The 282080-nt window shown below is 45.5% G+C and overlaps 7 protein-coding genes and 1 long non-coding RNA gene across 10 annotated transcripts; 4 read left to right on the forward strand and 4 right to left on the reverse strand.

The window, feature by feature from the left end:
* Positions 33497 to 47959, reverse strand: CMC2 (C-X9-C motif containing 2). Its single transcript, XM_018061757.1, has 4 exons — positions 47806 to 47959; positions 40616 to 40728; positions 36403 to 36474; positions 33497 to 33876 (listed from the first exon to the last, which is right to left on the reverse strand). Exons 2-4 carry the CDS (start codon positions 40694 to 40696, stop codon positions 33790 to 33792), a joined length of 240 nt encoding a protein of 79 aa, XP_017917246.1. The 5' UTR covers positions 40697 to 40728; positions 47806 to 47959; the 3' UTR covers positions 33497 to 33789.
* Positions 48081 to 72932, forward strand: CENPN (centromere protein N). Of its 3 annotated transcripts, none has more exons than XM_005691823.3 (11): positions 48081 to 48431; positions 50189 to 50369; positions 57770 to 57815; positions 60313 to 60372; positions 60651 to 60727; positions 64900 to 65076; positions 66175 to 66276; positions 68292 to 68355; positions 69854 to 69966; positions 71957 to 72083; positions 72313 to 72932. In XM_005691823.3, the coding sequence occupies exons 2-11, from the start codon at positions 50199 to 50201 to the stop codon at positions 72393 to 72395; spliced, it is 1020 nt and encodes a 339-aa protein (XP_005691880.2). In that variant the 5' UTR covers positions 48081 to 48431; positions 50189 to 50198; the 3' UTR covers positions 72396 to 72932. The 3 variants fall into 3 exon arrangements, with proteins under 3 accessions (XP_005691880.2, XP_005691879.2, XP_017917245.1); XM_005691822.3 differs by having other exon boundaries at positions 48081 to 48323; XM_018061756.1 differs by lacking the exon at positions 48081 to 48431 and adding an exon at positions 48471 to 48550.
* Positions 74740 to 90161, forward strand: ATMIN (ATM interactor). The gene is made up of 4 exons (XM_018061758.1): positions 74740 to 75075; positions 84274 to 84399; positions 85194 to 85393; positions 86381 to 90161. Exons 1-4 carry the CDS (start codon positions 74749 to 74751, stop codon positions 88191 to 88193), a joined length of 2466 nt encoding a protein of 821 aa, XP_017917247.1. The 5' UTR covers positions 74740 to 74748; the 3' UTR covers positions 88194 to 90161.
* C18H16orf46 (chromosome 18 C16orf46 homolog) lies at positions 97420 to 101424 on the reverse strand. Its single transcript, XM_013970971.2, has 3 exons — positions 101392 to 101424; positions 100959 to 101206; positions 97420 to 99813 (listed from the first exon to the last, which is right to left on the reverse strand). Exons 2-3 carry the CDS (start codon positions 101166 to 101168, stop codon positions 98803 to 98805), a joined length of 1221 nt encoding a protein of 406 aa, XP_013826425.2. The 5' UTR covers positions 101169 to 101206; positions 101392 to 101424; the 3' UTR covers positions 97420 to 98802.
* On the forward strand, positions 107997 to 129702 carry LOC106503084. The gene is made up of 4 exons (XR_001919426.1): positions 107997 to 108129; positions 124259 to 124558; positions 129047 to 129107; positions 129529 to 129702. It is a non-coding gene; the product is annotated as an uncharacterized LOC106503084 (long non-coding RNA).
* GCSH (glycine cleavage system protein H) lies at positions 112777 to 124943 on the reverse strand. The gene is made up of 5 exons (XM_018061759.1): positions 124629 to 124943; positions 121141 to 121220; positions 119622 to 119685; positions 114168 to 114299; positions 112777 to 113414 (listed from the first exon to the last, which is right to left on the reverse strand). The coding sequence occupies exons 1-5, from the start codon at positions 124774 to 124776 to the stop codon at positions 113317 to 113319; spliced, it is 522 nt and encodes a 173-aa protein (XP_017917248.1). The 5' UTR covers positions 124777 to 124943; the 3' UTR covers positions 112777 to 113316.
* On the reverse strand, positions 129145 to 229963 carry PKD1L2 (polycystin 1 like 2). The gene is made up of 43 exons (XM_005691891.3): positions 229663 to 229963; positions 227171 to 227335; positions 224353 to 224538; positions 218377 to 218487; positions 215693 to 215840; positions 207062 to 207291; positions 205054 to 205458; positions 202417 to 202494; positions 199439 to 199488; positions 197623 to 197740; positions 195472 to 195679; positions 193326 to 193446; positions 192487 to 192628; positions 191208 to 191384; positions 188409 to 188554; positions 187288 to 187473; positions 183498 to 183629; positions 182630 to 182812; positions 174306 to 174430; positions 172907 to 173030; positions 172096 to 172227; positions 170135 to 170357; positions 169385 to 169578; positions 165022 to 165252; positions 162971 to 163072; positions 160131 to 160309; positions 158074 to 158220; positions 155668 to 155867; positions 154750 to 154967; positions 153702 to 153918; positions 150673 to 150901; positions 148808 to 149012; positions 147489 to 147585; positions 144078 to 144215; positions 142586 to 142771; positions 141377 to 141704; positions 138970 to 139103; positions 137215 to 137342; positions 134576 to 134736; positions 132708 to 132918; positions 131092 to 131193; positions 130452 to 130583; positions 129145 to 129331 (listed from the first exon to the last, which is right to left on the reverse strand). The coding sequence occupies exons 1-43, from the start codon at positions 229961 to 229963 to the stop codon at positions 129170 to 129172; spliced, it is 7392 nt and encodes a 2463-aa protein (XP_005691948.2). The 3' UTR covers positions 129145 to 129169.
* On the forward strand, positions 243269 to 273127 carry BCO1 (beta-carotene oxygenase 1). The gene is made up of 11 exons (XM_018061761.1): positions 243269 to 243510; positions 247889 to 248017; positions 251201 to 251330; positions 253067 to 253214; positions 254722 to 254869; positions 257309 to 257532; positions 258928 to 259185; positions 266198 to 266303; positions 268324 to 268418; positions 269717 to 269828; positions 272391 to 273127. The coding sequence occupies exons 1-11, from the start codon at positions 243447 to 243449 to the stop codon at positions 272618 to 272620; spliced, it is 1644 nt and encodes a 547-aa protein (XP_017917250.1). The 5' UTR covers positions 243269 to 243446; the 3' UTR covers positions 272621 to 273127.

Consider the following 282080-nt stretch of genomic DNA (forward strand, 5'->3'; position numbering starts at 1 on the left):
GTTAGGGGGTCAAGGAGAGACACCCATCTAGACTTCTGAGATGGAGAGGAATCAGCCAGCAATGTGAAAGGCAGAGGTGTGGGGGCTGCGTTGGAGGGGAAGTGCAGCAGGTGGCCCCCACACTGGAGGAACTGAAGGGGGATCAAACGGCCGGAGCCTACAGGAAGGGAAAGCTGGGCACATGGCCGGGGAGACACACAAAGGTGAGATCATGAAGGCCCTTCATGCCAAGAGAATGCAGACCTATGGTAAGACTGGCAGTAGTGAAGGCAGCAAGAGAAGTCAGGAGGACTCTTCAGTCACCACCCCGGCCAGAGATGCTGGAGGTCTGTGCAGAGAAGGGAAGAAGGGGCAGACTGGAGAGACATTAGGAGGCAGAATCATCAGGACTCGGTGAGTGACTGGGTGTGACTGGGGGTGAAGGGAAGAAGGGAGTCGAAAGCGACATGTGGGTTTCCATACAGAAAGTGAAAGTGAAGGTAGCTCAGTCATGCCCAACTCTTTGTGACCCCATGGACTGTACAGTCCATGGAATTCTCCAGGCCAAAATACTGGAGTGGGTAGCTTTCCCCTTCTCCAGGGGATCTTCCCCATCCAGGGATCGAACCCAGGGATCAAACCCAGGTCTCCCGCCATTGTAGGTGGGTTCTTTACCAGCTGAGCCACAAGGGAAGCCCATAGAGACATGTAGATACGTGTCCATACAGACACATAGATACATAGTCATGGTCTTAGTCACTAAGATAACAGACACCAAGGAATGGGATGGGGGAGATTTTGAATACTGGGAGCTCCAGGTCTCTGTGGGATTCCAGCTGGAGCTTCACAGTGGGGAGGTGAAGGTAGTTTGAGTTTCTGTGCTTTATGGATGGTTTTCAGGCCCCCTGCATAGCATCTGTCCCTATCAAACTTCTCCACCTGGGTAACTAGCTGTTTCTCTGTTTGGACTCTCACCTAATTCCGAAGCACATGGGTGCAGAGGTAAAGATGAACAACTTCCCTGTTTTATCCATACAGTATCGACATTCAAAACAAACAGAATCTAAGTGCTGGATTCACACAGGTATTTGATATTACAGACCCTCCACGCAAAGCATCTGCCACCCCAAGGACAGGAACCTCTCCCCTTATTCAAGGAACCTGGGACCAAGGGATCCACATCACCAAGTCGGCAACACGCTGGGGCTCAGAAAGCCCCACTGCTTAGCGTCATTCAGGTTAGGCTGAGAATAGCAGTCCATGAGGACAATATCCATGTTGTCCAGCTGGCTGAAGACGCCACTCCCAGTGGCTACAGGCATCTTACAAAGAAGAAAGGAAGATGAAGGATGTGAAAAAGAGGCTGTCAGGACTCAACAGGCTCTGATGATTTGACAGCGGTTTACTCAGATAATAGCCTGGGAATGGCACCTTTTTGTGCCAAGAAGCTGTCCTATGCCTGCTGTTTTGTTTCTCCCCTCCCCACCCAGGTGTAGGAGAGACCAGAGAAGATTCGTGTTCAGCTCTTTTTGACCCCAGGGACTGTAGCCCACCAGGTTGCTCCATCCATGGAATTCTCCAGGCAAGAACACTGGAGTGGATAGCCATTCGCTTCTCCAGGGGATCTTCCCAACACAGGCCTGTTGCATTGCAGGCAGATTCTTTACCATCTGAGCCACCAGGGAAGCCCCAAATATGTCAAACCCTGAGTAATTCAGATTTTGTGGGCACTTTTAAGGTCCTATAGAGAGATAATATAAATAGACAATTTATATGGGCCAATACAAGTGGTAAAAAAGCCTATGAAAAAAATCCATACTATTAAATTTTAATGCAGGCTAAAGCAACCTTGACACGTTATTTTAAACCTGCCAAATTTGGCAAAATTTCACAATACAAACAAGATGTAATTCGGGCCAAGCTGGAATGAAAGTAGAACCTCATTCACTAAGAGTGCCATTATAAATTACAATGACCTCTTTGGAAAGCACTGTTATAAGGCATTCCTGATCATTTCATTCCTGGAAACTTAATCTAAGCAAAGACTTCAACAAAAGCAAAAAGCTATATGTCACAAATCTGTTTATTACTTTTTCAGCTATTACAGGAAAATAACAGCACCTAAACCATCTAAATGTCCAATGTTAGAGAACTGCATTGTAAATTGTGACATATCCACACAGAATGACATCTGAAAAGCTGAGGAGAATTTTTAAATGCTAATGATGTATAGTCTTGGGGGAAAAAAATGGGATACAAAATTATATGTACCATGCTTTCTCACCATAAGCAAAAACTAAATTTTATTCCCTATGAACAAAAGTGTGCCATATATTTCAAGACAGCAGGAACCAATAATATCTGGGAAGCAAGCAGAGGTTTGTGTTGAATTCCATTTCTCTGCTACTTTTTCTCCCTTGCCAGCCATGTAAGAAAGTCACACCTTCTAAATCTTGGTTCCTTCCTTTGCAAATTGAAGGAAAAAATGAGTGGAAGGAAGGAAGGAAAGAAAGAGAAAAAAAAAGAGAGAGAGAGAGACAATAAGGAAAACACTTTCCAAACTATAAAGTACCATACAAACAAAATGTTCCAATGACATGGAAATAGCAGAAAGCTAAGGGATGGTACAACAGGAAGCTGGAAGACTAGTAAATAGCAGGGCTGAAGACCTAAACAACTTCCGGGTGTGTGCATGTGTTTATGAGCTAGTTTTGAAGTGAACTTTGTTGGCAGAGTTTTTAAAATTGAAAGGCTACATTTACAACTTAATCTATCCCCTCCAAGCTATCTTTTAACAATGTGAAAAAAGTTTCTTTAATTTTCCATGTTTTGGGTAGTTCTTACATGGTGGCACAATATTCTCAATCAGTTAAACTGTCTGAATAAATCTGATTTAGGAATGTGCAAAATGTGCAGTTTGGAAGTGAGAGTGAAGAAACAGTATAATTATCACAGTGTCTTAACACAAATGTTGTTGAATGAATGAGTGAATGAAGGAGCAAATAAATAAATTATGCATGAGGGCCAGGAAGGATTTTTTTTCCTTCAAACTCTTACCTGTGGCATGTGGAATTTAGTTGCCTGACAAAGGATTGAACCCAAGTCCCCTGCATTGGGAATGTGGAGTCTTAGCCCTAGACTACCAGGGAAGTCCCCCAGGGAGGATTTTTTTAATCACAGTGGTGGGCTTATGGATAACCGGGTGTCACGGACAGAGCACAACTTCAGAAATTCCAGGTTAAGATGATGATTGAAATTGCATCTCAAAAATTCCCAGCCCTGACAATAAGCAAAAAAATAAAATAAAAATTCCCAGCCCTGACATCTAAAACAATGAGTAAAAGAGTTAAACAAGCAAAAAAAGAGAGAGTCATCAGTAGTATTCAAATAAGACCAAAGGAGTAAACCAATGAAAGATAAATTAAGAAAAGAAACAAAAATTATGGAGCAAAGCAGAAAGGACAACATGGCCACCACCGCCCAGAAGTTCTACCTGTAAATCAACAAAATCCAGGGAAGTTTTACTGAATCCCCTAATTCTTACCTTTTTCTCTTCTGATACAGAAGTAGGGGAAAGAGTTGCTGGGAAGAAATAGGAAGATGGTAGGAAACAACAGAGAAAAGTGAACAGAGAAAGGAAGACTCTAAACCTATATGCTGAATCAGAAAACAAAACCAAGGATATTTCAACCGCTGGAGAAATGGCTGTACACCACCACCATCACCACCATCCCCACTGAGAGGAGTGAATCTTGATCCAGGATGTTTGGCATAATTTAGAAGAGAGAATAGAGTCCAGACAACTCTAACAGACAGCATGTTTGCTGATCTCTCTCCCTCACCCCCCCAGGCCACAGGTAAGTGGATAGAACACAAAATACCTTGCCCTCAAAATACAACTTGGAGAAGAAACAATCTGGTTTCAGATAGGGTAGGGAGAAAGTCAAAATGTCATCTATGCTTTATAACTGCAAACAGAATGTCTGATTAGTGCTGTCCAAGCATAAATAAAGGCTTCCCTGACAGCTTAGTTGGTAAAGAATTTGCCCGCAATGCAGGATTCCCTGGTTTGATTCCTGGGTCAGGAAGATCCACTGGAGAAGGGACAGGCTACCCACTCCAGTATTCTTGGGCTTCCCTTGTGGCTCAGCTGGTAAAGAATCCACCTGCAATGCAGGAGACCTGGGTTCACTTCCTGGGTTGGGAATATCCCCTGGTGAAGGGAAAGGCTACCCACTCCAGTATTCCGGCTTGGAGAATTCCATGGACTGTATAGAGAAGGAAACCGTTACAACTACTTCATTCTATATAGCAACAAATAAGAAAATGAATGTCAATAAAACAAGAACGCCAAACAAGAAAATAAAACAAGTGAGATGCTCTCGATGGAGACTGAAGAACTAAGGAAACAAATTGAGGACCCAAACAACAATATTATGGAACTAACACATAATTCTGAGTTAAATTCACCCATTCCAGTCCATTTTAGTTCGCTGATTCCTAGAATGTCGACGTTCACTCTTGCCATCTCTTGTTTGACCACTTCCAATTTGCCTTGATTCATGGACCTGACATTCCAGGTTCCTATGCTACTGCTACTGCAGGCAGGAATCCCTTAGAAGAAATGGAGTAGCCATCATGGTCAACAAAACAGTCCGAAATGCAGTACTTGGATGCAATCTCAAAAACGACAGAATGATCTCTGTTCGTTTCCAAGGCAAACCACTCAATATCACAGTAATCCAAGTCTATGCCCCAACCAGTAACGCTGAAGAAGCTGAAGCTGAATGGTTCTATGAAGACCTACAAGACCTTTTAGAACTAACACCCAAAAGAGATATCCTTTTCATTATAGGGGACTGGAATGCAAAAGTAGGAAGTCAAGAAACACCTGGAGTAACAGGCAAATTTGGCCTTGGAATACGAAATGAAGCAGGGCAAAGGCTGATAGAGTTTTGCCAAGAAAACGCACTGGTCATAGCAAACACCCTCTTCCAACAACACAAGAGAAGACTCTACACATGGACATCACCAGATGGTCAACACCTAAATCAGACTGACTATTATTCTTTGCAGCCAAAGATGGAGAAGCTATATACAATCAACAAAAACAAGACCAGGAGCTGACTGTGGCTCAGATCATGAACTCCGTCTAGTCAAGGCTATGGTTTTTCCAGTGGTCATGTATGGATGTGAGAGTTGGACTGTGAAGAAAGCTGAGTGCTGAAGAATTGATGCTTTTGAACCGTGGTGTTGGAGAAGACTCTTGAGAGTCCCTTGGACTGCAAGGAGATCCAAACAGTCCATTCTGAAGGAGATCAGCCCTGGGATTTCTTTGGAAGGAATGATGCTAAAGCTGAAACTCCAGTACTTTGGCCACCTCATGCGAAGCGTTGACTCATTGGAAAAGACTCTGATGCTTGGAGGGATTGGGGGCAGGAGGAAAGGGGGACGACAGAGGATGAGATGACTGGATGGCATCACTGACTTGATGGATGTGAGTCTGAGTGAACTCCGGGAGTTGGTGATAGACAGGGAGGCCTGGTGTGCTGTGATTCATGGGGTCGAAAAGAGTCGGACGTGACTGAGCGATTGAACTGAACTGAGCTGAACACATAATTCAGGACAGCAAAGAAAAAGCAGATCTTGTGCTGAAAATTGAATTAATGAAATAAAAGATATGCTACAATTAAAATGACAAATATCTTAAAACTTTTATGGAGAAACTAACAGATATGGAAGACAAAAAATATCCAACATATGGATGCTTGATTCCTTAAATTGATACCCCAACATTTAAGATATACTTAAAGACCACAGGCTACAAATAATTTTCCTGTGATAGAGGAATGATTTTTTAATCTCTAAGAGCACAATCCATGGCAGGAAAATTTTATTCAGAATGCTCATATATGTTCCAGTTAAACGGGAATTATATGGAATCAGAAAGAATTGTTCCAATAAGTAACGAAGTAAACTACCCACAATGAAGAAAAAAAAAATTCTAGCTATCCTCAAAAAATTCCATAGCAGCACTCAATGCCAGAACACAATAGGATCCTGTCTATAAAGTTTTAAATGAGAGAGAGTGTGTCTTAAGAAGGTTGCACCCAGTCCATGATGTTGTTCAAGCAATACAGAACCCATAAGTCATTCTTGAATCAGTGACTTCAAAATGAAATTTAGACAACTGAGATGACCATAAATAAATGATTGAGGAATGCAAAAGACATAGGAAAGGGGCTAGTCATAAGCATTGAATCTATTTAAATATAGAACCAACAGCAAATGTGCTTTACTATGGTTACTATTTACTATGGTTTTACTACATCCTGCTTCTTTAACTTACATGTAGAGTAAATGCCAGGCTGGATGAATCACAAGCTGGAATCAAGACTGCCAGGAGAAATAGCATCAACCTCTGATACAGATGATACCTCTCTAATGACAGAAAGTGAAGAGAAACTAAAGAGCCTCTCGTTGAGGGTGAAAGAGGAGAGTGAAAAAGTTAGCTTAAAACTCAACATTCAAAAACTAAGATCATGGCATCTGGTCTCATAACTGCATAGCAAATAGAAAGGGAAAAAGTGGAAGCAGTGACAGATTTTATTTTCTTGGGCTTCAAAATCACTGCAGACAGTGACTGCAGCTATGTAATTAAGACACTTGCTCCTTGGAAGGAAAGCTATGACAAACCTAGACATAGCTAGGTCTGTCATTAAAAAGCAGAGACACCACTTGGGAACAAAGGTCTGAATAGTCAAGGCTATGGTTTTTCTAGTAGTCATGTATGGATGTGAGAGTTGGACTATAAAGAAGGCTGAGCTCCAAAGAATTGATGTTTTTGAACTGTGGTGTTGGAAAAGAGTATTGAGACAGCAAGGAGATCAAACCAGTCAATCCTAAAAGAAATCAATCCTGAATATTCATTGGAAAGACTGAAGCTGAACCGAAGCTCAAATACTTTGGCCACCTGAAACGAAGAGCCGACTTACTGGAAAAGACCCTGATGCTGGGAAAAACTGAAAGTAAAAAGAGGAGTTGGCAGGCGAAGATGGTTAGATAGCATCACGGACTCACTGGACATGAATCTGAGCAAACTGCAAGAGATAGTGGAGCCTGGCTGCAGTCTATGAGATCACAAAGAATCAGATATGACTTAGCACTCAACAACAATGGTTACTATGAGAAATAGATTTATATAAGTGAATATGTAATATATAAATACATATATTTACTGAGGGTGAAGCTCAGAAAATTAAAAACAATCATAGTGTAACTTGTTAAAAATCAGGAAGCAGGGGACTTTCCTGGTGGTCCAGTGGCTAAGACTCTGCACTCCCAATGGAGGGGGCCTGGGTTCAATCCCCGGTCAGGGAACTAGATCCCACACACAACTAAAGATATAGCATGCCAAATGCTACAGTTAAGCACTGGTGTGATCAAACAAATTAATTAAATAGGTAAATAATAAATATTAAGAAAAAAATCTGAGGGCAAAAGAAGTGATAGGAGAAAATGCACAAATATCAATGCTCCCATCTTTCCTGATAAGGATTAATTATATTAGTTACAATAAAAACCGAAACATGTAGTTTTACAAATCCCCAACCACTTAGTTTCCATTTCTTTTCTCTCTTTCTCTCCCTCCTTTCCTCCCTTTTTAAAGGAATATTTTATTCTATCTCTTGTAGTAAAGACACGTTTATTTAAAATTCAACAGTTCTTTCCATTTACAGTAATCTCTTTTCTTGCATTGAATTTAAAGGTAAATTATCAAATTGAATATTCTCAATAAAAATAGTATATCATTTTAATAAACTGTATATATGCTCTACTATATACGTATACATAATACACAAAAATATGTGCATATATTCACTCCGTGTTCACTAAGGTTAATCCTGAGTGGTAGGATTTTGCGTTTTTTCCGCGACCTTTGATCCCTTTAAAATAAGCACGTTATCTGTTTTGAAAGACAACAGATTGATTGTATTCTTGTACTAATACCTGAAGTGTCAGAGGCGGAGAGAGGAAGGAGGAGAGGATGTCGGTGGAGAGAGAACAGAGGCGAGAAAGGGGCAGGGGGCCAGAAGGAGGAGAGGGCAGGAAGGAGGGACGAGAGAAGGGGAGCCGCAGGGAGCTCAGACCGAGGAAGAGCGGAGTGCGGAGCAGTGGGGAGGGCGCGGAGCGGGGCGCCGGAGACCAGCAGGAAGTGCCGCTTGGCCGCAAGCTGACCTACTTTTCTTGGGCCGATTTGTTTGCCGCCAAAGCTACTGTGGAGACAGCCCGGTGCTCGGTGAGACTCGCAGGAAGCCAAGCCGGATGCCGGCCTCGGCCTCCTCCTCCCTCGGCGCAGAGGGCTGTCAGTTTCATCCACTCTAGTTTCCCGGGAAAAGCTGGAATCCCTTCGCAGAGCTGAGGCCAGGCAGCTCTTAGAGATCACGGGGCTTCGTCTACAAACCTGAGACCCTGCATGGGATCTCTGGCCGAGAGCAGGCTCCCTTCTCCCTGGCGCAGGACTAGACCCTTGTGTTCTGGGACCCTCCCCTGAGGTCCCCTCCAAGCCCATGTGAGGCCCACGTGGTGAAACGTGTAGACACACAAACACACACACACACACACACACACACACACACTCTTCCTCCTGGTCCAGCCAGACACACACACACACACTTCCTCCTGGTCCAGCCAGACACACACACACACACTTCCTCCTGGTCCAGCCAGCCTCCCAGCATCTGGTGGAGACTTGTAGATGAACAAGTTCAGGTTGTCAGCTCAGCTATGCCGTCTTCCATCTGTGTCCTTGGGCAAGTCACTTGACGCCTTGGAGTCTCATCTTTCTTGGTTTCTTTATTTATTTAGCTGCACCAGGTCTTAGTTTCGGCATGCAGGATCTTTAGTCGTGGCTTGTGGGATCCAGTTCCCCGACCAGGAGCTGAACCCTGGCGCCCTGCCTTCTGAGGACTGAGTCTTAGCGGCTGGACCAGGAGGGAAGTTCCTATTTAGAGACTCTTAGAATAAGCAACTCCTGTGATGCAGACGAGATGATGGGTGCCAGAGCTTTAGGTGAAATACCTCTCTTAGCTTCTCAGCAGCAGTCGCCAGGAGGAAAATTGAGACAGATGTAAGCAGCACAGCTATGAGTAGACATTTGTCATTTGGGGGTCATACAAGGCGGGGGGTTCCATGCCTCCTTTTATGGTTAATATTTTCATTTCTTCTGGGGAAATTACCTCTCCTGCACTGTGCTGTCTTGGGTGACTGAAAAAGTCTCTCACCCTCCCCAGGCCAAGGAGCGCCCATGACCCCACTGGCCAATTGGACTTTCGTCCCCCAGGACTTAGAATCTTGAAGGAAACATGCAAGGACAGAAGAAAGCAATGATACCAATAATAGTAACAGTAATAACAACAGTGGGGCTTTTTTCTTTCTAGCAGTGGTACCGTATCTAGGTTATCATTGCGTCCACCACTAGCACCACCATCTGGGTTAACGGATATTAGAGTTTCCTTAGCAAGATTCCCTATCTAGTGCAAGGGCTCTGAACCTGGGGTCCCAGGGCTGGGTTTCCTGAAACTTTGTGGCCCTCCGAAATTGTCTGTGCAACTGTGCATCTTTCAGAGAAGTGTGGTCTATAGTTTTCATCAGACTCTGAGGGGTTGATTACATCAAGTAGGTTAAGATTTGCTAACGTAGCAAGTGAAAGTATTTCAGGCGTCCTAGTGGAGAAACGCTTGTGAAAACTACCCAAATTCTTTTGTATATTCCAGTCTCATTCTCAGGACACCACCCTCTGTTAATCAGCTTTCCCGTGTGGCTTGCCTCCAGGGAGAGAACACAGTGAGCAACTGATGGGGGGTCCCTTGGCTCCACTTGAGATCTGTGTTACTCACCACAAAGTAAAAAACAGGGACATGAGGAAAGGAGGGAAAGAATTCTCCCAGGCAGTCCCAGGTGCACAGATCACAGAACATGGGGGATAATAACTATTAGTATTTGTTGAGCCTGTGTTCCAGATACTTTCATATGTTATCTTATTTAATCATAACAAACCAGGGAGAAGGAAATTATGACCCTCATTTTTATATGAGGATACAAAGGTTTACAGAACTTTAAAAATTTCCTCGGGTTCACACAGCTGCATGGCTTCCAAAACCATGTGTTTTTATGCTGCCCAAAACCACTACAAACCACAGCCAAAGAAGGGTAATCACGTGTTGGTCGTGTGGTAACTCTGGTTATGGTGCTGCTGTCTTGATCCCCCTTTCATGTTTCTAGCAGTGGGTTCAGGACTGTGAACCCAGGCGTGGCTGTCTGGTATTCACCCCCAGACAGAGAGATTGATTGATGGGTGAGAACATGACCCATGTCGGAACCATCAGAGTTCTTCCCTGGATTGTGTAAGTGGGAACAGCCCTTTGCTTCTTGGGACTTGGAAAAAACTAATCTTCAAGAAGAGAGAATAAAGTCAGTCAGAAACCAAAAGAGATGAGAGATGGGCAGCAGGACTCCAGTAGCTCTGGGCCTCCAGGTACAGCTCTACAAGTTCTCCTTGGCATTCTATGAATGTCTCTCCTAAAAGCCTGGACAGATGAGTCAGTCAGTGGAAGCACAATAACCATAAACTCCATAGTGACCTGTCACCACATTTATTCTTGGCATCAAAACTCTAAGGTAAGTGCTATTCTTTTACAAAAAGGAGAGAAATAAGGGACAAAGTGGTTAAGCACATTTGCCCAGGGTCACACAGAGGCGAGTGGCAGGGCTCCAACTTAATCTCCATGTCACACTGCTTTCCTTCAACATCATGGAGGTACGCGCCAGTGTCTGAGTCCTACCTGTGAAGCGAGGAATGTTATGCCTCAGTTCGGGGAGGGAGCTGGAAGTAGCTGAGATACCTCCACTGTGGAAGGTTTGTCCCAGAAGAGGGACTCCTCCTTGCTCTCCTAGAGAACCAATGTACTAGTCAGTATTCTGCTGGAACAAACCTCTCCAAAAATTTCAGGGGTTTACAACAACAGAGTCCTTCTTGCATCAGGTTCACAGCTCCACTCAGCTCTGATCCATGTCTTCTCACTCCAGGACCCAGGCTGAAGGAGCGGCCAGCATTTGGAATGTGATTTGATGGCAAGAGGGCAAGCCAAATTGGGCAAGACCATTGAAAGCTTCTGCTTGGACACAGCCTGGATCATGTCCACTCACATTCCACTGGCCAAAGCAGGTCACATGGCCAAGTCTGACAATACATTCCATGCACTGGAATAACTCTTGGAAGAAATATGTTCCACTCACGGGCATCACTCCTGGGAGTCATGTGGCAAAGGGTGTGGATGTATAATACTCTCCTGGGGAGGAGAAAGATGGTTACAAACAATAACAGAATCAGTTATACCGAGAAATGAGCATGTGGTAGAACGACAGAAGACCTGACTAATCCACCTTCCATCACAGGGAGCCCTCCAGCAGGGCTGATGAGGGGAGGCTCAAAGCTCCCAGACTTCCGAATTGAGCAAAGACAGAGTCTCAGCTGCAGATAGACCATATTTCAGTGGCAGAAACAAACAGTTCCTGAAAGCTAAACTTTCAACATCTGGAGCCCAAATAGAGGCCTCACAAAATGCCAGAACACAATGGCCCAAGGCATGCCTGATGGATGCGTCATAAGAATAATCATTGTCTCAAGGCCTTGGGTTATGAGTAATTTCCCCTTCTGTTTTCTATTGTGTTATTATGCTACTTTCTTAATTATAAAAATGAGCATTTCTTTTTAAAGACATGTACCCTTGCTGAAATCGAAAACAGCATGGGCAACAGAGGCAACTGCTTTTCAACACCAAACCTTACCGTGTTGAGGAAGGTTTGCCTGTCAGATGACGCACCAAGGGTGTGTAAATTCAATCCTGTGGGGCAAATGCTCCTGCTGTCCGCAGGAGCAACTGCCAAGTAGAAAGGTGATGATCAGGATAATCTTGTTCCTTGGGTTCTGTGTGTATACAAACTAGAGTTCATTTGCAAACCTAGATGTTCCAGATGCAAAGAACTGACTCATTGGAAAATACCTTGATGCTGGGAAAGACTGAAGGCAGGAGAAGGGGACAACAGAGGATGAGATGGTTGGATGGCATCACTGATTAAATGGACATGAGTTTCAGCAAGCTCTGGGAGTTGGTGATGGACAGGGAAGCCTGGCGTGCTGCAGACCATGGAGTCGCAAAGAATAGGACATGACTGAGCGACTGAAATGAACTGAACTGAACTGAGATGTTCCAGGAATTTTCCACTGAGATTCTATCTGCGGTTGAAGAAAGAGAATGATCACCTGTTTTGTAGTAGTTGGAGATCCTGGATTTCTTTCTGGCCCAAGAAGGGAGATTAGGCAACAGGGGCATTAAAAGGTCTTGTTGTTGTTGTCGCTAAGTTGTGTCCAACTCTTTGTGATCCCAAGAACTGCAGTGCATCAGCCTCCTCTGTCCTTCACTATCTCAGGAGTTTGCACAAACTCATATCCATTGAGTCAGTGTTGCTCTCCAACCATCTCATCCTCTGTTGCCCCCTTCTCCTCTTGCCCTCAATCTTTCCCAACATTAGGGTATTTTCCAATGAGCTGGCTCTTCACATCAGGTGGCCAAAGTATTGGAGCTTCAGAATCAGTCCTTCCAATGAGTATTCAGGGTTGGTTTCCTTTAGGATTCACTGGTTGGATCTCCTTGCAGTCCAAGGGACTCTCAACGGTCTTCTCCAGCACCACCACCAAGTATCAATTCTTTGGCACTCAGCCTTCTTTATGACCCATCTCTCACATCTGTACATGACAACTGGAAAAACCATAGCTTTGACTAGAACTGAATCTGTGAGAAGTCAGCCTTGTGGTTTTGTAAAAGTTAAATCTGAGTTTGAATCAATGTCAGCCCAATTTGGTACAATATGCATATCAACATCAGCCATGGGCTTTTGAGTTATTTTTCAACCTTGATCGTGTTGCTCGACAGGTCTTTGAGTGTGGTTAAGTAATTTCTCTGTGCTTCAATTTTCTTCTTGAAAAAATAGGATAATAGTATCTACCTCATTGGGATGTGTTTTTAGGACTAAATACACATTTAAAGCTACTAACACCTTACCTGACATATGTAACAAATTGTGGTTTTAAACACTAATGTAATAGGGACAAAAATGATTGATAATGTGTGTGAGGGGCTTCCCTGGTGGCCCCGTGGTAAAAGACTCTGCCTGCCAACGCAGGAGTTACAAGAGATCCGGGTTCAATCCCTGGGCCAGGATGATTCCCTGGAGGAGGAAATGGCAACCCACTCCAGTATCTTGCCTGGACAGAAAGGAGCCTGGAGGGCTGCAGTCCATGGGGACTCAAACAGTCAGACCTGTGCTCCTGGCTTTCCCTCTTCTACTGAAGAAAAACTTGGTTAACATTTCCTCCTTCTGCCCCTCTCCACACTCTCTTCCATTCTGGGGGCTTACTAGGGAAATCTGGCTCATCAGTGCGAAAAGAACCAGAAAAGTGCAGGTGAGAATTTCTAATGGAAAATGGCTAAACAGAACAAAGCCAAAATCAAGTAAACAATAAAGAAGAAAGAGAGAGAGAAAGGGAGGGAAAGGGAGAGAGGTGGGGGAGGGGAGAGGAGGGGAGAATTGGGCTTGGACAGTTAAAGAGTATTTGTTAAAATTTTGAAAAGTATATACTCAGCCATTAAAAAGTATACATTTGAATCAGTTCTAATGAGGTGGATGAAACTGGAGCCTATTATACAGAGTGAAGTAAGCCAGAAAGAAAAACACCAATACAGTATACTAACGCACATATATGGAATTTAGAAAGATGGTAACGATAACCCTGTATGCGAGACAGCAAAAGAGACACAGATGTATAGAACAGTCTTTTGGACTCTGTGGGAGACGGAGAGGGTGGGATGATTTGGGAGAATGGCACTGAAACATGTATAATATCATATAAGAAACAAATCGCCAGTCCAGGTTCGATGCAGGATACAGGATGCTCGGGGCTGGTGCACTGGGATGACCCAGAGGGATGGTACGGGGAGGGAGGAGGAAGGGGGGTTCAGGATGGGAAACACGTGTACACCCGTGGTGGATTCATGTTGATGTATGGCAAAGCCAATACAATATTGTAAAGTAAAAAAAAAAAAAATTGTTTTTTGAAAAGTATAGAAAATAAGAAATAGAGTGAGAGAGTTTGGAGTTGCTGTATAGTGTGAGAGAGGTGGCAACTGAGATCCATCAGGGAAGGGATTGGATTTTATCAACTGGTACATAATTGGTGGTGGTGTTTAGTCGCTAAGTCGGATCTGACTCTTGCAACTCCATGGACTGTGGCCTGCCAGGCTCTTCTCTCCATGGGATTCTCCAGGCAAGAATATTGGAGTGGGTTGCCATCTCCTTCTCCAGGGGATCTTCCAGACCCTAGGATTGAATCCGGGTCTCCTGCATTGCAGGCAGATTCTTTACCAACTGAGCTATGAGGGCAGCCCTGGTATATAATTAATTATCTCAAAATTTGGCAGCACAAAACAAAAATCTTTTATCATCTCGCTATTTCTATGGGTCAAGAATTTGGTAGATGCTTAGCTGGGCTATTCTGACTCAAGGTCTCCAGTGAGGATGCTGTGAAGATGTGAGCCAGGGCTGAAGCCTCTGAAGGCTTTTTATTTCATTTGGCTGCTCCAGGACTCAGTTGCGGCATGCAGGATCAGGTTCTCTGACAGGGAATCGGACCTGGGTCCCCTGCATTCAGAGCATGAAGTCTTAACCATTGGACCACCATGGAAGCTCCTCCTCTGAAGGCTTGATGGACTGGAAGGCCCTCTTTCAAGACGGCTCACTCATATCGCTGTGGGCGGGAGGTCAGTTCCTCACAAGGGCTCTCCCAAGGGCTGCCCGAGCATCTTCACAACAGGGCAGCTGGCCTCCCCAGGGTAGTCCAGGAGAGAGAGCAAGGAGGAGTCTGTAAGGCCTTTTACAACCCAGCCTTGGAAATCAGGCACCATCCCTCCACCATAATCCAATCTTTAGAAGTGAGTCATGGAGGCCAGCTCACACTCAAGGAGGAGAGAACTGACCTCCATCTTTTGAAAGGAGTATCAAAGAATTTATGGACATATTTTAAAGCCACCAAAAGGATTTAAGAGAGTGTCACTGTGGACTGTGATTTTAATTCCCCTGAATACTATTGGGGGACTTCTTTTTTTTCCTCCCTCTGACTACACAAGTTTTGTTGTCTTGGTTGCTTTAATATGACATTTGTTTCATTTTCTTTATGCCTGAATGACATCCCTTGTCAGTTTTTGTAATACAAGTCTGCTGGAGGTGAACCCTCTCAGCCTCCTCCTTCTGGGACTCCAATTGCACATAGATAAGATTATTTGATATTGTCCCAAAAGTCCCTGAGGCTCAGTTCATTTTTGAAAATCTCTTCACTCTCTTTTCTCTTCAGCTTTAAAAAAATCTCTGCAATAATGATTGAATCATTATTACTCATCTGTCTTCAAGTTTCCTGACTGTGTCTTCTGCTATCTCAAATCTGCTGTTAAATACATTCAGGTATTATTCATTCCAGTTTTTACTTTCACTTGTAGAATTTCCATTTGTTCTTTTTTATAGTCTTTATTTCTTTGCCAAGATTATCAGTTTACTCTAATTTTCTGATATTTGTAATAGCTGCTTTAAAGCTTTCATTTTCCAAGTCCAATATCTGGGCTACCTTGGGTTTAGATTTTAGTGCCTGCTTTTTTTTTTTTTTTCTAGACTAGAAATCACATTTTTCTATTTCCTTGTATGTCTAGTATTTCTTGACCAAAAATCAGACATTGTGACTAATACATAGTAGGGTGTATACTGTAGATTTTTTTATTATCTCTGAAACGTATGGCTTCTGCTGTTCAGTTACTGGCAAACCATCTTGAACTAGTGCAGGTTTAGTTTTACGATGTTAGTGTGGATCTGTGGAAAGCCCAGCCCCTCCAACTTGGTAGGACTCAACTTACACACTCTGCCTTCCAAACTGCAAATCTTGTCAGGACATTATTTTAGGTTTCGTTACTGCTGCTGCTGCTGCGTCGCTTCAGTCGTGTCCGACTCTATGTGATCCCACAGACGGCAGCCCACCAGGCTCCCCTGAACCTGGGATTCTCCAGGCAAGAACACTGGAGTGGGGTGCCATTTCCTTCTCCAGTGCAGGAAAGCGAAAAGTGAAAGGGAAGTCGCTCAGTTGTGTCCGACTCTTCACGACCCCATGGACTGCAGCCCACCAAGCTCCTCTGTCCATGGGATTTTTCAGGCAAGAGTATTGGAATGGGGTGCCATTGCCTTCTCCAAAAAGTACAAATTAGATCTTACCCTAGGGCAGTGTTCTCAACTACGATTCTGCCTCGGGGGACACTTGGCAACCTCTGGAGACATTTTTGGTTCTTACCAGGTGGTGGAGCACTCCTGGCACCTACTGGGTAGAAGCCAGGGATGATGCTTATACACCCGACATGCACTAGATAGCCCCGCACAAGAAAGAACTAAGGTCAATAATACCAGCGTTGAGAAACACTGCTCTAAGTCTTTACTCCTAAGGCCTGACCTTTCTAACATCTCAGCTGAATGCCAGGGTATTCACAAGCCATTAATGAAATCTCTCTGTTCTGGCAGGATTAATAGTCAATGATCCCCAGCACTCTTTATCCTCTAGCACCTATATTCTTCTCTAAACCCTGTGGCTGCCGTTCTCCGTGAGCATCAAGTGGACTTGTTTGCACATGTGTCTTTCAACCACAGATTCAAAGGGGACATCCCCCACACTCAGCTCTCCCTGTATGGCGCCCTCCTCTGCAACATGCTGCCCTGTGGATTCCACTTCTTCAGTTGCCCTGAACTCTGACCTCTGCTTCCTTAAGTCAGTGGGACCCCTGTGCTCTGGTCAAATTCCAGTTCTTCATGCCACAGTCAGAATATTGTCCCCAGGCAGAGTGCTAGATGATTATGGGACTCAATCCTCGAGTTTCCTGCCTCTCAGGGATCACGTGACTGCTATATTTGTTGCCCACTGTCTGACAGAGGTTCCCAACATTTTTATATTTGCGTGTGGTGGCAGGTTTAATCCACACCAGTTACTCTATGATGGCTAGAAACTGAAGTCCAGTCTGTTTACCTTGGCCTTTCTATTTCCACTTGAAGCCCTGTAGAAACTGATGAATCTGAAGAACTATGGTAACACACCCACGCTGAAGGTGTTCTTCATTGGCCACTCACCGAAGACATCTATAGTTCAGATTCTCATGCAACAGACATGTCCTGAGCCCCGACTATGGGCAAAGCTCTCTTGCAGAGGACAAATCAATTTATCCTCATAACAACCCTGAAAAGTGAAAGTCGCTCAGTTATGTCTGACTCTTTGCGACCCCATGGACCACACAGTCCATGGAATTCTCCAGGCCAGAATACTGGAGTGGGTAGCCTTTCCCTTTTCCAGAGGATCTTCCCAACCCAGGGATCGAACCCAGGTCTCCCACATTACAGGCAGATTCTTTGCCAGCTGAGCCACAAGGGAAGCCCAAGAATACTGGAGTGGGTAGCCTATCCCTTCTCCAGCGGAGGGATAGGCTATCCCTTCTCCAAACAATTCCTGGTCAATTCCTGACCCAGGAATTGAACCAGGGTCTCCTGCGTTGCAGACAGATTTTTTTTACCAACTGAGCTATCAGGGAAGCCCAAACCCTGAGAGGTATGCATCATCATCCCCATTTTTTATAAAATAAAATTGTATTGGGAAGTGCAACTTTCCTAAGATTAAGGGGGAGATGAAACACATCCAGGGATAGGATATTACTTCCGCAAGATCATATGGAAACATGTCAGTAGTGCAAATCAGGTCTGTCTGATTCCAAGTTCAAGGTCCTTTCCTTCCTTTCCAACATCCACAGCTGTCTTTCAGAGACTTATCATCTCTCAGAGGAGATCAAATGGTCTCAAAACGTGACTAGCTTGTCCCTTCTCACGCTCATCTGTGATCTACTAATTTTATTCACACTTTTCCTTTCTGGCTAACCTGTGTGTGGTGCTGGGTTTCTTTGTTCACATTTGTCCTGGGACGTTATCTGAGGCGGGACACCGTTTGTCTCCCAGGGAGCCAGGAATTTACAGTGTCAAGAACATGTTGTCCAACACATATATCACGCAACTTTATTTCCTCTGTTAAAATCTTTAAAACAAAAAAACAAAAACCCAACTCTCAAATGTTAACTAAGCAGTTACCCAACTTGGATGAGAGAAGATTTAATACTTTCTATAGAGCACCAGTAACTACTGATCTATTTATTCCTATTTTTTATGAATCAGGAACCACTTTTTAGGTTGCAGATAAAACCGTGTCATCTGTTTGCTCTGTAAAATCCCAACAAACAGGGTTGAATGTTGGCACCAAAAAAAAAAGTTATGCCTATGTCCTTACTCCCCAAACCTGTGGATGTAATTTTATCTGGGAAATGTGTCTTTGCAGATATAATTCAGTTAAAGATCGCAAGATGAGACCATCCTGAATATTCAGGGGCCCCAAACCCAGTGACAAGTGTCCTCATGGGAAACAGAAGAGGAGAGACACAGAAACCCCAGGAGGAGACTGTGAAGAGAGAGGCACAGGCCAGAACGATGCCAGCAGCCGCCAGAAGCAGGGAGAGCCAAGGACCGGAGCCTCCCCCTAGAGCCTTTGGAAGGAGCGCCAGCATTTTTATTTCAGATATCTGGCCCCCCAAAGTGAGAGAGAATAAATTCTGTTGTTTTAAGACACCAAGTTTGTAGCAATTTGTTACAGCAGACACAGGGAACTAATACTCCTGTTCTCAAAAAAAAAAAAAAAAAAAAAAGACAATCACGATCACACCGGACTCTTCAAAGATCTTTTTCCATTAATATTTGGTTTCCTTCTTGTTGTGGGTTTCCTCAGTGGCTAACCTCGCTACTACTACACGTTTATAGTACAAATAGGAGAAAAGCTTAAAACCGAGTAAATTAAGAAACACTTAACTTTCCTGATTAGGGAATGATTGCCGTGTGCTTCCATAGCAACCTGCGTGGCACGGAGAGAATGCTTTCAGTGCAGCTCAAACCTCAAGAACGTTTACTGGCTCCCGTTCTGGAAAAGCAGAGGTGGGACGGGCTTCAGAGCCAGTGTGATAGTCAAAGGATTTAATCATCTCTGCACTCTGCCGTTTACAGAGGTGGTTGCTTTTTAAGGCTGTTCCCCTCACTGTTGGAGGAGGGCCGCCCTGGCAAGTAGGACTATGTGCTTCCTCTTTGGGGTCCAGGAAGAGAGTCAGAGAATGACAGAGAGGCTTCCTGTAGCCCTCTCCTTAGAGAGCGTGCTCCCCAGAAGACTTCAGGAAACCTTGCCGAGTTTAACTGAACACAGCTGGACCACATGCCCTTTTCTAAACCAACTGGTAGTTAAGAATGATGAGTCCTTAAACTGATGAGTCCGTGCCCCACAAGCCTGAGGGTGGGTCAGCTTCCCGGAGGCCCCCATAGGATGTATAAAGGGCGAGTAGATCCCTAAATAAAGCGGAGGTTTTGTCAGGAAGGACAGAAGGGAACAGAAGATGGCTGGGCATTGAAGATAAATAACAACAGAATACCAAAGTGGGCACCATCCCATCCGCCTTAAAATAGAAAATACAGCCACGGGTGAAGATCCCTGCAGTCTCATGCACAATTACATTCCCTTTTTCCTCCTTACAATTACCTGCTAATATAAATTTAGGGCTTATAATTCCCATTTATTTCATTCTATTTTTACTATCTACGCTTGCATGTCTAACCAATATGTTGCATTCTTTTGCGTGTTTTCAAACTTAATACAGGGAATTCCCTCGCGGTCCAGCGGTTAGGACTCTGCACTTTCTGTGCCGGGGGCAGGGGTTCCATCGCTGGTCGGGGAACTAAGATCCCGGTGTGGCCAATAATAAAATAAACTTAATACAAACGGGACCATACTGTACATACAATTCTGTAACGTGCTTTTATTGTTCATGATCAGATTAGTGAGATGCATCCACAGGCATACGTGAAGTTTCAGTTCACACATTTTCACAGATGTACCCCAACATATGATGAACGTATTCCTTCATCCTCCTGTTCAGCACTTCTGATGCTTTTTTTTTCCCTTCCACTACTGCAGAGAAACCTGCTGAAAGGTGCCGTCGGTACCTGACTGGGTGTCTTCCTAGTTGGGTTTCTTTGGGATGCATGAGCAGGAGTGGCGTCACTGAGTCATAAGGTACGTGCATCTTCAGCTTTCGCTGTTCTCAGCAGAGGTCTCACCGAGCTGTATCTCCACCAACTGTGCACAACGATTCAGTCCCTCCACACTCTTGCCAACCACTCGTCGGGTCCAACTTTGAAATGAGTTGGTCCTATAAATCTTTTTTCAGTGGCCTGTCGCTCCTGCTGGTCTCCAAACTCCGTGTAGGCCAAGGAGTCATTCACTCCCAGCCTCCAGACAACGCATGGCACTTGGTAGGTTTCATGAGGGAGAGCTGGGCCAGATGCTGAGTTTTTGGAGGGCAGGGTCCCGGCCTTCTTCTTCTTCGCAGTGTAAATCCTTTGCTATACTGTTCACAGAAGGGGGAGGCTGGGAGGGTACAGTCTGGTGGCCAGGATAGTCTTGCTGTGGGCTGCATCAATCCACACTCCAGGGATCTGGAGGATGGGGAGAGGATGTCTTTACATGGGTCCCCAGGCTGCTCATCAGCCTTATGGAGGAGTCCTCCTACCCGCCCCCCGTCCACGGTGCTCTGGGTCACCTAGCCCCTCACTGTGCCTCTTCAGGCTCCCCCTCTGTCTCTGGCTTAGGCTCAGTCACTCAGGCCCATCAGGTGTCCCCTTTGATGGAGACAGGGAACAGGGTAGCTGGTGGGAGACTGTGGAGAGGTGAAGGAAAAGGAAGAAAGCGGCTCCCTGGTCCCCGCCTCAGCAGCAGCTTCTAAGGCGGCAACTTCTCAGATAAAGGGATTTGGTTTTCCCTCTGCTTTTTAAATTCCACCTTCTACTGTCCTAACTTACAATGGGCCAAACTCCTAGAAAAAGAGACAAGTGTGCACCACACCCAAGACACGTACATCTAAACTTTCTCTGCTTTGTTCCAAATCCATCTTCCTTGCAGTGGTTCTCAACCAGGGGCAGCAGCGCCCTCTGGAGGCAAATGGAAACGTGCCGTGGAATTTTTAGCTGTCTCCCTGCTAGGAATTTAGTGGGTCAGGGCCAGGGATGCTGAAGGCTCTTTGTGAGCAGCACAGACCCATAGAGAGGAACTATCTGGCCTAAAATGCCCCGTAGCACTCTCGTTGAAAACTCTGTGGGCTCTGGGAGGCTGAGGATGAGCGTGTCCTCAACACTTAGCCTGGGGCCTGGCCTCCCAGGAGCCCCATAAAGGCCTGTTTAGAAGGCACGTTGTGAACCCAGCATTCTACGGCACCGGTCCACAGAGCTCACGTGCCTGCCATGAGCACACTTGGGAAATCAGGGTGTTAACTCATCAGTCAGAGCCAGACAGGAATCTGAAGGAAAAATGCCCTCCGTCAGGAAGCCGGAAGTCAGTGAAATTTTCTTTAGAGGTGGGGAAAAGACTGTGTTCCCTGTCCTTGGGAAGCTATTGATACTAGCCCTACTATAGGCCAACATGAGGACTAAATGAGATAATTCAAGTAAAGCATGCTGCCTGATACTTAAGGAGTACCTCGTCATCACTGGTGAATGGGACGTGATAAAGCCACTGGCCACCTGAGGGAGCAGAGCAGATGCTTGCCCACTGATTTAATCCAAGGACTCAAGCAAACCCAAAGAACTCTGTGTTCTTGAGAGACAAATGAAGTGACTTTATTCTGCCTCTAAGTCATCTTGTTCCTTTTTGAATAACACAATGTTGTGACTCATGCTAAATGATGATTGTGTTTCTCTCTCTCTGTGATGATAAATATTTCACTTTTAGGCCTCTTATGCAAAAGAAAGAAAGAAAGAAAATGAAGGTCTTTCAGTCAACTTATTCTCCCTTCAAACTTTACAAATTCATTTTTCTTCCTCTGTTCTCCATCTTTTCCCCACCCCAGGCCATTGTTGGCATCTTGCTATTTCAAGGAGTATATCTGTGGTTTATTTCAATAACTTTGAACATTGATAATACTAAAAAACACTTGGCATCTGTTCTTTGTTGAAATGTGAAAGCTTCAGAGCAATATTTACAAAACCTACTTCCCCAACCACTGCTCTCGGATTTGATTAAGTTAACAGTAAAACATGACGTTCCAAATCAGTTACAAGCTGTTCCTGGGCTGTGTTAGGGCCAATCCTCTCTATTTTCAAATTTATGAGTATGCAACTAGAGAAACATCACTTACCCAGCTGATCCAACAAACGCTCTCTTCTCTCACCCCATACAATACAGTTTGGGTCTTCTTGACTCGAATTCCTGTCAAAGCCCCCTGCCACCCGTTTCGGAGGCTGCTGGTGATGTGGGCATTATTTCAATATTGGTAGTATGAAGACTGGGGTATATGCATGAGTCAATCAATCTTTTATACAGTTGCTCTGGCATAAACAAATCAAGGTGGGAGCGGGGAAGTGAAGTGAAGTCGCTCAGTCGTGTCCGACTCTTTGTGACCCCATGGACTACATGCAGCCTACCAGGCTCCTCTGTCCATGGGATTTTCCAGGAAATAGTACTGGAGTGGATTGACGTTTCCTTCTCCAGGGGATCTTCCCGACCCAGGGATTGAACCCGGGTCTCCCGCATTGTAGACAGACGCTTAACCGTCTGAGCCACCAGGGGAGCAGGGAAGTGTGTTTCATACCGAACTCAAGTCCCTATTCTGAAAGCTGGGACAATTTTCCCCTGGAGAGCATGTGGGCAGGCGGTAACGCTCATGCATATCCAGTCACAGGGCTGCGTTATTCTGATTGGATGCTAACCCAAATTACTAAATAGTACTGTGTGTTACGCTGAAGAGCAGCCCCCCCAAGACATTGGGTCGTAATACCCAAATGTTACCTTATATGGAAAGTCTCCGAGAATGATTACTTGAGATAGGGGAGTTACCCTGCATTGTCCGGAGGGTCCCACGTGTCATCACAAGTGTCCTGATAGGGAGGCAGTGAGATCCACACACAGAAGATACGGCATGTGGCCAGGGAGGAGAGCTTGGCGCAATGCAGCCACCAGCCAAGGAGTGTCGGCAGCCACCAGGAGCTGGTTTCCCCTCGAGCCCTCCCCTCAAGCCTCGAGACTGTGTAGGAACACAGTCCTTACGGACATCATGGTTTCAACACAATGAAACCAACTTTGGAATTCTGGCCTCCCAAAACTAAGAAAATAAACTTCTGCTGTTTTAAACTCCTATGCCCATGGCATTTAGTTACAGAGGTGATGGCACAGTAATAATATACCACACAAATAAAAAGCCAATCACAAGAGAGTCCAGAATTTAGCAATGAAAGAAAGAATTTAACCCAATCCTTCTGTTCTTGTTTTATAGATGAGAAAGCTCAACAGAGAGGAGGCCAAGTACCATAACAAACCCACACACAGTGGGAGGCAGAGAGCTAAAATCGGGTCTTCTGAGTGATACAGCTCTTTCTTAAGAAGGGAAATCAAACCTTTGGTGTGCATGGGTACCCTTCTAACTTTCTCAGAATGCTTCCAGCGCTATATAATACTGTCCAATATGGTAGCCACTGGCCACATGTGGCTGCTCAAATTAATTAAATTAAAAATTCAGGCCCTCAATCACACAAACCACATTTCAAGAGTCCTATGCTCACATGGGGTAAGGGGCTACTGAGTTGCATGGCATGTATGCTGCATACTCAGTCATGCCTGACTCTTTGCAACCTCATGGACTGACTGTAGCCTGCCAGACTCCTCTGTCCATGGGAATTCTCCAGGCAAGGACACTGGAGTGGGCTGCCATGCCCTCCTCCAGGGGATCTTCTTGACTCAGAGATCAAACCCATGCCTCCTGCATTGCCAGGTGAATTCTTTACCACTGAGACAGCAGGGAAGCCCAGATACATAAATATTTCCATTATCACAGGAAGTTTTACTGGACAGTGCTGGGCCAGGCACATGGAAGACCCAGTGGGCTGCTCATTGAACTTACAGCCTCCAGGTCTGTTGGTTCACGCTCTGTTCCCAGCACTTTGCACACTGGCCGGCATGCCCTGGGGATCCCATAATGATCTGTATGAAGGTGCAGAGCGACCCTAGGGACTGTGACTCCTCATTCGTTGTCCTTCTGGGTAGGCTTTCTTGGTTGCTCCGAGGGACACTGCAACTTGGACCAAGGACCACGTCCTGGGCAGCTCCCTTGTCTGGGCCCAGGAGCAGCACAAGGAGGCTGAGAACAAGACAGTGGGGCTAGGCTCTGCTTCAGACCCTCCCTAGGCCCAGCTCACGCTCCAGCAGCCTACTGAGTGTTCAGGCATTGCTCCCTGCTTGTTCTGATGCCTGCTGGGATGCCAAGAGAAGCTAGACACTCTCTCGAAAATATCAGTGAGCGTATGCATGGCATTGTGTGGTTCAAAAGCAATGCCACTGTCTCCTTTGATCCACCCAACAATGGGTGACGTAGAAAACTCCATTTCATAACTGAGAAAATTGGGGTTCAAAGGACAGAAGAGATGACTTGCCAAAGATATGCAAGAAAGCCAAGATTCCAGTGAGACCTTGACTCTAAAACTTTCCTTTCACACCACCTTCCTTCTTCTCTGAACACACAGACACATGTTTGAGGCCCTGAGGACACAGGCTGGCCTTGCTCATCTGTGTAGCCCAGGCAGTATCTAGAGGTGCCCTCCTCAATCAAGAAAACGGTCTTTAAGCTTAGTTTTCACATCTCACTCTCTTCCCCTGGGGGAATTTGAGAAGACAAACCAAGTCCAAACGAAACGAGACAAACAAATATGTGGAACTGCACTTCTGAGTTGTCAGCTCCAGAAATAGAGGAATTTTGTACAAATGCACTTCAGAGGAGTGAATGCCTTACAGTGACACAAGAAGTTATGCATTGCAACTGAGATGGAGTTATAAAGACAGACAGGAGGCATCTGTCTCCAAAGGGCCGTGTTCCTGAGTTTCTAGATTTCTAACACATAGAAACAAGCTAGGATTCTATGGACACTCACAGCATTCCAAGGACATGATCATTTAAACTCTCCACACGTGAGATACAGTCATTTAATCCTCACTACAACTCTATGAGGTAGGTACTATAATTATTCCCGTTTGACAGTTGAAGGAATCAAGGTTCTGAGAATTTAAGTAAAATTTCCCTCTATCACCACAGTTCATAGGTGGCAGAGCTGGGGTTTGAATATAGATAGGTGTGTCTGATTCCAAACTCCTGATCATGGCAGTATTCTGATAACTCAACAAAATCTGAAATACACATTTTGGAATTATGGGAATTTGTCATGGAAAATAAAGCCCTGGGGAGGAAAAAAAGCCTTCGGAATAGTTACGAGTAGGTTTCCGTGTGGATACATATATAACATTATGTGAACACATTTCTATTCTACTCCTAGCATTTCCAAGGTCAACATTTGTCTTTCTTGAAAGGCTGTCCTTGGTTTTCAGCAGAAAAACCCAGAACCTTTCAGTCAAAAAATTCAAGATAAATCTTAAGCATTTAGGAAGAACCAAAGATACTGAGTCCTTTTCTCAGAAAAGCACATATTTATGACAAATCATACTTCTTGCTGAAATTGCTTCTTGACTCTAAAAATCTAGGACTCTTAAAAACATTTTTTATTATGGAAATTTTCAAGCATTCATAGAAGAAGAGAGAAAAGTATAACACAATCTTATGAATCTACCATTCAGTTTCAATAGTACAGACTCATGATCAATCTCATTTTTACCTAATACCCTCAAACTCACTTTGTTAGCTGGTATTTTAAAGTAAATCCCACACCCATCTCTTCCACTATGAACACTTCCAAAACCCATGTATGACTGAAAAGGACACTTTTAAAAATATAATCACAATGTCATTATCACACTTAACAAAATTACAGTAATCTCTCAACATCATCTGAAATCCAGTCATACTCAAAAGTTCTCCAACTATCCCCACAAATCTTTTTTTTCAGTTGGCTTGTTCCCATCAGAATCCAAGCATGAGTCATACTTTACATTTGGTTCTTATGTTTCTTAAGTCCTTTAATCTTACACCACTCACAAATACACGTTCAAAATTATTTAAAACCTTAAACATAAGACCTGAAACTATAAAGTTCCTAGCCAGACGGGTTGAGGGCAGGGAGAAAGAAAAGCTCCTTGAAACTGTGGCAACAATTTTTTGCATGCAATATCAAAAGCATAAACAAAAGCAAAAATAAACGAGTGGGACTACACTGAACTAAAAATCTCTGCACAGCAAAAGAAACAATAAAATGAAAAAACAATCAGAATGAGAAAAAAACATTTGCAAACCATATATTTGATAAGAGGTTAATATCCAAAATGTAAATATATAAGAAACTCCTATAACTCAAAAGCTAAAAACAAGCAACTTAAAAAATGGGCAAAAGAACTGAATAGACATTTTCCCAAAGACATATGGATGGACAAGTATACAAAAAGATGCTCAACAATGGTATTCATCAGAGAAACACAAACCAAAAAAGCCACAGGGTATCACCTCACATTTGTCTGAACGGTATCAAAAAGACAGGACACAGTACATGTTGGTGCGCATGTGGAGCAAAAGGAACTCTTCTGCACTGTTGGGGTATGAGCAAATATGAATCCTCCATGTGCAGAGCAAACACACCAGTGAAAAATAAAAGCTCTCTATACAGCCCTCTCTAAAGCCCTCGATACAGAACGCTCCCCTTTCTCAATTTTCCACCCTGCAGAGCTGAGTAGAAAGCAAGTACCCTGAGAATTTCATAATGGCTTTGCTCCAGCATTAAGATTTTGCTGCCATTCAATATGACAGTCTGTCACAGTAACACTTCCTCAATATATCACCAATAGGAATGTTCTCAAAAACCTCAATACAAACGTCATTTCAGGAAGGCGTTTAAAAATTAACTGGAGAAAAAGATAAAGCCAGAGACAAGAGTGGTCAACAAGAGTGGAAGAAGGTTTTTGACCCCCCAAAAATAGCCATTTTATGGAAGGTAATTAGATCAGAAATAGTCTTCAGTCAAATTTGTATGTGCACACAAATCACCTGGAGATTTTTATTAAAACACGGATTCTCAGGAATTCCCTTGTGGTCCAGTGGTTAGGACTCTGAGCTTCCAGTGCAGAGGGCATGGGTTCAATCCCCAGTCAGGGAACTAAGATCATGCTGCATGGTGTGGCAAAAAGAAAGCAAAAATAAAAATACAGATTCTAACTTGGTAGATCTGGAATGGAGCCTAAGACTCCGTATTTCTAACAAACCTCCCAGGTGATGCTGAAACTGATCATTATGGACCAGTTAAGCAGCAAGAGTCCAAACATCAAAGAAGGCACCTGGAAAAGAAGGCTCTCCTACAATCCCTCTCTTCGCCATGCCCTTCTCACTTCTCCCTTCCTTCCAACTCCTTTCACTCTCCACTCACCCTTAGGAAAAGTTAAAATTTTATGCGTGGGTTATCAGTTCTGATAACATGGCTGATTAGATCATCTGAAAACCTTCCCACATAAAAGCTGTTCTAAAATACCAGAAAACAGGGAATTCCCTAGTGGTCCAGTGGTTGGGACTCTGTGCTTCCACTATAGGGGGTCCTGGTTTGATCTCTGGTCGGGGAACTAAGGTCTCACAAGCTGATCAGTATGAACAACAACAAAAAACAGAACATATTTCAGATGAGGTTTTTAAGTATAGTTGAGCTCACATTAAAATAAAGTCTTGGGGGTTGAAAGCATTGTTAAACTGGAAAGATAAGAGCATCAGGAGATGCTGTGCATCCTGGACCAGTTCCAGTAACCTAGAAATAGGTTTTCATTCATACATGAAAAAAGATGGAAGACACTGGGTCTGTATGAGGAGTGGTGTAAGAAGTAAGAATACCACATTGTACCAGGACCACCAGAAGGGCACTCACCTCTAAGAAAAAGGAAACTAGAATACATGCACTCAGCAGCATAGGGAGATAGGGGTAAACCCTGACATATCTTGGGTTCTGAGCAGAAAAAATGTCACCTAGAATTCATAACACTGAGTCTAAACCTGAGCAATTTTCACTACTCAAGTGACCCAGAATTCCCGACCAGGAAAATTAGCCTCTGAGTCAGTAATACCTCTGGGGCACCTAGTAGAAGCAAATACAGTAGAATATAACCTCGTTACACTGTACAAAGTTCAATTAAATAAACCCTGCTAAAGATATGCTAACAATAATGGAATTAAAAACACACAAAGAAACAATCAACAATGAGGAAGAGATAGTAAACAGACAAAAACTTCAAATAATTGACTACTGGATAAAAACTATTAAAATAAAACTATTTAAAATAATTGAAAATATAAGAACTACATTTATAAAAACAGAATGAGTAAACCTGAAAATATACCAAATAAAACTTCTAGAAAGGGAAAATCAGTCATTGAAATAAAAAACTTGTGGATTGTTTGAACAGCGGAGAAGACAAAGCAGAAGAGATAATTCGTAAACTGGAAAACAGATTTAAGAAAATTATCAAGAAGGCAGGACAGAGAGGTAAGGTGATAAAAATTTTGAAACAGTAAGTCAGAAGATAGTAAGAAAAGGTCTTCAAAATGATGAGAGAAAATGATAACCTAGAATTCTATACCCAGCCAAAATACCATACAAGGTGAGTACAAAATTAATACATTCTCAGACAAACTCTGAAAGAGTTTACAGCCAGGAGACACTGACTAAAAGAACCTCAAAGGTTTGTTTTTCAGAAGGAAAGTAGTTAGAAGCAGTGGGATACAGATGGAATGACAAGCAACCTATGGCAACCAAATCACTACTTTAAGGGATAAAAAAGTTAGAGACGTCTCTGGATAGAAAATGGGAGAAGGAAATGGCAACCTACTCCAATATTCTTGCCTGGAAAATCCTGTGGACAGTGGAGCCTGAAGGGCTGCTGTCCATAGGGTCGCGCAGAGTCGGATACAGCTGAAGCGACTTAGCACGCATGAATGCACTGGAGAAGGAAATGGCAGCCCACTCCAGTGTTTTTGCCTGGAGAATCCCAGGGACAGAGGAGCCTGGTGGGCTGCCATCTGTGGGGTCGCACAGAGTCAGACACGACTGAAATGACTTAGCAGCAGCAACACAATACTGCAAAGCAATTATCCTTCAATTAAAAGAATTTTTTTTTTTAAGGGTCCATGGATAGTATGAAAAGGGGTGGAGTTTAGCCTCTGTGGACTTTCAAAACCCATCCTCCAGCATTTGTTTCCAGGATAAGATCCCACCCTGGGGAGGAAATGCAGGAAGCAGAATAAAAGCTGAGCACGACAGAGCAACAGAGACATGGAAAAGTGAGGGCTCAGATAAAAATGGAAGAAGAAAGCCAAGGACTCTCAGAAAGCATAGTATTTGTTTAATATTATGCAAAGGCAATAAAGACGTCATACTAAGTCAGAAAAATCATTCGAATCGAGACTCCTTCTTTAACAGTACAAACTGTAATCATCATGCCAAAACCCAGGGAGTACTGTTTCCATGAGACCTTCTTGAGGAATCTGCGAGAACATGCTTCAGACAACAAAAATAACTAGAATTATATTAATATATGACTACCAGTGAGCATGAAACACATAACTTATATAATAAAGTACATTAAAAAGGACAGAGTGTAGTATGTGATGGCAGAAAAGTATTTACTACAAGAAAGGTATTAAGTAACCCTACTTAGCTATGGGAGGAGATGAAGAAGACGCCCTCCTCTCTTCCTTGCTCACTGTGTGCCAGCTCCAGAGCACTTTTTCCTTCACAACTCCCTTCCTAGAAGGAGCCGGAAAACCAGAAAGGGTTAATATGCCCAAGGCCTTACGTGTGCATGTTACTGTACAGAAATTAGGAACAGCTGGAATATTCAGGGCAGGACATGAAAAGCACTTCCCCAGCAGTAGAAAGAAGGTTGGTTGTTTAGAGGGAAGTCAGACCAGAGAAGGAGAGGAGTTCTGAGCAGCACTGTGACCCTCGATTTAGCCTCCATACTCCTGAGGGATATGACAGTCCTGTGAGTAAAGGTGGTGCCTTATAGCAGTCGGAAAGAGACGCGAAGGTAGGAAGCTGAGATCTAGGTGGGATGGAACTTTAAAGGGAAAACGACACAAAACAGCAAAGACACCCTGGCTAAATTTCCCCTCACAGTCATAGCATTTTTTTAAACTACAAAACAAAGTTTTCTCCCACTGATTACTTAGTGCTTTGTCAGCTTGAGGTAAACAGCACCATATACTAGTCTGACAACCTCGTTTTAAAAATAAGAATTGAAATTCAGGCTGAGCACTGCTTGAGAAGTCACACAGCCAGGAAGATCCCCAAAGCCCTTGAGATGGCTATCATGGTGTGATTATGGAGACGAGGGTTGAGGGCAGGAGGCATCTGAGCTCCTGGACTCTGTTCCTGGGACACAAACCCAACCCTCAGGGCAGAGGCGAGTCTCATTTCCTTCCTAATTCACCTGGCAAGTGGTTATTCATTCCTCTACAAAACGACATGCCCCGGACACTCTCTGGATTCCAGGAGTCTTGGACTGAAGTTACCCTGCCACAGAAGTCACAACACTCTTGCTTCAGCGTACACCTCAGTTACGGGTACTTTCAACTCACCAAACGCTGAAGGTGGGAAAGGTGACAATCAGGGGGCAATCAAGGGTGATTCCTTCTGTGGAGCAGTGGATGTTGTGGGGGTGGGTGTCAGCTCAGGAGGGACCCAAGTGCGCACCTCTCTTCCCTATGCCACCTTCAGCTAGGTCAGCTGGGTACCTTAAAATCTGCCATGGCAGGACTTTCCACCATGGGAAATGGCAAAAGCTACAAATGAGTGGTTTCGTTTGTTTTTTCCTGAGAGTCAGTTATTAAACGTTTACCAGCTTATCACTGGTCACTGGCAACCATGTTAGTGTGTCTGAGCTTCTGGTGCTCAGAAAGAACCTCTTAATTCTTTGTAGAAGAAACAGCACTGCATCCTGTACAAATAGGTATTTATTGCTCTGTGAAAGGAATACTTACCATTTCCTATAGTGCTTCAAGTTTTCAAAGTTTTTGTCTTCTGGAAAAAAATGTTATCACTATCAGCCTGAGCCCTGAACCTCATTCATTTTCACAGCCTCAAAGAACTTTACTCCACAAATGAATCCTTCTTTTCTGGCATTCTTTCAACATATATCCATGCCCAAGTGCCACACTCCACCTTCTTTTGATTTTTTTGAAGACCACCTTTCAATACAACACTGCCCTTCTCTTCAGAGCCAAGACTTTTCAAAGGTGCTTGAATCCTCAGCTCCACCTAGGCTTCCACCCCTTCTCCCTCCCCCACACTACACTGTTACAAGGTCACACAAGCCAGAGGAACCAAATCAACTGGCACCTCAGCCCTACTTTGACTCAGTGAAACTCCCTCCTCCATAACTCCCTTGACAACCTGAGGCACATTTCCCTATGGTTTATCTTCTACCTCTATGCCTACTCCTCCTCCGCACACAGAGCTTCTTCTCCTGACCTGAAATATCTATGTAAATGTATACAGGAAACTCACCCAACTGACAGCTACAGAGACGTCTGGGGCATTAAGTAATACTGGGGTATAAAGGAGGATGCCTAACTTTTACTCTGTAAAACTTAACAAACTGCTTGAATGCTCTATAGAAAGCTGCTACTTACACAAGTTTTAAAAAATTAAGTGACCCCAAGGTTTCATTCTGCTCTATAAACATTCACAGTTCACTATGCACACTGGCCCACAGGGCATTAGCTGCCACCTGCATGCTGCCATCTCCCAATTCTGCTCTAGTCTGTGATCCTAATAAGCTCTAGGTTCTAACACTCAGAAGTCCAAAAGCATCCATCTCCACCTGGATCTTACACATACATACTGCAAACTCAGCACTGCACACCACACCTCTGTTGAACTCCCTCCCACACAGGGCAGGGACCATCAGCATGAAACATAAATCAAATGCCTGAGGCTTCCCTGGACTCTTCTTAAACCGTCCACCTAGTCAGAAATGCTGATTCTAGGTCCAAATTTCCCTCAAAGCCCTGATCCCCAAACCCTTCTTTAACTCAGGCCCTAATTTCTCATTTATGTTGGGGCAAAACCCGAATTGGTCTTCCTGAGTATAATCTCCCATCTCTTTCAATTTATGCCCCAAACCATAACCAGAAAAATATTACTGAAGTACAGAAACACATCATCCTTCCAACTAAGGCCCCCCATAAATCCCTAATCATCATTTCTAAAGCCCCAAGTGGTTTTCAGAGCACTGAAGATAAAATTGGAACAGAATTCAAAGCTGTTTGTGGTCTTCCTTTACTAAATAGTTCTCGTATTCTGTTCAGGTTAAACAACTTTAAGTTCCTGAGAATGTATTTCATTATCACTGTTTGCCAAAGGTCATCTTTGCTAAGTAGCTTTCTTGGAATGGCTTCTTCCTGAAGGCCAGGCATGGATGCCCTGTGTTTCCATGACACCTGACTAATCATAGTACTTACTATACTACTGTAATAGTTAACTTGTCAGCTTACTACAACCTTCTGAAGACACAATGTCTCACTTCTGTACCTGTACTTGGTCTCAGGGAGGCTAGGAGGGGAAGGGGTAACTGAATAAATATTCATAAATCTGAGTCTTAAAAGGAACCTCAGAATTAATTCTGCTTCTTCCTCCATATCTTCAATGAATCTTTGTTACCCTGTTTAACTCCCATGCTAAATGAATGTCCAGCCTTTTCAATGCCTCTTGTGATGGGGAAATCACTAGTAAACACTGATGCTCAACAAGGCCTCCTACCATACATGTACACAGAGTTCACTACAAGGAACTCAAGGCTCACAGTCTGCTGAAACCTTATCCAACAGGAAGTTCAAGCCCCTGCTGTGGCCATGACTGGAAGCTGGCTTCCAGATTCACAGGTCTCAGAAACACTGCATGGCCAAAGGAACATTGCCAGGATGGCTGCTAGAAATGAATCCGGAAAGAAGAACCCTGCACCCAGCAAAAAGGAAGCACAGAGTCCCAGGAGATAACTGGCACCCAGGGTGGTCCCTTCAACCAAATGGAGAAGGTAAGTCTGCTCAGACTTAAATCCTAGCCAGAAGCAATTTTATCAGTGTTAAACATTTAACCTTTTGGAAAAGAGCTCTTTAAAAACAATCAAGTTGGAACATTTTCATAGAGTTAACACAGCTGGGATTTCCCCAAACTCTTGCTATGCTTTCAATGTTTAGGCTCCAGAACTGCCACACTGCCAAAAGAGAAGTCTAGTGGCACCATTCAGCCCTAATTCCAAGACAGTCTAAAAGAACAGAGGAAATATGATTAGAATCAATAGTTTTATTGAAGCTTAAGGTACTCAAATGTTAACAGGTCATAGGCAAGGGGAAGAAACAGAAGTCTCAGATGCGTTGTTAGAGGAGGGAGGGTACAAACAGCTCTGCCCGACAAACATTCCAGATCCAGGGCTTCCATACTTCTCCAAGGCTTGATTTCTCATGGGTCACTTTCCAGTCAAAGGATTTTAGAGACCAAATGCAATAGGATTCCTTCAGTTACCAATCAAGAGTCTTTGGGTCTTCTCTCAGGCAAGGCATCCAGTGAAAATAAGATCTAGTTTTCAGATTCCTCTGGAGGATTAAAAAGTCTCTTTCGCATTGCATTGCCAAGCTCCCTGCTCTTGTTCCTCTTTTCCATGTACTAGAAAATAAAAGGAAGGGGAGAGAAAAGAGACAGCAGATTATATCGCTATTTACATACTAAGCTTATAATATATACACCAATAAAGATATATTTTAAAGGTGCAAGAGGGGTTCTTAGGTAGAGTGGGAAAAAAGTAAAAGCAGATTCAAGTTGAAAAAACTGAGTACATGTAAACAGCTGGACATCAAAATCTTTCAGCTGTCAGATATAGAAAGAAGCCAAAGAAACAAGATTAGTGGCAAAGCACTGACCAGGAACTCCAGCTTCCATTCCCTGAGCCCTGATGTTCATATCTTTGAGGTACTTACTTGATTTTCTGGGCCAGTAACCTCAAATATAAAGAGTTGGGCTTGATAATCTTTAAGAAGTTTTCTAAGTCTAAAGTTTTGACTCAAGAGTTCTAACATATCTTCTGGAATAGTAGCAATTTTCAAACGTATCTTTTTCTTCATCAAAGGGCCACTTCAAATAACAGATGTCTCTTTAACAAAAACATTCCTTTTATCTGTCCTACATTATTTTTCCTCATAGCCTGCTAGGGGGAGAAGGGTATTTTATTGCTTTAAAAGGTTAAAGAAGAAAATTCTAGAACATGGAGGGATACCTGTTCTAAGAAAAATATTTGATATCTCTCTTCATATCATATGAAGCCTCTAAAATCAGCTTGGAAAGAGGATTCTAAAGGTAAGTCTTCAGAAGACAGTACTTTGTAGCCAATAAAATAAGTCATAGAGCAAATTGAAACAGAGCTTATATTAAAATATATGTTATGAAATCTTCAAAAGGAGTCAAGATGGCCCCTGAATTAAAAAAAAAAAAAGATACAAAGGGTGATTATTATGTTATTCACAAAATGCCACTAAACAATGCAGAAACCAAACCAAACAAGTAAAAGGAACAAAAGAGGACACTGCAAAAGTAGTATTAGTGATTATCTCAATAAAAAGGACAAAAGCAGAAACACAGCAGCAAAGACAGGGTCAGAGAGAACTGGCCAGACCTTTTTTCTAGTTAAAAGCTTCAAAGAATGAAGTACTTAAATGACACATGAAGGAAATGGTAGGAGGAGAGCATTAGGAGCAGTAAATGGGAAACTGGGAAGCATTAAAAGCAAAGAGGAAATAAATGAGCACAGGTTTGGAGAACTGAAGGATGAAAGAACAGATAGAAAACAATCTATAAATCAGAAAATGAAGCAACATAAAAACCACAGAGAGGACTAGAAAGTAGTCAAGGAGAAAATCTGAAATTTATACAAAAACAAACTGGGACAAAATAAGAATCTAAAATTTAAAGGATTAAATCTACCAACATTCTTCTACCAAATAGTTCCTGACAGTTCAGGACCACCTAGGGAGGAAATTTCATATGAAGATATAATTACCAAACCAATGACAAAAATCACTAAACTGTGAGGATAAAAAAACCTAAACTTAGGAAAAAGGCTATCTTACACAACTGAAAGCATGTAAGAAATAAATACCTATACCAAATAAAACAGTATGGGCTTACTTTTCCATAATCTTATTTAAAAAGGAAGACAGCCCTAGGTTTAGTTTCCATACAAAATACCCTTTACATATAAAGAAAAAGTGTTTCAAAAATCAGTTTAAAACATATACCCATTTGTGCACATGAAGAAAATTATCAGAACTCCAGGAAGTTCTTCAAACAGTAAAGATGCTGTAAAGGGATTCCAGGAAGGAAGGAGGAAAAAAGCCCCAAAGTAGAAACCAGGAAAAAATGATTAAAGATAGATGCCGAATGTCTTCAAATATCTAATATCTTTCAATATGAGGCTCATGGGGGGAGAAAGTTCAAAAGTACAGAAAATAAAATTGGAAGGCAGATTTTTAGTTGTTACATATTTTTAAAGGTTCTGGACATAAAATTTCTGATGAATAAAACAGAAATGGAATTAAATTTCTTTTCAAAGATTTAAAATGCACTCTGTTCAGTCTGCCGTACCTACAAAAAGACAATAAACTTTGGCTATTTGCCCAAGTCCAAGTCATAGCCTAAAGCTGTGTTCAGGAAATGAGTCTTTCCAAACAAGTCAAACTAGATCCCTATGGGCTGTATATACTATAATTATAAAGAAATTCCAAGTTTTAAGGCTGGAAAGAGCCTAAATCTAGCCTCCTCATGTTATACAAGGAAATTGAGGCCCAGAGAGTTTTAGTTACCTGCTAGAGCTAAAAGCTGATCAACAATTCTTTCTGCTGTACAGATTCAACTTCTCAAACCTTAAAATTCATCCAGAGGAGTTACAGTGATTATTTTAAGATAGTTGCTTTCATTTATGTACATGCAAAAAAATCAGCAATGTTCCAAAAGATTGTCCCCAGAAGACGCTTTCATTTCTCCTCTTGACTTTAGGGGAAGACATACCTATAAAGTCAAGTTTTGGTGTTATATGAAAACTTGCCCAAAAAAAATTAATAATGGTAGTAATAAATAATATTGCTCCAAAACAGTCTTTTCAACTGCTCAACCATTTCCATCCTTTAATGTTTTCCTTACCTCATTCTTCAAGCATTTTCTCATCTCCCGATCAAGATCATTGCAATGACCAAAAAATTTCAGAATGCTGTGCTAAAAGGAAGAAAAGGGGTAAAATATTTCATCCCATAATATGCTAAGGTCTCTGGCTCAGAACTGAAATAGTTAATGTGTCACCTTGTCAATAAGCAAATGGCTAATAGTTAATCAAACAGTTAACCCATAAGTACAAAATATACAAATAAATGGGCTTACCCTAGCATTCCTACAAATAAAGAAGAAATGTTCTATAGGTAGAAATGAAAAATAAAAAAGACTTTTCTTTGATAAAAGAGAAGCCTATTAACCTCCCAAAACCTCAAAATGACCTAGTGAAAAGCATTTTATTACCTAATACCCTTTCTTTAAGGGCATGTTATCCATCCTCTATTACAGAGTGATGTCCAAATGCAGTGTAGCCATATTGACATGACAGTAACTTCCTTCATGAGCAAACACCCCTGTCCCATAGAAGAGTTACCTATGAAACACTTGGTGCCAAAGCCATTTTCTCTATTTGCCTCTATTTCTCTCATTTGCCTCTATTCAAAATGTCATCAAAATAAATTAAAAACACATAACACTAATATTACACAACCTGTATGAGCCATATAAACAAGTCACTAATTCACAATAAAAGGAAATCAATGCTTAATATTCAAAGTCTGCTCTGCTTTGCCATACTTGGTGTGTTTGCACATCGCCATTTTCAAGCGTAGGTCAGAGAGCATGGTGATCTCCTATAATGACATGCCATAAATGCTGAACTTGTAACAATGAGCACTTTTTCCCTTTTCTTTCTAATTAAGGCTTTCATGGAAACCAGACAACACATAATTAGTAATAGTCATGCTATTTCTTTTTTCCCTGTTTCTTTACCACTTTAAATGTACTTTTCTTGTCCACACTGAGTAAATGATCAGAGTTTTTCTGGCAAGGATTTAAGGTTTCCTAGTGATTACCTAATGACCTTTTCAGGATAAATAATTCCTGTGCACAAATTGCCTCCTTGACAATACAAAGGGACAATGCTTTTTCATACACCTTCTGGCCAAACAGAAACAATAGACAGGATTAAAATTTTAGAATGTAACACAATATTTCATATTTTACTTTATATTTATTGATATCATCCCATATTCATACACCTTATTTTAAAAATTCAAGATAACAAAAGAATTTTTTTTTTAATTCAAGACAAAAGCTAATTTATACTCTCACTTTCACCTCAACATTAAGCCCAAATGAGAATAATACTCTGTGACATAACATGAAAAACAAAACCCAAAAATGCCCCAGTGGCATTGATAAAAGAAATGTCCATGAATTTGGAGGAAAATGGATACATGTATATGTATGGCTGAGCCTCTTTGCTGTCTACCTGAAACTATCACAATATTGTTAATCGGCTATATTCCAATATAAAATAAAAAGTTGAAAAGTAAAAGAAATGCCCTTGGAGTGTACTTCTCTTGTATACACATGACATGAGCCTCCAGTGCCTGGTGTCTATTTCTAGAGAGCAAACTGGCAGAGCTACTGATTGGGTAAGTGAATCAATCAGGGTCTGGAGGACAGTGTCCCAGCACTAGGGACACAATAGTGAGCATGGTGGACCTGGGCCCCACTCTCATAGCCAGAAGGAAAAGAAAATATGAAGTGATCACTATACAGCAGCAGTTCTCAAAGTGTAGTCCCAGGACTACTCAAAACCTTTTCAGGAGAAGGTAAAATCTACCTTCCTAATAACTGAGGATCTTATTTGTTTTCTTCACTTTCATTCTCTCACAAGGGTACAGTAGATTTTTCCAGAGGCTACATGACCTGTAATATCAGCACAGACTAAGCGAAGTGGCAGATATGAGAATCCAGCTGTATTCTATTAAACCAAACATTAAAAAGAACTGCAAAAATGTAAAAGCAATGTCATTCTTTACACCCTTTTATTGTTTTGGAAAATAAGGTATTTTTTTAATGAAAAATAACTATTAATGTGTAATGGTTTATTATTGTCATTTTAAAATAAATTAGTATTTTTCAACTACTCACTTTTAACTTCTAATTCAACAAATATTGATAGATACAGCCCACATAAACAAAAGTTCTTTGGGGTCCTCAATAACTCTGAAGAATGTAAAGGAATTCTGAGACTAAAAAGTGTGAGAGTAACTGCCATAGAGTTGGAAATAATACGTAAAGTATTACTGAAGTATAGAGTAATTATAGCAAGGGAATCCAGGCCAAGAAAGAAAAGGAAGAGGAAATGACAAATTAAGCAGAATAAAGCCTGGAGGATGATAAAACCTTATCAAGCAAGTGAGAAGTGGAGACAGTGAGAAAATCTTTAAGTTAAACAAAGGGAGAAAGCAAGTAAAAAAGCCTAGGAGACAGAAACACGCTCCAGTACAACTGCAGACAGAGCAAGCAGGAAGGATGCGGGGTAGGAGGGTGGTCAAGCCCAAGAGTAAGTAGGGGCCAGTACACGAAGGCCCCAAAACATAAAGAAATATAGAATTTATGCCACAGGCAAAGGGAGCCATTAAAGGGGAACAATGATTAAACTTAGGACTGAGAGATCAGTCTACATGCAGTACAAGCGAATTAAGACAGAGAAGAGGACAAAACAGTCATGGGATCAGGTGACCCCAGTAAGATAATGTCAAAATCAACTGTGTTAAGAATAAACATATAAATCAGTGGAACAGACTAAAGAGCCCAGAAGTAGGCCCATTCACATATGGGCAACTGAATTTTGACAAAAGCACCAAGGTAATTTAGTGGGGAAAGAAAGCTCTTCAACAAGTGGTGCTGGAATAACTGGGTATCCACAGGGAGAGAAATAAACCTTGACTCATACCTCACGACATACACAAAAACTAAGTTGAATCACAGACCTAAATTTCAAAAACTAAAACTATAAAATTTCCAGAAGAAAAAAATAGGAGAGAACTCTCTGTGACCAGGAAATTGACAAAGATCCCTAGAACAAAAAAAAAAAAAAACATAAACAATGAATGAAAAACCTAGTAAATTATTATAGACTTCATCAAACTTACAAACTCTTTGTAACACATCTTTAAGAAAATAAAAAAGGACACCACAGACTGGGAGAAAATATCTACAACACACTTTGTATGCTGAATGATAAAAAGAATTCTTACAACTCAATAATAAGACTTCACCCAATTTTTAAATATGGGCAAAAGACATTATGTGAATGTCCAGTAAGTACATGAAAAGATGCCTAAAGTCATCAGCCCAAGGGAAACACAATTTAAACTCAAATAATATACTATTACACATCCACAGAATGGCTAAAGTTAAAAAGACAATATCAATTCTTAATCTAGATGTATGGTGGAAATAGTTTGCTGAAAGTGTATTGTCATCAACATTCTTTGAAACAGTATGAATATCGGACTTCACAGGTCATCAACATTCCTTACTACTTCACTTTTAGCCTTAAAGTTTTACTCATTTAAATAAGAATCTGATATATCTACAGTTTATGAAGAACATGAAGGAAATGATGCATCATGCAAAGCTAAAGAAAAACACAAATGCTTCTTATAACTGTCTCATACACCAAATATATTAAAAAAAAAAAAACTTTGACATCTGTAAAAATGTCAAATTTAATGCATTGCAAAAATGGGCTTATTTTCTATTTTGGTTTTAAAAATGGAATTTTATTTCCATTCCACTAACCAGGAGGGCATGGCAACCTACTCCAGTATTCTTGCCTGGAGAATCCCCATGGGCAGGAGAGGCTGGCTGGCTACAGTCCATGGGGTCACAAAGAATCGGACACGACTCAGTGACTAAGTACACAGCAACCATTAAGCAAACCTGCTAAATGAGGCCAGTCATAATTTAAATCTAGTTAACATGTAATTGTAAAAAATATTTCAACTTCCTTTAAGCACATAATGATAGATGTCATGGAACATGGATTGTAACTACTGTGTATCACTTCAGAATCTCCCTAATAAAACTACCAGGCTTGATTTCTACTCATCATAAAAAGGAAGTAGTTTCTAAAAACAAATCACAAGCATCAACTGCTAATCTTTACTACGCTAAGACCCATAACGAAGACATTATCATTTCCTTCTATTAATGGAGATAACATTTTACATTAGTGTATTGTATCTAGGTTTCATTGTTGCTCCAGGGTTATTTTCTGAACTCTTACATTTTTGTGACATTCCTTAAGCAAGTTAATCAAGACGTTGCATTCTTCAGTATGCAAGTGTGGAGATAAGTCAGGATGCATCTTTAGGAGGAGATGGAACACAGCAGAGCAACCTGTGGATACAAGAGTGTCTTGAATATGTGTGACTGTATTTGTTAATGCAACCTAAAATTATTTTCCGTAAGAAACGTCAGTGACCTTTATCAGAAAAGAAAGGTGACCTTAGGCAAATTAACCTGAGCCTCACCTTCCTATCCAATGACTTAGATTCCGTGGGTTATCAGGAGTATTTAGAGAACATGCAGGTTCAGAAAAAAGCAGACTAAAGAGACCCGATCCGCGAAATAGGTGCTTAACCAGAAACAGCTTGCCTATGTTAACAAGCCTGACTTCAATTACTTTTCCCATACTTCTGAAATAGATTACAACTTATTTTATTCAGGTAAAATCCTACCAGTGAAGAGAACTGGCCTAAATGTATAAGGGTTAAAGGGCCATTAGTCAGTCTCATGTTAGTGTGAATTAATATACACTGCTTTCTTCCTAAGTAACATCTGGCTGAGAAAATCTAACTAAACCCTGAAGAGAAACAAGAAGCAGATGTGGATTTTTTTTTTTTCAAATTTAGCAGATCTATCCATAAAATGCAATTATTACAATGAAAACAAGAAGCTAAAAATCCCTGAAATTAGGTTTAATTGGTTCATTCACAAGAAAAGAAAATAAGCATCCAAGGTCTAAGATAAAATATTATTTTAAGGTATTTGCTATAGTTACATTCACCTATTTCTCTATTCACCCATTTCTCTCTTAAACCAATTCTTTATGACCCAGAAGAGATTACCAAAGGAAAGAACCAATTAACTACTTTAGTCTTTTAAAAGTTCCAAGAAAGAAAACCTAGGAGAAATCATGACAGTAGGTTGGGCAAAAGTGAGTGAAATGAAGTCGCTCAGTCGTGTCCGACTCTTTGCAACCCCATGGACTGTACCCGACCAGGCTCTCCCGTCCATGGGGTCTTCCAGGCAAGAGTACTAGAATGGGTTGCCATTTCCTTCTCCAGAGGATATTCCTGACCCAGGGATCAAACCCAGGTCTCCCGCATTGTAGGCAGACGCTTTACCGTCTGAGCCACCAGGGAAATCCATTAGGCTGGGCAAAGATACATCAAAATCCATAAAAGAATAAATTGGTTAAAACTTATCAAAATTAAAACTTTCCATTTTCAAAATTAAGAAAATGAAAAGACAAGTCACCCTCTGGGTGATAATGACATGTCAATGTCAGCTCATCGATTGTAATTAGCATACCACTCTTGGAGGATGTTGACTGTGGGAGAGAGGCAGGGTATGTGTGGGCAGAGGGGGCCTGGGGGTCTCTCTGTACTTTCTGCTCAAATTTGCTATGAACCTAAAACTGTTCTAAAAAATAAAATAGTGTGTAGCTCCTCTACAAGCTACACACTAAAAGAAAATATTTGCAAATCATATATGACAAAGGATTTGCACCTAAAACATATAAAGAAAGTTTACAAACAATCTAGTGTTTAAAATATACCTCAAAATGAGCAAAAGATTTAAGTAGATATTTCACCGAAGAGGATATAGGAATGGTAAATTAAGCACATAAAAAGATGCTGAACATCACTAGTCATTAGGGAAATAGAAATTTAAACCAAAATGAGATACTACTATACATCCACCAGAATAGCTATAATCAAAAAATTAGACAATAGCAAGCACTGCTTACAATGTGGTGGAAAAGGATCTCATACAATGCTACCGGGAAGGTTAAGTAGCATAGACACTTTAGAAAACTATTTAGTAGTTTCATAAGTTAAACCCAAACTTAACATATGACCTAGAAATTTCTCTCTTAGAACATACCCAAGAGAAATGAAAACATATATCCCCACAAAGATTTATATATGAACGGTCATAGCATTATTCATAATAGTCAATACTGGAAACAATCCAAATGTCTAACAACCAAGTACTGGATAAACAAATTTGTGTATTTGTTCAATGGGACACTATTTAGCACTAAAAAGGAATAAACTTATACATGTGCCAACATGGAGGAATCTCAAAAGCACTAAGCTAAATGAAATAAAGCAGACTCAAAAGACAGTACTGTATGATTCTATTTACATGCAATGTCTAGAAAAGGCAAATCTGTAGAGGCAAAAGCTGATCAATATGGAGGTCCAAAGGTGAGAGTGAGGATTAATTTGCAAATGGCAAAAAGAAAACTTTGGGTGACAAAAATGTTCTAAAATAGGATTGTGGTAATGGTTGCATAATTGTATAAGCTTTCTAAAATCACTTAATTCGCTTAGAATGGGCAAATTTTATAGTATGTAAATTATGCCTTAATAAAGGTGTGAAAAAAGTTTCAAGAAATTCAAACAGCCTATCCACCTTCTACTCTTGACAAACGAAATCCTTAAAAATGACTAAACAAATAATTGCAGAGAATTATACCTACTACTTCAGATTTCAACTTATAAAAGTACCAAATCACTGTTCCACTGAGTGACTAATAACCTCAACCCCACCCCCTGCCACACACACAAACATACCACAGCTAAAGATCACAAATCAGGCCATTGTGCCTAGTTAAAATACTTGAGTATTTGAAATGAAAACTGAAAATGCAGCCAAGTTCAAGTTTTATTTGCCTGTCACTGACTACAATATTCTTAAATGATATAAAAATTCTGCCTCAGAAAAAAGAGGTCTCATACAGTACAGCAATTTAAGCCATCTAATATTATACCAATATTATACACCTACGCTTATATATAGTAAAAGTTATCTGGCTTCTGCCTTGCTTATTTTTTCTGAAGGAAGATGTACACTGGTTTTAGTCATCTAGAAAATGTCTTTAACATTTTATTTTTTAAGTATATTTAACAAAACATTTTTGCGTATATCTATGAACCAGCCCTCAAATGTGTGCTTTTACAGTTCAGAAACAAACTTCTGAGGTACTGAAAGCCCTCTCTAATTGGCAAAGCAAATACTTAAGAAAACTCTTGGGTACTGAAATAAACACACATATGCACATTGTATATAAGCAAAAATATATACCATGGTACATATATTTTTTTTCCTTCCTTAAAAGTTTACTTCAAATATGTATACTACTATACACACAGCCATGGTGTACTTCTATCTACTCATCTTCCCTTCTCCCTACTTATCCTAGATGATTATATCAAATAAGAAAATGGTTTCATATATAGTAGTTTACTTTTCTTGTTCTTGGTGAAAGCTACTATTTAACTTAAAGCTCTGAACACTTATTCCTTACCTAACAAATTCCTCGTTTTATCAATCATTCCCCTCTTGCCTCTACCCCATTTTTTAGTTAGATATTCTCTTCCTCTCCTTTCCTCCCATCTACCAGCTTCAGCTAACTGTTGGTGCATACACATATGTACTGGGGTACTCTTGGGTATAATATACAAAGTATAACTATAAAACAATAACATTGTTCTTAGAGCACATTTAAATGAGTGCTGACACCTTTCAGTAGTCATCTTTAACAGCCTATTCTAATAACACTATTATAACTCGAGTAACATTTTATGGAATGAATAAAAGTCAAATATATATTCCATATTCTTATTTTTAAAATTTGTTCAAAGCCATAATAATATATTATTAGAATAGAAATAATTTGTTGAATACTTACAATGTGCAGGCACAAGTTTTATCATTCTTCCAATAACTGTAAGAAGCAGGTATCTTTTTAAATTCAGCTAAACCATAAGAAATTGCTTTTTTGTAGGTCAAAATATGTGTTACTCAATATTTTCATAGCAAAACTAAGCCCCAGGTCACACAGTAAATAGCAGAGTTACTGCTAAGTCACTTCAGTCGTGTCTGACTGTGTGCAACCCCATAGACAGCAGCCCACCAGGCTTCCTCGTCCCTGGAATTCTCCAGGCAAGAACACTGCAGTGGGCCACCATTTCCTTCTCCAATGCATGAAAGTGAAAAGTGAAAGTGAAGTCGCTCAATCGTGTCCGACCCTCAGCGACCCCATGGACTGCAGCCTTTCAGGCTCCTCCATCCATGGGATTTTCCAGGCAAGAGTACTGGAGTGGGTGCCTTTGCCTTCTCCGAACAGTTACTACCCAACGTACTACCCAACGTAATCTCTCACCGTGACAGATTTCTCCCACTTTCAAAATAAGAAAGATATGCCTTCCCAGCAGTTTGTGAATGAAATAAATACAGATAGAAAAAACTACTCCCCAGAGAACCTCTGGTTAGCTACAAGTTCAACAGGGACTAATCTCAGGCTGAGGTTCAAAGAAGTCAATGTAACACTATCCTGTATTACTAGAAACAAGAGTATCTGTCTATATCAAGAAAAAGAAAAGTATAGTGCTTGTCCTGATCAGCCATGTCCAGAACACTGACAATCTGAATATCCCTGGGGCGAATGCTCAGGAAGGAGATGGCTCTGACCTTAGGTTTAAACAGGAAGCCATTCATGAAATTGGGAATATTTACTAAGGGAAACCCACAACAGAGAAAATAGATAAAAGGAACAGCCAGGTTAAGTAGAAAAAGTAATGGATTTGAAGGGAGAAGATGTGGGTCTGAAGGTAAAAACTGTGGACACAACTATTCACAAGTTGTATCACTTTGGCTACTTAATCTGAAATGTAAGTCTCTTCTTCCATAAAATGGAATTAGCTCTAGACCTATATCAAGAGTAAGTGTGACAAATGTAGTATCATTAGTAATCTGAAGTGTTCTGTCACCTGATGGGAAAGGCTGAACCGAACTGACTCTGAGATGTGTCCGAGGACAGGACTGGAAATCAAACTGGAAGTTACAGGGGCAGATGCCATTTTCCTGGAGCTGTCCAACATTGAAACAAGCTGCTGTGTGAACTTCTCATTTATCTGGCCTCCTGTGCCCAAGAGACTGGCTAAGTAAGGATGTCACAGTGTATATTCTTACATTGCATCCTTTAGTTTTTTTCTCAAATCTAAGTTCACAATTAAATGTAAGCCATTTCTCAAAATAAAATTTGCACTCAAAGGATAAACACTTGTTACTGTTAATACAGAAAACAGTTTCAAAAGGTAGCACCAAGATAATTACAAACAAACACGGTGTATTAAAAAAAAAAGTGAAGGGAACATTCATTTGTGGTAAGATTTAGTGTAAGGGTGTTCTAATGAGAAAGAGAGGGATAACTCTATTCAAACAGTTATTATTTAGTTAAACACAAAACTTCAGTTCATTTGTACACTGGCATTTAGAAACCATCAGAACAGTTTACTTCTCACAATTACAACTCTTCTCTCTCCATGCCAATCCCATCCACTTCCTCAGGTATGCACAGATTGATACCAAAATAGTCTGCTTGAACTTGTAAAAATGTTCATCTGTGACATCTGATATTTTTATAACTGTCTAATAGGTCCCTGCAAAGAAATCGTAACTTTTACTTGGGGGTGAGCTGGGAGGGTCGAAGCAATAGGGAGTTCTCGCTAAAGATACAAAATTTATGATTTTATTTTATTCACTGCTTCACCTTATTCTACCAAGACTCTGAGGTAAAATCTAACAAGTAGTCTATGATAGATTTCAACCACCAGGTGGCACAATTTTAGAAGAAAAAAAACAACACAAGCAATATATGAATTCTAGTGTAGAAAAGAGAGGAAACATTCTAATAACACACTTTAGATCTATAATCACAAGAGGAAACCCTATATTTTAATGCCACTAAGGCTTTCTTTAGAGAGATTTTGCTATTGTGTGGCTTCACCAGAAAGAAATTCACACTACAGTTACAATTTCTCATGTCATTTTAAAACAAGGCCAGAAGTCTCTTGTTCAGAGCCTAAAGAATCCGTTCTCCAGGAAAAAACTGCTCTCTAAAACATATATTTTTTTTAAGTCTAATTTCAGAAAGCTCTGGAATTAGTTAAATTAGTATCTCTCTACTTCAAACCTCACTGTATTGAGCAGAAGTAGCAGACATTAGCAGGGGACGACCTTCCCCACCCACTTTTACTTATCACAGCTGCAAAATGACCAAATCTAAACAGAGGCTTCTGATTAGGTGACAAGTGCTCCGAGTACAGACCATGCCCCTACTGCTAGTGAGAGCAACCTCACGTCATTTCTTAAGGCATGGGCCCAGTTGTAGCGTTCCCTGAACTAGGATTTATCACCGCTTTCTTGGTGCTGAGCCCTCTGTCAAATCACGTGAAGTTCAGAGCAAAAAAGAAAATTAGTCCATAACCATCAAAGAACACACAGGCTAGTAGGGGAGGAGATATTCTCCTAAATGCACGTAGTATATGCCTAATAAATGTTTCCTGAATGCAGTACTATCACAGATTTGAGCACTGATTCAGACCTTAACATAGTTTTTCTTTTTTAAAAAAGGTGGGAAATGGATCGTTTTAAATCAACCAAACATGTGCAGGAGCCTGTATGAACAGGACTTGTGTCTCCTTTATGCAAATTTCCTTTATGCATTTAAATCACTACTAGGATTTACTTAACTCTTCATAAACTACTTACTACTTACTTACGTGAAACAAGCTCGGTCATCTTTAAACCCGATAAAAGGGATCTACCTTTTCTTGAAAAGCCTACTGATGAGGATCTTACTGGATTCTCGCATCGCAAGACGGACCGGCGGAAAATTTCACTGCAGCTGAGAGGCGCCCTAGCAGGCTCCCACAAGCAAACCCTGATCGCCTGGATCCCCAAGAGCAATAACAAGCATACACCGTAGGGAGCGCTCACCGTGTCAGACACGTAGTTAAGCGCTTCTCACAACCTAGGCGCTGGATTACACCCATTTCTCAGGCGAGGAAACCGAGGAGGGAGGAGCCTGCCCAAGGTCACCAGCTCGAGAGTTGTGGGGCAGAGAGCTAACGTCTACCCCGAAGCCTGCGCTCAACTACCAGCGCATCCTCAGAGAATGTCCGAGGGCGGAGGGCTCAGGTCGACCTAGCCCGCCCCGGGAAACCCAGTGCGGCGGTCCCGACCCCCGAGGCCGGCGGAAAGTCCCAGCAGGACGGGACACGGCGGGGCGCGACCCTGAGGAACCTGAGGGGGGCCGGTGGGTGTCCCGCGGCCTCCCCGCACAACGCGGCCGGGAAGAGAGCGCGCCGCCGAACGGCCCGGACCCCCGAGACTCACCCGACTCGCGGCCACAGCCGGAGAGCGGAAGCGGTATTCACCCGCGAAGACTCTGCGCCTCCAAACGCGCGGTCTGGACGCGGGAGCCGGGCCAGCTCCGGGTGGCGAAGACACGGCGCCCTCCGCCGCTGACACCGCTCGGCCAGCCCCCGCCGCTCGCCGCCTCAGGCGCCTGCGCCGCCCTGCCTGGACGGGCCCATTTTCAGGCGCTGTGAGGGGAGGGAGAGCGAGTCCGCCGAGGCGCCGCGAGCCTAAACTTGAAGGGGAACCGACAAGCCAGATTCTGTGGCTGGGATTAAGGCATTCAAAAAATATTATCTGCTGAGAAGAGTGAGGCGGGGGGCTCGGCGCGTTTCACTTCTGTCGCTCTCCTCACACGGTCCCCTGTGCCGAGGGCACAGTCCCGAGTTGGCGCCCCCGGTGGGCGGGGCTCCAGGACGGCGGGAACTGCAATTGGTGGTTTTGAAGGAGCAGCGGGCGGGAACAGTCGCCGAGGAGAGAGCCGGCTGGCGATGTGGGTAAGAGAACCCGGCGGCGTGGGACTGGGCGGGATGTGGCGGGAGCCTAGCAAAAGCCACGTCCCAGGACTCTGAGGCGACTCTCTTGTGACTGCCACGGGTCCCAAGGTGAGGGACTGGTCCTTGGTCTCGGCCCTGAGGCGGGGAACTTCGGTTGTGGCAGAGGCGAAGAGGGCGGAGACGGTGGATCGTGACGTCACATCCGCCCCCCTGGGGCGGAGCCTTAGGTAGGGCCTGCGTCACGCTGGCGCCGCCCAGAGCTCTCAAGGGCTAAACTCAGTCTTCGGTTGCTGCTTCTTCAGAGTTGGGTGTTTTGATGTTGGGGTAACCTGGGCGTCCGTCCTTTTTAGTCTCGCATTACTCCTGCTCCTTGTGGCAGCTCTTCGGCGGTGTATATTTACAGGGACCTTTTTGGTCATGCTTTCATTCAGCTGTTATATCTCGTGTACCTACTATGTGCCAGACACTGTGCCACGCGCAGCGAAGTAGAAATTAGATAATCACAGGGAATCAGAAGAGTTTATTCAGGGGTTTCCAGTTTTATTGATGAGGTTGCATTCCCTCCATTTCTTCTTTCTATCATAATTCTTTAGAATGACATTCCCAAACTTTAGCCAGAATTAAGACTTTTAATTGTAAAAATGCAGAAATCTCAAGCACTTCCCCCGCATTCCCCTCCCCTAGTTTAAATCATTGAGCTCAGGAGTCTGCGTTTTAACAACCACCCCCACCTCCAGTGTTTTTGATGGGGGACGTTGGCTTGATATTGTCACTGGCTAATCCTTCCCAAGTTGTTTATCTCCTCAGGCGCGGCTTCTTGGGGAGAGTATCTAATACTTTGGGGCTTCCTATTCAACAGGTATTTCCACTAAGACAGTTCTTGGGCTGAAACTGTTCTAGATTCTAGGAAGGCAGGTGTGAATAAGACAAACATAGTTCCTGCCCTAGTGGAGATTAATCATATATAATCATATAATAAATCATATGCCATTCAACAAACACTTAAATGGTAGAAATAATTCATAGCCACGATCCTTTTAGGGGACTCTCTTCTGTTTGTCCTTGTGTATCCTGTAGTCTTGATGGAAGCGGATGAGATTGACAGGCTGACTTCTGCTTCTTGTCATAAACACGGCCCTCCTCACATCCTCCTCTGTGCCTTTTCATTCTCCTCTCTGGCCTGTCTGGAGGCCTCTTTCTCCCCTTGATGGCCCCAAGGCTTTTGCACTTGCTGTTCCATCTGCCTGCAAAGCTCCTCCAACAACCAGCCACACAGCTCACTCTTCCTCCCCCAAGAATTGGCTCAAATGCCAACTTCTCTCAGGCCTCCTCTCCATTCCCCTCGGCCCCCACCCATTCCCAGCCTGCTCCGTATTCACTGCTACTAGCTTGCTAACATTGCTCCCTTTTCTCCTCAGCACTTGCCACTTTTAACATTTTCTGTGATTTTCCTGTTGCCTGTCTCTCCCAGCTAGGAAGGACACTTCCTACTGGCAGGAATTTTTGTCATTTTTGGTTAAAGCTCTATCCCCTGTTCCTAAAAAAGTGCCTAGCACTAATGGGTGCTTAGTAATTTGATACATGAATAGGTAAATGAGTGATTCACTTACTATGGCTATCAAAAGATCAAAATACTCTAGCCAAGAAAGGAGAGAGAACACTAATTTTTAAAAACCTTAAAACATGTTTAAATGTACACTTAAGAGAAAATCCTCTTGTTGAAATACTCTGCAGAATGCCTGAAAAATTTGGGTGTTTCACCTACAAGTCATAATTCTGGCTAAAATTATGATGCTGAAAATTCACTAAGTTGTACTTTTGTGTTTACTTAATACTTTGTTGTGCTGTTTTTATTTTTATTAAAGTGCCAAAGAGATGGATGAAACTCTTGCTGAGTTTTTCAGGAGGACCATCTTGAAAATCCCAATGACGGAAATGATGACAATCCTAAAAACCTGGAATTTTTTGTCTGAAAATCAACTGCAGACTGTAAACTTTCGGCAGAGAAAGGAATCTATTGTTCAGGACTTGGTTCTGCTTTGTGAGGTAACAGTCTTCAAAGTGATTAACATTGAATATCATGCTACACTTAGGTTTTCCTCTCTCTTTCCTTTCCTTAGCCCAAAAGAGATTTAAGTAGCTCTAGGCTATGACGTGAGGAGGACTCTGTCCCACTATAGTGGAAAAGGTGCTAATTTTTAATTGGATTTTTCAACTTGCAAAGAATGCTTATAAATTAGTGAGAAAAAAAAAAAGTGAATACCAAGGGAGAAGAAACAGACGAAGAAGAAGAAGTCGTGAAGGAGTTAAAATAGTGAGCAGTATTCTTTTCTTAACTCTCAGATTGTGAAAGATGAAAAGATAATACTCAGATATATTGATCAAATTATACAGAAAGAGACACTCTGTTTCACATGTATTTATTTACTTATTTGCTTTTTATTTTAAAGTGATTTCACGCTTTCAGAAAAGTTGCAAGTATTGTACAAAGAATTTTACTATACCCTTATATGCCCACTTGACTTCACATTCCAGGATGTCTGGCTCTAGGTGAGTGATCACAGCATCGTGATTATCTTGGTCATGAACATCTTTTTTGTATAGTTCTTCTGTGTATTCTTGCCACCTCTTCTTAATATCTTCTGTTTCTGTTAGGTCCATACCATTTCTGTCCTTTATCGAGCCCATCTTTGCATGAAATGTTGCCTTGGTATCTCTAATTTTCTTGAAGAGATCTCTAGTCTTTCCCATTTTCTTGTTTGCCTCTATTTCTTTGCATTGATCGCTGAGGAAGGCTTTTTTATCTCTCCTTGCTATTCTTTGGAACTCTGCATTCAGATGCTTATATCTTTCCTTTTCTCCTTTGCTTTTAAAAGCTTCTCTTCTTTTCACAGCTATTAGTAAGGCCTCCCCAGACAGCCATTTTGCTTTTTTGCATTTCTTTTCCATGGGGATGGTCTTGATCCCTGTCTCCTATACAATGTCACAAACCTCATTCCATAGTTCATCTGGCACTCTATCTATCAGATCTAGTCCCTTAAATCTATTTCTCACTTCCACTGTATAATCATAAGGGATTTGACTTAGGTCATACCTGAATGGTCTAGTGGTTTTGCCTACTTTCTTCAATTTAAGTCTGAATTTGGCAATAAGGAGTTCATGATCTGAGCCACAGTCAGCTCCTGGTCTTGTTTTTGTTGACTGTATAGAGCTTCTCCATCTTTGGCTGCAAAGAATAATAATCAGTCTGATTTCGGTGTTGACCATCTGGTGACGTCCATGTGTAGAGTCTTCTCTTGTGTTGTTGGAAGAGGGTGTTTGCTATGACCAGTGCATTTTCTTGGCAAAACTCTGTTAGTCTTTGCCCTGGTTCACTCTGCATTCCAAGGCCAAATTTGCCTGTTACTCCAGGTGTTTCTTGACTTCCTACTTTTGCATTCCAGTCCCCTATAATGAAAAGGACATCTTTTGGGGGTGTTAGCTCTAAAAGGTCTTGTAGGTCTTCATAGAACCATTCAACTTCAGCTTCTTCAGCATTACTGATTGGAGCATAGACTTGGATTACTGTGACATTGAATGGTTTGCCTTGGAAATGAACAGAGATCATTCTGTCGTTTTTGAGATTGCATCCAAGTACTGCATTTCGGACTGTTTTGTTGACCATAATGGCTACTGCATTTCTTCTAATGGTCATCTGAGTTAAATTCACCCATTCCATTCCACTTTAGTTCACTGATTCCTAGAATATCAACGTTCACCCTTGCCATCTCTTGTTTGAGCACTTCCAATTTGCCTTGATTCATGGACCTGACATTCCAGGTTCCTATGCAATATTGCTGTTTATAGCATCGGACCTTGCTTCTATCACCAGTCACATCCACAACTGGGTATTGTTTTTGCTTTGGCTCCATCCCTTCATTCTTTCTGGAGTTATTTCTCCCCTGATCTCCAGTAGCATATTGATGGCACCTACTGACCTGGGGAGTTCCTCTTTCGGTATCCTATCATTTTGCCTTTTCATACTGTTCATGGGGTTCTCAGGGCAAGAATACTGAAGTGGTTTGCCATTCCCTTTTCCAGTGGACCACGTTCTGTCAGACCTCTCCACCATGCCCCGCCTGTCTTGGGTTGCCCCGCAGGCATGGCTTGGTTTCATTGAGTTAGACAAGGCTGTGGTCCTAGTGTGATTAGATTGACTAGTTTTCTGTGATTATGGTTTCAGTGTGTCTGCCCTCTGATGCCCTCTTGCAATACCTACCGTCTTACTTGGGTTTCTCTTACCTTGGGTGTGGGGTATCTCTTCACGGCTGCTCCAGCAAAGCGCAGCCGCTGCCCCTTACCTTGGACGAGGGATATCTCCTCACTGCCACCCCTCATCACCTTGAATGTGGAATAGCTCCTCTAGGCCCTCCTGCGCCCACGCAGCCACGACCAAGATATCTTCATGACCAAGATAATCATGATGGTGTGATCACTCACCTAGAGCCAGACATCCTGGAATGTGAAGTCAAGTGGGCCTTAGAAAGCATCATTATGAACAAAGCTAGTGGAGGTGATGGAATTCCAGTTGAGCTACTTCAAATCCTGAAAGATGATGCTATGAAAGTGCTGCACTCAATATGCCAGCAAATTTGGAAAACAGCAGTGGCCACAGAACTGGAAAAGGTCAGTTTTCATTCCAATCCCAAAGAAAGGCAATGCCAAAGAATGCCCAAACTACCTCACAATTGCACTTATCTCACATGCTAGTAAAGTAATGCTCAAAATTCTTCAAGCCAGGCTTCAGCAATACGTGAACCGTGAACTTCCAGATGTTCAAGCTGGTTTTAGAAAAGGCAGAGGAACCAGAGATCAAGTTGCCAACCTCCGCTGGATCATGGAAAAAGCAAGAGAGTTCCAGAAAAACATCTACTTCTGCTCTATTGACTATGCCAAAGCCTTTGACTGTGTGGATCACAATAAACTGTGGAAAATTCTAAGAGAGATGGGAATACCAGACCACCTCACCTGCCTTTTGAGAAACCTGTATGCAGGTCAGGAAGCATCAGTTAGAACTGGACATGGAACAACAGACTGGTTCCAAATAGGAAAAGGAGTACGTCAAGGCTGTATATTGTCACCCTGCTTATTTAACTTCTATGCAGAGTACATCATGAGAAACGCTGGGCTGGAAGAAGCACAAGCTGGAATCAAGATTGCCAGGAGAAATATCAATAACCTCAGATATGCTTGAACATCAGGGAGTTCACGGTTCACGTATTGCTGAAGCCTGGCTTGGAGAATTTTGAGCATTACTTTACTAGCATATGAGATGAGTGCAATTGTGGAGTAGTTTCAGCATTCTTTTGCATTTCCTTTCTTTGGAATTGGAATGAAAACTGACCTTTTCCAGTCCTGTGGCCACTTCTGAGTTTTCCAAATTTGCTGGCATATTGAGTGCAGCACTTTCACAGCATCATCTTTCAGGATTTGAAGTAGCTCAACTGGAATTCCATCACCTCCACTAGTTTTGTTCGTAGTGTTGCTTTCTAAGGCCCACTTGACTTCACTTTCCAAGATGTCTGGCTCTAGATTAGTGATCACACCATCATGATTATCTGGGTCGTGAAGATCTTTTTTGTACAGTTCTTCCATGTATTCTTGCCACCTCTTAATATCTTCTGCTTCAGTTAGGTCCATACCATTTCTGTCCTTTATCGAGCCCATCTTTGCATGAAATGTTGCCTTGGTATCTCTAATTTTCTTGAAGAGATCTCTAGTCTTTCCCAGTCTCTTGTTTGCGTGTATTTCTTTGCACTGATCACTGAAGAAGGCTTTCTTATCTGTTCTTGCTATTCTTTGGAACTCTGCATTCAGATGCTTATATCTTTCCTTTTCTCCTTTGCTTTTCGCTTCTCTTCTTTTCACAGCTATTAGTAAGGCCTCCCCAGACAGCCATTTTGCTTTTTTGCATTTCTTTTCCATGGGGATGGTCTTGATCCTTGTCTCCTGTACAATGTCACGAACCTCATTCCATAGTTCATCGGGCGCTCTATCTATCAGACCTAGTCCCTTAAATCTATTTCTCACTTCTACTGTATAATCATAAGGGATTTGACTTAGGTCATACCTGAATGGTCTAGTGGTTTTGCCTACTTTCTTCAATTTAAGTCTGAATTTGGCAATAAGGAGTTCATGATCTGAGCCACAGTCAGCTCCTGGTCTTGTTTTTGTTGACAGTATAGAGCTTCTCTATCTTTGGCTGCATAGAATATAATCAGTCTGATTTCGGTGTTGACCATCTGGTGATGTCCATGTGTAGAGTCTTCTCTTGTGTTGTTGGAAGAGGGTGTTTGCTATGACCAGTGCATTTTCTTGGCAAAACTCTGTTAGTCTTTGCGCTGGTTCATTCCACATTCCAAGGCCAAATTTGCCAGTTACTCCAGGTGTTTCTTGACTTCCTACTTTTGCATTCCAGTCCCCTATAATGAAAAGGACATCTTTTTGGGGTGTTAGTTCTGAAAGGTCTTGTAGGTCTTCATAAAACCGTTCAACTTCAGCTTATTTAGCTTTGCTGGTTGGGGCATAGACTTGGATAACTGTAATATTGAATGGTTTGCCTTGGAGACGAACAGAGATCATTCTGTCGTTTTTGAGATTGCATCGAAGTACTGCATGTTCAAGCTGGTTTTAGAAAAGGCAGAGGAACCAAAGACCAAATTGCGAACATCCACTGGATCATGGAAAAAGCAAGAGAGTTCCAGAAAAACATCTACTTCTGCTCTCTTGACTATGCCAAAGCCTTTGACTGTGTGGATCACAATAAACTGTGGAAAATTCTGAGAGATGGGAATACCAGACCACCTCACCTGCCTCTTGAGAAATCTGTATGCAGGTCAGGAAGCAACAGTTAGAACTGGACATGGAACAACAGACTGGTTCCAAATAGGAAAAGGAGTACGTCAAGGCTGTATATTGTCACCCTGCTTATTTAACTTATATGCAGAGTACATCATGAGATACGCTGGACTGGAAGAAACACAAGCTGGAATCAAGATTGCCAGGAGAAATATCAATAACCTCAGATATGCAGATGACACCACCTTTATGGCAGAAAGTGAAAAGGAGCTAAAAAGCCTCTTGATGAAAGTGAAAGAGGAGAGCGAAAAAGTTGGCTTAAAGCTCAACATTCAGAAAATGAAGATCATGGCATCCGGTCCCATCACTTCATGGGAAATAGATGGGGAAAGTGTGGAAACAGTGTCAGACTTTATTTTGGGGGGCTCCAAAATCACTGCAGATGATGATTGCAGCCATGAAATTAAAAGATGCTTACTCCTTGGAAGGAAAGTTATGACCAACCTAGATAGTATGTTCAAAAGCAGAGACATTACTTTGCCGACTAAAGTCCATCTAGTCAAGGCTATGGTTTTTCCTGTGGTTATGTATGGATGTGAGAGTTGGACTGTGAAGAAAGCTGAGCGCCGAAGAATTGATGCTTTTGAACTGTGGTGTTGGAGAAGACTCCTGAGAGTCCCTTGGACTGCGAGGAGATCCAACCAGTCCATTCTGAAGGAGATCAACCCTGGGATTTCTTTGGAAGGAATGATGCTAAAGCTGAAACTCCAGTACTTTGGCCACCTCATGCGAAGAGTTGACTCATTGGAAAAGACTCTGATGCTCGGAGGGATTGGGGGCAGGAGGAGAAGGGGACGACAGAGGATGAGATGGCTGGATGGCATCACGGACTCGATGGATGTGAGTCTGAGTGAACTCTGGGAGATGGTGATGGACAGGGAGGCCTGGCATGCTGTGATTCATGGGGTCGCAAAGAGTCGGACATGACTGAGCGACTGAACTGAACTCAGATATGCAGATGACATCACCCTTATGGCAGAAAGTGAAGAGGAACTCAAAAGCCTCTTGATGAAAGTGAAAGTGGAGAGTGAAAAAGTTGGCTTAAAGCTCAACATTCAAAAAACGAAGATCATGGCATCCGGTCCCATCATTTCATGGGAAATAAATGTGGAAACAGTGTCAGACTTTATTTTTTTGGGTCCAGAATCACTGCTGATGGTGACTGCAGCCAGGAAATCAAAAGACGCTTACTCCTTGGAAGAAAAGTTACAACCAACCTAGATAGTATGTTCAATAGCAGAGACATTACTTTGCCAACAAAGGTCCATCTAATGAAGGCTATGGTTTTTCCATTGGTTATGTATGGATGTGAGAGTTGGACTGTGAAGAAAGCTGAGTGCCGAAGAATTGATGCTTTTGAACTGTGGTGTTGGAGAAGACTCTTGAGAGTCCCTTGGACTGCAAGGAAATCCAGCCAGTCCATTCTGAAGGAGATCAGCCCTGAGATTTCTTTGGAAGGAATGATGCTAAAGCTGAAACTCCAGTACTTTGGCCACCTCATGCGAAGAGTTGACTCATTGGAAAAGACTCTGATGCTGGGAGGGATTGGGGGCAGGAGGAGGTGGGGACGACAGAGGATGAGATGGCTGGACCGCATCACTGACTCGATAGACGTTAAGTCTGAGTGAACTCCGGGAGTTGGTGATGGATAGGGAGGCCTGGCTTGCTGCGATTCATGGGGTCGCAAAGAGTCAGACACAACTAAGTGACTGAACTGAACTGAACTTATATACCCAGTATACCCTTCCCTCATTCATTTTAAATAAATATGCTTTATGACCCAGCAGTTCCACTTCTGGATATTTACATATATAGAAAACATAAAAAATAAGGAATTATATATGATATTACAATTGATAAACATTTTTATATATAGTTAGGTGTAAATGGTTACATATAAATAAAAATGTTAACTAGCATTATTTACACACACGAAATTGGAACTAACTATACTTATGAGATAAAAAATGATACATCCACTTAACAAAATATTCTTTGATCATTAAAAAGAATAAACTAGATCTTTGTTTATAACATTAAAAGAAACTATATACTATGTGAACGTACAAATGTGTATGTATAGAGTAGTAGTTCTCAGCTGAGATGGTTTTGTTCCCAGAAGACATTACATCTGGAGATGTTTCTGGTTGTCAAAACTGGGAGTGGGTGCTGCTGGCTTCCAGGGGATAGAGGCCAAGAATGTTCCTTTACATTCTAGGACAGCTTCCACGAGACATGTATCTGACTCAAAATGTCCCTGAAGCCTGGTTGAGAAACCCTGGTATAGAGTAGGTCTGAAAGGATACCATTGATTGAAAAAACCAAACAGAAAGTTAAAAATGATCAATGAAGAGTAGATCATGGGAGAACAGTTGTGAGAGCCTGTACTGGGACATGAATCAGAAGAGCGTAGTTGCAAGACATGTTGTCAGTACAGTATTGAGAGGGCCATCATAGTTTGTCCTAAGCAACCCTAAAATGTGCTGTAGATGGAGTGGAACCAAAGCTATCACCGTAATTACTAAAAGTATTATTACATTCTCTTTCAGGAGAATCGTGCAAGGCTCAATGATGCAGCCCATTTAGACATCATTTGTAAGTCTTGGTGGTTTGTATTTACACTTAACCAGTCCAGTTTCATCAGAGAGGCAGTTTTGTATGTGATGGCTCAGATTTTAGAGTCAAGCTGACCTGGTTTCATATTTCAGCTCTGTCACTTAAAACCAGTCTTGTGTCGTTTGCCAAGTCACGTCACCTTTTTCTAAGCTTCAGACTTTTCCTAAATCAAATGGACATAATAACAACCTGTATTTCACAGGATCGTTGTGAGGGTTAAGTAAGATAAGACTTGAAAAGTTCTTATCACAGTAATTGGCACATAATAAGCACATAGTATTTGCTAGGCTTTGTATTATTGCTAACAGAATTTGAAAATATATTTCTGAGAATTTGTTATAATTACAGTGCCGCTTGTAAGGATAGCACTGACTGGACTTGCATGTGGTGTGGTCAAGGGGGTACTGAGTGAGAGAGGCAGGCATGGCTCCGCGGTCTGCATGTGCCACTAGAAGGAAGATGGACCCCTGACTAAGACAGTGGACACTAGAAGGGGACCAAGCTTGTCACAAAGATCATGGGTTAGTCTCAGATATGTACTATTCAAGGAAACGTCAGCATTTGTACTTAATTCTTTGCCATTTATCATGAACTTCTGCATGGTGCTTAAAGGAATCATTATCAACAAAAAATGATTCATCTCCATTATTATTATTATAACAACCTTATTCAGAGATCATTTAGCAGGCCATCTGAATTCTGAAACACAGAACCAAGGAAGAATATATCAGAAAGAAACAAAACCTTTTGGATGCTATCTTTAAGGGCAGACATCACATTGTACCTGATTATACCTGTTTTAGACAAAACTAGATAATGAAGATTTCTCAGGCCATCTCCATAAACAAACTGGGATAGGGAGAGAATACCAAGGCACCAAAAAAGAAAAAAAGACAAGGGCAAGAAAAATAATAGTTCAAAGGCACAGCAGATTGGTGCCCTTGAGTGTTGGAGCCCACAGTCCCTCTTTTTGGGGTGCAGAGCACCTTGATCCTAGGTCCAAAGACATGGATGCAGATAGGGGTCAGCACAGGAACCGAGTAAAGCCAGGATGATGATGTGTTGGGACTGAGCTCAATAACTTACTGGATCCATTTTTAATCCAAGATACTCTTAAGTTTGTAACTCCTAAAGGGTTACAAACTTAAATCCTTCTGTATCCTACATTCATCCATTCATTCAGTCAGTCATCAGATACATATATTTAATGCCAGCCAGTACTCTTGCCTGGAAAATCCCATGGACGGAGGAGCCTGGTAGGCTACAGTCCATGGGGTCGCGAAGAGTCGGACATGACTGAGCGACTTCCCTTTCACTTTTATACATTGGAGAAGGAAATGGCAACCCACTCCAGTGTTCTTGCCTGGAGAATCCCAGGGACGGGGGAGCCTGGTGGGCTGCCATCTATGGGGTCGCACAGAGTCGGACACGACTGAAGCGACTTAGCAGCAGCAGCAGCAGCAGTGGCTAGACACTGGGAATAAGATGAACAAGACTAAGTCCAGTATCTCATGTGTACAAGCAAGTGTGCAAATGAACATCTAAATATATGCTGTAATGTCAGGAAGTGATAAGTGCCATGAAGGAAACTAGAGCAGGGCGGGATGTTGTTATTGTTGTTCAGTTGTTAAGTCACGTCCGACTCTTTGTGACCAGGCCTCCCTGTCCATCACCAGCACCCAGAGCTTGCTCAAACTCATGTCCATTGAGTCAGTGATGCCATCTAACCATCTCATCCTCTGTTGTCCCTTTCTCTTCCTGCCTTCAATCTTTCCCAGCATCAGGGTCTTTTCTAATGAGTTGACTCTTCGCATCAGGTGGCCAAAGTATTGGAGCTCCAGCTTCAGCATCAGTCCTTCTGATGAGTATTCAGGGTTGATTTCCCTTAAGATTGACTGGTTTGATCTCTTGAAGTCCAAGGGACTCTCCAGAGTCTTCTCCAATACCACAGTTCAAAAGCATCAATTCTTTGGTGCTCAGCCTTCTTTATGGTCCGGCTCTCACATCCATACATGACTACTGGAAAAACCATAGTGGGATGGAGGCTTCAATTTGGGTAGAGTGCTCAGGGAGGCCTTTCTGCATGGTGGCATTTTAGAAGAGACCATAATGAGGTGCCCAAGGAGCTAGGAGAAGAGTGCAGAATAAGCAAAGCCGATGGAAACACCAGTGCCGGGAACACGTCATCGCTGGCTTCTGGAGAGATGCGGCACTCTGGAGTAGACCTGTATGGACAGAATAAGTGGTCTAAGGATGAAGGCTAAATCTCTACTATGTTGAGTAATTCATTATAACCCGTTTTATTGGAGTAAATTTAATCCATTGAAAATTTATATTTCAAAGAAAAATCTGCATAACCTAATTTGTAAATTACTGTTACTTTCTCCACTTTCACATTATTAAAAATATGTACATACAAGCCCGTTGCTTGAAAGTTCTCTGACATGCAGTAATAAGCTCTTTCTCCCTCCCTCAGATACTCAGTTTCATCGGCACCAGAAAATTTGGGATGTTTTTCAGATGAGTAAAAGACCAGGTAATGTTTCTCATTTTAAACCAAAGACTTGTATTTGATATTTGGGCAATTTAAAAAGGAATAGCAGCATGTTCCTCTTAAGTCTCTTCTTTCCAAATGAAATGATTATCACTCATGTATAGAAAAGTGAGAAATATATTTGGTGATGCTGAGTCAGAGATACTGGCAGTGTTTGTGTGATTCGATCATTATTGTTCTTACCTTCAGGGTCTTTGCAAATGTATTGAAGACAGTGTAGCTCCCTTGATTTTTCTTGATTTTTCTTTTCACTTTGACAGGTGACAACATTGATCTTTTTGATATGGAAGAATTCAAAAGTTCATTCAAGAAAATTCTTCAGAGAGCATTAAAAAATGTAAGAATAGAATTTATCTGAATTTCCATGAGATTCAATTTCACGGCACCTGTGCACTTAAAATTCGTCACTACCTTGTTTTTTTAATTTGCAAGAATTTCAGTTAGTAATATTCCATACTATTCTACTTAATATCAAAGACAAACTCTGCTTATTGTAAAAACGTTCTGCTCCCCTTACCTTTCAATTCAGGGGTTCTGCTTCTTCCTCAAGAGCAGCACTGCCCGGTAGGACTCTGCACTGATGGAAATGTTCTAGATCAGAGATGTCCAGAACACAGCCAAGTAGCTACATGTGGCTGCCAAGAACCTGAAGTGTGGCTGGTTTGAGAATCTAAAAATGATCATCTTATGTAACAATAATGAATTTTACCTAAATGGCCCTGGGTGGCTCATGCCTGCAGTTGATTCTCAAACTCCTTGACTTGTCCCTCCATCCCCTTCAGTCCAGTTTAGTCATGTCCAACTCTTTGCGACCCTGTGGACTGCAGCACACCAGGCTTCCCTGTCCTTCACCAACTTCTGGAGCTTGCTCAAACTCATCCATTGAGTCAGTGATGCCATCCAACCATCTCATCCTCTGTCATCCCCTTCTCCTCCTGCCTTCAATCTTTCCCGGCATCAGTCTTCCAATGAGTCCTTTGCATTAGGTGGCCAAAGTATTAGAGTTTCAGCTTCAGCATCAGTCCTTCCAATGAATGTTCAGGGTTGATTTCCTTTAGGATTGACTGGTTTGATCTCCTTGCGGTCCAAGGGACTCTCCAGAGACTTCTCTAACACCACAGTTCAAAATCATCAATTCTTCGGCGCTCAAATTTCTGTATGGTCCATCTATCACATCCATACATGACTAATGGAAAAACCACAGCTTTGACTAGATGGACCTTTGTTGGTAAAGTAATGTCTCTGCTTTTTAATATGCTGTCTAGGTTGGTCATAGCTTTTCTTTCAGGGAGTAAGCATCTTTTAATTTCACGGCTGCAGTCACCATCTACAATGATTTTGGAGCCCAAGAAAATAAAGTCTCTCACTGTTTCCATTGTTTCCCCATCTATTTGCCATGAAGTCATGGGGCCGGATGCCATGATCTTAGTGTTTTGAAAGTTGAGTTTTAAGGTTTTTCACTGTCCTCTTTCACTTCCATCAAGAGGCTCTTCAGTTCCTCTTTGCTTTCTGCCGTAAAGGTGATGTCACCTCCATCCCCTTACCTCATCCTTTAGTCTGGAACTGGTCTACTTAGCCACCTGTCACCGAACATGTTCCCTCATCTCCTTTCTTACAACGACCCTTCTATGCGCTGTGCATTCATCTCCTACATCCTCATCCAATTTTTCTGCTCTATTTTTCTTTGTTCTCTTTTGTATCTTTACTCCCTTCCCTCTTCTGCTTCCTACTCTACTGCTTATAAACATGCTTAATTCTCAGAGAAAATACATCCTTTCCCCAGGCTTATCCTCAAGCCCTGTTTTTTCTGCCACAAGACTCTTGGAGGGAAATATTTCTTCTTGTTCCTGCTGTGCCCCCCACATGGAAGGAATCCCACCAGCCCCTCCCTATTGCCCTCCAGCAGGAGCACAAGCTTAGCCTGAGTTAGCAGCTGCCTGCAGAAAGCACCTGCTCTGGTCTACTCCTCCGGGGGCCGGCTCCGCCCTAGCAGGGAGACCACTCACAGTGGTCCTGCCAGTGACTGTGTCGGCAACTCTTCCTGCTTCTGGTTTTGGTATCAGGGGGGCCACTTGCCTAGAGCAAACTCCTCATTTCATTAATCATTAGTTTTTAAAACATTTTCATAACCCTTAAGACAAGTCAACCCTACCTCTACCCCCAGTTATTTTTCTTTGTCAGAAATGTCCTAACCATTCCTTCAGATGAACCTTAGAATCATTTTATGAGGTTTACAAAACAGAACAAAATCTTCAGCCTTTTGAGGGGGAACATATTTAATTTATAAATTAATTCAAAGAAAACTGTGAACCAAAAGAAGATTTCTTTTATTATTATTATTTAAATTTTTTGAATAAGTTGTTATTTTGGATTATATTATTTGAAAACTCTTGTTACCATGAAATTGTGAACTCTGCACAGGTTATAGGAGAGTCCTGTCTGGACTGTGGGTATATTGCATGCACCTGCTTTTTTTTATAAAAGAAAAAACAAACAAAGCCTCATAGGCACAGAATCCATGGCCACTTCTCCAGGAATGTTGTAGATATATGGTCTGGACCCTTCTGGAAGCAGCCTTCTCATGAAGCTCAGACTGACTGGCCGACTCCTCTTTCAAAACTGCAGTCAGCACACCCACCCTACTTCACCCAAAACAAGAAAGCTAGAGAGCATCTCTCTCAGGTCCAGTTCAGAGTTTATGTGCATCTTCCTTCCCAGCACCTTCTCCTCACTTGACAGTCTTTCCTGTCCCTCTTTCAGGCAGCAGAGATTTCTGTTCTCTGAACCCTAGGCCACCCCTACCATGCAAGGAGAAAAAGCGCCTGAAACAGTCACATTTCCTCCTACTTTGATGCCCTTGTATTTCAGTTGTTAGATCTCTTATCTCTACCATGGTCCGAAAGATTTTGCCTCGTGAATGAATTTCAGGCACTCTAGCAGGGGCTGGTGGAGAAGGAAATGGCAACCCAGCCCAGTGTTCTTGCCTGGAGAACCCCACGGAGCCTGGCATGGGGTCGCAAAGAGTCAGACACGACTTAGCGACTGAACAGCAGCAACAGCACGGGGCTGGGTGGACAAAGGAGCTTTTTCACTGGTCACATCTGTCCTGCTTGAAAGGCCAGCCGGAGAGTGACATGCTGTGTGCGCTGCAGGTTTTAGATGAGGATAAACAGGTAAAGGCCTTGGGTCTTCTCTGTTTGCCCTGTCCCTCTACTCTGAGCTGACCAGCACGTCCTCATCCCTTTCCTCAACCAACTGAGGTCTCCTGGCTTATCTTTACCTTCCTCTGCATAACTTAACTAGTGGCTAGTTAACCCCGCTTTCCCAAAGGCTGAGGATGGCGACATCATGCCAAGTAGTATCTCCCAGTGCCCAGGACTGAAGAGTGACTCAGTGGCTGCTCTAGGACAGGTGTCTTAACCTTTTTGTGGCAATGATGCTTTCGCTGTTAGTGAAGCTTATGGACCACTTCTCAGAAGTGTGTTTTTAAATGCTGTAAAATAAAATCTACAGAATCACAGGGGAAACAAATGATACTAAAAATACAGTTACTATGAAGGCATTAAGATGGCAAACTGATACAGTAATGCATGTGCTTCTTTATTAACACAATAAATAATCTCATAATGGGTCTAAAAACAACTAGCTTCAAAGTGCTAATAGGTATCACTGATATTCTTGAGACTCATGCAACAATTGTAATGTGATAAAAATACTTGAGATTTCTGTGGACAACAAAATAGCATCCTAAAATTCTACTGTCTTGATGCCTACTTTCACAATTGAAGGAGATGCTAAATTTCACTTACAAATAAGGGATTGAACCCAGGTGTCCTACATTGCAGGCAGATTCTTTACTGTCTGAGCCATCACAGAGGCCCACAAGTTAAGATGAACTATCCACCCCCACCCCCCCAAGTCCATAGATGCCCTGAATTCTAACCATTGACTTCAGGTTAAGAACTCCTGCCCAGAACCACGGGGGAGAGAAGCTGGTATGAGAGGGCACAGGAAGTGTAACGGGAGTGCTGGGTGGAGTGTGTGTGTGTGTGCGCGCGCGTGTGTGTGTGAGAGAGAGGATTAACTGCACATCTTATCAGATAAGACTTCAAAATAGAAAGTTCTTGGGAAAACTTACAAAGAGACAAACTAAAAACTATGTTTCAGTTGTTAAAAGTTAGCCCATTTTCTGTCCCTTTCTACTTTTTTTTTTTTTTTCCAGGACAAAGGCCAAGAAATTATTGAAAATTTGTGATGTCATACACTGATTGTGGGATTTAAATTTTTTTTTTTTCCTTCCAAAAGACTTTACAAGGCATGGATGTATCTTTACAAAGCAACCATAAAACACTTTTCCAGAGATTTCCCAAATCACTGTAATGAGAAGTGGGAGAAAAACTGCCAGATTTCAGCCAGACAGTGACATCCTTCACCCCTAAAAAGCATCAGTTATTGGTGCAGCATGATATGTTAATTAGAGAACTTATGTCTTTTTTTCTTTTTAATAAGGTGACAGTCAGCTTCAGAGATGCTGAGGAGAACTCGGTATGGATTCGAATTGCCTGGGGAACACAGTATAAAAAGCCAAACCAGTACAAACCTGCTTACGTGGTGTACTATTCCCAAACTCCATATGCCTTCACTTCGTCCTCCCAACTGAAGAGCAATCTACCCCTTCTGGGTCAGGTATGGAACCAACTACTATAAGCGGTATTGTTGTTCAGTTGCTAAGTTGTGTCCGACTCTTTGCAACCCCATGGACTGCAGCACGCCAGGCTTCTCTGTCTAGAGTTTGCTCAAGTGCCTGTCCATTGAGTCAGTGATGCTATCTACCCATCTCATCCTCTGCTGCCCTCTTCTTTTGCCTCAATCTTTCCCAGCATCAGGGTCTTTTCCAGTGAGTCAGCTCTTGCATTATCCTTATCTCAGGGCCATGTAGGTTTAAACTCCTCAATATCATTTGATGTAAAATACCACCCATAATTCTTGACCTCTTAAAATAAAGAGCAGGAAGTACTATTATTCTGCAAGTGAGAGCCACGGCATCAGCATTGGTTTAGAACTCTTCATTAGTGTCTCGAAATCGAGAAGTAATGCATAATCGAGGTAAAAATCCAACCAACGAAGTCTCTAACCAATCTTTTAAGACTTCATACCCCTTTTTCCCAATCCCACTCACCCAAAGTAACTACTTTTAACAGTTTTGCTGGTTCCTCTTGGAAGATGTTTTATTACAGAAACCAGAGTGGTGTATAGGGTCTATAATTTGCGTTTTCTATTTGCATTTTTGTATGGCAGTGTCATTGTAGTATTAACAACTAATCATCAAAAATGGTAACATTTGAGTATTCATCCTTTATTCTTAATTCTCACCTTAATTTATCATAATCCCTAACTTTAAACGGGGTCACTCTGGGGCTTCCCTGGCCGTCCAGTGGTTAAGACTCCGTACTGCCACTGCAGGGGCCATGGGTTCAGTCCCTGGGTGGGGAACTGATATCCTGCCTGCTGTGTAGTTTGACCAAAAAAAAAAAAAAAAAGGATCTCTTTTCTAAAATGGTACAAAAGACCTTGCCTTTCTGCGGATCTTAACGCCACTAGCCACTGTTTGTGTTTCTCAAGCTGAGTAACAGAACATGAGATTTAATTGTTCTGGATTTCTTTTCACTTTTAAGTAGAAATTATTCACTGATTACAACTCCTACATTTTTTCTGAACAAGTATTATAAATAAAGGGATAGACACAGTAATGCTATTAATAATCTTGCTAATTTTCACTTCAAGGCACTGACAGTTGCTAGCAAACACCATCAGATTGTGAAAATGGACCTCAGAAGCCGATATCTGGACTCTCTTAAGGCTATTGTTTTTAAACAGTATAATCAGGTGAGCCCATCAATGACTCTATTTAAACCTGAGTCTCCATTTTCTCTTCATGCATAATTTAGAAGTTGAGGAGGTGGGAAAGTCTACCTCCAACAACAGGAGATCACATCAGATGTCCCTGAAGTGGAGAAGGTTTTCAGCAAACATGATAGGAAATAAGATAATTCCTCACTTTCATCTTTTCATAATTGTATTGTGTTTATACTGCCCATCAGTCATTGGAGTGTATGTTATAGGGCCCCTGTTTCCTAATCAGCTATTCCAATCAGAATTTATTTTCTCTTCAGAGTAACTTGACATTATCTTTTGAAGCTGATTATATTATTCTTTTATGCAAGAGAGAAGCAGAATTTTTTGTCCCACTAGTCAAGTAAGTGATATAGGAATTAAAAGAGGAAGCATTGGTTTATGAATTCCCACAGTTTATTTGTCAAAATTATTTGAGTGTATTGACAGAAAACAACAAAATCCTGTAAAGCAATTATCCTTCAATAAAAAAATTTTAAAAAAGGTTTTATTTACACGTTTTAGCTATTTACTTTTCACTTGGCAAACATGAAACATTTTTAATACTGAATTTTACTGAGGGCAAATTAATGGTAATTTGTTCGACTGAGTTTCAATAAAATGAGCTCTGCATTTGAATGTTAAAAAAAAAATTATTTGAGTGTGGAACTTCCCTAGCAGTTAGTGGTTAAGACTTCACTTCCAAAGCAATGGGCATGGGTTCAATCCCTGGTCAGGAAACTAAGATCCCATGTGCAATGTTGTGTGAGTCAAAAAAATAAAAAATGTTCCTGGTCAAATATCAAGGCATATTATACTGGGCCAATTTGGTACAAAGGGTATAACCATAATTCCTCATAACTTCATGAGGTGTGTCTAGTGTACTAGGAGTAAACCAAAAAAAAACCTATTAAGAAAAAAAAATTTGAATGTATTATTTTCCTTTTAATGATAATGGATCTGGCTATGCTGCAAGGCTCAGGGTTGTTGTTGTTGTTGTTGTTTTTTCCCCTCTGCATGGCATCTGTGTGCTCATATGTTCAGACTCCTATAGAATTGTTAAGACTGTATATCTTTGAGCCCCTAGGTATGTTCTACTTATATATTTTCATCTGTTCTAAGTAGAAAGAAGTGATGGCTTTCTGCAAGCTACTCTTTAAGGAAAACAAGCTTAACATTAAGAAGTTGCATACATATATGTTCCCGTATGTAAAACAGATAGCCAGTGGGAACTTGCTGTTGTGATGCAGGTAGCTCACACCTGGTGCTCTGTATCAACCTGGAGAGGTGGGATGGGTGGGAGGTGGGAGGGAGGTTCAGGAGGGAAGGGACATATGTATACCCATGGCTGATTCATGCTGATGTATGGCAGAAACCAACACAAAATTGTAAAGCAATTATCCTCCAATTAAAAATAATTTTTAAAAAAGTTAGGTAATGATTTCCCCCCATAGCACCTTCCCTCTTACCTACCAGCCTCCTACCAAATTGCTATTAATATCAACAGTTCTGCTATGATTAGTTGCATTTCTAGAAAAACTCGTCAAACACTTGATTATAAAAACAGTGCCTTCAGTAGGGGAAAGTGAGTAAAGAAGTCAGGGAGATTTAGACTTACAGCAGGAAAGTTATTTTTCTGTAAGCAATGTCAGTGAGGTTTTTTTCCCACAGTTATAAAGACATAGAGCTGCAGCATCACATTGTAAAGGCTGCCTTTGATTTCTCTAGCTTTTGGCTCAGCAGCTATAGTTCTTCCAGATACCTTTTTATGTTAACAAGGTACAGAGTTCCTCAAACAAAGCAGCCTTGTTGCTGGCCCCGGCAGTCTCTGTCAATATCGCTCTAGGAGAAATGCTCAACTCAGTCTATATGGGGCCTCAAATATCTGTGTTGGGAAAAACGAAAGATAAGATCTGCCATACTTTTGTGCACTAAAACCAATTAACATCTATACTTTGAGGTGATAAAATTAGGAAAGCATTCACTTTTTTCTGTTTTCTTTTTCCTAGAGCTTTGAAACTCACAACTCTACTACATCTCTACAAGAAAGAAGCTTTGGGCTAGATATAAATAGTATGTGTATTTTAAGATAAAAACTGAAATTTGGAAGGACATTCCTTTTCAGATTTCTCTCACCCAGTAAAACATTTCTGTACCAGGATTGTGATTCAAAAGTATCTCCTGTTTTCAGAAAACTGAAAAGTAAATTTCTGTTGAAGTGGGGAAGCTAAGCTAATATAGGTCTCCTTTAGAATTTGCTAGAATGGCATCTAATCACAACCACAACCAAACCAAAAAATTAAATAATTTAACTGAGCATTTCTTTTGTGCCAGGCGCCATACTAAGGGGTTTATATGTATCATTTCCTTAATCTTCACAACAGTCCCATGAACAAGCTCTTTTCATGAGAAAAGAGGGGTAGAAAACTAGGTTTCAAAGAGGTTTAGTAACTTGCTGAGCAGAATCACATAAGTAGGAATCAGCAAAGCCAGAAGAAAAAACCGAATCTGAGCCTGGAGCCCAGGATCGTAATGCACTGGGTAAATTGCTTCCCAAGTACTTTATTGCACTTCGTGGGTATTTCGCTTTTTACACATTGAAGGTTTGTGGCCACCGTGTATTGAGCAAATCTGTGGGCACCATTTTCCCAGTAGCACTGGCTCAGGTCGTGTCTCTGTCACAGTTTCTCACAATGTTTCAGACTTTTTCATTTTTGTTACGGTGATCTTTGATGTTACTATTGTAAAAGATTACAACTTGCTGAAGGCTCAGATGATGGTCAGCATTTTTTAGCAGTAAAGGACTTTCTAATTAAGCATGTATATTGTCCTCTTAGACCTAATACTGTTGCACATGTAATAGACCAGGGCATGTTATAAACATAACTTTCATATGCACTGGGAAACCAAAAAACTCAGGTGAGTCACTTCATTGCAGTGGTATAGAACTGCACCCACTTATTCCTGAGGTGTGCCTGTACTCAGAATCGTGACCATATCACCATTCATAGTTGACGTGAGTCCATCCATAGAAAACCCAAGAAAATAGAATATGAAACTACTAAGGCAGATCAGAAAGTTCAAAAAAAGTGGTGGGGTGTAATATACTATAAAAATGGAAATGTTCCTCTTCCTTGGCAGTGACATAGCAGTAAAATGAAATGGTACAGCCGTTATGAACTAAACCATGACTTTCCAATGGCATAGGAACTAATATTGATTTCATGTTAAGTAAAGAAAGCAGGGTACAAAATTGTGTATATTTTATAAACCCAGCCTTAAAAATACGTATCTTTTTATTCAGTGAAAAGAAGGGTTAGACAAATGTATTAAAATGTTAACAGTATTTAGCTTTGTGTGGTAGGATTATGAGTGATTTTTATCTTCTTTCTTATCAGCCTATATTTCTAACTTTCTACTTTGTAAGAAATTATTACAATCAAGTGAAAAAGCAGTAAATGCTATTTCAAAATTATATGAGCAAGTTAAAAGATTAGGAATGAAAGGATGATACTTTGTGGATGAAATACATTCCTAACAGCTGGTTTCTCTTAAAATCTTCCATCTACAGTGGATTCAAGGATCATTCATGAAAACAAAGTTGAAAAAGAAAGAGTGCAAAGAGTGACTCAAGAAATTTTTGGAGACTATCCTCAACCAAGACTAGAATTTGCACAATATAAGGTAGGATGTTGCTATAAACTAACTACAAGTTATCAATATTTTTTAAAAAGAACTAAAATTTCAAGTGGAAAACAATTCAAAGAAACTTATGTCATTCATTTGTCACTTTAATTTTGTAAAATTTATGAGTTAAAATAGACTTCTTTATCTTATTTAGTAAGTTCCTCTGTTGCAAAGGACAACCTTTGGAAATTTTGAATTTGCCTTTCATTTCACCTTTTACATTAATCTAGTTATGTGTAACCAGCTGTGATCTAGATATTTTTGAGGAAAAAAAAAATTGTATCCTTCTAGCCCATCCACACCTAGAATAGTGTTTGTACATGGTCAGTGCTCATAAATACTTACTGGACAAAAGATTAAAGAAATCAGTCATTATATAGCCCAGTTGGCATCACATAGGGAAAAAAACAGTCACCTGCAAACCTGGCTCATTCCAGAAGTGAGTCACTGCCCACCAGGAAAGCCAGATGGGGGGCAAGCCCTTGGCCACCTTTAGCAAAATTCAAGATTTATGTCATGACCACTCTAATACTCATATTCATAACACTCTCCTCCCTTCAAACCTTCCAATAAAATTCTTCCTGCTTAGAATTTTCTGCAGCTACAGGCCAGACTTGAAGTCTACCAGTGATCTGCTTAGTCAGGCCCAACACCTGTTTGGTTTGGTTTGGGTTTTAGTGGGAAAAGTTGATTTGACACCTTTCAAGTTAAGTTCCCTGAATGGTGGGTTTTAACCCACTTCTTTTCAATATACCCTAAGACAGTCATTCTCCAAGTGTGGTCTCTGGGTCAGCAGCATCACCATCACCTGGGAATGGGTAAGAAATGCAGGTTCTTGGCCCCCCGTAATCCTACTGGATAGGGGATTCTGGAGGTGGGTCCTAACCATCTGTTCTCACAAGCCCACAAGCTGATTCTGCATAGAGAACCGCTGATCTAGGACACATAAGATTTAATCCACAAAGCTTCCCTTTATACACATCTGAGAATGTGTCCATTCTCTAAGTCAAGGTACACGTTTATTCATACCTGCTACTAAATTTCCCCTACCTCTTGTATTTTGAAAAATGCCAAACCTTCAGGAAACATGCATGAATACTTCAGTGAGCATCCATTTCCCCTTTGCTTCAAAATGCGCTCATTGTTACCATTTAGCCACATTTGCTTTCTTTTCTCTTTCTTTGTTCTGAGCCATCTGAATTATCGGCAGACATTACTCACCCTGTGCATTGCTTCATGTATGAGTGCTTCAGCATTCTGCCTCTAAATTTTAAGAATCATTTTAAGCAAAAAGAAAAAAGTTGAAGTTAGAATCTAAGAGCCCAGTGCCTATTGAAGTAGCAATACTTGGATATTTGATGATATGAGGAACTGCTATTAATTTTCTTAGGTGTGGTAATGTGGAGGTGAAGTTTAGAAAAAATCCTTTTTAGGTATATATCGATATATTTACAAGCAGGATACTATGGTGTCTTGGATTTGCTTCAAAACAATCCAGTGGATACGGGCAGTAGGGAACAGGAGGTGGGGTAATAGATGGAACAAGACTGGTGATTCTTTCAGCTGAGTGATATGTACGGGGGACTCCCTACCCTGTGCTCCTTCTGTATGTTTCTTAAGTTTTCTATAAGTTAAATTGTGGTAGTGACCCAAAACACATGAGATTTTTTTACACTGAAATGACAGATTACAAAAAATAGTGCTCATTTTCCATTAAGAATGTAAACCTAATGCTCAAGTAAAGGACATCCTGAGGGCAGGATCTCCTGCATGTCAGGCACTGTGCACCCTCAGCATTTTGTGTGCGATATTGCTGATATCCTGGTTTCCCCTAGTGTTTGCAATTAGCAATTTAAATGTTCCCATGCCCATTCATCCCTGTGTTTCTTGATAACAAGAATTAGTGAAACACATAATCTTGTCTCTTTATATTTTGCCATTACAATTGATGTATTTAATAGTCATTTATAAATATATTTGATGGCAGCTTGAAACGAAATTCAAAAGTGACTTAAACAGGGGCATCCTGGCTGAGAGAGAAGAGCCCCTCCGGTGCCTGGTAAAGTTCTCTAGCCCGCATCTTCTGGAAGCACTAAAATCCCTGGCCCCAGCCGGTAAGTGGTCAGCTTATTTCACCAGTGGGAATTAACAACACACTACATTTGACCCTCTCTATGCTGACTAATTGCCTCTCAACTTTCTCATGGCTCCAGCCTGCTATTCCATCATGCCTCGTTTTGAAAATATTCTGTTTCACTTAAGGAGGGTCCATGATCCACCCTCTAATCTTGGCCATTTTTAAACTGATGTTTCATTTTCTTTTCTTCTTTTTTTAAATTTTAGGTATTGCAGATGCACCACTTTCTCCACTGCTCACTTGCATACCCAATAAGGGAAGGAATTATTTTAAAATTAGAGATAAATAAGCTATATGTGGTTTTTGTTAAGTACAGCATCCTTCACTGTATTGCATGTAAATTTTAGTTAATGACTAGCTGGAGAACTTCTGTCTACAAAACTTGTTTTAGAAATTCATCCTTGATATTGAAGATTTGGAAACGTTCAATGTAATTCTTGGGACTGATTCTTTCCTCCTGCCGCAAAGCATAGCAGTCGTGGGACTAAGGTGACAGGATGTCTCTTCTCTCACTCCTGTCTCTCCTCAATCCCAGAGAGGTCTGATTCCATTGGGATTTTCTCTTAAGCCTTGGATCACAGAAAGAAGCACCAAGAAGCTACACCGAACTCAAAATTTCCTAAGAGAAGCATAAAATTGGTCCATTCAAAGGGCACAATTGGGCCCATTAAGTTATTATTGCAGGAGGTAGCCTACTAGGTGATTCAGTTATATAATGATTTCATTGTAAATATGATATTTCTCATAATCTGTTTTATCACATATATGGCATTCAAACTGACAGATACTATACCAATTTGTAAATAAAGATATTTAAAAACTGGTACATCAGTCACTTTTAGTGAAAATCCTTCAGTGATCATCACTAAATCATATGTCCTTTTATAATAACACTTTAAAACATAGTACCTATCTTGATCCACAAAGGATTTGGTGTTAAAACAACATATGTTACAATTATGATAGAATTAAAAGTGAGGAAATATGGGCAAATGAAGGACAGAAAAAGAAACGGGGATAAATAAAACTAGAGGTAAGATTACCATTGGGCTTCCCTGGTGGCTCAGTGGTAAAGCATCTGCCTGCAATGCAGGAGACCTGGGTTTGATCCCTGGGTCAGGAAGATCCCCTGGAGAAGGAAATGGCAACCCACTCCAATATTTGTTCCTGGAGAATTCCATGGACAGAGAAGCCTGGCGGGCTGTAGTCCATGGGGTCACAAAGTTAGACACAACTGAGCGACTAACACTAACTAACCCAGGCAGTCGGACTTGAGTCTGCCGTCTTGCACACCGAGCTGGAAGAAAGAAAAGCCTTATGGATGCTGTCTCACACGTAGGGGTTTTTTGGCACACAATACTTTAAAATCAGAATTAGTTACTCCGGTGGGCAAAACAGTACCCTTCTCAAAGATGTCCACATCCTAGTCCCTGGAATATGTAAACCTGTTACTTTGCAGGTGGGGGAGTTATCCGAGGTTTCCTGGAAGGACCCAATGTAATCACTAGGTCCTCAAAAGTGGGAAAAGGGATAGAAGAGAGCAGAGGGAGATGTGAGTACTGAAGAAATCAGAGTGATGTGAAGAGGGCGCGACTCACCATAAATGACTTGAGAAGCTGGACAAGGCAAGTAAACAAGATTCTTCCATAGAGCCTCCAGAAAAAGCAGCCAGGCCCACACCTTGATCTTGACCTAGTAGACTTATTTCAGACTTCTGACCTCCAGAACTGTGAGTAACAAACTGTTTCAGGTCACCAGGCGTGTGGTAGCTCGTTACTGCAGCAGTAGAAAACAAGCAGAGCTGCTAATATATTAAAAAGTTGGGAGTTTTCACATAAAAACCTTGAAAAATAAACATGGCAATACCAAAGACTGGTAGCCCCTGCTCCGGTTAGGCTAGATCTGATTTCCCTGGGGTCTTCACCCCTCCCTTTTAGGTACGCCTGGCCTCCTATACTCATTTACTTGACCTATCTGGTCCCTCTTCCTACTTCGTTTCTGGAACCCTGCCCTGAGCTACACTGTCTCCCAAATAGTAATACAGATTTCACCAGTTAAAATACAGGCAAGTAAATCTACCCTCTCTAAAATAATTGTCAATTATAACAGCTCTTTTGTTTGTATAATGTGGCCTCAGGCTAGTTACTTGCCTCTCTGCAGATGAGGAAGAACTTACAGTAGGTACCCGCGAGGTCTGTTTTGAGGTCAAAATGAGATACTGGATGAAAAGTGCATTCCGCAGTGTCTGGTAAACAGATCATTGTAATTAACAAGGTTCGACCTCTGCTGCTCTTGAACACTTGGTTTATTTCTAATCTTTGGGAAGTAACGTTCCCGAAAGCAGTGTTTTTTCTTGTATCCAACTTTTCCCCGAGGTTCAGATTTCTAGGAAGGCGAATGAGGCTCAGAGGGACCTACACGTCCTACCTGTTCCCAGGACCCTCTCTGAAGTTTTACACCCCGCCCGCCTCACCTGGCGGCGCTCCGCCGCAGACGCGCCCTCCGCCTCCGGCAGGGGGCGCCGCCGCCGCCGCCGCCGCCGCCGGGCCCCGCCGGATGCTAATAAGGCCCCACCCCCTGCCGGAAGTCGCTGCGGCGGGAGGCGGGGCCGGCTGGCTTGGTCCGGCCGCGGCGCGAGAGCCATGGCGGCTTCTGAGGCGGCGGCGGCGGATCCCGCGGCTCTCGCCTCGGGCGCCCCGGCCGTCCCGGCGGCCGCGAGGGGAGCCGCCGCCGCCTCGGGCCCGTGGGTGCCCCCCGGGCGGCTGAGAGGCAGCCGGCCGCGACCGCCGCCGGCGAGGCAGCAGCCCGCGGGTTCGGCGCCGCCGGCCCGGGAGCTCATCCAGCCGTCGGTGAGCGAGCTGTCCCGGGCCGTGCGGACCAACATCCTGTGCACCGTGCGCGGCTGCGGCAAGATCCTGCCCAACAGCCCCGCGCTCAACATGCACCTGGTCAAGAGCCACCGCCTGCAGGTGAGCCCGCCGCGGGCCGCGCCTCCCGGGGCCTGGCGCCACCGAGCGTCTGACGCGGGCGGCGAGGGCCGCGGACGCGACCGCGCCGGGGTCCGGCCGGCGGCGGGGGTGGGGGCCGCCGCGGCCCTCAGAACGCGCCGGACCGCCGAGCGGCGTCGCGCAGGGAGAGTGGAAGCCCGGACGCAGGAGGGCACGGCGGGGGGAAAGCCCTGTGTCACGCGTCAGGCTGCGGGCTCCGACCCGCGGGACCACCGGCGCGCACGCGGCGGCGGCCCGGGCGTTTCTCACGGTCGTGTCGTGAGCTCTCGGGGCACCTCCGTCCTGTTGAGAGAAACCGGTGACGCTGCCCGCGTAGTGCTGGGCTTTAAACGCGGGCTCAGCTCTCTGCCGGCTCTCTTTGCACCACACCCACAAGCACCTCTTTCGGGCCTTTGGGTGCTGCCCAGTCATTAGCAGGGAGCTACAGATTTGGCAACAAGTTCCACCGCTTTGGTAATATCAGCTTGGCTCAGGAATGAGAGCTAAGGGAAGTCTCCCCCGAGGATCTTAAGAGGGGACTTTATATATAATTACAGAACAATAATCCTGAACGTTCATTCCGCATTACATAAAATGGGGAGGTGATTCTTTTTTCAACCCGAAGTGCACGTCTTTGGAAAGCTTATTAAAAACCCAGAGGTCCAGCCCCACCCAATACCACTTAAATCATAATTTCTCAATCACTACAATAGGACATTTCTTTCCTCCACTTCTTAAAGTCTTTCTAAGCCAACAGTGGCTTAGAACGTAATTTTAAAGTGTGTCATTGAAAGCTGCATTGTGAGTATGTAGCTTTTGGTGGTCTGACTTGATTGAGGAGCAAGTTTAAATCACCTAGTCTCTTGCATGGTATGTCTGCCCTTCAGGTAAAGCTTCCTCAGGAATGTTGTTAGAATCGGACTTCTGATAGGAATTTAACAGAAAGCTTGAGCTTGTCGTCTGTAGTAGGGCAGATATGTTGACCATGAAGGGCTGTCCACTTCCAGCTCCAGCTAATTAGAGAGGCAACAGTGTTCTTAGGAAGATGAGGGAGCCTAATCGGGGAATGTACTGTGGAGGTACGCTGAGGTGGGTGTGTAATTTTCTCTGCAGGTGGAGCTGCAGTTTGCCATGATAGTTCTGGGTTGCTTCCACACACAAGTGCAGTGACTCTGGGAACGGTAGTTCTCCTGTTTCCTCCCTCATACTAAATTTTAATTAAACACTTCCCTTCCTTAAGCATATTTTAACTTGAGTGGATGAACTATATATTTGTAGGAATTCTGCAGTCTAATTCCTGTGTTCTCTTTAGCTCATATGTAACAGCCATCACCCACCTTCAGATTATCCCATCACTGATTACTAAGGTAGACATTACATCTCTAAGCACAACGGAAGTGGCCAGTCTGATAAGGACTGTCTTTACCTTGTTGTCCTGAACGTCATTCTGGCAAGCACTTTTTAACACTTTATATTGTTGTTTTTTGTGGAACTGCTGTCAGGAGCTATATCTGTCCAGACCTTGTGAAGAATCCGTTAAGCAAAAGATAACATTTATCAGTACTTCTCAGGATTGGTTTGATAGTATACAGTTGTTGTTCATTCCCTTTGTCGTGTCTGACTTTTTGCAACCCCATGAACTGCAGCGCTCCAGGCTTCACTGTCCTTCGCTATCTCCCTGAGTTTGCTCAAACTCATGTCCATTGAGTCAGCGATACCATTCAGCCATCTCATCCTGTGTCGTCCCCTTCTCCTCTAGCCCTCAATCTTATCCAGCATCAAGGTCTTTTCCAATTAGTTGGCTCCTTGCATCAGATGGCTAAAGTACTGAAACTTCAGCTTCAGCACCAGCCCTTCCAATGAATATTCAGGATTGATTTCCTTTTGGATTGATTGGTTTGATCTCCTTGTGTGCAAGGGACTCTCAAGTCTTCTTCAACACTGCAGTTCAAAAGCATCAATTCTTCAGCACTCAGCCTTCTTTATGGACCAACTCTCACTTCCATACATGACTACTGGAGAAACCATTGCCTTTACTAGACGGACCTTTGTTGGCAAAGTAATGTCCCTGCTTTTTAATATGCTGTCTAGCTTGGTCATAACTTTTCTCCCAAGGAGTAAGCGTCTTAATTTCATGGCTGCAGTCACCATCTGCAGTGATTTTGGAGCCCAAGAAAATGAAATCTGACACTGTTGCCATTGTTTCCCCATCTATTTGCCATGAAGTGATGGGACTGGATGCCATCCATGATCTTCATTTTTTGAATGTTGAGTTTTAAGCTAACTTTTTCACTCTCCTCTTTCACCTTCATCAAGAGGCTCTTTAGTTCCTCTTCACTTTCTGCCATAAGGGTGGTGTCATCTGCATATCTGAGGTTGTTGATATTTCTCCCAGCAGTCTTGATTCTAGCTTGTGATTCATCCAGCCCAGCGTTTCTCATGATGTTCTCTGCATGTAAGTTAAATAAGCAGGGTAACAATATGTAGCCTTGACGTACTCCTTTCCCAATTTGGAACTGGGCCATTGTTCCATGTCTGGTTCTAACTGTTGCTTCTTGTCCTGCATGCAAGTTTCTCAGGAGGCAGGTAATGTGGTCTGGTATTCCCATCTCATTAAGAATATTCCACAATTTGTTGTAACCCATACAGTCAAAGGCTTTAGTGTAGTCAGTGAAGCAGAAGTAGATTTTTTTTTTTTTAATTCCCTTGTCTTTACTATGACAGTGTATGTTGGCAGTTTGATTCCTGATTCTTCTGCCTTTTCTAAATCCAGCTTGTTCACCTGGAAGTTCTCAGTTCATGTACTGCTGAAGCCTAGCTTGAATAAGTTTATTTCTAATTGTGTTTTTAAAACATATAAAGTTCAGGAATTTTGAAGCATACAGTAGACTAAGAAGAAGGAATATGTTTGAGGCAAGGGCAGATTTTGACAGTCAGGTCTTTACTTGAACTTTAGCCCAGCTGAGTATCAGTAGTCTCTCCTGCTTAGAATGTGTGTGAAGCCATTTTTCCAGTTCTAGTCATTTCTCACATTTCTCTTGTCTGAAGACAGCACAGTGCATTCAAAATCTCTTTCTGAACTGAAAATTGAACAACCCCAAAATGGACTCTCCTGAGTTGCCTTCCTAGGTCACTAGAGAGACCTGTTTCAGGGGAAATTTGAGAAACCTCACCCTGAACCATCGTTTTTTTTTTCTTGTCAGACAGGCTCACTTTGCTTCCTTGTTCTGTCTTTCTAACCATGTGGCCCCTGAACATGTGCTGTCTTGGTGTTTTTTAAAATAAAGGTGGCCTATGTGACAAAACAGCCATATCTGCACAGTGTTGCCCAGCGTGGTGAATCTGCACTGAGTCGGGAGCCAAAGAAGCAGGCTCCTGAGTCCAAACACTACTCCTGACACGATGTTCTCCAAGTGTTGGGTGGGTAGGGGATAGAGGCCTAAGGAGAAGGGCCGAAGGGGAGCTCCCTGTGGCCTTGAAAGGGTTCTGTGTTGGACCAGAGACTCCAGTGTGCTCCTCCTGGCCCTGAAGCCTGAGTATGTCCATTTGGAGATATGCATAGTATTCCATGGAGATTTTCCCTTTAATCTGTTGATTACAGCTACTTACATAATTCTAGTTTCTTTCCTGTAGTTTTTTTCTTTCCTAGTTTGTTTTTTTCTCCTGGATTATGATAATCTTTTCCTCCCTTCCCCATTGGTTGGTGTGATGTTCTCATTTTAATCTAATCTTTCCTCAGAAGGTATCCTGCCCTCACTCAAATATTCCCTTAGGATTAACAAGTTCTTCTGAATGATGATGGATAAAGTGGAGATAAGGGTTGTAAGTTGCAAGGTCCGTGATACCTTGTGATTTTATGTGGGTTCCTGGTGATTCGGGGGAGAAGAAGAGTAGGAGTAGATGAGCATTTCTTGATTCTTTTATCTCTCTTGTTTGAAAATAGTGAAAGGGACAGGAGGACCATTAAAGAACATCTTACCCAGCAACACCCATTTTTAGAGCATGGCATAGTGGATTTTATGGTATGTTCAGTCCATGGGTTTGTTTTTAATGATTTGCCAGCAATTTTTTCTTTTTCTTCTTCAAGGAAAGGTTCCAAGTTGCTCCATAGATCATATTGTACAAAGACTTCTAATTTTAAATATATAATAACAGAGCAAGCTACTTTTCTTCTTGGGTATATTTCTATGAATGCAGAGAGGTGCTTTAGAAGCTACAGTGCCTTTTTTTGCCCCCCAAACAGTCCCCACAGTTCTTTGCTTTTATCCTCTCTTCTTCAGCAGGGTCCTTTCTCTTGCTTTGCTTTTTTTTCTCTTTGTTTACTTTTCTCCATCTTGTTTTTTATTGTTTCCTCTCATAAGTTCTTTTTCAAATTCTTTTATTTAAAAGATTTTATAAACAGATACCCAAAAAAGTACACAAAACATGAAGTATTCTCTGTACATTTTTTTCAGTTATGCACAGAAGGTAAAGTTAAAAAAAAAAAAGTCTGCTAAGTTTTATTGTAGAATGTATATCGCTCTTAAGAACGAAAATACCACTTTTTACTGCAGTTCATGTTTTACTGTGCCATCACCATTTCTTCTCTCCCTGTTCTCATCTCAGAGCTTATTGTCTCTAAACAGGGTTGGGAAGAAGTTCAGGAACTGGGTAGAGAGGTGGTGTGGGGATGGGCCGAGGAATTGGCCCTAAGAATGCGGGAAAGTGAACCGCGCCAGGTTGTCGCTGCACCTGTAATGACAACAGCAAGATGTTGGCATCGGCGTGGCTGCCTTTAGCGTCTCATCCTGGCATGTGATACAGCTTTAACTTAGGTGACCATAAACATTTACTCTTCAAAAGATTCCTAAGTGCAACAAATATATATATATTCCTCCTCTTGAAAACATTTGGGGAATGTTAAGGAGTTCCATTAGCTATAACAGAGAAATAACAGAAAAGAAGTGTAGTTTGAAGCTGTTTAGTACAGGACTTTGGATGTCCCAGTGGCTAGAAGAATTTGGAGTGCCCTCGAATATGTTTGAGTGAGGTAATGTTATAATCAGAGCTATATTTTAGAAAGGTGAATCTGGCAACATGTGAATGAAAAGAAAATTGAAGGTTTAGAAATTAGGCTAGTGACAAAGTCCAAACAGAAAGTCAGGAATACTTGAACTATTGATGGTAGCAGTGAAAAAGGAAAGACAAGGAGGTGGTAGGAGACATTATAAAAGAATAGCTAGCAAAACTTGGAAGCAACCAAGATGTCCTCCAGAAGGTGAATCAGTAAGTAACAGTGATACATGCAGACGGTGGGGTATCAGCCCTAAAGGGAAATGAGTGGTCAGTCAGTGGTTGTCAGTGCGTACAGGGAAAGGTGTCATGAATAGGCGGAGCACAGATTTTTAGGGAAGTGAATACACTCTGTGTGATATAATAATGGATAACCGTCATTATCATTCAGCAAAACCCATAGAATGTGCAGCACCAATAGTGGATCCTAATATAATCTATAGACTGGGCCATAATGATGTGTCAGTGTAGCTTCCTCAGTTGTAAACAAATGCACCATTCTGCTGAGAGATGGGAATAGTGGAACAGGCTATATTGGAGTGGGATGGGTGGCTGCATATAGGGTATGGGGACTCTGTACTTTCCACTCAGTTTTGCTATGGAATAAAACTCTTAAAAATAAATTTTGTTGATTTTTTAAAAAGGGAAGTGAACAGGTATATGAGAACATTCATGATAGGGAGTTTGAAAAGGGGTAATAAAAGGATTGCTAAGCAAATTGAGGATGTTTTAGAAATGAGCATGAATCTTGTGGTGACCCCGTAAGCAGAGTTTTATAGAACATTTGACAGGCTAAAACACAGAAGAGGGCCGTCTCCTTGGTATATAACTAAGAATTTGGTAATGGTTAAGTGAATTAATGCTTTTAGGGTCTTTCTTAATATCTTGTCCACATTTCATTTTTTCTTGCATATTATACACTAGAAGAAAGATAATATAAGTTTAAGAAGTATTTCCTTTAAAAAAAGATAAATTGGTGAATGGGATGAGTTTGATGATAGTGTTATTGTCATTTGAGCCTAGCAGATGTCCTTGTTTTAACAAAAGCAGCATTCCAATCAGACTTTCACAAGTCTAATATTTTCTTTAAGATGAGTCCATAGATTTTCTTTTTTAAATCGAAGTATAGTTGATTTACAATGTTATGTTCACAGCAAAGTGATTCAGTTTTACATATATATACTTTCTTTTTCATTTTTTTTTTCTGTTATGGTTTGTCACTGGGTATTGAATATAGCTCCCTGTAGTATACAGTAGAACCTTGTCGTCTGTATGTTCTATATATAGTAGTTAGGATCTGCTAACCCCGGACTCTCGGTCTATCCCTCCCCCAGCACCCCTCCTCCTTGGCTACCACAAGTCTGTTCTCTATGCCTGTGAGTCCACTTCTGTTTCATGGATAAATTATTTTGTGTCGCATTTCAGATTTCACATGTAAGTGATACCATGTGGTAGCTGTCTTTCTCTTTTTGACTTAAACTTCGCTTACATGATCATTGCGAGTTCCAGCCGTGTTGCTGCCAGTGGCACCGTTTCGTTCGTTCTTACAGCTGAGCTGCACTCTGTTGTATATACATACGTCACATCATCGTTGTGCGTTCATCTGTTGCTGGACATTTGGGTTGTTTCCACGTCTTGGCTATTGTGAATAGTGCTGTTACGAATATAACGGTGCATGTATCTTTTTGAATTGTAGTTTTATCTGGATATATGCCCAGGAGTGGGATTGCTGGATCATATGGCAGTTCTATTTTTAGTTTTCTGAGGAACCTCATACTGTTTTCCATAGTGGCTGCACCAACTTACATTCCGAACAACAGTGTAGGAGGGTTCCCTTTTCTCCACGCCTCTTCAGGGTTTCTTATTTGTAGACTTTAATGATGGCCATTCTGACTGATGTGAAGTGGTAGCTCACTGTAGTTTTGATTAGCATTTCTCTAATAATTAGCGATGTTGAGTAATGTTTCATGTGCTTGTTGGCCATATGTATGTCTTCTTTGGAGAAATGTCTATTTAGTTCTTCCACCTGTTTTTTGAATGGGTCGTTTGTTTTTTGTTGTTGAGTTATATGAGCTGTTTGTATATTTTAGAGATTAAGCCCTTCTATGTTGTGTCGTTGCAAATATTTTCTCCCATTCCACAGGTGGTTTTTCCGCTTTATTATGGTTTCCTTTGCTGTGCAAAAGCATGTAAGTGTGATTCAGTCTGATCTGTTTACTTTGCTTGTATTTCTGTGCCACAGAAACAGTGTTTAATGTATAGTATGAGTGTAGATTAGCTTATTGGCACTAAGTTGGTTGGTAGAAAGCAAAAGAAGCAACAAAAATCTCCACAGCAGATAACTAGTAGCTGTAATAATGGAGTGATTATGTGATAGCCTTAGTCACTGAGTCATGTCTGACTCTTTGGGACCCATGGACTATAGCCCACCAGACTCCTTTGTCCATAGGACTTTCCAGGCAAGAATACTGGAGTGGAGGACTTCTCCTCCAGGGAATCTTCCCAACCAGGGATTGATCCTGCATTGCAGGTGGATTCTTCACCTGCTGAGCCATTGGGGGATTATGTGATAAGCACTGTTTTATAATACTGTTAACTGTAATGCTACTAACTGAGTCCTCACCACAACCCTGAAAGTGAAAGTGAAGTCGCTCAGTCGTGTCCGACTCTTTGCAACCCCGTGGACTGTAGCCCACCAGGCTCCTCTGTCCATGGGATTCTCCAGGTAAGAATACTGGAGTGGGTTGCCATTTCCTTCTCCAGGGGACCTTCCAGACCCAGGGATCAAACCCAGGTCTCCCACATTACAGGCAGACACTTTAACCTCTGAGCCACCAGTCCTCACCACAACCCTGAAGTAGGTCCTATTATCGTGCCTACTTCACAGATAAGGAAACCAAGACAGTTAAGTTTTTCAAGGTCAAAGGAAAGGAGCAATTCAAACTACAGCAGTCCATATTCCAGAATCCATGGGTTTTACCACTGCACCATGGTTCTTAAGCTCAGCTACACATTAGGATCATCTACAGAGCTTGTTAAACCAAAGGGAGTCTTAGCCACGTGGTCGTTCATTCCCTCTCTAGGTGCACACTGATGGTAGAGGAGGAGGTGGCATGTTCCAAAGGTATTGAGTCCTCTCTCATCACAGCACCTAAGGACTCAAACATCTAGGAGCTGCCGCAGCAGCTGAGGCCTCACACATGTCTGGGTGTTTCCAGGGGCTGGTAGAGGCCCTTCATCACTCCAGCCCCCACACACCTTCCTCTGGGGCCAACTGGGGGTGGCCAGTTAAGAATTAGACTGGAGGCCATAGGTGTTTCACTCCTGAGGTCTGTGGGTTCATCAAGGGCTATAAGATAGTACTTCAAGCTAAATGAACTCACCAGTTATTTTTAAAACCCATCAAAAAGTCAATCACCTACTTAATAACAAAGGATTACTCAGATGAATTCATATATATATGAGGTGCTTACAGCAGTGCCCGGCACAGTAGTAGGCGCTGTGTTAGTGCTGGCCATTCTAATGATTACTAAGTTTCAGATTAGAGCATGGTGCCTGTATTCATGCTGCCGTAAAAGAGCTGTGTCAGCTCACTTTAGCTCTGTTAGGGGGCATAGTGGTGATCAGAGAAAGTCACTGTGCTCTTTGTCAGGAAGACCTCAATCATAGTCAAAGGAGGTTTTTTTCAGAGGCTCACCCTGACTCAGTGGGGGTGAGATAAAAAAGGAGGGAAGACTTAAGGATGACACTAAGTCTTGAGCCTGAGAAACTCTTACAATTAAAGACATTGGGTTAAGGACAGAGATTTTTAAATCTAGAAAGAATCTTAAAGGAATGGATAGAAGATTTTTAAACAACATAGTTGTTTTCTGTTTATGTTGTTTTGAAAGATTGTAACATATGTTGAGTTATAGTTTATGCGTGATAAAATTTATACATTTTAAGTGAACAGTTCAGTTATTTCTAAGTAGACGCACAGTTCTGCAACCGCTGCTGCAGTCCCAAACTTTAGAGCATTTCCCTCCCTCCATAAAGCTCCCTTGTGCCCATCTTTAGTCGTTCCTCATTGTCACCCCCAACTTGCTCTGATGGTTTTTTAAAGATCATTATTTCATTTTTCTTTTGCAGGATGGCATAGTAAATCCAACAGTAAGAAAAGATTTGAAAACTGTACCGAAATTCTACTGTTGTCCAATTGAAGGATGCCCTAGAGGCCCTGACAGACCATTTTCTCAATTTTCTCTCGTAAAACAGGTATTTTACTTGCCTTAACTATATACTTCTCTAGGGATGAAATGCAGATGTCATAAACCCAATGTATTGTAATTACTTGCCAATCATAAGAAGCGAATTGAGCAGAAAGCTGCTTATAAGGACAGACACCCAAGTCTCTCACTTGGGGAAGAATGAGTGGGTGTGAGCAGAGGCTGGCTGGTTCTTGAGGGAAAGATGTCCAGAGTGGATTTGGAGAGAAGACCAGATCAGCAAAGTATGATAGATTGGGTGTGCTTCCAGATCTCTGGTGTGACTCTTTCAAGGTTAGGGGAGCAGAGGCATAGGGACATGTTCTCCCGAGGGAGGAAGAAACTGTAGGAAAAGAATTTCAGAAGCAGCTCCCCCAGAGAGGAGGGAGGGACCCGGTCAGTGGGGAAGGTGGTGATTCTGGACGGGAGGAAACTGAAACACTTCCCTGAGGGTTTGCCGGAGGGGGTCCTGAGAAAAGCACTCCAAGACTTGTTCTGCTTGCAGCACTTACTTGTACGTTAGAACGTAGGGGTGGATACCCTGGATTGTTTCCAAAACAGTCTCAACTTTTCACAGAGATGAGGCATATATTAAACAGCAGCTTGCCTGCTTTTTCTTTTGCAGGCAAAAGAATTTGAAATTTCATTTTGCAGGCAAAATGAAAAATGAATTTTTCATTCTTTTGATTTGCACTGCTATATTTTTTTCATGTAAAATCATTGTTATTTGGGGTATGTTGATGACTTTTGAAAGGTTTTGAGCAGTTGCAGATTTTCACTTTGGTCCTTTTGTGTTCTTCCTAGCACTTTATGAAAATGCATGCTGAAAAGAAGCATAAATGTAGTAAGTGCAGCAATTCGTATGGCACCGAGTGGGACTTGAAAAGACACGCGGAGGACTGCGGCAAGACCTTCCAGTGCACGTGTGGCTGTCCCTACGCCAGCCGGACCGCGTTGCAGTCCCACGTCTACCGAACTGGCCACGAGATCCCCGCAGAGCACAGGTGAGGGAGGGGTGGCGCCAGAAGCCGGCAGCTGTGGGGCGAGCTTCAGGAGAAACTCCCTGGAGCGCCGGTAGCGTGAGCAGAGAGGAGGGATGGTAGGGAAAAGGTGAGACGTGAAGAAGGGGACTTTTGGAAATGGCAGCAGTACCAGTAAATAATCCACATCTACTTGACCCAGTTGTGCTCCTTACTCATTCACCAACTCCTTCTAAAGGTCCCTTATTATTCCCAGTTGAAAACTTCCTGGGCTTTCTTTTTTTTTTTAAGATTTGTGTATTTATTTTTGGCTATTCTGGGTCTTGACTGCTGCGTGGGCTTACTCTAGTTGCAGTGAGCAGGGGCTGCTCTTGTGTGTGACACCAGGGCTTCTCACTGTGGAGGCTTCTCTTGCTGTGGAGCACAAGCTGCAGTAGTTACGGCGCAGGCATTCAGTAGTTGCGGTGCACAGGTTTGGTTGGTCCGCCAGAGGCAGGATCTACTCGGACCAGGGATCAAATCTGTGTCACTTGCACTGGAGGTGGATTCTTGACCACTGGACCGCCAGGAAAGTCCCTGTTGAGTTTTCAATTCTTCCAAAACTTTCATCGTTTTCTATTAGAGGGATACTGGATTGTTGAAGAGTTGTTTAAATCATGAAATCGCTTCATTTGAAAGGTCAAATTTATATTTGGATTAATAGCTTCCTATTTTAGAAATGATAATCACTGCATTATATAATATGTTAGCTTCCTGATGCTTGCGGATCTAAGTTGAGTGCTAGTGCCTAGAGCTTTACCCAGAGGTGTGCTTCCTCCTTTCCTGTTTGCATGTTTCTGAACTTCTGTGTAATGGGCCAGATTACAAACGGGATTTCTTTTCACTGGGCTGAATCTGACCCCTGCTATAGATGTGAGACATAGAGCTTATAAGTGAAGATACAGTGCCAGGGTTGATGAAAGCTGCAGTTTAAAACCGCTTTTCTCTTTTTCACTCTGTCATTGTTTTCAGGGACCCACCTAGTAAGAAAAGGAAAATGGAAAGCTGCCTGCGCAGCCGGAAGCTGTCCAGGAAGACCGTTGAATCACTGAGCAAGCAGCCAGTTCCCCGACCAGACGCTCCAGAGCTAGAGACTTCAGAAATAAAGCTGCTGGCTTCCTTTGAAGACTCTTGCAGCTCTAATGCCAAACAACAGACTCTTCCAGCAGCTCCAAGGTACCCTCAGAAGTTGCTTTTACCAAAGCCCAGAGTGGCTTTGGTTAAACTCCCCGTCATGCAGTTTTCTCCCGTGCCTGTCTTTGTGCCTACAGCCGACTCCTCGGCCCAGCCTGTGGTGTTGGGTGTCGACCATCAGGGCTCTGCCCCCGGTGCCGTGCACTTACTGCCCTTGTCCATTGGAACCCTGATCCTCGGCCTGGATTCGGAGACCTGCTCTCTCAAGGAGAGCCTCCCTCTTTCAAAAGTTGTAAATCCTGTTGCTGTTGAGCCGATTAGCACAGGTATTCAAGTGAACTTGGGTAAAAGTCCATTTAGCCCGTTACAAGAACTGGGGAACACATGTCAGAAGAATAGCATTTCTTCCATCAATGTGCAGACAGACCTGTCCTACACCACACCACAGTTCATGGCATCTGCACAGTGGACCAGCCCTGACTCCTCTGTGTCATCCTGTTCGCAAACTGATTTGACATTTGGTTCCCAGGTTTCCCTTCCCATTAGTGTTCAAACTCAGACTTTTTTGCCCAGTTCTAAGGTAACCTCATCCATCGCTGCTCAGACTGATGCATTTACAGATGCCAGTTTCCAGCCAGGTGGGATCTCCAGAGAAACTCAGACCAGCGGAATGCACAGTCCAGCAGATGACCGAGTACAGATGGACCAAGCTGTAATGTGTGGAAACATTTTTGAAAGTGTCCATTCATCATATGGTGTGTCTACAGACAATGTTATAAGCAGCAGCTTAGTAGCAGAGACTGTAACTCATGACTTGTTACCTCAGAACCACGCTAAAACTTTAACTCAAGATATTGAGAAATCCACACCAATTATAAACTTCAGTGCACCAAACAGTATGCTTTCGTCACAGAACACAACAGATAATCAGACCCAAACCATGGATTTACTAAGTGATCTAGAAAACATCTTGTCAAGTAACCTGCCTGGTCAGACGCTGGACAATCGTAGTCTTTTATCTGACACAAACACTGGACCTGACACCCAGCTCCCATCTGGCCCAACCCAGAATCCTGCAATTGATTTTGATATCGAAGAGTTCTTTTCAGCCTCAAATATACAGACACAAACCGAGGAGAGTGAGCTTAGCACCATGACCACTGAGCCAGTCTTGGAGTCGCTGGACATAGAAACCCAAACTGACTTCTTCCTTGCAGACCCTTCTGCCCAGGCCTACAGTTGTAGGGGAAATTCTAGCTTCTTAGGCCTTGAGATGTTTGACACGCAGACACAGACAGACCTGAACTTCTTTTTAGACAGTAGCCCTCGTCTGCCCCTGGGAAGTATCCTGAAACACTCCAGCTTTTCTATGAGTACTGATTCATCTGACACAGAGACCCAGACTGATGGAATCTCCACTGCTAAAAACCTGCCTGCCCTAGAAAGCAAAGTTCAGTTGAACAGTGCCGAAACACAGACCATGAACTCTGGCTTCGAAACTTTGGGGAGCTTATTCTTCACCAGCAATGAAACTCAGACAGCAATGGATGACTTTCTTCTAGCCGATCTGGCCTGGAACACGATGGAGTCTCAGTTCAGCTCTGTTGAAACCCAAACGTGTGCAGAACTACACCCAGTCTCCAACTTCTGAAAGTGGAGTCCACATCGGGGATGGATTCACAGTTCCCTTCTGGATTTAGAAGGTGAAGAACAGGGACAACAGTATTAACTCTATTGAATGTAGTCGACGATACAGTTACTTCGATTCTTTGAGGTTCTTTGCCTTTTTGTACTTGTAAACATGAAGTTTGTGTAAAAATTTGTGAGTGTATTATAAAGTGTAAGATGTTGATCTGAACATGATTGTTTTTGTGTTACCAACATTTGCCCTTTCAGTGTAGTCTTCCCTTTTTTAAAAAAAAATGTATTTTACACCTTTAAAACCCATCTTGCCATTTAGCTGAAGCCAAGCTCACCAGGACTTAGGGTACAAACTTCAGATCTTCAAAACATTTTCGTCAAAGCATGACTGACTTAAATTGCACCTAAAATACTCTTGCCAATGCTTGTTAAGAGAGTCCTGCTCCCTGATAACGTGTAAAGAAGTCTGATGCTGCACCGTCAGATTTAAACAACAGCTTCGCCTGCTTTGACATCTTAGTCTTCCCTAACTTGAAGACACAAAGGAAAACTACTGTTGTCTTTAGCTTCTGAGACAATTTGCATATAGCCAGTGCCATCCCTGTACGTGAACTGTTACTGGTAGGAACATAAGTGTATAGTACTTTGCTCACAAGACATGTTGCTGTACAATTATTGCTTAAAGTAGTAGCGGCAAGCACTTAGTGTAAATAGTGATCCTTTCAGTCTAAGTGACAGTAAGTCATCCTGACTATGGAAATGCTGGGCTGTAGAATCACGCGTTAGCTCATCCTGGAGTGTGTCCTACAAGCCATCCCTCCTGCACCCTACCGAAGGCCAGGGTGGTGCTCCAGAGCTGCTCCTCAAGGTGCACCCCACCCGCTGAGTCCGAGTTTTGTCGCTCTAAATGTTAAAAAACAATAAAAATAGTAATGTAAGGAGAAAAGGATATTCCCTGTTACATTTCAATACTTTTCATAAGCTTGCTAGGGCAAGAGTGCAATCAACAACTATAGTAAAGTGAATCTTCTTTTCATCCACCTCATTTTCTTCCTTGAATGAGGAAACACATTGGTCTAGCAAGAATAGTGTTTGTACCTTGAGGATGGCAATTCTAGAAGAGATCCGTCTAAAATACGGCATTCTGCATTATGTTGCTTTGTTTGTTTAGAGAGGGTAATACTGAACTGTCTTCAAAGAAAATGAAGTGAAGATCCAGCACTTCAAGAACACAGTATGTTTTGAGATGGCTGAGCAGTCAGGTACACTTGTAGGGTTTTTTGTATTTAGAAGATCCTGAGTTCTTGATTGTCGGCCAGCTTTCAGGCAAGTAAAAATCAATGCAGTCTGTACATTATCCTAAGTTTACCCGAAAAAATGCTCTGTTCCTTATGTGGCACATGCTTTATGCTGCTGAAGACTAAACCCTCAAAATACAACCTAAGGAAGGAACTAATAATTCATTAGAGAAAATCATTGGTGTTGCTACTAATTCCTATCCCATAGAAGAATTGGTGGTAATGGATAAATAACATGTCCTGGGCAGATGAACTCAACCTGGTACATAAAAGTTTGCTTGGGTCACAGTTGCCTATGAATGTGGGTTTCAAAACAAACATAAAGCCTTAACTTAGTATTTCATTATGTTTTAGAATCATCACTGCCTTAACGTTTCAAACATCTATTTCAGTTCTCCTAGTAAGGAGAAGTGCATGTTTGTTCTGGCTTTTTGTAAATATATATGCAGTGATCTATGGCTTTAAAAAAAAAATCTGTGTGTCTGTGACAATGTTTGTTAATTCAGCCAACTGAATTATTTACAGAAAATTGAGCATGTAATAGTTCATGTACCAGTAAGAACTGTCCCCCACCCTGAACCTTAGTTCCCTGAATTGTTCTAAGATTATTTGTAAAAGCTGAAAACTCAGTGATTAAAGAGAAGTGAGAATTCTACCTTTTGTGTGAATTCTTCAACATACTCATAATGTGACTTTGTTGCCTTTACTTCACAAATTCATCATCCTCTGAAAGTCACATGATGAAATGACTGTGCCTAGTTATTTCCATTATCTTTGTTCATGAAAATATGCTAACAGTTTTCCCAGTAGAAAGGAAAAAGACATTCTATTACCAAAGCTGCTATTTTGATGTAAAGTTTTTATTTTGATAAAAACTACCATAAGTTTTTGGAAAATTTTTTCAAAGGAAATTACCCATTTTTTTTTTCATCCACATGTCACCATTTCATAATGGGGTGTCTTTTAAGTAATGTGGTTCCAGCTTAAGAGCAAATATGCAAGGGTAAGGCTATGAGTAGTTCTTTGCTCAGTCACTAACTGTAGGAAAGCCAAATCAGTATGTTCGATTCCTTTGAGATAAAGGGAAATAAAAGAAGAAATTTTTTGTAGGCTTACCTGAAAGATGCAAAGTTTGAAGCTACTTTTGATTGGAAGAAAACATTGTGAAGTTGAATTGTTCACTAGTTGTGAAGTTGAATTGTTTTAATAGTGGTAACTGACAGGGTGGTTTTTTCATGTAATCCTTTATGATCTCAGTTTTAGAATGCTTAGCTTAGTTCCAGTCCAGACTTAACCTAATACTGACACTGAAGAGCGCTTACTACTTGAATATTCAAAGTAATGCTTCTCAGATTTGTCTTCAGAAGGCTCTTAAACAAAGAGCCTGGGAGGAATGTGTAACTTAGAAGCATTTAGGAATGATGCCTTTGGTTCAGTTCAGTCGCTCAGTCATGTCCCACTCTTTGCAACCCCATGAACCGCAGCACGCCAGGCCTCCCTGTCCATCACCAACTCCCAGAGTCCACCCAAACCCATGTCCATTGAGTCGGTGATGCCTTTGGAGTCTCAAGTATTGTTTTATATCTCATATACATGTGTCTGCTTATCTTATGTACATTAAAGTGTCACTGATTAGATCTGACACTGGGAAAGGACACAGTCTTTTGACTTACTGGTTACTCCCAACACCTAAAAGCCTTAAAACACATGAATGTTAATTTAGTTTTTTCAGCAAGATGTAGGCTAATGTTCTTGATAGTCAAGAAGATAGTCCTTTAAATACCATTGTTTTGCAGTGCTTAAATCCAGAGTTTCTCACAGTTGTGTGAACTATGTTTACTAGTCTACATATCTATCAACAGGTGCAGAACTAAAGAGCAAATGGAAAGGACTCTCAGGTTGTTGGTCTCCTCAAATTAACACATTTGGGCTCTCTACTTTAAAACATGCATGTGTGGGGACTTGCCTGGTGGTCCCCCTGACAATGCCAGGGACACAGGTTCGATCCCTGGTCCAGGAAAATTACACGTGCCGCACGGCTAAGCCCGTGTGCCACAGCTACTGAGCCTATGCTCCACAGTAAGAGAAGCTGCTGCAGTGAGAAGCCCACATGCAGTAAAGGAGACCCAGTGCCACCAAAAAGAATAAGTTAAGTAAATAATACATTTTTTAAAATAGGATAAAATATGAAAGGAGCAAATGAGGGAATAAGAGCATTGTCTATAATAAACGGGAAGAGTGCCGGTATTCATTCAGTTCCTTCAACTTCAGGGAGAAACAGGTAAATCTATATATTGCCTTACTAATAAATAATAAGCACATTTGTAACTTTGTTCTAAATCCACAAAATCAGAAATAGCAAAGATTGTCACAGGGGAAATTCATTATCAAGGCCCTTCCATTAACTTGGTTCCTTTACCATCTAGCAAGTTAATATTACAGGACATAAAGACTACAAAGAAGAAACAACAGAATTTATAACTTTTAGTTTATCATTGAAACAGTCATGTATTTCAGAAAATAAAAAAATATTTTTTAAAAACTTTATCTCCATAAATTCTCAAAGATGTATATATTACCTATGTGAACAAAGACTTTTTTTTTTCTTTCTTTTTTTGGCTTAAAGAAGTGAGATTAGCATAGTCTGTGTCAATAAGACCTTGTTCCAAGCTTGGCATCTTCTCACTGCTTTTCTTGCTTGCTTTTTGTTTTTTGTTTTTTCCACGTCTGCTTGCAGCTTTTTACTCTGCTTTCTGGTGATCCACTGCTTTTTCCTTGTCCTGGGTGAAATATTTGGTTTTATGATTGCATCTCAAAAATGTTGCTGCTTAGGACTGAATTTGAAACTGATACCTCTCCTACTTTATCTTCTTTTTCCTGTGCTGTAACGAGAAATTTAGTGACTTCAGAAAATGTAGAGCTTGTGCTGCTGCAATAAAAATTTGGCAGAAGTCAGTGCATCTGAATTAACTTATCACAAAAGGATATCTGACCTTAGAATGCTCCTCAAAGACTTCCCTATTTAAAAAGTGAGCGCTCAAAACTTAAGATTTTATAACTTTGCTTTTTGAGAAGCCATCCAAACTTTGGCAAATGATGCTTTAGGAACTGTTTATATTGTCTTAGTTCAGTTTGTGGTAATAGTTTTTGTTTAGCTATATTTGAGAGTCTGGTACTTATTAATGAGTTGTAGGCTGGTTTTTTTTTTTTTTTTTCGCCTTTTCTTTTGGTAAGATATGGTATATTTTAGAACTGTTTAAATCCCGTTTCTCTGATGACATATGTGTCTAAGGAGTAAGTCTTCAGATTTCAAGTTCTCCCATTAGCTACTATAATGGTATCTCCCTAACATTCCATTTTCCTGGGATTACATTAGCATTACATTAGAAAAGTCCGTCATGAGGATTTGGTGAATGGCTACAAAACAGAGCCCGAGCAGAGTCATGAACAGTATTGGGACCAGTGGCTTTTATCTTGTTAGTTAGATTTCTGCTTCTCTTCAGAGCACATGCAGATGTTAAATGAAATTGCTAACAGTTCTTTCACATTTTACAGAGTTAACAGTACTAACCCTCATGCGTTGCTGGAAATAAGGCTAGTTTATGTCTTCAAGTTAGCACTCCTCAAGTTTAAGTAAGTGAGAAATTGTTTCATTTTAAGATACATAGGGAAGCAAGGCTTGTAGTTTGAGCCAAAGGGGAGGAAAAAAGCCATTTTCACATATATAAAGTATCAATTTTCCAGTGGCTTTAAGGAGGGTCATACATACTGGGCTGCCTCAGTATTCACAGCGATTTAGCACAGTGAACATGAGGAGAGTACTGGTTGAAAAGTAGAGAATTCTGAATTATGCCATTAAATGTAAATACACCAATTTAGCATCTTAGAATTTTCTTGAAAACCTTGCCAAAATAATGCACATTCTCCTAAAGAGAATCAGATTATGCCTACAGCTCTCCCTGGCTCTGACTAAATGAGCCCTACTGTTAACTCTGAGAGAAATGGTCCCAGGGAAAAGCAGGCCTGGAGGGAAATGGAGCAGGTGCCCCCAGGAGGCCCTGAGGGACCAGTCAAAACCAAGAGCTGCCCAGGATGAGGCAGGCAGAACTTCTCCCACATTCCCTTTGCCTCTGTGTCAAGGCTTCCACTTGCTCTGGAAGCAAAGCTATCAGAGAAACTGCAAACAGGTATTGGGTTCTAGATAATTAATTCCCTAAAGCACCTATTCTCACCTGGACCCTTGTGGCACTTGGCAATGTCTAAAGATATTCTTGATTGTCACAACTGGGAGGGGACCGTTGGCATCTAGTGCGTAGAGGCCAGAGATGCTGCTGTTTTCCTTTATGCACAGAACAACCCCACACAAAGAACTACCCATCCCTAACGCTAGTGCCAAGGTTGACAAGTCCTGCCCAAGGGGCCAGTTGGTGAGGTGGAACTTAAAGCATTGCTGTGGATGCAATGCTTATTTCCAAAGATGCTCGGCCACTGAAATCTTTAAGAAGTGTGTATATTGCCATGTGATCCCTGGCCCAGGAAGATCCCAGATGCCTCGGGGCAATTAAGCCCATGCACCACAACTCCTGAGCCCGTGTGCAGCAACTACTGAAGCACACGCACCCTAGAGCCTGTGCTCCTCAACAAGAAGCCACAGCAATGAGAAGCCCCTACTTGCCGCAACTAGAGAAAGTCCGTACCCAGCAACGAAAGCCCAGCACGGCCTAAAATAAAATAAAGTGTGTCTGCTGTTTAGAAAGGATGTATTAGAAAAGTTGAGCTCTGGTGGGTGCTCAGTTGCTCAGTCATATCTCTTTGCAACCCCATGGACTGTAGGCTCCTCTGTCCATGGGATTTCCCAGGCAAGAACACTGGAGTGGGTTGCCATTTCCTCCTCCAGGGGATCTACTCAGGGATTGAACCCACATCTCTTGCATCTCCTGCATTAAGGAGGGTTCTTTACCACTGAGCCACCCGGGTCTTATGTAAAAAAAAAAAAAAATCTCTTTTAGGACTTCTACTGTAAGCAACTTTTGAAATGTAGAAATTGAAATTCACCTAGATTTTCTTTTAATTTCACACTACAAAAGCCAGCATCCAGAGTCAATCTGATCACAAACTTATGATATGACAGAAAGAACTGTTCACATTTTGAGTGTCTAGTAATGTTTACAGGCAAGTTAACTTCACTAAAATGACAGAATCAGGAAGTACCTTAAGTATTAATTCCCTCAATTTTTCCCCCTGACCAGGGATCGAACCTGCATCCCCTGCACTGGAAGTACGGGGTCTTAACCACTGCAACATCAGGGAAGTCCCTAGCCCCTCATTTTATAGGACAGAGTCAATTTAAAAATGTCTAGTTTCCAGCTCCTAGGAAAAAAAGATGATGGTGCTAGTTTTAGTTATTGAGTTACTTTAAGACTGAGTTCAGGAAGATATACAATAGCTTTGATCTGCTAGATTAAACTTGAGAAGTAAATTTTTCACTGTTAACACCTCAGGATGACACACCACCAGTCTGAGAGATATGGCATAAGTCTGCAGAGCAATCATGTTTAGACTGCTGCAGTGGAAATTCAGGCAAAACAGGATGAGAAGAAGGGCCAGGCAATGAAGATGGCCCATGAACTGATTGACAGGCATCCCAACCAAGGACCCCCAAGTTGACAAGTTAGGGAGGTGAGCTTTTTAAAGAGTCCATGTGACAACTGGCCATGCCCACAGGATTTCTAAATGATTCTGAACAGCCAGGCATTCGTTAAAGGGAAATGATCCAGCTATTTGTATTTGATCTGATCATGACATTCTGGAAAACCACAAATCTCTGTGAGCGTTGTACATACATGACCTCCTCATCTTCACCACATTCTGTGTCTGAAATTATTCCCACCTCACAGGAAGGAAAGACATTCCGAAGTCCTCTTTCCTTGCCCCACATGATTCTTTCCACCCACTACTCCAGCTGTTTCTTCACCTTGGAGATAAGTTGGCACCTTCAGATGCCCAAGCTGCACACCTGAACCCAAACTCTCTGTTGATGGGTTTCTTCTTGGGTCACAGGAGAAAATGAGCCCTGAGCCTCATGAATTTGCTCAGGATAAAAGGAGGCAATACCCAGAAAAGGCTCTGAACACTTAGAATAGTGCCTTGCTAACTCAAGTGGAATTATGGTGTCATGTGATGGGTTAGTGGCGGTCGGGTCAGAGTTTAGCCTGGGCATCAGGGGCACAGCACAGAACCTCTCCTGGCTCCAGGGCCGCAGTTAGCCTGGCAGACAGTGGGTGAGTGTTGCCTGTGGCACCAGCAAACTCCCTTGTCTGCCCTCAGTCACAGCCACAGGAGCCCCTGTTTTCTTCCTCATCTGGCTTCTCAGGAGCCCCTGAACTGCAGCACCAAGGCTGCACTTGGACCCAAGCCCAGACACCCCAAAAAGTCCCAGGTGTGAGGACTCCAATTGTGCAGCTCAGCCTGCTTGGCCAGCCGGGGGATCCTGCATAGAGATGGGCTGGGGCTCTGGCACTTAGGGAGAGGGAGAGATTGAAAGCAAAGTAGATCTAGTCCAGACTAAAAAGAACAAAGCTAAAAATGAGAGGAAGTCTCCCTGAGCAGCCAAAGCTCGCCATACTTGTCCAAACATCGCCGGGTCCTATTCTGACTTAATCTTCCCCTCACCCTTGTCCCCCCATCACTCTCAGATCTACACTCTCCCAGGTGTCCAGTCCCTCCATCCCTACACTTGCTCAGCAGCACTCCCAGAACTCAGTCTGGCCTCCCCTAGGAGGTGAGGCTCTGCAGAGGAGCCCTGTGTTGGGTGTAGCCACACTTCCACTGGGTGATTTTTTTAATTTCCAGAAAAATAAGAGTTTGGTAAGTTTTACTAATGATACAAACTAACAGAATAAAAGATGAAACACAGAGCCCTCCATGTTTGGCTTGAGATTCGATCCCCGGGTCTGGAAGATCCCCTGGAGCAGGGAATGGCAACCCACTCCAGTATTCTCGCTGGAGAATTCCACGGACAGAAGAGGCTGGTGGGCTACAGTTTGGGGGGTGGCAAAGAGTTGCACACAACTGAGCGATTAGCAACAACACATAAGAACCAAAACTTAATTTGAGGTCATCACCTGGAGGTAGAAAGAAGGTGATTGGGACTGAATTATAACATGTTGACACCTTAAAATGGAAGGATTTTTGTTATTGCATTCTAGTAAACATTTAGCCTTTATCTAGATAGACTTGGATATCAAAGACCAGTTTGAACGTCCTGATTTAATCTGACTAGAAACTGGGACAAGGCCTAGAGTGACTCTGTCCACAGAGAAGCAAGCCAAACTTCCTCAACCAACAAAAATAAGATACCAGAGGGACTTTATCAGGTATTTGAATAATTACCTAAAGAAATAGATGCTTTCATAACTTAAAAAAAAAAAACGTTGATTAAAAAAATTTTTTAAGATACTAAAACAGACACAGGGTGGAAAGAGTCAAACGTGACTGAGCAACCGAACAACAAACCTGTAAATTTGGGTCCTTCCTTTGTTCAAACTAAATCTCAGTTCTAAATTATTATATGTTTATCCCCAAAGGTATAGAATATATAACCCTTATCTCAACAAGTGAGTTTTTAAGAAAAAAAAAAATTCTTTCTGTTGTCACTTGTATCAGTTCAAACTGGCAAGATCTCAACTGGTAAGTACCCCTGGGCTAAGCAGGTGAGCTTTGTCCCTTATTCATACTGGTAGATACTTTTCTCTCCCAAGCAAACACTTTGACAGGTGTATACATAGTGAGCTTATTCATTATTCTGCAGCCTACAAAGAAGGACTTGAAAAAAATTACTGACTCAGGTAGGCAGGTTGCCAGAGCTGGACAGTGCTCAAGCAGTACAGGGTCCAACACCCGCAGTGTGCAGACACAGAGGGAAATCGGGACCTCTTCTTGGGGATGAATTCAGATGGTTTCTTCATTCAGACAAGAAAGGGTGAGTAGAAACTGCAAACTGCTTCTAGTCTGAAAAGTGTCCAATCTCAAAAGGCAAAGTACACCTTTAAATGACTATTGTACTGTAATCATTCCTATATTTCTGGTGTTTTGTAAAGGCAAACCAACAAAACTCCTAAACTTAAACAGAAAAGACATTACAAAGACCAGTTATGGAAAACAGATGTTTACAAATAGCCATAAATTCTGTCTGCCCATCACTTAGGAGATGGAAAGCCTACAGTTCAAGTATGATCTACTTTAAGCAAATGCAAACTATATAATTACAGAGTGACTAAATGGTTATTCACATTACAAAATGGTTCTTCACAGCATCTCTCTACATAGCATTGTCACTTCACATTTAAAATATAACTTATTTACAAACATTTAATTTATACACAACTTCAGGAAATGTGTACTGGGGTAAAATGAGGGGGGAGGAAAGATGGAAGAAGGAAGAAAGCCACACCTCCATTCCATAACTCTGTCTGGGGTTGTCAAGTTCCCAAATAGTAGATGTAAGACTGGAAGGAGCATGTGTGCTAGCAATCATCTCAGTGACATTTAAACAATAATTATTATTCTCAACCTGCCTCTCAAGATGAATTTTGTAGAAAGGTAGCCAAAACCTCCCAGACACAGAGACTAACATAAGGTTCTAAGTATATGAAATCTGGGACACATAAGATACAATGGACATGGCACATCCATCCACCCAGTATCAATATAAGGATATGCCACCCTGGACACAGGAAATTCATCTGGACACAGACTGGAATTTTCTCTCACAACACTGTTTCAATTAAAGCAGGTTTCTGTTGCAAGAGAAAATGTGGCAACCGATAGACCATCTGCCAGGTTCAAAAGATCAGGAAACGACTTGGCCTCAACAAGCCCAGGACGCCTGGCTTGAAGCACTGGGGTTCAGGGGGCAGAAAGCGCCCCTGCCGGCTGGCTCGGGGGCTGACCTGGGGGCAACCCCGGAGGGAGGCCCTCCAGCTTCCCCACCATCCACTTGTCTTCCAGGGCACAGATAAGCCAGGCTGAGGCTGAGACTGGCACTACCAGTGTGCGTTTTGTAAGTGGCTAAGCAACAGAAGCAGGTAAACACAAAAATGTGGAGGTTTTGAGAGTACATCAAAATCCATACTATGAGGTTCAGCTGTCCCCGATCTACTACCAAAAAGGGGCCAGGGGAGAGAGGGAGAGAAGAGTGTGTGAGACGAAGAGGAGAAGGAGAAAGAGAAAGAGACTGGGGTGGGGCAGGAGGGAGACAGGGGAAAGAAGATGAACCACGTTCAGACGCTGCTTATTCCCAGGGAATTATATTGTAGCAGCTCAAAGGAGTCTGTGAGTGGAAATGGGAATAACAACTCTGCTCACTGTGAGGGACGGCAAGAGAGGTCTTGAGAACACTTTGGTCTCCAACATTTGGGGCCTGTTTTCCTGCTTGGCCTCTGTGAGGACGCGCTTTGGGGTTTTCATGGGAGGCCTGGGCTCCCTGGCTTTGAGTCTGGCTTTGTAGTTCCTCGCTCCTTGTTTCTGCAAAAGCTGGAAGGTGGCGAGATAGCAGGGAGGGCACAGCAGGTTTTTCTCAGGCAGGAGGGACCAGTGCAGGCAGCAGGGCTCAGGCTCGGCCAGCAGGGGCATCCGGGCCACCGGAGTGAGGAAAGGCTGCGTGTCCTTGACTTTGTGGTGCCCGGCCAGCTCAGTGGGCTGCTTTTCGCCTGCCCCGTCAACGGCTTTCACTCCATAGGCATAAGCCACACACTCATCCTTTTCCACACTCAGCCCCTTCTCTTCTGGCCGCAAGAAAAAGTTCTTAGTCTTCTTACCCAGAACATCCAAGCCATCTGGGGGCGAAGACTTCAAGGGAGGGAGGACTAAAAGGGCTTTGGAAGTCAGGGAGTCTGAGGAGGGGAGAATTCTGTCAGTGCCTCTCCAGGGCCTTCTGGGGTCCTTGCCCCTAACAGTCTCCGGGGTGGCCCAGTCTTCCAGGCACCAAATGAACTCCTTTATTTGTAAACTTTTCTTCTCTCCCTGACTGTAGGTGGGAAAGCAGATTTTGTTAACTTCCCTGGAGGTTGTAGTGGGGCCTGGGGGGGTGCCCGGGGTGTGGGAGAGGCTGCCTCCATCCTTCTCTGGGCCTGCCTCAGCTGGAGCTGGAGCTGGAGCTGAAGCCCCAGACTCCAACTTCCCCACCTCCGAATGAAGCCTGGCCTCCAGGCTCCCATGGGAGAGATTGACACAGAGTAAGCAGCTGCTGGCACTTTCTCCCACCCTCGCCTTCTTAAGCTTCTTCCTGGGCCAGATGCAGGCAGTTGGAGATATCTGTCCCCAGCCTCGGACCTGCAGATAAAGCAGTGTGTTACTCTCAGCCTAACTGCCCCCACTGTGGCCACATCCCCATTTTGACTCTATTTGAATCAATATTTTTCTTTGGATTGACTTAATTTAGTTTTTCCATGCTTAGTTTAGCCTCCTACTATGCCATGTTATTTGTAATAGTATTTTCAAAGACTAAAATACTAAGCAATAGTATCTATCAGCACACTGATGTGCTGACTATATATATTTTTTAGATGTGTATTAAAATAAATTCAGAACTATTAAAATCAAAACCATACTTGTCCCGCCTGTAGGCTTTCTTGTACTGCAGGCTCTCTGCGCTTGCCTGCACCAAACAAGGCTGTGTGAGGATATAACCAAGAATACGGCTCCCACCAAGAAATCGACCATGTTGGCACCCAGATCTCAAACATTCCTCCCAAACTGTAAGAAATAAATGTCTGCTGCTTAAGCTGCCCAGCCTATGGTATTCTCTTATAGCAGCCCGAACTGAAATAGGGCTGGAGCATCTCCTGTGGTGGGAGCCACCCCGGGCACTCTACAATGTGGAGCAGCACCCCAGCCTCAACCCCAGTACATCCAGAAACACCCCCTCTCCCCTCCCCGCCCTAGCTGTGACATTGCCAAGCAATCACACCAATTCCCTTATATTTCATTATTGCTTCTAAGAATAGTTTAAGAGTAAACCACAGGGTTCTGCATAAAACTACCAGGATAGAAATCTTGGGTCTCTTGGGGAGTTAAGTAGCAGGAGTTAAGTAGCTTGAGTTAAGGGAATTGGGTTCTGGAGTCCAGAAAAGCTCGGTTCAACTCCTGCCTTGACCACCGCCTAGGAGATTTTGACACGTTTCATTTTTGGTGCTTTGTTTCCCTTTTCCAAAGAGTGAGGCTATTCCTAACAGCTGAGAGGGTGAATGGATTGATGTATGTGAAGCATTTAGCACTGTGCTTGCCCATACAGAATGGTCATAAATACTCAATAAAAGGTATTGCTATTATCATCATTAACATTCTACCTCTGTTTCAGAGGTTTCTGTTTCCTTGCTTACACATTTTTTGGGGCAACAATAACTATTTCTGAAAATAGTAAAAGGCTTGTATCAAAACCCTAACATGCACAAGACCTAACTCAAGAAAATACTCACTGCTTCTTCCCATCCAGTTCCAATGACAAACTCTTCGGCTGTTTTATCTTGTTCAAGTGTAACGTCACTGATATTGAGAAGACAACCAACATGATTCTTTTCACTTCTTTCATCTGGACAAGTATAGATTAATTCAGTTTCTTCTGTGCTTTGAATTTCATAATTTTCACTATTTTCAATTTCAGTCTCATTTTTGTGACCGAAATCCATTACTGTGATGGTTGCTTAAAGTCTTTAACATCTTCTTCCTGTGGTTTAAAATGCAAATGGAACTTAGCTTTTAATACTGCTTTGTTTCTGTTAAAAAACCAGTTCAATAACTCAGGTGAAACATCGTCAAGACATGTTCAGGAATAGACAGAAGAAATATTATGAAACCATCCATTGCCAGCTATTGACATTATAAAATATAAGGCTAATTTCAAAGACTTACGGATTTAGGACTTCCCTGGTGCTTCCACTTCAGGGGGTATGGGTTCTATCCCTGATCAGGGAACTAAGATCCCGCATGCTGAATAGTGTGGCAAAAAACAAATAAAACACCTGGATTTATTAAAAAAAAAAAAAAGATTCATTGTCCATTCTTATCTTCCAAACTCATGTAAGAGATGACAAATAGAAATGTGCAAAAAGCAATCAAAGGTCACCTAAGAGGGTGGCTATGTGATTTCTTACCAATTACATGCAGTTTTCCTTCTATCTGGAATGCAAAAATCTGCAGTGATATAATACTGATTTTCTGATGGTAAAATTATGCCTCTTATGTTCACAGATTTAAAGTAAATCAGAGTTCGTGTTCTTCCACTTTTTGATTTCCACAGAGCTTTACAATCTGATTTGGTTTAAGAATCACTGGTATCAAACATACATCAAAATCTGTATGTTTCCAAGAAAATCACATCAAGGAAACACAAGGATCACAGTGAAAATGCTCCCACGGGAAAAGGCATTTGCAGATGCAGCTAGAAAATTGGATTTGGAGTACAAAGCAGGAAGGCACACACATGTATGCCAGAAGATATTAAATTCTATGACATACGCTATTGAAGTGGCTAGAACCAAAAAATGTACAAAGAAGAAACTGTTGACTGAGGTCCAAGCCCCGAAAGTACATGTCTGGATAAACAAGAATAAACCCAAAGAAAAGCTGATCCTTTTCAAGATGAAAAGGCCAAAGGAACTTAAGATATTTAGAAATGAAATAAAGAAGATGAATGAAAATCAAAAAAAGATGACTGAGACTTTAAGAAACAGAGCCTATGGGAAATTCAGTGTGATACAGAAAATATCTTTTCTAGTAGCATTTAAACTAAACAGAGATGGAAGAAAATGATCAGCAAAAAACCCTGTAAATAAGGGCCTTCCCTGGTGGTCCAGTGGCTAAGACTCTGCACTCCCAATGCAGGGAGCCTGCATGCTGTAACTAAGACCTGGCAGAGCCAAATAAATAAATAAGAATTTTTTTTTTAAAGTCTGTAAAATAGCTCATTATTTTACCAGTTGAACATAAGCCATCATGATTTGCTTCAAAATAATCCTGCAAGGGGGTGGGGGTGGTTGGTTGTGGTTGGAGACAGAATGAGGAAATAAAAAAAGCCACAGATTCTGTTTGTTGTAGAAGGGTATGAGGACATTGAGGTTAACTGCACTATTCACTGTACTTTACTGTGAAATTTTCCATAATAAAATGGGTTTTTTTTTGAGTCATCATGTTAACAGAATGGTTCAAGAAATAAAACATGGGGTAACAGTGGAGGTGAGCAAAGCATGAATTTTGATCTTAAGCAAACTGAATAAATGTATCAAAGAACAGATTTCACGGTTTGGATAATTTAAGTGGGGTAAAGACCTTGAACAGGGACTCATTTAAAGAGATGTACCAAAAGGTGGGGAAACAACTCAGAAATAAATTGGAGAATATAGTTTACGAAGATGATTTGGAAAAGTGAAAGTGAAAGTCACTCAGTTGTGTCTGACTCTTTGTGACCCCACGGGCTACACAGTCCATGGAATTCTCTAGGCCAGAATACTGGAGTGGGTAGCCTTTCACTTCTCCAAGGGATCTTGCCAACCCAGTGATTGAACCCAGGTCTCCCACATTACAGGTGGATTCTTTACCAGCTGAGCTACAGGGGAAGATTTGGAGACACTCCATAAATAACTGGCCAATTACTCTTTAAGTCAAAGGACTCAAGGCCTTCTCATTGAATTTACTGAATACAAAAGAAGGCACTGGAAATGCAGGAGGAAAAGAAAAAACACAGACATTACCTTTAGGATCTCTAACCCCACGTTGTGATGATGTCATTTGTTAATGAACTGAGAAGTACAAAGACTACCAAATGCCTCTTTGTTAGACATCTGGCAAACTCAATGGCGCTTTGACACCCTAACCAATCTGTAACTTAGAATATGAACTGCCCTGCTCCTGAAAGGAACAAAGACTTCATTACCACTGGTCAGTGGTAAAGACACCAATATTACAGCAGAGGCCAACGAAAGGACATTATCTTCTGTTGCTACTCTCATAGATATGTTGTATAAAAGTTAAAATGAGGACCAGTTTCATCAAATTTGGGTTTGGTTTGGTTTTTAATGGATTATGTTTTTGGTGTCATGTCTAATAACACTTTGCCTAACCACAGGTCATAAAGATTTTCTGTATTTAGTTTTCAAAGTTATATAGTTTTATGGTTTATATTTAGGTCTATGATCCACTTTGAATTAAGTTTTTGAATATGAACAGCCAGTTGTTGCAACATTCTTGTTCAAAGATTATTCTTCCTGCATTTAACTTTTTTTTTTTTTGGTCAAAAATCAATTGGCTATGTTTATTTGGCAGGAGAGATATCAATAACCTCAGATATGCAGATGACACCACCCTTATGGCAGAAAGTGAAGAAGAACTAAAGAGCCTCTTGATGAAAGTGAAAGAGGAGAGTGAAAAAGTAGGCTTAAAGCTTAACATTCAGAAAACTATGATCATGGCATCCGGCCCCATCACTTCATGGCAAATAGATGGGGAAACAGTGGAAACAGTGGCAGACTTTATTTTGGGGGGCTCCAAAATCACTGCAGATGGTGACTGCAGCCATGAAATTAAAAAATGCTTGCTCCTTGGAAGGAAAGTTATGACCAAGCTAGATAGCATATTAAAAAGCAGAGACATTACTTTGCCAACGAAGGTCTGTCTAGTTAAGGCAATTATTTCTCCAGTAGTCATGTATGGCTGTGAGAGTTGAACTATAAAGAAAGCTGATTGCCAAAGAACTGCTGCTTTTGAACTGTGGTGTTGGAGAAGACTCTTGAGAGTCCCTTGGACTGCAAGGGGATCCAACCAGTCCATCCTAAAGGAGATCAGTCCTGAGTGTTCATTGCAAGGACTGATGTTGAAGCTGAAACTCCAATACTTTGGCCACCTGATGTGAAGAGCTGACTCATTTGAAAAGACCCTGATCCTGGGAAAGATTGAAGGCAGGAGAAGAGGACGATAGAGGATGAGATGGTTGGATGGCATCACTGACACAACGGATAAGAGTTTGGGTAAACTCCGGGGGTTGGTGATGGACAGGGAAAGCCTGGCATGCTGCAATTCATGGAGTTGCAAAGACTCGGACACGACTGAGCGACTGAACTGATATTTATTTGGGTATATTTTAGAACACCCTTTTCTGGCCCATTGACCTGTGTCTCTCCATTCACCAATATCATATTGATTCCTATAGTTTATGGTAATTTTTAAAACTGGGTAATGTGATTCCTCCATTTTATTCTTCATTTTCATAATTTTTTTTACCTATTATAGTTCCTTTTAAATTTCCTAATAAATTTTAAAGCCAGCTTGTTAATATCTATAATAAATCCTGCTCCAGATTCATATCTTGATATTCAACAGTTACTCCTCCAATTTCTTTGAGATTGTCTATCTATTCTTGGACCTTGTATTTTCATAAATGTTTCTGAATCTAGAAAATTGAAAACAGTTTTAAGAAAATAATTATAATGTTTTAGTTCTACCTTCAGTTGCTAAGCTGTGTCTGACTCTTTGCGACCCCATGGACTGCAGCATGCCAGGCTTCTCCATCCTCCACTATCTCCTGGAGTTTGCTCAAAATCATGTCCATTGAGTCAGTGATGCCATCCAACCATCTCATCCTCTGTCCCCAAATCTAGGACTTTTCCATTCCCATAGTCCCTGAACTCTATTTCTAAAGGTAGTGACATTTATAATATACGTAAAGGTCATTTGCTTCGTACATCACCTCTGATGATACCAGATCAGTGTGGTACGAAGATGCTACTATTGGTCCCCCAAATCTTGCTTCTTTTTCCTTCTGGAGATACAGAAGTATTATCTACATTTCTCCTTGAAGTTAAGCATGCCTTGTGACTTATTTCGGCTAATAACAGGACTGAAATCATATGAGTCACTTCTAGGCAGAAGTACCTAAAAGCCAGTGTTTCCCCACATTTGCCATCATATTTTGCCATCACAGTTGGCAAAAGAGTAGGACACAACTTAGCACCTAAACAACAACAACAGTAATACACATACTTGGGCACACGGGCTCAGTAGTTGTGGTTTGCAGGCTTTAGAGCTCAGGCTCAGTAATTGTGGTGCATGGGCTTAGTTGCTCTGTGGCTTGTGGAATCTCCCTGGATCAGGGATCAACCCCCTGCCTCTTGTATTGGCAGGCAGATTCTTATTCACTGTACCACCAGGTAAGTCCCAAGGACCATTCTTCGAAAGACTAAGAGTGTACTTGAGTCAATTCAAAGACAAAATTCTCATTAAAGGTAGGCTTAATAATGTATAATTTATGTTCACTGAAACTGGGTAAAAAAAAAAGAACTGCTGCAGTAATTTTTCTACAATATTCCTCAAAGATAACGTAGTAAATTAAGTTCTGCAAATCCTCCCTCCACAAGGTTTTCCATCCTAATCCCTGGGACTATTCCATGAATAAGTTATGTTACATGGCAAAAGGGATTTTACAGATGTAATTATGGGTACCAATTGGTTGACCTGATGACAGGGAAACAATCTTGGTTTACTGGGATGGGCCTAATCTAATGATGTGCTGTACTTAGTCACTCAGTCGTATCCGACTCTGCGACTGCATGGACTGTAGCCCACCAGGTGCTTCTGTCCATGGGGATTCCCCAGGCAAGGATACTGGAGTGGGTTGCCATGCCCTCCTTCAGGAAATCTAATGATATGTGTCCTTTAAAAGCAGAGAGTTTTCTTTGGCTAGCAGCAGGAGCAGCAGCAGCAGCAGAAGTCAGAGATTTAAAGCATGAGAGGAATTTGAGACATCTTATTGACTGAAGAACGCCAGCAGTCTTTCTTTTCGCCATTATCTTTGACACATTTCTGCTATCACTCACCCATATAATCAGACTACAAACGGCTACCCTCAATTCCTGTACCTCATAGTTCAGTCGGTTAAGAATCTGCCTGCAATGCAGGAGACCTGGGTTGGATTCCTGGGTTGGGAAGATCCCCTGGAGAAGGAAATGGCAACCCACTCCAGTATTATCACCTGGAGAATCCCATGGACAGAGGAGCCTGGCAGGCTACCGTCCATGGGGTCGCAAGAGTCCAACACAACTTAGTGACTAAACCACCATGTTAATTACCTGTGCTTTATGCTTCTTACATGCCCACAGAGCACAGCGGCTTTGATTATTCATAGAATGATTCCTAGGAGCGCAGTTTCTACAACCATCTCTCCCTATCAGAACATTTCACTCCAATCCCAGTCTCCAACTCTTCTGCTTTTTCCAGTCACATTCATTACTCATTAAGTGTTCAGGAGATGCCTAGCACTGGTGGTGGTTGTTCAGTAGCTAAGTCCTGTCGACTCTTTTTGACCGACCCCCCTCCCCCTCCCCCCCCCCCCCCGCCAGACTGCAGCATGCCAGGCTCCTCCGTGCTCCACTATCTCCCAGTTCAGTTCAGTTGCTCAGTCGTGTCCCACTCTTTGCGACCCCGTGGACTGTAGTACTCTAGGCCTCCCTGTCCATCACCAACTCCCGTGGTTAAATCAAACTCATGTCCATCAAGTCGGTGATGCCATCCAACCATCTCATCCTCTGTCGCCCCTTCTCCTCCTGCCTTCAGTCTTTCCCAGCATCAGGGGTCTTTTCATGTCCATTGAGTAGTCGTTGCTGTTCGACCATCCCATCCTCTGCCACCGGCTTCTCCTTCTGCCTAGCAAGGGTAGTGAAATGGTAAAGCAACCCCAGTCTTCCCAGCTCTCACACAGCATACAATGTACAGGAAAATTCAAGTCTTCAAACACACAACTCTTGCCACCTGTTTCCAAAAGCCCAGGCACTTGACAGTGTGGCTCTCTGCCCTTCTTCCAAGACCTTTCTTTCTTCCTCCTCTCGGCCCTCCCCTTCCTCCACATCCTGCTGCTGCTGCTGCTGCTAGGCCGCTTCAGTCGTGTCCGACTCTGTGCGACCCCACAGACGGCAGCCCACCAGGCTTCCCCGTCCCTGGAATCTCCAGGCAAGAACACTAGAGTGGCATCCTACCTGGCCACAATAGATGCCTCCCCTTCTTTCAATAGATATGCCCTCCAGCAAAGCGCCCCCACCAACCCCACCCCTTCCTCCAAGGGCCGTTCCCTCACAGGGCTCCGCCCTTTCAGCGGCTCCTCCCACTGCCCCACCCACTCCGCACCCCCTCCCCAGGCCCTGCCCACTCTTCTTCAGGCCCAGCTTCTCCTCTTCCTTTTACCTCCCCGCCTCAGAAGGCAGCTCCCTTCCCAACTGGGCAAGGCTTCTCGCTCTGCCGCCGATGGAGCAGTCTGGGGCCTCGACCCGGAGGCGGGGAAGCGGCCCAGCCGCTCACACCCTCCTGAGGGCCCAGCGGGGTGGAAGGACCCGGGCAGCTTAGTCCCCGCCGGCGGGCTACAGGGGCGGTTGCCCTGCGTTACAGACGCGCTGGGGGCGGGGCGATGGGCAGCCCCTGGAGGGGGAGGGAGGGGATTCGCGGCGGAAGTGACGTACATTCGCCCCGCGCAACAAAGCTCAGCGGGGGAAGCGCCTCTGACTGATCGCGGTTGGCGCGTGCTCCCGACAGGCTGTGCGCGGCCGCGAAGCTTCCACCGGCTCATGAGGCGCTCACAGCCGGTGAGCGCGCGGGAGGTCACATGGCGAGGTACCGTGTCCCCTTAGGCGCCCGTCAGGCCTTGGAGTTAGAAAGCGAGGACTCAGCTTCCCCTCAGAGAGCCAGGGTCTCGCCCTCAGCACCGTTGCCCGTGGCGCGGTTGGTTCTGTGCTGACGGGTGGATAGTAGCATCCCTGGCCTCTACCCACGAGGTACCAGATGAACGAAATTGTCCCCAGACTTTGCCAACTGTCCCCAAATTGCCCTTCCCCACCTAAGGACTGTGTCGGGGCAGTACAGGCCAGAAACTTCACAGTAGGCGTTTAAGCCACTTCTTTGACTGGGCGGGACTAGTTGGTACCCAGGTCTTGTAGCAGCGCAACCTGTGAAGTGGGCGTTGGCATGTTTTCCACAGATGTCAAAATAGCCCCACGTCGTTATATCAGCTGAGGAACTCATTGAAGACAGTGAAAGGTCCCCCTCTCCTCCCCTCCCACTTTTGGTGCTGGTACTTTCGGGCATCCCAATGTGCAGCCAGGAATGGGAAACTGCCCGAAATCAGGCATTCATGGTGGTTCAGTTCTGGTTCCAAAGCCTTTCTGCTTTTAAAAGTGTAACTATTACTGCTTGAGAAATATAAGCCTTTTATACCACTGTTGATTAAAAGCTGTGTGGGCTACCCTGATGACTAAGATGGTAAAGAGTCTGTCTGCAGTGCAAGGAGACCCTGTTCCATCCCTGGGTTTGGAAGAGCCCCTTGAGAAGGAAATGGCAACCCACTCCAGTTCTTGCCTAGAAAAATTCCATGGACAGAGGAGCTTGGCAGGCTACAGCCCATGGGGTCGCAAAAGAGTCCAAGGTGATTGACATACACTATATTAATTACAAAGCCTATCAATTGAAAGGAAAGACCATTTTTATGACATAAATACAACATTCTAAGACCTTAGAACAATGTACTTTTCTAGAATATGACTACTTAAGGTATTCTTTACCTAAAAATACACTTTTGGATCTTTTGTATTTTATAACCTGTAATTAATAGTATTTATGCATATTTCTAAGAATTATGCAAAACTGCATGCCTCATTCCACATTTTTTTGTGTTAAAACATGAAATTTTCAATTATATATATATTTTTTACGTGACTGACCCACATGGAATATCACTTCTCTAAACCAGGGATTGAACCTGGGCCCCTGCAGTGAAAGCCGAGAATCATAACCACTGGGACATCAGGAAGTTCCCAATCATAAATGTTAAAGGATGTAACATCCAGATTATCAAAATACATGAAAAAAATGGAAAATTTTGTGCTCGCTTTGGCAACACATATACTAAAATTGGAATAATACAGAGATTAGTGTGGTCCCTGCACAAGGATGACACACAAGTTTGTGAAGCATTCTATATATTTTTTTTAATTGTAAAGGAAAAAAACTATAAAGTGAAAGAAAAAATGGAAATTTTTCTTTTGATTTTTTCCCCTTGAATTCATAACTGTATATTTTATCCACAGAATTTCATCCTAACATAACACAAAAATATAATTTGAAAATGAAATTTAAAAATTTTTCATGACTGTAAAGTTAAAACAACTAAATTTGTTTTCAGATATATAATCACCTTTATTTCTACTCAGCAAATAATAGGAGTGTATTCCTTGTGTTTACAAATAGTAAACAAAAGAATGTTCCTGGAAGTGTACGGAATATAGGGCTGTCCTCTCATCAATTCATGTATCTATGGGAAAATATTACATATTACCAGAATGAGAGATTCAGTCTGTTTTATTCATTTTTTTTTTCAAAGATGTAAGCTGAGTGAAATAACTTGTTCATAGGAAGACACACATGAAAGGGATTTTGTCACTGCTGTGTCTCTTAACTTCAGCAGACAGTTTGGTTAGGAAGGACCTCCCTTCAGTTATGTTGAAAATGGGAAATTTGAAACCACCTGACTAGCAGGATGTTACCCCAGTCATTAAAGCTACATTCTCAGTTTTGGGGAAGTATACCAAAAGTCTTAACTAAGATTTATTAAATGACTGTTAAACATGTTGACTGAAAGCACCTTGCCCTAAGTACATTTGGAAGTTGGAAGATGTGACAACTGATGTGCTTCACACTAATTATGCCTGCATACCCCTTTTAAAGGGGCTTGTAATCACCACTGAGGCTTAGCAAGTAGAAGTTTGATAGCATGACTGTGCAGAAACATAAATGGACAAGTGTGTTTAGCTAGTCATGTTTATAAAATGCCGAAGTAGAGATGGAATCAAGATACAAAAGTTTTTGTAGAATAAGATCTCGGAGTTGGCAAAGGGGTGTTTTAAAAACACCAAAATGGTGGCAGGAGGTATACAGAAACTTTCCATTCAGTTTTGAACCTATATCTAACCCAACATCCACTTAAAACGGGTGGAGGAAGTAGTCAATAGTAAAACCATGTTGCTGGTAAGAAAAAGTTCATCACAAATATAGATGTATGATTAGGTCTGAAATAATACAGTGATTGTTGAGTAATAAGACAATTATATACTTAGCATATTTTTAAAAACTGAAAGTGGGTGCTACCCTGACATTTTAGCAGCCTGAAACTGCAGAAATTCAGAAAAATTCCGAAGTTGATTATGCTGAGGTGATCTGAAGTACCAGCCTCATTTTCATACTAGCATGCCTATCGCGAGCCCTCTAGTGGTTTCTTTATTAAAACTTAAGGCTGTCAACTTCGGGGAAATGAAAAAGAAAATTTAACCTTCAGGGTTACCTGTTTCATTTCTTGAGTTTTAATTAGAGAGCATTATTCAAAACATATGTTAAGCTTCTCTATTAAGACCAAAATGATTCAAAGGAATGAGGTCTGAGAAACTGAATTCTTTGTTGATTTAGTCCATTTGAAGTGCCATTCAACACCTATTATTTTCAGCAGCACTATAACAGAATTGAATTGGCTCTGTATTCTAAACTCTGAAAGACCAAGTTGTGATAGCTGTTCTTTGATTCGATCCCCTTCCCCCATCAGACTCCCAGTTCAGTTCAGTCATTCAGCTGTGTCCAACTCTTTCGACTCCATGCACTGCAGCACACCAGGCTTCCCTGTCCATCACCAATTCTTGGAGCTTGCTCAAACTCATGTCCTTCGAGTCAGTGATGCCATCCAACCATCTCATCTTCTGTCGCCCCCTTCTCCTCCTGCCTTCGATCTTTACCAGCATCAGGGCCTTTTCCAATGAGTCAGTTCTTCGCATCATGTGGCCAAAGTATTGGAGCTTCTGCATCAGTCCTTCCAATGAATATTCAGGACTGATTTCCTCTAGGATAGACTGGTTGGGTCTTCTTGCAGTCCAAGGGATTCTCAAGAGTCTTCTCCCAACACCACAGTTCTTCAGCACTCAGCTTTCTTTATGGTCCAAGTTTCACATCCATACATGACTACTGGAAAAACCATAGCTTTGACTAGACTCCCATTTGAATATATATATTTGGCTACATCACACATGTTGTGCAGTCTTAGTTCCCCAACCAGGAATTGAACCTGGGCCCCAGCAATGAAAGTGCCTAACTTCCATTACATAGTCAAAGAGTCCTAACCACTGGATCTCCAGGGAATTCCCTTGTATTTTTATAGTAACATACATTTGCAAAGGAACTGATAGTGAATCAGGAAATGTGAAAACCCTAACCATAACTTCCAGCTTTTATCCTTTCCATCACCTAATCTGTGAAATGGTGGTAGTTATGGATATGCCCTACCAAGCTCTGGCTATCGTAAAGACCAAAGACGGTAATACACAAGAGCACCTTTAAAACAAAATTTAATTATTTAGACTAAGATGAGCAACTATTACTCATCCCTTTCTAGTTCCAAAGTGGGGGGAAGGGGGAAAAGTCACTCAGTCGTGTCCGACTCTGTGACCCCATGGTCTGGGAAGCCTGGTAGGCTACAGTCCATGGGATTTTCCAGGCAAGAGTACTGGAGTGGATTGACATTTCCTTCTCCAGGGGATCTTCCCGACCCAGGGATCGAACCTGGGTCTCCCGCATTGTAGGCAGACGCTTTACCCACTGAGCCATCACTGACAGGCAGCTCAGCAGTGATAGGGCTACTGGCTTAGTCCTGGAAGGAATGCATCCATTTTACAGAGGAACAGGAAAGGCTTGTATGTTACTTATCTATCTACATACTCTAGGTTCTCATGTTTGCTCTTTATTTACCAGAAGACAGTAATGCCTAAATACTTCCCTTCTCCTCCAGTATTGGGAAAATGATAGAAGAGTTTGTTCTTACTGTATGCTATGTTGGCCACAAGTTTCACTGTGTCCACTTCTATTCCCATTACTTATGTGGCTTAGCTTTCTTAAGGTTGTCATGTACCAGACTGGTGACAATTTCACCTTTTCTTGTTTTTACTCCACTCTTGTAATTTAGCATGACAGAAAAACAAGGTCAGTGATTTCTTTTTCAATACATTAAAGATAATAAAAAAATAGTACTTGATGTTATCAGGCAATTAGATCTTTGCTTAAGAAAAGCCAGGTTTGTGACTAAAAGGAAACATTTTCTTGGAACTTTCTCATTGTCAGGACTTAAATTTCCTTTAAAAAAAAAAAAGAAAAGACTTCCCATAAGTTAAAATTAGCATCTTTATAAATACTAGGAAACATACTATGAAATATTAACAGCAGAACAAAATTCATGATTAAGAAGTTGAATATTTTATTATTAAATTGTTTATTCTCGTGCAAGGCTGTTACTTCACTGTATAAAAATAGCACCAGCAAACACAGTATATTGCAAAATTAAGATAGTAATATTCTTCATTGGACACTATACAACTAACAAACTTTTCTCCACTGGCAGTTATTTCTAGTGGGAAGATAATTTTGACCCAAATCCAAGGATAGCTGTAAGCAAGTTACAGTGTCATATAAGGTTTAAGATAACCATGTTATCCTTGAATTACATAATTTTTGTAATTAGTTTTACCAGAGATAATTTCAGGAATTCTGAATATTATAACTGGAGCCTAGCCTAAAAATCACAGGATGCTGTGGAAAAGATGCACCGTGTTTATCTGAAGTCATTAGAAAGTTAAGGGGTATTTTCTTCAGGAAACATTGTTACAAGTAGTTTCTTTTGCTAAAAGTTGCTTTTTAAATATCTATCCACCACTAATTTAAGACAACTATGCTAGATTAAGTTGTTTCAAAGTAGTTTATTTAGGGGTTCCATTTTCACTCCTCAATAGATTTTATGTATTTCTCATATGCTTCTTCACTCATTAGTTCATCTAGTTCTGAAGGGTTACTGAATGTCATCTTGATCAGCCAACCTGCAACCAAAAAAAAGTATCATATTCCAAATCACCTTTTAAAAGAGAAAATCACATAAATTTTAACCTTAAGAATTAATATTTCTTACATATAATAACGATAAAGAACCAGAAGAAATTGTACCATCATGGATTAAGAAATCTGAGGTTGTAGTTAATAAGCATTAACAACTTTACACAGGGATCCAAATATACAGGTATATAAAATAAGGAACACCAAGACTATAACTACTGAAATTAATGGCATTAGAAAGCATTAGAAGAGAGAAGTAGGTGATAGGAAATAGGAAACTACAACTTAATGCTAATTTTGCATTTTATTGGCTGTTTGACTTTACCAAAGAAATCCTTTGAGAATTTCATCTATGAAAGGGAAAAAACTGCTACTAGTTTACCTTACTACATTATGAAGAAGATGAAAATATGAGAAAACAATGCAATAAATATTGTTAACCATCTTTATCACAAAATGTGATTAGATCTTTATGACTGAAGAGGTAAGTACTTTGAAGTGTTTACAGTGAGTCTACAACTACAACACTAAGAACCCTATAAAATTAGGCAATGCTTTTATTGAGAGAGATCCAAAATATAACCTAACCTGTGTTTTTCCTTTTTAAAGCAGAATATCTATTTATTATAATACCAAGAAGTACAAAAAGAAATCACAGTCAGTTAAAGATTGCTTTATAGTCTAGATTAAATGTTAACTGCAGCAAACAATCCTTAAAAAAATTTTCAGCAACAACTTACCATCTTCATAACACGACTTGTTGACAAGTCCTGGATTTTCTGCTAGAGCTTTATTAATTTCAGTTACTTCTCCTGATAGAGGAGAATAGAGTTCACTAGCAGCTTTCACACTTTCCAAAGCACCAAACTCCTCTAAATTGAGAAAATTAAAGAAAATATGAAATGTCAAGTTAGTGATCCCAAAATACAAAATAGAGAAAAGTGATCACCTCTATAGTCATAATAAAAAGATCTAAATATCTTTAAATAAAACCATAGGTTTTGTCATGCAAGATCTTCACTTATACAATTTGTAGCCTGACAACATTGCCCCATCCAAACAGCACAGTGTAACTAGAACACAAGTAAAAAATCATAGTCTTATTTGCTCAAGGGGTCAGAGGATTGAGTATGGGCCTGCCAAAGTGAAAAAGTAGTCAATATAAAGATCTCCAAATGTTCCACAGACCCACATATTGGAATTAGCAGAGAAATCGCAAAACAGCTGTTACAAAATCACAGTGAGTGAATGTTGGGGGGAATACCTGCAAAAAACTAATAATTTTTAAAATGGACATTCTAGAACTGGAAGGCCTATCTAAAATAAAATATTCACTAGATGGCACTAATAGTTGACTGGATACAGAAGAAAGGATCACTGAACATGAAGAAAGACCATCTAAAATTGATCTGAACTGAATATGAATATAACATACCAGTTTGTGGGGGTAGAGCTAAAGTAGTACTTAGAAGGAAATAATATCTTTTGTTCAGTCACCCTGTCATGTCCGACTCTTTGCAACCCCATGGACTGCAGTGCACCAGGCCTCCCTGTCCCTCACCATCTCCTAAAGTTTGCCTGAGTTCATATCCATTGCACCCATGATGCCATCCAGACATCTCATCCTCTGACACCCTATTCTTCTGCCCTCAATCTTTCCCAGCATCAAGGTCTTTTCTAATGAGTAAGCTCTTTGCATCAGATGATCAAAATACTGAAGCTTCAGCTTCACCATCAGTTCTTCCAATCAATATTCAGGGTTGATGATTTCCCTCAAGATAGACTGGCTTGATTGCCTTGCTGTCCAAGGGACTTTCAGGAGTCTTCTCCAGCACCATAGTTTGAAGGCATCAATTCTTTGGTGCTCTGCCTTCTTTACGGTCTATCTCTGACCACCTTACGTGACCACTGGGAAGACCGTAGCCTTGACTATACAGACCTTTGCTGGCAGAGTATTGACTCTGCTTTTCAACACACTGTCGAGGTTTGTGATAGCTTTACTGCCAAGAAGCAATCGTCTTCTGATTTCATGGCTGCAGTCACCATCTGCAGTGACTTTTAGAGCCCAAGAATAAATCTGTCACTACTTCCACCCTTTCCCCTTCTATTTGTCATGAAGTCTTAGTTTTCAGTGTTGAGTTTCAAGCCAGCTTTTTCACTTTCCTCCTTCACTGTCACTAAGCAGCTCTTTAATTGCTCTTTGCTTTCTGCCATTTAGAGTGGTATCATCTGCATATCTGAGGTTGACGTTTCTCCCATCTTTTTTTTTTTTTTTTTTTTTACTGAACTGGGTGTTAGTTGCGGTACGCAGGATCTTTAGTTGCAGCACGCAGACTCTTAGTTGTAGCATATGGGATCTACTTTACTTGACCAGGGATCAGACCCAGGCCCCGGCCCCCTGCATTGGGGAGCACAGAGTCTTAGCCACTGGACCACCAGGAAAGTCCCTTTCCCACCTATCTTGTTACCAGCTTGTAACTTGTCCAGCCCAGCATTTCTCATAATGTGCTCAGTGTATAGGTTAGTTAGACAAACAGAGTGACACTAGACAGCCCTGTCCTACTCCTTTCTCAATCTTGAACCAATCAGTTGTTCCATACAGGGTTCTAACTGTTGCTTCTTGAACTACATACAGGCTTCTGAGGAGACAGGTAAGATGGTATGGTATTCCCATCTCTTTAAGAGCTCTTCACAGTTTGTTATGATCCACACACTCAAAGGCTTTAGTGTAGTCAATGAAACAGAGATAATGGTAATATCTTTAGGTTTTATTTAAAAATAACATCTTAAAATCAATGACCTGGCTTCTAAAGATACTAGAAAGTGAACAAAAGAAGGCAGTTTATAGAGAAGAGGCAACATTTGAAAGAAGCTATGACACTTTGGATTCTTAAAAAAAAAAAAGACTTTTAGGGACTTCCCTGGTGGTCCAATGGTTAAGAATCTGCCTGCAGGGGTCATGGGTTCAATCCCTGATCCAGAAAGACTCCCACATGCTGTGGAGCAACTAAGCCTGTATGCTGCAACTACTGAGCCCATGAGCCACAACTATTGAAACCCACACACCTAGAGCCCATGCTTCGCAACAAGAGAAGCCCCGGAATAAGAAGCCTGTGTACTCCAGCTAGAGAACAGCCCCTCTTACCCACAACTAGACAAAAGCCCTTGCAGCAACAAATACCCAGCACAACCAACAAAAAGCATCAAACTAGATTTTAGCTGCCACTCATCGCAAGGGAGATGGCATTTTACAGTATAGATAAAAAGTCAATTTAAGAAAAACCGTGGAAACCAACAAACCCATAAATTTCCAGAAGCGAGAAAACGTTAAGTTGGAGGAAGAAAATAAAGCTATGAAAAAATAAATGAAATGGAAAATAGAAAATTTAGCATTGTAGAATTCTACATAGTAGAAATTCTTTCAAGAGATTGATAAAATTGATGAAGAGCTAGCAAGACTGATGCACATTCTTTCAGAAAAAGAGGTGGGAATATTTCTAAACTTATTCTATGCACCAGATAGAACAGATTCCAAAATTTGACAAAGCCATTTTAAGAAAAGACCAGTATCTCTCATGAACATAATGTAAAAAAACAGCAAGTCAAATTCAACAGTACATTTTAAAGAAACAGTTCTTACACAATGACTACCAGGAATCCAAGGTTGGTTAAACAGTCAAAATGAATGTTTAACATTAAAAAATGAATCATTCATCACATTAACAAGAAAAACCCTTCAGACATGTCAACAGATGGAAAAAATTCAACATCCACAAATGATAATCTTGGCAAACTAGATATAGAAAGGAACTGCTTCATCTGATAGTGGGCATCTGTGAAAACTCCCACAGCTAAATATACCTAATAATGAAATGTTCAATCTCTATGAACCTTGGTATGGACCTGAGTTGCCCATACTGTGCCCTTTCTCAGTTCTCAGTGCCCTTGGTGGTGATTTTGTGGTAATCACTGCTGTTGCTGCTGCTGCTAAGTCACTTCAGTCGTGTCCGACTCTCTGCGACCCCATAGATGGCAGCCCACCAGGCTCCCCCATCCCTGGGATTCTCCAGGCAAGAACACTGGAGTGGGTTGCCATTTCCTTCTCCAATTCATGAAAGTGAAAAGTGAAAGTAAGGTTGCTCAGTCGTGTCCGACTCCTAGGGACCCCATGGACTGCAGCCTACCAGGCTCCTCTGTCCATGGGATTTGCCAGGCCAAGGTACTGAAGTAGGCTGCCATTGCCTTCTCCTAGACCAAAATAAATACCTAACATTTCAATTTATTAAGCGGTCAGATCCAAACTACTTAGAAGGTTTTTATATCCTAGCAATTGAGTAGCAGTTTAAAAAAAACAAACACAGAAATTGAACAAAAACAGAATTTTCATTCTTAATTACCATTTACAGATATAAGTGTGTCTGCTGCATATTGTATAAGTTTTCCATCAGGAAATCAGGTCATATCAACCAGTGCCCAACCTCATGTTCCACACCAACTGTGTAGTACTTGCTTCAAAGATACATTACCCAAAGTAATAGAGTAAGATTCAATATTGAAATTGTTAACTTAACTGAATCTTAGTTTGTGCTGTGCCCAACAGATGTTAAAAATTAAAAATATCCCATAGCACCTCATGTTACTGGGGTATATAATCTGGGAATTATGAAGACAAAGATATCTTAGAGAAGACACAATGTTTTATACATAAATATGAGAAAATATTCATAAAATACATATTTGAAAAAGGTTTTATATCTAGAATTTATAAAAGATGCTGAAAATCAATGATAAAAAAAGATAAATTAGACTAGAGACTTCACAAAGATGTGAGTGGCAAAAAGCTCATGGAAAGGTGAACAATCTGTCACTAGGGAAATGCACATTAAAACCACAATGAGATATGTTGTACATGGAACTCTCTGATACTGTTGGTGAGAATACAAATGGTATAACCACTTCAGCAAACACAATAGGATACCGCTGGCATAAAAAGCAAATTACTGAGCACTTAATATGAATGTATCTCAAACTCATGACAATAGACAAAAGAAACCAGGCATAATGTCGTCTGATTCCTGTTAAATGAAGTTAAAGAATAGGCAGAAGTAATCTATGGTGACAGAAATCAGAGAAGAGGTTATCGTTTACCAAAACTGTTTGGATTATACAGTTAAGAGTATATAGTTAATACCTAGATCTAGTTAAGATCTAGATCTAGGCATTTTCACCATATATAAATTTCATTATCAATTTAAAAAACACCTTTGGCAGAAAGTTTAAAGCATTCATTAGTTTAAGGAGGTTACTCAACATATATTAATGGAAATTTTAAAATTAAGCATAAAAAAGAAAACAACTGATATACAGATAAAAAGAAAGTTTAAACAAGATAAATGATAGGGAAAGTTTAAGCAGAAAAAGATATGGCAAATATTGTCAAAGATATTAGAAAACAGATACTTAAATTCTCTAGCAGTGTCTTATACATGTCAAGGAGCCCATGAATAATAATACACGTGGTTCCACTGCTTGACATTTATCAAGTACTAATCTCCATGGTATAGAATCCACCTGCCAATGCAGGAGACATGAGTTCCATGCCTGGGTCAGGAAGAGGAGGAATGGCAACCCACTCCAAGATTCTTGCCTGGAAGATCCCATGGACAGAGGAGCCTGGCAGGCCACAGTCCAAAGGGTTGCAAAAGAGTTGGACACAACTTAGTGACTAAACAACAACAAATCTTATGCTGGATGTTATGCTAATTCCATTTAATCTTTACAACTACTATATGAGGCAGTTATTATCCTAACTCACAGATGAGATCTACATTAAGTAATTTCCGCCAAATCGCACAGCTGATATGTTGAGGGGCCTGGATTTAAAACCAGATTCTGACTCACGAGCTCATGTTCTGATATTCTTTACTGCCTCCAAAGAAAAACAGATTTTATTTTTTAAACTTAAGAGACCTCAGCTATATCACTGATGCATCAATGTGTGGCAGGGATGGTGCTAAAAGCCATTTCTCTCTACTTCCTACCTTCCATTATAAAATATGAAAATGTTCACTATTCTTCACTATCATCATTCCTTACAGCTAGGGATGGCAATAGGATGCAGACAAGTTATTATTCAAGATTAAAGAAAACTCATGGCATGAATCATGACATACCAAGATGAGAAAAACACTCACCTTGTTTGTTCAACTTTGTCCCAACTTCAGGCAGACTACAGTAAACAACATCTCCCAAAGCTTCCTTTAAAAAACAAAAACAAAAACATCTCTAAGAGATCAAATTAAACCTAGTAATTAGGAACAAGCCAAGCATTTAATCCCTTTAATTCAAATAGTATATACTTTACACTTGAGGGATCAAATTCTGTTTTTTCTTATAACCCTTTAAAAATGCAAAATTATTCTTACCTCAGGACTTGCAAGAAAACATGACATCAGCTGGCCCACAGGTGGCAGTGACCCTTGTCACCAACCATATGCCCCCGAAAAGATGACTAGCTCCTTTAAGAACAAACACACTTTGTGCTTTTCCACTTCTGCAATTTTACTGAGGACATTTCTCCTATTGATCTGCTGACTAATCAACAGTGATCTCTCCATCAAGTTGAGTGGGTTACAACCCCTTGTACGATTCAGGTCATCCACCACATATTGTTTTGCATGTCATTTTCCATGTTAAGTGATTTCCCCTCATAAAATTGAGGAGAGGAGGACAATATTTATACAGTATTTCACAGAGCATTCTGTACTGGGCCTCAGTAGGTACACAGATATGCCCACAAAGATACAGCTGTCATTGATTCTCAGTACATGAGATCCCAGCATTTCTGAGGAATACCATATCCTCTAATCAGTTAATATCCCCTGCCCCCTCCTCTCCCCTCCCCACCCAGAGGTCCAGTTGAAAAGTCACTGATCCATATTGCTGTTTGGCTTCTAGTTTTCTTTTGAATGAAGTCGCTCAGTCATGTCCGACTCTTTGCAACCCCATGGACTGTAGCCGAACAGTCTCCTCCGTACATGGGATTTACCAGGCAAGAATACTGGAGTGGGTTGCCATTTCCTTTAGATCTTCCCAACCCAGGGACTGAACCCAGGTCTCCCACATTGTAGGCAGACGCTTTACCATCTGAGCCACCAGGGAAGTCCTGGTGTAGTTTTCTAGTATTGTAGTTTTCTTTTACACAATATCAAACTAGAGGCTCAGTGGCAATAGTGGAATTAGTTGAGATAAACTCTAAATAAAAAGTTTATCTTTGTGTAATCTGTGCCATTCTAGGTGTTCCCTCTTCAAGTCCCCAGGTCATGTGTGAAAGTGAAGTGGCTCCCACATTGTAGGCAGATGCTTTACTGTCTGAGCCACCAGGGAAGTCCTGTGTATATCAGGTCCTGTGTATATCACTATTATCCACAAAACACTAACACTCCAGCCCTTTTGCTTGCTCTGCTGCTTTCCTTAACTGCCTCAATATGAAACAAACATTTCCCTTGAATTTATTAACTGTTAACCTTTTAATCTCTTAAAACACTATACACTTTCCTATGTTTTTCTTTTTCCACCTATGACAGATGTTCTTCTAAGGACCTTTAAAGGGCCCAAGATACTAAGGGGCAGAATAAACAATTTTTAAAAGATAAAGACAATGGAATTTAGGCAAGAGCAGACTGTTTTAAATATTTCAAGACAATCTAGTACCTGTGCAAAATTGCTGATTCCCACTGTTCCAACACCATTTTCTGTTGTTACCCATTCGTGTTTTTCTGTGAATTTCCGCACTAAAATAAAGACCAACATTTCAGAAAAGCAGTGGCATCACTTCTTTAAAAGCATTTTTTTTTTCCATATCAATGCTATCAAAAGGCAAGGCCTTCCCAGTATCTGTTTGACTTATTGACACTGTCATTCAACAGTATACTGCCCAGGACGAAATAGATCATATGAAAAGACACATCTCAACAGTGGTATTATTTAGGCAAAGATGGCTTGATGTAAATACCTTTGGATCTTTTGGCGATTTGATTATTTGTACTCAACATTACTCGGTCTAAATCATATACACAAATACTGGAGCACATTTCAAATGTATACTTATCCATTACTGATCTGTCTTGCAGAAAGAAGTCTGTCCCTCTGAAGAAAGAGTGATGAAGTTTTGGGAGCATAAAGACTGCTCATAAATGACTTAACCTAAAAAATAATGTGCCTCTTTAGGTAGAGCTGTATCAAGAATAAAACTGACCTTGAACAATTATAACTTGACTAAGTTCTTGATCCTACTTTAACTGAATTCAAGTTGGCCCTTGAATAAAGTGGCTACCATCATTATGAGAAGCAAATTATACCATCAGAACTCAGTTGTCACCTCAGAGCTAAGACATTAACTGGTAGAAAGGCAAGCTCTGCTCAACATTCACTGGACAGGTTAGCCCTTGGCTTTATAACCTGCTTCTTTTCAAATACAAGGATGGCCAAACTACTCAAGGATTCCTGGAACAAAGACCTACCAAACTTTGAGTGATGTGAAAAAAATTACTTAGGAATTAACAGTACTTGCTTAAAAGAATAAAAATTTTTATAAAGCATATCTTCTTAAATATATACCACATTCTGAAGTGAAGAAGTTTTCCAAAAGTACAGAAATTAATATGAAAATGGCTTGTTAATTTCGATACTGTTTTAAAAGTATTGCTAGTTCACTCTTACCCCAACCCAAAAGATAACTGTACTTAAAACATTAAACTCTCTTGATTACACAGCTCTGATACATAGCAGAATGTAAATAAAAAGTATTAATTTCCACCCCCATCATTAAATAACTTGAATATCATACTCCTCAGTGGAAGAGGTTGCAAAATCTCACCGTCAGTTGCTCCGCTCCACTTCAAATTACTGAATGCTTCAGGTCAATCTGATGTTTCCCTAAGGTTAAGGTTTGTTTGTACTTAGTGTTCTGACTGCAACCCACTCTCTCCACTGCCTTTTCTTGACTTTCGATCTCAGCTTAGAAACTTCCTGCCAGCAGCCTTATCTAGCTCTCCAAGCCTAGGTTCCTGGGCTGTGCAGTCTGCTCCCCCAGCTCTCTGCACCTCTCCCCCCAACACACTCATGGCGCTTAACATGCTACAGATACAGCTCTTCTGTCACCTTCCCCCAGGGAGTAGACCAAGCACAAAGCAAGCAAGAGCAGGGTTTATTGCATTCGTAGCCCCAGTTCTAAACATTGTCCTTGGCATACAGTAAGCAATCAAAAGTTGGAGGGAAGTAATTTTTTAAAGTGTAAGAAGATTCTGAGCAAAACATAGAGTATATAGTTATCTGGCTACAGCACTCAATTCTCCCTAACATTCTGTGACAACTCTAGAACTAGCAGTTTAATACACTTTTTTATAGAAAGGACTGGACAACCATAAATATGACTTCTCTGAGACTGTCCTGACCTTGGTCTTGCCATCTTGCCTAATTGTAAAGATAATCTTGAGGAACAAGAGCTCTCAACATTCAGTTTTAGCAACTGAGCAACCACAGTTTAGAGGAAAAGGCAGCAACATTGCTAAGCTAAATGCACCCAGGTCCTGTTAGCCTCAAAGGCCATTAAGTCTTTATACCAGGCCACGAAATTTAGGCTAAAAACAATGATTGGTACAATTCTCCTTTAACCCCTGGCCCAATGGAAGGAAAAGTGAACAGGAGATTTGGTAGTTTTGAGTCTTGAAAACAATGGGTTTTAGCCCCCAGAAAATAAAGTGTTTTGAGTAATTTATGAGAACTTTGCATTTTCCCCCCTTTCAAAGTCACTGAATCAAATACACTAACATTTGATCAATTTTCTGCTGATTCTATACACTAACATTTAATAAGTAACATTATCAAGTACTTACTATGTATCAGGCTATATGTACAGCAGTTACATTGTTTCATTTCATCCAACAAGTCTGTAAAGTAGGGATTATCATTTCCATTTTTCCAGCGAGGTAAACAAGTGACCACCCAAGATAGAGGAAGCCAATGGAACTCAAGTCTCTAGTATTGAAAACTTGTGTTCAACCAGATCATGGCTATTGATATCTTGGGCAATATTTAACTAGTTAACAGGACAATGCAAAAAAGTAACACTGAACTAACCAAAAAAATACAGGCTTTTAAGTCAGTTATCTGAGAAATGCTTTTCCCTTATATTCAAATTAGTAATGTATTGATGTATGTAAATTAGTAAGGTACTGATATGTACCACCAACAGATCTGAGAGATTACGGTGGGCGGGTGGGGAGGAGATAAGTAAGCTTCGTTATGTTTGACTTAGAACTAAATTTATCAACTTTTCTAGTCCCAAACAGGTTTCTAAAACAACGAACTTAATGAGACAACAGCCACCAGACCTGTGCTCCGTGCAAGTAAGAAGCCGGAGTTCGCGAAGAGGTGCACTTGGTGCCTCACGTTTTGGTGCATTAAGTACAACAGTTTTTGCTCTGCGTTCACTTGTGCTGAAGTAGCACAGATGGCCAAGATATTTACGGGCAAGTCTCCCAGTTGCATCAAGCCCGTGTATGTAAGGCCTCGTTTCAGCCCAACACACATTCACGACTATACTTTATATACGACGATACAGACTTTAGCAGAACGTCCTCAGTGGAACCCAGGAGACTTTATCGCACTGCTTTAGGAAATAGTTGTCTGCAACATTATGCTAGCTTTAGCTGGTAAAACTAGACCCAGTGCTTTAAGTTTCAATAAATGCGCTTGCTTTACTTTTATTTCAGAACTTACAGTGACGATATGCATAGCAAAGTAAAGCCTATTATTTGTCCTCACTCAGGGTGCACGATGCTCACAAATGCGAGGAACCTAAGGTCACGAAGGAGCTCAGCGACCTTGCCCAGGTCTGCAGCAGCGAGCCGCCTACGATCCTGCCAGAACCACCCTGGACACGGCGGCCGCGCCAGTCTTCAGTCTCCCCGCCCCCTCGCCCCGGCTCCCAGCCCGCAGGACAAAGGCTGCGGGGCCGTCCAAGCAGCTCAGGGAGGTAGCAACGGCGCCGCAACACGGGGTCTCAGCAACAAAAAACGCGCAGAGGTCGCCTCGCTGGACCCGGGCGGCCCACGGACGAGGACCCGAGGTAAGGATCGAGGCCAAGCCCCTTTCCCCCGAGGCAGCCCGGCTCGGCCCACGTGCCCTCCAGCACTTACCCGACAGCAGAGCAGGGCCGGTGCGCAGCGCCCGGACGGCACCCGCTCGCAGTCCCCAGGGCCGCAGCGAGCAGGGCGCGCTGGGTGCCGAGATGGCGCGCAGGCTGCCGACCGCGGCCCGCACGCTCCGCACCGCGCGCAGCGCCATGTTCGCACGGGTGCAGAGGGTCTCCGCGCGGCACCTAGAGCACCCCGGCCGGCGGGGGCGGGGCGGGACGGGGAGGGGTGGGACTGGGCGGCCCCGGGCCGGAGCGAGCCGGAGCGAGCTGGCTGGACCGGGGCGCGGGGGCGGGGCCCCGGGAGGGGCGGGGCCTGACAGGGCCGCATGCGGGAGGGGCGTGGACGCTCGGAAGGCCCTGAGGCCCGGAAGGGGCGGTGGCGAGGGGCGGGGACTGGCTTGTGGACTAGGCGGGCCAGGCCGAGCTGGGCGGGGCGTCGAGGGCGGGGCGTCCCGGGAAGGGTGGGACCACGCCTTCAGGCGGTGCTTCTGGGCGAGTGAAAGCTGTAGGTCAGCATCTGTGACTTCCAAGACCCACCCAGGCTATGAGAAGGGCTCCAGGCAGGAGTGGTGCTCTTGGGTCCTCGGGGAGGCAGGGTGCTCCCAGTCCTGTTAAAAGATGAGGTCTCCACCTTCTAAAGAGGATCAAGGTCACCCAGAGCAGTATTCATAGCAGATCCAAAGAATCATTCCAGCCGAAGTTGGTTGTTGGGCACTGGCCAAAGGTGCCCTAACACGAATGCAGTTTCTCTTTGACTTTTTGAAATATTGAAAACTTTATTACTTTGCATATTCCCCAAACCCTACAGTCTCCAAAGAGGGGAGAAACCTAATCATGAAGCTCATAGAGGGGCAAGGACTTGTTGAAGGGTCAGGAGTGGCTTCTGGTGGAGTCTATACTGCAGGAGCTACTGCAGTAGCAGTCAAAAGGCAGAGAGTTGAGACCCAGCATGATCAGCTCCTTGCTTAAGCAGTCCTGTGACTGAAACTTTAGGAGAAAAGCAGAAGACATGTCTCACCCAATCCAAGGAGACAGAAAATTAGGTTTGGAAAAGACTTCACCTTTAACACAGATTTTGTGGAGTAGGCAAGAATCAGCAAAGAAACACTGGAGTGAGAAACACCTCAGTCTCCACACTGTCAGTATTACAGGGTATACCTTGAAGTATATGCGTGTATGAGTATATGTGCGAATATATGTGTGTGTGTGTGTTTGGGAGACCCAAATGTTGCGCTGAGATTCTGCCTCACAAAACTGGGGATGTCAACACATCTGTGCAGTAGTTTGCAGGGGCTATCATGCTCCTCTGAGTTGTCTTTTCCTCTGAGTACACTGAACCTTTGTTATGTGCCTGGGAGGGATGCACTACCTTTGTAATCCTCACCAAACCCCTACTGGTAGGTATTATACTCATTTCGTAGATGAAGAGCTGGAGGCTTGGAAAGGTTAACTAACTTTCCCAGGAGTGGAATGAGGGAGACATTCTATGGTTTAAGCAAACTAGGTGTCAGTAGCAGAACTTGCTCATCAGTCCAATTTGCAGTCAACTGCTCTTAAGCTCAGTTCTACTTGCCACTGTTTGGGATGCTGACTGATTCACAGTGCTGTATTCTAAACTCCAGATCTTGGTTAACTTCCATAATGTCAGTGTTCTGTTTTTATTGTTCTGTTGCAAGTCACTTCAGCATAATGCAAGCCATCCCCTAAAATATTTATTCCCAGCTTTAATAACTCATTTGATGCAAAGAACAGGGTCACTTATCAATCTGTGGGCTATGTCATGGGCCCTTATGCCAAAGCAGTAGGAAGTGTGTCTTTTTTTTTTCTTAATGTAACAAGCATTGGGGATTAAAATTTTTTTTTCCATCTGATTATCTTTGTAGCATCCATGGCTTGAGATGTGAAAGGTCATCTCATTATACAATTGGTACAGGCACCTGGAAATTTAGGTGGTCATTTCTTTCAGGTGTCTCAAAGGGGTCTACTCATCTCTTTGTGACAGTCCCTGATGGCTCAGAGGTTAAAGCACCTGCCTCCAGTGTGGGAGACCTGGGTTCGATCCCTGGGTCAGGAAGATCCCCAGGAGAAGGAAATGGTAACCCACTCCAGTATTCTTGCCTGGAGAATCCCCTGGACAGAGGAGCCTGGCAGGCTACAGTCCACGGGGTCGCAAAGAGTCAGACACGACTGAGCGACTTCACTTCACTTCATCTCTTTGTGCAGATATATTTATTTCTCTCACAGAAATACAATGGAAGAAGTTTATAATTTGATATTTACAGTCAATAGAGAAGTGGAGTAGTTGGAAAAAGAAATGAAGAATTTATAACTAATCCAGATCTTAGAACTTTTCCTGTTTAAAACAAACAGACAGTATGTGTTTGGGTTGATTTCTGTGCCATATTTTCAGAAGACATGTGTACACTTTGCTATGAGTTATTTGATGAGTATCTGAAAATGTAGCTCATGACAAAATACATAATGGATGATGGGTTTTGGGGTAGACAGAAGATAAATCCCCCAAGGTTTTATGTGCATTGTCATGTTATGTGTCTCTTTGTTTGTAAAGGATCCTGGCTTTTCATTGTTAGTAGTAGAGTGGGATCCTGGTTCAACCATCATAAAAGAAAATTTAAGCTCTCATCCAGATAGAAGGCTGGCAGTAGTTCAGCTTCATTGTTACACTAGCTATTTAAAGACCTCATCAAGTATGCATGTTCCTTTCATCTTTCTGCTCTGCCATCTTCAGATTGTACCCCATGGTCTCAAGGTAGCTGTCAGAGTTCCAGCAGTCTTATACCAGACAGTGTTCAGCAGCCCTTGAGCTCATCTCTTTTTATTACCAAACTGACCTTTCCCAGAAGTGTCCCAGAGACCTTTTTTCAAAATTTTCATTGGCCAGACTGGATCATGCTGCTGCTAAGTCGCTTCAGTCGTGTCCGACTCTGTGTGACCCCATAGACGGCAGCCCACTAGGCTCCTCTGTCCCTGGTATTCTCCAGGCAAGAATACTGGAGTGGGTTACCATTTCCTTCTCCAATGCGTGAAAGTGAAGTCGCTCAGTCGTGCCCAACTCTTAGCAACCCCATGGACTGTAGCCTACCTGGCTTCTCCGTCCATGGGATTTTCCAGGCAAGAGTACTGGAGTGGGACTGGATCATGTGGCCAGCCTAAATGGCTCATTGTCAAGGGCTATTATCAAGACAGATTGAGATTTACTTTGAGGTGGCTGCAGCCTCACCTTGCTGTGTGTCACGTGGGGTAAGGGTAGTGGCTACTTGAATAAATCAGGATTCTGACAGCAAGGAGGAAAGCGGAATGGATCTGGGGCAGGTATCTGCTCCAATGGGTGTGTGAGGAGAGACAAGACAGGGTAAATTGCAAAGGATTCATCAGGTGCTTCCACTGTGCAACAGAGGGGAAATGTACACTTATCCTCACAGTTACCTGGAAGACTTTTATTATCTAGATCTATGGTTCTCAGAATTTAAAGCATGTTTATCATGTCTGACTGCACATTGGAATCACCTAGGGAACATAAAAAATATTGATGCCTGTGACTCAGAGATGCTGATAGATAAATTGGGGTGAAGTCTGGGGTCTCTAGCACGTAGGCAAGATTGAGAACCACTAGTATAGATCAGCAGTTCTCAAAATATTGCCTAAAGAACACTAGCCCTGATTGAAGTGCTGTCATACCAGAAGCCTTGGTTATAGGGGTTTGGGAATCATTACACATGTTATTGCTCACACTATCCCAAGAGATTCACCGTACATATTCAGCATATTAAAAGCTCTAACAATTCCCATGCTAAAGAATTTGTATGTCCAGTGTTTCCCACATTTGATCTAGAAACATTTAAGGGAGGACGACACCTGTTATGAGTTGAATTGTGTCCCCTAAAGAGATAGGCTGAAGTCCCAGCCCCCGTACTGGGGAGAAGGCCATGTGACAACTGAGGCAGAGGCTGCAGTGACGCACCTACAAGCCAAGGAATGCCAAGGATTGCTGGCACACGCTGGAAGCTAAAAGAGGGAGCTCCTTCATAGAGCCTGCTGCAGGAGCATAGCCCCATCAGCACCTCGGTTGTGGACTTCTAGCCTCCAGAACCGTGGAGCAATACGCTTTCATTGTTTTAGGCTACCCAGTTTGTGGCACTTTGTTCTGGCAACCCTAGCAAACTAATACAACATCCATTAGCATCTGTTGGACCGCAGTTTGGGAAACCCTGAACTAGAATCATTCAAAGGCAACTCCTGACTGACCAAGAAGATGAAATAATTAGTCTATAGAGGGGATCTTTTCCCCATGAACTCCAGACAATATTTGTTTTATTTCTAGGAGGAAATACATTTGAACAGTATCATAGTGGTGGCAACTATATGTATGTATTTCTCTTATCTTTTTTTGCTTGCCAGGCTTGGTGACTCTAATATGGACACAGAAAAGTACTAACCTGGAGAGATTACAGAATCACTGGTAAGTGTAGGCCTAATGTGCTGGCCTTCCCCTATTCTACAGATCATGCCTGGACCAACAGCTTAAATTGGGGGCACAGTTGAAACAGGTTGAGGGTGCCAGACCTCAAACAACAACTCAGGCTGCTCACTGCTGCTTCCAGGCTCCTGCCTTTTGCATTTAACGCCCAGAAAACTGAGTGTCTTGATCAGTAGCAAATTGACGATCTCTCTGTCCTCCGACAGCTGCAGAGGGAGAAAGAACCATGTGACTGATGTAGAGCTGTTCTCTTCAGGGGCTTTTCTTTCTTATGGGGAAACCATGGTTTTATCATCCACTTTGGTCCCTGCCAAAGTGATATCACTGTTTAGAGTTGCTTTTGTTTTGGAATTGACCTTCTTCTGGGAATCTTAAGGGTATTCACTCCTGCCTTTATCCCCAGGGATTTCCTTCTTCCCCTGCATTGAAAATGACAAGATGCCCTCTACCACCCCCAACAAAGGCTATTAGGAATTTGTGTACAAAGACCCTCATGTGTTGCTGCTGGGAATGTGAAATGGAGAAGAGTTTGGTGGTAAGCCAAAATGACCATATGACATCTTGAAATAAATTTCTAGCCCCAAGATGGAGCCACTCCTGCCCAGGGTGCCATGTCAGCAAATTGAAACTTGGATATCTTTTGTGTCTCTGTAGAGGCTCCCCCAGCAATGCAGTATAGCCAGTCAGCCAGTCCCCAGACGCCAGACCACTCCAGGCTCTATACTTAATTCCTCTTCCTTCTCACCCCAAACAAGGCTGACTCTGTGGCCCTGGCCAATCAGATATTTTCTATTTTCTACTTCCTTATCCTTTATTCTTTATCCTATAAAAGTTTCCTGCCTTACACCCCATTTTGCAGATCTCTGAATGGAGACAGTCCACTTCATGAAATATTAACTTTTGTTTGTCATCACCTAAATCCAAGGGATTCTCAGTCTTGACTGTACATGCAGACCACACAAGAAATTTTAGGAATACCAGTGGCTGGATCCTTCCCCCAGGGATTCTGTTTTTATTTGCCTCAGGTGAAGTAGCAGGCATTTCCTGAAGCCCCCAGATGATCCTAGTGTACAGGCATAGCTGGGAATCACCGATGTAATGAACAGAGTCCCAAGCTGGGAATTGGAGACGTGATTCTAGTCTGCCTTTCATTTGCTATGATCTTGGGGATTAATTTCCTCCTTCTGGGCCTCCGTTTCCCCTCCTGTGAAATGAGGCCCTTGAGCTACAGTGATCCTTTGGTTCCCCTAATGTCTAATGCTGCTCAGCCAGCCTGTTCTTAGTTCAAGATGAGTGACTTTTGAAGACCAAGCCAAAGGGACCCACCTGATAATATTTTTGCTCTTCATTGAACGCCACCAGGATGACAGAGATAAACAGATTCAGCACCACAAATGTCACGAAAACGATGCAGGACCCAATTAGTAAGGAGCCGAGCACTGGGCTGTAGTCCAGGACCTGTCAGGGAGAGAACCAGAATCATCCCTCAGGGTCCTGTGTGCTAGTGGTCACTTCCCTCAGTAGGCACCTTCAGAGGGAAGCTGGTCCTTAGAGCTAGGCAGATCCTGGAGCCAGGAAGTTTCCCTTCTGCCTGGGGGCTGAGAGTGTGGGCAGTGCTCTCAAAAGCTGCCCGGAGATGGAAAGGGCAACCCCTCTCTTCCCCACTGCTGCCGTTTCCAATATGGGTGTCATTCTGGCTAGCCTCAGGAGCATTCCCTTCCAGACACCCACCAGCACAGCCTTCCCCTGATTAGCCAGTGTCTGATGTTCTGTAGACAGGGGTCCCCAGGGTGAGCTGTGGGAACCTTTTCATTTGTGTGGAGTTGCCCTGCGCTTGCCAGGTCATGGACCCAAGGTGTGACATCCACTGGGGAGGCATTTGAGGGGGTGCTTTCTCTAATTTTCATAAAGGTTTGGTGTTGATGGTAGTATCCATACCCCCCTCACTGCCTCTCTCCTCCATTACCTCCTCGTAGTTGAAGATTCCCAGCTGAAGGCTGATCATTGTTTCTGCCGCATCAAAGAGGGTTTTGTAGGAACGGAGTTTCCAACCAAAGATTAAGTTTGACTGTTAAGGAAAGAGTCCTTATGAACAAGGAAAGAAACCATGCCACCCCCAAAAGGTGTTGTTTGACAGCAGAGTCTGCAGTCTGGATCAGCCACATCCTTGGCCTGGCAATACTGTCCATGTCACAGGGCCTTCAAATGGGTGTGTGTACACACTTAGTTCTGTAGGGGATGCACATGCACCTGGGCTCACACACCAACACTCGGAGACCACTGCTGTGGTCTCCTAGATGGTCACTCTAAGGCTCAGTAATGGTGCTGCGCTCTCTGCAGCCCCAGCCTCTTTGCTCTGGGGGATTTGGGTTGGATGCACAACAGGCTTCTGCCTGGGCAGGACCAGCCTCCCCACCATGGTCTCCTCTCACCATAGTTACCCCCTCTTCAAAGATTTCCCCATAGCTCTTGCATCAGAGGGAAGCCCAGCAGTTCCTCGGCCCTGAGTTGGTGACTCCTGGTCCCGCAAGACACTGTAGTGTCCTTGCAGCCCACACACTGCAGATGGAGGACTGAAAAAATCCACATGAATTAAAGGATGGGATGGGGTACTTTTAACAAAGCCAGATTCCAGCTTCTTAGCCAATACCCTCCATCACTTATTCAGCACACTTCATCCCATTTCTGAGGGTGAGAGAGGAAGATGAGGTGGGGTCAGTGGAGTGAGAGCCAGGACTGGGGTGAAAAGGGCAGGGAAAAGGTTAGAGGTGGAGTGAAGTCTAGGATAAGATGGACTGCTGTGTGGTATGGACACCAGGGGGATGACAGAGGTGAGAGACTGGATGGGGCAGGGTGAGAACTGGGAAGGAGGCTGGTGTGGGTTGGTACTGGGTGAAAGGTCGCAGAGAGGTGGGAGCCTGGGGGATCATAGACTTGGAGAGGATGAGGCTGAAGCTTCTTTAGATGGAAATCAGCATGTGGCAGACGGTCTTTGTTTCTTATTTTACTCGATAGTAAAACAAATAATTGATAGTTCAAAAAAATTGTTTTCAGTCACATAAGAGCATGATTGTCAAAAAGCTCTCAGTGTTAAGGAGCTAAATGAAGTGGTTTCGGCCCGTCTAAGTTCGTGCCTCATGTGTAGGGCATCAGGCACCAACATGGCCTGCAGTCATGTCCATCTTCTCTCCCCAATCTCTGCCCCACCTCAGGGTCAGGGACTGCCCACTTCACCTCTGCATCCCCTGGCCTGAGGGAGGGCTCTGTGCATGTCAGAGTAACTGGGATGTCAGGACAACTGGCCCCTAAGGCAGAGTAGGTAAAGAAAGGAGTCCTTCGTGGCAGATAGTTGGTCCCTTCAGTCTTAGAGACTACACTTCCTCACTCTTATCCAACTGAGGTGTCCAGCCTCTGCCATTTGGGGTTCATGAGCTCCCAGCTGAAAGGCTCCAGACTCAGAAAGAAGATCCACCATCTCCCTCAGATTCCCAGGGTTTTCCTAGCCCCCCAACTCTCCACCACTGAGCAGCCTTTACTTCTGAGGAGACCAGCCCAGAAAGTTTTCCCAAAGGAGCCACTCACTGCAATGGAGTAAGCCAGGAGCATGATAAGGATGACAACGATAAAGCCTGAAATGTCCCCCCAGGCACGATGCAGAGCTGACGTGATCATGTTCATTTTGGGGTTCAGCCTGAACAGATGCCAAAGCTTCACTGTGGATAGGAGTACCAGGAAGGCGAGGATGTAGCCAAGGGCAGCATCGGCTGCTGCAGTCTCGCTGAAGCTGACCCCTCTGTGGGACCAAATGGAGAGACTGGTCTCAGAGACGGTGAGAGCCTCAGCCAGCGCTCATCTGTCACGATTAGCCTGGTCATGGTCTGGGGACAGAGCTGTCCTAACTCCCTAGCCAGGCATTCAAGAGATAGTGGTCACGGTGAGGGTGAGCGTCCTGTTTACAAAAGGGACGGTGCTCGTGGTGGTCACAGGACTATTACCTGACAATCTTGGTTAATGGCCGCAGAGCTGAGGAAGATTGATAAAGGAGGAATCCTCCCAGAGTTGAGAAGACAGAAGTAAGGGAGTTCCACGAGCCTCCCCTCTGCTTTGGGGGTCACTGGATGCCACGTCCTCCTGCACACCTGTCTGAGTGTGTATCCACACCATCCTTACATTTAAAGGAATGATGGAAGTACTATCCAGTTGCTGTGCTGAGGAACCTCAATTGCATTGTTCCATTTGACCTTCAAGACCACCGGGTGAGATATCACATCTCCATTTTACAAATAAGGACAGATAGTTGGTACAAGGTCACAGAGCTAGTGATATAGTGATAAAACTAGTGGTGGAAGAATAAGAGTTGGAATCCAGCTGTGTCTCATTCCACAGTCCAGGCTCTTCCTGCCGTCCTGCCCTGCCTTTCATGCCCCTTTTGTGCCTGCCTTTGAATGTCAGTTCAGTCTTAATGTTGGTACATTATCGAGTATGACTTATACCTGTATCTATGGACATGGATGGCGAACAGGTTATAGAAAAAAAATTATATGATCTGAAGTTTATAAAAGCATTTAATATATATAATGCCTGAGAAAAAACATCCTTCTGTTTAACCTCCTGCCTTCCATTTTCTCCCCTTTGAGGGGTTTGTGAATGAAGTTTGTTAATGAAGGACACAGTCTAGGATAGAGTGCAGAGTTCAGATTCTAAGCTCTGCATTTCCTTGCTGTGTGACCTTGCAGAGACAACCTCTCTGAGCTTCAATTACTTCATCTGCAAAAAAGGGATAACATCATCTCTTAGAAGTTCTAGGAAGATTAAAGTAGATGAGATAATGCTTTTAAAGTGGTGTTTTTATGAATGTGTAAGGTATCCAACAATGACTTAATAAATGTTAGCCATATCTATACAATCAATGGATGTTTCAGAGTGAGTACCAAGATCCTGGAGACATAAACTAGGTTTGAATTATTTCTCTGCCACTTTTTCATTTTGTGGCATTGGGGAAGTCCCATTACCTCTCTAATTTCCCTATTTGTGAACTGGAGTGATGACAACATCTACCTCCATGGCTTCTCCTGAGGATCCAACGTTAGTACCTCCTGCACAGCACAGGGTGGACTCTTGGTGAATGGTAGCAGACGTGGGTTGACTGGGCACTAATACTTGCAAAGACCCTGCCCCCAAAGCCGGGAGGGACCTTACAGAGTGTCACGTAGTCCTATGCTTTGGTAAGATTTGCAAAAGATTCTGTTTTTGTCTTTGAGTCCTCTCCAGTTGTGTATGCTTCAGACCCCAAGTCTAAGTGCTACAGCTAGAGTTATTTTTTAAAGAGTAACCCTGGATCCTCTGAGGGCCAGCAGGATTTCAGAAGCCTCCCCCTGGGCCACTCAGAGCTGGAGGCAGCAGTGTCAGTGTTAGTGGTAGGAGCTGGGGCCTGAGGCAGAGCCACTTACTCTTCCCCGTGTTTTCGGTAGCGCTGGAGGTCACGCTCCACCAGGACGGCCCTCTTCACAAACACCGCCAGGGCACTCCAGCTGGCCAGGATGATGGCCAGCTCCAGAATGTTCCACTTGCTGTGGAAATAGCACCACTTTTGCTTCCTCAGGAGCTCGCCCTGGGAAAGGAGCCAGAGGTTCTAACAAAGGCTGTGGATCCCTAGGGGTTTCTCAGAGCCCTGGCTTCATATGCGTAGAGCACAGGGGCCTCTCCCCAATCCTGTGCATGGACCTCACCTGTCCCCATCATCAGTCGGGGCTACAGGATTTGTGGGTGTTTAAGAGAAAGTACAGGATCTAATAAAAAAGCACTTAATTCTCTCAGATGCAAAAAAAAAAAAGGCAGGGGGAGAAGGGAGGAAGAAAACTCTCCCCTCAAAAAAGCATTTACTTTAGAAAACTTATAATTGTGAATTCTTTCTCTGCCTCTTTGAGATGTAAGAACTTTCCTGGTGGCTCAGACAGTAAAGAATCTGCCTGCAGTGCAGGAGATTCAGATTTGATCCCTGGGTTGGAAAGATCCCCTGGAGAAGGAAATGGCAACCCACTCCAGTACTCTTGCCTGGAAAATCCCATGGACAGAGGAGCCTGGCGGGCTACAGTCCATGGGGTCGCAAAGAGTCAGACATGAGTGACTAACACACACATAAAAGCCAATACATAAGAACTGACTTGACCCTTACTTTGAGATGTATGTACATCTTTTTAAAGCTAAACAATCCTCTTAAGGGAAGTGAAGTCATTCAGTCTTGTCTGACTCTTTGCAACCACATGGACTGTAGCCTGCCAGGCTCCTCCGATCCATGGGATTTTCTAGGCAAGAGTGCTGCAGTGGGTTGCCATTTCCTTCTCCAGGGGATCTTTCCAACCCAGTGATCAAACCCAAATCTTCTGCATTTCAGGTAGACACTTTACTGTCTGAGCCATCAGGGAAACAAAAACAATCCTCTTGCCCAACGTTAAAAGTCAGAAATTTTTTTCTCAAGGGCCAAGGAGTCATCTCTTTGAAATGTAGTCATCAAGGAAGATAGAGCCCTTATCTCCCAGTTTCTCTGGGAAGGTAGGCACCAAGCCACTTGGTTACAAGTTGGAAAATTACCTCCTGTTGTAAACATAGAAGTCTGTTTTTTCCATTTGGTAAAGGCAGTTAGCAAACTCAGGTGGCTACCACAATTAACAGGTGAACTTAGGTTGAACTAGTGGTATAAACAATCCTGCTGCTGCTGCTGCTGCTGCTAAGTCGCTTCAGTCGTGTCCGACTCTGTGCGACCCCATAGACGGCAGCCCACCAGGCTCCCCCGTCCCTGGGATTCTCCAGGCAAGAACACTGGAGTGGGTTGCCATTTCCTTCTCCAATGCAGGAAAGTGAAAAGTGAAGTCGCTCAGTCATGTTGGACTCTTAGCGACCCCATGGACTGCAGCCCACTAGGCTCCTCCGTCCATGGGATTTTCCAGGCAAGAGTACTGGAGTGGGGTGCTATTGCCTTCTAGTGGTATAAACAATCCTATAGTGGTATAAGTGGTATTCCAAGTCCTCTTAAGGATCAACATTAATTTTAAGAGTGGGTGTGTATCTGCCTGAAGATATGCAAGGGTGAGATTTATTTGTCTTTACAACCTCTTTATCAGATTGTCTGGGATGAGCTTCACATGCAGTTTAATGCTTTGTTGTTTAGTTGCTAAGTCATATCCAACTCTTTGAGACCCCATGGACTGTAGCCCGCCAGGCTCCTCTGTCCGTGGGGATTCTCCCAGGCACGAATACTGGAGTGGGTTGCTGTTTCCTTCTCTGGGGGATCTTCCCAACCCGGGGATTGAACACATGGCTCCTACATGGACAGGCAGATTCTCTACCACTGATCCACTAGGGGGTTTAATGCCTAATCAATTTTTTTTTTTAAGTTGTTTTCTTAGGGGGAATAGGAGTTATTGTTAAATGAGAACAGTTTGTGGTCTTGCCCTCCCTCTCAGCCCTTTCCCTTACATGCAAGAGAATCTTGTGTTGTCTGTTCCACTTCCCTCCTCTTTCCCACTCCTCTGGAAGAAGGACATGTGTTTGGCTGGTAAGAGGCTAAATTCACCTCTTTTATAAAGAGATGGAGGGATTTTTAACTGTTTAAGCAGCGTGATGAGAAGGATTTAAGAGTTTTAGAGGCTTTCTGAAGCAGCTGCAGGCAGAGTGTGAGGGCTATGGAGAGGAAAGGTGGGTGGTGGATGGGCCTCCTTTGATGTTGTTAGAGAAATGCAGGGACTTAAACTGCTATTAGGTAACTGTTGGCTGGTGGTTTTGAATTGGCAGTGCTTAGAGACCATGTGGAATCCAGGTTTATGGATCAGTGTGCAACATGGTGGTAAATGTGGGAAAGGGGATTTTCCCTAATTCCTAGCGACCACCCAGGAAGGACCATCCTAAAGTCTCAGATCCTGAGAGGTGCCTGAGCTGGGAATGTGGAAGATTGCCATGGCACTCAGCTAAGCAGAACATCTTCCTCTCCCTTCTTTAGGCCCCCTGAGAGGAAGAGGGGAGTAGGGAGAGAGACCAGGCAGGCTCATGCCCACTCCATCCTCACTCATGGAGCCACAAGCCTGCCCCTCACCTGCACAACCATGTAGTAGAGGAGGAACAGGAAGTAGACGATCTCTGCGGCCACCACGAAGGGGTGCCAGCCGTCAGTAAAGGGGTACAGGTGCAGGCTCTGCAGGTGCGCATGTGCAAAGAAGGTTCCTGCAAAGCAGAGCGTGTTTTCCTCACCCGCGGCCACATGCCCACTCGATACCGGAAGTCATCAGTGAGAGGAAGTGAACTCAAGCCCTTCTGAGGGGTGGCCACGGGCAGAAAAGAAGATAGAGGTCCTTCTAACCCACAGACCAAGGGACTGAAAGGGGAAGGCCAGAAACGGCGGCCGTATCTGACGGGACAAGGGGGGCTGCAGTAGAAGACAGCCTCTGGCCTTTTCCTTCAGCATCGGCCATTGTACCCTCATCACCTCCAGCCACAGCATACCTGCTTGCCTAACATCAATTTACTCCAAGTTGGCCTGTTTAAGGCCGTTTCATCTAAAGAGAACGCTGGAGATCAATTCAGCTGTTAACCAATATGCCTAAAATTCAACCTTTTTAGAATTCTTTTTCATCCATTTATGTCTTTTCCTAAACCAATTTGACTAATAAGCCTACTGCCTGTAAAGATAAAGCCAGTCCAAAAAATGGCAGACTGGAGAGATACAAGTCACCTGAGACCTTGCTGACATCAGTGGGCTGCTGAATCAGCTAGACCAGAAACCTACACCATGCTTCTCATTTGTAGAAATAAATTAATCAGGTTGTGTTGGGAACAAATTGTTTAAAAGGTTCTTAAACAGCCAGAGAGATGGCAAAAAGAAATAGGAAATTACAAGACATGTGAATAAATCCCCCAAAAAGGATTTGAAAGAAACTTTTGACAGTAGCGAATGATAATGAAAGTTGAAAGCCTTTTACTTTGCACTTTACACAGTCCTGAAATTTTAAAAGAACTACAAATATTACTTTTAAAATATGTAATTTACAGAATTCCCTGGCAGTCCAGTGGTTAGGACCCTGTGCTTCCACTTCAGGGGACCCAGGTTCAATGCCAGGTCAGGAGAATAAGATCCCACATGCCACAAAGCGTGGGCAGAAAAAAAAAAAAAAAAAGGTCATATTTTAAAAGTTTTATTTTTAAAAAAGAGGTGGTTGATTTTAGGAAAATTGATTATTAGCTGAAGAGGCCTTAAATCACTGTTTTTAGTGGATTATGATTAGCATTAAAAAAGGGTGGAAAGCAGGGAATGGAGAGAAAGAATAGAACACAAAATAGTATTACATGTAGTTAAGGAAATTATTTTTGAAGCCCTTGTCTCAGTTATGTTTTAATATATTGGTATGTGTGTATTAGAATTTGATGTAAAATGGACTTTTACGTGTAGGTTGCACGTAACTTTTGCATTGTACATTGAGATACCGTAAATAAAGTGTGATTTAGGTGAAGTTATCTGTTACCAGGTCACCCCCTCCCCAGCCCTTCACTGCTAGGCGCCCATCCCCACACACAGGAGAGTGGAAAGCTCAAGAACGTGAGCTGCCTTCAGACCCCGACTGTCTCCCAGACTTGAGAGACAGGCCAGAGAGAAATGCAGGCAGCCAGGAAGAAGGGTGGAGCAGCCCTGAAACTTTGCCTTTAGGGGCAAAGGCAGAACTAAGACCCTTTGGCAGTATTGCCCAAACAACCTTTTGCCCTGGAGCTCTGGCCTGGGGGTGAGGAGCCCTAGCCCAGAGGGAGGGGTGTCTATCATCTGGAACATGCAGATAGGTTCACAGGCAAGCCTGCCCACCAAGGGCGCTGGTCTCCAGGGTCAGAGTGACAATGCAGAACAGGTTGACGTTAGCGTTGTAGACCGTGAACTCCACAAACACGGCTCTGGTCAAGCTGTCCAGCCAGGTGTTGTCAAAGAGATACTGGAGGATTCTGTGGGAAGAGGAGCATTTAGGGGTGTCTCAATACATAGGGGCTCCTTGCCCTCTCAGCCCAGGGAGGAGCCCAACACTTCCTGTCAAGATTCCTCCCTCTGTTTCTCCTCTGCGCCCCAGGCCCCAGGGCCTTCAGGCTGCTCCTAGGAGTGCAGAGGTTCTAAAAATGTGGTCCCCAGACTGCTAGTATCACATCATCTGGAAACTTGTTAGAAATGCAAATTCTCAAGCTCCACCCCGGATCTCCCCAGTCAGAATCTCTGGGGGTGGGGACCTGGGAATCTGTGCTTTGGTGAACCATCCAAGGGATTATGATGTGGTTTTTTGGTTTGTTTTAACCATTATCCATCTCTGTCTATCTTTTTTAAGTATACTTGATGTACAATGTTAGTTCAGGTGTACAGCATAGTGATTCAGTATTTTTATAGATTTTAATAACTTCCATTAAAAGTTAGTACAAAGTAAGGCCTATAATTCTCTGTGCTGGACAATATATCCTTGTTGCTTGTCTATTTCATTTTCATTTTTATTATTTTTTTGGCATGTGGAGTAGCATGCGAGATCTCAGTTCCCTGACCAGAGAGATCAAATCCATGCCCCCTGCAGTGGAAGCATGGCGTCTTAACCACTGGACCACCAGGGAAGTCCCAATCTTATACGTAGTACTTCATATCTGACGCATTTTAAAGTTTGAGGACATGGTGTTAGAGGAGCCACATAGAACATTAGGGGCTTGGCAGGCAACAGCTATAGCTGCCACAGTCCCTCTTGGGCTGGAAGTTCACAAAACCAGTTCCCAGAGATCTGCTCACAGGTGTTGTAGGAACAGCATGTGCCAGAGGGACCTGGGTTCAAAACTTGCCTGCCTCGTGGGCAAGCTGATAACATCTCGAGGTCTCAGCTTCCTCATCTGCAGTGGTGTTAACACCAGTGCCTCGGGATCATTATGAAGAGAAAATAGAAATATGTGTGTGTGTGCTTGCAGTATTAATAATAATAGCTGTTATTAGAGCAGTAATGATGGGCCTGTTTTAAAATATGCCCCATCCCTGGTGAGTTTGGGGCTTCCCTGGTAGCTCGACTGGTAAAGAATCTCCCTGCAATGTGGGAGACCCCAATTTGATTCCTGGGTCGGGAAGATCCCCTGGAGAAAGGAAGAGCTACCCACTCCAGTATTCTGGCCTGGAGAATTCCATGGGGTTGCAAAGAGTCAGATGTGACTGAGCGACTTTCACTTTTCTGGTGGGTATGCACCCTGCTGAATGTGTCAGTTCTGAGTGACAGGAAAACACCTCTTATGTGGAAATAGACTATTTCTGGCCTGTCCTTAATCCCAGGGGACCCCGCCAGGTGTTTTCTTTTGGAGTTTGTTACCTCTGTTCCTTGATGTTGTAATAATGCAGCGGAGGAGCCAGGGGTTCACACGGGTTTACTCACTCACCTGGATCTACACTGCTAACAGGAGCAGTGCCAGGTTTCAAACCTCCAGCACTAGAGCATGCTGGAAGAGGCAGTGTGCGTGAGCCCTGTGTGTCCCCACACATTCATGCCGAGTGTTCCAGAAACGCAAGGTTCTGGCTGGGCTTTACCCAGGCCTCATCTCAGTGCTGAGTTTGCAGTAGGCAGCTTCAAGCAATGGGATGACGTTCTCCTTCAGACAAAGAGCAGGCTTGCTTCCGCCACTGTAGAAACAGTGGACAAAGTGCTCCACATGCAGTGTTCCTCCTTGGTACTGTCACTCCCTGCATGGGCAAGCATCTATCATGGCCCTTCCTGGGGACTGTCCCATCACCATGAAGCTCTGCTACTGTTTTTTTGCTGTGAGGAGTGAAATCCTTTTTCTCTGACCTAGGAGTCTTGTGTCTTCTGCCAGCATCCATGAAACAAACTAGCATGTTAGCTTATGAGTAGGTAAAACCTCAGAACTTGCAAATTTGTGGTTAAGGTTTAAGAGCCCTAACCACTTCCTACTTGCCTGGTGGTGGGTGCTTTGTGTGGTGCTTCTCCATCTCTCTACTGTTTCTAACTGAGGCCACCAGGCTTGGTGCCCAGGCTGAGAATCCTGGAGGCAGGATCTCTCTTCCAACTTGGAGGCTACATAGTTCCCAGTGGCCTGAAAATACTACCTGAGTGCCTCTGAATCCCCCAGGCCCTCCCCACAATGATAAAATGAGCTTGGCTCAGCCCTGTTTTGAAGGCTGCACCCGCCAATCAGACCTGGAATCAAGCAAATGTCTTTCCTCTGCTGCAGGTGAATCAAGTAAGCCTTACCTTGATGCACTTTGGCGATCAGTCCCCAAGGGGACCACGTAACCTCCTCCCCGGTACATGGTGAGTTTGCCCCAGAGGGGATACCCTCGGCGCTGGCTCTGGCTCTGGTACCGCCAAGCCTGGGAGAAGTCATTGCTGTTGTTGAGGACGGAGGCATTCCAACCTTCCCCATAGTCTGACAGGTCTTCCACATCCAGGGAATATGGTGCACGGCACCTGTCAAGAAAAGCCTGCAGCTGCAGGCCAAGAAGGCAGGAGCTCTCCTGGACCCTCACTTGGCGAATCTGGGCGCTACCAACCAGCTTGGCGTTCCCATCAGTGACAAAGCCTGGGGATGAGAAACACGTGGGTAAATATAGCTATCAACATCATCTTAACATATTCCAAGCTTTTTGGCCTGGATGCTAACACGACCTCCAGTGTACCCACGTAGAATCAGCCAAGAGAATCATGGCCAACCACATTCAACCATTCATCACCATCTCCCCACCTTGGACCTGCTCTACTTTTTGCATAACTTCTCTTGAGGAATGACACACCCTACCCAGGCATCATCTTGGAGACCATTTTTGTCCTTTCCCTCAGTGCTCATCCTGTGAGTCAACAGGGCCCATCAGCGTGCATCTTCAATGTTCCCACCTCCTTTTCTCCATCACCTCTGCCTCTTGTCCTTACATCAGTCCCATCATTTCTCCCCAGCTTCCTAACCTGCCTACCCTCTACTTCAGATTCCATGTGCTGTTTATACCACAGAACTGATTGTTACTGCCTCACAAAGAAGCTGTCAATGGCTCTTCACTTCCTTAAACATAAACTGTGAACTTCCAGAGCCTTCATGATGTGGCCCCTGTTCCTCTGTCCCGCTTTGCTTCTCACAGGTCCTCTACTCCTACCCGACAAGGCAGCCACACTCAACACTCTGTAGTTCCAGGAAGTGTAGTGCCTTGGTGTTTCAGGCTTGCCTTCACTCATGTTGTCCTTTCTGCCTGCCACATCATTTCCGCCTGGCCAACTCTGGCTCAGTTATCTAAGAAGGAGGTTCTTTACACTGCATTCTGGAAGGGTTAGGGGCCCTCAGCGGGTCTCTCCTTCAAAGCATATCATTCTGTGGTTATTGGTTCTCTGTAAGGCTGAGGCAGTGACCCACTGCTGTTCCAAGAAAGGAGTGTGTGCAAGGTGCTGATACACATCCTGGGCTGGGAACAATACCTGGATAATGACTGTACAGGTTGCTCACGAGGGTGGTGTTGGCCCATGTGAAGAACTGTTGGAAGCTCAGCACAGTTGAAAAGCCTTGGGTGAAGCTGTGCTCGAGGTGTCTGTTGAAGTGATAGGCGCTGGGGTCCCTCTGCCCATAGGCAACCAGCAGCAGCATCCACAGAAAGCCCAGGTACGCTGGGAAGGGAGGCACAGCCCCTCATCAGGCAGAAGCCCCAACTCCTACCAAGCACAGGGCAAGATGTGGAAAGGCACATGGCTCAGAACAGTTGAGGTCTTGTAGACCTGTCACTCGCCCCTCTGGAGCCAGTCCTTATAAGGACAGCAGAAAGGAGCAAAGTCCACAGGCCGTGAGCCTCTGTCTGGGTTCAAATTCCAGCTCTGACATTTCCTACCCATGTGCCCTTCGCAAGTGACTTAACCCTTCTGAGTCTCCTTCTCCTCGTCTGTGAAGTGGAGATGAAAATTCTGTCACACAGAGTTGTGATGGAGTCAACAAGTTAATGTTCATAAAGCACTTTAAATAGTGCCTGCATGGACTTTGTGCTGTCTGAATGTTTCTTAAAGAGGATTTTTTAAAAATGGGGCTCCAGGGACTCCCCTGGTGGTCCAGGGCTTCCACTGCAGGGGGCACGGGTTCGATCCCTGGTTGGGAGCTAATACCCCACATGCTGTGCGGCACGGCAAAAAAAAGGGGTTGCTCTGCCAAGTTGCAACGCTCAGGATAGAGTGATAAAGATGACAGATGTGTTCCCTGCCCTCATGCAGCTCACCTGTAAACAGATGAGTGTGACCTAAGGGCCATTAGGTACAAAGATTTAGTTTAGAAAGCCCGAAGTTAGAATCATGTGGGGGATGCATAACCTTACTGAACCAGAATCTCTGGGTCCATGGCTTGGGAATATGCATTCTGGCACCCCTCCCTCCACATCAAGATGACTTATTGGGGTTCTGCCCACACCCCTCTTGTTCTTCATTCTGTATATGCAATTCCTACGCAAGCTCCTACTAAAGCTGTGTGCTTTAGCCATACGTGCTTGGCCAGTGGAAGCACAAACGCAAGCATGGCCTCCTTGTCATGGAAGCTATGGGAGAGTGTGTTTCATGAAACAAAGGAATGAACCAAGAAGGATGAAAATATGAGATCCAGGCCACAGCTTCAACACAGTAGAATAACAAAGAGAATTCTCAGGGCCCAGTGAAGAGGGACCTCAGAATGACAGTAGCCAGTCTTTACAAGAGCTTGTCAGAGGACTCCCGGAGAGACTCCCCCGGAAGATGAAGAGACAAAATGTCTCGTGTGAATGCACATCTCAAGAGACATCTAGAACACTAATCAGGGGTTGACCAGTGCCTGGAAAACCAAATGAATAAACAGAACAAAAAGAGTAGAAAAAGAAAAGAGATTGTACCACATCTGTTCAGGTCGGTGTTAAGAACCAGCATGTGGGAAGGTCACTGATAGGTAATCTTGGCTGCCTACCCAAGATTTCTCTGATTAAGGCAAACGCTTTCTGCTCCTTGAGGTGCATGGTTTTCATCTTCTCAATGTCAGAGGCCAAAGGTGGCTGGTAGATATCCTTTCTGCTGTTTCTTCGTGCTCGGAACAAGGCAGAGGGGTCTGTGAAAGTGAAGGGCATAAGAGCAGTCCCCCAAATGGGCAGTGGAACCAGGTCGTACATTTGCAACTGAGAGACTCCCCTCACCAGGTACCACGGGACCCATCATCCCCCCTCTTCAGGAGCCATTTCCCAATGCTGCCCTCCATTCCTCTGCCTGGGCTATCCCAGTGCCCAGGGTCCCGTCCCTTCTTCTCCAGGAACAGATGCCTCCCATTACTGTGGTCTCACCGGTCATTGGATGCAGTCTTCCTGTGTTCCTGAACTCTAAGGTGGATCTCAGTGCTTCCCAAACTTGGGAAGATGAGGGTATCTAATATCTCAAAGTCCTGGTATGTCTAATTCCAAGTATCTTCTTTCTCAGACCACTTTGCTGCTACTGCTGCTAAGTCACTTCAGTCGTGTCTGACTCTGTGTGACCCCATAGACGGCAGCCCACCAGGCTCCGCCGTCCCCGGGATTCTCCAGGCAAGAACATTGGAGTGGGTTGCCATTTCCTTCTCCAATGCATGAAAGTGAAAAGTGAAGGTGAAGTCGCTCAGTCTTGTTTGACGCTTCGCGACCCCATGGACTGCAGCCTACCAGGCTCCTCTGTCCGTGGGATTTTCCAGGCAAGAGTACTGGAGTTGGGTGCCATTGCCTTCTGGCTATAATTTTCACAAACTCGCCCTATAGAAGCCTACAATTCAGTGATTTTAGTAAATTTATAGAGTTTTGCCACCATCACCACAACCCAGTTTTAGAGTGTTTCTGTCACCCCTAGAGGTTCCCTCGTGTCTCTGAAGTTAGTGTCTACTCCCACTCTGTCTCTACCCTCAGCCTCATTAATTTGCTTCTGTATCCATAGATTTTTCTTTCTAGACATCTCATATAAATAGAGTCATATGTACATATTTTTTTGTATCTGGCATCTTTTACTTAGTGTAATGATTTGATGCTCATCCATGTTATGTATATTAGTAGTTAGTTTCTTTTTATGTTTGAGCAGTATTCTGTTGAATGGACATACTACGTTTTGTTTAATTCACCTATTGATGGATATTTGGATTACTCCTGGTTTGGGCTATTAAGAATAGTGTGTCTATGAATGTTTTGTATGGACATATATTTTCATTTCTCTTGGGTAGATTCCTTGGAGTGGCTAAGTATCTTTTGACTATTGCGAATGAAACTGCTGTGAACGTTTGTGTACAGATTCCTGTATGAAAATAAGTCTTCATTTCTCTGGGATAAATGCCCAAGAGTGCAATTGCCGAGTCAAATGGTAAACCCATTTTTAGTTTTGAAAGGAACTGCCAAACTGTTTTCCAGAATGTCTGTACCATTCTACATTCCTACTGGGACTGTATCAGTCCTCCAGCTTCTCTGCATCCTTGTCTGCATTTGGTATTAACACCGTTTATAGGCAGTCTGATATGGCTATGTTGACCCAACTGTCTTTTTAGATCCACGCCCCTCTGTCCATCCCCACTGCTAACGCATGCCATCCCCAGTCTAGGACCATTTCACTAGTCTTCCTACTGGCCTCCCCACTTCTACCTTTGACCCACTACCTCTGGTCTCCAAGAGCAGTCATAGTCATCTTCCTAAAATCACAAATCTCCTATTTAAGACACTCCAAAGCCCCAGCCTGGCCCCAGGACATGGCATGGCCTGGTCCTCACCCGCTTCTCTGCCCTCATCTTGAACCACTCCTTCCACGTGCACACAGCTCCCCATGCTCTAGCCACCCTGTGAGCAACTGCTATAAAACGACAAGCTATGGTTCCACCTCAGGGTCTTTGCACATACTCAGTGTTCAGTCCTTCCCTGTCCCATCCTCTGGGAGCCAGCTTAGGTACCCCTTCAGCAGAGAGGCCTGCACCCTCTTATTCTACCCTCCTCATTCTTTCTTACAAGTCATTTTGTACATTTATTTGTTAGTGTGCCTCCCAAATGGGCTGTTTATTCCAAGTGTGCTAAGTCACTTCAGTCATGTCCAACTCTTTGTGACCCCATAGACTGTAGCCCACCAGGCTCCTCTGTCCATGGGGTTCTCCAGGCAAGAATACTGGAGTGGGCTGCCATGCTCTTCTCCAGGGGATCTTCCCGACCCGGGGATCGAACCTGCATCTCTTACATCTCCTGCCCTGGCAGGCGGGTTCTTCACCTCTAACACCACAAATGCCTTTTATTCTAAGAGCAGTAACCTGTTCCAGCCAGTCAGTGCTGTGTTGCTAGGGCTGAGTGGAGAGCAAGGATTGATTTCAAACAGGCAAGAGGGAACTTTTGGGGGTAACACAGCTGTTCTGAATTATGGTGATAGTTGCACAACTCTATAAATTTACTAAAATCAATGAATTATACACTTACAGTGATTGGGTTTTATGTAAATCATCTTCCCAAGGCAGTGTATTGCCTGGAACACAGCAAGTACTCCCTGGATAAATGCCAAAGGAATGACTGATGAATATTTAATTGATTGGGAGGCTGACGTCTCTTTGGAGAAAATTAATTTTTGACTTGGAAGATGGTTTTAATGGACTTTTTGGATCTGCAAAGCCAAAACCCTATTGGAGGACGGAAGGATCCAGGCCCGTGAGGAGGTCACCATACTGCCTTGGGATATAGGGGTATGGGCTTTTGTTTGCTCCTGTTTTCCCTTGAGAGTCAGAATCTCTGCATAGACTGTGAGAGTGTTGATTCTGTTCTGTTTGCCTGTTTGTTTTTTGTAGTTCTCTTATTGTAGGGACCCTCAGGAGTTTTGGCTGGAAAGTGAGAGGTCAGGTTGGGGGGAAGAGGTCTGGTCATGGGCTCCTCTGACCAGAGGCAGCATGGCTGTGTTCCACTAAAATGCTTTACAAAAGCAGGTGCTGGGCTGGATTTGGGCCCCCGGCTGTTGTTTGCAGACCCTTGTCTGGGAACCCTAATTACAACTCTCTTATCCCCCATTCTCACCCCTCACCCCCACAACTTGTATTTTAGTTCTCTAATGACCTGAATCCTGGAGAGGAAAGCTTGCTTGGTATTACACAGAGGATGATGGCCCCCGCTGAACATGGACCCCATGGTGCCTCTTCATGCTTGGGTGTCAGAAAGGCTTGGATAGGGGAGGAATGATGTTGCCCAGGAGACAGAGGAGGAGGCACTTGTTCCTGGATGGTCTGGGGGTGCCTCACCAGTAGGGCTGAAGTCTGATGGGGAGCAAAGGTCTGAGCCCAGGATCACCCAGTGGCTGGGCTCTGTGGGGCTTTCTCAGCCGTGTCAGCCCCCTGCCTGCACCCAGGCACTGTTACCTGGGCCAGAGAGATGTCCCAGGAGGGGGACCACAGGCTCCTCCTCGTCCTCCACTCGCTTCAACACCAGCGCAAAGAAAGCTGCGAACCCCAGCACCTGGAAAACACCCATTGTGAACCCCAAGCCTGTGTTGGAAACTCTGTCAATTCCTGGTCTGAGTTGGGTAGAATGGGAGATACATTGGTGTCCTGGGACAGGAGCCATGCTCTGGGGCAGCCAGGTGGGAACCAACCCATCCTCTGCAGAGAGGGCACATGGTCATGAAGTGTGTGTGCGCCTGGTCACCAACCAGGCCAAGACAGGCAAATCCTTGAACTCACCCTGCTTCTGGCATTCCCTGAGCCTCCCACCCGCTGCTATCCTTTTGCTTAGCCTTTCTGTTACCTCTCAGCCTGGTGACTTACACCTCCCTAGCATATACGCCTGCCTCCTCCCTCCGTCTGTCCCTCCCTTTCTATATGAAGTAATTCCTCCCATTACATTGTGTCTGCACCCACAGTATAGAAGCATAAGGCTCAGGTCTCTGTTCTTAATATTCTCAGACTGGATTGGGGCAGGTGTTAGGAGCTGTTTTGGGTGGGGGCGTGAAAAAGATTCTGCAATGCCTCGTAGGTAGAAAGAGTCTCTCTATAAATGTTCCCTCATTTCTGTAGCTTCCCCTTACCCCATGCCAGTATTCCTACCGCCTGGCTTCTTCCAGGCCAGGTTCAGTGACTCTGACTGCTCACTTGCATCATTTTACATTTTCAGGAATAGGAGTGTATTTCCAGTTCATGGACACCTTTAATGACTTGGTGTTTTTATTTTCTGAAAATAAAGTTCTTGTAAGTTGCACATGCCACAATCGAAAGCATCCTAGCCCTGAGGAAATATATCATTCCTGTTTTACATGTGACCTAGGGCAAGAATTTTTTGTGACCTTATCCTCTTTTGTTGTTGTTCTTCAGTCTCTAAATCTTGTCTGACTCTTTGTGACCCTGTGGACTGCAGCACACCAGGCTTCCCAGTCCTTCATCTCCCAGAGTTTGCTCAAACTCATGTCCACTTTACCTCAGGTTTTCCCATCTGTAAAGTGGAGGTGAAGACCCTCCCAAGGGTGACAGTGACGATGAGATGCCAGCATTTGGCCACGAGGGAGTATGGGTTATCCTGGTAATTACCTTCCTGCCCCAGGTCTACCCAGAAGTGGCCCTACAGCTGGGTTTGTTGAATGAACAGATGAGGGAACTGCTGAAGCCTAAGGAGGGAGCAGCTGGAAAGAGGGAAAGCATGGACAGAGGGGAGGAGGACATGAGGGCTGCCCCACAGAGGTCCTGACCTTCAGTGGCTGGGTGACAAACACGCTCTCCACGAAGGAGATGGCCATGGAGATGAGCCACTTGAGGGAGCTAGTCCACCCGTAGTGCAAGCCGTAGAGCATGGTGAAGAAGGCTGCCACCCCACTTGTGACTGCCACCAGGAGCCAGCCCACCAGGACACACCACCAGGGCAGGCCTCGAGGGAGCTTGCTTGCCTGCAAGGACCTGCAAGAGAGGGTGGATATAATCAGTGTGGCACCATTTGGGCTCAAGTTCAACTCCTGCTCCACCTCCACCAGCTGCATGACTTGGTCAAGCTCCTTGACCCCTCAGACCCTCAGTTTTCTCCTTGTCTTGTTCTGTATTCTGTCTGATATACATACAGATATGCTATTGAGGTCACCTTTACTCAATGCTTACTGGACGCAGGAGGGCTGAGAGGAGCTACTCCACATTCAAGGTCAGGAGGGGTGGCGGTGAGGAGATACCCCTCACCCAAGGTAAGAAGCAGTGGCTGCGCTTTGCTGGAGCAGCCGTGAAGAGATACCCCACGTCCAAGGTAAGAGAAACCCAAGTAAGACAGTAGGTGTTGTGAGAGGGCATCAGAGGGCAGACACACTGAAATCATAATCACAGAAAACTAGTCAATCTAATCACACGGACCACAGCCTTGTCTAACTCAATGAAACTAAGCCATGCCATGTGGGGCCACCCAAGACGGGCGGGTCATGGTGGACAGGTCTGACAGAATGTGGTCCACTGGAAAAGGGAATGGCAAACCACTTCAGCATTCTTGCCTTGAGAACCCCATGAACAGTATGAAAAGGCAAAATGATGGGATACTGAAAGATGAACTCCCCAGGTCGGTAGGTACCCAATATGCTACTGGAGAACCTCCAGAAAGAATGAAGGGATGGAGCCAAAGCAAAAACAATACCCAGTTGTGGATGTAACTGATGATAGAAGCAAGGTCCAATGCTGCAAAGAGCAATATTGCATAGGAACCTGGAATATAAGGTCCATGAATCAAGGCAAATTGGAAGTGCTCAAACAGGAGATGGCAAGTCTGAACATCGACATTCTAGGAATCAGCAAACTAAAATGGACTGGAATGGGTGAATTTAACTCAGATGACCATTATATCTACTACTGCGGGCAGGAATCCCTTAGAAGAAATGCAGTAGCCATCATGATCAACAAAAGAGTCCTAAATGCAGTACTTGGATGCAATCTCAAAAATGACAGAATGATTTCTGTTCGTTTCCAAGGCAAACCATTCAGTGTCACAGTAATCCAAGTCTATGCCCCAACCAGCAATGCTGAAGAAGCTGAAGTTGAATGGTTCTATGAAGACCTACAAGACCTTTTAGAACTAACACCCAAAAAAGATGTCCTTTTCATTATAGGGGACTGGAATGCAAAAGTAGGAAGTCAAGAAACACCTGGAGTAACAGGCAAATTTGACCTTGGAATATGGAATGAAACAGGGCAAAGGCTAATAGAGTTTTGCCAAGAGAACACACTGGTCATAGCAAACACCCTCTTCCAACAACACAAGAGAAGACTCTACACATGGACATTGCCAGATGGTCAACAGCGAAATCAGACTGATTATATTCTTTGCAGCCAAAGTTGGAGAAGCTCTATACAGTCACCAAAAACAAGACCAGGAGCTGACTGTGGCTCAGATCATGAACTCCTGATTGCCAAATTCAGACTTAAATTGAAGAAAGTAGGGAAAACCGCTAGACCATTCAGGTATGACCTAAATCAAATCCCTTATGATTATACAGTGTAAGTGGGAAATAGATTTAAGGGACTAGATCTGATAGAGTTGCCCAGGATGCAGGCCCCTAGGCTGAGAACACCCAGGGGAGTGGATTACCTGGAGTGTGCTGGGGGCAGGGTTCCAGCCTGTGCCACCAGACAGCCCTTCAGGGTCTGTAGCTGCCCTAGTGCCCTGGTGTGGCTCTGACCCTGGGAGGAGCCCTGGGGCTCCAGGAGCAGCAGCTCTTGCTCCAGGTGCTCCAACTGAAGGTAGAGACACTGCCGGAAGGCACTGTTCTTCCAGGCATCACTTGGGCCCTCCGTGGGCCTGGGGCGTTGCATGTCTTCTGGAGGACAAGGGAGAGAAAGAGCATCAGCTGGTGCTGAATGACAGAGTAGACTGCCTGCAATAGAAATAGGGGTGTTGGTGATGGTTTTCTTCTCTCAAGCACTCGAGAAACCTGAGATTCAGAAAGATGGGGTACTCAGCCCACATGGTCTGAGTGTGCTCCTTGCCCAAAAGTCCCATGGACAGAAAACCCTGCCAGGCTACAGTCCCTGGGTCCACAAAGAATCAGACATGACTGAGCAACTGAGCACACATATATTTCTAGTCTTTTATCAAGGGCATTTTCAAAATTTCCTTACACATAGAAGAGATGAGAATAATATACCTATTGCCCTCCCACAGCATATACCCACATTCCACATTTTGGCAAGTCTTGTCTCTGCCCCTCAGTGTTTTTTTTTTTTTTTTCTGGAGTATATAAAAAGCAAATCCTAGACACAGAGTTCTCTCATCTGCAAATATTTTAATACGTACAAGATTTTAATTTGAAGCCAAGTTTGCCTGTTGCCAAAGATGGTGTAAGTCTTGATCTTTTGTTTTTAGTTTCTTTATTATGAAAAATTCTAAATTAGAAAAGAGAATGAGATGAACCTGTACCCATTGCTCAAAATTATCTCCTCATGGCCAGTTGTATCTCACCTAAATTCCGAGCCCCATGTCCTGACACTAAATATTCTCCTGTATCAGGAAAAGGCTCCTTTTAAAAACAAAACCAATGTCATTATCAATTTTTAAAACAATTAATAATAATTCCTTAACAGCATGAAACAGCCAGTGAAAAAGTTTCCCCTGATTACTTCTGAATGTTCTTCTGCAGTTCTTTTCTTCAAATTTCAGTTTCCTGAAAAGTTTTTTAAAAAGCAAAGGAGTTTTATGTCTTAAATTACAGAGGTAAAACATATTCATGCAAGAAAAACACACTTTTGACCCTTTCCACTGTTTACCCATACCTTCTAAGGGAAGCTTGGCCTCTCCAGGTAGAGCCTGGCCTGAGTCCCTGGACCCTGAGATGGGAGACCGGCACCCCTGGGGCTTTCTCCTGGGCAAGAAGAGCCCAGGTCTGGACCAGAGTTCATTTTCATAAAGGGTGCATGAAACTGGATATAACAGATGGCACGATGGAGCACCCTGGCTCCAGGACCCCTCTCCAGTCACGAGTGAGAAGTGACTGGGCAAATAAATGATGTGGAGAAAGTAGAGGCTCAGACCAGCTGTGGGTAAAGGAATGGCAACACAGACCCTGCCTCCCTTGACTCAACTCAGGCCTCCTACCCCACCCCAACTCCTTCCTGGGCCTCCCTCACTGACGCCACAGCTAGTTTCCAGCATCAACAGCCTTGGTGTTGCAAGCATTCTGGCAGTGTTTCCAGAAGATCCCATCACTCCCAATGATAATCACTTACTGAATCCCTGCTCTGTGTCAGTCTCGGGTCTAAGCAGTTCACATGTCCAAATAATCTCACTGATTCCTCAGAACCAGCCAAGGAGAGGGCTGGATCAATGCTTCCATTTTACAGAGGAAGAAATGGTTTTCTCAGGGAGGTTGACCAACTGTCCAAAGCTGCACAGCTGCTCTTGCATGTGGGAGAGCCCCAGGTCTGACCAACTCTATAGTCCTTGTTCTAAGGCCCGTGCTGTGAATGCCTATGCCCCCAAAACCCAAAGACCCCCAAACAGGAATTAGTGTCCAGTGTGGGCATCAGCAGAGCTCCTGCTATGATGACCTTCATGGGCAGCCCAAGCCCAGCTCTCTGAGGCTAATCTTCCAGTGTGGCTGGAACACAGGGGTCAAAATGGAGCTGACCATGGGGTCAGCATGGGCCTGGCCAGGTGGGCTTTGAGTGTTCCATTAAGGAACTGGGACCTTGTCAGTGGGGCAGTGGCTGACAGTCTACATAACAGTCACCAAAGTGATTGGTTTAAAAGGCAGATTCCTGGCCTCACTCCAGAAAATTTAATTCACTGTATCAGAAGTGGGCCAAAGAGTTATGAATTCAAACTCCCCAATCTATAGAGCCCATTTTTATATTCTAAACAAGGTTAAGACAGTGATCAGTCTTGTGTTTTAAAAATGGCAGCATACTTAAGCCACACCACCCAATATGGCAGCCACTTGCCATGTGTGACTATTGAAATTAAAACTAATTTAGTTCCCTAGTCACACTGGCCATGTTTCAAGTGTGCCAATAGCTACTTGTGGCCAGTGGCTGCCATATTGGTCAATGGAGACACAGACCATTCCTGTCACCGTGAGAAGTTCTATTGGACAACTGATCTAAGCACTGGAGACAGCGATCTAGGTGGAAAGGGGCAAGAGGGGAGTCAGACTAGTTCAGACCAGAATAATGTGCAGTACACATGTGCAGCTCTCCATGTAATTCATGATCTGGCAACAAGCAATGTGAAAGCAGTGCAGGAGATACTTAAAGGCTAAGGAGCACATGGCTGGAGACGCTGTTGTGGGCTGAGTGGTTGAGTTGCTCCTCTGAGGAAAGGACATGTCAGCCAAGAATACAAGCTGAGTAGGCATTAGCCATGCAAAGAGAGGAGAGAGAACATTAAAGGTCAGAAGACTAACAATGTGTACAGGCCTTCATGGGAAGGCACCTTGGAATTATGTGGAGACCAGGATACCTGCAGTACAGAGAGGGAGGCTGTGGTGAGTGGTTGGAGTGGAGGCTGGTGAGGGAAACCCTGGGAGGACTTCTTGACCCCCTAGTGATACAGACACAGCCCTCAGTCCTGCATCCACCTGGCTCCAACATGCCCTCTCTAAGCAGAGAAATATCAAGACTCACCTTTTACTTGTACTGATCCAAGAGTGAGTGTTAAAGGGGCCCCTGTCTGGCTGACTTCCTCCGAGAAGACCTGTCCTGCTTTGTTGTGTTGACAGATGACATCTTCCATCAAGGCCAGCAGTTGGTTGATGTTCATTGAGTTCATGGAGTCCCAGCCCAAGAGAGGGGGTGGCACCTTCAGAGCTTTGAATAGGGAGCTGACAAGTCTCCACAAATCCTGCAAGTCATCCAGTGGGAACAGGATGTGAACTACAGGTAAGGGGACAGCAGAGTACTCAAGAGCACTCACCCTGGGGCTGGACACTCGGGGTCTGATCCCAGGTGTGCCTACTGAGACATGACCTTGGACCACCTTGAGCTTCTGTTTTATCCTGCATAAAATCTCTATTCTAGGATTTCAACTGACACATTTCAGGCTATATTCCTCAAAGTGTGGCACATAGTAGGTGCTCAATAAATGCGTAATGAATGCATGAATACAGAGGGAATTCTTTCTGGGTACCTCCAGCCTATGATCTGTAGTGAAAGTATATTTTGTACAGAATAGATACCCAAAAAAGGTATCTGTGCATGTGTGAATGTATGTTATAGGTCTGTGCTTGCACATGTGTACAAACAAGTGTATCCACGCACATGTGTGTACATGTGTATGGAGATGTGTGCGTGTTGTTTGCATATATGTATGTGTTGTAGATGTGTGGTGTGTGTGAATGTATACATGTGGCATGTGTGTAAGCATTCGTGTGGGTACATGTGAGCACATGTAAACACGTGCACTGTGCAGATATACATTGTGTGCATCTGTACATATTTGTGGGTGCATCCATGGTTTGTGTGAATGTGTGTACATGTGGCATGTGTATGTGCGTGCATGTGTACATGTCATGAACACGTGTTTGCACATATGTGTACTGCGCATGTGTGCAGTTGATGAATCTTGGTGGCTGATGCTGTCAGAAAACATGGACTGCAGGCCTCAAACCCCAGTCCCCACCCTAGCTTCTTCCCAGGCTGGAAGTCCCCCTATGCTGCCGGGGTTGAGACCTGCCTTGGTCACTGCTTCAGGCGTCAGAAGGCCATCCTCCATGGGCTGTGGTGAGGGCGCCAGGCTGAGGTGCCGCCCGTCCCATTTCCCAGCGTTCTGCTCCTTGGCCACCCGAGGACGGGTATTCCGAAAGATCTGAACGATCAGGAGGTTGATGGGGAACATGAGGAGTGAGCTCTCCAGCCCAATCATCACTTCCTGCCAAGTGAACTCGATTTGACCTGGGGCAGATGGAGGGCAAGGGTCAAGGAGAGAGTCCCCTCCACCCTTCCCAGAATGTGGCTGTGCAGCAAGGGTTAACCTTGCCTGAAGAGAGGTCTGCCTCGTGAATGGCTCCAAGGCTGGGGGCGGGGGGCCGGCGGGTGGTGACCACTGAGCCCTTGGGATGTCCTGCCTTGTGGGTGTGCCTTTGTTTACCTGGTTTCTTGGGTCATCTGGTATAGTCTGTGCTAACAATGTTATTTATGGTGGGGGCCTTGGTTGCCCTGTATCACCTCAGCGTCTAAAGGAGCTGGAGTCTTAGGTCAGTCATCCAGGGTTAGCCATGTCTATGTTAGCATGCCCCAATAAAAACTAGACACTAAGGCTCAAGAGAGGATCCGTGGTTGGCATTACTCTGCGCATGTGATCACATGTCATTGTCTGAAGGAGTGAGTGCCATCCAGACTCCACTGGAAGCTCAGTGCCTAGTCTCCCATGGATCCTGCCCCATATACCTCTTCCCTTTTCTGATTTTGATCTGTATCCTTTCTCTAATAATTATGAGTATAGTGGCATATCTGACTTCTGAGTCCTTCTAATGAGTTATTGAACTTCAGGGTAGTCTTGGGACCTCTGAAACTGCACGGCATTTCTGGGGCAGTGACAGCTCATGTCTACTGCCAGTAGGCCTGTTCTCCATGCCTTGAGAGTGGGAGTTACCCAAGTCCATCTTTTGCTCAGCTGGGTCCTTGGGGACACCCCAGAACATGATGCTGGTCAGCATGGTGCAGAGGAGCAGTGAGAAGCAGCAGGACACCCTCTGGACACGTGTGAAGTTGCTCCAAGCTGAGCTGCTGAAGATGGAGCACCAAATGTGGCCATCCTTGAAGCCTGTGGAGGTCTTCATGAAAAACAGGTGGCTGTGGACAGACCAGGGGAGAGTGACAGGCATTAGGGAGACAGGAATAGGGGAGAAGCCTGGTCTCTTTGGAGCAATCCTGGACTGAGAGAGAGGATTTGTTTCTAAAATTCTTCATCTGTTTTTTTTTTTTTCCTGTTATAGAAGAAATACAGCATCATAGTAGCATCATTTAGAATTAGTGATGGGGACTCTGGACAGAGTAGTTGGAGCCCTCTTACCTACTGTGTGACCTCAGGCAAGTTACTTTACTCTTTGTACCTCAGTTTACTTATCTGTAAAATGGGGGGAGGCAGTTAATAACAGAAAGTGCTTCACTGGATTGTTGAAAGGATTAAAAGTGATAAAAGCATTTGGCAAAGTAGCTGACATACAGGTGAGTATTCATCAGTGTTAGCAATAATTTTGTTATAATTTTTATATAATAATATAACTCTTAATATTATTTGCTTTGTTATAATTACAGCATTAGAGAATAGTGGTTAAAAATCCCAGGTTTTGGATTCAGACTGAGTTGAGAGAGTAAAAATTGTGAAACAGGATCTCAGAAAAGGCATCACATTCTCGTAAAGGAATTGTATTATTTCCCTGTGAGTAGAATGTAGTTCAACCTCAGGAGCTTTTGAAAGATGCAGATTCTGATAATAGAGTGTCCAGAGCAGAGATTTCCTACTGTCGCTTGTTCTGATTGGTCAGTGCCAGCACCCTCCAGGGTTGTACAATACTTTGACTGTCACTGTAGGGAATGTGGGTGCCCTAGACTCAGAGCAAAGGTGAAGAAAGAGAGAGAGGTCAGTTGCCAAAAACAGTGTCCATGTTATTTGTCTTATTCAGCAAATATCTGATACCCCCAGTGCCCTGTCCCAGACTGTCTGCTGGGCCCCAGGGATTCACAGGGATGAGAAGCTCCTGTCTTCAGAGAGCTCATTGCCAGGTTTCTAGGCATCATGTGTGCTGATGCAGTTGGAGATAAGAGGTGCTCCTGGAACTGAGTACTTAGCCTGACCCACACAGTGTGCCAAGCACATTACTACATCGTTCCATGGGACCCAAGGCCCCCTGTGGGGTAGGCACATTGAATTGATCAGTTTTCAGATGCGGAAGCTGAGACCTGGGGAGGTGTGGTGACTTCTCCAGGGTTACACAGCAAGTCACCAGCAGGAGTGTGGGACTTTATGACCTGTGCCCACATCTATTTTATGCCTCTGTTGGGGTCTAAGTCTCTCTGGTTCAGACTTCTTCCCCCTTGGAGGCTGAGCTGCTCCCAGTGGCAGCTGGGAGAAAATGTCACCTTTTGGTAGATATACTAAAAGTAGACCGAATGCCCATGTGTAGGAGAATTGTGGGTCATCCATTCTGTGGAATATCATGCAGCCAATAAGGAAAGTTTAACTCAGAAGTTTGACCTTCCTAGAAGGATGTGTGTGATATATTATTAAAGTGAAAAGTGAAAATGAAGTTGCTCAGTTGTGTCCGACTCTTTGTGACCCCATGGACTGTAGCCTATAGGCTCCTCCGTCCATGGGATTTTCCAGGCAAGAATACTGGAGTGGGTTGCCATTTCCTTCTCCAGGAGATCTTCCCGACCCAGAGATTGAACCCGGGGCTCCCGCATGGTAGGCAGATGCTTTACCATCTGAGCCACCAGGGAAGTCCTTTAAAAGAAAAAAGGCAACATATTCAGAATAACATGCTGTTTTAAAAGATATAAGATAAACGGCAATATGTGGTGTCCTGTGTGTGTGGGTGTACATTTGAATCTGCTTATGTGTGTCTGGGAACAGCTGTGGAAGGGTGCACAACAGGAAAGGGGATGAGGGAGTGAGTAAAGCACGGGAGAGGCTGAAAAACTCATTGAGAGTAAAGCGATGTGAAGAAGAGGCTCCAGGTGGCCAGACATAGAATCACCATTCAGATCAGTCTGTTCACTCATATAAAAAGTGTTATTCTGTGACATCCAAGGAAATTTGGATAACTCTTCTATAACTGTTATCACCACCTGAAGATAATTCTGCCTTGAAGGGTCCAGGGCCCTTCTATCACATCAAGAAAAACTGATTAGTCATTAATATCACACATTCAGAGCTACCCAGACCTGCAAGCAGAAACATGCTTTTATTTGGCTGAGACTGAATTATGAGGCAACTTCTCTAGAGGTGAAATGACAAAGTAAAAGAGCATTGGCTTTAAAGAAAAAAGAACAGTACCTGAATTGTTTCCTGTCCTCCTCTGTGGCCACCGGAAATACCTTGTCAAGGACACAGTCTCCGACGTCGATGGATAGCCATGAGTTGCAGAGGAAGTACCACTTCCGGTCCATTGCCAGGTCATGCACCAGCACCCGGCTTACATACCTGGAGGGGACCCACACTTTTGAAGATAATGTTAGGCAGATGAGATGTCTTTGGACCCCTTGAAGATAATGTTAATATATTGCAGACCTGAGCCCAAGAACTAGAACTCCTAAAAAGAGACTTTGTGTTTTACTTCATTGCCATTAGTGCCTTGATCAAAATGCCCCAATCAGTGGGTGAATTTGGCTTCACCTGGGGAATTCAGCTAGTGTAGACCACCAGCTTGGAGGCTGCCAAGTTTTCACAGGTATGCTGCAAGAGCGTGCATTCTGAAACTGTGCACCCTCGTGTAGGGGAGCAAGCCCAGGGTCACCATCCTGATACAAGCAAGGAAAGTGGAATTGTTTGGACTGTGTGTCCAGGGAGGTGCAGGCTTGAGCACACAAACCTGGTCCTCCCCTGGGCCTCCATCCACAGAATGGGCCTGCCCTCCAAGGGCTCTGTGGTGATCATCAAATCTGATTTAGATCTTTGAGGCCCAGGGAAGAAATGAAGTCATCTTGCCTCTGCTGGGTGGTCAGATTCAGCAGCAACTGTTTTCTCTGTTGCCTTACAGGGAAATGAGACTAATGATATCAATAGGCACTCTCTTTTTTTAAACTATCTACTGTTATGTTTTATTTATTAAAAAATAATGTTATCTATTTTTATTTTCGGCTGGGTCTTTGTTGCTGTGTGGGCTTTTCTCTAGTTGTAGTGAGTGGGGGCTACTCTTGGTTGCAGTAGGTGGGCTTCTCATTGTGGTGGCTTCTCTTGTTGTGGAGTATGGGTTCTAGGGCGCTCGGCCTTCCGTAGTTGTGGCTCCAGGGCTCTGGAGCTCAGGCTCAAAAGTTGTGGTGCATGGGCTTAGTTGCTCAGGTACGTGGGATCTTCCCAGATCAGGGATCAAACCTACATTGGCAAGAGAATTCTTTACCACTGAGCCTCCAGGGAAGCCCTGTAGGCACTCTTTATTGAGCATTTACTGCACAGCGGGGATTATGCTAAGAAGCTCTTAACATGCATTTTCTCCTTTCATGGAGGATAGTCCCCATCAGGCATGTAAGAGCCACCTCTGTTGAGGTCACACACCCTCCTGAGGTGGCTGACATCCAGTGCCCATTGGGTGAGGCACCTGGGTGTGATCAAGACCGGGACATCTCAACCCAACTCAGCACAGCTCCAGACCTCCCTGTGTGGTCAGCTGAGCTGTCTTTGGGCTGTATCAAAGCTCTTCTGCCCATGCTGCTTGCTTCCCTCCCTGTCCAGGGGCTGATACCAGGCATCCCTTAGGTAAACAGCCTCCATATTCAACTTCATCTCAGAGTCTGCATCCTAGGAACCAACCCTCAGCTGAGGGTCTTAATCCTGTAGATGAGTTAAGGACAGTGGTTGAACTGCTGTGTTTTCTGAAAGCTGCCAGCCACTGGCAAGTGTTCAGGCTGGAGGCCACTCATCTGGGCCTCAGACAAAATGGGGAGGACTCTTGGCTCTGAGCTTGCCAGTTGTGTGACCTTGGGCAAGTCAGTTAAGCTTTCCCAAGTTTAGATTCACCCGCTTATAAAACACACTTGTCCCAGAGGGTCAGTGAGCATCCAGTGAGGGAAGCACGGGAGCCGTTCTGACATCTTTTGAAGAATCAGCTAGTGTCTCATCTACTCTCCTCATATTGGGCAGGGTTTGTCATTAGAGTAGACATCTATCCCCATTTTATAGATGTGGAAACTGAGAGCTAAATGAGAGACTGAGCATTATGTGTGGCCTGTGGACTGGTGGGCCTCTCTGACCCTTGGTTTCCTCATCTGTGAAATAGGGATCCATTCTGTTTTCTTACAGAGGCTCACGAGGATCAGCAAGGCAGCACATGCGCAGTGCCCAGCCTTGGACCTGTCGCTTAGTAGGTCCCCATGGTTTGCCCACCCCTGACTCACCAGGATGGCTGGTCCCCTGAGTTGTCATGCCATAGTCGCAGGCTCCTCAGCTCCCCCAGGGGAAACAGGGTGGAAAGCAAGAAGACATCCACTCCCCCTCGCTCAAAAACTGGGATGTCGGGGTCCAACAGGTGGTGGGGCTCACTCTCTCCATCCAGGCCATATAGGGTGACAGTCACCTGAAACCGAGAGGCCAGGAGTAACTGAGCCCCATGTTTCACTGGAGGTGTCTGAAAACCAATGAAACCCAACGGAGCTCGGCCCTTTCTCCTCCTCTCCTCCCACCTTGGGCCTGCCTGAGTTATTTTTCAGCTGTATGAAGATTTGGATACGCTATCTGTATGCACATCTTTGATTTTGCATACACTATCTGTGTGCACATCTTTGAGATGAGCTGTACTCATAAAATGCTTCCTGATGAACTTTTCAGACTTCCCGTCTATTTATTTGAAAGGGCCGTAGGGCAGGAACTGGTTTTTCTCCCTAATGACTATATTCTTAGGGCTCCCAGAGTTCCCAGTATTAAGGCAGGAATGAATGACTGCCCATTACTTTGAAAACACATATTCTCGGGCCCCATCCAGATCTACCAGGAATCTGTATTTTTCTGAAGCCCTGCAGGTGCTGCTGGTGGCCATGCCTGATTACCTGAGCCCAAAACAACTACAGCAGGTGTCACTATGCCCCACTGATATCCATCCCTTAGCCTCACCACTGTGGTGAGGCTGTCCCACTGCCACTGCTGTGTCTCTTGCTCTGGGGGTTTCTTGGCTGTCAGAGCAGCAGGTGAACGCTGGCAGAGAATTAATGTCCCCTGCAAGCTGGGTTCCCCCGATGACTTGTGGGATTGGTGGATAAACAATCCAGTCCCCTCAGTCCTCTGCTGGGATAACTCTGAGGCCCACGTTCTTCACTGCTTTCCAGAGTCCCCCAGTGGGACTGGGCTACAGTTGCCCAGGGCGGGTGGCGGGCTTGATGCGAGCTCCTTGTTCCTTCCCTTCCCTGCCTGGCTTCCCACTCCCCTATGGGGTGCCCTGGAACCCCTCTCAGATGAACTGCTTGTGCTTGAATCCTTGCTTCAGAGTCCGCTTCTAAAGCGGAGTCTCCCCTGTAGACGTTCTCGGGCAGATAATTCCTTGCTCTGGGGCTTTCCCGTGTGCTGTAGGATGCTGAGCGTCGACCTTGGCCTCCACTCACTAGGTGCCAGTAGCATCTCTTCCTCTCCCAAGTCGTGACAACCAGAGCGACTTCCAAAATTACCAGCCATCCTTGGGGGCCAACCATCTGAGAGCCACTGTGCCAGGAGAACCCAACTAAGAAGTATCAGTTGAAAAGTGAAATGGGGAGCCATGAAATGGCCTGTGGAGATCGCATACTTTCACTCTTTCATTCCCAGGAAGGTCAGTTCCTTGTATCAAACAGAAATGGGGTGGGTGTGTCGTTAGATGGGTGAAAGTGATTCCTGCAGTTATTCAGCAAACAGTTACTGAGTACTTACTCTGCGTTAGATAGCTGACTGAGGCACTGAGGTGCAGCAATTTTTAAAATTTTATTTAATTCAAATAAAAATAAATGTATACACAAGTAAAAATAAGATTTAAATAGGACTCAAAAAGTAAAAAGTACATGGACACATGCCATGCTTTCATGGAGCCTAATATCATTTTTAAAAAAACAATGGAGGGACTTCCCTGGTGATTCAGTGGCTAAGACTCTGAGCTCCCAATGCAAGGGAGTTCCCTAGTCGGGGAACTAGATCTTGAATGCCACAACTAAGAGTTTTCATGCGGCAATGAAGATGGAAGATCCTGCAAGCTACGACTAAGATCTGGTGCAGCCAAATAAATAAATAAATAAATATTTAAAAAAAAAAACCAAATCAACAGAGCTTTCTTCAGCAGAGTACACACAGTATCCATGGTTCTCAAACTATGTTTCATGGAGCACAGTTTCAGTAAAGGAAGCCTGGAGGCTGCTGTGCAGGATGGTACATTCTGATGAAGGACATGACGCAGGGCAGACTTAACTAAGGATGCTGAGACATGACAGAAGCAACCTGCTGTGTGCTCCACAACTAAACTTTTAGGGAGTTTGGAGAATCCACAAACAAATGAAATCATGGCTTCACTACCTTTAGTCAGCCTTTCAAGGACAGCCTGACCTCTTAGCTGGATGCCAGCTAATCTGTTTTCCTCAAAAATGTAATTTGAGGTTCTTTTTCAAATGATTGCCATTGTTTCTTTCTTTCTTTTGTCCCCTTTCTCTTAAAAATTCTTTTTTCCCCTTTATTGTTGGTAGCAGTCTACTGACTGTTCTGCATATGTGAGCACATTTGAGTGCAGGTAACTAGCTGTTTGAATTATCCTTTAGTAGGGTTAAATGAGAAGACCAGTGGGTCCAGTGATAGGGGTAAGTCGTGTCCGACTCTTGAAACCCCATGAACTGTAGCCTGGCAGGCTCCTTTGTCCATGGGATTTCCCAGGCAAGAATGCTGGAATGGGTTGCCATTTCCTTCTCCAGGGGATCTTCCCAGCCCAGGGACTGAACCTACATCTCTCGTGTCTACTACATTGGCAGGCAGATTCTTTACCAACTGAGCTACCGGGGAAGCAGCACCAGACCCCAGATGTCCCTTAATCCACTCCTCCTTTATCTTTTTAAATATTGGGGCTTAGGGTATTATTTTTGTCTAGCAAAAAGATACTCTTCTCCAAAAAAGCAGAAGTTAAAAAAAAACCCGCAACAAAATCCAGTGTGCTAAAGTAACTCAACAACCAACTGGCCAGCGCTTTGCTGGGTGGTACATGCTAACTGACCAAGGGGTCTTGTAAGTCAAGTACCTTTGAGGAGGTGGCTGCCCCCCTCCGGTGTCCAGTGTAGATTGTCACCAGGTAGTGGTACTGAGCCAAGGGGTCGTTGTCCTCCAGCGCTGTGACCTTTACCTGGGCAGAAGGATGGCATTGTGGGGTCATCCACCACACACGTAGCCAGGAGTGAGTTGGGCATTCATGAGAGTGAAAGGGGGGAATCACACTTATGTCTGCTATTGATTCATTGCATCAGGTAAGAACTGTTCTTTATAAAAGCAGGGTTTCAAGTGAAAACCAAAACTTTTAAAATAAAAAATATATACTTATTATTAAATATGACCCAAAGTAGTCAAATTGGAAATGAATTTGGTATTAAGCTGAGAATGTTTGATGTTTGAGCTGATAAATACAAACTCTGTTCATAAATGATTTCTCATACCATTGGTAACCAGATTGTGCCTCTAAGGAAATTTTAAAAGAATGAATGTTGTTTTAGCAAAAAATAAATAGCTGGAGTTGGTCAGAGGCTACAGAGGGCTGGTCAGTGATGAGCTGCCCAGATCTATTGTCAGTGGAGGGCTGTTTTCTCAGTTGCCAAGGTGGAATTGTCAGGGATGCAAGTCATCTCTGTCAAAGTCATGCACCTCCTAGGGAAGCCAATATCTGAGGACAGGTTGGTTCATTGCCAAAGATCAAGACCTGGGCTTCTCAGCGTAGTTCAAGACAATTCCAGAGCTCCTCAAGGGGTCAATCAACTATCAGTAGGCTGCATCCCAAATTGACTTCTCCCCCTGCCCATCCTACCTTCTTCCTTCCTTGCCCCGGGGCTGATCCCAAGCACTTCTTAATAAACAACCTGCATATTCAACTCCATCTGAGGGTCTGCTCCCCAGAAACCAACCTACAGCTGAAGGACTTAAAATATTAGTTTTAAACCCCTTGGGCAAATCAAAGACAACAGTATAAATTGAGCAACTATTATCTTTTTAGGTTTCATACCATTCACATCCTGAGAGGTGTTGCTGTATGTAGGGAGGGTAGGCAATGTTGAAAGGTTCAGTGCATTATATTCATTTGTGTGCTCACTCACTCGTGAGTGTGTATTGAAGGCTCCTATGGGTCAGGTGTGATGCATGTATCAGAAAAAGAATCAGAACTTTGTTGTCACAATTGGTTATTGTTTGATCTTGTTTTTACCCTCAGACCTGACTTATTGTCAGGCAGATCTGGGTTTGAATTCTGGCTCCTTGGAGGTGGCTTTGGACTAGATAATTATCCTACACATTCCAAAGAAAGGACTGGTTTTGGCACGCTCCTGGAAGATAACCTCTAAGTTCTTGAAATATTCTGCATGATCAGGGTGTCTGACTATCTGGGGCCTCGGGCCACCCTAGGCATTATGTGCTAACAGTCTGATCTGTAGTGAGAGCTTTGGGCCATGCTCTATCAGTCTGACCTGGGCAGGGATGAGGGGCAGTGGTTGCTGGAGACTAAAGGCATTCATGCGGGTGCCATACTTATGAGACTGACCCCTAGTAAAACCAAGGTTTGGGGAGCTTCCTTGGTGGGCAATGCATCACATGTGCTGTTGCACATCATTGCTAGAAGAATTCATCTGTCTGTAGGGCTCCATGGGGAGAGGACAGTTAGAATCTCTTGCCTGATATCTCTTGAACCCTTCCTTTTTCTGATCTTAATCTGTAGTTTTTCACTGTAGTAAACTGTAACCATGAGGATAATAGCTATTTAAAGTTCTGTGTGTCCTCCTAGCAAATCATTGAATTTGTGGGTGGTCTAGAGGACTCTCATCATCAGTACCCTCCCCCTTGGTGCTGTTGTGGGCATTAAGTGGGAGTAGTACCTGGCACATAGTCAATCCTCAATAAGTCGTCAGCTTTATAATCCTGATAATTTGATAAACAAGAACAGAGGCTGAGAGGCCAGCTAACAGGAGATGACTCCAGGGGTCAAGGCCTGGACTTGCAGCTGGCCCCTCAGCTCCCCGCCAGGGCTCCATTCTCTGGAGCTCATGCAAGGGGACTGCTCGCCCCCTGCTGTTCCCGTGGATCATGCCACCTCACCTTGGCTTGATCCTGAACATCCTTCCTCCTCGCCCAGATCAGCACCAGGAGGTAGGCCACGCAGAGGCAGCTCACAGTGGTCACAACCACAGGGTTGTCCGCAAAGGTGGCAAAGAGCTCAGCAGTCTGGCGGACGTCCACGGCATTGGGCATCACCAGGAGCGTGCTCCCAAAGAAGGTGAGGTGGTTGCAAAGGCAGTGGGTCTGCGAGAGGGTGGTCTGCGGCCCCACCTGCAACCCCAAAGAGGCCCTGGTGAAAGCACTCGGGGAGCATATCTTCCCCACCTATGGGAGGAGAGCAGTGAGGAGTGGGGAAGATATGGTGTCCTGGGGAGGGCTGGGAGACTGCTGAAGGCCAGCTTCAGGATTCTCTTTGGGCTTTTTTATTTAGTTAAACAGTAATTTTTTAAATATAGTGAATTATGTCTTGTAGTGGGCTCACCTGGTGGCTCAGATGGTAAAAAATCTGCTTGCAATGCCCGAGACCCAGGTTCAATATCTGGGTTGGGAAGATCCCTTGAAGAAGGGAATAGTTACCCACTCCAGTGTTCTTGCCTGGAGAATTCCAGGGACAGAGGAGCCTGGCAGACTACAGCCCAGGAGGTCAGAAAGAGTTAGGCATGACTGAGCGACTTAATGCTTACACATGTCTGTAATAAGCATTTTTGCACCTGTCATTCTCAGTGAGTGACCATGTCCATCTCTTTGCCTTTTTGAATAGGGAGTATGAAGGGTAAAGCCAAAACGCCCTCTGTCCCCCAGCCTCCAGAAGCAGCCCCTGCCATGTGTTTGGTATGCATCCTTTCCAGTACTCTCTCCCACCTGGTGCTCACTCACCAGGCAGGTATTTGTAGGGTGCTGCTTCCAGGCCAGGCAACGGGCAAGGTGCTGAGAGGACATTCAGGGTGACCAACTCATCTCAGTTTGCCAGGGACCTCTCTGCTTCTCAAACTGAAAGTCTTAGATCCTGGGAGCCCCCTGAGTCCCAGGCAAACTGAGACAGTGGGTTATCTTACACTGAAGAGAAAAACAGCAGAGATAAGGGGAACCATGGCAAGAAAACAGGAAGGACAAATATTTGCATCCTAAGCTGATTCTCAGCAATAGAAAAGAATTCTCTAAATTTTACCCACTTTGGACCTAGGGACCTGTAGCCCCTGTCCCGGAATCATGCTTTGAAAGGTCCCACTCTAGCCATCCTAGGGCTGTGCCCTTGCACACAAGATGAAGAGAGTCGTGGGGGCAGAGGGAATGCCCGCCACAGCACATACAACCCAGCAAAGACCAGGGCGAGATCCTTGGTGACCCTGAGAAAGAGCCTCCCCTTAAATTTTGCACTCCAGATGCCTCATTTGTCTTTCCTAATCCTAACGCTGGGACTCCCACTTTTAGACTGTGGTCTGGGGACTTGGACCTCAGAATTCCCTCCTCCAGGGCCTGCCCAGACCCATTCCTCAGGATCGTCCTTCTGTGGAGGACTGGCTACTGGTGTGGCCACCCACGAGCACAAGAGTGGCAAAGAAGTGAAGTGAAGTGAAGTCGCTCAGTTGTGTTCAACTCTTTTTGACTGTAGCCTACAAGGCTCCTCTGCCCATGGAATTTTCCAGGCAAGAATACTGGAGTGGGTTGCCATTTCCTGTGGCAAAACATGGGGAAATGGGGCACGTAGATGGAGCTTGGGCTCGGGGTCCTTGTGGTATGGGGACTGAGGTTAGGGGAGAGAGAGACAGGAGTGAGGCAGGGGAGAGCACTCTAAGTGGCTCTTTATTCATTTTGTACACTTAGCGGCAAGACTTCCCTTGCAGGCTATGGCCTTCCTTAGCTTGCAGTCCACCCAGGGCTATTTGGAGGGTGTAGATTTCATTCAGACCCACAACCCAGCACTGCTTTTTCATTCCAGGGTCCACCATGAGGTGGTAAGGTAGGCGACAACAGAAAATACTGACATGTGGAAAGTTCTTTGCTCAACACCTGGTGAGGAAGAACTTGTGGCAGCCCAAACATGCCTCAGCAGATCATTCTTATCTTTCACCCTTAACACACCTCCTGGCGGGGCTGACCCCTCTGATAGCTATGGTGTCAACTGTTTTATTGACAGAGTTCACGTGGGTCTCACATCCGTGTTTGCTTACTGTTTCCCAATCCTGATCAGTGTTTTGCATCAGCTGTGGGTCTTATGCAAACCCTTGGCACACCCAGGAGGGGTGGGGCTGGTTCAGAGAAGAACCCCAAGCAAGTGCCCCTGACAAGACCCTCTCAGCACTAGGCACGCAGGGGCCAAACCTGATCTATGCCTAACATTTTACTTTCCTGGGTTTTCACAAAGACTTGGAGGGCAGTGGCTTTCCTACTCTTTTCCAGCATGACAGCCCTTTTGAAAACCAGAGCTAATCTGGAAAAACCAGAAACTCTTCATGAGATTCCCCCATGACAGAAGCTGCACCTTTAGTATCCTTTGAAAAAATACATAAAAAAGAATACAGTTCTCAAACCCCTTGCAATAATTCTGCCTTTACTCCACTGATAAGGTCTGCAGTTCACAGATTTGGAGATTTCTTTAGTTATTTAGAGAATAGACAGTGGTGATTTTTCCATCCAAAATTGGTGATCCTATTTATTTTTCCCCCCCGTTTAATTATTTATGGCTCTCTCTCTCTCTCTCTCTCTCTCTCTCTCTCTCTCTCTGTGCACTTTCACTCAGTCGTGTATGACTCTTTGCGACCCCATGGACTGTAGCCTGCCAGGCACCTCTGTTCATGCGACTTCCCAGGCAAGAACACTGGAGTGGGTTTCTGTGTCCTATTTCAGATAGCTCTGTATCGGTATTCATCTGTGCCAACATCTGCTTCTATAATGACCATCAGGTTTACAGTATCGGGTTAGCATAATTTCGGTAATATGACACACTCCCACATGACCTTTGTATGCCCCACATTTATGTGTGTGGGCATTAGTATCTGTATATTCTTAAACACATGTAAGCTCCTGGACCCCATGATTCCACCCAGAAGCTAGGAACTTGCCAGTAACTTGCATTTAGCTAAGTGGTCCTCCCTCAGTCTGTCCTCATGCTCTCTCAGCCCAGAGTGTCTGCCACAGCAGTCACTTTCATCTGTGGAGCACCTACTACGTGCCAGGTGCCACACTGAGTGCCCTGGTATGCACTTCTAACCTGGTCTAGATCCCCCACTGTGGAAAGTGGCAGCCATCCTTTATCCCTGGTTTCAGATGGGAAAGTTCAGAGTGGTGGGGGGCCTGTCCAAGGTCATCTTGCAAGTACTGATGACGTGGGATTGGACCCAAGTCTGTCCAATGGCAGACTCCTTGTGGCCAGCCCCTGCACCATCCTAATCTGAGCCTCAGGCCTCAGAAGGCAGTCTTCAGTGGGTATTCTGTGTGAGCAAAGTGGAGATCAGACAAGTCACTGGTAGCGAGGACTCTCAAAAGTGGCAACACACTCAGGTCTTGTTCACAAGGTACAAAGACTTAGGCTGCAAGTGTGGGAAACACACTGTCTCTTGGACATCTCAATGAGCCCTTGTCTCTTCTTGGCACTTTGGGGAACTGCCATTTGTGAAAGCTGGAAGCCAGGCAGGAGTTGACAAGGAAGCCAAAGAGGAAGCAGAAACAAATCCCAAAGGAGCTTGGTTCTGAGTCCCCTTTTGTGGCTCTGCTAGGACCTGGCCTCTTAAACTACTTGTGACTGCTATCATTGGACGTACGCACCATTTGCTTCTCGTCTGTGTCCTCTACTAGACCGAGTGCTCACTGGTTTGTCTCATCATTGTATCCCTACCAGTTGGCCTGGCACCTGGTGAACATGCGTAGGATGAATGAAAGAAGGAATATGATCTAGGGGATGGGGACGGGTGTGTGATAAATTTCAACTAGACGTGGAGGCTGTTCCTGGGGAGGGTGTGGAAGTCCAGCAGAGGGAGACAGCACACATCTGCCCCCCGCCCCGCCCCCCCGCAAGAAATGGCTTTGGATTGGAAGATCGAAGTGGGAATGGAAGTTTTCCATCAGGGTAGGGAAAAAGGGCATTCTGGGGGAAAGAACTGCATGTGCAAAGCCATGGAAGAAGGAAGGGGACACTGATACCCCAGAAATGGCTTCTGATGGCCTCAAAACCAATGTCTGCTGCCAGGACACTGTCACAGGCCTTGGCTCCTCGGAGGCAGATCTGAGCTGCCCTGAGACAAGGATGTGATTGATATTAATAGAACCACCTGCCTCCAGGGCTCCGGGAGCCTGGGGTAGGCTCTGGAGAAGCAGTGCCTCATGTTGCTTAAAGCTTATGCTCTGGAGACAGACCTGGGTTTGACTCTTGGCTCTACCATCTTCTTTACTTCCCCCTCCTTACCTGGCACCCGGAGTTGTCCCAAGTGCCCTGGACCTCATCCCAGAAGACACAATGGGACAGGAAGGTGGTGATGCCGACTGTAAGGTCCCTGCCTGGTGTTGGCTCCAGGTCAGACTCGGGGATAACAGTCAGATAGTAGACGCCTTCTCCAAAAGGCAGGTCCTCTGGGCTCAGGATCCACGTGGACAGCTCATCTGCAGGAAGCAGTGGGTACGGGGGGTGGGGGTGTCCAGGTCAGCCTGAAGCCTCGTGGAAACTGGATCTAATGTGATGGGAGGGGAGCACCAGGTGCCTGGGCAGGGAAGCAGGCACTGATGGTCTCCCCGATGTCCCAGGAATATAGGAGAGGAAGCACACCCAGCTCAGTGTGCCAAGCAGGCTGCCAATCAGACCGATGAGGGCACAAATTCTGACTTTGCTCCTCCTTGGCTGTGTGACTTTGGACCAGTTACTTAACCTCTCTGTTTTTATCTGGAAAGTAAATATTTCGGTCACCATCATCCCCAAAGCCTGTCATGAGGACTGCAATGAGGTCAATTCTGTGAGTGCTTCTCAGCTCCTTCAGGACATATAGTTAATTGTTCACCTAGTATATTGCCTAATAATAATACCACCAACAAAAATAAGTACCGAATGTAGCAAGTGTTTTTTCTTTTTCTTTTTTTTCCTCTATGGCTCTGATTCCCAAGTTTTAAGCTGATCACACCCCCAGGAAGCAACTCAAGAAGCCGCCCTGGGTGGTGGGACTACCTGAAGCAGCTGTTGGCGGGAGGTGAGCCTGGGCATCGTAGCTGGTCTCATTGGGGTGGTAGCCATAACCCAGGCTGAGCGTGAGTGGGGCGTCAGGTCTCCAGTGCAGCTGGATCCCCAAAGCCGCGCTGCCTGATGTCAGGTTCACCCACAGGGCTTCAGGTCTGCTCAGGTTCAGCACAGTTGGCTCACCGTGTCCTTCTGAAAGCCGAGGCAGCAGGATCTGTCATCAGAAACAGTCAAATCAAGGCTGTGCAAGGACAGGAATGCCGGTGAACATCAGGGTGAGCCCCTGGGGAGCTGAAATCCAACCTGTGCTCTGCTCTTTTCATTAGTTTACTGAGGCTGCTGTGACAAATGACCACAAGCTTTGTGGCTTAAAACAGCACAAGTTTTTTTCTCTTACAGCCCTTTAGGCCAGAAGCCCCAGAATCAGTCGCATGGGGCTACAGTTGTCAGAGCTCTTTCCTTCTCAGGGCTCCAGAGGGAGAACCCACTTCTTTGCCTTTTCCAGCTTCTGGAAGTGCCTGCAGTCATTGTCTCATGGACCCCTCCTTGCATCACCCGATGTCTTGCTTCTGTCACCAAACTGCCTCCCCTGCCCCTCAACCTGCCTGCCGCTTAGAAGGACCTCTCGATGACACTGGGCCCACCCAGGTGATCAGGGTCATCTATTTCAGGATCTTCAACTTAAATCACATCTGCAGAGTCACATTTTGCCGTGTCAGGTGACGTATTCATGGCTCAGGGATGAGGACGAGGATATCTTGGGGGCCTTTATTCGGCCCCTGCTCCTCAAGCTGTGCACCCTGGCTCGGGGCTGCACCTGCACAGAAGGTGCACAGCTTGGCTCTAGGCTCCAGCGCACAGGCTCAATAGTGGCGCACAGGCTCAGCTGCTCCACCGCATGTGGGATCTTCCCAGACCAGGGATCAAACCCATGTCCCCTGCGTTGGAGATCAAACCCGGTTCTCCTGTATTACAGGCAGTCTCCTGAATTGCAGGCAGATTCCTAACCTTTGAGCCACCAGGGAAGCCCTCACTGAGAGTATTAAAAATGTTATTATGTACAAAATCCTTAGCCAAGCACCACATACACAGTAGCACTCAATTAGTTGGTGCTGTTCCTCTCTTTTATTCTTACATTAGAACTTCTTATAACCACTCTCCATTTAATCAGCTCTCTGGATTAACTAAAGCCTTCCACCCACTATTTATTTAGTTAGTTAAAAAAGTTTTTGACTGCACCACAAAAGTTGAATCTGGGACCACTGTAGTGAAGGCACCAAGTCCTAACCAGGACCACCAGGGAATTCCCTCCACCCTTTTTCGTTTTTTAAGTATGTATTTATTTGATTGAGCTGGATCTTAGTTGCGACACGTGGGATCTAGTTCCCTGACCAGGGGTTGAACCAGTCGTTTGAACATTCTTTATCACAGCATATATATAACCAAATAATATATAGTTCTATGTTAAACTGTATAAAATATATAGTTTTATGTTAAGCCACAATGCTTGCAATGCTTATAGCAGGATGAGGATAATTTCTCTTGATTCTCTTCTTTTTTTTACTCTGAAAGCAAAAAATAAATTTTATTGTTTCTCTCTGTACTTCACAAAAGTTATTCATGAATTAGGCAATGAACTGAATCTCTGTGAAGCCATAAAAGCAGAACATGTTTAGTATATACTACTGGGTATAATAAAATATTCTCTTCTTTTTTTCTTTTCTCCTTCTTTCTTTTTTTGCCCACACCTTGCAGCTTATGGGATCTTAGTTCTCTGACCAGGGATTGAACCTGGGCCCTTGGCAGTGGAAATGTGAGGTCCTACCTACTGGACTCCAGGTGATTCCCAATGATTCTCTTCTTTTTTTCATAACCAGTCAACTTTTGGACCGAACCAAGTTGAAAAAGAAGACAGAAGTGCCACCTGACTTCTGAGCACACCCCAAGCCTACCTCGATATACTCTGACAGATTCTTCACAGGGATGAGCTGTCCACTAGGACTGGTCAGAGAGAGGCCACCCACAGTTCCGCTGACATCAAAGTGACCTCGGGCTGGAAAGGGGCTCTTGGGGAAGCTCATCATCTGAAACCAAGAACAGAGAGCCAAGGAGTCCAAGGGCCGGAAGGTAACTAGGCCCCTGTGTGAAGGAAAAGTTTTCCCCAGACAGGTGGACAGGTGGCCCTTGTGCTGTGGGGTGAATGAGAGGGCCCTGTCTTTAGCTGCTGCTATCTTTCCTGGTGTGTGTTTGTGTAATCTTCAAGGTTCTGACCTCAGAAATCTGGGCCTAGAGACCTGATCACACTTGCCACAGCTGAGCAATTACTGGACTATGAACAGTATGACACTTTCTTATAGCAAGGCACAAGGTCTCTAAGAGAAAGATGTTTGTCTGCTTTCTTGCAGGCTCAAGGAGCCAAGAGTCAGATGTGCCCTAATTTGAGAAGGAAAAAGCCCTGAGTTTACTGTTGCCTACTTATGGAATGGAGTCTGAAGAGCTTCATTTCCAAGGACTAATTAAACCAAGGCTGCTGGAGAAATTCCACAATACAGTGGAAAGAGGATGGTCTGGGGAGTCAGAAGGCCTGGCTCTGAATCCCAGCCCTGCCACTTTGCTGGTCACCTCGGGCAAGTCACTGAACTCACCTGTAAAATGGGCTTAATTAATTTGTAGAGCTGTTAGCAACATGAATGAGCAAGCATATGTGCAGGTGCTTTGCAGACTGTAAAGGGCTGCTTCCAAGGGTGTTCTTTCTATTGTTACCCTTATGTCCACAGGCTCCCGATAGTCCTCCATGGAGCCAAGGGGGGCAGTGGGCAGGGTGAAGGTCGCAGAGCTGGCTGCAGCAACATGCACGGAGGAGCCTCGCCAACTCCAGGGCTGTATTCTGTCCACAAGGTGAGAGCAGAGGTGCCGGGAGAGAGAGGAGAAGGTCAGTGTCGGAGGAGGATCTGCCCGCTCTAGCACTGCACGGGGACTAGCTTTAGCATCAGCGCTTCTTTCGTGATCCCCTTAGATCAGCAGCCCCCAACGTTCTGTCACCAGGGACCCGTTTCATGGGAGCCAAATTTTCCAAAGACCAGGTAGGGGGATGGCTTGGGGATGATTCAAGCACATCATACTTATTGTGCACTTTATTTGAATTATTGTTACATCGGCTCCACCTCAGATCATCAGGCATTAGACCCCGGAGGTTAGGGACCCCTGCCTTACTCAGATGATTCTTTGTTTGCCTCAGTGGGAATAGCATAAAAGGCAGGTGATGCCTCAAGGCTGGGCAGGTGGCCCCACATGGACAGGGCTTCAGCCTGCTTTCTCTCCCGTGCTGCCCCAGTGCCTAGAGCAGTGCCTGGCATGTGATGGTGGTCAATACATATTTTGTTGAATGAATAAATGAGCTTGGATGTAGACACTTCTCCAGACCTATCTCCCCAACCTACTTGACCTCCCATAAGACCATCTTTACTGGCCATTGACCTCGTCCCAGTTGAGTAGACTAGGGACCTGGTTTCAGATCCTAGTCGTGATCACAATGCTGCTTTGGGAAACTGCCCCTGGGATCCAGGAAGGCATCTGTGGCAGAGGAACCAAGGGAGGGTGCTCAGTGCCGAGGGTCCCAGCAGTGCCTGCAGCGTCGTCCAGCCCCCGATTGTCAGGGGGTAGCATGGAAGTGGCAGGCCATCCGTAGGTGCTGGAGGAGGGCTCAGTGAAAGGAGGCTGGCACTCCTCGGAGAAACACCTAAGGCCAGAGTGTCTGGAAGTCCCATAATCCTCAGAGCAGCAGGCTTGCCAGACACACTCTGAGTAAGTCCCATAGTCCACGGAGCAGCGGGCTTGCCAGACACACTCTAAGTGAGGTTAAAAGTGGGTTGGTCCCCCTCATTCAGCCCCCTTCAATATGACCCATCTCTCAAGACACATGGGTGGCACTTACCACACTGACGTGGCACTTACCACCTCCCTTCTCATGCTGTACAAACACCCAGTATGGGGACCTTACAGTGAAAAGCCCTTCCCACTTCTAGGTCCCATCACTCACCCCCCTCCCTCCCACCAGGTGGGTCTCCTGGGCTCTGCCTGTCCCAGGGTCTTGAGATGTGGATGTGGAGTGAAACAGGGCAGGGGATAAGCTTTTTGGGTCACCCACAGTACAGCAGATTACCTGTTTGTGTACACAGAGATGGAGGAGGTTGTCACCATGGCTGGAAGGCCCCCGGGCAGTCTCCCCAGCAGGAGGGCGGCCTGCACATGCTCTGCAGCTTCCAGCAGTCGAGACACTGTGGCCATCTGGAAAAGGAAGCAGGGGACCACTGCTGTGGGCCGGTCTCCATATACCACCTCTGGTTGCTTTCACCAAGCTCGTGTGGGCCTTCAGCAGGAGCAAAGCAGAGACTCGGATGGAAAGCACTTCACCAGGCACCAGGTGCTGTAGGGAATCGGGCATAAGCCCTGAGAAGATTCCAAGCTCTGTGAGCAGGTGCTTTTACCATCCTGTTTGGCGGACGGTGAGACAGAGGCACAGAGAGGGTGGTGAATTGTGGAGGCCACGTGTTGATAAGGGGAAGCCGCAGAACCATGGGGAGGCTCACTGTGTGCCTGCCTCTGCTGCTCCACTGGAACCTGATGCCCACCCACAGCCCAGGTCTTACCCGAGGAGAAATGGAAAGTCACAGGCGGAGCCATTGCGCGGTTCACCCGGGCTCAAACTCCTCCCCAACCCTGCTCAAGCCTTGAGTGGAGATGTGGCCTCACTGAAGCCAAGGCAGGCGTGAGGACCAGGAGGGCTGGACATTTTTGCAGAGTTCCTATCAGAGGACAGACCATGTATGCATGTGTGTGTATATCTGATAGGTGTGTGTACATGTGTGAATGTGAGTGTGTACATGCATGTTGAGGAGGATTGTGTGTGAATATAAGTATTTGAGTTTGTTTATGTGGGTATGTACTGGAGAAGGGAATGGCAAACCACTTCAGTATTCTTGCCTTGAGAACCCCACGAACAGCATGAAAAGGAAAAAAATATAGGGCACAGAAAGATGAACGTCCCAGATTGGTAGGTGCCCAATATGCTACTGGAGATCAGTGGAGAAATAACTCCAGAAAGAATGAAGAGAAAGAACCGAAGCAAAAACAACACCCAGTTGTGGATGTGACTGGTGATGGAAGTAAAGTCTAATGCTGTAAAGAGCAATATTGCATAGGAACCTGGAATGTTAGGTCCATGAATCAAGGCAAATTGGAAATGGTCAAACAGGAGATGGCAAAAGTGAACATGAACATTTCAGTTCAGTTCAGTTCAGTTGCTCAGTCGTGTCCGACTCTTTGTGACCTCATGAATTGCAGCACACCAGACCTCCCTGTCCATCACCATCTCCCAGAGTTTACTCAAACTCACGTCCATCGAGTCCGTGATGCCATCCAGCCATCTCATCCTCGGTCATCCCCTTCTCCTCCTGCCCCCAATCCCTCCCAGCATCAGGGTCTTTTCCAGTGAGTCTTTTCTTCGCATGAGGTGGCCAAAGTACTAGAGTTTCAGCTTTAGCATCATTCATTCCAAAGAACCCCCAGGACTGATCTCCTTCAGAAGGGACTGGTTGGATCTCCTTGCAGTCCAAGGGACTCTCAAGAGTCTTCTCCAACACCACAGTTCAAAAGCATCAATTCTTCGGCGCTCAGCCTTCTTCATAGTCTAACTCTCACATCCATACATGACCACTGGAAAAGCCATAGCCTTGACTAGACGGACCTTTATTGGCAAAGTAATGTCTTTGCTTTTGAATATGCTATCTAGGTTGGTCATAACTTTCTGTCCAAGGAGTAGGTGTCTTTTAAATTCATGGCTGCAGTCACCATCTGCAGTGATTTTGGAGCGCAAAAAAATAAAGTCTGACACTGTTTCCACTGTTTCCCCATCTATTTCCCATGAAATGATGGGACCAGATGCCATGATCTTCGTTTTCTGAATGTTGAGCTTTAAGCCAACTTTTTTACTCTCTTCTTTCACTTTCCTCAAGAGGCTTTTGAGTTCCTCTTCACTTTCTGCCATAAGGATGGTGTCATCTGCATATCTGAGGTTATTGATATTTCTCCCAGCAATCTTGATTCTAGCTTGCGCTTCTTCCAGCCCAGCGTTTCTCATGACGTACTCTGCATATAAGTTAAATAAGCAGGGTGACAATATACAGCCTTGACCTACTCCTTTTCCTATTTGGAACCAGTCTGTTGTTGCATGTCCAGTTATAACTGTTGCTTCCTGACCCGCATATAGGTTTCTCAAGAGGCAGTTCAGGTGGTCTAGTATTCCCATCTCTTTCAGAATTTTCCACAGTTTGTTGTGATCCACACAGTCAAAGGCTTTGGCATAGTCAATAAAGCAGAAGTAGATGTTTTTCTGGAACTCTCTTGCTTTTTCGATGATCCAGCAGAGGTTGGCAATCTGACCTCTGGTTCCTCTGCCTTTTCTGAAACCAGCTTGAACATCTGGAAGTTCACAGTTCACGTATTGCTGAAGCCTGGCTTGGAGAATTTTGAGCGTTACTTTTTTGAGCATTACTTTTGAGCGTGTGAGATGAGTACAAATGTGCAGTGGTTTGAGCATTCTTTGACATTGCCTTTCTTTGGGATTGGAATGAAAACTGACCTTTTCCAGTCCTGTGGCTGCTGCTGAGTTTTCCAAATTTGCTGGCATAATGAGCGCAGCACTTTCACAGCATCATCTTTCAGGATTTGAAATAGCTCAACTGGAATTCCATCACCTCCACTAGCTTTGTTCGTAGTGATGCTTTCTACGGCCCACTTGACTTCACATTCCAGGATGTCTGGCTCTAGGTGAGTGATCACACCATCGTGATTATCTTGGTTGTGAAGATCTTTTTTGTATAGTTCTGCTGTGTACTCTTGCCACCTCTTCTTAATATCTTCTGCTTCTGTTAGGTCCATAACATTTCTGTCCTTTATCAAGCCTATCTTTGCATGAAATGTTCCCTTGATATCTCTAATTTTCTTGAAGAGACCTCTAATCTTTCCATTCTGTTGTTTTCCTCTATTTCTTTGCATTGATTGCTGAGGAAGGCTTTCTTATCTCCTTGCTATACTTTGGAACTCTGCATTCAGATGCTTATATATTTCCTTTTCTCCTTTGCTTTTAAAAGCTTCTCTTCTTTTCACAGCTATTAGTAAGGCCTCCCCAGACAGCCATTTTGCTTTTTTGCATTTCTTTTCCACGGGGATGGTCTTGATCCCTGTCTCCTGTACAATGTCATGAACCTCATTCCATAGTTCATCTGGCACTCTATCTATCAGATCTAGTCCCTTAAATCTATTTCTCACTTCCACTGTATAATCATAAGGGATTTGGTTTAGGTCATATCTGAATGGTCTAGTGGTTTTCCCTACTTTCCTCAATTTAAGTCTGAATTTGGCAATAAGGAGTTCATGATCTGAGCCACAGTCAGTTCCTGGTCTTGTTTTTGGTGACTGTATAGAGCTTCTCCATCTTTGGCTGCAAAGAATATAATCAATCTGATTTTGGTGTTGACCAGCTGGCAATGTCCATGTGTAGAGTCTTCTCTTGTGTTATTGGAAGAGTGTGTTTGCTATGACCAGTGTGTTCTCTTGGCAAAACTCTATTAGCCTTTGCCCTGCTTCATTTCGTATTCCAAGGCCAAATTTGCCTGTTACTCCAGGTGTTTCTTGACTTCCTCCTTTTGCATTCCAGTCCCCTATAATGAAAAGGACATCTTTTTTGGGTGTTAGTTCTAAAAGGTCTTGTAGGTCTTCATAGAACCATTCAACTTCAGCTTCTTCAGCATTACTGGTTGGGGCATAGACTTGGATTACTGTGAAATTGAATGGTTTGCCTTGGAAACGAACAGATCATTCTGTCGTTTTTGAGATTGCATCCAAGTACTGCATTTCGGACTCTTTTGTTGACTATGATGGCTACTCCATTTCTTCTAAGGGATTCCTGCCCACAGTAGTAGATATAATGGTCATCTGAGTTAAATTCACCCATTCCAGTCCATTTTAGTTCGCTGATTCCTAGAATGTCGATGTTCAGACTTGCCATCTCCTGTTTGACCGCTTCCAATTTGCCTTGATTCATGGACCTGACATTCCAGGTTCCTTTGCAATATTGCTCTTTACAGCATCGGATCTTGCTTCCATCACCAGTCACATCCACAACTGGATATTGTTTTTGCTTTAGCTCCATCTCTTCATTCTTTCTGGAGTTATTTCTCTACTATTCTCCCATGGCATATTGGGCACCTACCGACCTGGGGAGATCCTCTTTCAGTATCCTATCATTTTGCCTTTTCATACTGTTCACGGGGTTCTCAAGGCAAGAATGCTGAAGTGGTTTGCCATTCCCTTCTCCAGTGGACCACATTCTGTCAGACCTGTCCACCATGACCCACCCGTCTTGGGTGGCCCCACAAGGCATGGCTTAGTTTCATTGAGTTAGACAAGGCTGTGGTCCGTGTGATTAGATTGACTAATCTAATGAACATTTAGGAATCAGCAAACTAAAATGGACCAGAATGGGTGAATTTAACTCAGATGACCATTATATCTACGACTGTGGGCAAGAATCCCTTAGAAAAAATGGAGTAGCCATTGTAGTCAACAAAAGAGTCTGAAATGCAGTACTTGGATGCAGTCTCAAAAACAACAGAATGATATCTGTTCATTTCCAAGGCAAACCATTCAGTATCACAGTAATCCAAATCTATGCCCTGACCAGTAATGCTGAAGAAGCTGAAGTTGAATGGTTCTATGAAGACCTACAAGATCTTCTAGAACCAGCACCCAAAAAAGATGTCCTTTTCATTATAGGGGACTGGAATGCAAAAGGAGGAAATCAAGAAACACCCGGAGTAACAGGCAAATTTGGCCTTGGAGTATAGAATGAAGCAAGGCAAAGGCTAGTGGAGTTTTGCCAAGAGAATGCACTGGTCGTAGCAAACACCCCCTTCCAACAACACAAGAGAAGACTCTACACATGGACATTGCCAGATGGTCAACTCCAAAATCAGATTGGTTATATTCTTTGCAGCCAAAGATGGAGAAGCTCTATACAGTCACCAAAAACAAGACCAAGAGCTGACTGTGGCTTAGATCATGAACTCCTTATTGCCAAATTCATACTTAAATTGAGGAAAGTAGGGAAAACCACTATACCATTCAGGTAGGACCTAAGTCAAATCCCTTACCATTATACAGTGGAAGTGAGAGATAGAGTCAAGAGATTAGATCTGATAGAGTATCTGAAGAACTATGGACGGAGGTTCGTGACATTGTGCAGGAGGCAGGGATCAAGACCATCCCCAAGAAAAAGAAATGCCAAAAGGCAAAGTGGCTGTCTGAGGAGGCGTTACAAATAGCTGAGAAAAGAAGAGAAGTGAAAGGCAAAGGAGAAAAGGAAAAATATACCCATCTGAATGCAGAGTTCCAAGGAATAGCAAGGAGAGGTAAGAAAGCCTTCCTCAGTGCAAAGAAGTAGAGGAAAATATTAGAATTGGAAAGACTAGAGATCTCTTCAAAAAAATTTAGAGATACCAAGGGAACATTTCATGCAAAGATGAGCACAATAAAGGGCAGAAACAGTATGGACCTAACAGAAGCAGAAGATATTAAGAAGAGGTGGCAAGAATACACAGCAGAACTATGCAAAAAAGATCTTCATGACCCATATAATCACAATGATATGATCACTCACCTAGAGCCAGACATCCTGGAATGTGAGGTCAAGTGGGCCTTAGGAAGCATCTCTATGAACAAAGCTAGAGGAGGTGATGGAATTCCAGTTGAACTATTTCAAATCCTGAAAGATGATGTTGTGAAAGTGCTGCACTCAATATGCCAGCAAATTTGGAAAACTCAGCAGTGGCCACAGGACTCGAAAAGGTCAGTTTTCATTCCAGTCCCAAAGAAAGACAATGCCAAAGAATGCTAAAACTACCGCACAATTGCACTCATCTCACACGCTAGTAAAGCTATGCTCAAAATTCTCCAAGCCAGGCTTCAGCAATACGTGAACCGTGAACTTCCAGATGTTCAAGCTGGATTTAGAAAAGGCAGAGGAACCAGAGATCAAGTTGCCAACATCCATTGAATCATCGAAAAAGCAAGAGAGTTCCAGAAAAACGTCTGCTGCTGCTGCTGCTGCTGCTAAGTCACTTCAGTTGTATCCGACTCTGTGCAACCCCATAGATGTCAGCCCACCAGGCTCCCCAGTCCCTGGGATTCTCCAGGCAAGAATAATGGAGTGAGTTGCCATTTCCTTCTCCAATGCATGAAAGTGAAAAGTGAAAGTGAAGTCGCTCAGTCGTGTCCGACTCTTAGTGACCCCATGGACTGCAGCCTATCAGGCTCCTCCATCCATGGGATTTTCTAGGCCAGAGTACTAGAGTGGGTTGCCATTGCCTTCTCCAGGAAAAACATCTGCTTTATTGACTATGCCAAAGCCTTTGACTGTGTGGATCACAACAGACTGTGGAAAATTCTGAAAGAAATGAGCATACCAGACCACCTGACCTGCCTCTTGAGAAATCTGTGTGCAGGTCAAGAAGCAACAGTTATAACTGGACATGCAACAACAGACTGGTTCCAAGTAGGAAAAGGAGTAGGTCAAGGCTGTATATTGTCACCCTGCTTATTTAACTTATATGCAGAGTACATCAAAAGAAACCCTGGGCTGGATGAAGCACAAGCTGGAATCAAAATTGCAGGGAGAAATATCAATAACCTCAGATATGCAGATGACACCACCATTATGGCAGAAAGCGAAGAAGAACTAAAGAGCCTCTTGATGGAAGTGAAAGAGGAGAGTGAAAAAGTTGGCTTAAAGCTCAACATTCAGAAAACTAAGATCATGGCATCTGGTCCCATCACTTCATGGCAAATACATGCGAAACAGTGGCAGACTTTATTTTGGGGGTCTCTAAAATCACGCAGATGGTGGGTGCAGCCATGAAATTAAAAGACGCTTGCTTCTTGGACGGAAAGTTATGACCAAGCTAGACAGCATATTAAAAAGCAGAGACATTACTTGGCCAACAAAGGTCTGTCTTGCCACAGCTATGGTTTTTCCAGTAGTCGTGTATGGATGTGAGAGCTGGACTATAAAGAAAGCTGAGTGCTGAAGAATTGGTGCTTTTGAACCTAGACAGCATATTAAAAAGCAGAGACATTACTTTGCCAACAAAGGTCCATCTGATCAAAGCTATGGTTTTTCCAATAGTCATATATGGATGTGAGAGTTAGACTATAAAGAAAGCTGAGCACCAAAGAATTAATGCTTTTGAACTGTGATGTTAGAGAAAACTCTCGAGAGTCCCTTGGACTGCAAGGAGATCCAACCAGTCCATCCTAAAGGAAATCAGTCCTGAATATTCATTGGAAGGACTGATGTTGAAGCTGAATCTCCAATACTTTGGCCACCTGATGCAAAGAACTGACTCATTGGAAAAGACCCTGATGCTGGGAAAGTTTGAAGGCAGGCGGAGAAGGGGACGACAGGATGAGATGGTTGGATGGCGTCACTGACTCAATGGAGATGAGTTTGAGTAAACTCCGGGAGTTGGTGATGGACAGGGAAGCCCGGCATGCTGCAGTCCATGGGGTCGCAGAGTCGGACACGACTAAGCAACTGAACTGAACTGAGCTGAACTGAACTGATGTGGGTATGTATGGGTGGAAGTGTGTGGATGTGTGTCTGAGTAGATGTGGTTTGAGGGTATTTGTATGTGATTTTATGTGTGATTGCAACTATATGTGAGAGTCTGTGTGTGACTGTGTAGCTGAATGTGAAGGTATGAGCAAATGCAGGAGTGTGTGCTTTGAGGTATATGTGAAAGTATAAGCGATGGCTCTCAGTGTGTGTGAATGTGTGTGCGTGTATGTGAGTTGTGCATGTGTGTAAGTGTGTGGGTATGTGTTTGAGTGTGCCTGTGTGGCCACCGTGAGAATGTGTGAGTTCTTGAATGGAACGGTGGTACCACAAAGTAAAGGGCTGTGGAGCAGCAGGAGATGGGTTTTGTGTCTCCGTTCTGTGATGTCCTCGGTGCTGGAATGACCTCTCTCCTAAAGATGCTCTGTGTCCTTGGCTAAGTGAACCAGGAGTTCAGACTTGCAAGAGTGAGTATAGGATCTCTCCAGTCGGATGAAGCAGACCTTGTCAGCTTAATGCAGATGAGAATATAAGGCTGCAGGAAGTGTCCTTGCCCAAGGCACAAGGCTTGCAAGTGACAAAGGCAGAGTTCCAACTCAGGCCACCTCCTCTGAGGCCTGCGCTTGGCCTGCTGCACCACTCCACCTCCTGGGAGCTCCTGTCCTGGAGCCTTTCTGTCAGCTCCTAGAAGGGCCTTTAACTGCCGCGCCTCAGTTTCCTCATCTGCACGAAGTGGAGAAGGATCCGCCTAGAAACGCTGGTGTGAGCCGGGCATGTGGTTAGCAGGAGGTACACATCTGGGCCGGGACACCCACCTGGCTGCCGTTGGCCTGTGCAGGCTCTTCAGACCGGTCCCTCAGGGAAGCTTCCAGCACATTGCCCACAGCCTGGAGCAGGTCCCTGGTGGCCGCCTGGCGCCTCCAGTCCTCAGGGTGGGCCTTGGCACTCATTGCCAGCAGGCCCTCACTGGCATGCTGCAGAGCCCTGCCGGCCTCCCGCTGGCTCACCCAGAGGAGGAGGAAGAACAGCATGAGGCCCTGCTTGGAACAGACCATCCCCTAAACTCCTCCAGGGACCAGCACTGTGGTGAAAGGGAGCATGTGGGAACTCAAGCCAGGGGAGATCTGGGCCGAGCCTGTCACACAAACTGCCTGTGTCGAGGACTGGAAGCCAGGTGTTCCTTCCCTGCCATGTGTTCAATTCCTTCAGGACAGTAACCTTGTCCATCTCGGAGTCTTTCCCAGAGTGTCTTGCACAATGCCCAGCACATAGTAGGTATTCAGTAAACATTCACTGACTGGGGACAGCTGGCTGGCTGGCTGACTGGCCGGACACAGCACTTATTCCAATTTTGTAATCATATATGTACTTATGAAGTTATTTGTTCAGTATCTGGTCATCCCACTGGCCTAAAAGTGCCATGAAGGCACAGGCCATGTCTATGGGGTTTGCTGCTGAATTTTCTATGGATTGCATAGTACCTGCACATACTAGGCGTTTAGGGAGCATTTGTTAAATGAATGAATAAATTAACACATGGATATATGAGTGAAAGGTCAGGAATGTATATGTATAGATGTATATGGATAGAAGGGGTGTGTGAGCAAATGGATGTGTTAAGTGGGAAGAATGATCAGGGTCCCAGAAATAAAGGTCAGGACTTAGTGGGTGGGAACTACTCACCTGGGCCAAGGGCGTGAGCTCCTCACTGCGCTGGGTCACCTCTTTCAGCACCTCAGCCAGCCCCCGCACCCTCTGCATGTCCCCCATGGTGGCATTGACCACAGACAGTGACCCCAAGATGTGCTCTCTGACCTTGGAAAAGACAGAGGAAGGCGGGGGAGGTAATGTAATTCCAGTGGCTTGATGAGGCTGTCCGAGCAAGATCTGGGGTCTGAGAAAGCGACCAGGCTCATGGGGGGTCTTCCAAAGCTGACAGATCTCTGCTTGTCTCCTAGGATGTATGGTAGGCAGGATCATAGCCTCCCAAAGATAGGCACACCCTAGTCCCTGAAACCTGTGCATATGTTATTCACATGACAAGAGACATTTGGGCAGAATCTCTGTGGAGGTTTGATTAAATTAAGGATTCTGAGATGGGGAGAGTATCCTGTACTAACCAGGTGGGACCAGTACAATCACAGGGGTCCCTGTGATTTTTTTCTCCTTTATTTATTCTTTTCAAACTTTAACTTTCTATTTTGTATCAGGGTATAGCCTATTAACAAGGTTGTGATAGTTTCAGGCGAATGGTGAAAGGACTCAGCCATACATATACACGCATCCACTCTCCCCTCAAACCCCCTTCCCATCCAGGCTGCCACATAACACTGAGCAGAGCTCCCTGTGCTGTGCAGTGGGTCCTTGCTGGTTATCCATTTTGAATACAGCAGTGTGTACATGACCTCCCCAAACTCCATAACTATCCCTTCCCCCTCCAGCAACCATATTTTCGTTTTCTGAGTCTTCATGGGGGTCTTTGAAGGCGGGAGCTAGGAGGGTCAGCGTCAGAGAAGGAGATGTGATGGTGGAGGAAGAGGTGGCAGAGAGGGAGGCAGAAGACAGGAGGAGAAGGGGGAGGCCGTGGAGGGAGGAGGCTTGAAGATGCTGGTGTTGAAAATGGAGCAGGCAATGGGGGCAGCTTCTAGAAGCTGGAAAAGCCCATAGATGGATTCTTGCTTGTAGCCTCCGGACAGCTCACAGCCCTGCCAAGCCCCTCACCTTGGCTTTAGCCCCAAGTGAACCTTGTTTCTTTCACACTCCTGACCTCCAGAATGGTAAGATAAGACATTTGTGTCATTTTAAGTCATGAAGTTTATGGTTATTTGTTACAGCAGCAGGAGGAAACTAATACAGGATGTCTCAAGCTTTTTCCAGTTCTTCAAATCAAATTTGTAAAATCTGGCATTATTTTAAAACAAATGGTCTCATTGTGACTCAGATGGCATGAAATTCAGAAACTGGCTTACTGTGATGGCCCAGTGTGGGTGGGAGAGCTTGTTGCAGGCATAGGTCCCTGTGTGCTTTGGGGGGCAGTGGGGACAAGACTCCCTCCAGTCCCCCTGCCACTCCAGCCTTAAGCCAGACTTCCTGGAGCATCTAGGGGAACATGCCTTCTAAGCCCTAACCAGGGGCTGGCCAGGGGCTGGCTTTGGTTGAGGCGGATAAAATCTAAGAATATAATTTTAGCACCACCCCATCGAACTTTCTATGTTGATAGAAACGTTCTGTCCTTTTGCTTGTCCAGTAACATAGCCGCTTGTGAAATGTAACTACATATTAAGCCCTTGGAATGTGGCTAGTGCAACCAGAGAACTGGATTTTTAACTTTATTTCATTAAAACTCATTTTAATTTAAAAATAGGTGGCCAGATATGGCTCATAGCAGCCATCTAGGAGAGCACAGATAGAGGTGAACTTTCGCTCTCACCCTCCTGCCCTGCTTGCTACTCACAACTTGCTCATCTAATCGCCTAATGGTCTTTCAGGTTTCCCTGGTGGCTCAGTGATAAAGAACTCGCCTACCAATGCAGGAGATGAGGGTTCTATCCCTGTGTTAGGAAGGAACCCCTAGAGAAGGAAATGGCAACCCACTCCAGTATTCTTGCCTGGGAGATCCCATAGACAGAGGAGCCTGGCAGGCAACAGTCCATGGAGTTGCACAGAGTCAGACATGACTGAGCAACTGAAAAGCAACAGTCTTTCACAGCAGCTGCAGAGTATGAGCGTGTCTGCTGCCAGCCAGGCTCCCATTCAGGCTACAACTTGGGTGGAGGGAAGAATAGGCCTGTCTGTGAGGGGACTCGTATCAGAATGTTCTGGAGGGAAACTCAAGTGGGTAATGGATGATCTCACATTTGCCTCTGCAGATCTTCCCCATCCTTGGTCGCCATCCTGGAGGCTGCCTGCATGGAGATGTCAGGCTGCTGGGCCTCTGACCTGTGGATTCACTCGCAGGAGACGAGAGGGCGGGAGGAGAGAGCAGGAAGCTTTGTTGCAGGCACCCTCCCTGCCAGGGTTGCCAGCCTCATCCTTCAAAAACCACCACTCCTACCAAGGAGCCCCCTCCACACATAGCTGTCCCTTCAGGATGCTGGTCACTTCAGGGTGAGCCCCTGGGGTCCTTGTGTCCTCTCTTGTTTGTTTCTGAAAACTTGCCTCCAGTTTTCTCAACAGAGCCCTTCTTAAAATCTCCTCCATTGCCCAATGAGAGCTTGACATCTGTCTGTCACCAGGACCCCAGTGTTTCATGAGAAGACCTGGGGTCAGGCTAGGTAGTCCGTGTGCTTAGGATCATACAGTACCCAAAAAGAAGTTCCCTTCCAAAGGGAAGCATCTAAGTCATGCTCAGGGTGAATGAGCGCCAGGTTTGTTGTATGCATGTGTGTTGGGGCTGGGGGACTAAGTGGGGAGAAAGGCTGGGGTGAGAGGGCCGGAGGTGGGCAGGGGAAGAGCCAACCTGGGTTTGCTCTTGTCTTCACTACCTACTGGAAATATGGACCTGGGAAAGCTGCTCACATCCTCTGCAGTGTGCTCAGCGCTCTCATCAAACCCTTCAGGTTCCAGAGGAGTCTGTCCTCTGCCCCCCAACACCCAGCAGGTGTGTGTGACGCTGTGTGTGGTGAGTGCAGGCAGATGCCTAGGAGCATGCACTGGGAATGGAAGTAACCGTGCCTTCTGCCAGAGTTGCGTATACTAGGTTGTATCACATGGAATGGCCATATTCGTGAATTAAAGCTGTTTGAATGTTGGCAATTTTCCTGTGATTTGACTCATAGCTACAGTGAATGTAACTCTGAACATTCACCACAACCTTGTAAGGAAAATACTATTATTGTCCCTGTTTTCCAGGTGGGAAAACTGAGGCTTAGAGAATTTCAGTCTTGGGCCTGACAATAGAAATGGTAAGTGACAGAGCTGGGACAGCATCAAACCATGAACCGTATGACCAAGACCGGGTCACTTTTCTCCTCTGGGCCTCAGTTTCATCCCCTTTCTGATGCGAAGAACTGACTCATTGGAAAAGACCCCGATGATGGGAAAGATTGAAGGCGGGAGATGAAGGGGACAACAGAGGATGAGATGGTTGAATGGCATCACCGACTCAATGGACATGAATTTGAGTAAGCTCTGGGAGTTGGTGATGGACAGGGAAGGCTGGCGTGCTGTAGTCCATGGGGTTGCATAGAATTGGACACGACTGTGCAACTGAACTGAATTGAACAGGAAGAGACAGGAGTGGCACCCTCTAAATTCCCTCCCACCCTAGAAACCTGTGGTTCCATGAAGCTGAGCAGAGAAAGGTTGCTTCGTTTTATGTCAGTCACTGAAAGTACTGGAAGAGAGACGTGACATCAACTTGGGAGACACCAAAGACTTCCCCATGGATCCATGGACCCCACTACCCTCCCCAAATGGCTGCATGCAGACCCCGGGACCCCAGCAAAAGGACAGAGGAGTCCATTGGGAGCACCTTCTGTCTGGTGTCCACTCTCGGCAGCTGCCTGGAGCCCGGACCCTGGTCCAGTACGGATGACACGGCCCTGGCCAGCTGGAAGAGCTGCTCAGGGTCACGCCCACCCTGCAGAATGGCGGTGACATTGTCCCACACCACGGCCTGGAATGCTTCCTCCTCCACACAGGTGTGTCCAAGTCCCACCTAACAGGAGACCAGAGATGTGCTCAGAGCAGGAGGATCTCAACCCACCAATTCTTCTCAACCTGGAGCCTGAAGGCCCAGCCTGCACATGGTGAAGCAGAGTAGGACTGGATGGCTTTACCTGGCATGGGCGCTCCCCCTAGGGCTTGAGGGCAGTGGACCCACTTGCGCTGATGGCCACCTGGAGCAAATCTCGGGCAGGTCATGACTTCACCTCTCACTGTTCTCCTCATTGTGCCCACAGGTCTTTCCATCCACCTGGCTTCTCACCTTTGAAACTGACTTGAAATTTTACCCGACCTCTTCCTTGTAGACCTAGTGGCTGATCTTGGTCCTCCTTCCTCTGAACTCTGAAGGCACTGGTCTAACTCATCTCTAGGTTCTTCTGCCCCCACCTCCTTCAGGTACCCCACCCCAAATCCCCTGGATCCTTCCCCTGTACTGGCCACTAATCATAAGATCTACAAAGGGAGAGACCAGGTCTGTTTTGCCCATGGCTGTGTCACCAGGACCAGGCATGTGGTAGGTTCTCTGTAAATATATGTTGAAGGAATGAATGAATAAACCCTCATATGGTCATGCCCTTGGCTCCTTTCAACCCCACCACCCTCTTGGTAAAGTTCAGACAAGTCAAGAAGTTATCTTAGGGACTTTACTGGTGGTTCAGTGGTTAAGAATCTGTCCTACAATGCAGAAGACATGGGTTCAGTCCCTGGTTGGGGAACTGAGATCCTACATGCCATCGAGCAAATAAGCCTATGCACCACAACTGGAGAGTCCATGCACCACAATGAAAGATTCTGCGTGATGCAACCAAGATCCCACATGCTACAAGTAAGACCCAACACAGCCAAGCAAAGAAATTAATTAGTTAATTTAAAAAAAAAAACACAAGAAGAAATTGTCTCAGTAGAGGAACAGTGGCTGCCACTCACCTTAACCACTGCCTGGGTCTGCTGTCTGCTCCCCATGTGATTGGAGACAGAAATGACCACTGTCAACATGAAGTCATTGTTTTCTTTTCCAAGCGGCAGGTAAACTGATGGGAGGGCAGGTTCAGGGCCACAGTATAGACAGGAACCTGGCAAATGGACACTGAATAATTAAGGGGGCATTCCCAGGTCTCAGCGTGACTGTAAGTCCACCAGGGTAGAGCCTGATGACAAGGACACAAAAGCCACAGCTCATGAGGGCACGTCAGGGACTCTTGGCCTCCATACTTCCCGGGAGAAGACAGAGTTTATGCTGATCCACTGTCCTCCCTAGGAAATCACCCGCTGCTATGACTTTGGATATTGTCACTCGGCTTACTTAACTTATATACAGAGTACATCATGCGAAATGCCAGGCTGGATGAAGCACAAGCTGGAATCAAGATTGCCAGGAGAAATATCAATAACCTCAGATATGCAGATGACACCACCCTTATGGCAGAAAGTGAAGAGGAACTAAAGAGCCTCTTGATGAAGGTGAAAGAGGAGAGTGAAAAAGATGGCTTAAAGCTCAACATTCGAAAAATGAATATCATGGCATCTGGTCCCATCACTTCATGGCAAATAGATGGGAAACAATGGAAACAGTGACAGATGTTATTTTCTTGGGCTTCAAAATCACTGCAGATGGTGACCACACCCATGAAGTTAAAAGACACTTGCTCCTTGGAAGAAAAGCTAGGAAAACCTAGACAGCATATTAAAAAGCAGAGACTTTACTTGGCCAACAAAGGTCTGTCTAGTCAAGGCTATGATATTTTCTGTAGTCATGTGTGGATGTTAGAGTTGGACTATAAAGAAAGCTGCTTGTCAAACAATTGATGCTTTTGATCTGTGGTGTTGGAGAAGACTCTCGAGAGTCCCTTGGACAGCAAGGAGATCCAACCAGTCCATCCTAAAGGAAGTCAATCCTGAATATTCATTGGAAGGACTGATGTTGAAGCTGAATCTCCAGTACTTTGGCCACCTGACGCGAACAACTGACTCATTGGAAAAGACCCTGATGCTGGGAAAGATTGAAGGCAGGAAGAGAAAGGGACGACAGAGGATGAGATGGTTGGATGGTGTCACTGACTCAGTGGATGTGAGTTTGAGCAAGCTCTGGGAGTTGGTGATGGACAGGGAAGCCTGGCTTGCTGCAGTCCATGGAGTCGCAAAGAGTCGGACACGACTGAGCTACTGAACTGACTGACTGTCCTCCCTAGGAAATCACCTGCTGCTATGACTTTGGAATAGCCTTACTAGAATCCATGAAGATTTTCAGAAAAATAATCCCCCTCGATAGATTTTTTAGAAAAATTCAAAGTGGTAAACCAAATTACAAAAATAAGGAGAAAGAGGAGCAGAAGGAAAGGAAGACGATCTTAACAGCTGGTTCAAAGCCTATCCAGACTCCCTCAAATATTACTTCCTGTATAAAGGTCTTCCCAGGCTGCTCTGTCTAAAACAGTGTCTCCCATCCTCTGTCTTTGTTTACCAGCTGTCTCCACCACTGATTATAAATACAGTGAGGTCAGAGACTTTCTCTATTTTGTTCATTTCTATATATATAGGACCTAGAACAGAGCCTGAAATTCAGTATATTTGTTGTAAAAATGAATGAATGAATGAATATCCTTGTGTCTTTAAAGGGGACTCGCCTGTCATTGGAATCTCTTCATTGTAGTGTGCAAACAGTCACAAAGTTATTGAACTGCGATTGCCAATTCATTTTTATATTGGTCATGCTTCCTTCCCCTGCTCACCTGTGTAAGGCAGAAGGAGGAACTATAACAGAATAACCAGTCAGAACTGGAGCAGCTGGCCTGGTGTCTTCATTTAGGGAGACAAAGACTTGAAATGAAATCTACTTACCATCCTTGAATTGTTTCCCTGTAGGCTCAGACCCAGTCACAGACATGCATTCCACATCTATTTGAAGGACACCCCATGATCTGACGATAGCTCCCCTCCACCTTCACCTTGTCAAGGTGTCCAGTTTACATCATTGTGGTGTTTAATGCTAGATACTGGGGAGCCCTCCAGCAACACTCCTGGAGCCTCAGTTTGGATGATGGTCCCAGTCTGACTAGAACATTTTCAAGAGCTCTTGTGAGGGTCATAAAATGCTGAAGTTCATTGGGAAGAGACAAGGACTCAGAGAAGCCTGCCAAGGACCAGCCACCCCCATTCCAGGTGAGCAGAGGCACCTTGGGTGGCTTTCCTGTCTCCCCTGAGGATGCCCCACAGCAGTCCTGGGTGGGGGCTACAGCGACAGGGCGCTGGCCAGGGCATCTCCTCCTGTGGACCTTTGCAAGCGGTTCTCCTCCTGGCATGCTCTGTGACATCACCCACTCCCTGTTGCCTCTCCAAAATGGCTCTCCAACATCACTGATGATTCTGTGAGCTGGGCCGTGTTAGTCCTGAAGAGCTCCAGGAGTCAGGGCTCCTCCCAGAGTGTACTAAGGAGTGGTGTCCTGGTAGTCATACTTCTGCACACCCTCCTCCATTTCATCCTCCCCATGTCCCTCATGCCAGGACAGAGGTCATTTTGGCCTCTATAGTTGCAGAGGAGATAGTGATGGGCCATGCTGGGTCAGTGGGCCTGGGGTGGGGGTTATGGGTCATCCTGCAAACCTCTCTCACCCACAGAACCCTGCGGTGTTTATTGCTGGTTTCGCAGCTCTCAGAGAGAGAGAGGTGCCTGCTCTTGGAGAGGAATGAGCCCAGGAGTGAGGGGTGAGTGCAGTCCGGAGCCGGTACCTGACTCCAAGCAGAAGCAGTGCTCCAGGGGGCCCAGGGCAGTCGAGACACTGCAGAAGATGGCGAAGCTCGTCAGGATGGTCCCCTCCTCTGGGGCAATGGTGCAGGTGGGCACCTCCAGGGAAGGCAGGGAGCTGACCACATAGGTGTCCTCCCCGTAGGCACACCCGGCCACTGCTAGGGAGTGAAGACAGAAGATGTGCTTAGGGGCTGTGTGTGCCACACAGACTCCACCATGGCTCATGGTCTCCTGGGAACTTGCTTAACATGCAGATTCCCAGGCCTTGCTCCAGAGCCTCTCTCTGGAGATTCGGGGGTAAGGCTCAGAAATCTGCATATCTTAAGTACTCCACCCCTACCCTTCACACCTCAGGCAGGGCATTCCAGGGTCTCACTCAGCAAAACTGGACAGAGATAGAATCCTAGTCCTGCCATTTACTCTCCATGTGACCTTGGCTCTGACCTTTTTGAGACTCAGTTCCTCATCTGTAAAGTGGAGCTAATAACAATAGCTTCCTCACAGGGCTTTAGTGAGGAGGAAGAATATTGGAAAATAAGAATTTTGTCCCAAGAGACCAAGCTTGGAAGGGCCACAATCAGGACCTAGAAGGAGGAAGATCCTACCCCAAACCAAGGGCTCCCACAGCACCATGAAGAGCCCCAGCTAACCTGCACCGACACCCCAAACCACCTGTTATAATCACCTAGTTTTCAAAAACAGTGCATGCCTGGAAGAGTTGTGCATACAGAATTTTAATCAATTAAAATGAATTCCCTGGCCCAGACTTAATTCAGAAGGTTTGGGGTGAACCCCAGAATGTGTAATTTAAAATAGTACCAGGTTATCCTGGGCGAGTGGCCTATGAGCCACTTTGAGAAATACTGAATCAAAGGAGTTCATCTGAAAAGGAATAGTTACCCCGTTATTCATCTTTCTGAGAGCCTACATTCTGCTGTCCGGCACTTGTTTTCAGTGAGAAGTGCTGAATCGCCTGGCAGGACGCAGGCTGCACCCCGGGATGGTCTGCTTTCACCACCCCTGTCGTGTCTCTCAGCTTGCGCCGTACAGTTCAGAGGCAGACCTTTCTATTGCCCTGCTTGCATGTGAGGAAACAGGCTCAAATCTCTGGCCTAAGGTCTCCCGGCTAGAAGGTGGTGGTGGTGGGATTCACACCAGAGCCTGTGTGTGCTGGCCCTGTCTCAGCACCCCTGGCTTCCTCTCAGTTCACTCTCTGCCAGAGGTGGGGTCTGTGACAAGAGACTGGAGGAGCCTGCCCACCTGTGACCCTGATCCGGGCGGCCTGGTCGCAGATCCTCAGGAAGGAGCTGTTGAGCAGCAGAGTGGAGGTGTTGCTCTGAAGGAGGACTGAAGAACGCGGCCAGAATCCTGGGAGTCTGCAGGCTTCAGGGAGAGGCTCGGCCTGAAAGAGAGCACAGCCCAGTACCCCTGAGGCTGCAGCCAGGCTACCAGGCCCCCCCGGCAGTGGCTTCTGAGCTGGGGAGGCCTTTCAGATTTGTCTCTGATGGATGGACAGCAGCACCAGCTCTTTCCCTGAGGTCAGCCCAAATGCTCATCCCCAGCATGTTGGGGTATCTGTCCTCAGTCAGGTTCCCTGGAAGCAGAGCCTGAGACGAGGGTTCATGTGCAGGGCATTTACAAGGGAAGGCTCCCAGGGAAAACCAAGAGGGCAGCTGAGGTGGGGAGAAAAGGAAACGAGGCAAAGAAGCGGTTTTAGGAGGCACCCAGCTTCATTCAGCCTGGTGTCATGGGGAGCTCTGGAGCATAAGCTGCACCACAGAAGCTGTGGCACTCAAATGCTGGGGGGCTGGCTGTTAGACCCCCATGGTTGCGGGCCAGCAGCCCCCCCACAGCACTGCAGGAGGCCTGGATCAGCCTGGTAAGAGGGATGGCTGGGGCCCCCGTGGCGTCCGCTGCGGTGTTTATTGCTGGTTTTGCTCCCCTGCATCTCTGCAGGCCAGCGCCCCCAGCCCCTGACTCCTACTCCACGGGCTGAGTGGACTGACCCACCCCCAGCTCAGTCCTGGGAGCGTGACACAGGTCTGGTCAGTCAAAGTGGGAAGGCATTTCTGTTTCTGCGAGGCTGCCAGTATCCTCACCTTCGCCAGTGGGGTGTCATCCAAATACCAGCTGAACATGGCTGCTGCAGACCTGTCCCCCATGGTGACCTTCAGCATAACGTCCCTGCTGGCGTCCACTGGCCCACAGTTCTCCTCACAGCTGAAAAGGAGACAGAGAATGGAGCCGGGAAGATCCTTAGTCCGAGGAGCCACCTTGCTTGGCCCAGTTCTTCTCAAGTTATTTGAGAAGGAGGAAACAGCCTTTTTTCAAGTAAAAGCAGAATAAAAGCAGCCCCTTCCCCAACCCAAACCCGGACATACCTGTGATCATGGAGGTGGGGCAGTCTGTGTCTGCCGGAATCCCCATTCCATTCACTGCGCAGGATGACAGTATGAGAAGTGCAGGAGGCTGACAGGACCCCAGGCTCCAATCTCACCCCTGCCACTTACGAAAGGCCACCTCTCACAAGTCACTGAACCTGTCTGAGGCTCAATGAGAGCCATCAATCTCCATGATTCTTTATAGTTCTAATAATGATCAATGGTTGTTCAGTTGCTAAGTCATGTCTGACTGTTTGCGACCCCATGGACTGCAGCACGCCAGGCTCCCCCATCCTTCAGTATGTCCTGGAATTTGCTCAGATTCATGTCCATCGGTAATACCATCCAACCATCTCATCCTCTGCCCCCTCTTACCTTTTGCCTTCAGTTTTCCCCAGCATCAGGGTCTTTTCCAGCGAGTCGGCTCTTCACATCAGGCGGCCAATGTATTGGAGCTCTGACTCCAATGAACGCTATGATTTGGCAGCATACCTGCCATGTCCTACTTTTACTGGCTTTCAGTGCTGACCATAACCCTATCAGCATTCCCATATCACAGATGAGCAAACCGAGCTCAGAGAGGTTATGTGATTCATCCTGGCTAGGGGATGGAACATGGGCCCACACATCCTGACCTGAGTCTTCGGCCTTCTCTTGTTGTCATATTCCCCCTCTTGAGTCAATGAGAGGTCAGTTTGACTCCTGCTGTGTCTAGCCCATTCCCAATCCTTTCCATATGAGCTTCATGGTAGCTGAATAATCTCCCTACTTCTGACTTCTCGTCTACCCCAGAACTAGTGGGCCGGACATTCTCCCTTTGCCCCTGCAGCCCGCTCGCCGTCAACTCTGTGGCTCTGTGTACCCAGGACTGAGCTCCATAGACTGCATCACCAGGTTCCAACACCCTCTGTCTTCTGTTTGGGCCTAGCCGATGGGAGCATTGGGATAGTTGTTCACCACTCTCCCTGCTCCTCACCAAATGGCCTGTAGTTGACAGAGGCCGTGCTCCTCTGGCTGAGGCCCCAGCTCCTTCCAGGGGCACCTCTCCCGCAGCTGCAGCTCCCCGGGGGGTTCACAGGAATGCCATCCGCGCCTCTTTCCCCTGAAGTCCTAAGAGGGACAATGGCTTCCTCTTGCAGCCTCCATGGTCATCCATGGTTGGTCCTCTTATCCCTGCCCACATCTGTAAATCAACCCTTATCCAGCTCCCATCAGTGCCCAGTTCGAGTGAGCCATCTTCTTCCTTCAGGGACCCAGCTGGCAGTCATTGCTACCTTGAACTCTCCTCTTGATTCCTGCATGAGCTTAAGCAGTCTCCCTGAGTCCTCTCTCACCCGCTCCAGCTGCTTCTCTACCCAGCTACCAGTGTTTGCAAGCAAAACATGTTCACATTCCCAGCCTGCTTAAACATCTTGGTGGCTTTCCAGAACTCTTAGGATAGAGTCCAAAGTCATGCGTCTCACACAACCCTCGAGGCCCTGCTGAGCTAGCCCCTGCCTGCTCTTCCTCTGTGCTCCAGCCATACCAGCCTCTTTCACTTCTAGATTGTTCTATGATCCCTCCCTTTGCTGTTCTGTTCTCTCTCAAGCCCCCTTTTCCTGGCCAAGTTCATTCCTCTTCCGTCTTTGCATCTCTGCTGAGGCAGCGTTTGGGTCAGGGAAGCTGTCATGGAGGTAACACTCTTTCCTTCCATTCATTTGTGTGATTCATCACTGACCACTGAGTGATTCCAGAGAGAACGGAGACAGGGCCTGGTTTTCCCCACCAGTGTGAACCCTGCCCCTTATTCAGTGTAGCCAGAGTTGACTGTCAGAACACCCTGGCCAGACGGCAACCCTGCAGGAGTTTGCTCTCACGCCCCCACCTGATTCGCGGCCTGAGTTCCAAGGGGGCGGACACATAGAGGCACTGCTCCCCCAGGTTCTCCAGCTCCGGGCCTCTCCAGACTGTCAGGCGCAGGGTAACAGCAGAGTCCGAGGGCGGCAGGCAGGACGGTGGAACCACCAGCTCCCTCTGGTCTGTGCGGAGCAGCTCCCTCTCAACACAGTCACTCCACTGGGCCCAGCAGCGCCCTGAGAGAGAGGTGGGTCAACACTGCAATCCACCAGGAACCTTGAACTTAACACACGTGGCTACCTTCTGGTTTGGGTTTTTAGAAGAAATGGGTCATTGATAAGAAAATTGACTCCAAATAGAGATTTTGGGGTTTTTTTCGGTTCACTTTCAGGTTGCAGGAATGGTGCTGCAGAAGGATGCCTTTAGGAAAATGACCCTTGCTTCACCCAAACTCTAAGCAAACCTGCAGGGTTTGTTGGCTTGTTTCGCATCAGTGACTTGCACTGGTGAGCAGGACAGCCTATAGCTGGAGAGGCGCTGAGAGGATAAACAGCCTCGCCTGGAGAACATTCAAGGTGTCTTCTTGTTCTTGATGTAAGGGATTGTCCACAGCTGTCTGTCTCTGGGGGTACACTGGGGACCTGGGAGGATGAATCTCCATCTGGGAGGCTGCAGATATCTCCTGCTTTATATCAGCTCAGTAAATCTTTGCCCTTCAACTCTGTTGATCAATATTTATCCACTACCCCAACCACCCTCAGTGTGTAGTCATTCACAGGACATGCCTGGGGGTCGGGTCATCAGCTCAGTCACCTAAAGTCTATACTTGTTGTATCCTTTATTAATTCAGATAATAAGAACTAACATGCTGAAGGGTGTTGTGAAACTTGCCAATTCATATCAAAAGATTTCAAATATTACATGACTTTGGAACTTGTTGATGAAAGTAATCACAGATGCAAATAAAAATTGAACATTGCAAGGATGTTCATTATAGAGTTGTTTTTAAGGGCAAATAATTCAAAAGAAACTCAGTGTCCAAAAAGAGGGCACTGGTGAGTAAATGCCCATATAGCAACTTGACAGTCTATTATGCAGTTATGAAAATCAAGGTGCAGAAGAATATATTGACTTAAAAATATATAGGGTATATTGTTCGATGAAAAAAATGGTTAACAAAAGCAATATGTACAGTATGAATGCATTCATTTTATTTCTAAAGGAGTGTGTCCATAGGTAGGATATATCTAAGAATCTGCCCTCTAATGCAGGAGGTGCAAGAGGTGCGGGTTTGATCCCTGAATTGAAAAGATTCCCCTGGAGTAGGAAATGGCAGTCTACTCCGTATTCTTACTTGGGAAATTCCATGGACAGAGTAGCATGGTGAACTACAGTCCATGGGGTCACAAAGAGTCGGATACAACTGAGCACATACACTTAGCTAGCTATTCCTTTTAAAAGGAGAACAACCACTTCTTAAAAATAGGTGCTGCTGCTGCTGCTGCTAAGTCGCTTCAGTCGTGTCCAACTCTGTGCAACCCCATAGACAGTAGCCCACCAGGCTCCCCCGTCCCTGGGATTCTCCAGGCAAGAACACTGGAGTGGGTTGGCATTTCCTTCTCCAATGCATGAAAGTGAAAAGTGAAAGTGAAGTTGTTCAGTCGTGTCCGACTCAGCAACCCCATGCACTGCAGCCTCCCAGGCTCCTCCGTCCGTGGGATTTTCCAGGCAAGAGTACTGGAGTGGGGTGCCATTGCCTTCTCCAAAATAGGTGCTAGTGGTTGACAAAAAATGTTTTGTCAGAAAAGGCCTCATCATTTCCTCTTTCTAAACTGTGGCATACCAAAAGCATGGAGGTTAAAAGAGGGATGGAGTTCAAGAGGAGAGGAGTGTTTTACCACTGACATTTGTGGCAATAATAAAAAAGCAGACTGACTTTTAGGGTCTAATTATTGTTCCTAAATTCTCTATAGATAGTGCCTCTTCTGGTTGCCTGCCTTCAAGGCCACTGCTCCCCGCACCTCCCATTTCCATGGAATTCACCATCTCTGGCACATACAAGGCACACAAAATGTCAAGCATGAATAATCCTGGTGTGAAGTTTAAGAACAGCAAAAGCTGACCGCTGTCCATTGCTTCGTGATGAGATAAGATGTTTCAGAGCTCTAAGACCACCTACCACATGCCCACTGGAAGCGTAAGTCCTTATCCCTATCCGGCCAGCCCAGGGTCACTGTGGTGAAAGGATCCAAGTACTGACCAGGTTCCACGTGCAGCTCCACGTTCCCTTTGTCTCTCTGCAGAAGAAGCAGCTGGCCAGTGAGATACCCTCCACAGCTGGCACCCCACCTTCCACCCCAGAGCAGTCTGTGCAAGAGATGGCTACAGTGTAAGGCGTGGAGTAGGATGGATCACCAGGTAAGTCACTGGCCTGGTGTGGACTGACGGCTAAGGGTTCATCATACATTCAGCTGTGCTGGCAGTGGCAGCTATGGGCCAGGCCCTGTGCTCGATGCCTAGAGATATAGGAACAGAGAGAGACCCAGCCCCTGCCCTTACGTCTCCTCTGACGGACAGACCAGAAGACCAAGGATTAAAACGCAGAGTGCTAACTGCTGCAGTAGAGGGCGCTCAGGGGATCACGAGAACGTAGATGAGGGAGGCAGTAGGCTAAGAGTCTGTTTCCCTGGAGGTTCTGATCGTGTCTGACTCCTGGGGTTGCTGCATATCAAGTGAGAATAATAGTGATGTGCGTCCTCTTGTGTCTGGAGCAGAGAGGCTGCAGAGCTGGCAGCTCTACACAGCAGACAGCTGGTGTTGGGGTAAGCTTCCCAGAGGACAGGACCCTGGAGCCTTCTGGGAGGAGGAGGGAGGGTGAGCCGGGCGGTGACAGAGAGCACATGGATTCTAGGAAAGGAGTGGTCAGGAGTGCAGTATGCTCCAGGATCAATTCTGGTTGGACCTGTTGAAAGCTCAGGCCCAGAGGGCTTGGCCTGGGAATATCAGGAGGCTGCAACAGAGCTCAACCCCCAGGGGTCTCCATGGGCTGAGAATAAAACCCAAACACCCTCGCACCCGAGACCCCGTGTGATTTGGCCTCTGCCCATCTCAGTAATCTCCTCCATCCTCCTCCTCCCCTGACACAGCCTCAGAGCCTTCTCATCTATGCACCCAGACAGCTCTTGTTCTTCCTAACAGGGTGGCTGACTATCCTACCTTCAGGTCCCCACTTAAATGTCACTTCTTCAGAGGTCTTGTCTGGTCGCATTTAATAGTACACTTACACTGTCTGTTAGTTGCTGTCACCGCACCCTATTGATTCTAGTCAGACACATCACAGTTATTAATTCTTTGCTAATTTGTTAGTTAGTCTCAGCCCACTAAGCTTCATGAAGGCAGGGACCACACGTATGTTTATTCACCAGTGTATCCCCAGCCCCTAACATCTGAACGCTGAACATTGTAGAGGCACAGGAAATCTTGTTGTTGAAGAAATGAATGCAAGCAAAAGTCAACAGCAAGGAATCAAAGACTTGGTCTTGCTATAAACACTGGAGAGCCTGGGCCTGTTTTCTAAAATGAGCGTTAAGAGCCATGAATCTCCCTCTGAGCATTGCCTTAGCTGCGCCCCGTATATTAGGATAGGCTTTGTTATCATTATCACTTAGAAATGTTTAAAAATGTCCTTCTGATTTGTTTCTTTGATCCATTGATCTTTTTTTTTTTAAAAGAAGTATGCTGTTTAATTTCCAAAATGTCTGATAGTTATCTACATATCCTAGATGACTTATTATTGACTTATTGCATAGTGCTGTTGTGGTTGGAGAGCATGCTTCATTTGATTTCAGTTCTTCTGGGCTTCTTTTTAAACAGAAGAAACCTCATTAATTGCTAGTGCTCTGCTATTAGCACCCGAAAGGCCCAAACCCCAATAAAACAGAGTACTTAGACACCTTTTTTCTTGTCAGGTTAAGTGTTTTTTTAAAAATACTCACATTCTTTCTCTGGACCTTTGTTCCAGGTGGTTCTTGGAGACTGGAAGGAGCTGTGAACACAGTGGGGATGGGTGTCAAACATTAGTGGTGTTTATAAGGTCACCAAAGGGCAGAGTCAGAGCATCTGCCTGTCTCTGGAAATAATCTAGGGACACATAGCAAACATTCGGGTCATAGGAAACAGGTCAGAAGCAAAACCGTCATGTTTGCCACTGGCCCAGAGACACTGCTTTTGTAGGTAAGAAAGAGGTAGACAGCTGCCAGTGCAGGTAGAACTCAATATTTAGGTCAGACATGCAACTGTTTTCTATTAATGTTTACCTAGCACTTGAAGGGTGAGGGTGGGAGCTCTGATTTGTAGTGCTTGTGGATTATTTCTGTGGTGCAAATGATCCCATAAGGGCAGAGCTCAAGATGCCAAGTTGGCCTCACTGAATGCAGGATGGGGAGAGATGGGTACAAGCTGCTCTGGCAGTCTGGTAGGAGTTGGACTCAGCACACCATGGTGTGTTTCTGGATCCTTTCATTGGCCTCTTACCAGCTGTGTGAACCTGGACAGGTTAGTTACTGAGTATTAGATGCTTCATCCATAAAGAGTGGGCTTCCCGGGTGGCACTAGTGGTAAAGAACCCACCTGCCAATGCAGGAGACGCAAGAGATGCAGGTTTGATCCCTGGGTTGGGAAGATCCCCTGGAGTAGGAAATGGCAACCTGCTCCAGTGTTCTTGCCTGGAAAGCCATGGACAGAGAGCCTGGTGGACTACAGCCCATAGGGCTGCAAAGAGCCAGACACAGCTAAGCGACTGAGCGTACACATCTGTAAAGAAGACTGAAGGCAACCCTTATTTATCAAAGCTCCAAGAGGACTGAGTGCTGTGCTATATATAATTGCTTTGTCATCTGTTCATCCATAAAGAACATTAGTGTGTCAAGTTTTTTAAAAATGGAGCAGGTACTCTCAGGTGATATGCTCTGAAGATAACTGAAATGTGAGTGTGATTACTGCCTAATTAAAGTGTAGTGATTAAGGTGAGCACTTAGAGTTGGTCATTCCATATGATTCACTAGGCCCTGGTGGCTTGGATATTTTAATATCAAAGTATTACTGATCTTTAAAAAAATTCCCTCTCAGTAAATTCTCATTCTCACAATGATAAGTTTGAAGGTCTGTAAAATTATACGAAGCAAAGCTAAAATGCTAGACCCAGAGAACTTGCTTAACCTTAAGAAGGAAGATGGTCCCTGAATAAAGAAATGTAGAGAGATAGCTGCTACCCTGGTCCTGCCATGAATCAACCGAGTGACTTCTGCAAAGTCACTTAACCTCTCTGGGCCTTAAATGGCATGTGTGGAAACTCCTAGGAGGGCTGTGGACAGCAGAATGGACATCTCATATTTTCCCTCCCCTCCAGGTGTCCTTGCCACCTTCTTTTGATAACAGCGCTTACAGGCGATGTTTTTTCCCTGGGGGAGCATCCCTCCGCACTCTCAGTCCTATGGGTGGATCTGATCCTACATTAGGTTCCGGGATGGACGTGTGACCCTGGTATGCCCTGAGTACCACTTCCCCCTGGCCTCAGCAGCAGGTCTAGGAGGGACCATGAACCAAGCTGGGACAAGTGAGAGGCAGCGTCAGGACTTGTGGTGGAAATCTCAAGAAAGAGATGCTTTTTCTCCTCGGGGTTAAGGACTGAAGCCTGGGGCCATCTTGCTACTTACTTAGGAAGAGGGACTCAGACTGCAGCCAACATAGAATTAAGAGATGGAAAGAGATGGAGAGAGGCAGATTTCTGAAGACATTGAGTGATTGGATCCTGCTGTGCCTAAACCCTGGACTTTTCTGAGAATTGATAAAATTTCCTTTTGACTTGAGCCAGTTTGAATTGCTTTTCTGCCTCTTGCTACTGAAAAGTTTTGGCAAACATGTTCAAGGCAAACTTTCAGACAGTGACATCTACTCTTGGCTGCCTACCAACAGCCTTCCTCTTGGCTGACAGAATCCATCTTCTCCCACAGGGCCTAAAAATGCTGGCTTCCCAACATCCCTTGCAGTTGGGCATATGACCCTACCTTGGCCAATGGTATTTAAAGGGAAGGTTGCTAGGGACTAGTGGAAAAGTGCCCCCCCGCCAAATAAAAAGAAGAGGGAGGCTTCCCTGGTGGCTCAGTAGTAATGAATCTGCCTACCAATGCAAGATACATGGGCTTGATCCCTGGGCCAGGAAAATCCCACGTGCCACAAAGCAACTAAGCCTGAGCACCACAACAATTATTAAGCCCATGCTCTGGAGCCTGGGAGCTGCCACTACCAAAGCGCGTGCCTCCTAGAGCCCATGATCCACAAGTGATGCCACCCACCGCGGTGAGATGCCCACTCAGCACAACTAGAGAGTAGTCCTGCTCACTGCAACTAGAGAAAGCCTATGCAGCAATGAAGACCCGGCACAACCATAAATAAGTAAATAAAATTATTTTAAAAAGAGATGACTATGGGTAAATGGGTTTCTGCTGCTGCTGGATAATGCTGGGTTGACATGTGATGTCTGGAACTGCAGCAGCCATCTTGATCACATGAGGCACAAGCCAAAGGATCAAACAAATGCTCTGAGGATGACAGAGCAGAATGACAGATGGAGTCTGGGTCCTTGCTGGTGATATTGAGCCACTGAACCATCCCTGGAACTACTTACCTCCTAACCAATTACATGAGATAATGTGACTTGAACTTAAAGCCACTTAGATGTGGCTTTCTATTACTTGAAGCCAAAAGGATTGTAAGTCATACAAGTCTGGATGTTGTAGACCTGATTGATACCATTCTGTATCAATGGTTGGATGTTATACTGCTTACATTATTGCCTGTTTAGAGTAACCAGAGAATTCTTAATATCTCTTTTTGAGGGGCCCCTTTCTAGATCCTGAGCCAGTGTGGAGGACCCTAGGCACAAATTTTATACCCCTTTTCAGAAAATTCTTACCTGTGACAGTGATGCTTCCAATTTCCAAACTCAAGTTTGAGAAGGCATCCCTCACCACTACAGTGACCAGAAAGGTGCCTGCAATACAAAAAGTGGAGAATTATGGGCATTGTAATCAGAGGTTCAACTTACTCTGAGACAGGTCTCCCAGCCTGTACTTCCCCAGTCCTCTGAGCACAGCATCTGACTCTTTCCTCATTGAAGCATTTAATGATTCCCTGTTGTATGCCAGGCATAGAGCAAAGCTCTGAGGACACAGAAATGAATGAAACGTGGTCCTTGTCCTCAGGGCCGTATGGTCTAGTAGGCATGTGGGGCTCTCCAGGAATTGGCATGGGGAGCAGTGTGAGCACAGATTAGGGGGCTGCTTCCACCTTGGGGGAGAAAGAGATGTTTATGGGGTGTGGCAGGGGCCAGAGCTGAAGTTCAAAGGATGCGTAGTCCTCGTTTGCCAGATGAGAGAGGAGATTCCAGCAGAAGGGGGCCTTGCCAAGGTTTTAAAGGGTCAAGAGAGTGGAGAGTGGGGAGAAAGATTAGTTAGAGGATTTGGACAGAGCTGCTGCTACATGTGTATCTCCATCTTGCCTCTCTCATGGGGAAGTGGGCGTGGGTGCTGCCTTCTTCTCTTCTCAAGCTTGGAGAGAAGGTCTCCAGAGAGGGCCCTTGCACAGCTGGGTTTGTATTCTTTGGGGCTGAGGACTCACATGTGGTGTACTCAGTCACTCAGTCACGTCTGACTCTGCAACCACGTGGACTCTAGCCCACCAGGCTCCTCTCTGCCCATGGAATTTCCCAGGCAGGAATACTGGAGTGGGTTGCCAATTCCTCCTCCAGGGGATCTTCCCGACCCAGGGATTGAACCTGTGTCTCTTATGTCTCCTGCATTGGCAGGCAGATTATTTACCACTAGCGCCAACTGAGACTCGCATGGGCAATTCCTTACTCATGGCCTTAAAGGAATGACCTATGACAGGTGGAGAGAGGGGGAAGGGAAGACAGGAAAGGTGGCATTTCTGCATTTGGGAAATGACTACAGTTGGCCAGTAGCAGCCAAGGACTGGGTGAGAATTTGCGATGGACCAGACGTTTGCCCTCGGGAGAGGAGGCACTGGAGATAGTAGAGAGAATGAGGAGAACAGACAGAGGGACCCTCTTGGTGATGGGAGAAGCACCAGCTGAGGCGATGTGGCCCCGAAGGAGAGGCATTACCCCCACCCCAGGAGCCCGTGGAAGCTCCTCCGAGAGGCAGCTGCAAACACCTGCAGGGCCCCGAGAGTAGGGCCGGTGCCATCGCAGGAAGGCCTTCTGTTCCTAGCCGGTGCCCTTTCCCTTCCCTCACCCCCTTCATCCCGGAGGCATCCAGTTTGTTCTCGTGGGAAGAGAAGACTGCTTATCATCCGAGAGTGAGTCCAAAAGTCAGAGGGTGTACGGAGATTTTAATCTCTCATCCCCCACTGAGTAACTTTAAAGGGGACAAAAAATTAATTTGCATTTGATCTATAGCCTCTGTATTGTATTTTCCATTGTCATTCCATTTCATTTCCAGATTCTTCCTGTTCCAATCTGTACCCTTCAGTACCTGGCAAAATTGCAGTGTTTCTCTTCTTGACTCTATCGTTCCTTCCACCATCTCTCTCTCTGTTTTTAAACCAACTCCCTTGCTGAGGGCATGGTGGCCCACACCTGCACCTCATTACCCCACCTTCTCACACACGTCTGAGGCCCAGGGCAGGGGACCTGGGTGGGCTGGAGGCTCTGTGGCCTTCATCACATTCCTGCCTGCTGACCTCACCACACTGGCCTCAAAGAGCTCTGTTCTTTCCAGATTAATTGCACATCAGCTGTGGCCTCCTGCCCTGGCTGGTGCCAGCCAGTCTGCTGCCCTATCATCTATTCCCGCCAGCGTCCCAGCACTTCCTTCTTGTCCCTCTGTTTCCCACCCTGTCGTTTTTTAACAGTCTCTGCCCACAGGGCGTGGACTGCAGTTTCCCGAAACACATTCTCCTCTAGAAATGACGGAAGAGATCCAGATGTGCCTGCTCACTTCCAGTGACTCTCCATGGGGGTGATTCTGCTCTCCAGGGCACAGTTGGCAGTGACTGGGGACGTTTGTAGTTGTCATGGTTTGGTACTGCTGGCGTCGAGTGGGCCAAGGCCAGGGATGCTGCTAAACATCCTGTGATGCACAGGACTGTCTCCACAACAAAGAATTATCCGATCCCAATGTCAGGAGTGGGGTTCCCTGGCTCCTGGGAAAGGCTGAGGGCAGGAGAAGGGGGCGGCAGAGAATAAATTGGTTGGATGGCATCACTGACTCAATGGCCGTGAGTTTGAGTAAACTCCAGACAGTGGAGGACAGGGAAGCCTGGCGTGCTGCAGTCCATGGAGTCAGAAAGAGTCGGACATGATCAAGCGACTGAACGACAGAATGTCAGCAGTGCCAGAGTTGAGAATCCCTATAACTATAAGCTCCATGACTGAAGATGGCCTCTGCCTCTTCCTTGTGACCTCAGCGGGATGTTGTGAGCCATGTTTGTATCTTGGACATATGGAGAAACTGGCTAAGAGGACCCTAGACACCAAGTTGGGAAGGGAAGATGAGGGAGATTTGGAAGGGGAGCCACACACCCCAAATACCTTCAAGAGGAACCGCCACATGGTAAGTCCCAAATGACCCTCTGAGGTTCTCTTTCTCATAGGAGAAGGTTGTATTGAGTCCTGCCACCTCAAAAGTCAAACTCTCTGGGATGCCGTGAGCCACTGAGACGTTGACTGGTAGGTCCTGTCCAAGCTCCAAGTGGTCAGAAGCCCAGGAGGCCTGCAGCCCCGACAGAGTCTCCACAAAGTAGACGGTGATGTTCCTGGAGGGGGCGGAGTTGGTGGTGTCGCTGGTGGCTCGGATCTCCAGGTGGTGCATCCCTGGGCCCACTCGGCGCTGGACTCCTCTGTCCAGGGTCAGATTGTAGGGGAGCAGGCCCCTCTGCGTGGTGAACTCAGCCAGGGTTGTGTTACCTAGCAGCACAGTGTAAGTCACCCCTGTTCCTAGGTGGAGTAAGAAACATTTAAGGATGTCAGTAACTACATGCAGTAGATTATACTGAGATAGTTCAGACTCCAGCTGTGAAGTCAGAGTCCACGTATACACACAGATGTGGATATAAAGACGTATATAAGGGTATATCCTCCCCCAGGTAATTAACACTGATCTCTCGAGTATTGGGTTCACAAGTGATTTTTCTTTCAGCGTCCTCACTGCTCACCTGCATAGTCTTAATTATTTCCATCTCCTTGTCTGGCCACCTGAAACGCTGCCCAGTGGGAGAACTCAGCCCATTCACATTAAGATAGGGCTCCCTTACAGCTTGGGGGTGGTTGTGCTACCTGGATGCTAAATATTGTGGTTGACTCTTAAAATATGATTTAAGCCCCCAAATTAATACTCTTTCCAATAGAAACCAAGCTAGTGTGTTTCTTGTTTGTGATGGTGATGTTGATGAGGGTGATGATGGTGATGATAGCCCTCTGGGAACATGAACCTTGACTTTCATGTTTATTGCTGCCTTCCCCATATCTGGCAGAAAGTAGTCACTCAGTTATATTTGTAGAATGAAAAAAGGTTATCTTAAGCTTTTCTGGGTGCACCTAGGTTGCATCTTCAGCCAACCAGAACACCAGAACAGAAAGGAGCCACAAGCACTGTGCTCAAAGTCCAGTGATAGCTCCATGAAGTTCCTGCTCTGAGTGAGGCTCCAGGGGGTGTTAGGCTGGGCTGAGACCTGTCCTCTCCACAGCTCTGTGCCACTCAGTGGCCTCTGTCCAGATCTCAGACTGGACCTGTGCCTTGAGGAAAGATGCTGCTTCGGATGAGGTCAGGTCTTGGTTGGAAGGATTCTCTATGGACAGAAGGGGTGATAGGCAAAATATTTAGCAACTGCCATTGCATGGGCACTAACTAAGTAGAATGATGTCCTGATAAATCAGAATGGACAGTGTGACCAATCGAAATGGATGCTGTGACCAATTAGAATGGACATTGTGACCAATGAGAAATATTGCTGTGACCAATTGGAATAAATGCCATGACCAATCAAAATGGACATGATAACCAAGCAGAATGGCCTCTGTGACCAGTCAGAGGGAAACTGAGCAACCAGATGTATACCAGCCATAACAGCTGCTGTGGCTGTACCAGTGTGTGCAACTGAATATTAGCTTGAACTGGGGGCAGCATGATTGTGCCAAGTTGGTCAATGCTGGCAGCGCTGAGATGCGCTCAGGCCCAGCTGGCAGCCCTCCCACTCCTGTTCACATTCCCCCAACAGTGGGTGGCTTGGAAGTCCACTTCTTGCAATGGGACAGGGGCATGCCAAGGATCTTTAGGAGGCTCATTGCTCTCACTAGCCTTGTGACTTAGGCCAAATTTCTAAACATTTCTTCCATTTCTTCCTTTGTAAAATATACTGGGTGGGCTAGTGTATATAAAGCACTTAGAACAGGTTTGTGGTATACACTAGGTGCTAGATAAATGAAAAATAATTGACTCCATAAATCATTGCTGTTAGTATTTATTGAAGCCTGGGAGCTGGATGGATAGATTTGGGGCAAATCAAAGTTGCTTTGATCTTGACCATTTCTGCAGACTCACCTCCGTCAAGCTCCACCTGAATCCACAGAGGGTCTCCAAAGACTGCCCGGCAGAGAGGGCTGGCTCCTGACGTGGTCAGGCCAGAGCACCCAGTCACACGGAGCCTCTCCATGTTGTCTTGAATCATCACTTGCTTCTGAGCCATCACATGCCACTCGCTGGTTGAACACTCAGCAAACACGGTGAAATCCCCAGGGGCTGTGAATTGGTGGGTCACCCTGCTGGACAGACTGCCAGCAACAGTCAGAAACGTTACCAGTGTTGGGCTCACACAAACACATGCATTCACACACATGTGCACACATGTACTCACCCACGGCACATCTTCCCTGCTCTGCCAAGATAAAAAGAATGAAGAAAAAGATGCTACATGACCAAGCCAGGGCCTTAGTGTTCACAGAGGTTACATTAGGACTCCCAAAGCAAGTGAGAAGTGGAAGAAATAGCTCTGACTAACCAGGGAGCCAAATATTGGGCTGGAAGTCTGTTTTCTGCCATTTACTGCTTCTGTGGTTCATACAAACCCGCTCTTTGGGCCTTCTTACTTAGTCTGTAAAATACTGTGCCCAGTCTACCTCTCTGAGCTTTCTTTTCCCATCTGTAAAATGGGCTCAGAGTCCAAACATATCAAAATTGTGGCTGTTTTGCTTCTCATTTTCCCGAGGGGACTAACTTAAATCTCTAAAATGGCTCACAAAGATCCCCATCACCTCCCTTCCTGTCCCTCTCCTCACCCCCTACCACACTCCCCTTCTCTGACTATCCTAGTAGCTCAGACCTCTTTGCAGTTCATAGGACTTGTCACCTCTTCCCCACCCAAAGGCCAGTAAGCATGCTGTTCTTTGCAGGGAAGACTCCTGCCCTTCTCTCTGCTCATGCTCTTGGTCTTCCTTCAGTTCTCATTTTAAACGTTGCCTCCTCTGGGAAGTTCTCCTAGATTCCCTTTGTAGACACTGCAGCTTCTCTGCTTCTCCTAGGTGACCCTTGCTTATTCACCGCCATTCTTCTCTGCGGGGCTGTCAGTGCAGGTAGTGCCTGTCTAGTTCCCCCTTTATACCTGGCACCTGGCGCAGCACCGAGCACATAGCAAGTGCTTGAGAAATAGTTTACAAAAGTACACAGCTGTGAAAAAGCCTGGAGAACAGTGACCTGGACTTAGCCCACGATAGCCTGTTTCTCCCTTTAATCACAACTAACATACTGGAAGAACACAAAAAGAAACTATGAGAGGACCCTGAGAAGGAAACACCAGCAGGCAGACTGAGGACCAAAGTCAAAACTGTAAGAATCATCCATAAAGATGGGAGTTCCCTGTTTTCTTTGTCCCATTGGTAGCCTGAGTGGTACTGCACAGTGAGTAAAGAAAACAAAAACCCGGATAGAAATCCCTTCTGTTAGCCAGGGGACCGGAGAAAGGGGCCTAGTGAGTCTGAGCGTACAGAGGAAATGCCCATTTTTTGTTCCATGTTGTTTCTCTTTTCTTCTCTCTTGTCCCCATCCCAAGCTGTCCTCTCTCTTGGAGCTACACTGACTGTATGGGATGATGCAGAAATACCTAAGAGAAAACTGATCTTTCTATCCAGAGGAACCATGGAAAGGGGACTGTGGAAGCTGGAGATTGTAGGGAAAGTCCTGAAAAGGAGAGAAGAGAATTCCCTAATTCTGTGTGTGACCTAGCATGAATCACGAGTTCACCCATAAACAGCATGTGCAGAACAGACCCAAAGAGACACAGTAAAAGCCTTTAGTAAAGGACTAAACTGCAACGGAAACCAGCACCCCAAGTGGCGCATGAGTGGAACGGAACATGTCAGCTTTGGAAACTGAACTAGTGTGGGAATCTCTGCTCATAGAAGGCAAGTCAGAATGTGTGTTCTGAATCTAATTGGGTTGGTTGTCTGCTGAAACAAAACAAACAAGTAAAATATTAACATTTTCCAGAGCATTTTAAAAAGAACCCAGAGTCTTGGAACCTATTACCCCAAATGTCCAGAATACAATTCAAAATTGCCTGATACACAAAAAACAAGGAAAATGTGACCAAATTTCATGGAAAATGTCATCGATATATGTCAGCTCTGAGATGACTCAGATATTGCAATGACAAAAGACTTTAACCCAGGGATTATAACCATGCTCCATGAGATAAAAGGAAATCCTCTTGAAATGAATGAAAAAATAGACATTCTCAGCAGAAAAATATAAACCGTTAAAAGCCAAATGGAAATTTTAGAAATGAAAAGCACAATGTATGAAACAAAAGATTCATTGGATGGTTTTAATAGCAGAATAGAGATGGAAGAGGGAAAAGTCATCTAACTTAAAGATAGAGCAAGAGGAATTATCCAACCTAAAGAACACAGAGCAAAAATATTAAAATTTTTAAAATGAGTAGGATGTCAGCAATCTGTGTAACAATATCTAAAAGTAAAACATTTGTGTTATTTTAGCACCAGAGCAGTTGCTATAGAAAAATATATTTGAAGAAATAATGGCTGAAATTTTTCCATATTTGGCAAAACACATAAATTCAAAGATTCAAGAAGTTCTGTGAAACCAAATGTAAACAAAAAACAAACAAGCAAAAAAACTGGAAGCATGCCCACACAATTGCTGAATAGCTTGAAAATCAAAAGAATAAAAAGAAAATCTCGAAATTGGTCTGAAAAAAAAATGGTACACTGCATATAGTGAGGGGCTTCCCAGGTGGCAGTACTGGGAAAGAATCTGCCTGCCGATGCAGGAGACGTAAGAAACATGGGCTGGATCCCTGGGTTAGGAAGCTACCCTGGAGAAGGGCATGGCAGCCCACTCCAGCGTTCTTGCCTGGAGAATCCCATGGACAGAGGAGCCTGGAGGACTGCAGTCCATAGGTCACAAAGAGTTGGACCCAACTGAAGTGAGTTACCTCCCACATAGAGGAAACAGTGATGTGAATGACTGTAGATTTCTTTGGAAACTGTGGAGGTCAGAGATAGTGAATGACATCTTCAAAGTGTCAAAAGAACTGTCAACACAATTCTATAGCTGACAAAAGTATCTTCCAGGAATTAAAGCAAAATAAACACATTATCAGGAATAAAGAAATTCTCTAAGAGACTTTGTTGCTACAAAATCTACTTTAAAGAAAATGCTAAAGGAAGTTTTTCCAGCTGAAGGGAAATGATATCAGAGGGAGACTTGGAACTTCAGGAATGAAGGGAGAGCACAAGAAAAGGTAAATGTCTTGGTAAATGTAGACTGGTTTTTTCTTCTTAAGTTCTTCGATATATGCATAACTGTTGAAAGGGCTTTTCAGTGTATGTAAGTGCCCTACAATTGACAATTATAACATAAAAGATGAAAAGCAAAGGAAACCATATGCTAATAAGGCCTTAACATTTTACCTGAAGTGGTAAAATATTCACTTAGAGTGACTATTTTAGTGGTAATATTTAGTAATATCTTAGTGGTAATATTTTAGCACTGGAAGTTAATAAAGTGAAAGTTTAAATATATATATTATAATCCCCAAAGAAACTACTTAAAACGTTATCCAAATAAGTGTTACCAAAAAAGTCAATAAATAAGCAAAAATAGAATACTGAAAATATTCAAATAATCCAAAAGAGGGCAAGAAAGGGGAGAAACAAGGAGGAAGTAAACATAGGGTAAAACAGAACACAAATAACAAAATAACAGACCCAAATCTAACTATATCAATAGTTATATCAATTATAAAAGATCTAAACGTAACAATTATTATGCCAGATGGAATTTAATAGAAACCAAGACTCAACCATATGCTGTCTACTAGATGCCCACTTTAAATACGACAATATGGCTCAGTTAAAAGTAAAAGGATAAAGAAAGATGTAACAGTAAACACTAATCAGAAGAATGCTGGAGTGTCCATTATTAATATCAAACAATGTAGATTTCAGAATAAACTAGCTCTAATTCTTTATAGAAATGTGAAGGATAGCTTTGAATCTAGCCCGTTTTAGCAAATATTTATTTCATTCTCTAAACTCTGATGCCAACTGAAATTGCCCAGGACTAAAAAGCAGGGAAATGGATTTTTTTTTTCCTGATTTCTCTCTCAGTGATCTTACCCAAGGGAGAAGAGCACAAAGTGGTTTAGTAACTGCTGCCAACAAAGAGAAGCTATGCTCGGAGTATAAAGCAATGGAGACAAGAACTTAAATTTAATAATCCTATGACCCAGCAATTCCACTCCTGGGTCTAAGCCCAACGGAAATGTGTACATATGTGCTTGAAAAGTCATTTACTAGAATGTTCACAGCTGTACAAGTTGTATTAATAATAGTCCAAATGTGAAACCACCCCTGTACATGTCAATGCTAGAATGAATGAATAAATAGAGAAATATTTGTACAACAGAGTGTATATGGCAATGAGAAAAAAGAAACCACAGTTATACACAACAACATGGATCAATCTCAGAAGCATGCTTATTAAGCAGAAGTAAGACACAAAAGAAAATATACTTTATGGTTATATTTATGTAATCTTCAAACACAGGTCACAGTATTCAGTGATGTTAGAGATTATCCTTGGAGGATAATCCCTGGAGGATTTCTGGGGGGAGAGTCATGTTTTGTTTCTTGATCTGGATGCTGGTTATATGCCTGAGTTTATTGTGTAAAAATTAATTGAGCTGTATCTTTTCGTGCGCTTTTCTGTACACACCTTGTGCCTCAATGAAAAGTTTAAAAACTAGTTCAAGACTCCCTCACTTACTGATTTGTATACATTGCTTTGACATGAATGGGATACAGCTTAATGGGAAGGGAAGGTCACCCTCCAGACTCAGAGGTGTCCAGAGGTGACTTGAAATAAAGACGCAAGAATAACGGCAACACCCTGATCTGCCAGTAGGCGGCACTGAGTTATATCGCACTAGGACAGATTTCACTTTATGCTAATGGTCCCTTAAGGCACGTAATATAATTTCAGAAATGTAGAAGGTTGCCCATGACAAACAAAGAAGCAAAACAGCTTGCCATGCAAGTGAACACAAGACATGGAGGCGCAAGGCAAGCATTTAAAGGAGAAGTTCTTTGACGTAACTTGTTTCTGTTTGAGGTCTGATCCTATCCCGTTGTTGTTTAGTCGCTAAGTAGGGTCTGACTCTTCTGCAGCCCCAGGGACTATAGTCTGCCCCTCTGTCCATGGGGTTTCCCTGGCAGGAATCCTGGAGTGGGTTGCCATTTCCTTTTCCAGAGGATCTTCCTGACCCAAGGATAGAACCGTTGTTTCCTGCGTTGGCAGGTGGATTCTTTCCTGTTGAGCCACTGGGAGAGTCCTCCTATCCCATTAACTCAGGTGACTTATCTGGCATGGAGACGAATGGTCTGGTTTGAAAAGCCCACCTCATACTCTAATGAGTTAAGCAAAAGTAGAAGTCTGTACAAACACATTTTAAAAGAGCATAGTGACATTCATGCAGAGTATGTGACTTCTGTACACTTAAAATTCATGCTATTTTCATATTGTAAATTGAGTGCTGAGGCCGCTAATGCAGATAAGAGAGCATCAGAAATATATCTCCTAATGTTAAAAAGAATCATAGAAGAAGGTGAGTGGGTAGTTTCAAGGTCTAACAAATCTTTAAAGTAGACAAAATTGGATTGTTTGGGTTGGGTGATGGTGAAGGGTGTCACCATGTACTTCTTTCGAAAGAAGAAAAAAAATACCAGTAGCTTTTACTTACAGGAATGCCCTGAGGGATTGCAAATGTAAAGCATTGCTTATTGCTGTTTCTCTTAGATTATGAAAAAAATTAATCAGAGAATTCCAGAGAGTAATATGATAAACACCCTTGAATTCACCATCCAGAGTGGACAAATATTTGCATTTTGTCCCACTTGCTCCAGTTTTTAACTATACTTGTATGTTACTAAGATGTCCTTGTGTAACTAAAGAGCTTAGCAGGGCTACAGTCAGTCAATTTTAACTTATGCTAAATACAATTTGTATGAAATTTAGGGGGTGAAAGATTGTATAACATAGCACTTCTTGTTTTATTAATGAAATACTAGCAAATGGGAAGAAACCCACATAATAATGCCTTGGGTGTTTCTATCACTTAAACCTTTTTTTTCCCCCACAAAGCATCTTCATGTATAATTTATTTTATTCTGTAAAACTGTTAACACATTATTGACCAGAAACATATTAACAGCACAGATATTAATTTCCACAAAAATTCCCTGGTCAATAAATGTATTAAGATCACCATCAATATAAATGTGATAGGGAAGGAAATGGAAACCCAGATATTATCTCTGGGTCTCAAATTGTATCTGGGATAAGAACCCCAACCTCTGGTCACAGTTTATTTGGCGGCATGGCACGATGCCTGAGACCCCAGAGGATTTCTGAACTTGAGACCCAGCACACTCACTGAACCAGATCTGGGCTGTGGGCAGGGCTTGCCCTTCGTTTGCCCCAGCCCACCCAGGCCTTCCAGGAAGGCCAGGCACCTGCGGGGCTGGATTCAGAGACCTAGCCCCACGAGGTAGAACCAGAGATGTTTCAGGGTTAGGTGAGGGGCTTATGGGCCTCCATGATTTCCCTGAGGATCCTTGTTGAACTGGGGCCCCTGAAATGAGCCAGAACCCAAGAAAGACCTGGAACTGATGGGGCAGCCCTCTGGCTGGGGCACTCAGCCAGGCAGAATGGAGCTTACCCAGGCCCAGGTAGGACTCTGAAATGTTATGAATTGTGTGCAGCTGCCTTCGGGTTGGGGAGGTACTGTTCCCTAGAGGAGGCAGCACCCAATGCCCTTGGGCCCAGATGCTGCCAGCCGTGTTCTCCACTGGGGTCTAAGAGCCAGGGCTTTGATTCCCAGGCAGTCCTGACTTATCCGGCTGTGCTGCCACTCACTAGCTGCATGGCTTGGTCAATGCTATTGAACCCTCTAAGCCTCAACAGCTCCGTCTGTAAAACAAGGTAATCATTATCTAGCTCAGCACTGTCCAACAGAAACTGTGAGCCACATGTGTCATTATGAACTTTCTAATGGTCACATTGAAAAGAGTGAGAAGGAACAGGTGAAATTAATTTTAATAATTTATTTATTTAACTTGATGCTTTTGAACTGTGATGTTGGAGAAGACTCTTGAGAGTCCCTTGGACTGCAAGGAGATCCAACCAGTCCATCCTAAAGGAAATCAGTCCTGAATATTCATTGCAAGGACTGATGCTGAAACTGAAGCTCCAGTACTTTGGCCACCTGATTCAAAGCACTGACTCATTGGTAAAGACCCTGATGCTGGGAAAGACTGAGGTGGGAGGATAAGGGGACAACACAGGATGAAATGATTGGATGGCATCACCAACTCGATGGACATGAGTTTGAGCAAGCTCTGGGAGATGGTGATGGACAGGGAGGCCTGGCGTGCTGCAGTCCATGGGGTTGCAAAGACCTGGACACGACTGAGCGACTAAACTGAATTGAACCTCATAGATCCATAACACTTATCACTTATATGTATGTGTGGATGCATGTTAAGTCACTTTAGTTGTGTCCAACTCTTTGAGACCCTGTGGACTGTAGCCCAAGAAGCTCCTCTGCCTAGGAGATCCTCTGGGCAAACACTCTGAAGTGGATTGCTGTGCCTGCCTCCAGGGCATCTTCCTGACCCAGGGATCGAACCTACGTCTCATGTCTCCTGCATTGTGGGTGGGTTCTTTACCACTGGCGCCACCTGGGGACAGCCCATTTCTATGTATAATCAATATCAAAACATCATTTAGTGAGATATTTTACACTCTTTGGTGGGGAGGGAGGTATGTCTCCAATATTCCATGTGTATTTACATTTACAGCACATCTCAATTGAGAGCTGCCTTACTCCAAGAGCCCAGTAGCTCCTATGGTGAGTGGCTATTATATTGGACAGCATAACTTTAGCTCATGAGGTTGTTGTGAGGATTAAGTGAACTCGTGTATGAAAGCTGCTTAGCTGCACTATTTTTAATAATGCTACTATTATTTTTATTATCCTTATCAATAAAAAACTTTCCCACCCCCAGGTGAGCATCTTCTTCACCCCATTACTGACTCCTTGGACAGTGACTCAGGGAAGATTCTCCTGAGCCAAGCCGAAAGGACCCGGCTCTGCATGACTGCTGGAGTGACCTTCACTGAGAAAACCCATGAACACCGTTCTTCCCATTCCATATGTATGCCGCCTTGTACTGTGGTTCTGCCACGCCTTCTGTCAAGTTGGAGACTATTTCTCTGGCCTGGGAACTTGCTTTGGCCAGTGGGGAAATTAGAAAATGCGACATAGGTAGTGATTCAAAACTGCGTGCATGTTGCGCTTTGCTTCCTCTCATTGCTGGAGACTCTGCTCCCGCCATGCGCCTGAGCCTAGACTAGCCTGCTGGGTGACGAGTGACACATACCACCAGCCAACACCCAGCTTACTGCCAGACACACGGATGAGGCCTTCCTAGGCCACCTACCTGAGCTAGTCCACGCAAGAAAAGCCACCTAGCTAATCCAAAGAACCATGGAAGATAATCACTATCGCTGCAAGTCACTAAGTGTTAGGATGTCTTGTCATGCGGCAAAAACTGACTAATACATTCTGAATCAAGGCTCAGAGATACCTCTTACCTGGGTGGGTAGTAGGGATCGAAAACGTGGCCATCTCCCGTATTAATTATACACGACAGATTTCCGATGTAGGGAGAGAGGAGCCATGTAAGGGAGATGGTGACATTGTCAAAGATGAAACTCTCATTGGACACCATCAACTGCAGGCCTACAGATCAAACACAAATACCACTTGCTGTTATGAAGCAAAATTGCATGTTTCTGTTTAAAACTTGCTGTCTTCTGTCTGCCTGTCCTTAGTGGAGCTTTTACAGCTTCTGCATGTTTATTCTACTTTATAAAGTTCTTTTGAATTTTGTTTTTCATCCAAGATATAGAACTTAAAATGTACAGAGGGTCTACAGTGAAAAGAAAGCCCCTCCCTACTGTTATCCCTCAGACCCCCAGTTCCGGTCCCCAGAAGCAATCACTGTTAACCAGTCTCCTGGGTCACCTTTTACAGATACCTACACATGCACAAGCATGTACATACTTTTTTATTTATACAGATGGTGCTCTGTTCACTATTTGGCACCTTCCGTTTTTGTTTTTTTTTTTCACTTAATATATCTTGGAGATTGTTCTGTATGAATTCAGTCAGAGAGCTTTTATACCCCTTAATAGCTGCACAAGGTACCCTAATTTAACCAGGATCCATTGATTGTCTAAATGTACTTTATAATGTTTAAAAAGACAAAAGGCAAAGCATCTTTAGGAAAATCTCCCTTGTTAGGGTGGCTGGTGAATCATAGTTGGCCATTTAGTGTACCTTAAATTTTACAAATCCTTAAGCTTCATAAGTTAGCCTAGAGGATGGGGTGAAGGATAGAACTTCTGGGGTTCATGCAGCCCTGGGCTAATTTGTACAATACCATCTTTTGGTTTCTGACACAAATGAGAAGGGAAAAGAAATAAAAAGCAGACACAAATGAAAAGGACTTTCCTGAGCTGGTCAGAAGGCCACTGCATTCCTGATTGGTCCTGACTCACAACCATCTGAGGAAATTCGGGATGCAACAGGCCATTCTGGGCACAAAGACCGGGGGTGGAGGGAGAGGGGACTGCTGAAGTCCCTCCCTTCAGAAATCAGAAACTGATGTGATCAGAACACACTGATTCACAAGGGACAGGATACTTGAAACCAAAGTCGAGACAGAAAATCTGGTCCTTGTGGCAGCCAGACCCAGCTCACCCCCTGCCCTAAGCTGCGTGCCTGTCTGATGATAGTGAGGCTGCGACTGGCGGATCTCCAAGGGCACCCTTTGTCCAGGAGCAAAATCACCGGACGGAGACTGCTGCCAAACCACGTGGCCTCTCTTCCCAGCAAACAAAACAAGACACCCCACTAACTCTTATTCCACCCATACGTGTTCCATAAACTAATGCCACCCCACGTCCTGTACCCTCTCTTCTATGCAGGCTTCTTCCTCCTGTCTCTGTGGGTTCCACTCTCCTGGATGGCCCCTAGGGACCCCAACCTTCCCTGACTCATCTTTCCCCTGCAGAGTTCCTTGCTCCATTACTCACAGCCTCAGTAGCATTTGCTGTTCCGACCGATTAATTGGTTGGACAAGGGCATAATGTGGTGTCCCAACCCAAGAGGAATGAATTGGCACTGTTAGTAAGAATGAACATGATACAGCCATTTTGGAAGGTAATCTGGCAATATCTACTAACATTTAAAATTCACGTACCCTATGACCCAGCATTTCTGCTACTAGAGATCTCTCCTCTAAAAATAATCCCAGGTACATGCCAAGATACATGCGCAAGAGATCACTGCAGCGTGATCTGTAAGAAGGAAAACTCAGAGGCACTCTAAGTGTTCATCAAGAGGGGAACAGGGTAAATAAATTTTGACTTAATCTTATGATGGGAGAAGGCAATGGCAACCCACTCCAGTACTCTTGCCTGGAAAATCCCATGTTCGGAGGAACTTGGTAGGCTACAGTTAATGGGGTCACAAAGAGTTGAACACGACTAGCGACTTCACTTTCACTTATGATGGGATACTGTGCAGTCATTAAAAGGATAAAGTAGTGACTTGGAGAGAGGTCCAGGATATATTATTAAGTGAAAACCATTGAGTTGCAGACTAATATGTTTAACTCATTTATATTTGTATGAAAATATGCATCTGTACATTCATGTCTATGGCTGTCTATGAAAACACTTTGAAAGGAGGGAAGAATGTATTCTAAATAGTCAACGGTTGTTTCTAATGGCAAATAGAATCATAGAATCGAATGGGGGGAGTCTTCCTTCTTGATTCATGAAACTTGCACAAATTGTGGTCGTTGGGTTCCGTTTATGGTTTTTCAGATTTGTGAAAGCCCCTGTGCATTCTAAAATGGCAGCCTATGGGGAGGGTGGCGGTTGAGTGGGGGTGGCATGTAGGAACCCTTCTAATCAAGTAATCTCAGTTTTGTCTGCTGTGTTTATTGGCTCAATCCGTGAAATTTAATTTGAAAGGTCTTGGGGTTAAAATAGTTATTTTAAACTTCTGGTTTGGTGGCTTGTTTTGCAACTGGACCTCAAATGGTTTTCCCCCAAACTAAGCCAGGCAGGGAGTTTTGAGGAGAGCAGTTTTGAGCGAGAAGGTCTCTTCCACGCCGTGGACGGCTGCTCCCTGTGCTCCAAGGGGGACTAGACATGGCTTGGAAATAAGAAGGGAATTCCCACACCCAGGCAAGCTGGGGACTCACCTTCCCGGCACAGGTACTGCACCCACAGGTAGCTGCCCCGGCCGGGGCACAGGTCTCCAAAGTAGGTCCCATCTGCTGCCACCTGGCAGGCCTGCAGCCCCTGGCACTGGCCTGGGAGGCACCCACATCCCGGAGGAAGCAGGAGCCGTGTGAAGGAGACAAGGGATAACACCAGACAAGAGATGAACGACCTTGCATTTGTTCATTCACCCACCACGCCCCCAACAAGCACCAGTTGGTATCTACTGAAGACCCAGTACTGAGCCTGGTGCTGGCTGTGAGAGAAGCAGATTCCCTCCCTCCAATAGCTCAGGGTCCAGAATGTTGGAATACACCAGAATCCCCAGGAGGGCTTGTGAAGACACAGATTCTGGACCCCGATTTAGATTCACTAGATTTGGACAGCAGCTTGAAAATTTGCTTTTCTAACAGGTGATGTCGAGGCTGCTGGCCCAGGGACCCCACTTTGAGAACCACTGGTCCACTGGCATCTAGTCAGATGACCTAGGGTAGAATTCCACACCCTGAGAACTGGCAAAGAGGGGACAAGATTAGGAACTCTGAGTCTGCCAAGGGCACCAGGTGTCCACAGGAGGGGGGTGTGGTCTGGTCAGAGCCCTGGTCAGAAACTGCGGGGTCATGCCAACCCCCCTCCCTCCACCCATGTAGATGTAATAGCTGCCCAGAGAGGCCTGGAGAAGGGACAGGCAGGTTCTGGTTCCCTCCTTGGCTCCAGAGCACCCTGTAGGTTTGCCTTCCTTGTCCTCTTTCATCTCTTAGAAACCCATGCCTGCTCCAGATTTTGGCATACATTTTTATTTTTTTAAACAACTTTATTGGGGCTTCCCAGGTGGCTCAGTAGGTAAGGAATCTGCCTGCAACACAGGAGACCGCCTGCAATGCAGGAGCCCTGGCTTCAATCCCTGGGTTGGGAAGATCCCCTGGAGAAGGGAATGGCAACCCCGTCCAGTATTCTTGCCTGGGAAATCCCATGGACGGAGGATCTTGGTGAGCTATACCATGGTTATACTCTTACTCTATACTCAAAGAGTATAGCGATACCAAAGCTATACTCTTTGCTACCATGGGGTAGCAAAGAGTCAGACACGACTGATTGACTAAAATTCAAATTAAATTTTCGTTCTTTCTACTTTCATTTATTGTTCTTGGCTGTGCTGGGTCTTCATCGCTCTGCATGGGCTTTCTCCAGTTGCAGCGACCTGGGGCTACTCTCTGAGGCAGTGTGTGGTCTTCCCATTGCGGTAGCGTCTCTTGCTGCAGAGCAGACTCTAGGCACACAGGCTTCAGCAGTTGTGGCATGCAGACTCAGGAGCTGCAGCCTGGGGGCTTCGTTGCTCCTTGGCATGTACAGTCTTCCCAGACCAGAGATCAAACCTGTGTCCCCTCCATTAGTAGGCCGACTCTCATCCACTGTGCCACCAGGGAAGTCCCAGATTTTGACATTTCTCAGTGCTCTTTGCCTGTCCAGTTACTTTGCCAGGCAAGCACCACCCCATCCTCAGATTCTCTCCTGGCTCTGATTCCTCCCCCTGTGTCACGGTTTCATGCCTCCCTCTTGTCTTCTTCAATTGCCCAGTCATGTCCAACTGTTTGATCCCATAGATTGCAGCATGCCAGGCGTGCCTGTCCCTCACCATCTCCCAGAGTTTGCCCAAGTTCATGTTCACTGCATTGGTGATGCCATCCAACCGTCTCACTCTCCGATGCCCTCCTCTCCTTCTGCCCTCAACCTTTTCCAGTATCAGGGACTTTTCCAATGATTCAGCCGTTCGCATCAGGTGACCATTATTAGAGCTTCAGCTTCAGCATCAGTTCTTCTAATGAGTATTCAGGGTTGATTTCTCTTTGCTGTCCAAGGGACTCTCAGGCGTCTTCTCCAGCACCACAGTTCAAAGCCATCAATTCTTTGGTGCTCTGCCTTCTTTATGGTCCAGCTCTCACAACCGTATGTGACCACTGGGAAGACCATAGCCTTGACTATATGGATTTTTGTCAGCAGAGTAATGTCTCTGCTTTTCAACACACTGTCTAGGTTTGTCATAATTTTCCTACCAAAAAGCAATTGTCTTCTGATTTCATGGCTGCAGTCACCATCCATAGTGATTTTAGACTAATAACCCTCACCTGTTGTTATTAGCCATGGACGAGTTGGATGCGACTGAGCAACTTCACTTTCACTTTTCACTTTCATGCATTGGAAAAGGAAATGGCAACCCACTCCAGTGTTCTTGCCTGGAGAATCCCAGGGACGGGGGAGCCTGGTGGGCTGCCGTCTATGGGGTCGCACAGAGTCGGACACGACTGAAGCGACTTAGCAGCAGCAGCAGCAGCGATGACTCTCCAATTTATGTCTCTTGTCTGGCTTTCTCTTGAATTTCGATCCTGCGTGTCCAGTCGTCTACACAGCATCTACACATGGATATCACAGGGTACCCCGGGTTTCTCGTATCATGAAATGAGGTTTTGATCTCTGATTAGAGTTCAAGTGTGTCCCCCAAAATGTATCTTGAAGTTCTAGCCTTTGGTGCCTGTGCATGCGAGCTTGCTTGGAAATAGAGTCTTTGCAACATAATCAAGTAAGGATGAGGTCATTAGGGTGAGCCCTTTGTCCAGTATGATTGCTGTCCTTTGGACACAGAGACAGGACACGTGAAGCTGGAAGCAGAGATTAGAGAGACACATCTACAAGGGTTTATGGCGGAGTGTTGCTGACAAATACTGGATGCTAGATGAGGAGAGGAAGTGCTCGCCTCTGCAGGTTTCAGAGCTAGAGAAGTCCAGCTCTCATCTTGATTTCGTACGTGGCCTCTAGACTGCCAGAGAATGTGTTTCTGTTGTTTTAAGCCGCTCAGTTTGTGGTACTTGGTAAGGCAGCCCCAGGACATGAGTACGATCTCCCTTCTCCCCTTTCCACGAGCTGCTCCTCCTCCAGCCTCTCTTCTCAATGCCAAGGTCATCCTGGACTCCCATCATTGATGAGTCCCATCAGTACTTCCTGTTTCTGAAACCTCTCCCTTTCTCTCCATCTGCACTGCCCTAGTCTGTGCCCCCAGCCTCTCTCACTTGGGTTTCGGGCATCAGCCTCCCTTGCCTGGACTCACAGCAGCCAGTGGGTGGCTTTAAAATACACCTGGCCATATTCCTCCCCTGCTCTAAAGCTTCCAGTGCTTTCCCAACATCCTGGGCTACAGCCTGGGTTCCTCGGGTGCGAGCGCCCCACCTCTACCTGTGCTGAGCACTTTGCAGCTGCCTGCACCTACTACACTCTGTCTCAGCCCCAAGACCAACACAGGCTCTTCCCTCTCCCTAAACACCCCGCCCCCATTCACCCTGTTGTCCTTTTCCTGCGTGATTCCTATCAGATCTTCAGGTCTCAGTTAGATCTCACCTCCCCTGGGAAGTGGGCCAGTCCTTTGACCATCAGCCCACATATCCACCCTCACTCCACTTGGTCTCAAATTCGGGGAACTATACTTCCCACACTCCCCTGTGCTCTAGCAGGGGCTGATGGAAGACTGAAGGCAATGTATTAGTCTCCAGTGGCTGCTGTAACAAACGACGGAAACTTAGTGGCATAAAGCAGTGCACATTTATCACCTCACGGTTCTGGAGGCCAGAGGTCTGCGTGGGCTCACCGGGGTTCTGCTCAGCGTATGACAGGCTGAAACCACAGTGTCACAGCAGGGCTGTTTTCCTTCCTGGAGCTTCTGGGGAAGAGCCTGCCTCCAGTCTCATTCTTCCTGATGGCTGAACTCAGTTCCCTGGGACTGTAGGACTGAGGTCCCATGTATTTGCTGGCTGTCAGCTGGGACCGCCCTTAGCTCTCAGAGGCCTCTCTCCAGTCCTTCCATATGGCCCCCTGTATCTCAGAGCCTGCAGTTATCAGATCTGTTTCATGCTTGAATCTATCCAGCTTCTCCATCTGCCACATCTGTCTTATGCTTCTAGCTGGAGAAAGTTCTCTGCTTTGAGGGGCTCATGCGATTAGACTGTGCCCACTTGGGTAATCCAGGATAATCTCCCTATTTTAAGATTAGCAACCATAATTACTTGCGCAGAGACCCTTTTGCCACGTAATTTAGCGTATTAGTGGGCACAGCATCTCATCATACCCACAGTTCCAGAAACTGGGACGGGAACCTTGGTGTTTATAATTCTACCTGCCCCGGCTGGGAAGAGGTGTGGGCAGAATGCCTCTCACCCCTTCTCACGGGCTCCTCTGCAGCCCCAGCTCCCTCTGCCAAGGACCTCCACCCGGGTCCTTGCTCCCACAGGGCAGCGTCCGTCATGGTTCTGGCGCCCGCTGGGCGGCCCTGACTTCTGGTTTTGGCATGACACCCACTGTGGCTGCCCCTCCAGCCCTTTGGGATGGTAGTGGCTTTGTGCCACTCTGATCTGGGGGTTGCATCCTCATCTATTTGGCTTCTCAGCGCTTCATGGCTTGGGTGATCCGCTCTGCTGGGAGACCCAGCAATGCCTGGTGTCCTGCCGGGGCCCAGTTTGCTGCACCCCTCAGCGTGCGTTCTTCCCCTGCGAGGGGCTCCCGTAGCACCGGAGTGCAGTCTCCAAGAGACAGGGGACGTTGGTTTTGCTTTGCTCCTGTCCACTGCTCTTTCTCCTGCACACAGAACAGTACCTGACACATACAGCAGGCACAAAGTGAGTTCTGTGTGAGTGACTAAGGAGCAGCTTTGCTCCCTCCTGTGTGGCACTGAGCACAGTGCTAGGTAAGCCTGCATTTGTGTCTATCTCCCCATCAGACTGTGACCTCTGTTGAGGAACAGATTGTGTTTTACTCATCACTGAATCTACAGAGCCTGCTATCGTGCATGGCATACTGTTGGTACTCGATTAATCAGTTTACTGTTGGCAAACTGATTGAATGAAAGAGTGATGGTGGCTCTTAGGTACAAACAGACACCTCCTGGGGCTCTGCCCAGATCTCCTCCAACCTTCCCCCAAAGGATGCAGGGCTTCATCCTGTGTGCCCCCTGGGTGTGGCTACAAGGTTTGAGAGCTTGCATCTGAGTGTTTGAGGAAATAGCCCACTGAGTTCCACCTGAGAGGGAAGCACACTCATTGGCCCGTCCAGCCCAGGCCATTCCCCCTTGGGGGGCCACGGTCTCAGGGATGTGGGGCCAACGAGGGGGTCGGAGGGAACCAACTAGCTGAAGCCGGCATTTCCTTCCCCGGCGCCTGCTTTAAGAGGAGCAAGGGCAGTGTGGGTCAGACGTGTGGGTCAGCAAGTTGTTTTCCAAGGGAAAATCCTTGTCACCAGACAAACCTGGCTCAGGGGCAGATTTAATCTGGTTTAGGAAAACAAGGGCCTAGAGAAATCCTCCCATGTAAAGGGGAGATACCATCCAGAATGGTGGTTTGATTAGACAAAGAAAAACAATTGTTTCAGGACTGTTCGCATAGCAAGGATCAATCCACACATCTCTCAACAGAGGAAGAGACAAACTATGATATAGTCACATAATGGGTGAAACAAATATGCTAGTACATGTATCAAGAGGAATGATGGGTAATCTAACACTTTATTCATTTTGGTAATGAGAAAATGTTAAGCAAATATGGAATAATGTTAAGATCTGACAAAGTTGGGTATTGAGTCCAAGGAGTTTGTTGAAGTATTTTTTAGTCTTGTCTGTACATTTGAATTATTTTCAAATTTTAGAAGTTTAAATACGGAAGAGAAAGCAATATTGTTTGCACCCAGTTGGGATGGGGAGCAAAATGCCCACCGGACTCATCAGGTGGCTTTGATGTCAGGTGAGGTGTGAGCCACGGCCGCCTTACTGCCCTACTTGGTGTGGGCAAACTGGCCAGTTTCCCCACATGAAAGAGGCCCAAGTTCAGATGTGAAAGCAGTGCAATGCTTCCAGACCCCTTCGGTGGGCACAGGACACCGAGAAGTGCCCTGCACTTGCAGCCAGAGCCCTTGGGTCCTACCTGCCACTTCATCCTTGACGCTGACCCAGCTGCATTCCTCCTCCAGGTCTGAGGGGTGCCTGGCATCCTGGATGCAGTAATGGGGTGTCTGGCGCCCATAGAAAGCGTCCTGGATCTGGATGACCTCCCCGGAGCCACAGTGCATGGTGGCATTGAGGCCCTCGCAGGCCAGACTCTGGCCGACACCTGTGGCAAAGGTAAGGAGGACACATGGTCGCAGATGGGCCAGTGCCCGTTGATGGGAAGTGGAGGGGCCTCGGGCCAGGACTGTGAGATGCTGGACACAGCGGGAGCTGACTCAGCAGGGCTGAGAAACAATGTAGTGGGCATGAACGTGGCTCTGGAGCCAGACTGCCCAGAGTCTGGGCCGGCCTGGCCTTGCCCTGGCTGTGCTGCCTTCTGCAGGCTACTCAGCTTCTCTGTGCCTGCCCTGTATGGGGTAGTCAATATCACACCCCATACAGCTGTTAGGAGGATCAAATCAATCTTTACACGTAAAGTCGGGGCCCTAGAAGCGGCAACTATAGCTCCGCCTGTTTAAGTACCTTCCTTGAGCCTTATCTGAAAACAATGCCTGGCACCTAATGGACGCTAAGCAAGCATTTTTGGAAAGACTGAGTGATTTCACTGGGTCTGTTTACCAGCCCTATGAGCTGTGCTGTTATCCTTCTCTTTGGTGGCGTTGGGCTCTGTGGGGCCCTGTGTTGAGACCCCACTCCAGCCCAGCTCCTGGCATGTGGTCCACACTAAGTAAGCATTTGTTTATTGACCTAGCTGAGGTGTGAACAGCAGAAAGTGGGAACCACGGACTTTAAACTCAAGCCTGTCTGCCTGGTGGGAGCGCCACAGGGCAGAGGTTGAGACCAAAATCTGTGTTCATTCTTATGGCTGCTGTAACAAATGACCACAAACTTAGTGGCTTAAACATCACAAATGTATCTTTTTTATAGTCGTGGTTCAGTGTGGGCTTTGCTGGGCTAAAATCCAGGTGTGGCCAGGGCTGATTGCTCCTGGAGCCTTCAGGGGAGAATCGATTCCCTCGCCTTTCCCAGCTTCTAGAGGCCCCTACCGTCCTCATTCCGTGGCCCCTTCCTCCATCTTCAAAGCCCGTAGCACAGCGTCTACCCCGTCTCTCTGTCTCTGATCGTCACGTCTCGTCTCGTCGCTTCCTAGATGTGTGACCTTGGGCCAGGAACTTACCCCAGAACTTCCGGGCCTCCCTTTCTTAGCTTTGTTGTGGGCCTGCAACAGAACAGTAGAGGCCCTTCCACTGTGTGACGAGTGAGTGCACACAGGCCTGCGCAGTTCAGCTCCTGGGGCTGAAGGCGCTGAGACAGGCTTGCGGTGGGGGTGGGGAAGGGGGAGGGGCTTCGTGGGGGTGAGGGAGGGACTTGGTAAGCCAGGGAAGTTGCATAACCCACAGGTGCACAAGTTTCTGAGTTTCAGAATCAGCCAGGCAGGAGAGTTAAGCTTGAATGACACCTATTTAAAGCTGAGCATGGGGGAAATAGAGCAGGGACCCCTGTAAGTGTCTGAGCCCAGAATGGGGCCTGGAAGCCAGAGTCTCCACTAAGGGGTTTAGAAACAGGAAGAGAGCTGGGCCCAGAAAGCCCAAAAGCTTCTACTGAGCCTGACTTGAGGGTCGGGGGACCATGGGGTAGCTCAACTCCAAGACCAGGCCCCACATGGCGGGCAGGACCCAGCATGGAGCCACAGGCCATGCCTTCAGGGACTTGCACACACACAGCCCCCAGGGCCCGCAAAGGGTCAACCACGGGCAGCAGCTGGAAAGGGCACAAGAGCAGAGCGTGGAGGGGATTCAGGAGTTGGGGGTGAGGGGCTCAAAGCCAGGCTGACCAGGGAGCAGGAGTCAAGGGCGAGTGAGAACAATCTCCTGGGACCACATCTCCTTCCACGGGAAGGCTGGAAAGGAGAGGAAATGGAGCTGGGCATCTCCCTCTAATGCAGATTGTGAGAGGGGAAGACAGAGACAGGTGAGCCTAGCACAGAGGTAGGCAGGTAAGTGGGCAGGGATGCAAGCTGGAGAGACGGTGGAGTGAGACACAGAGACACAGAGCATCACACACAGAGACCGTGGGCATTCAGAGAGAGACAGAGAGATACAGAGAGACACAGAGAGACACAGAGCATCACACGCAGAGACCATGGGCATTCAGAGAGAGACAGAGAGAGACAGAGAGACACAGAGAGACACAGAGCATCACACGCAGAGACCGTGGGCATTCAGAGAGACAGAGAGATACAGAGAGACACAGAGAGACACAGAGCATCACACGCAGAGACCGTGGGCATTCAGAGAGAGACAGAGAGACAGAGAGAGACAGAGAGACACAGAGCATAACACGCAGAGACCGTGGGCATTCAGAGAGAGATACAGAGAGACATAGAGAGACACAGAGCATCATACACAGAGACCGTGGGCATTCGGAGAGATACACAGTGAGACACAGAGAGACACAGAGCATCACACACAGAGACCATGGGCATTCAGAGAGAGAGACACAGAGAGACAGAGAGACGCAGAGCATCACACGCAGAGACCGTGGGCATTCAGAGAGACAGAGAGATACAGAGAGACACAGAGAGACACAGAGTATCACACGCAGAGACCATGGGCATTCAGAGAGAGACAGAGAGACAGAGAGAGACAGAGAGACACAGAGCATCACACGCAGAGACCGTGGGCATTCAGAGAGAGAGACATAGAGACACAGCGAGAGGAGAGATGTGGAGAGACAGAGACAAACCAAGAGGCAGAAAAAGATGGAGGGGGACCCCAGAGCAGAGGCCAACTCACCAAACTCGCAGATGAAGGCGAACTCCTGCGTGCAGTTGTCCGAAGCCACCCACCTAAAGGAAGGGTCTCTCCCGATGTAGCTGCAGGCTTTGGGTGCAGAAGCATCCTGCCCTCGGCGCCAGTGGCTGTAGCTCACACCTGAGGCGTCCATCCAGATCCTGGGCCCTGGGATGGGAACATGACCACCAGGCCTTGCCCCAGCGCCACTCCTTGTGTGCCGTGGGTGCTTAATCAGTGCTGACGGACAGCCTGAGGGCCTCTGTGCCACGCCAGTGCAGGAGCATTGCCTAGCCACTGTCTTCCAACGTAAGACAGGAAGACCTGTCTTCCAGGTTTCTTGACCTGCAAACCAGGGCACCGAGCCAGAGAGCCCATGCAAGGCAGTTTGATTAAATAAATGATGCTCCCAGCAATGTCTAAGCCCAGTCTAAAAAAGAGCATAGCAGTGTGCCTTGGGATGGTAAGAAATGTTTCAGAAGGAAACAGGGGGACTTGTTATATATACGTGGACAGGGATAAGTTAAAGCAGTTTTCATCGCCTCAGTACTCTTCAGAGACTTGAATGCACTGACAAGACTGCTGAAGAAGTGAGCGAGAGACTCTGTGTGTGTGTGTGTGTGTGTGTGTGTGTGTGTGTGAGTGAGTGTATCAAGGACACCAGAGATCTCGAAAGCACTGGATATGAAATATTCACTGTGAAGACTTAAAAATACATTTACCATTTTTTAGAGGAAAAGGAATCCATACGTTTGGTTAAGGAAGATTCAAAGAGAGCAAAAAGGTGTAAAATGAAAACATCTTCCCTCTTTCAACTCACAGACTTCTCCCATCATTGTTATGTTTCTTGCAAATTGTTCTGGAACAAATGGTATCCACACATCCACCTCTAGAGCACCTGGAATCTAGTACACGAATGGTATGTAGCATAGTACACAGATGCTATGGTACTGCACACAGCTGGGACAGTCCCCTGCTTCTTAAGCAACTTTGAATGTTGGAGGTTGGGACCTAGCAGCCTACTCAGATCTACCCCATTTTCTGTAACAGCCATGCAGCATCCCTTGGAGATTTTAAACAGATGTGCTCCGACCTCAGTGGTAAAGAATCAACCTGCCAATGCAGGGGACACTGGTCCAATCCCTGGCCTGGGGAGATCCTGCATGTTGCGGGACAGCTAAGCCCGTGTGCCACAGCTACTGAGCCCACATGCCACAGCTGCGGCAGCTGATTCCCCTCAGAGCCCGTGCTCCCGGACGAGAGAAGCCCCTGTGCCTGGAGAGCAGCCCCCACTTGCTGCAACTAGAGCCAGCCTTCACGCAGCAGTGAAGGCCCAGCACAGCCAATAATGAGCAAGGAAAGATCTAAAATAGACATGCTCCTTTAACTGCGTGTAGACGAGTGTCTGATATACCGAAATCCACACTTTCTGTGCCTACAAAACAAGAAACCGTTCAATGGATGTCACCTGAAGATGCATCTTAGAATTCAGATCTCCTGGTTGTGAGTTTCCTAAACTGAGCTTTGCCGGATGCTCCTTTATTAAAGCCTTTCCATCCCTGCTGGCACGTTTCTGCAGGTGCTCAGCCCAGACCAAGCTACTCATTGCTTAAGTCCAGCAGTTTCTACAGAGCAATGCAAGGTGGCAGGACACTGTCATCTTGAACAAGTCATGTCCTCTCTCTGGACGTATTTTTCCTGTCCATAAAATAAGTGTAGCAGTGCTCGCCTCATGGGGCAGGTGTAAAGCTTAAATATGAACACCCATTCTTTGTTATGAACGGACCCCAGGGAAACAAAAATGGCCAGAATACCATTCCTTCCCTTGAAGAGTTCACAGTGTGGGGGAAGACACCTAAGAACTGACGTCATGCCAGAAGTGGACAAGGTCCTCAGGTGCAAAGAGGAGGACTCACCTGAACATGTGGGAGTTGAAGGAAGGCTCACCATTCCACCAAGAACCAAGAAAAGGATAAGGAAGGGTTTCCAGGGCGACCGTTAACATGAGACTTTCTGTTGTGAACTGAACTGTGTTAAGCACTTAACCCGCTTCAGCCTCATAACAAGTAAGGAAAGACATATGGGAGTGCTTTGGAAATAGCTTAGTCATTATTTCCTGAGGCTCAGTTTTCTTGTCTATCGAGTAGGGACAACAGTGATAATTTTCATCAATTATGATAAGGATTCAGTGTGAAAATGGACGTGAAGCCCTCAGGACAGTGCCCGTCACTGTTCCACCAAGAACTGAAGATGCCACAGCTAGTCTTAGGCACAAGTAAAGAAAAGGACATTTCTAGCACGTTAGCTATGTGCCAGATTCTCTGCTAGCTACTGAGCAAGAATTATTTCATTTTACCACAAAACAACCAAAAGGAGAATCTCCTAATCATGAGAATTTGCACATGTTAATTTGCTCCATGGAGCTCTGGATAAGAAGCTATGGTGAGAATCGCAGCCACAAACTCCCCGTAAACTGTAATTATCACAGCACCTACCTTCCGCGGTTCCATTCTGAGCTGAGTTCCCTGTGAGTCCAATCCACCATGCCCTGTCCTGGGAGAGGTGCTTCTGCAGAAATTGCTGGGTGGCTTCATCACGAATGAAGACCAGATGACCTCCTTGCCCCTCGCACCAGCGCTGGGCACCATAGAAGGTGCGGCTGAGAGACACAAATTCATAGCAAGCATCTCTGAAAGCCACTTGGCTCTTAGAGCAAAAGCTGCCATCCTCTGGCTTAGCAGTAATGGCCCCAAACTCCAGAGCAAGCCCCAGGAGTACCACGGCCAAGGTGCTCATGTTTGAACCACGGCTGGAGCATCTGGGTGGGGTCGGCTCAGGTCCTTCATATGCTGGTACCCTCACAACTGACTGTGATCCATCTTTCCTCCTCGTTTTGCGTCACATCATAGTGACTAACCTCTTGTTTAAGAGACAAAACACTCAGGATGAATGTGTCTGCCGTTTTGCTTCCCCCGGCTCTTTGTTCCATGACAGGTCCAGATCCAGTTAATTTGCAAAACAGTCTTGTAGAGAAAGATAACATTGCTGTATCACCTGTCTGCTTGTCATTGGGTCAACTGTCAGCTTCTGATAAAAATGACTGGTTATTGGTTTTACGTCATTACCCTTCAGGGCTAAATGTTTCACGAGGAGCCATCAGCTTGTGGGAACTATGCGATAAAAGGAAAACAGACGGAAAGCTAGAGTTATGGGTGGTGAAGAAACCAAGTTGTGCTCATCTCCAGCCCTACTGTCTGGAGTGGCCACTCTGCCCAGATGATAATCACATTCTCCCAGCATGGCTTCATCCTAAGTAAGACTTTTTTCTGCTCTCTGACTTATCACATTGCCACTCGTGCCTATTTGAGAATAAATATTTCCTACAAAATGTATTTGATGTCATCATGAAAATAAGCTTTTAAAACTTCAAACCTGCCCATCCTCACCCAACTGCCTAAACCCTCCAACAGGTGTCCCTGGTCAGTGGATCAAGTTCAAGCCTCTTGGCTTTGTATTCAAGGCCCTGTAAGAACTGGTCCCTGACAGTGTTTCCGAATACACCCCCAAAATGTGGGGAAACAGGGTTTTTCACTGATTGCTGTTGGAATTATAAATTAGTACAATCTCTGTTGTGGGCAGTATAGAAATATCTACCAAAACACATTAAAATTTTAAAACCAAAAGCTCTGTAATGTTGCAGTTCCACTTCTAGGAATTTTACCTACAGAAAAATTCATACATATGTGAAATATTATATATATAGATATATGGTTATTCGTTGCAGAATTTTGTAAGAAGGAAAGATTGGAAACAACCTAAACATCCATTGAGAGAAAACTGGTTGATAAAATATGGTACATCCCATGTACCCACTATTCTGGAAATTTCACCTAAATGGAATCTTACACTATGTTGCCTTTGTGACTGGCTTCTTTCACTTTAGCATAATGTCTTCAAGGTTCATCCATCTTACAGCAGGTTTTGATGCACTTTTTTTTTCAGGTGGGGAGAGCATTCCTAAAAAGTTTATAGAATAAATGTCCAGTGAAGAGTCTTTCAGATATGTTATATCCCCACCTTAGCTTTTTGTTTGCCTTTCTGGGTAATGTTTGTTGTTCATGATAACTTTTAATATTAATTAAGTTTGCCAACATTACTATGATACTTTAGCAGTGGGAAAATGCCAGAGTTTCTCTAGGGAATTTTTTCTTTAGAAAGATGTCTATGGAGGCCATTTGGGTTGTGATAGGGGTGATACCAGGGCCTGGTTTATACCATTATGACAAAACACAGCACTGGAAGAGATGGGCTGCTTAAGAAGCTAGTAATTTGTGGTTGGAGAAGGGAGCCATGCAACGTGGTGGGACTCTGGAGCCTTCAGAAAAGGTATCAGATAAATGGATTCTCATGGCAGGGTGGCCAAAGGCTTTAGAAAACACAGTTGTCTGATGTTTGGTTTTAAGCTGTTAACTTGCTCTGACCTAAGTTACCACTTTTTGTTTTTCGCCCCCATCCCTCTCTCCCCCAGCTTCTGGCAACTACGACTTTCTGTCTTTATGGACTTAACCATTCTGGATGTTTCATACACACAGAATCATATGTGTGCCTTTGTGTCTAGCATAATATTTTCAAAGTTTTCACTTTATTCCTTTTTTACTGCAGGTAATATAGACCACATATTGCTTATCCATCTTTCTGTTGAGGTACACTTGGATTATTTTATTCTGTGCATTTCTTGGGGAGAAGGAATGATGTCTCTTAATCTCCGTGTATCCCTTGGCTGGCACACAGTAGGACTCAATTGCACTGGCCAGCCTGGCCCCATCCCAGGTCCCTGGGGCTGACCCTTGAAAACCAATCCCTCCCCCCAACCCAATCTCCATTCCCAGAAGCCTTCCAAGCCCTCAGGAGTCGTTCCGCCAGGCAGGGCCCTGGGTACGATTCGATGTCAGCGCTGACTCACAAGCTGGAACAACGGCTGGGCAGAGCTAGCCTCTTATCTCTATGCGCCAAGCAACAAATGACTTTCTTTAGAAAATTATGTGGAAGGCCACACGCAGAGATAGTGTATCTCCTGGGTAAAGGCTTAATTTATGTGCCTCATGGAATGTGCTTGGCGACATTCGATAAGGATTGCAAATCTGCAGGCTAAATTCCATTTTCATGTTCTTCATATTCTGATTAATTGCGGACTCCTGGGCACAGAATTTATCTGGGTGATGTCAGCTCTCAAGGTGCCTTAACCTCTGTGTATGTGAAGAAAAGACACAGGACATGACTGGACCCATGTGAGCCTGATTCCAGGGATCCAATCCAGCTGCCCAAGCCTGCAAATCCTGGTTTGCATTATCAGTAAGTGGAAAAGAGGAAGAGAGCAGGTTTGGTTTAAATAGGGCATTGAGTCCCTAAAAAGAACCAGAATGCTGTTCATGCCCTGCAGACCAGACATCCCAGTCCTAGGAACAGACCCACATTAGTCTGGCTTCCCTCAGAAACCTGAGACAAGAACTCAAGTGCAAGCAGTTTATTTGGAAAAGGGTGCAATTCTACATGAATTGGTGTTTTTGTTAGTCGTATTGAATCTTTGTCACTTATTTGATCAAAAAGACAACAAAGCAAAAGAATTTTCATAGTTTCATCCTCCTAACACATTTTCATTTCTTTGTGCCTCCTTTGAATGCTTCTTCTCTTGAAGATAAACATTTTACTCAGGCACAGTCATAGTACACGTATAACTAACTAGTTCCCATTGAATCCTGCCTTTCCCTGTTAGTATTATAGGAAGTCTTTTTCATGTTGCTAAATGGCTTTGAAATCAGCATGGTGGTGGCTGAGTGTCCTTTCATGAATGGACCTTTACTCATCCATTCCCATTTGCTAGATTTTATGTGTGATTTTCTCCATCTATTCAGTTTTGCTATCCTAGTCAACACTGCTATGAACATCTTCTGAGTTATCTCTTGAGGGTTATAGCAGACATTGGCAATGCCTTACCTTAGCCCCTTATACCATGTAAGGCTTCTCAATACAGACACCCATGGCTCTTTGCCTCCCTCTGCACAAAAGGAACAGGATGGACGTTTCCAGAAGTTATCCTGTCAGTAGAAACTCTCACCCTTATTGACCAAAGTTGCTGGGTCAATCCCCCAGCTCTCTCAAGATCACTCTAAGGCATGTTCACACCATCTCTAGAGTTCCCCACCAAGGGAGCTCAGTTGTCCCAGATGGTAATGGCCTTGATAATGCACTGTTAATGTCTACCAAAGGCTTCCTAGGTGGCTCAGTGGTGAAGAATCTGCCTACCAAGCAGGAGACACAGGTTTGATCCCTGGGTTGGGAAGATCCCCTGAAGAAAGAAATGGCAATCCACTCCAGTATTCTAGCCTGGGAAATCCCATGGACAGAAGAGCCTGGCAGGCTACAGTCCACAGCGTCGCAAAGAGTCAGACATGACTTAGCAACTAAATGACAACAGCAATGTCTGCCCTCCCGGTCTCACTTCCCACTCCCTCCCTGGCATTTCCTGGGTTCACGTCCCAAATAAACCGTCTGTGCACTGGAATCTTGGTCTTCAGGTCTGCTTCTGGGAAAGCCAAGCTCAGACAAGTCTCTTCTCAGGACTGGGATGCTGCCCACAGGGCATGAACATCTCTGTGATTCTTGCTGTAGACTCAACACCTATTTAAACCAAATTAATAATCTCGCTGTTGTTCATGTTTCTGATCCCACCTGAAGGCTTAGGCTGCTGGATCAAATTCCGAGAAACGTGTTTGCACAGCTGAGTCATCGTGTCCTGCACACTCGTCTGATGATTTCAGTACTATACTTGGGGACCAGCTCTGAGCAGCTGATAATGACCTCAGTATTGGAATAGTGGGTGGTGTTCTCTAGATTTTTTAAACATTTGTGTAGACGAGCCTTCCAGGTTTGCTCACATATACTTGGTCGTTTGCTACTGTAAGGTGCCTGGTAACCTGGATCTTGAAGGACTAGAAAGAAATGGGGTAGAGGTAGGGATTGGAGGAGAGCTAGCTGAAGAGGCGTCTCAGGCAGAGGCCCCCAGATTGCCAAGTTCCTACTTCATATCAGTACCCCAGAGCCAAGATAAACTACAGAACCTTCCCTTATCTCCCGCTGGGTGGCCTGCCGCAGCCAGCCACACCACCACTCTTTTGCACATGCTGTTTCTTTACTGAGAATGCCTTCTCTTATACCTTTGCACACTTACACACTTTTTCAAGAATAGTTCAACTGTAAACCTCTTCCCCTAAGCCTTCTCAGGTGCGGCAGGAGTTAAGTGCCACTTATTTCATGTCTTTATAACAGTTTACTTCCATTTTAACATTAATGCCCACTGTATTTTAGTCTTGTCAATTCTAGCTCCCAAGTGTGACAGATTCGTTTTATATAAATGATAATATACAGAACATCTGTGTGCTGCTGCTGTGTCGCTTCAGTCGTGTCCGATTCTGTGCGACCCCATAGACGGCAGCCCACCAGGCTCCCCCGTCCCTGGGATTCTCCAGGCAAGAACACTGGAGTGGGTTGCCATTGCCTTCTCCAATGCATGAAAGTGGAAAGTGAAAGTGAAGTCGCTCAGTCGTGTCCGACTCTTAGCGACCCCATGGACTGCAGCCCACCAGCCTCCCCCGTCCCTGGGATTTTCCAGGCAAGAGTACTGGAGTGGGGTGCCATGTGGCTATTATTATTATTACCTGCATTCCTTTCTCCATGAGGTCAGGTCAGCTCCCTGAGGTCAGGAGCTATGATTTCCCGCTTTTCTGCCTGTCATACCCTATATGACACCAGCCTCTGCTGTTTAGTAGAACTTTGAGGAAGTTACAAATCCTGTTAAGTGTTAATGGCATAATTTATGGTCTTTGTTTAGCAATGAAGTGTTTGCTCCTGGAGTCCCAGGGAGGCTCACCCCCTGCTCCCTACATCCTGTGTCCCGCTCCCCCACACCCCGCCCCAGTGCTTGTCCCTGGAGGAGGCAGCTGCCGCCTTTGCTGGGACTTTGCCACCCTGAACCCTGCTATCCAAGATTTCCACATTATCTGCTCAGCTTATCACCATGGCTAATTAGAGGCACCATTTAAAAGTTAGCTTAATTGGAAAACTGCAAAGTAATTTAGATATGATAACATTATCTCCAAAAGGGAAACATTAACTCATTTTAGGCCATAATTTTAGTAGAAGATACAGAATTGCGAAATAAGGCTGCTGTGGTTTTTTTAATTTTTATTTATTTTTTTGGCTGTACTGCATGTCACGCAGAACTTCCCTGACCAGGGATCGAACCTATGCCTCTTGCAGTGGAAGCGCAGAGTCTTAACTACTGGACCAGCAGGGAAGTCCGAGGCTGTCTTTTTTTTGTTTTTAATGATTTTATTTATTTATGTTTATTTTTGGCTGTGCTGGGTCTCTGTTGCTGCACAGGCTTTTCTCTAGCTGTGGCAAGTGGAGGCGACTCCCAAGCTGTAGTTTAAAGGCTTCTCATCACGCTGGCTTCTCTTGTCGCAGAGCCCGGGCTCTCGAGCTCCAGGGCTTCAGCAGCTGCAGCTGCCGGGCTCTAGAGCACAGGCTCAGCGGTTGCGTCAGCTGGGCCTAGTCGCCTCTCAGCATGTGGGATGTTCCAGGATCAGGGATTGAACCCATGTCTCCTGCATCAGCAGACAGATTCTTTATCAATGAGCCACCACCAGGGAAGCCCCCGAGGCTGTTGTTTTTATATCACAAGAACTTCTCCTTTTGAATTTAGCTTTACTTCTTGATCCCAAGACTGCTTTATGGATGTAACATGCTCCATGGAAAAGTGGCCTCAGGGAAGTGTAGCCTCCTCTTCCTGCCTCCTTCTCCAGATGATCAGGTAAGAGGATCCCATGTTCAGTCACCTACCCCTGCCTTGTTGTGTGATTTCTGGCCCAGGGCTACAACCTCAAAAGCTTCAGTTGCTTCCTCCATAAAGTTCAGTTCATTCAGTTGCTCAGTTGTGTCCAACTTTTTGCAACCCCATGGACTGCAGCACGCCAGGCTTCCCTGTCCATCACCAACTCCCGGAGAGAGTAGCTTCCAGTTCAGTCGCTCAATTGTGTCCAACTCTTTGCGGCCCCATGGACTATGCAAGTCCATGGAATTTTCTAGGTCAGAATACTGGAGTGGACAGTCTTTCCCTTCTCCAGAGGATCTTCCCAACCCAGGGATCGAACCCAGGTATCCCGCATTGCAGGTGGATTCTTTACCAGCTGAGCCACAAGGGAAGCCCTGCTCCATAAAGAGGGGACAGTAATAATGCCTGCTGGGTCTGGGCCAGGATAAGAAAATATGGCTGGTGAGCACAAAGCACAAAGCGGGGCACACATCTGGGAAGGCCCGTCCTTCCCCCTTCCCAAGGGAGGAGACCATGCCTTCTTGCTCCCCCTGAGAGCTTCTCAGACCCTCCAGAGGGCAGACGGTGTGTGGTTCTGCACTCCGCCCTCCGCCCTCTGGGAGGGAGTCCTCTCCCAAGTCTCTGGATTGCTGCTGGAGGCAACATGGCCAACTTGTGCAAACATGTGTGTGACTTGGGAGGAGCTCCAGGGATACTCAACCCAGCTCAGGGAAGGGCCCTGCCAGTCAGCGCCTCCTAGAGTTCCAACCTTCTTCCTGCTTCCCTCTTGGCAACCCCAGCCTCCAGCGCTTCAAGTCTGAACAGTTCTCTTCCCTGCTTCCCTCTCTCTTGCCCACCGTTTCCCCCGACCCCTCCTCCCCTCTCCTGCATGCCCACTCCGTCAATAGTCTGGTATGAAGTGGTGTGGCCAGGCTGTGTGATGCCTCTGAGTCTCTACCCAAGCTGGGTCCCCTTTTGGCCTCTTCCCAGCTTCTCCATGTGGCCAACTCCCAGTTATCCTTCAGCTCTCAGGTCAGCATTGCCCCTTCTGGGAAGCCTTCTGGACATTCACTCTCCTCACCACGTTCCTCACCCTAGAGGATTTCCCACTCCTGCCTCTTTGTCACCTCTGATGTACCACTGCTACCCTCCTCCCCGAGGGAGGCACTCTATGCTTGTGGAGCAGATGAATATGCGAATGGATAAATGCATGGATACTTGGGCTATTTGCATTTTTACCACTGTGAACCACGTGCTTCTCTGACCCTTGTACCCTCCAAACTGGCTTGTTGTGCAGTCATACCTGCTTCTGTCTGCCCGAGTCACATATAAATGCCATCCTGGCAGCTCTCCAGCTAACTCAGCACTGTCAGAAGAACTTTCCATGATGATCTGCACTGTCCAATATGGCAGCCACCAGCTGCACATGTCTACAGTTCAGTTCAGTTCAGTTCAGTCGCTCAGGCGTGTGTTCAAAGCCCAGTTCTGTGTATTAGGAAAGTTACTTAGCTCCTCTGTGCCTCACTCTCCTTATCTGTACCATGGAGCTAAACACCTGTACCTCTAGGGTTATTGTGTGGAGGACATGAGTTTTTATGTACAGAAGTATTAGAAGAAAGCCCAGTACACAGGAAGCTCTCAATAAATGGCCCTTATAGTTAGTATCTCTTACTATGTCAGTGACAGGGTCATCCATGCTTCCTCACCATCCACCAGTCCTGGGTTCAGCCTTAGCGGAGACTGGTATCCTTGGCTTCCTCTCTCTTGAAGCCTTCACCTTAAGGGGACTTTTGCTGCCATGGAAGAAGTTCTGGCTATCCTGATAGATCTCAGGGAGAGGGTGAGTGACGGGCCCTGAGACCACATGGAGAGGGAGAGAGGTCCAGGCCCAGCGCTCCTGGTGTCCCAGTCAGCTGCCAGCAGATTCCCAACCACTCCCGGAACCACACACAGTGAAAGCAGAGGACTGACCCACACAGCACTGCAGACCCCCAGAGCTGAGCCCACTGAACCCACAGACGCGATCAAAATGGCTGTTGTCTGAAGTCACTAAGTCTCTTTTTTCCATTTAATAGTGTTTTTTAATTTAATTTTTGTGTTATATTGGGGTAGAGTTGATTGACAATATTGTATAGGTTTCAGGTGTGCAGCAAAGTGATTCAGTTATACAGATACATCATCCATTCTTTTTCAGACTCTCTTCCCATTTAGGTTAGCACAGAATACTGAGTTTTAGAGTTCTCTGTGTTGATTTTCTGCTTTGTATATAGTAGTGTGTTTATATTAATCCCAAACTCCTAATTTACCCCTCTCCCACCTTTTCCCTTTGGTAATCATAAGTGTGCTCCCTATGTCTGTAAGTTTGTTTCTGTTTTGTAGATGGATTCATTTGTTCCATATTTTAGATTTCACTTATAAGTGATATCATATGGTATGTGTCTCTGTCTGACTCACTTCATTTAGTATGATAGCCTCTAGGTCCATCCATGTCGCTGCAAATTGCATCATTTTGTTCTATTTTATGGATGAATAATATTCTATTGCATATATGCACCTCATCTTCTTTATCCGTTCATCTGTTGATGGACATTTAGGTTGCTTCCATGCCCTGGCTATTGTAAATAATGGTGCAATGAACATAGAGGTGCGTATATCTTTTCGAATTACGGTTTTCTCCAGATACAAGCCCAGGAGTGGGATTGCTGGATCATATGGTATTTTTATTTTTTAAGGAAACTCCATACTGGTCTGCATGGTGTCTGCACCAATTTATATCCTACCAACAGTGTAGGCGGAGGGTTCCCTTTTCTCCACACTCTCTCCAGCATTTGTTTCATGCAGACTTTTAAATAATGGCCATTCTGACTGGTGTGAGGTGGTACCTCATTATAGTTTGATTTGGATTTCTCTAACCCACTCTAGTATTCTTGCCTGGAGAATCTCATGGACAGGGAGCCTGATGGGCTACAGTCTGTAGGATTGCAAAGAGTCGGACACGACTGAGCAACACACACACACACACACACACACACAATAATTAGTGATGTTGAGCATCTTTTTATGTGTTTTTGGCCATCTGTATGTTGAAGACACTGAGTCTTAGAGTGGTTTGTTACATATCAATAAATGACCAAAACTCTTGTGTATAAAGAGCTGCTTCCCTTCATATTCCCCTTGCCCTGTTCACTTATGCATTGGCCAGTTTTTGTCCCATTTTAAGGCATTTTAGAAATTGTGAAACACCTACTTTTTGGATAACACCTACTTTTGTTCTCATGTCTACTCTGTTCCTCAACCAACAGCTTCAAAAAGTGGGCAGCATTACTGGGTACTGGGCAAGAACATGCACTGACTAGCTGTTGACCTTATGAGTGGTGTTTATCAGAGGCTGGAGGACAGGCCAGGAGACAACTCCTACTTGTCCACTCTTCCATATTAGCAAAGACATAGAAAGCAAGGGTCAGGCTTTGTGGTTCCAGAGTGATGCCAGAGCTTCTTGGGAAATAGCACTGTTTACAAAGAGGGAGGGTAGAAGTTTGACATGAAGACAGCCCTGTGAACCACTGCACCACCTTTAACTACCTTAGGAAATGTATGTCCTGTGGGGTATGCAGACTCAGCCCCCAAACCGAAAGAACATCATGAGAGCCTAAGAAGGCAGGGACTGACTCTCATTAATCCCTTCTGTATCCTCAGAACTTGGCGTGTAGTCAGTGTAAGTTCCAAGAAGGCACAGAATAGTTTTCCTGCTTGGCTTGCTGCTGCATTTTCAGCCCGTAGTTGGTGCCAAGGAAATGTGAATTTGAGGACGCAGGAACATCGTACTGCCTGCAGCCGACACTGTGGGTTGCCTATGACAAGCCATTGCCTCCTTTTTCCTTGCTCATGGAATCCTGGTATGATTCAGATGGCAACATGCTCCTCAGGGGTGACTCTTGATGGATTTAAGGAACTCGGGGCACTGCTGTTCCTCCTTGCCAGGGACTGGACTACGGGAGATCATGTGACACTGTTCCACCAATGAGACTAAGAAAAATCTGCTCAGGTCATTACGGGAAAGAGTTTTCTCTAGCACAAAAAGAGAGGCAAGTGTTTTAAAAAAAATGCCTGCTATGTCCCCAGCTTAGCTACTTACTTTTGTAGTTATTCTGCAAGGACATGGTTCCTGGAGGGAAGGCAGTCATTCATAAGCAAAACTGAGCAAGCCCAGGAGTGAAAAATTAACCCTCTGAGGAAGGCAGCGGGGGAGGTGGGAGCCGGGCGAGATGACCCAGGTGAGCTTCCGAGCCCCCGCGCCCCCGGGTGACTTGATGTCTTAGATAAATGCAAGTCTTTGGTGTGTCGGCAGACATTCTGTTACTTTCGGCCAACACATCCTGTGTTGACTTGTCATTGTGCCTTCATGACATTGTGGCAGGCTCAGCGGTGCCCCTCCCCAGTTCATATGTTGAAACCCCTACCCTTAGCCCCTCAGACTGTGACAGTGTCGGAGGTGGGGCCTTTGAGAGGCGAGTGATGTAAAATGAGGCCATTGGGGTGGGCCCTCATCCAAGCAGACTGGGGTCCTTTTAAGAGGAAAAGTGGACACACAGAGACACTGGGGGGATGCACACATCCAGAGGGATGACCAAGCGAGAAGACTGTCTACAAGCCAAGAAGACGTCTCAGAAGAAATCAGCCCTGCCGACACCTGGGCTATGGAGTCCCCAGCCTCCGGAACAGTGAGAAAATTACCTGCTGCGCTACGTTGTGAAGGCAGCTCTAGGTAATGAATATGGAGCTCTATTGTAATGATCAAGTTATTATCACCATTGTAAAAAATCCTTTGTTTCACCATAACGTTGCCCTGAGGAACAGTTGGAACCTGAATGAAGGTTCAAGAACTGGGGCTCAAGAACTGGGGTTCTTCAGTGTTCTGTATATAATAAGGCCAACATATCAACCCAAGACTGGCCCTCTTGGGGTCCTCTACCCATTACTTTGTTCAGTAGAAACCTAGCAAACATCCCTCACTCATCGGAGCTGTGTGAAATTATCAAGCGTGTGTATTTTGAAGTCAGACTTCCTGGTTTTGCTTCGATCTCTTAGTAGCTGTGTGATCCAGGGCAACCCGGTTGTCTTCCCTGAGCTTTCTCATCCCCCAAACGCTGCTAAGAACGCTCATGTCACAGGATTATTATGTAAGGCCAGAGCAAGCCAGTGCATGCAGAGTGCTTCACCAAGTGCTTGACTCAGAGAATATTCTCCATGGATGGGGGCCACTGCTTTTCTGAATATACAAAATGGACAAGGAGAACATGCTCATGTTTTCACTTTATAGCTTCGTCTGATCCTCTCAACAAACCCCATGACTTGGGCGTTGCCAACCCTTTTGGCAGAATAAAGTGAGGTTCAGAGGGGGTCGTGTGACAAGTTACAGTTTTTAAATCATAGAGTCCAGGTCTTCTGATCCCCATAAGCCCTGAGCTCTTTATTTCTGCACCAGAGCTGCCGCCTTTGGCAGTGTAATTTTTTCCCAAATGCTCAGTGCATGCCAGACATTCTCCTTTAATCCTCACAGGAACTCAGCGTTCACAACCTAGGAATAAATAACTCTTGACATGGATACACGTGTTTAAACCAGACAGCAGAATAAACTGGCAAGTTATTGTGGGACAGAATGGAAAATGTGGGTCAAACAGAAATGCCTTTGGAGACAGTGGGGAAGAAAGGACCCCCACATTGACTGGGGGACAGGGGCTTTTGCTAGACTCTTGACTCTGAATAACCTTGAGATTTTGATGTCACTATACCTCCATTTATAGATAAGGAAATGGAGGCTCCAAAAGGGTACATAATGTACCCCAGAAACAGAAAAGGGAGGAACGTGAATCTAGCATCACTGGAAACACGTAGCATCTTTCCTTGGTCCAGAGTTTCTTAGCGGCTGCTGCACAAGTGAGCATCTTCTGGAGAAGTTGCAAGACTCCTGAGGGCTGGGCTGCACCTTCAGAGGCTCTGGGTGGGCCTGGAGTGGGGCCCAGCATGGGCACTGCTAAAGCTCCCAACCAGGTGATTGGAACGTGTGGCCACGGTGGAGCAAAGCCAGGCCAGGCTGCTCTCAGAACTGAGCTCTGCGATCCTGAGACAGTCTGGACCCAGCTCTGACACTGCTAGACCCAGCTGGTTGTACAAAGGCCAGCGCCTCTCACTTTTCTCACTCCACCCAGAGAAGGAACAGTTGGTTCTTTCTTGAAGCAACGTAAGAGAAGGTGAGGTCAGTAACTCATCATCCAACATTCATAGCAATGTGAGTGTGGATTTCCGGTGATAGCATCACCTCGAGATTCAGAAATGCAGAGGAACCTTCAATACTATTCCTTACAGTTCGTGAGTAAAGTTTTTGGTTCCCAGTGTTTATTGTTTAAAAGGGTACATGAAACATTTTACATTTACTTCTTCAAAAAATGAAATATAATTAAGTTGCTCTTTACATATGATTCTTTTTCTTGCTGGGAGATAGGGGGTGGTGAGGAGACTCGAGAACCTTTAGTCAAAATAAAACAAAATAGTTTTCCCTAAATGATCTTGCCAGCTTTTTTCTTTCATTTTTATTGTCGTATAGTTGATTTGGGACTTCCCTAGTGGCTCAGTGATAAAGAACCCACCTGCTGATGCAGGAGATGGGGGTTTGATCCCTGGGTTGGGAAGATCCCCTGGAGAAGGAAATGGCACCCCACTCCAGTACTCTTGCCTGGGAAATCCCATGGACAGAGGAGTCTGGCGGCCTACAGTCCATGGGGTCGCAAAAGAACCCATGGTCCAGTTCTTTGCGACCAAAGCAATAGCGTAACATAGCGTTATGTTAATTTCAGGTGTACAGAAAAATGACTGTTATACCTATACAATATAGCCACTCTGTTTTTTAGATTCTTCCCCATATAGGCCATTATAGAGTACTGAGTAGGGTTTCCTATGCTATACTGAAGCTCCTTGTTAGTTATCTATTTTATATATATTAGTGTGTATGTATCAATTCCAATCTTCCAATTTATCTTTCCCCCCATCCCACCAGTTTAAACCCATCAAGAAAGTTGTTTGTTTGTTTGTTTCTTTTGGTTCAGCCAAACGTGGAAGTGGAAAGGGAGAGCTGGGGACATAATCGGAGGATTAAAGATTAGCTGCGACACAGGGCCGGGGAACTGACCTTTGACCAAACATAAGTCACGCCAGCACAGCTTCTCTCTGTGCAGGAAGAGATCCCGGGCCCTCCCAGAAGGGACAGCACCGGGAGAAGCCAGTGCCATCTGAAGGGAAGGAGGCGTAAAGGAAGCTGCAGGGAGGGAAGACAAGGAGGGGCCAAGAGCAGTCCCTGAACACGGACGAGCATCTGTTCACTGTTAGCATCGCTCTTGCTCAGAGCCCTGCACGATGGAAATAATATTTGGCAGAAATAAGAAGGAGCACCTGGAGCCTGTGAGGGCCAGAGTGACAGGTGAGCATTTTGTTTAAACCACGGGTACTTATATGTTTAGATGTACACTTTTTTTTCCTGCTTATAAAAGTAATGCTTATTGTAAATCATTTTTGGAAAATCTGGAAAACTGGAAACGGAGGAGACATGATCCATATTCTAGGCATTTTCCCTGTGAAAATCTCGGTGTGCTTTTATGCATTATAACTCAGTTTTCAAGGGGAGTCAGTGGTTCTCACTACTGCCAGGAGAAAAGTCTCAGGCCTACTGCTATTGGCTCATAGCCAGTGAGATTATTCTGCAAACTGTGTTCTGTCCCCAGGGTGCAGTATTTGTAGAAGTGGGTGCATCCTAAATTAATTTCAAAATGATACGAGAAGCGTGTGCGAGGGCCCATTCCTATGCGTGCGTGGTGCGGGGTGGGCACCGCAGAGCCGGATGAAATTTCCTCAAAGGTGTGGTTTCGGGGTGCAAGCACTGCAGAGCAGATGAGACAGCTCCAGGGTGGGAGCTGCCACATAACCCTCTTTTCATAGCTTCCTCCTCCTCTTCCGCATGGCCACTTTCCTGGGACCATCTTGTTTAGACTCTACAGGGCAGGGAGTGGTCTGCACTCTGGGTCCCAGGAGCTGTGCTGAGAACAGGGAAGGGGGTCAGCTCAGCCACACCACTGTTTTGGACAGATGGGCAGTTTTCACAAGGACAAGACAGCAGTGCCCTCTGAGAGGCAAGTCACATTGGAGCTTTACAGCAGACGAATTGCCTTGGAAGGCTTTTGGAAGAAAGAAATAGCGTCTATGTATATTTGTTCTGATTACAGAGGTAATGTGCAACCTATATGTGTATGTATATTACACAGTTATAAAACTTAGAAGTGCAAATGAGAACCCAGAGGGAAATAAAAATCAGCAGTATTTCTTCTGTCTCTTAAGGACTATTAATATTTGAGCCTATTTTCTTTAAGTTTTTGAAAGAAACAATGTAGATAGTATATGCATGCGTGCTCTGTCCCTTCAGTTGTGTCTGACCCTTTGCAACCATATGGACTGTAGCCCACCAGGCTCCTCTGTCCGTGGGATTCCCCAGGCAAGAATACTGGAGTGGGTTGCCCTGCCCTCCTCCAGGGGATCTTCCCGACCCAGGGATTGAACCCGTGTCTCCTGCATTGCAGGTACCACTGAGCCACTAGGGAAACCCATAAGATAGTACAAAGATAGATTAATCTGTTGATAGGTAGACTTTATATATAAATACTTTTTCAAAAAACAAATGTACATTTACTATTAACTTTTTATTTTTTAAAAAGTGGATCTGTGATACCCATCATTGTATGCTCTGGGGTATGGTGGGCATTTTGCCGTTATACTCCCTTAGAGCTCATGTTTATTGACTGCATGTCAATACTTGGAAATTTTAGAGAACAAGAATCCCAGGACCTGAGATGCTGAACGAACCTTTAGATCTAAGTCAGTTGTTTTCAAAGGATGGTTCCCAGCCCTGCAGCTCGAGCACTCCCCAGGCTCATGCTAGAATCTCAAATTCCTGGACCTGCTTCAGACCCTCTGAATCAGATGCCCAGGGGTGGAGCCCAGAAATGTGTGTTTTCAGAGCCCTCTGGCTGCATGTAGGTGGGGGACCACTGCTGAAAACTGGGCCCCCTTCCTTGACAGGTGTGAAGCTGCGGGCCAGGGAGAAGCAGCAACTTGCCCGAGGCCAGGCAGCCAGCAGAGGACAGGCTCCAGCCCAGAGCCGGCCTCCCTGCAGGGTCACGTCTAATCCGCCAGTCAGGGTCTGCTGGCAGGCAGCTCGCTACACACGGTGCTGTGTGGCCACATCTGTCCAGGGAAGCCAGGCCAAGGCTCTGGCCTCACATCTGGCTGTGCATTCATGACTGATTCTTCCTTTGCAAGACACTTGAGCATTTCCTGACTCAGTTTCCTCGTGTGGCTAATAAAGTCAGCACATACCTACCACGTGAGATTGCTGCAATGACTACATGATTTAATCTACTGCAGCACATAGTGCTCAGTAAACCTTCTTAGGGCTTCCCTGGTGGCTCAGCTGGTAAAGAATCCGCTTGCAATGCGGGAGACCTGGGTTTGATCCCTGGGTGGGGAAGATGCCCTGGGGAAGTGCATGGCAACCCACCTGGAGAATCCCCATGGACAGAGGAGCCTGGTGGGCCACAGTTCATGGGGGTGCAAAGAGATGGGCATGACTGAGCGACTAAGCACAGCACAAACGTTCTTCTGTTGACGTCTGGGGCTTTACTTTCAAGCTGAGACTCATCTTTCCCTGCTCCTTCTCCTGTGTCCCAGGTCGCTGTGAATAGTCACACCCAGGGCAAGGGACTCGGCTGGCACTTTTCCAGTGCTCTCCTCCCGTTTCCCCTACAATTAGTCAAACTCTAAGTCCCTTTGTTTTATCAGATTCTCTCTGTCCCGCTGCTACTGTCTTCCTCCTCCCTCAGGTCTTCCCACCTCTCTTTAGCTTCTCCTCCCACCCAGAGTCCACACCATAGCCAGAAATAACTTTTGGCACCCCAAATCTGATCACATTCCATTAGTATGAGAAGAAGTAGGTCCTTAGAGACAGAACGTGGATTAGGAGTTGCTAGGAGCTGGGTGGCATATTCGGATTAACTGCTAATGGGCACAGGGCTTCTTCTGGGGGTGATGGAAATGCTCTTGGGTTAGTGGTATGGTTGCACAACATTGTAAATATACTAAAAAAAAAAAAAAAAAAAAAAAAAAACAAAAAAAACCACACCCTGAGCTGTATGCTTTGAAATGATGGATTTATGTTATGTGAATTTTATCTCAATTTTTAAATTACCAAATAAAAAAATTAATCCTATTATTCCCTGTTACACCCATCAAAAGTGTCCCTTTCTTCTAAGCACCAAATCAAAGCTAGGTATGGTCTTATTGACCTTGGCCTCTTGGCCCTACTTAACCTTGCAGCCTCAATACTTGCTATACTCTCACTTGAAAGTTACAGGCCAGCTCTTACTAAACAGCTTGCACACTTCTTGGTCTTTGAATCGGTGTCTGGTCTCTGGGTTCAGGTTTCTCCAGAGCTAAGAATTCAGGAGTAAGTCGTTTATTTGGGATGTGCTTCCCAAGGAACACTGGGAAGGAGGCGAAGGAGGCGTTATCAAGCCATTGACCACCAGGAGTCAGTGGAGCTGGATCCTCCGGGCAAAGTATAAACCACGCCTCACATCGTGTCCACAGAGGGCAAGGAAGAGGTGACCTTGGACCCACATCATCCCATCTATCGTCGAGTGAGAGCAGCTTCCAGGGGCATTAACTCTCCAGCGTGGTTCTGGCTTGTCCACGTCTGTGCAGAGCTGCTCCACAGTGAGAACAAAGCCCTCAGGTGAAGAGCTTTAGGTATTTGCAGAAAGCAGCCTTCAGGGAGAGCTGAAAGCCAAGGGGACGTGGGCAGGGCGCCAAGAGCACGTGCAACACTGTCCCAACGGCCATGGAATGCCTGCCTCATGTGTGATTTAAACTTTTCCAACAGCCCCGTACCAGAAAGCACAAAGAAACAGATGACGTTAATTTTAGTAGTGTTTTTCATGTAATGCCACATATCCAAAATGCTATCAGTTCAACATATAGCTAATGGTTTTAAATTGCTAATGAGATGTATTACATTTCTTTTTCATCCTAAGTCTCTGGAATCTGGTGTGCCTTTCACAATTACTGTACGTCTCAGTTGGGACTAGCCAAGTTTCCAGGACACAGTTCCCCTACATGGGACAGCACAGCTCTAGAATGTTCTTTCCTCATGCCTTTGCAAGGCAAACACCAACTCTCCCTCAAAACCCAGCGAGGCCACCTCCTCCAGGAAGTGTTCCTCGCCCTCCTGCTCTCAGCCCGCCTTGGAGTGGAGTTCTGCCCCCCAGCACCCCTGCCGAGTCTGCTGCGTTGCCTTCATCCCAGTGTATTTTGGGTGTTTCCCTTTGTCTCTGTCTCTTAACGGAGGAGGAGTTCCTTGGAAGCAGTAAGCATGGGTGCTCAGTTGTGCCCAACTCTGTGTCTCCAGGGACTGCAGCCAGCCAGGCTCCTCTGTCCATGGGACTCCAGGCAAGAATACTGGAGTGGCTTGCCATGCCCTCCTCCAGGGGCCTTCCCAACCCACAGATGGAACTTGTGTCTTTTACGTCTCCTGCATTGACAGGCCGGTTCCCACTAGCGCCACCTGGGAAGCCCCACTTGAAAGCAGGGATGATGCCTGTTCATCTCGGTATCCTCAGCGCCCACATAATGCCAGGCACATTCTTTCTGGAAGTGAACAGATTCCGTGAGTGGTACAGGGGCTGTATGGCCACTTCTTTGAGCTTTTTGGTTTAGGTCCAGAGCTGGAAACTAAACATTCTTTCTCTCGTCAGGCAAGATTCCAGCCTGGCTGCAGGGAACCCTGCTCCGCAATGGGCCTGGAATGCACACGGTGGGCGAGACCAGATACAACCACTGGTTCGATGGCCTGGCCTTGCTCCACAGCTTCACAATCAGAGATGGTAAGAGCACCGCATGGTTTGCCGTGGGTGCTGTAACAAATGACCACAGATGGAGCAGCTTAAAGCAACACACAATTTTAATTCTCTTCTGGTTTAGTAGCTAAATCATGTCTGACTCTTTTGTGATCCCATGCACGGTAACCCACCAGGCTCCTCTGTCCATGGGATTTTCCAGGCAAGAATACTGGAGTAGGTTGCCATTTCCTCTTCCAGGGGATCTTCCTGACCCAGGGATCCAACCTGCATCTCCTGTGGCTCTTGCAATGCAAGTGGAGCCTTTACCACTGAGCCACCTGAGAAGCCCCTAAAAGTTTCTAGTGGGTCTCAGACTAAAACCTTACTCTCAGAGGTAAGCAGCTGTCTTCTGTTCTTTTCTGAGATGGTCAGTCAGGTTGCCGGTGTTGGTGCGGCACAGCCTGGCCTGGTCTCTCCTCTCCTCTAGAGCTCTCAATGCCTCTCCTGTGTCTAACAGTGGAAATATAAACAAAGACGGTAAAGCATCTGCCTGCAACGTGGGAGACCTGGGTTCGATTCCTGGGTTGGGAAGATCCTCTGGAGAAGGAAATGGCAATCCACTCCAGCACTCTTGCCTGGAAAATCCCATGGATAGAGGAGCCTGATAGGCTACAGTCCATGGGGTCGCAAAGAGTTGGACACAACTGAGCGACTTCACTCACTCACTCACTCATACACAATTTAAGAGGGCACGCATAAGGCAATCAGGGCCCTCTGATTTGCAGGTAACATAAAGGCAGTACTTCTCAAAAGGTGGTCTGTGGGTTTCTGCATCAGAATCCCCCAGGATGCTCATTTAAGCTGTGCATCCTGAGACCCTGCCCAGGGCTCGAAGGGTAAGGATAGAGCATCTGCGTTCCCAGATGACCCCGAGCACACTGGTGGTGTTGGCCTCAGGCCTCCGTGATCTTTAAAACCAGGCAGTTCTAGTGCAGTTAGCATGAAGAATGGAAATTAGTGCCAAACCGGGAAGGAAAGAACCGGAGTAAGGAAGCAAAGACAGAAAAATGGCTCATAGCCCTCAGCAGAGGCCACTAGAAGATAACGCTTTCAAACGTTAACAGAGATCTCAATAATGAAGGCCGAGTGGAGATGCGGAAGAGCATATGGGAGCGCTTTCTTCAAGTCTAAAATTCTTTCAAAATTAAAAATTTTTATAAAGCAGATATGGAGATGAGTCAACCCAGGTCCCCCTTAGCGATAGATTTGATTGTTTTCCAATAAGAAACAAAGTCATCATCCCAAGAGGATTTGAACGTGTGAATTCCAAGAGTCAAAGTCACAGAGATTTTTTTTTAAATTATAGTTGATTTACAGTGCTGTGTTAGTTTCAGGTGTACAGCAAAGTGAGTCAGTTATACATATACATGTATCTACTCCTTTTTGTTTTGGAGAAGGAAATGATAACCCACTCCAGTACTCTTGCCAGGAGAATCCCATGGACAGAGGAGCCTGCTGGCATGCTGCAGTCCATGAGATCGAAAAAGAGTCGGACACAACTGAGCGACTGAACAGCTCTTTTTAAAGATTCTTTTCCCATATAGGCTGTCACAGAGTATTGAGTAGAGTTCCCTGTTCTGAACAGTAAGTCCTTATTAGTTATCTACTTTATATATAATAGTGTATATATACACTATTGGGCAAGAATTTCCCGAGATGCAGTCTCTCTTTGAAGCCCATCATTGTGACAGTGGATATGTGATGGGCATTTCTCTAATGGGGACGAGTTGTCAGTGTGTCTTGGGCCCTACTTTTTGGCATATTATAATTGCACCAACCATGGAAGCGTAGGTTATGCTACAGCGAGGAATGTGAAGAGTCAACATAACGTCATGTGCTAATTAATGACAAAAAACCCCACCAAACTCTAGAGGTTTCAAATTATCCACCAAAATGAAGGTCCCAGGCCTAAGTATTCACAGCCCTGAAGACCTGGTGGGGTCCCCACGGGTCCCCCCAGCCTCATCCCACTCCTGCGGCTCTCAAGCACCTGACTGGTGCTTCAGCTGGTGCTGACTCAGCCCTTACAGGAAGTGGGCTGTGCTCCCCAACCCCAGGTCTTGACGTGCAGACTCTGGGGAGACTGACTGGGAAGACCTCGCCCTCTTTCCTAGCCCACCTCCCCGATTCGTGGTTCAATTCCACTCATCCTTCAAGGGCTTTGAAAAGCTGTGGCAAGGGAATCAGAGATCAGAGTGACACAGCCACAGCCAAGGGAAACAGGCAGCTCCTACACTCTCCCCGAGAGCTCCAGGAGGAATCCGTCCTGCTGACCCTTTGATTTTTGCCCTGAAAAACCCACTTCAGACCTGTCTTTCAAAACATAACAAATTTGTGTTTTGTGAAGCCACTATATTTATGATAATTTGTTACAGCAGCCACAAGAAATTAATACAGGTCTAGAACCATCTAGTATATTTTCAAGTTGGTCTTGGCAGACTGGTCAAGCGAGGGTCCATGCTTTTCTGGAATGAGTGAGATTCTCTCCAGCGTCATCAGCACATGTGCTGACCTTCTCCCGTGTGCAGAATGGGCATAAGAGTGCTCCCTGGTTGCAAACCAAGTACGGCAGAAGCAAACACAATATTGTAAAACAATTATCCTCCAATTAAAATTTTTTTAAAAGATTTGAAAAATAATTTTAGTAAGAGCAAAAAGTCTTCTGTACCATTAATAATTAAAAATAAAACCATGTTTATTTCAATTACAAAAATGTTACTCCAGGGGCTAAACTGTTAATGTAAGGCTCCCAGAACTGAACTGGGTCCTTGGGAAACCCAGCCTGGGTATGGGGCCTTCTGGATCCGTCCTCCAAACCTGGACCTTACCTGGAGGGATTCCAACATGGTGGAAAGCATGGTCAATTGCCTGGGCCAACAGGTCTCTGGGTGATGCTGGACAAGGCGATGGAACGTTTCTGAGCCTCAGTTCCATCATACATAGATGGAGCTGGGTCTAGGAATACTTACCTTGCCATATTGTTGTGAGTCAACCTTGCCAAAATGCATGTGAGAGTTCACACCCGTGCTTGTTGTATCCAGCACACACATTAAAGGGACGGTCTCAGTAAGCCACCCCCACCCCCACCCGTCACATCCCTGGAATGGCTGAAATAAGTTCAAATAAGTTTCAAATAAGCCTGAGATGATTCTGCTGCTTCTCTTTCAGGCGAAGTCTACTACAGGAGCAAATACCTGAGAAGTGATACCTACACTGCCAATATCGAAGCAAACAGGATTGTGGTGTCAGAGTTCGGAACAATGGCCTATCCAGACCCCTGCAAAAACATATTTTCCAAGTAACTGTCCATTTTGTATCTAGTCCTGCTTTCCCATATCCCTGATGGTTGGGACAACCAGCGTTTGATCCTCTGACGGTGTGTTTAGGGTGGATGGGAAACTTCCCGTGATGGCCTTTGACCATGCAGCCTACGTTCCTCTGGATCACTGATAGCAGCGAGGCAAAGAGCATCTGGCAGATTGTCAGACGTCCTCCACATGGCTGCTGGGAGAGCACTCTGAAATCACCTATCAAAATTACAAACACACATTCCCTTCAGTCCAGAGAGGTGCTTGCTTGTTTCTGAAATGACAGACATACAAGGTTATTCATGGCTGAATGATTTGTTATGATGAGGAACTGAAAATAACTCAGGTGATCACTAACAGAAGAATGTTAAATAAATCGCAGTAACACTATACAGGAGAACACCAGGCAGACATAAAAGCAGTGAGGATGCTCTCTATGTACTGAATGGAAGATTTCCAGGATATACTGCTAAGTGGGGAAAAGGGGGAAAAAAGTAAAGTGTAGAAAGAGCATATAATATGCTGTAATTCGTGCTATAAGGCAGGGGATATCTAGGTTTGTTTTTGAATGTGCAGAAAGCCTGGGAGAAGGCAGGGGCGAGGTAGGGAACCAACGGGGGAAGGATGGGGGAGATTTTCAGTTGTATACATTTAAAATCATCTGGGTTGTGATGCATATGAATGCCTTACACGTTTTGAATTGTTGGCCAGGGAATCAGGCCAGTGGTCATCATCTCCTTTCTGATACGCTTTAGACATAGAAGGGGTACATTAGGGGTAGACTGGCCTGGAGAGGGAAGCTGGTTTCTGCTTCTCCAGAACTGACATCGTCTCTCCAATCCCAGCTTCCAGCGCTGGGGGCCCGGCAAGCAGCAGGCTGGAAACACCCATTGCAGACGGGGGAGGAGCCAGGCGGCAGCGGGAGGGAAGGAATTGAAAACCGCAGCTTGTGCGGCATCCTCGCTGTTACAGTGATTGCCAGTAGGGGGAGCACTCACCAGTACACTGGGCCACGTCTTCCTGCTTTTGAGTTTGCCTGCTTCCCTGGTGGCTCAGGTTACAGCGTCTGCCTGCAATGTGGGAGACCTGAGTTCGATCCCCTGGAGAGGGAAATGGCAACCCACTCCAGTATTCTTGCCTGGAGAATCCCATGGACGGAGGAGCCTGGAGGGCTACAGTCCACGGGGGTCGCAAAGAGTCAGACAGGACTGAGCCACTTCACTTCACTCTAATCAAATGATCAGTTCTTAACTCAGTTTACTTTCCTTTTTCAAAGAAACGAATTTCTTGGACAAAGTTGAGGTAACGAGGGCGGACTCTCATTCCTGCTCAAAGCAGAGATCAGCTGCTTTTCTAGTTTTGGGGGAGCCATCATGGGTATGTGTGTGATTTCTATAGGGCTTCTTAAAATACTTGAGAACCGTCCACCAGCTCTTGATGGCTCTAGTCGGGGAGACCTTTGGATGTGGGGAGCTGGGGAGGGCTCAGTGGGCAGCCTTGCTGTCCCGGCTGACTCCCTTCTTAGCTGATTGGGTGTGGTGGTGCTTTGGGTTAACTCGATCTCTGGAGTGTCAGATTCCTCAAATGACCAGTTGTGACCCAGCACTTTCCCTCCCTTAGTTGAAGTAGAGTGTTTTAAGTGGTAGGCAAACTAAAGCCATCTGGAGTAGAACCTTCCAGCTGAGTGGACACAGTGGTTGACTCGCTGACTTGCTTTCCTCCCCAGAGCTTTCTCCTACCTGTCCCACACCATCCCCGATTTCACAGACAACTGTCTGATCAACATCATGAGGTGTGGAGAAGACTTCTATGCGACCACAGAGACAAATTACATCAGGAAGATCAACCCCCAGACCCTGGAAACCCTGGAGAAGGTATCAGTGAATCTACAAGCAGCCTCAGTGCCTGACTTAAGGAATGGACCCTCTGCGGGGAGGCCGGGAGGCTGCAGGCACTCAGAGAGGAGCCCCCTCTGATCCCCTTGTCTCGGGCATCTTAGCACTAGATTCTAAGCTTCCTGATGGCAGGACTCTGCCCTGTCATCTCTGTGTCTGAATTCATTCCTAGCACTCCCGTGACAAAGGAACACAAACTAGGTGGCTTAGGTCAACAGAAATGTATTCCCCCACAGTTCTGAAGGCTGGAAGTCTGAAATCAGGTGCTGGCAAGCCCTGTTCTCTCTGAAGCTTCTAGGGAAGGAAACTTCTTTGCCTCTTCCTGCTTCTGGTGGTCTCCCCTTGGTTTACAGATGCCTCGTTCCCATCTCTTGTAAAGATACAAATCACCCACCCTATTCCAGAATGACCTCATTTTAACCCTGTTTCCAAAATACAGACACGAGCGGTTAGGACTTGCTTCAGCTTGCCTTTTTGGAAGCTCCAGGTCGAGCCCCGACAGTGTGGACAGCCCTCGGCACTGAGTGGACCCGCAGTGGCAATGTGATTGGATGACAGTGCTGGGCTGTCCAGGACTCCCAGCAGCCCCGAAGAGGGAGGCGTGGGGCAGAGAGCACAGGTGCACGTCAGCGCCCACGCGGAGGCCTTTCCTGGGCAGAAGCGGGTCTACGTTTTCGTGATCAGTAGACCCACTTCAGTTTTCTCCAGCTGCCCGTTCAAAGCCTTGATGTCTTTGCAACACATCTTAACGATCTGTTAGAGGGAGTGCTTTTCTTAGCCATGAAATCATGTCCAGCTCCTCTGAAGCTAGGCAGCATAGGTCCAACTGAGGAGCGTTTTCCACAAAGCTGCAGAGAGGAATCACTAGGTGAGAAGGAGGTAGCGCCCGACTTTCGGCTGAAGGTTGTGCTGTTCTCAGGGAGGAAGGGCGGACAGCTGGTTCCCTGGCCACCCCATTGTGCTATGGTTGTGGCCTGTTTGGAGTCAGGATCGTTACTGAGGTCGTTAGTCAATGTTTCCCTTTGACCAAATGCTTTTTGTAATCTCTCCGTTCCCAGAATAACCCTAGGAGAGAGGCGTGGGGATTTATGCCTCTGTGGGATACAAAAGGGGAGGATTTAAATGACTTCACCAGGGCCAGGATTAGCACTCAGGCTGCCTCTCTGCCCACGACGTTACTTGGAGCTCTCTGCGGTGAGGCATCGGGTTTCCACACCGAGGCCACCCGGTGGGGCCAGAGAGGGACAACCGTCAGAGAACACACGTAGCTCAGCAAGCCCCTGCAGCGTATGGGCTGCGGGAGCCCCCACAGGGTTACATCAGGTCGCAAGAGGAAGCATCTCCTTCAAAGGGAATGTCTGCCTCATTTTCAGGTTGGGAGACGTGCAAAAATAGCCGTCATCTCCCTGAGCCTGGAGTCAGGCAGCTCTTGGCGGGACTTCACCCTCTCCCCCTTTTCAAAGCAGCTGACTGTTGTGTTTTGCAGGTTGATTATCGTAAATACGTGGCTGTAAATCTGGCAACATCGCATCCTCACTACGATGCTGCTGGAAATGTTCTCAACGTTGGCACATCCATCGTGGACAAGGGGAAGACAAAATACGTGATCTTTAAGATCCCTGCCACAGTCCCAGGTGGGTCATTCTGGGGCTGTGATGAGGCATGAACACCAAGGGTGGCTCTTTGGGAAGAGTTCTGGTTTTGTTTGATGGCACAAAACTCAGCCCGATACTTGCCCACATGGATGACTCAGAGGACCATGGACTCGCTTTTCTCCTTTAGGAGGAAAGGGATGATGCTACGTTTCCTTTTGGAAGAAGTGAATCCCTTTGCTGTTCCAACCTCCTTTTCTTTCAATTCCTGTTCATTCTTTCATTAATTCATCCATTAATCATGTATTTATCAATCTGTCCACTGATGTTGTCATCCATCCATCCATCCATCATCCATCCTTCCTTTCATTCATTCGTTTTTTAGTTTTCTGACAAACCTCCATCTGTCAGGGCTGGGGTGCTCTCTCTCATCCCAGCCCCCAAAGCCAGGCTCCCCAGGTTGTTCAGGGAGCTCAGGCCTGCTGGCATCCACTCCAGAGTCCGCCCTCCTCCCTGGGCCTTCTAGACATTCTTCACTCAGGCCCGGGAGTCTGGCGTGGCGCCCAGGCTGATTGTGATTGCGCGTTCCTGCGGGGGAGAAGGGTGGGACTCCTCGCCCTTATTTGGGCAGGACCCTCTCGAAACCACACCCGGGAGACCAGGCCTCCGAGGGCGGCTGTGCGGGCTCCAGGGATGGTGCAGGACTGCGAGGGTGCTCAGCTAGACCTTCTGGTTTAGGAAGACGGGTTTCCATCCGAGATCGCTCCTGGCCCCTCCCTTATCGTTCTGTAGAGCACCCCTAGTCCAGCAAATTCCAGGCTCCACTGGCTGACGGGAGTCCCTGGGTCACACGGTGCAGTGAGTGCTCTTGTTAAATGGAACCCCCGTTAATTAAGCCAATAAAGGGATGCAGGGTCTGGCTCAGGATCCTAGAATGTCACACCTGAGGGTAGGCTAGCCGTTTGAGTTTGCCACCTCATGTTCCTGAGGACCGGGAGCCCCAGGGGATCAGGTGACATCCCCATGGCTCACAGCAGGTTACCTCCGCACCTGCTCCAGGCTGGCGCTCCACCGGGACTCACACCTGCCTCCCGCCTCCCAGGCCAGGGTGCCTTTCCTTCCCGTTTGCCTTGTGTCCCATCTGCTTAGTGAAGAAAAGACCTGCCCCACAACCCGACAGCCTGCCTCCCACCAGCCAGCTGTTTACAGGGTGCACAGGTGGCCACGGGACGGCGAGGACACTTGCATGGAGCTCATTAATGTAGCTCATTATAACCCAGCCCCAGGCCTGGGTGGGGAGGCCTTTTGGCCAGCGGGTGACTCATCCTCGCAAAGAACAAGGAAACCGAGCAGTCCCAAGCACCTTCTCGCTGGGTGCCGGGCGAGGTGCTTGGCCTCCTGCAGCATTTCCTTCAGATCCCCCCCTTCCCTCTAAGGGTTGTCCCTCCAAGAACAGAGGAGGTGGCCAGGCTGAGGGGACTGTGTCCTTTTGGCTTAGCCCTGTGCCTTTGGCTGTCCCAAGCCTCAGTTTCCCATCTGTAGAATGGGAATCATACCGCCGACCTTGACTGTCACAGTCTATCATATCAGCACAGGCACTTGGGCTCACCCCTAGGGGTTTCAGAACAGGCAATGCCAAGAGAAATTCATAGAAACCCCGTGAGATGCATGTCAGACAATGGGCCCCAGCAACATGTCAAAGCTTAACCTTGGGAAGCTAGCCCACGGCTCAGGTGTGGCTCTGCTTAGCCGCTCAGTCGCGTCCGACTGTTTGCGACCCCGTGGACTGTAGCCTGCCAGGCTCCTCTGTCCGTGGGGATTGTCCGTGGGGATTCTCCAGGCAGGAACACTGGAGTGGATTGCCATGCCTTGCTCCAGGGCATGGCCTGGGAGACTGACATACAGAGCCGTAGGCCCTGCCCCACAGGCTGAGTCGGCCTCCACACTTTGTCGTGACCCCCAGACGATCTGCGTGCACGTGGAAGCTTGAGGAGCATTGCTCCAGAGCGGGAGTCGGCAAATGTTTTCTGTAAAGGGCCCCAGCCTAACTATTTGAGACTTTGCCGGCTGTGTGGTCTGTGCCACGTCTGCTCGACTCTGAATCCTGAAGGCAAAGCAGCTGTGGACTCTGCAGGAGGCGGCAGCGTGGCCCACGCTCCAGATAAACCTTTATTTCGGAAGCAGGTGGAGGCCGGCTTAGCCCAAGGCCAGAGTTGCCGACACCTGGCCCTGAGGCCCAGAGGCCCAGGGGCCTTGAGCCTGGGGAGGTTTCAGACTAAACCAGCCCCCTGGGGGTGGATGGGGGGGAGGTCCGATCCCTGCCTCAGCCGCGCAGCAGCCCTTCGCCCGGTTTGCTGTCGACTCTCAAAGGTTCTCCTCAGTGGGGCAGGCTGAGGGGCTGGGCTGTGGGAGGCAGTGGCCCTGTGGTGTCCTTGGGGATTGGTCAGGTCCCAGCTGCTTCAGAGGCTGGCTTCTCCCCAGGGGGCAGGAAGGAGGGCCGGAGCCCCCTGAAGGATGCAGAGGTCTTCTGTTCCATCGCCGCCCGCTCCCTCCTTTCCCCGAGCTATTACCACAGCTTCGGAGTCACCGAGAACTACGTCGTTTTCCTCGAGCAGCCTTTCAAGTTGGACATCCTCAAGATGGCCACGGCCTACATTCGGGGCGTGAGCTGGGCTTCCTGCCTGGCCTTCCACGGGGAGGACAAGGTAAGGCCCGGCTGGGGACCCCCCTGCAGCCCCAGGACAGCCAGAGCCAGCCTCCACTGGAATGCTCTTCCCCAGCTGGCTCCCTCCCCTGATGAATCCAGGTCTGGCTCTAAGGGCCCCCCCCAAGCCCTGAGGTCCCCCTAGCTGTCACAGACCCCTCCCCATTACCAGGCTTTCTCCACCTCCCACCTCATTTTCCCAGTCGTGCTCAGCCATCATCCTTCACGTATTGTACATTTGGTCACTGACCCTTGGCCTCACCCTGACTGGACTATAAACTGCATGAAAGTGTCAGGGGTTTATCTCTCTAGTTCCCCCTGAAATGTGTCAGTGTTTGTGGCTTGAGTGAGCTGGGCAAGGGAGCCATCAGGGGGCCAGCGGAAGTGGGTTTGCTCTGGGGGACCTGGAGCATCAGGGCCCCATAGGCCTCCAGGCTGCAGTGATCCCCCAGGGATCTCTGGCCCCAGAGAGTCCCTAGTGAGAGCCCCCGAGCTCCGGCAGGGCTTTGAATGCATTTGGAGAGTTTTCTGAGCAGTCCCTGCAGCTGACCCCAGGATTGGGTTTATGGGAAAGAAGTACCTGTCACTTCACCCTGTGTTCATCTCCCAAGCCCACTGTCCCTCCCCCTCTGCAACACTCAGCCCTCATCACCCCCACTTAACTTCAGAGCTTGATTTTGGGGAAAGAGAGAAAGGGACGATGAGTCAGAGGAGGTGGCTGGAGCTGCCCCTCCCTCCTTTCAGAGGAGGATGGTCAGGCCAGAGCTGCCAAAAGAAAGAAAACACCCCTTCACCCTCGGATTAAGCAACTGGGGCTGCAGACATGGCTAATTGCCACCCAGAGCAATACTGCCTGTGACACCCAGAAAGAAGTGTGTGCGGAGGCCTACTGGGCTATCAGCTTGACTAGACCGGTCACTCGGCACCTTAGCCCTCCAGGGAAGCCCGGTTGCTGGGACAACCTGCAGTGGGCTGGGGTCAGGGGAGGGGGCCCAGGATGGGGCTTCAGGGGCTCTGGCCATGGGTGGGACCTGAGGAAGCTGAGAGGGCTGGCCCTGACTGGTTCTCCCCAACTTGGCCTTTGCCAGGGAGGTGGCCACTGCCGCCCACCTGGATCTCAGTCGAGTGAAGGTCAGAGAGAGGCTGCACTTTCAGGGGCCTTCCTGAAAGGTCCGGTCCTCCAGGTGAGGCTGAGACCCCGTGCGGCAAGGCTTCCCTCCTCCCCATGGCTTCTGGTGAGGTTTGCCCCCTGGAGTGGGACACAGAAGCTCAGAAAGGGGAGGGGTTGCTTCAGGGTCCCAAGCAGGTGAATGTTGGCTGGGCCTTGTCCCCCACCCGGTGCTGCAGCGTGGGGCTGGCAGAGGGAGAGCTGAGCCCAGGCTGCATCTCCTTTCAGACTCACATCCACATCATCGACCGAAGGACGCGGAAGCCCGTGCTGACCAAGTATCACACGGACCCCATGGTGGTGTTTCACCACGTCAACGCCTATGAAGAGGACGGCTGCCTCCTGTTCGATGTCATCGCCTATGAGGACGGCAGCCTCTACCAGCTCTTCTACTTGGCCAACCTGAATAAGGACTTCAAGGAGAACTCCAGGCTCACCTCCGTGCCCACCCTCAAGAGGTTTGTGCTGCCCCTCCACGTGGACAAGGTAACGGCTTGAGTTCTGGGGGAGGTGAGCCCACTTGGGAAGTGGCTTTGGTCCTGATTTCATTGATATTGAAATTCAAAATGAGGTGTTCTCAGAGAAAGGCAGAAAATTCTTTCATTATTTTTCCAAATATTGAACATATTCATGGTAGAAATTTTAGAAAATATAGATTAAGTGAAAAAGAAAAAAATCACCATAAGCCCATTGCGAATATATTTGTATTGCCTCCCAAGTCTCTCTCTCTCCGTAGATAGACAAATAGACTGGAAGATATACATATATATTAGTATACAATGATATATATGCATATAACATGCATATTGTATATATACATCACAGCTGTTAAAAAGTATGTACAATATGGTTTTCTTTTCTAAAATTAATATATAGCATGTAAATATGTATTTCTTAATTTTAGAGAGAACATTGCGCTGTGCATAATTTTTAACAGCTTTAATGAAATATAACTCCCGTACCATACTATTCACCCATTTTCACTCATTTAAAGGATACAGTTCAATGGCTTTTAGTATATTCACAGAGTTACACTACAGTCAGTTTTAAAGTATTTTCATTTCCCCCAAAAGAGCCTCCCCCATTCCTTCCGCCCGCAGGTAACCACTGCCCTGCTTTCTGCCTCTGTGGATTTGCCTATTTGAGACATTTCATAGGAATGGAAGCACACCGTGAGCAGTGGTCTGTGGCTGGCTCCTTTCACTTAGCACGCTTTCAGAGTTCATCAGTGCTGTGACGTGTATCAGTGCTTCTTCTTTTCATGACTGAATATGTACATGCTATTTTTTGTGCTGCTTTCTGTCCTCCTCAAGTATCTAAACATCTTTCCATGACATTAAATATTCTTCTGTGACATCATTTTAAATATTTGCCTGACAGTCTGCGGTGGGGATTCATCTCCTGATGTTGAACAGTCCTGTTCTTATATTCAAAATGACCACCGGGCCAGACATTACCGCCAATTAGGGTGCTGCTGCCTAGGCTCTGGGCTTGGTTTTAAAGGCTACAGAGGCTTCTGGCTCCAGAATTTCCTTACTTCATGACTTAATGAATTTAAATGAAACCCAATTGAGTTCAATTCCATTTTGATGGCTCATCTGTACTGAACACAGTCTCTGTACCAGGTACGTTGCTAAGCATTTTATTTTTTTTACCTCACTTAATGATCAAAACCTATGGGAGAGATCCACACGTTAGCCTCATTTTACAGATGAAGAAACTGAGGCTCAGAGAGGTTAAGAAATGTGCCCAAGGTCACATAGCCTGGTAGCAAAGCAAGACTGGCTCTGAGCCCTTCCTTGGAGCTGGTAAGGGGTACAACTCTGCAGATCTCCCCAGGGGGTCACCTTGACCCCTCACAGGGGCCCCCTGCAGGCCTAGGGAACAGGAGACACTCCTACCTGCCCAGGGAGGCTTCCGCCACCCCCCAGACCCCTCCCAGCCAGAGGCCCTGGGGCCTGCATTTGAGCCCAGCTTTGTCAGACCACAGAGCCTGGTCTTTTCTCCTCTCCAGCATTTCCCCCATCTGCAGTCCCTTGTGTATCTCTGTCATGATGTTCACTGTATTTCCTACCACTTCTGTTAAATTTACAAAATCATGTTTTCATTTAAATCAACTCACTTTTTCCCTAACTCATGTGGAAGGGAACCTATGACAACCCAGGGCAAAGCCAGCGTTGCGTGCTGCCGAAGGAGGAAGCGATAAGCACGAAGTGCTGTGATGAAGCACAGGTCCTGAGCACTGGCCTGATGCTGTTGCTCTTGCCAAGACCCTCTCTCTTCCTTAAAGAGAACACTGGGAAAAGTATTAAGTGTTAAGGGTATAGTGGCACCTAACTGAGACGCTCTCCTTGACCCAGTTGGGAAGATTGGAAGAGAAGGGATGAACTTTCTCCCGGTGTGATTCAGGGCTAACGAATGAACGGCCGTGCCCCACAGAATACCCACCTGAGCCCCTGGCCTCAGCGCCCCCCACTCTGGAAAGTTCCACAGTGCAGCGCTTGGAGCATTTCCTGGCTTCAGAGTGCAATGGGGGCGGGGTGGGGGGCTGTCACCCAGAGGGCGAGCCCTGAGGCCAACCCTTCCCCCTGCCTCACAGACCTCAGCCTGGGGTGATGCACAGAGAGCAAGCACTCTCCCCCCGATGCCCGCACCGCAGGATTCTGCAACCTCTTAACAAGCTCGACAAACAATCTGCTTCCTTGGAACCAAGCTAAGAAGTTTAGCCTGTACAGCTTAAACAGGCGCTGCTTGAACCATCTGCAAAGAAAAGTGAGCGCTGGGAAGGGTAGCTCTGGCCACGCTTCTTAATTGCTATTTATTGTCCCTTAAAAAAGTCTTCTTGCTTCACTGCATGTGGACAGGGGAAGGCTGAGCAGGCAGACACGCCTGTGTGTTCAGATCCAGAAGCTCCGATTCCATCCCATCCACAATCTACATTACGGAGGGGCCTTGGGGGCGGGCAATGCCACATTTTCTCAAATGCCCTTCATTCTGGTGCCTTTGCACGTCGCTGTCCCTCTGTCGTCCTCTTTCCATGAGTCCTCCATTCTCATCCCGGCTGCAGGTCGGACTGGCCTGGGGCCTCCGGGACCACCAGTCCAGTGAAGGCAGAATCTCCAGGGGACTGGTCGGGGTGGGCATGGCTCCCAGGCACCCCCAACACCCACCCCAGGATCCTAGTTCCTGCTCATCCTTCAGGCCTGGCGTCCTGACTCCCTCAGTGGGTTTGTACATTCCAGTGGCACCTACCACTCTTTGCTCACATTGATCCCAGGAGTAATGAGCTTGTTGGGTCACCTTTTCTGTGAAAGCTCTCAGGGGGCCCGGACTCTTGGTCTTGTCAGCCATTTATCCCCTGCACCCATCACAGGGTCTGGCTCTCAGCGGGTTCTCTTGAAGCCCTTAGATATTTTAAATGAATGAATGAGAAAGGTGATGCAAGTTCTCTCAAAGGACACAAGGCCTTCCTTTAGCATTTGGAACACTTCCAAAGTGGAAAGCGCCTTCCACGTAGAATGGGCTAAAGTGAATGAAGTGTGTTCAGAAGTCTGAGGCCTCCCAGCTGTCCCAGAATCTCTGGCATTTGGGCCAGCTGGGGTCAGAGGAAGGAGAGGCCTGTTGGTACCCTTGGCCTGTTTGTTAGGGTGGTGTGGGGGTTGTCTAAGGCGAGGCTGGGCCTCCAGGGGCTTGGGTGGTGTGGCCTGTCTGTGCCAGCTGCCCTGCCCTCACCCTGCAGGGCTCCGTGCACTGCCATGGGGGTGGCATCTTCAACCTCAAAGGGGTGGCTCCAACTCCTGGCTCCGTGGATTTGGTTTGTCTTGTGTTCAGATAGCAAGAGAAGCCCCATTCCTTGAGGGCCCCTTCTGCGCTGGGCCCTCTGTTAGATGCCTTTTTTTCTCTTAGATCCAGGCCAGAGGGGCCCCTGTTCTGGCTTTTCTCCAGTGGCCCTTCTCCACAGGGTGAGGAACCCACGGGGCCACAGGGTGCCCACCCAGAAGGGCACCCTCCCGACCCCAGCCATAACCTGGGATCCCTGAGTTCCTTGCCCAGATGTCCCACACCTGCCTCCTGCCTGCCTCTGTCCTCCTGAGGGCAGACAGAGCTGCCAGTGTGTCAGCCTCAGGCCCACGAGGAAGCCGGGGAGGCCAGGGCTTCCATGCAGGGAGGAGAAGAGAGGGTGGGGAGCCTGGGCCCAGAGGCCGGCCTTCATTCTCCCCTGCAGCCCACTCCAGAAGGCCAAGGAGTCCTGGAATTCTAAATTCACATGCGTCCTTCCAGACCCAGCACTGTGCACTAGAAAACTGGCGCGATGAGGCAATGCTCTCTGTCCGACGCAGTAGCCACTGGACTGGATGCCTGGGCTATTGAAATGCAGCCAGTGAAGCCAAGGAATAGAATTTTAAATTTTTACTGAATTTAAATTTAAATAGCCACCTGTGGCTGGAGGTGGTTGCCTCACCCGGACGGCACAGTTCCACAACAAGTTGAAGCTCTGTGTATAAAGGCAGGGAAGATAAAATGGTGTTTGACTTAACCGTTTAGTATGTGTGGACACAGGGTTGGCGGGCCTCTGTGCTCGTCCTGGGTCCTGCAAATGTTGCATGGGTGCCGAGTCACTTCGGTCGTGTCCGACTCTGTGCGACCCCATGACTGTGGCCCACCAGGCTCCTCTGTCCATGGGGGTTCTCCAGGCAAGAATACTGGAATGGGCTGCCATGCCCCCCTCAAACGTGTGGGGCTGTGTAATGGTCAGCATGCTCCTCACCGAGTCTGCATGTGAGTGCTTGAAGTTATTTGTCATCCCCATAACAACAGATGAGAGAGAAAGTAACGTGCCCAACGTCGCAGAATCATCGTAGCGGGGATTTGCATGCTTGTCTGTCTCATTCCAAGTTACTAACTACAGTGGGTTTGGCCCTGGACCAGGTGTTTTCATAACCATTATTTAACTTAATCCTACTCATGGTGTTCAGACGCCAGTCGAAGGAACCTTCGCTTGCACTCGCCAACTGTCCAGAAGTTACAGATTGCTCCCAGTTTTACAAACGAGGAAGCAGGCTCCAGTTCACCTAGTCTCAGGGAGGCCTGCTCGAACTCACGAAGAAACCTATAGAGTCAGATTTCACACCCAGGACTGCCAAACTTCAAAGCCAGTGTTTTTTGGGGATGACTGAGATTAACTGTTCTTCCTGGGAGGTCCCCCGCATTGAAGAATTTCAAAGCCAGTCTGCAAGATTTTATTGAATTCTGGCTGGAGAGCGATTTCTTCCCAAAGTCAAGCACACTGGCCACAGAAAGCAGCCGAGTCATGCTCGTTAGTGCTGTGTGTGGAAAAATTCACGGTCCATGCCTCAACCAGTCTGACCAGTTTCATGCTGGAGCTAGAAAACATGTCTGCAGACTGCCTCCCTGAGAATCAAGCCCAGGACATGCACCAGAGGCCCGTGGCTGCTGCCTCGTGACTGCAAGGCAACGGGCAGGGCCTCTCACTGTCTGTGAGGCTGTGTGCACAGGCGGAGGCAAACAAGAGCTGCTACCAACAAGACGCCCAATGTGCTGGGCGCTGGACGGCTGTTTCACGCCCTTTGTCTGATTCTTACAACCACCTGCAAAGCACATGTTCTGCCTCTCGAGAGTTGAAGGAAAAGCTCGTTAAGGCATACGTTCACACATTCCTTTAGCAGTTGCTTCTTAGGAGCTGCCCGTGTGCCGTGCACACGGTGAAATGTGGCCACTGTCTTCACAGGGAAGACAGCATCAGAGAAGGAACCAGGTCCATACAGGAGGTGATTACAGTGTGGGACAGACACCTTGGAGACACTGCATACTGGGCTGTCAGGGAAAGGGACGTTGGAGCTGAGACCTATGGGAGGGGATGGACCAGCCTCAGGGCCTTTGCCCCTGCTACGCCTGCTGCGGGCAGTGCTTCTGCTTCTGAGCAGAAGAACCGCGGTGTGGAGGTCTGGGCTCAGCTTCTGCTCCCCCACTGTGACCTTGGGCAAGCCACTTTCCTACCCTGGGCCTCAGTTTCCTCCTCTGTCCACTGGGATTGCACTAGACACATCTCAAAATTCAGCTTCTAAGATGCAGGAAATGTCCTGCCTTCCTAGCCAAAAGCTGCTGTTGTTCAAATTTGTTGTTGTTGGGTATTCGCTAAGTCGTGTCCGACTCTTTTGTGACCCCATGGACTTTAGCTCACCAGGCTCCTCTGTCCATGGGATTTTTCCAGGCAAGAATACTGGAGTGGGTTGCCGTTTATCGATTTGTTTTCATCATAAAAACTTGTTTGGAGACGTTTGGAAAGTCAAGAAAAGTTTAAATGAGAAGTCAGGCATGACAGTAATTCTCCTCCTGGGATTTCAGATCCTGGTGGTCTTGTTCCTCATCCCCCTCCCAAGTGCCCAACCTGAACTCACCTGCCAGGGGCAGTGGCAATAATAATAATAATAATATAATAATACAATTACGTGATCAACAGCAGTTAACATTTATTTAGCACTTACTGTTAACCTGGCCTTCTTGTAAGCCAACAGCATGGGTTATTTTATTTAATTTGCATGATAACTCGGAGATGCATATGCTATTCATACAATGCTTGTGCTATACCTCATTATACAGGTGGGGAAACTGAACTTCAGAGATGTCAAGTAACTTGTTCAAGTACCATGGCAAGTGTGTGGGACACAGAGAGTAACTGCTGCTCGGCAGATATTTAATTGATTGTGTTACGTCTCTCTCCCAGGTTAAAGTACTAAACCAAGTGGTGACTGTCACTTAAGACCAAGAGATGTCCTTCATAGATCTTCTTTCCTCCCAAGGAATTTTTATCTCATGTTTGTTTTCCTTTCCTGCTTGTTTGTTTGTTTTTCTCCTATTTTTTCGTAGAAGAAATACTGAAAATCTGGAAAGACATAGACAAAGAAATTAAAGTCTCCATCACCCACTGCATGCTCTGTTGTTACTATTTGGCACATTTCTCCCAGGCTCTTTTCAACGTGATTTCTTTTCTTTTTGGACATGGCTGAGCTCAGACAGCGTCTGCAGTTCTCTCTGCTGCTCTTTCACTCGGTGTTTCCCGTGTTATTATGAACTCTTTGTAAACACCTTTTTAATAACTGATGCAGCCTTTGACAGGTGAATCATAGAGTATTTAAAAAGCGAGACCTTATAAGAACTTATAAGGACATCATTTCACTAATAAGTACATCCATTTCGCCTGTGAGGGATCAGGCAGCCCAGAGCAGAAGAAAAGTTCCAGGGTTTCGGAGCCCCTTTCCACAACCCACCAGCTTTGCCTTCTTCAGGGAGTCACCTCCAGTCCCGGATTCTCCTTTTTAACTGAGAACACCAATCATGTGATAGCTGCTTCTGGTGGCTACCGTGAGGCCAAAACCAGATGACAGACACTGAAGCATTCTTTTAAACATGCGCACATAGAGCAAGTGTTTGCTCTGGACAACGTTTTGATTTATTTGGAAAAACTGATCTCTTTCAGAATGCAGAAGTGGGCTCCAATTTAATCAACCTGTCGTCCACAACAGCACGAGCCCTAAAGGAGAAAGATGGCCAAGTCTACTGTCAGCCGGAGTTGCTCTACGAAGGTAAAGCACAGCTTCTCTCCTGCATTTAGAGGAAGGGGTGAATGTCCTCTGTACGTGACGCCTCCTTCCACTGCAGAGGAGCTGTGTGTGGACCAGGGAGGGAAAGGAAGCTGTGGGGCACTAGGCATTGTATTGGAGACCCTTCTCTCTCATGCACCTTCACACCCCTCCCAGCACTGGGGTGGTCTCTAGACCCAGGAACTTTCATGGCTGGCCTTTTGAATGCTGCCATGTAATTTTTTGCTTTCTTTTAAAACATTTATTTATTTATTGCATTTAAATTTTTGTACACTTTTTAAAGGTTACTTTCCGCTTAGTTGTTCCAAAATATTGGCTCTGTTCCCCATGTTGTACAATCGTCCTTGAGCCTGTCTTACATCCAACAGTCTGTACTTCCCTCTCCCCACCCCTGTATCACCCCCTCCTCCCCCCTCCCTGGTAACCACCAACTTGTTCTCTGTCTCAAATGCTGCCGTGCATTTGCAAAAAATGCTCGACATCACTCATTATTAGAGAAATGGAAATCAAAACTGCAGGGAGGTATCAGCTCACACTGGTCAGAATGGCCATCATCAGCCCAAAAAAAACCAAATCTATAAAAATAAATGCTGGAGAGGGTATGGAGAAAAGGGAACCCCCCTCTTGCACAGTTGGTGGGAATGTAAACTGATTCAGCCACTATGGAAAACAGTATGGAGATGTCTTTGAAAACTAGGCATAAAACTACCATGTGACGCAGCAATCCCACTGCAGGGCCTACACCTGAGGAAACCACAGTTCCGAGGCTGCCATGTGCTGGACAGCACGGCATACGCAGGTCTCCACCTGGGCACACTGAGAGCGCCCTGCAGAACAGGTGCTATCTCCTTTGGTGGCCAGAGGAGAAAACTGGGCCTCAGAAAGGCTGTGTGACATGCAGAACGTAAAGCCCCTCGGAGAGAAGCCACAGCCCCCGGAGCAAGGCTTCCCAGCCCAGCGCTGCAGACGCGGGGCGGAGGGGGCGGCACTGGGCATTGCAGCTGTTGAGCAGCGTCCGGGGCCTGCAACCCGACTGAGAACCACTGTCGTAGAGCAGAAGTCTGTGGAGCAGGGCCTGCGCCCCTGTGCTCAGGCTTGTCACCAGCACGAGACAGGAACCTGGCTCAGAGCAGGCTGTGCTCAGTACGCAGGTGAGGAGTGAACTGGCCTGCCCAGGACATGGCTGTGGAGTGGAGGGGCCGGGCTCCAGGGGCCCGGCTCCCCACATCGTTGCCCCATGCCACGGGGCAGGGACTTAGAAATTTAATTTGGCACAGCAGACACATGTAAATATGTATACATGGACATGGATGAAATGTGAAGGCTTTTTTGGATTAAAAAAGTAATAGATGTAATGAAATTTTCACATGAGAAACTTAGAATGGAAAATATAAACTATGAGCCACAATAAGGAAGTTATCACTCCAGCAGCACTCCTGAACTTTTCCTCTACATTTATAACATAGTGGTGATAATTCTCTAAGCAGCCTTTTACATCTAATGTTATGATGGGGACATTTCCCCATGTTACTAAAATTCTTTGTAAATATTACTTTTTATTATACGATTTCATGAGATTTATTTAAATACTCCCCACTGATGCTTCCTCCACGCTTCAGAAGTTTCTGTTCACACCCACAAACATTTAAATGCACATACTTTTTTTTTTTAAGAGCTTTTAAAAAGTTGCAGTGGCCTCTGATTTTAATCATGTAATTCTCTTTGATTTCTATCTTGGATAATTAAAGATGTTTATATACTTAAAAACCAAGGTCTATCTTACCTTGCTCCCGAAGCTTCTGATGGAGCTGGGGTAATTACCCAAGGCTCCCTCCTCCTGCCCTTTGACCACCCTTGATCCAACTCAGGGCCTGACAGGAGTTCAGGGATCCTGGCTTGGGAGCCATTTTTGTAGAAAGGATGCCTGGCCTGGATGCCATGAAGGGCGGGTGGTCCCAGCCCTCCTGAAGGGGGCTCTGTCAGCCGTGTCATCTCTCTCCAGGCTTAGAACTGCCTCGGATCAATTATGCCCACAATGGAAAGCCATACCGCTATGTCTTTGCGGCTGGAGTCCAGTGGAGCCCCATCCCAACCAAGGTACTGGTCCCCGGCGGGTGGCAGCCTGGGATGGTCATGTCTGTCTGCAAAGCTGAGTTCTCAGGGATGTCAGGACTGAGATGCCCTTGGGGATGGGGGTAGGTCAGAGAGTGAGGTCAGTGTGGGACAAAATACGCTTGAAGCAACGACGGAGCATCCAGGAGAGGGAACTGCACCTAATGGGCTTCACTCAGGTAAAACGTGGCGGCCAGAGTTTATCCATAGATTTCTTTATCAGATGCATGTTTATTGAGCACCAGCTTAGGCACCCAGGAAAAGCAAGTGAACAGGAGGATCCTGCTTCCTGCCCTCAAGGAACTCTTTGTCCCAGGCAGGGAAGGTAGAGCTGAAACTTGGAGGATTTATTTTGCTTTAAAAAATTTTTTTATTCAAGTATAGTGGCTCAGTGGTAAAGAATTCACCTGCCAATGTAGGAGTCGAGGGTTCAATCCCTGGGTCCAGAAGATCCCCTGGAGAAAGAAATGGGAACCCACTCCAGTGTTCTTACGTGGGAAATCTCCTGGACAGAGGAGCCTGGCAGGCTACAGTCCATGGGGTCACAGAGTCGAACACGACTTGGCAACTCAACAACTGTAACAACGGGGCTGATGTTCAGTTTCAGGTGTTCAGCACAGCGGTTCATATTTGGTTCTTAAACTGCTGTTTGTTGAACACTTGCTGTTTCCCAGGGACCATGCTGAGTGCTGTACAGACATCACTTTTCCTTAGTAGCTTCAGGTTTTAGTAAGAAAATGGGAAATCTTTTTTTAAAAAACACAAGCAGTGCAGGAATGTACAATGAGAAGAATTAAGGTTCCTACACGCACATCCACACGCCCCGCGTCACTCCCCATTAATCCCACACCCTGAGGGGAAAGAGGCTTATTAGAGACAGAGAGAAGGCCAGGGACTCGGGCTTGGAAAGCAATAAAGAAAGCACATTATGCTTTAAAGGCTGGGCATTGAATATGTTAGATTATCTGATATGTATAAAATTTGCAATATAGTGCCCAATACCAGATAAATCCAGGGTTCTTATTTCTTGAAGAATTCAGAGTATATATCAGCTCTGCTGTGGCGGGAGGACCTTAGCTTAAAGTTGGAGAAGGAAGGGAGCTGCTTTCCTTTCTGTTTTTTGCTGACCAGAGGCAGGTGTCATCTGGGGCCTGTGCTCGCTAGTGTGAGGTCCCCATCTGAGGCGCTCACTCCTTCTCTGGGGCCGTGACGCCTTCCTATTCGCTGGGAATGAGCACGCTCTGCAACCATTCATTTCGCATTTCTCCACTTTGCATGAGCAGATAATAAAATACGACATTCTCACCAAGTCCTCCTTGAAGTGGGGAGAGGAACACTGCTGGCCGGCGGAGCCCCTGTTCGTGCCCACACCGGGTGCCAAGGACGAGGATGATGGTAAGGCCCGGGAAGGGTAACCGGCCTGCTGCAGTGTGCTTGTCACCCCTCAAACCGAGACACCGTTCGGGGGCAGCGACTCCGGCCTCATCACACAGCTGGTGCCGCCATGCTTTGAAGTCCAGGCGGTTCTGACTGCAAAGCGGTAGGGCGAGGGAATCCCCAAGCCCACCCCCACTTCTGACATCAGCTGCAAGTTCAGGGGTCCCCAAGACCACCCTCAGCTTCAGTAGGAGCACCCACAGAACACACTGAATGCTATTACACTCGGGTGACGAATTATCTCAGCGGAAGGGTACAGACTGAAAGAGAAAAGGCGAGTGGGGTGGCATCCGGGAGAGTCCCATGGGTGGTCTCCGGTGGTCCTCCCTGCGGGAGTCATGGACCACTCCCACTTCCCCAACGACCCCCACGGAGCGAGGCCAGCCAGGGGTGCTCCCTCAGCCTCGGAGCCCGTGTGGGGCGTGGTCACGCCGACCGTGCTGGCTTCTAGTCTTCGCCCCTCTGGAGGTCGAGCTGACGGCTGTGGCCCAAGTGCTAAACTGCTTCCGGCGTGTCCCACTCTTTGCGTGCCCATGGACGGTCGCCCACCAGGCTCCTCTGTCCATCGGATTCTCCAGGCAGGAACACTGGAGTGGGTTGCCGTGCCCTCCTCCAGGGGATCTTCCTGACCCAGGGATCCAACCTGCATCTGTATGTCTCCTGCATTGGCAGGTGAGTCCTTTACCAGTAGTGCCTCCTGGGAAGCCCTGTGGCCCAAGGCCTCCTCTGAATCACTTTGCTAGGCCAGGTTGGATGGCACGGCCTCAGGTAAACAAAGACTCTCTCATCAGACCAACAGTCCAAGGACTCGGGCGACATCTCCCAGGGGCAGAAGGAGAGACCTCCTTTTGGGGGAGACTAACACAAAAGCCCACTTCCTTTCCACAGGGCAACACTGCCCTGGCCCAGAGTGTGGAATCTTGGTTTTAAAATGCATTGCGGTGGCTGGGTCAGAACTTGTAACTCCTCTGAGCACATAAACTTTCCAGAAAGTGAAAGTGAAGTCGCTCTGTCATGTCTGATTCTTTATGACCCCATGGACTGCAGCCTGCCAGGCTCCTCTGTCCATGGGATTTTCCAGGCAACAATACTGGAGTGGGCTGCCATTTCCTTCTCCAGGGGATCTTCCCAACCCAGGTATCGAACCCAGGTCTCCCGCATTGTAGGCAGATGCTTTTTTACCGTCTGGGCCACAGGGAGCCCCTCGAAAAGCTCATGGGATTCCTCTCTTGTACAGGTTTCCACCTGACCAAAAGGTCCTTTCCCTCCTTGATTTTGCCCCAGAAATGCCCTGCCCATCCCCCTGGGGATGCCAGGCAGGGTAACTAGAAGCTTAGGTGGGGCTGCCAACACCTGGGGGGAGGGCAGGCTGCCCGCTGAGCCTGCCAGCTGCTCCCCTCGGGCGAGAAGGGAGTGGCTTTCTACCTGGGAGTGTCTCCCTGTTGACCTGCTTGGCACAGCGTGCCAGGCAGGGGGTCTGTGTCACTGCCGTGCCTCTAAGGTGGGGGGCAGTTGGTGCCACCTCCTGCCAAGGCTGGCCTCCCCCAGGTTGGGCATGTACGCCCTGCATATTCTCCTGTGGACAGGAAGCAGCCTTGTCTTCATTCCACCAGAGGAGAGGCTCGGAGCGTGAGGTCACTTACCCACGGTTGCACGCCCAGTACATACACAGGGGAGGGTTTGAGTCCAAGCTGATTTGACCTCAGCTGTGCTCAGTCTCTCTGAAACCCTGGAGGCCTTGGGAAGAATCAGGAATATTTGCTGGAAGTTTATTGCTCTATTTTGTTTAGCCCTCTGTCCCTTTGAGAGTGAATATTTAGACTATTCTCATTTCACAAAGGGGAAAGCTGCACACACCTGAGGTGGACTGGACTTATTCAAATGCCACTTGAATGCGGCTGGTCTGAGTTTAGGCTAAGTGCAGTGTTAAAGCTGATTCACTGTAACTGGAATTTCTAAATAGTAGGAAAATAGCCATTCTTCTGTATATGCAATAATTCACAAAGTGCTTTCAAAACTGACCGTGCAAGATCCTCTGAGCAACCTCTCAGTGAGGATTATCCCCACTCTACAGATGAAGAGACTGAGGCTCAGAAAGGTGAAGGGACAAGCCCACCCAAGCCTTCTGATTTCCCTGGCCTTTCCCTTCAGCTCACACAGAATATCAGATTCACTTCCCTTCTGTTTGGATTCAGTTCAGTCTCTCAGTCGTGTCCGACTCTTTGCGACCCCATGAATCACAGCACACCAGGCCTCCCTGTCCGTCACCAACTCCTGGAGTTCACTCAAACTCACGTCCATTGAGTTGGTGATGCCATCCAGCCATCTCATCCTCTGTCGTCCCCTTCTCCTCCTTCCCCCAATCCCTCCCAGCATCAGGGTCTTTTCCAATGAGTCAACTCTTCGCATGAGGTACAGTCAAAGAACAGGGAGACAGAGCTGAGAAACTTAGCCCCCACCCAGGCTGGAAGAGGTTCCAGGCTGTGCTTTTAAAAAATGTCTCTCTTTGTTTCCCCAAAGGGATTATCTTATCGGCCATAGTCTCTACCGATCCCCAGAAGTCGCCTTTTCTGCTGGTTCTCGATGCCAGAACTTTTACGGAACTGGCCCGTGCGTCCGTCGATGTGGAGATGCACCTGGATATCCACGGGCTGTTCATCCCAGACGCAGGCTGGGACCTGGGGAAGCAGGCCCCTTCCCGGGAGGCGCCGGCCAGGGCTGCCGCCGGACAAGCGGCCCCACGGACCTGACAGCCTGGAGGCTTTGGTCCTGGGGACCAGCTCTGCCCAGCTCACGGCTGGTCCCGCCCCGGGCGGGGTGCAGGAGAGGTGGTCCTTCATTCCATTTCGCACTTATTCTTTCCGCAGCTGCTGTGAGTCAACGTTCTGAAAACAGAACTTGTCAGTATCTTTTCTCTTATTTTATTTTGGCCATGAGGACCTTGCTTGAAAGTCAATCAGATATTTCTTGATTAGCTCTAGCCCTTCTAAGAAAGCCCCCTTCCTTGAGTACAAAGACCGTGACCATGAATCAGAAACTGTATTGTCACATAATTGTTGTCCCTAGAATGGGCACATATGACCCACTGGAGAAGAGACACAGAAGCGTTTATCATTGCTCCCCCTTCCCTCTCTGCTTTCCAGTGGACCTGGTCGTGAGTTCCAGCTTTCTCAACCAGCTGACCCAGAAGGCGTGTGCTTTGTGGTCATTCCATGCAAGGCATGGCATAATATGAAATAAAACCTTAAAAGCCCATTCAGACCTAATTTTATTTTTCTGTATGGCTTCTTCCTCTGAAGATCTTCTAAGGCAGAGAAACAGAGGCAAAGACAGGCGCCTCGTGGTACACCCAGGGGGCCAGAGGGCTGGTGTGGGGGTCCCCCACTGCAGGAGGGCGTGGAGGGGCTGGGGTCCAGGACTGAGTCCTGTCTTGGCTGACTGAGAGCCAGGGCATTGAGGTGCATCTGAGCCATACAGGAGAGGAGTCCCCTCGGCAGTGCTCCCTGGAGACTCATGCCCATTGTTGTTTGTTTTCATCCAAGTTGTCCTGTGTTGGGTGTATTTTATTCACTACTCTACCCTCTGCACCTAGAAAACTTCCTGGTGGATCAGGCTCTCAATTAAATATTTGTTGGATGAATGAATTCCGCCAACAAAGAAGTCCAACTCTGTAATGTACCAACAAGAAGTGGGTACTTTTTTTTTTTGTTTTAAAGAAATGCATATTTTACTGAAGGTCTCCCAGGAAGACCAGGAAGGTGGTTCACATAGAGACCAACGATGACGCCCCAGCTTCCTCTCCCAGCCATCCTTGGTCTCTTTTTCTTCCCCTGTTGCTCCCTCAAAACCTCGTTTACCATTCCGTCATTTCCATTTCAGCTCAGCTCATGGAGCCCATCAGACAAAAACCCAAACCCTGGGGATGGCAAAATAAATAAATAAACCTTGGGGATGGCAGAATGAAGACCATCTGCTCTTCTCCTCTGGGGACGTCAGCATCTCCAGTATTGATAAGATGGATTGGGAGGAAATGTCAACCATGGTGGCCTAAGAAACATGTGATGGAGGCCTGCATCTGGGTGGCAGGAACGGAAAAGAGTTAACAGATGGGACAGTTACTCACCTATTCATCATTTTACTTTAAATATTTGAGAAGAGGGTGGTATTTAAAAAATGCTTCCCCACCTCTATTCTACTCAATTCTCATTGCCAAACAGTACCCAGATGTGGCCATGAAAAAGGGCGCAGTTCGGCATGGAAGAAAAGTATGTCATGGTTTATTTGCCTTGCTTAGGAAGACAGGTGAGATACCAGACCGATGAGGAAGCCTGGCACACCACGTCTTTTCTTCTCAGTTTCAAAAACACCAGAGGTCAGTGTTAGGACATCCGACTTATCTCGATCCTGAATTCCCCTGCGTTTCAGACACAGGCCAGGGTAATTAGCTCAAAAGGCTGCAGGAGCCAAGACGCATGCACCTTTCTCGAAGCCGAGACCGTCTGTCTTACCCTGGGAGCCTTCCTTGTTATGCTTCATGTGGGTGTAACGCGTGACCAGGAAGTTCTGCAGGAAAAATCACCAGGGATTTGTTCATTGCTTTGATAAAGCCACAGCATTTCACAAGCACTCTAAGGATGTGTCAGGTACGTGGTAAGCCTGCAAATGTTTGACCACTAACTTTTTCGTTCCAGGTTTTCTCTAATCTGATTCCACCCCAGGAATAAGCTAGGTGTGAACGTGGACATGTGCTTAGTCGCTCAGTTGTATCCAACTCTTTGCATCCCATGGACTGTAGCCCGCCAGGCTCCTCTAGCCATGCGGATTCTCCACGCAAGAATACCGGAGTGGGTAGCCCATCCCCTCTCCAGGGGATCTTCCCGACCCAAGAATTGAACCAGGGTCTCCTGAATTGCAAGCACATTATTTAGCAGCTGAGCTACCAGGGAATATCAACTCACAAGAAATATAAGTGCATTCCAGCTGTATCCACATTACTGGGTTGTACTCATTTCCTCTGAAAGTCACCAAGCATCGGACTGACTGTTGAGATGGCTGCGGGTCCAGGTTACATGAAAACACCTTTGATCACTTCTTACACTGTTTAGAGACAGTTTGGATGGTTTTTAAATGGCCGGGAGAAGTCTTTCTCACGGCAAATCAGGACATGCAGACAGAAAAGTCACCACCAACTTCCTCTTCATCCAACAACGGTGAGACCCGGGGCCTCTGCTCTTCAGGTTCCTTCCAGGAGTAGGAACCAGGTGCAGACACAGGGCTGCCTGCTGCAGCTGGAAGTGGACTCTCGAGGTCAAGCACCAGCAGGAGGTTGAAGTTTCCTTGCACACGGCGAGCCGGCAGGGATGTGGGAGCCCTGTGTTGGGACAGGTGGGGATGAGCCAGCCTGCCTTCCTCCTGGGGACCAGGAAGGACGTGCTGAGTGGCCTTCGGGAACACCTGGCAAGATGCTGAGGGTGCAGCTCCCGATGAGGGTGTGGAGCCAGAGGTGGGTTGACTGAACAAAGCAGGTGCAGAGTGAATTCCCCAAGAGAGCAGTGGAAAGAGAGAGAATTAAGGGGATTGCTTTCTTCATTGTAGAAACCCTCTTGTTGTTATCCAAGAAGTGAAAAAGATATCCAAAACCCCATTACCGAAAGAAAACCCCTGAACCAACAAAGACCTACTGAACGCACATGGAACTCTACTCAGTGTTATGTGGCATCCTGGACAGGAGGGGAGTTTGGGACAGCATGGATGCACGTATATGTACAGCTGCGTCCCTTCCCTATTCTCCTGAAACTACAACACCGTTAATCGGCTATACCCTAACACAAAATAAAAAGTTTCAAGTTAAAAAAAAAAAAAACGGAGAAGGCGATGGCACCCCACTCCAGTACTCTTGCCTGGAAAATCCCATGGACAGAGGAGCCTGGTGGGCTGCAGTCCCTGGGGTCGCAAAGAGTCGGACACGACTGAGCGACTTCACTTTCACTTTTCACTTTCATGCATTGGAGAAGGAAATGGCAACCCACTCCAGTGTTCTTGCCTGGAGAATCCCAGGGACGGGGGAGCCTGGTGGGCTGCCGTCTATGGGGTCACACAGAGTCGGACACGACTGAAGTGACTTAGCAGCAGCAGCAGTATTTAACTCTCAGCCTCTTCACACTCTAATATATTGACTGAAAGTGGAAGTTCTCTGTGTTGGGATTGCTCAAGGACCTTGTTCGTTCTTCAGTATTTCTTTATAGCTTTAAATATTTTTAACAGCTTTATTGAGATGTAATTCACATACAAAAAATTCATCCACTTAAAATGTACAGTTTAGTGGTTTTTAGTATATCCACAAAGATGTGCATAATCACCACAATCGATTTTAGAACATCTGTGTTCTCAATTGGGAGTGGGGGGCGCTGTCTGATCCAGTACAGTACCCATTAGCAGCCGCTCTTCATATCCTCTCAACACCCCCACTAACCCCAGGGCAAGCAGCAATCTATGTTGTGTCTCTATGGATTTGCCTATTCTGAACTTCTTATATAAATAAAATCATACAATATGTAAAAAAAAAAAAAAAAGAAAGAAAGAAAACCCCTGAAATCCTTCTGGTGCATTTTTCTCCCATTTAAAAAAAATTCTGATGCACAGTTTACGTATTGGCATTAGGTTTATAACCCACCAGTTTATAACCTGCTTTTCCCCTGACTATACAATTATTTTCCCCAGATCACTAAATTCTTCTAAGGGATGCAAATTATTCCATCTCTGGGATATGGTGTGATGTCCAGCCTGCAGGTGGACATTTTGACACAAGGTCTGTGGCCTCATGTGTGTATTTCCAGGGCCCACGCCACATCTCTCTCTATATTCAGGTTCTTGTTATTGTCATCTTTTTTTTTGTTGGCTAGATTAGGCTTCCCAGGTGGCTCAGTGGTAAAGAATCCACCTGCCAATGCAGGAGAAGTAGGAGATGCAGGTTCGATCCCTGGGTTGGGGAGATCCCTTGGAGGAGGAAATGGCAACCCACTCCAGTATTCGTGCCTGAGAAATCCCATGGACAGAGGAGCTTGGCAGGCTACATGGGGGTGCAGAGAGTCGGACACAGCTGAGTGACTGAGCATGCATGCATTGGCTAGATCCCCAACTTTGGATTTCTGAGCCAAAGAGTAGAAAAACGAGGTTTGGATGTTCTTTCAAAGGCCAAAGGTTTTGATTGATTCATAGGAAACTGAGGAGCCATTGTACAATCTAAGAGGCTCAAATGGCTATAGAGCTAAGAAATCCAACCTTCTCAGCAAAGAGGGAAAAAAGCAGGTGCATGTGAAAAAACCGTTGTGCAGATCCTCCCGTCCTCCTTTCCTCCGTTCTTTCCCATGCTCTGTATCTTTCCGCTCAGTTCAGACGCTTGTTCTTCTCAGGCGCATAGTCACCCACCCACTCACTCATGGACTCATCCATCCCCTCAGTGATGACCAGGATCACATTGGCACATAATGATCAGCAGAACCAGAACCTCCTCGGTCCTCAGGGATCGCACAGCACAGTGAAGGACACAGCACCAAGGAACAGACCAGCACAACTCAGTGGAGTAGCAGTGGAAAAGGGGCCCCCAGGGACCCCAATAATATCTTGGGAGCCAGAGAGGGCTGATGTGTGAAGGATGGTAGTAGGTAACCAGGTAAAATGGGCAAAGCAGATAAAGTAAAGGGCTGGAGTCAGGAGAGAACTTCTGTGGCGCAGAAGAAGAGGGACAGAAAAGCCAAGTTTCAGCCAGAACCCCAGTTTTTGCATACTCAGGTATGGAGTGGAATTGGCATTAACTAAAGAGAAGTCTCTGATGGTTTCCTCAAGGACAATCAAGGACTGATAGTAATTTTTTTTAATAATAGCTTTTTTGAGATCTAATTCATGTACCATAAAATTCACTCCTTTAGGATACTCAATTCGGTGGCCTTTAGTTTACTCAATATTGTGTAACTATTACCACTGTCTAATTTTAGAACATTTTCATCACCCGTGAAAGAAATCCTATACCCATGGGCAGTCACCCCTCGTTCTGCATCCCTCCGCGGCCCGGTTCTAGGCAGCCACAGTCCTACTTTCTGTCTCTATGGATTTGCCTAGTCTGGACAATTCATACCAAGGGAATCATACCATATGTGCGTGTTTTGATATGAATGGAGTCATATGGTAACATGGGCGTGTTTTGGTAACTGATTTTTCAGCCTGTTTTCAAGCTTCACCTATGTTGCCGTATGAATCAGTACTTCATTCCTGCTGTGGATAAATCATATTCCATTGTATGAGCAAACCACATTGTGTTTATCTGCTCATCAGCTGAGAGACATCTGAGTTGTTTCCTGTTTTTGGCTGTCATGAATAACATGCGTGTTCAAGTTACTAATGTGGATGTATGTTTGCATTTCTCTTAAATGAGTGAAATTGTTGGATCCTAGGGTGAATATGCCTAACATTTTGAGGAATTGCCAAACTGTTTTTCAAAGTGGCTGCACCATTTTATAGTTTTACCAGCAGCATCTGAGAGTTTCAGTGTGTCTACATCCTCCCTAATTTGTTATTGTCTGCTGTTTTTATTTTAGTCATCCCAGATACAATGAAGTGGTATCTCATCGTGGTTTTGATTGGCACTTCCCTGGTAGCTAATGATGTCGAGCATCTTTCCATGCGCTAATTGGCCATTTGTGTATCTTCCTTGGGGAAATACCCGCTCACATCCCTTGCTGCTTTTAAACTGGAGTATTTGGAGTTTTTTTCTCTAATTATTGTTGAGCTGTAGGAGTTCTCTATATATTGTAGAAGTAAATCCCTCATCAGGTTTATGCTCCGCGATATTTTCTCTCATTCTTTGGGCAGGCTTTTCACCTTCTTGATGGCGCCTTTTGAGGTACAAAGGTTTTAAAATTCTGATGAAGTCCAATTTAATCTAATTTTTCTTTCCTCTCTCCTGCTTTTGGTGTTGTATCTGAGAAACCATTATTTAATCTATGGTCCCAGACATGTATGCCTGTCTGTGCTTCTGTGAATGGTAGGGTTTTAGCAGTGACATTTAGGTCTGTGGTCCATTTTGAGCTAATTTTTGTAGACAGTGTGAGCTAGGGGTCCCACTTCATTCTTTTGCATTCAGGTGTCCAATTGTCCAAGTATAGAAGTCACCATTTAGGGTTGATAAATCTACACAGAGAAAACAAAAGTGTGTCCTTTTCCTCCACCATCCCCTAGAAGAAGATTTCTTCAGCTAATGAGAAGAGACTGCAGGACAGCTCTCTGCTGGTGCCAGCAAGGCCCTGGTCCAGGGACGAGGAGGCCAAGACGGAGGCCTCAGTCAGTGGAGAGGTAGCATCTTCCTCCCTCTTCGCCTCTGGGGCCTGGCAAAGTTCCAGGAAAGGCCAGCATATGCATGTTCAACTCAGAATCACATGCCCTGGTAGGATTTTCTAGCACACTCTTTCCTTAAGGGTGTCCACTGTGTTCCTGGAGGGCTGAGGGTGACTGGTGTTTCTTGAGATGCTGACCCCCTCCAGGAGGTTGGGACCAGTGGAAGGCCCGGGGTCCCTGATTTTGTCTTCAGTCTGCCATTTGGATTGGACAGGCAGGAGGTCTCAGCCTAGTTCAGTGTTCTTTAAGACATCATCTGAATTAATGTGGGAGGAACAGTGATGGCTACACGGTGCTTCTTCTCTAGTTAAGGGCAGAAGTGGAGCTTATTATGCTGGTAGCAACAGTACAACATTAGCTGACATGTACTGATACCTACAGGCGCTGGTTCCCACATCATCCTTGCAGCAGCCCTGAGGTCGGTCCTGGTGCCCTTCTCCTGTTATGGGTGAGAAAACTGAGTCTCAGAACACTTACGTGATTTGCCCAAGATCACACAGGTGGTTACTGGGGCCCCAAAGTCAAACTGCTTAACCTCTGCTTTTATTGTCTTAATTTCATTCACTTCATCACCCTCGGGAGTTTGTATAGTGCCTGGGACAAGGTGGGTGCGTAATTAAAGGACAGCGCAAGAGGTGAGAACAGGGGCTCCAGCCTTACCGCCTGCATTTTGATCCTCTCAAGACCTGATGATGCCCCGGTTTCATCATCCATAAAACAGAGACAGTACATGTCCCTCATCCAGAGAGCTGCAAAACTTAAATGAAGGTTGCCTGACACACAGCAATTGTTCAATAAGTTTTAGCTCTGATGAGCCTTAAAAACAGTTGAGAGGTTGCATCTTGGCTCCCAAACCTTGTGAGTCATAAGACCTTTGATAAGTTGTTCAAACTCCCAGTGCCTCTGGTTTCTGCCCTGTGAAATGGGGATGACATTGGAACAGACTTCACAGGGCTACAGTGAGGATGAAATAATGTCCTTGTAGCCCTTAGAAGAAGTGCCTGCCTCTGAGCTGTCACCATTTGATTTAACGAAGATTGTGGGGGCAGTTCGGGGCAGTTCATGCAGAGGGTGCTACTTGTTGCTGGCCCTTCTGTCTTTGGGAGGGGCCTTACTCATGGTCTGGGGAGAGAAGAAGGGGACCACGTCCCAGGCACCCAGAGTGGCCAGTGGCATCAGATACGACAGAAGCATACCCCTGGCACACCCAAAATAGCCATCACACAACAGACAGTCTAATCCGGCATGACCAGAAGACCATCCGGTGGGTAAAGAACAGGGTCTCTGAGTTACACGGTCAAACAGCAGCCATCTTCTAGGACGGATGTGATCATTAAAAGAATGCTATGTATCAAAGACACAGGCCAGTGCCAGGCACAGAATGAGTGACCAAGGGATCCACGTGGCAGGGATTTTCATCAGTTTTGATCTTCACTATATCCTCGTCTAAAAGAGTGCTGTATTAGTTTCCTGTGGCTTCTGTAACAAATCATCCCAAACTTGCTGGTGTAAAACAACACAGATCTGTTTTTACAGTTCTAAGGGTCACAAGTCTAAAATAAGTTTCATGGGAGTAAGTATGAGGTGTCAGAGGGCAGCTTCCTTCTGAAGTCTCCAGGCAAGTGTGCCTTTTCCAGCTTCCTTGGCTCGTGGTCCTGCCTCCCACCACCTTTTTCTCTCTGCTGTCTTCCTCACCTCACTTTTTCCCTTCTGTAAAGTCAAATCTCCCTCTACCTCCCTTGTATAAGGACCCCCATGATTGCATTTAGGGCCCACTGGATAATCCAGGACCATCTCCCTAGTGTAAAACCCTTAACTTCCTGACATCCAAAAAGTCCCTTTTGCCATATAGCTGCCAGACACAGACAGGTTCCAGGGGTTAGGACCTGGGTGTCTGTGGGGGCCTTTGTTCAGCCTACCGCAAGCAACTCGCTCTTAATGCACTCAGTAAATATTTGGTGAGTGAATGCGTGAATGTTAGCCACTTACTGTTTTCTTTGGCATAGGCTGGGCTTCAAGATGTGTGTGGTCTCCTCACCTTCAAGTTTTCTCAAATGTCACCTTCAATACACATTTCCTGTACGTAATTTAACATTGCAAATTGATTTCTCCATCACCCCACACACCCGATCCCTTTATCCTGCTTAATTTCTTTTTCCCTGGAGCACTTTTTGTGTTCTAGAATGCTATAAAATTAACTCATTTATTATGCTTATTGTAACAAATCATCCCAAACTTGGGATGTTGCAGGAAGCCCTGGGCACCCTGAAGCCCCTCCCCCATACCCCCTCATAGAGGACTCAAGGCCACCGCTCAAGTCCGCTACAGCAACCATTCTGAACCTGACCCACTGCAGAAATCACAGACTCATTTCCTCCAGCAGACCAGCCCTCACTAGAATGTAAGCTCAGAGGTTACATACAGGGCAAGGATTTTCTTTTCTGCTCTAGTCTTAGATGTTTCCTGGGTGTTTAGAACAGGGCCTGGCATGTAGTGGGTGCTTGATAAACAAGGGCTGAATGAACACACAAACTTAACGCCCTCCCAAGTTTCCCTCAGCTGCAGGTCGAGTTCTTATCTTCCGTGCTCGATCTTGACTTTCATGACAAGGAAAGCAACTGGGCTGTGGTGCAGCCAATCAATTCTAAGTAACCTATGTATTATCCCTGTTCTCCACCCCCTTCTATCAACACACTGGCAATTCTGATTTCTAAAACTCAGATAACCTCAATTCTCATCTCCACCAAGACTTGTGAAAGTCTGGGAGGGAAATGGATGGTTTGACTTTGGCCATTTTTGAAGGATAAACTTTCTGGAATT

This window comes from Capra hircus, chromosome 18, assembly GCF_001704415.2.
Source record: "Capra hircus breed San Clemente chromosome 18, ASM170441v1, whole genome shotgun sequence".
In the NCBI taxonomy this organism is placed as follows: domain Eukaryota; kingdom Metazoa; phylum Chordata; class Mammalia; order Artiodactyla; family Bovidae; genus Capra; species Capra hircus.

What these genes read in the sequence shown, in the direction of transcription:
- BCO1 (XM_018061761.1), top strand. Translation starts at nt 243,447, where the DNA reads ATGGAAATAATATTTGGCAGAAATAAGAAGGAGCACCTGGAGCCTGTG. An exon ending in CAGCTTCACAATCAGAGATG is followed by an intron (nt 248,018 to 251,200) that starts GTAAGAGCACCG and finishes CTTCTCTTTCAG; the next exon opens with GCGAAGTCTACTACAGGAGC. An exon ending in TGCCCCTCCACGTGGACAAG is followed by an intron (nt 259,186 to 266,197) that starts GTAACGGCTTGA and finishes GATCTCTTTCAG; the next exon opens with AATGCAGAAGTGGGCTCCAA.
- C18H16orf46 (XM_013970971.2), bottom strand. Translation starts at nt 101,168, where the DNA reads ATGGATTTCGGTCACAAAAATGAGACTGAAATTGAAAATAGTGAAAAT. An exon ending in GAACTGGATGGGAAGAAGCA is followed by an intron (nt 99,814 to 100,958) that starts GTGAGTATTTTC and finishes CTTTATCTGCAG; the next exon opens with GTCCGAGGCTGGGGACAGAT.
- ATMIN (XM_018061758.1), top strand. Translation starts at nt 74,749, where the DNA reads ATGGCGGCTTCTGAGGCGGCGGCGGCGGATCCCGCGGCTCTCGCCTCG. An exon ending in TCAAGAGCCACCGCCTGCAG is followed by an intron (nt 75,076 to 84,273) that starts GTGAGCCCGCCG and finishes TTTCTTTTGCAG; the next exon opens with GATGGCATAGTAAATCCAAC. An exon ending in GAGATCCCCGCAGAGCACAG is followed by an intron (nt 85,394 to 86,380) that starts GTGAGGGAGGGG and finishes CATTGTTTTCAG; the next exon opens with GGACCCACCTAGTAAGAAAA.
- CMC2 (XM_018061757.1), bottom strand. Translation starts at nt 40,696, where the DNA reads ATGCATCCTGACTTATCTCCACACTTGCATACTGAAGAATGCAACGTC. An exon ending in TTAAGGAATGTCACAAAAAT is followed by an intron (nt 36,475 to 40,615) that starts GTAAGAGTTCAG and finishes TCTTCCTTTTAG; the next exon opens with CACAGCATTCTGAAATTTTT. An exon ending in GAAAATGCTTGAAGAATGAG is followed by an intron (nt 33,877 to 36,402) that starts GTAAGGAAAACA and finishes TTTATTTTCTAG; the next exon opens with TACATGGAAAAGAGGAACAA.
- CENPN (XM_005691823.3), top strand. Translation starts at nt 50,199, where the DNA reads ATGGATGAAACTCTTGCTGAGTTTTTCAGGAGGACCATCTTGAAAATC. An exon ending in AGCCCATTTAGACATCATTT is followed by an intron (nt 57,816 to 60,312) that starts GTAAGTCTTGGT and finishes TCCCTCCCTCAG; the next exon opens with ATACTCAGTTTCATCGGCAC. An exon ending in TAGAATTTGCACAATATAAG is followed by an intron (nt 69,967 to 71,956) that starts GTAGGATGTTGC and finishes ATTTGATGGCAG; the next exon opens with CTTGAAACGAAATTCAAAAG.
- GCSH (XM_018061759.1), bottom strand. Translation starts at nt 124,776, where the DNA reads ATGGCGCTGCGCGCGGTGCGGAGCGTGCGGGCCGCGGTCGGCAGCCTG. An exon ending in CGGCCCTGCTCTGCTGTCGG is followed by an intron (nt 121,221 to 124,628) that starts GTAAGTGCTGGA and finishes TCTTTATTTTAG; the next exon opens with TGCGGAAATTCACAGAAAAA. An exon ending in CAAGTCGTGTTATGAAGATG is followed by an intron (nt 113,415 to 114,167) that starts GTAAGTTGTTGC and finishes TTTTGGTTGCAG; the next exon opens with GTTGGCTGATCAAGATGACA.
- PKD1L2 (XM_005691891.3), bottom strand. Translation starts at nt 229,963, where the DNA reads ATGAGCACCTTGGCCGTGGTACTCCTGGGGCTTGCTCTGGAGTTTGGG. An exon ending in CGCCCGGATCAGGGTCACAG is followed by an intron (nt 191,385 to 192,486) that starts GTGGGCAGGCTC and finishes TTCACTCCCTAG; the next exon opens with CAGTGGCCGGGTGTGCCTAC. An exon ending in CTTAATCAGAGAAATCTTGG is followed by an intron (nt 142,772 to 144,077) that starts GTAGGCAGCCAA and finishes CTCCCTTCCCAG; the next exon opens with CGTACCTGGGCTTTCTGTGG.